The 260,053-nt window shown below is 46.0% G+C and overlaps 7 protein-coding genes across 16 annotated transcripts; 4 read left to right on the forward strand and 3 right to left on the reverse strand.

The window, feature by feature from the left end:
- Nucleotides 1-2,045: 2,045 nt before the first annotated feature.
- On the forward strand, nt 2,046-3,304 carry LOC136046477 (cytochrome c oxidase assembly protein COX19). The gene is made up of 3 exons (XM_065733064.1): nt 2,046-2,179; nt 2,275-2,386; nt 3,189-3,304. Exons 1-3 carry the CDS (start codon nt 2,098-2,100, stop codon nt 3,274-3,276), a joined length of 282 nt encoding a protein of 93 aa, XP_065589136.1. The 5' UTR covers nt 2,046-2,097; the 3' UTR covers nt 3,277-3,304.
- A 10,497-nt stretch (nt 3,305-13,801) lies between these two features.
- Nucleotides 13,802-46,081, forward strand: ADAP1 (ArfGAP with dual PH domains 1). Its single transcript, XM_065732881.1, has 11 exons — nt 13,802-13,956; nt 19,478-19,608; nt 20,621-20,712; nt 24,085-24,167; nt 41,001-41,113; nt 41,511-41,657; nt 44,016-44,099; nt 44,454-44,516; nt 44,717-44,788; nt 44,950-45,178; nt 45,495-46,081. Exons 1-11 carry the CDS (start codon nt 13,872-13,874, stop codon nt 45,521-45,523), a joined length of 1,128 nt encoding a protein of 375 aa, XP_065588953.1. The 5' UTR covers nt 13,802-13,871; the 3' UTR covers nt 45,524-46,081.
- A 2,151-nt stretch (nt 46,082-48,232) lies between these two features.
- GET4 (guided entry of tail-anchored proteins factor 4) lies at nt 48,233-55,789 on the reverse strand. Of its 3 annotated transcripts, none has more exons than XM_065732883.1 (9): nt 55,616-55,789; nt 52,703-52,781; nt 52,253-52,334; nt 51,298-51,447; nt 50,353-50,446; nt 49,229-49,369; nt 49,066-49,141; nt 48,617-48,689; nt 48,233-48,494 (listed from the first exon to the last, which is right to left on the reverse strand). In XM_065732883.1, the coding sequence occupies exons 1-9, from the start codon at nt 55,768-55,770 to the stop codon at nt 48,406-48,408; spliced, it is 939 nt and encodes a 312-aa protein (XP_065588955.1). In that variant the 5' UTR covers nt 55,771-55,789; the 3' UTR covers nt 48,233-48,405. The 3 variants fall into 3 exon arrangements, with proteins under 3 accessions (XP_065588955.1, XP_065588954.1, XP_065588957.1); XM_065732882.1 differs by having other exon boundaries at nt 50,353-50,491; XM_065732885.1 differs by lacking the exon at nt 55,616-55,789 and adding an exon at nt 53,786-53,874 and having other exon boundaries at nt 50,353-50,491.
- Nucleotides 55,790-57,267: 1,478 nt separating this feature from the next.
- Nucleotides 57,268-86,327, reverse strand: SUN1 (Sad1 and UNC84 domain containing 1). The gene is made up of 24 exons (XM_065732934.1): nt 86,253-86,327; nt 85,570-85,594; nt 80,883-80,979; nt 75,466-75,654; nt 74,950-75,140; nt 73,867-73,896; nt 73,580-73,774; nt 68,277-68,399; nt 67,223-67,306; nt 66,799-66,909; nt 65,331-65,429; nt 64,573-64,666; nt 64,413-64,471; nt 63,761-63,906; nt 63,396-63,620; nt 62,853-62,939; nt 62,435-62,478; nt 61,519-61,654; nt 60,417-60,671; nt 59,858-59,942; nt 59,408-59,523; nt 58,770-58,937; nt 58,193-58,282; nt 57,268-57,753 (listed from the first exon to the last, which is right to left on the reverse strand). Exons 3-24 carry the CDS (start codon nt 80,957-80,959, stop codon nt 57,640-57,642), a joined length of 2,718 nt encoding a protein of 905 aa, XP_065589006.1. The 5' UTR covers nt 80,960-80,979; nt 85,570-85,594; nt 86,253-86,327; the 3' UTR covers nt 57,268-57,639.
- A 5,009-nt stretch (nt 86,328-91,336) lies between these two features.
- Nucleotides 91,337-109,889, reverse strand: DNAAF5 (dynein axonemal assembly factor 5). Of its 2 annotated transcripts, none has more exons than XM_065732936.1 (13): nt 109,346-109,889; nt 108,153-108,337; nt 107,195-107,319; nt 106,701-106,816; nt 106,210-106,442; nt 104,235-104,447; nt 101,975-102,118; nt 98,067-98,235; nt 96,044-96,191; nt 94,460-94,610; nt 93,255-93,411; nt 91,876-92,067; nt 91,337-91,482 (listed from the first exon to the last, which is right to left on the reverse strand). In XM_065732936.1, the coding sequence occupies exons 1-13, from the start codon at nt 109,875-109,877 to the stop codon at nt 91,343-91,345; spliced, it is 2,505 nt and encodes an 834-aa protein (XP_065589008.1). In that variant the 5' UTR covers nt 109,878-109,889; the 3' UTR covers nt 91,337-91,342. The 2 variants fall into 2 exon arrangements, with proteins under 2 accessions (XP_065589008.1, XP_065589009.1); XM_065732937.1 differs by having other exon boundaries at nt 109,378-109,513.
- A 535-nt stretch (nt 109,890-110,424) lies between these two features.
- Nucleotides 110,425-191,645, forward strand: PRKAR1B (protein kinase cAMP-dependent type I regulatory subunit beta). Its single transcript, XM_065732965.1, has 11 exons — nt 110,425-110,542; nt 110,983-111,186; nt 119,466-119,636; nt 122,925-123,016; nt 158,674-158,735; nt 159,477-159,523; nt 166,638-166,796; nt 173,259-173,319; nt 177,009-177,130; nt 190,347-190,428; nt 190,842-191,645. The coding sequence occupies exons 2-11, from the start codon at nt 111,010-111,012 to the stop codon at nt 191,012-191,014; spliced, it is 1,146 nt and encodes a 381-aa protein (XP_065589037.1). The 5' UTR covers nt 110,425-110,542; nt 110,983-111,009; the 3' UTR covers nt 191,015-191,645.
- Nucleotides 191,646-210,436: 18,791 nt separating this feature from the next.
- Nucleotides 210,437-243,168, forward strand: PDGFA (platelet derived growth factor subunit A). 7 transcript variants are annotated; one of them, XR_010621977.1, is made up of 8 exons: nt 210,437-211,002; nt 211,931-212,027; nt 219,098-219,202; nt 221,418-221,605; nt 228,600-228,726; nt 236,384-236,557; nt 241,843-242,041; nt 242,706-243,168. XR_010621977.1 is itself a non-coding variant. In XM_065732969.1 (7 exons), the coding sequence occupies exons 1-6, from the start codon at nt 210,940-210,942 to the stop codon at nt 236,515-236,517; spliced, it is 714 nt and encodes a 237-aa protein (XP_065589041.1). In that variant the 5' UTR covers nt 210,437-210,939; the 3' UTR covers nt 236,518-236,557; nt 241,843-243,168. The 7 variants fall into 7 exon arrangements, 4 of the variants coding, with proteins under 4 accessions (XP_065589041.1, XP_065589042.1, XP_065589043.1 ...); XR_010621978.1 differs by lacking the exons at nt 236,384-236,557; nt 241,843-242,041; nt 242,706-243,168 and adding exons at nt 230,200-230,282; nt 231,254-231,367; nt 231,494-231,639; XR_010621979.1 differs by lacking the exons at nt 236,384-236,557; nt 241,843-242,041; nt 242,706-243,168 and adding exons at nt 231,254-231,367; nt 231,494-231,639.
- Nucleotides 243,169-260,053: the final 16,885 nt, after the last annotated feature.

Here is a 260,053-nt window from a genome sequence, read left to right on the forward strand (position 1 = left end):
AAAAATGGTTTACAACAGCCCGTGGCAGTGATGTAGCAAGAGGCTTTATGTAAGAGCTGGTGGAGAGCTGGCGGTGCGAGGGTGAGGCGAGCTGCTGGAAGGATGTTTCTCTGAGGTGTGTTCTGTGCTGGAGCTGGGAACAACAGTCTCAAGGGCACAAATTCCAGTGCCTGAATGTGCTTGGTCTTGTTCAACTGATTCATTTCTTACAGCTATACCAAGCCGAGCTGCAAAATCGCCTCCTGCTTTACTCAAAGGCTTTCGCAGCCTGACGATGAATTATTTTCCAATTAATGACATGCTAGCTTGGAGCTGGAGGCTCTCAAAAGATGCAGCAAGGTGAGGGAGAGAAAACAGCCACAGTCTTTGCGGTGCTCCCAACAAGGAGAAGGGGTTCTGGCTTCTGCTGTGACACGGTACGTCTCGGTGGTGCTTCCCAAGGCAGAGTGGAGTGAGTACCAAGCCTGTCTGCAGGTGCATTGTACAGCTGACAGATAGGCACAGACAGTGCTGAAGGTTCTCCCTGTGATCTGACAACGTTGTACAAGAGCAAACTTTTGCTTTAGTACATAATTAATGACTAACTGCTCTGATTCAAGCTTCTAAATCAAGTTAAACTTATAATTCCCTAGTTCAGGGAATCACCCACTCTGAGCCTTTTAACTTGTGGGAAGGCTGTGGGGTAGAGGTATCATAACGCACTGGATGCTCTGCAGATGACCCGATCTTCCTTGCAGAAGTGGCAGCTTTTTTTTTCCCCAGATCTCTCTGTGTCATGAAAGTCTCTCACTTCTTTGAAAGATTATACATGGAAAGCATTTAATTCTTTGTTGGTCACACCACTTTGTGGCACTTTTTTTTTTACCAAATTCCTTTGGTTAGCTTAATCTTCAAATTAGATATATATATTTTTTCTCTTTACAAGTATTATCTAATGGAGGTTTTATTTAATCTCCTTGGGAAAAACACACACTAAACCACTAAAGCACTCGTATGAAACTCTAAGACAAACCTTTCCTTTAAAGGAAACTCTAGAAAATAGGACTGGCGTTTGCAGGAGAGCATTATGTAAGCAAAACCACACACCTGCTGCTGTACCTGGCCTGAATTCAGGTAACTACAAAAACTAAGACTCCAAAGGAGATCACTGAGTTAATCGATAGGCAGTTAAAACACGTGAATATGATACAGCCCCGTGATGGAGCCTTTGCACAGGGTCATCTCCGCTTGCGAATAATCCACCCCCGTGGGATCTCTGCATATCTTTTCCTTTGATTTCTCCCTTTGCTGCACTGGGGATGGTGGTGAAGCCTGAGCTGCGAGAGTTTGCTGAGTGAGCTTACAGAAAAGGAGCGTCTCCTTTCTGCTGTTGACTGTTACAATGAAGTCAAGTGGAAAAAGCGCTGTTTACCCTATAATAATAATGAAAACAAACATCTACTGTTATAAACCCTGAAAATGCAATAAGGAATAAAATCTCATCTTCCAGGCTGCGTAAACCATCTGCTTTGTAACTGAACACGGGGTAATTTTCCACTTACAGTTTCAAATACTGTAATAAGAAAGTGATCACAGCGTACACAGAAAAGCCCTTCGAGCGGCGCTGCAGGGAGCGCTTCCATCACAGCCATCCCCAGCAATCCCAACTGTTTCCTTTTATTTCCTCCCACTTCACATCATTCCTACTTATCCCAGCCGTTTAATTAAAAGAAAATCGACTTAAAACCGATGAAATAACGACTTAACCCAATTGCAGCGGTGGGCAAAGAGGAGAAACCATTTTTTCTCTCCGCTGCTGTAGGCAGCTTCCTCATGAGCGGCACTCCCAGCCCACTCCGTCTGAAGCCGAATTAGGAAAATAGCAAGGCGATTTTAGAGAACGATGCGCTTTATTTTTCCGGGGGGGTCCGGCCAGACCCTGCCCACCGGGGTCCCCACGGCGGCGGGGCCTGCGGCGATGACGTCACGCCCACCTCGGCGGGCGCGTCCCCCGGTTACCATAGCGACGTGGCCCCCGCCCTCCTCTCGAGGCGGCGATCTCGTGCCCCGCTCTCGCGAGAGCTCCGTGCGTGAGCGGCGGGCCCGGCGCTGGCGGCCATGTCTACCGCTATGAATTTCAGCGCCAAGAGCTTCAAGCCGCGGCCGCCGGACAAGGGCTCCTTCCCGCTGGATCACTTCGGTGCGGTAACGCGGGCTGCCGCCGGGGAAGCGCTGCGAGGGCCCCCGGCCCCGCGCCCAGCCCGGCGGCAGCGCGGCCCCCGCTGTGTGTTGCAGGGGAGTGCGGCGCCTTCAAGGAGCGCTTCATGCAGTGCCTCCGCGACAGCGGCTTCGAGAGCGGCGCGTGCCGGGAGCGCGCCATGGCGTACCTGCAGTGCCGCATGGACAGGCAGGTGGCGGCGCGGGGGCGCGCAGTGCCGCGGGCACGCGCGGCGCGTGCCCTAACGCGGCAGGCCCTTCGCTGTGCGGCTGCGCGCTCGGCCCGCCGGGAGGGCGGGCACGATGAGGGGGGAGCGTGCGGTAAACGGCGCGGGTTTAGGGCAGCGCGGTAAGGGGGGGATAACGGGGGAGGGTCCGCTCGTGGAAAACGCTTCTTTGGTGGAGGGGGAATGCGGAGTCACGGCCTGAAGCTGTGATGGAGCAGCGCGGGGCAGCTCAGCTGCGTGCAGTGCGATGTAGCTGTGTGACCAGAAGGGTGGAGCCGGGATCCAACCCTTCCCAGCCCTCGCTTAACGGTTGGCAGTGGAGGTGAGAGCATCTCTTGCTGGAGATTCCCACCTTCCCGAAGGCGGGCTGCTCCTGTCCCTCGTTTCTGCAACCACAGCTGTTGCGTTTGGGCTCGTTCTCATTTGCTGTAGCCTAAATCTTTTGCCACCCCGCTATTATTGTGCTACTTTCACACAAACACAGAACTGGAGGGGTTGGAAGGGACCTCTAGAGATCATCTACTCAAACCCTTTCCATCCCGTTGTAGCATTAAGTTCAGTATCTGGTATCAGGAAGCAGTGTACTGAGCTGGAAATCTGCTGGTAAGGAAAGTCTCAGTGTTGCTGTCCCCACAGTGATGTTTCTGAGGCTTTTCCATATGGCAGCCACTCTGTCTTGGATTTCTGAAGCGAAACAGCAAATGGTGTTCTTTTGGTTACAGAGTGTGTTCTGCAAAATTGTTGTTTCTGTTGTTTTTAATGTAGGCAACTTATGGCTAATGAACCACTGGAGAAGCTGGGATTTAAAGATCTGATAAATGAGGCATCAGAAGCAAAACCTGGGAAGCTGTGATGAAGAAGGACAACTTTACTCCTCGTGTGTGGAAAGTGTAACTCCTGCATTGTGCATATCGTACGTCTGTGGGTATTGCAAGAGGAGTTTTGTGGAGGAACCTTCCAAAATATTCTTTCCTAAAATATTTATAAAGTGAGCCAAAGTGCTGCCTTTCTTTACTTCCCTGAAGTATTTCTTGGCTTCTTTCTTTTAAATTCTCTAGCCTGCTCTTAAAGATCACTTCAGACCACTTCACATGGGAGAAAACAATTGTTGCCTGAAGTGTTCTCCGTGTCTGCAAGGACACTAAGCTCTTGCTTTAAAAACAAACAAAAGGCACAACAATCTTCCACTTCTATTGTATAGATCTTGAATTATAGGTTATTGTTATGTGGGCAATGCTAATACACTTACAGCAGGTGCAATTCAGGTGGAAATAAAGCTGTTTTGGTACTTCCAGATTTCTTTCTATTAAATGTTGGTGTTAATGCCCTGCTTTGGGGTGATCTCCCTCTTACCAGGCTGTGGTTCCAGCATCACCAGTAGTTATTCTGATTTATTTACTGTGCCAGCCATTGACCTTTATCTTATCGTTTAACCAGAAGTCTTTCATTCCAGTTGTCCTCATTTCTCCTCTTAGTGCTGCCGTGTTGTTTTTCACGTCCTTATGGTGAAATCAGAGGGAAGATGCCAATGGTATTTATTTATCTTGAAAGTAAATGTGAATTTATATATAAGCACCTCTGGACTTTTCTTTTAAAAACATGTTCTTAGGGGTGCACGTACTTAGCTGGTGCTGTCCTACACTTCCTTTATTTTAGTGCCCTCTGCTTGGTGCATCCAGACATTAAGAGTAAAATAATACTTTCTGCCCTTCATGTTGGTGAGTGGAGCTGAGATTTAAATTGTTGCTCGGGTGTGCTCTGATTGAGCAGAATGCAGATAGTTAGAGCAGTTTGAGTAGAGCTTGCTGCTGCGTGTTTTTAGTCTGCTTTGTTCCACTGCTTAAATTCTATCTTCTGGTGAGACGAGTACATTTATAGAAAAGAAAGTGGAGATGCTCTTGCTGAAACAGATATTAAAAGACTTGATATTAAACCACTGAACAAAAGCTTTCTTTTAGTGATGGTGACTAAAAATTATTAAAATAATCTCCAGCATCTTCAGATGAAAGAGATCAAATTTCATGCTTCCCTGCTCTGTTATTATTATAAAGTGCCAAACCTACAAGGGATTCAGAAAGCCACCAGCAGTGGGGAATGATCCAGCATGTTTCAGTGGTTGTTACTTCTTTTCTGTGTTACTCTGCACAGGAATTTGAGCAAACAGTTGCTTCGTGGTTTAGATATGTTTTTCTTTAGGCAGTTGATACTGTCCTGCGGGCAACTGTAGATAGGAGGGGTGATGGCTCAGAAGTCTCGAGTAATTGAATGTACCCCACTGAGCTGGAGTGCTTGGTGTTTGAGTGCAGTCTGAGCTCACAGGCTGAAGGAGGAGCTGTAGGAGCTCTTCTCAGCGTGGTGGAGGCCCCAGCTCCGGACCTGTTGCAGGAGGGATTGTGGAGCAAAAGGAATTTCTAAGAACTGTGCACCACTCCAAAGAAAACAGTGCTCTGTGATCTGCCTGCAGATCTCCGTAGCACCCCGGTGACGTGGCCAGCAGGACCCTGTGAGCTATGGGCAGAGCGTGCTTTGTCCTTCATGGTAACTGCAGCAGTGGTAATTGCCATCCCAGCAGGGACCATTGGGGTGGGAATGTCGTGCCTCTCACCAACCTGTAGGAGATAACATCCTTGGGATCCGTGAGTACATCCCATCCTGCCTTCCAGCGTGGTGAGTCAGCTTCACAGCCCTGTTCCTTTCGTGCCAGGACAAGACTGAGGACTGTGAGTGGATAGATGAAAAGTCAGGAAATTGACAGGAGCATCTGTTTGCTGGCTGCGAGGCGTCAGCTGGAGGAGATAATGCGTTCTGTGGAATTGTGAGGTGAGCTCAAAGCTGGTGAGGGCTATCAATTATTTGATTGAGATCTGATGTAACTGAGAAGTGGTGAAAAAATAGGGCATTAATCAGTGCCGAGCCTGGGGTCAAATGATTCTGACTTGCTCTGGGGACAAGTCAGTGCAACACCAGAGCCGTGTGGGGGAAGTTCCTGGAATTGTCATCAATTTATTCCTGCCAGCATGCAGACCATTAATTAAACCTTCCTCTAAAACTTTTTTTATTTTAGCTTTGCTTGTGGGATCCAGTTTTGCGCTCCTTTACAATAACAGCAGTGCATTAAGCCAAACAAAAGCCAAAAGTCTGTGTTTCATCTTCCCTGTTCTGTACTGAGGGGGAAGCTCTCCAGCAGCTGCCTCCAGGTTGGGTAAGTTTATTCTGGAAGTGCTGAGCTGAGGTTTGGTATGTGTGGTACAGGGGGAGGCAGGTTTGTCAGGGATGCTGATCTCTTTATGTAGCTGCACAGATTTAATGAGCTGCTCTGCTGTGTGGCACCAGGAGCAAGGTGAGTCCTGCACAAATGCATTAATCTTCAGGTGAGAAGCTGGTGAGTGTGCCTGCTTGCACTGGGGCTGCCTTCCAAAGGCTGCTATGAAGCACCACCTGCTGACAGTCCCTGGGACTTGGAGAAATGCAAACGGTTGCAAAATGATGTTCAGCTTGGATTGATGTGCAAAGTGCCTGTTGAGATGTAATGGTACAGGTGTGGAAGGCACAGCCTGAAGCAGGAGGAAGTGTTTGCTGTGTTAGAATGAAGATCTGCATAAGCTGTTTAACAGTAATAGGAAACAGTAAGTAAGGGGGCTGATAGTCTTTCCTAGATATTCTTTTCTCCTGTTATAAAATAACTCTAGGTGTTCTGCTGCTTGGGATCCTGTCCTGAGCAGTCCCCAGAGGGCTCCAGGTCAGCAGTGCTGTGTGTGCTGGCACATAGGAAAGCCTTGCACACACATACCCCATTTCTTTGTTCAGTTTAGAATCAATTCAAGCATAGAGTTTAACCTTGGTCACTGCAGTTGTTTACAGAAGGAGAACGTTGCTGCATGCCAACCCTCATGATGTCTTCCTGGAAGACTTTGAGCTCTAGGTGTATCTCCAAACAATAGCAATGAGCTGAAGAACAAGGAAGAAAGGGTTTAATAAGCAATTCCAAGGCTCTAAGAGTTCTTTGATTTAAAAAAACGATTAAAGAAAGCACAGGAGCCTATACAAAGAGAACCTCCTGTGGTTGTGCTGGACATGGGCCACTGTCCCAAGTCTTGGATGTGAGCTAAGTGAGCTTGTGCCTATGGTAAGGAAGGATTGTGCTCCCTTGGAAGTGGTGTAGCAGAGGGGTTGTGTGCTCAGTGCAGCTACGGACAGGCAGCAGGTGTAGCTATTGCCCTGGCACAGTTAAGGATGAGGAGGTTTTGTAGGTAGACCAGGAGAAAAGGAACCTGCTCCTCATACAAGAAGTGTCTGTGGCTCCTGTCACTTCGTGCACTCTGAGAAGTGCCCTGGATATTCTGGTTCCATTGAAGAGCAGTATGCTCTGTGATGCCTGGGCAGGATGAGATCCTTCTACCAGTATGCAGGAGGGCAAGCTTTCCTGGCAGTGCATCCAGTGACCCCAAAGGGTGCTGATTGCTCTTCTGCTTGAAGGACACTGTGTCTGAAGTAGATCTGCCTGCTGAATTTGGGAATGTGGGATGAGGTATCCGTTTTCCTATAAAAATCAAAGCTCTGACTCAGATTAAGAAAGCAAAAGACTTTGGGAAGGTACCTGCAAGGGTTATTTTCCCTTTTGTGAGTGTTTCAATGGAAATTGGATGTCTGATTAATCTCTTCCCAGTTCGTTTTTTCTTTTAATGACTGCCTCTCTGAATAGCTGGTAATGCTGCATTTCCGTCAGGATGCAGCAGTTTTTTAGCTAGCAGATTTCAAGACAAAATGCTTTCCGTCTGGTGCCATATGGCTTAAAATGCAAAAGTGATCACTGCTAGAAATAAGATCTTCATAGAAAGTCACCTAGAAGTTAGTGTGTGCACAGAGGACTTGATGAACCTTGGTGCATTGTTTTATTTCCTGGGACTGATGGTGACGTTGGTGTTTGTGTCCTCTCCCTAGCATTGCACAGACTGTTTCACCACTGGATTGTTTATTCCTCTTATTCCAAGAGATCTTGGGGCTTGCATCAGCAGGTGTATCAATTTCATATTTGCTGATTCCTGCTGGGCTTGTCTGGGGTGTCTTCCATGCAGCCAAGTGTGGCATTCACCACGTAGCCCAGCAAAAGCCAGTTACCTCTTCAACTGTAAAACAGCTCTGGTGGGCTGAATCCAGCCTGTGCTGTTCCAGCCCTGGTGGGATGTGTACCTGTTGGCATGAACAGTCTTTCCCAGCTTCCACACAGAGTAAGGCAGGTTCCCCTGATGTGGGAGGGGCACTGTGGTCCATGTGGCTGAGTCCTGGCTGATAAGGAGCAGTGCCTCACACCACCCTGTGCTGCAGGTGCTCTTCTATTCAGGTCGTATGAATTATGACAAACTGACGGCAGCAGTGATGTAAAGTAGCTTCAAAAAAAGAAAGCAGAGTAGTGAAGTAAAGGAGAGTATCCAGAATGACTCAAGCTTCTAACTTTTTTTTTTTTTCAAAAGTAGGCTGTGGTGCCTGCTTCTGCAGCCAGTCCCTTTGGGCAGCTGAGCTCTTCTATTTTAGTAACTTTCTAGGAGCTGACAGCTCTGATTTCTGCAGGATTTCTGGTGTCCTCAATTCTAGCAAGCCCTGTTTCAGCAGGAAATTGTTACTGCACCTGGTTTTAATCTCTCTTGCAAAGCTGCTAATGGAGGAGGGCATATGGGAAGGCAGTTGTATGGAGGAAGTGCTCTGGAAAGCAGTCAGGCCCAGTTTTGGGTTGTTCAATTTGCATTTCTCAGTTATCAAACTGTTCTGAGTTTCAGCAGGTTTAGGAGGCACTGCTGCTCTCCTTGGGACGAGGCAGGAGATCAGCAGCCCTGCAGAGTCTGGGATGCCAGCACTGCCCTGAGGATTTGATGTGGTGCTGTGGGCTGCAGCCTGCTTCAGACCTTGCAAGTGCTCAGCCAAACCTATTGTCAATCCTGACTTTCTTGAGAGGATCAGGATCGATGGCACCTCACTAGGATCAGTGCCCTTGCACGGATTATCTGCTCTCATACAGGCTGTACCCTCAAATTCTTTCTCAGGCAGAGGTGGTGGAGCTGCTGGTTTGTGGGGTGAGATCCTGGTCTCATAAATCTGTTGAAGAGCCATAATTTAATTCCCAGAAAGCAGTTCTGGGAGGAGGTGAATCTGGCTTCCTTGCATGGGGATATGGTCAGTGTGTCTGCAGGACAAAGATATAACCACAGTCAGATACTACAGAGCTGTAGTGATGCAGGGTGTTCTGGTCAAAGAGTCTAATGCTGAGCTCAAAGGCTGCTAAAAATGACCAGATGGGTGAGAAATGAGAGCAAGTCCAGAACATCTCCTTTCACCCTTCCAGTGCTCACACCAGGAGTCCTGCAGGTGTAGTGGTCCCACCTAGAAGGGCTCATTGGAGCAGAGAGATGTCTGGATTGGTGGCTTTATTTTGGCTTATTTTATCAAACATTTGATCAAACTCCCCCTTACTATTTATCACTGAAATTGGTGCTGCCTAGTACTTTAGATCACAGCTGTGATAGGTTGGACTGGCTGAGACTAAATCCCATTAGCAGCACTAATACCAGAGTGGCAGATGCAGTAAACCCTCTGTGGCAGCACTAAGCTGGTCCTCAGGTTCTTTGAATTGGGTTGGTGCCACTGCTCAGGGCTGGTTTGGTTATTAGAGCTCTTTTAGGAGTCACCTGGGCAGCTGCTTCAGCTCAGCCCTGAAATGGCTGTTCTGTGTCTCTCCCCTGCCATTCCCCAGCCTGGCTTGAGCTCATTTTATAGCCTGTCATAAAGTTGTTTATTTTTGCACCTGTTTATGAAGGCTCTTCAGCCACAGGGGTCTCATGATGTTGTTTTCATGGCTTCTGGAGCAGGGCTGCTCTGTTGTTGCTAGAAATAATTGCTGTTAATTAATTCTTTGCTGATTTTTCTTTGGCAAAGCATACTGAAATAAACAAAGTGAACAGCATGCTCTGTATCCTGATGCTGTGGGAGCTGCTACAAGGTGTGCAGTGGCATCCAGACAGTCCCATCAGCAGCCAGAGGAAGGGTGGGACATGGTTCTCGATGCCTGCTCCCCATTGAGGAACTGCCTGTGGACAAAGTTGACTGGGGGGAGGCTTAATGACCATCTCAAGCTGTTCAGCAGCTTCCTCCAGGCCATCATTTCTGATCTTTTTCTACAGAAAGAAAAAAACACAGCTTTGTTTCCCCCTAATGCTTTACTCAAAATCACAGCTGAGTGATCTTAAAGGAAATAATGTCATCTCAAACAGCTGAGGTGGACAGGCAGCTGAGAGCAGCAGCCCATCCCAGGTGCTGTATCTGTACCCAGTTTATTCTCCTGTGTGCCTATTTGAAATGGCTGGTCTTTTTTCTGAGGATCCTGGCTCTGCTGCGAAGTTTTCCAGACCAGAGGTGGTGTGCTGGACTTGCAGCTGCCCTGTCTGCTTCATCCTGTGCCCTGCAATGGGACATCACGCAGTGCAGTCTCTCACTCGAGTATCTCCGAGCTGTTCCTGGAAGGATGAGGCATTTGAGCCAGGAAGAGATTAAGTTATTGGAACTGAGCAAAAGCAGTTTCCATGATGAGCGTCTGCCCTGTGGTTTGCGTGTTGAACCCGTCCCCGATTCAGGTTGGATCGATGATGGCAAGCTCTGAGTAATTGTGCTGGCTGTTCTTGGGGGAGCTGGTACCCCAAGATGTGTGATGTCTTCAAGGAGTTTAGTAGTGTTTTTTTTTCTTGTTTTGAGATTTTCCTTGGTGCAGCAGACAGATGCAAATACCCAACATCCTCCTGCTGCTCTCCAGGACGTGTCTGGGCCCCCCACCACTCAGCAGTGTGACAGAGCAGCCCCTGCCACGCAGTGAGGAACTTGCCCCCCTGGTATATCGATTCCCAGACAAGGCCATTTCTGCAGCAGGCCTGGGAGGAAGGAAGAGCACTCATGCTGAGAGAAGAAACAGCACGGACCTGAGCATGTGATGGATGGGCTGAGAGCAGTGGTAGAGGTTACTTTCCTTTCTGTGGCAGTGTGGTTGCAGGGGAGCAGCTCTGGGTTGTAGGCATGGAACAAAACTTGCAGGGGTGGCAGGTGCAGAAGGCTGAGAAATAGCATCTAGGTAAATCAGCAGAGAAATACTGCTCTGCAGCTCCTTCCTGTTCTCACTCTCCCTGTTTTTAGACCCATGAGGAGGATCTCACTGGGCTGGTGTGCACGATGTTACCCACGCAGCTAGTAAGAGATGGGAGGAACAAGCTGCTTTTTCACACTGCTTGCACTGAGCTTTGCAGCAGAGTTGGCCACTGTGCAAATGTGGTGAAACTTGGCGTTGCATGACTGCAGCAAGGCTCCTTCTCCTCGATGGGGACTGCTGCAGGTGCAGAGCTGTTCTGCAGGTGTAGGTATTAGCTCTGCTATTTGGCCATCTTCCTTTATGTTGTCATCTTCAGCTCTGGCAGCAGATCCCAACAAAGCATGGTCAGTGTGCTTTTTTTCCACCCATCCTACAGAAGGAGAAAACCCTGCAGCAATTTGCTCGAAGTCAGAGACAGATTTTCAGTTCAGAGGTTTGTAATTGCCCTGCCCCGAGCTCTCTGCTTCGTGGCATTCCTCTCTCTCCCAGACATTGCCAGTCTTGATTTAACTCAATCATCCCCAAAATAAAAAAAATATATATACACATTTTAATACAGACAACTGTAGAGTTTTGGGGGGGGATGTCTTCTTTTCCTTTTTCTTTTGAACAGGAAACCATACTGCGACTGAAATGAGCCACTGTAGCATGGGAGTGGTCAGTGCTATGGTTTGTGCACACAAACCCTGAGCTGCAAGAGCTGCCTCTGCTGTAGTGCTGAGGAAGCAGGAGGGACCCAGGCTGCTGTATCCGCTGCTCCAGAGAGTTTTGCTTGAATGCAGTTGCAGTGGAATGAATTATTGATGCTTCTGGTAGGGTTTGCTGTTCGCACAGGAATTGTTGATGTTTTCCCGTGCTGTGCTCCTGGGTCACAGGAGGGGCTGAGTTTAACACCTGTGTGTGTGGTTGTGACAGTGGTTCGGCCGTTTCGGGGCTGGGGGCTGCAAAATTAATTGAATACCTGTGGAAATATAGCAAAAATAAAAGCAGGCCCAGGGTGAAAGCTATGGCAGGGTATGGGGAACACGTGTTGGGAACAGCTAGGACATTTTCAGGGTGTCACCATGCAGAAGATGAAGAGGTGCTCAGAGATTTCTGAGCATCCTTTCCCTTGCCCTCACTCTCTGGCATTTTGGGGCTGCCACTGTGTGTAGCACCTTGGGAGATCGTGTTGATATCGTCCGTTTCTAAGACAACAACCTTGTGATGTAGAAAAGACTGAGCTGAAAGCGTGGGTGTTTGTAAACAAGGGCATTGTACACGTAAATATGTGTCCATGCACGTGTGTACAAAATCATATCGGGCTTAAAAAGTCACTCAGCAGCAGAGGCAGACACCAGCTGAATGAAGACAGCACACGGACAGCGACAGCTGATCCCTGGAGAGCACAGCCAGAGGCTTCCTAGGAAATAGGAGCAAAGTGATGGGACCCTTTCCCAGGGAAAGGGTGGGGGGAGAAGCTCAGGTGAGGGATTGGATGCGGGCAAAGCTGAGCTGAGCTGCCTTCAGCCCCCAGCAGCCCCTCACACCAGGAGCCTACGGAGCTGCCCCTGTGCTCGGGCTGCAGCTGAGCCTTCCATTTCCCACTGAGCAGAGGATGACCACCGGGTCGGGGTGGTTTGGTCCTGTTCCAGCTTCCCCGTTCTCCCCCTGTCCATCCACTTGTGCTGTTTGTTTCGCAGTTGGAAGTGCAGAGTGGGCTTTGCAGCGTTGTGGGGTGGCTGGGATGGGAACTGAGTGGTGTGGGTTGATCCTGGCTGGCCCCGTGTGGCACCTCCGCTGCGCTGAGGATGGGCTCTGTTATATTTGATTTTATTGCAAGATATAAATTTCTGTCTGCAGCCCTGCTTTCCAGCACACAGAGAGGGATTGCCTAGCAACCACGAGGACAAAAAATTAAGAGAATCAATAAGACTTAATGGAAAGCTAAACAGAGACTTTACCCCCCAGCCCCGCTGTTCTGTTCCCAGTGACTTGCAGCATCCTGGCTGTTGGGTGAGGCACTCAGCAAGTGCCTGGGCTGGGAAAGCTGGAGGGAGGGGACTGCGTTGGGGCTGAGGCACAGCTAGCTGATCAACTCGCCTCGCGATTTGGGTTTAGAGCTCTGCTCCTGTAAGCCTTCACACCGAGGAGCAGTCCCACAAGCTGGAACGAGGCAGGGTTTGAGAGGGCTGGGGCTGTGATGCTGTGCTGGGGCCAGCTTGGCTCCCTGGCACGGGTTTAAGTCCCCGGTGGGCGTCGGTGCTCTGCTCCAGGTTGGTGTTAGGCACTGAGCGAGCGAGGCCGCCCGCGGGCACGCCAGCTGGAGGCTGCAAACCTCAACAAAAGGGCTCTGTTTTGGGATTACGCCTTCGGTTAGCATGGGAACGAGTCTGCAGATGTCATCAGCCTACACGTGTACGAGCAGCAGCCCTCGGCAGCGCTGCACCGAGTCAGCAAGGAGCAGCCTGACGTCAGTGGGGAGCAGTCAGAAATGGGCTCGGTTACAGCTGCCCGCCTGGTGGCACGAACGCAAAGGTCATTCGGGAAGAGCATCCCAGACAAGGGGAGCGTTGTAAAGCTCCCCGGCCGTGGCTTTGCCCCTACTTAAGGGTGTGCGTGGGTTTTCTTTGCACAAAGCGTTCCCTGGAGCCTGTGGCTCTGCTCGCATCCGTGTAGGCTGCTGGGATCGAGGCACTGTGCTGCTGGACTCCTTCCCGGAGCCTCCAGGTGTGGGTGTCAGTGCCCTACTCAAAGGAGTGGATGGGGGACCATCTCAAATGGGGAACAGCGCAGGAAACAAATAGCGTTTCTGTAGGCACAGCTGTACGGACCCCATGCACTCAGAGCAGCACCGTGAGAGGAGGGATCCTGCAGGGCTGAGGACAGCAGCCTCAGAGACGCAGATCCGAACCCCTCCTGGTCCCAGCGTTTCCCACAAGAGCTGCTCACGCGGCCTTTGCCCACATGAGGTGCGGGTAAAGAGGCGCCCTATCCGGCGAGAGCATCCCAAGGGCGATGCGGGGCGTCCCGGGGGGGGGGGGCACCGGCGGAGCGGCCGCTGGAGGTCGCGGGCGAGCGGCACAGGGATCTGCCGGCCCCAGGGGCTCGGCGGAAGGCGGAACCGGCGCCGTGCCCGACCGGGAGGGAGGGAGAGAGAGAGACAGAAGGAGAGAGGCTGCGGGGCGAGGAGGCGGCCGCGGCAGAAACCGCCCCGGCGCTCCCCCTCCCGCCGTTCACCTTGCGGGGCGCGGGGCCGCATGGAGCAGCCGCATGGAGCAGCCCCGGCGCCGCCCAACGCGCCGCGCCCCGCGATGAAGCGCCGCTAAACGCCCGCAGCCCCCATGGCGAAGGAGAGGAGCAGGAAGGCGCTGGCGGAGCTGCTCCAGCGGCCGGGGAACGCGGCGTGCGCGGACTGCGCCGCTCCGGGTAAGCGCGGCCGTGGGCGGCGGCACCCGCTCCTCCCCGGACCCCCCCCCCGTCCCTACCCCGAGCCCCCGCCCGGCACCGGGTGGGATGGGGGCTGGGGGTCCTCCGCCGCCGGACCGCGGTGCCGTCGCAGCCCCGTGGTGTCACCGCATCCGTCCGGGCGGGGAGGACAGGTGGCTGCGCTCCGACCTCCGCCGTGCGGGGCTGCCCCGCTGCGAGCCGCGCTGCGGGCGGGGACGGCTCCTCTCGTCCTCCCGGAGCCGCAGCCCGGCCCCGGCTCTCGCTGGGCACCGCCTGCCTGGTGCGGCAGGACTGTCCTGGGGGAGTCCGAGAACGTCGCTGACCCCCTCCCCCATCCCTCCTTTTTCTTTTTCTTTCCCACCCTAATTACCGCATGGGAACACCGAAATGTCCCTGAGCTTCGGCTTACGTGGCTCTAAAGGAGATGAGGAGAAGGGATGTCCTTTTCAACCTCGGTCACTCTGTGGGTTAAAAACCAAACAACAACAACAACAACAAAAAAAAAGGAACAATATCTGCAGCAGCTGCATCTTTGCTTTTTAACCACCTGGGTACTGATTTATTAGGGATTTCGAGACCTGTCGGTGCCACCCAGCAGCACATACCATTACCGGTGGCTTTGTGTCCCCAGTCGACATCTCGTGAAGCTGCAGCTCACGCAGTGGTGCGTCCCCAGTACCAACTGGAAAGGACAAAGAACTTTCTGCGATGGGGAACTGCTGTGCAGCGCTGCTCCCACCCATCTGTGGGGCTGCAGCAGCCCGGCCCTGGCTGCCTTGTGGGTATGGCAGTAGCTGCATCCCTATGTCCTCCCTTCCCGGAGGGGGCTCAGTGAGCCCACGCTGTTGGGTTCTGTGGGGTGACACTTCCTTGTGCAAAATGGGGACTGCCTCAGCATCAGCAGGATAAGAGGTGGAGCTGTAGGGCACTGAAACAGCTCTTCGTGGGGGAAGATGGTTCTCGTTAAGGTCTCTAAGTGGGTTTGTAAATCAACAAAGCTGCTTTGCTTTTGCGTGCAGAGATGTCTTGGTGAAACTCGGAGAGAACTGGGGCCAGTGTCTTTTGTAAGACAAGATGTGCTGTGTTAACACCATCCTGCTGTCACAGCACTGCTTCCGTGGGACTGCATCTCTGTTCTTAACCCCAATTTCTGTAGTGATCACTTTGCTTTGGTGCCTTTGGCAACTTTGGCTCATCTGCTCAGGGTGGCAGTGGGCACGGGTCGCTCCGTAGGGGTTAAGATGCATAACTGGTGTCTGTGAGTGACAGCAGAAGTATTCAGGCCGAATCCTGTTCCTCATCGTGGGCAGTGGCAGCAGGCCACGTCTTTTCTGAGCCTGGAAATGTGGGCCAGGCGTCTGGAGAGCCTCCAGACTGCGGTGTGCGTACGTTCTCCGGTGAGAAATGGGATATGCGGAGAGATAAGGGTGAGAGCTGGTGCCAGGCAGGCAGGTAGGGACAGAAAAGTGATGAAGCAGAGAAGGTGAAGTGAGAATGGACAGAAGATGGGAAATCACACAGTGCTGTGTTCCCACATGGTCACGCTGCTGATGCGGTGCAGCGGACGTGTGTGGCAGTCAGGAGCCCTGATCCCTTGGGGTTGTTAGTGCTGGAGCCATGCTGAGTGTCATTCAGTGGAGGGATGCAGATGACGGGCTGGGATGGGTCTGGTAGGAGCCGTGGTAGGAAGGGTAGCAGGTGAAAATCCTGTGGCAGTCAGCTTGTTCACGTGTTTGGAAACTAGCTGGGTTTTTTCTTTTATTCTTGGGAACATTTCTTTCAGAAATCAACCCATCAGTGGAAGCTTTTGTTCTCCCTGCTGTCAAAAACCAGATTTTCTTTTGTTGCTGAGGCTCACCTGGATGCCAGAACAGCAGCCACATTCTGGGGCTGACAACTTGCCCCAGGTGTGATGGGGGCTCACTTAGCTACAGCTGTGTTCCTGGTGCAGAAGAGCTTGCACTGCTGTGTCTGAGCTGTGACCGTGCAAAAAATCAACCCCAGAACAGACAGGGAGTGCCAGGCAGGCGGTGCCTTTTCTCTTGGGCTGTGTAAGGAGCTTTGCCCCCAGTGGGTCATCTCTTGGCTGGGTCCTTGGTGAGAGCTCCACCAAACCTACTGATAGCTTGGGTCTGGGCCAGAATTTGCCACTTAGATATTCCCAGCTGAGCATTGCTGAGGTACCCAGATCCTAGAAGTGAGGCTGTTTGCTGTCAGATGTCAAATGGTGCAGAATGTGATGCTCAGGAAGGTCGGGTCTGCGCTCTGTGCCTTCCCCAGGGCTGGCAGGAAAACCTCCAGCGTGAAAGCAGAGCTTCCGTTGAGTTCTCCCAGATGAGGTTTTGAGGACACGTCTCAGGCCGAGGCAGCAGGGTTCTGGTGCTCTGGCCTTGATAGCTGGGAACGTGGAAAGGATACCAATGTCAAAACTGAAAATGAGAGTGAAGAAAAAAAACACCAATGTCTGCTTCTCACACGCACAGCTCCTGTTTGTCGCAGGGCTCCTCGCTCGGTTTTCATTATCCATGTCTTAGTTTGCCATGGAAGGCTGTTTTTGGTGAGAAGAATGTTGAAGCTGCAGAAACATCTTCCATCCACAATGGATAGGATCGTGTTGGCTGTGTTCTGAGGCTGGGTGGTGGTGGGAGTCCCCACGGTGTCAGTGCTGTGCTGTCACTGTGTGTGTGGAGGTTGGGCTCCTGGGGCTGGCGTGCAGTGTGCTTGTTGGGGTGCATTGCAGCTGAGCCTGCTGGTGTGGAATGGCTCTCGGTGTTCTTCAATGGTCTTTTTCTTTTTTTTTCAAGACTAATGTGGCAGTTTTTGGGGGTTTTTTTACCCCCTAAAAGATTCTTTGTCTCAGGCAGTCTTTCCCTGCATCATGGAACAGTTATCTCAGGGCACAAGACCTTGAGTATTTCTCCCTTTGTTCCATTCCTCCATGACTTAGGGTCGTGTTCCTGATGAGTGGGGTTCGTTTTGCATTGTAGGACAGTGCGTCTCTGAAGATGCAAGCAGAAATCCCACTGAAGCAGTCCTGCAGTTCAAACCCTCCAGTGGTTTATGTGGCTTTTTGTTTTTTTAAACATCATTTCCATCTTTCTCATTTGGGATAAATTGCTGGAACCTGGATCCGGGAATGGGAAATACCAGCCTTTTGTTACATGCAGCTTGCGTAGGATGAGTGGAGAAGGAGCAGAGGTTGAGTGACGGAGGGGAATCTCATGTCAGAGTGGGTTGGTGCTGCAAATTGCAGTGGGTTTGGTGTTTTGGTGCAGCCTGAGGTGGGTTGCAAACACTGTCCTGCAGCCCTGATCTGTGTGCAGCACACAGATCACTGTGTGATCCCAGAGCAGGTGAAGTTTTTCCCTTCCCTTGATTTCCTGAAGTGAAGGTGGTGATTTGAGGAGAACAGCTGAGTGCCAGGGATCGCTTGATTTGCTCTGGATTGAAGAGGGCATTGGGAGGATTGAATCTCAGGTCTCTTCATCCCCTATCCACTCAGTGCTCTAAAAAGGGCGGTTTGAAGGCAGGTGACTGAGCCATGGGGTCCCATCATCCACACTGACACCTCATCCCTGCGGAGTGCCAGGCTGTGCCCTGCAGCTCGTGCTGTCTCTTTGCCCCCACCACCTCCCACTGGAAAGCTGTTCTGTCTCTTCGTTCTCGAGCTAAAAGTGGAAACTTGTTCCCTCACCTCCATTGTCCTCCAGCTGAAATAGTTTTCTCTTCCCAGGAATTTTCCGGCTCTTCTACCCCGGCATAAGCAGAGTGGAGGGAAGGGTGTGTGGGGACACCCGTGGCAGCTTGCTCGGCTCGATGCCACGTTTTGCAGGGAAAAGGACCTTTTCAAACAAGGGATGTTGAGTTGGGGCAGCTCTGTCCTCCCACTCCAGGTGGGCAGCCCACGTGTGTGGAGGGCTGGGGGCTGTTGGGCCCTGACAGCTGAATGCAAGGCCTTGGCAAGCTCAGTGCCTTCACTGAAACGTTTCCCCGCTTAGAGAGGAGCGTTGGTGGGAGGCAGCTTGGCTGCAGTTTTAGTGTCTCTTATTGTTATTTTTAAACACGCGTGACCAGGGCCTGCTTACTAACCTCTGAACCCTTTCCCCAAAGTAAATAGCAGCAGAGCTCACACGACGTTGTCCTGACTGTGGTATTTCACAAACCGGCTGATTTATTTATCTTAAATGAAGCTGTATTGGATTTTTATTGATGAAGATGCTCTGTTCTGTTTGCATGTGATTCCTGTGCTGTGCACTGGAAGCCTTCTGGAGCAGGCAGCAGCCGTCCTGCAGCAGTGATGCTGAAAGGTGAAAGGCCTCCTGTACTTAAAGGAGTGCACTGGGTGTATCTGCCCTCGCTCTTGGTTGGTCGTTACTCCTCTTGGCTCACCATAATGGAATACGGTCTGAATCTGAATAAAGATATCATCTGGAAGAGTGGAGAGTGTGTAGCAATGACTGTCATTGCTGGGTCAGAACAGACTTAAAGTCACTGAAATCCCGTAGTGCCCGGGGAGGAGAACGTGCTCCAGCCATTGAGACATCTGGCCATGAAGCAGTGAAAGTTCGTTCCTTTAATCTAAAATGCTGCCCGCAGATCTGCACCAAAATTCCCTTTTCCAGCTGTGTAAAGACATATGGATTTAATCACGTGTGGTACAGTGTTATCTCAGTCTGTGCTAGCGCCGTCGTTTGAAGAGTTGACACCTGTGATTAGACAGGGGTTGGAGATCTGTTGTTATCTGCCATAAGCTGGGTGTTTTAATGTCTTTTGCACTGCCCCTTTTGACAGCCCCTCTGTCCTGCTGCCAGGAGCTGCTGGGTGCACCCTGCCTGCCTCGGGTCCATCTGTGTGCTGGGCACTGCCCCGTGGCAGCCACAGCTCCTGAAGGAGGAATGTGGAGATGAGGGATGGCTGTTTAAAGTGCTTTGTGTGAGACGTCAGCTCAGGGCTGTGTGCTCATGGCTCTGCTCAGAGGAAGCACAGAGCTGCCACTGCAGCGAGTGATGGGACCCTTTCTGCAGCCCCTATGCTGCACTCCCACTGTGCAACCAAGAAATGAGAACAGCCCCCCAAAATAAGAACAGACAGGGCAGGGAAGCAGCAGCAGTGTCTCCCTGAGCTGCTTGTTTTAATGGGGCAGCTCCTGCTCCACGCAGTGCTCGCTGGGTGAGCTCTGCTGGTGGAGGTTGGGTGTTTTATTCTTCATAGGAATGAGGACTGACTTTTGGGGGGGGTCTTGTGTGCGCGTTCTGATTATTGAGTTTCTGTGAATAGGTGTTACTGCTGGGGTTGCAGGTCTGCTAACAGTTATACTAATTATACTGATAATTAGTGTAAACTAACTTGTATCTTGTGAATTTATCTGATGCCTTTACAATGATGGAACGTGGACCCAGTGACTCCAGAGCTCCTCTGCCCTTACTTTTCTTGCTCACCTCTCCTTCCTGTGCTGAATTCGCTTGACCAGCCAAGTACTATCTCTCCATTTTCCTTTCAGATCCAGACTGGGCATCTCACAGCCTCGGGATTTTCATCTGTTTGAACTGTTCGGGAATCCATCGCAATATTCCACAAGTCAGCAAGGTGAAATCGGTCCGTCTGGATGACTGGGATGATGCTCAAGTGGAGGTATGTGCATCTCAGGCTTGAAATGCCAATGAGCTTGTGTGGCTGTATTTCACATCACTGCTCCAAGTGCCACCACCTCACCAGCAAAGCAGTGGTTCTGAGTCCAGGCTAAAAGAAGGCACAGGAAACGTGATCCCAGGGAACATTTCTAAGTTGCTGAGTGCTGGGATGGAGTCTGCGGTGTCGTACTTAGAAAATCTGATTGGAAAATGGAATAACTGTTTCATGAAGTGGTTGCGAGTATTTCCCCCACCCCTGTAAATGATTGTAGCTTGTGCAGAAATTATTGAATCTAAATGGACCATCCTCTGTTTCTCCTGTTACTCCGCTGTCACCTGCTGCCCCTGCCCAGCCCGACTGTTCCTGGCTTTCTTCCACTGAGCACTGAAGGCTTTTAAAGTCAATGTCATAAAGAACTGAACCTTTGCAACGTAAATCCCTCTATTTATGCAACACAACCAAACAGATTCTGGTGTTATTGCTAAGGCAAACCCCCAACTGGGAAACCTATGTGCTTGGACTGTCTTTAAGGGCACCTAGAACACTCCCAGACACTGATTTTTATGTTTTGTGTTGTAGATTAGAGGTTTTTCAGAAAGCCATAGCTCACGGTCATGTGTTCTGTGAGAAAAATAGGCCTTTGTGTTGCTTGGGCTTTTCCTTCCCCGATTATTTTGCCTTTTGTTTTGAGCAGACTGAATATATGAACTTAAGAACCTCAAAAACATGAAAATAATGGGGGGGAAAATACTTAGAAATAAAAATAAAAGCTTACCTGCTTGTTCTGGTTGTACTCTGAACAAAATGTATTTAGCACGGGCTGCCCGGAAGAGGATGTTTTTCTTGGATTATAAAGTGACTTTAATTAAGTAAAATTTATGAATAGGGGAAGATGTGGCCCCATCCCAATTAGTTTAGTACTCTGAGGAAGCAAAGGAGAACAGGGGAAATAAACCCAAGCATTAACATCTCTTAATCCTTTCTCTTTTTTTTCCCCTCTCCTCTTTTACAGTTTATGGCCTCAAATGGGAACAACATAGCAAAAGCAAAATACGAATCGAAAATGCCACCATTTTATTACAAGCCAACATTTCTTGACTGTCAGTAAGTAAAGAGCTTTGCTGGTAAACAGCTTTTACTTGTTTGTGCAGCTGCAGCCTCTGTCATGTTTTAGTTTTAGCGTGATATGGTTTTTTTCAGCTGCAGAGGGGATTGTGTTTATAGAAAGCCCTGAAAATCTTTGTTCTTCTGAGCACATGTGGTAGGATTTATTCCACGCGTGGGGTCTTATTTAATAAGTCCTGTTGAGATGATGTAGGGAAGTCAATAGTTGGTCTGTTCCCCAGACTCTTAAGTTCCTAAGGCTACAGAAATGCCAATTTCTGCCCATTGATTTCTGCCTTTTCAAATGGCTCTTCTGCATCAGAACGTACCTTGCTTTTCTGATATAGGAGAGGCTGGTTGCTTTTAAGTGCCAGAATGGTGGATTCTTTTTATTTCCCCTTTCTTTTCTCTTGGAGTCGCACACCTCTTCTATGGGGACAAGGGAGAAGCTGCAGTACCCCGTAGTTGAGCCTCCCTGGAAAGCTGGAGCAGGCTTTGCAGAGCCAGGCAGCTGAGCAGGCAGGACATGCTGCCCTGAGCAGGGGGAGGATGGATGGATGTTGTTTGTTCCATGAGATAGTTTTCTGGGGCCCAATCCTGCAGCGTACCAATGTGTGTTTTTGTATCAGCAAGTGGGTGAGCAGTACTGAGAGCCCCTGATGATGCTGCTGGAGCTGTGTGTCACCAGTGGAAGGTTTTGTTCAGCGTTGTGCTGTGGCGATGCCTGGTCTGTGTGTCAGGCTCTGGGGTGCATTCAGGCATTGTAAGACATGCACAAAATGGAAACGCTGGAAGCATTGGTTGGTGTTAGCCTTGAGTGGGAAGGCTCTGCTGTGTTCCCCAAGTCCAAAATCACCCTGCAGGTGAGACAAAGCACCTTTCACATCCTCTTGGTGTTCTTAATGCTGCATTTGTGTTCCTACAGCATGCAGAAAGCCTTTTTTTTTGGAAGAGACAGGACACCTGTCGTCTCTGTGAAGTATCTCAGTGGTGCATCTGTGCCCCAGCCTGGGAAGGCCCAGGTGTGAGCAGCACTGCCTGGCCTGGCAGTAAAAAAATAAAAATAAAAGCATTCCTTTGTGCACTGTTGGCACATCTTAGTTTTGATCTAAAATGGCTCCTGGCAGCAGTTTCCACAGCATCTCCAACTGCAGGAACGATTTGAGCATCAGCCAAACCGGTGTGTGCTGTGGAGTGACGTGCTCTGAGCGCTGATCCTGCCAGGATTATTGTTCTCAAGGAAGAAATGCTTCAACCTCTTACCTCTCCTACTGCTCGAGCACCTGTGCTCTGTGGGAGAGAGCCCAAGGAGGAGCTGCCAGGACCTTTGCAGTCTCCCCTGTGTGTGGTGTTCATCCCAGGGAGGAGATGATGCACGTCCAGCCCTGCATGGCGGCTCTGTTGTTTGGTTATTTTTTTTTCCTTCACTTTGAAGGAAAACTAGCTTCAGTGAAAGTGGCTTTTCCCCCTTTTTTCCAAGGTCAGGGCTTTGGCTTTTGAAGAACTCATGACAGAAAAATGATACCTCAAAGGGAGGAGTAGCTGGAGGAGGTGGAGGGGACTGTCCAGGATGAATTCCTGTGCCTGTTTAGATTCATGTGAGCAGTGCCAGTGACGCTGGGGTTTATGTCCAGACTCAATAACAGCATTTTGTGGCAGGATTGCCTCTAGTCCTTTATAGTGAGTATGGTCAGTTACCTCCTCAAACTCTCTGTTGGCCACAAGGATGATGCTGGTCTTCTTGCTGTCCTCTTTGGGTTTCAGTTTCTTTTGCTGGTTCTGCTTTCTATAAATAACAACTGGAGCAGAAGCTGCAGCTACTGACCTTACACCGAACTGACCTGATGGTGGGCAGCTCTCTGTGTGCGCTGATTTTTTGAGGGGGAAGTTGTAGCTGAGAGATCCTGTGTTTGTGATGATGAGGAACAGAGGAAGAGCTGCTGGAAAGTCGTGTGGGTTGGGAGTGTGGTATGGTTGGGATCTTGCCTAACTGGGGACTTGCCATTGGGACCACCTGAGGTCTGGCTCGAGTGCTGGAGAGGTTATCAAGGGCTTTTTGCAGCTTCTGAGGACACCCATTCAGACCAGCTGCCTCGTGGCTGATCAGTCTGTGCTCTCTTGCACAACAGCTGTGGAGAGGCTGAACCACTGTCACTGACAGCATCTTGGGAAATAAGTCACTGCAGAACAGGGTTCCCTAAGGAGTGAGACCAGCAGACTGTCTCTGTTGTAGTATTTGCATGGTAGAGTGTTTTCCCATTGCTGCACGTGAACCTTATTTAACCATTCACATTGGAGGGCTGACTTTTAGAGGCTTGGAACAGCTCTATGCTGAATCCATTGAAGTCGGTCGGAGCTGAGGGTGGTGTGAATTCTCTTCCTTATCATTACATCCCTGATTGTCTTGTTGAAAAGGTCTGAGCTTGGCTGTGGTGATAACAAGCTGTCTGCAGCAGCGGGCTGGAGAATTGAAGGAGCAGTTAGGAATTTAAGTACTGGTGTTGATTTTGTGATTGGACTTCTGTAGGTTCCTCGATGAGTGGCAGAAGTATAGAAACAGACGATTGAATTCTGCTGTTGGGTTCATCAGACTTCTACGTTTCCAGGCTACTGTGGTGTAGATGTTGGATTCAGAGCACTCTGCTCAGCCCAGACATCTCCGTGCACACAAAACCCACCTGAGCCCCCTGTGAGGGTCTGAAGATGGGCTGTGCTCAGCAGGGCATTGTGCTCCCACTCGACTCGAGGCTTCGTGGCTTTTCCCACCTTGGTTCTTTCCAGGAGGATGGCTGTGGCCTGGGATGTGGCCATCCCATGTCCTTTTGTGCTTTCATTTTGAAGAGACCACGTGTGGCTTGAATTCCTGCATCCTGCTTTGGGAGCTCCGTGACACTTTGCACCAAGCTCTGTGTCTCTGGAGTCACAAGTGTCACCCACAGCCATCGTGTGCCACGTTTCTATTACCAACACCTCTAGGACAAAGATCTTTTTGTTTTCTTCTTTGTAGTTTTGCTCTTTTTCTTTTCCATTCCTCGATCCCATTTGCTAAAGAGGGCAGTCTGAGCAGCTTGGTTCAAGTTGTTTGTGAGGTGAGGGAGTTTTGTGCAGAGGTGGCCTGGGTGGGTGGAAATGGGCTGTTCTAAATCTGGGCATCTTCTGTGGTGCTGTTCCAGTGAAGTAAGATGCACAGGGAAACAATTGATTTGCTGTCTAACAGAGAATGGAAGGAGCTCCTGAATCCTGTGTGTGCTGTTTAAGTTCTGGAAGGCTTTTAAATCCCAGTTGTAATTGATTGCAGTTAATGATCATGGATTCTTCCTTAGTTTATCTTGGACCATGTCTACTTCTCTGTGTATTATTTTTTTTTTCCAGGCTGCTGCGGGAACAGTGGATCAGAGCCAAATATGAAAGGAAAGAATTCATTCACAGTGAGAAGCAGGAGCCTTATTCTGCAGGTAGCAAAAGAAACTTCGGGCAAATTGGGTTTTTGATGCCTGTTACCATTTCTTTTTCTTGTGTGTGTTTGTATTTGCTTTACATTGATTACTGCTCGTATGTCACTGAGAAAATGTTCTTCTTTAGGAAAGATTAATCCTGGTGTTCACTGTGTTTGATTGGGGAATACTGGGAATGTCAATGGCTGATGGAAGGAAATCAGGTCTGGGAGTCTTTCTGTTCACTTCAGTTGGCTTCTCACCCCCAGTCAGGTTTGTTCCTGATAGCAGGAGGTGTGCATGTGAGTTCAAATGGAGATAAGAGCATTTATCTTATCAAGGTTACCTTTGCTTTGAAAAGATGAAGTGGGATTAATGGCACTGTCTGGGTTAGTGGTCAGTAAATGCTAAGTGAAGGGGATGAGATGCTTTCATTAAAGAAGGGCAGAATTTGAGGAGGTTCAGGGTTGGGCTGGGCTTGTTGTGCAGCTGCACCCGCATGAGAACCAGCATAAAAGTACCTGAAATCAACTGGAGACTTTTTTGATGTATGCAAATAGATTTTAATTTATTCTGCATATTAAGTAGTTGACACCAGCTATGTGCATGGATGACTCTGGGATAATTTATTAGCAGGGACCGTGTTACAGGTGGAAGGTTAAAGTACTATTCTGACACTGCTTCTCAAGGCTGATAATGAGAGGTAACTCCAGCAGTTGGCTGCTATTAGAACTACAGATAAAATCTGATCTCATACAGACTCATTTTGTGCTCAGAGTCTTTCTGCTCTGCTGTTTTGGGTATATGAGACCTGCACGTTTTGTGTGTGTGGTCTGTATTCATGTATAGTACAGGGCACGTTTTTATTCTAGGATTTGAGAGCAATCTAATGGAGTTGGACATGTGGCATTAGCAGTGAGTAGTTGATTTCTTAGACAGATCTGGAATCCATCTACTGACATATGTGTATGGTGTTCACCAGGAGTGACAGTGCTATTTTAGACCGTGTAACTTTTAGCTGTAGAAGCCTGGATTCAGCTATAGTTTCTTCAAGCACACAAAGTGAAGTGTGTCTCCCAGGGCTGTCTGGGCAGAAGGGCAGTGGGTTCTGAGCTTCCTGAAAAATGTGCCAGAAGAGCTCAGCCAGAAGCAGTGGGGTTTTCTCCCCTCTTTGAAGTTCAACTGCCATTAAATGTTGGATGTAGAAGAGAACATGGTGAATGATTTTAAATGAACAGTGCTCAGAGGAGAGGGATAAAGGGGAGGCAGGCTGGTGGGCATTTGTGGACTGAGTACCGATGTTTTTAGGTGATGTGTTTTCTCTTGAGAATTGTCATCATTAAATCCAGCACAGGAGCTGTTATAAGAGACCTGTGTGACACTGACCAGGACGTTATTTGTTCATTCTCTTGGATGGGAAATTCCAAGGGGAGCGTTTGGCTCGTCCCTGGGATGACCACGTTTGTGGAGCAACGTGGCAGCAGGAGGTGGGGACAAACTTCCAGTGTTGTATGTGATGTTGGGCCACAAGTTTGCCCCTCTGGCGTGAAGCAGTGCCACCAAAGAGCTGGTCTGAACTGTGCCATCCGTAAGCACGCTGAGATGGATTGCAGTTTGGCACTTGAAGAAGCAGCTCAGTGACATCACACGTGGTGGCTCTGCCCATACTGCTGCTTGCAGGGGTCATTTCAGTTTGGCAGCCACAGCAGCAGCTTGGAGCATGGGCTCTGTCTGGGGTGATCCTCATGTGCCTGCTGTGAGCTGCACAGCATCCGGGCCATTGCTTTCCATTTGTGACCTCCTGAATGCACAGGGATGCACTGCAGTGGGACCACTCCTGCCCACCCTATGCCCTGAGTTTGAGACTCATTTAAATGGATTTCTTTTTATTTCCATGCTGCCTTAGACCATTTTTTCTCACCATTCTGAATTCCCTGAAGGAGCGTTAGATTACCAATTTCTAAGCATGAAACATTTTGTTGTTAATAGAGACATCAGTATCCATTTTCCGGTGTTTGTTGGAAGATTTAATTCCGTTTTCCCATCCCAAGGGCAATTTTGCTTTCTGACACTTGCTCAACAATTGCGTAAAAATAAGAAAATGCTGTCTTTGAGCAGTTCTGATTAACATCCTTTTCCAGGCAGCCTGATGAAGCCCAGGTCAGAACTTCAGTGTCTTGCTTTCAGAAGATCCCCTGGGGAGGGCCTGCCCGGAGCCTGCAGATGCCAAGCAGAAGCAATTGCACTGACAGACCTGGGAGAAATGAGTCCCAGGATGGGAGTGTCAGGTGTGCAGGTCAGCGCTGAGAGATCAAGCAGGGCAACCTGCCAGGAGGATGCAGCAAACTCATCTGCTAGCTGCTGGTGAGGGATCTAAGTGAGAGACAAAGGAGTGTGGGATGCAGAGGCAATGCTTGGCTCTTACCCAGCTGCCTCCAGGGGCTTGCATAGCCCCTGAACCAATGGGAAACTGCCCTGCGTGATGGGAGGCGATGCCAGGCAGCAGAACTGGAGCTGGGAAGCAGAAAGACACCTTGGCTGTACAACAGTCCTTGAGGTGGGCAGCACTGTGTTCAAGCAAGCTCTCTGGCCTCACTGCAGGGAAGAGCTATGGCTGCAAATCCACGGTCCCTGTTTCAGATGGCTGCTCTCAGGGAGGTGCTGCTGTTCTGCTCTCACAGCTGCTCTCCCTCAGTCTGAGATTTCAGTGCTGATTCCTGTAAGGGAATTCTTACAGTTCCATGCTCCCATGGGAAGCCTTTGGGCACAAGCACGTGCAGCACTCACAGCTGCAGCCTCCAGCTCCTGTGCCGTGCCGTAGATTTCAATCTCTGGTGATTTCGTTCCTCCCAATGAGGTGTCATTAATGAGCACACTAGCACCATTGATTTTAGTGCGAGGAGTTGGTGTGAGTTCAGGTAGTGCAGGAAGATTAGTAAAACAGTGATTAAACGCTCTGGTGGTCCACTATCGATTCTCATGTACACTCTTTGGTGTGTTTGAGTTCTCTGGTATTAGAGCTAAATCATTTGATTGTCCTAGCCAGACTCTATGAGGCAAAACGTTATGTACATGCCAGTAATCATGATTAACACGGAGTTTTTGTTCCTCGTGCTGCTGGTGCATTGGTTGCACAATGGCACAGAGTAATACCGATCTGAAGACCCTCCCATTAGTGTGTTTGAGGTTGATTTCATCCCTCCTGATAAATGAACTGTCTTAATTACCATCAGTCTCCAGCTAATTGTCCCCTCTCCAGGAGTTTAACGGGGCGCAGGCACTGACTTCTCTTAGAAACAAAGGGTTCTGTTCGTTTGGGTTTGGCACTGGAGGCAATCAAAAGCTTTGTGTGACTGTTTTTGAAAGGCTTGGATGTCTTCCCCTGCTGTTGATTGGCAGCAGTTATAGCAATGCCTTCCAAATGTCTTGCTGAAAGTTGCTTCATTTGAGTGTTTTCGATTGCTCTTTACCAAATGGGTTTATTTTAACCGAGGAAGGTATGGAGGAAGCAAAACAGAACAGTGGCTTTAGGTTTGGAGCGTTACGATATTATAAATTGGTAAAGGTACAGCTGATGTAATGTATCTCAGGCCATAGACCAGAGAATGATCTTTACAGTTAGGGTCAGGAAAGCACTTGTCCCCAGGCTGAGCACGGCTAGTGCAGCAAGCCAGAGCTTATGGCTGTCTCCAGCAGTGGCCAGTCTGTGCAAGAAGAGTTGGCACCTTTTCCCTCTAAAAAAGCACTGGTTATTTCTTTCTGTAATCTGGTGTTACTTTGGGGTGAGTCCTGGATGTTCACACAAACCATGCAGATAAAGAGGTCTCTCCGTTTCTTGACTCTTACGTTCGTATAAGATGAATCTAGAAAGTATTCTGTGAATTGGTGTGAAGCCAGCTGCGTTCCCTTCTGCCATTGCCTTACTGTTTCATGTCAGGGGAGTGAACTTTTTCCTTCTCTCTGCCTCCAGCACCATCTTCCCAACTGTGATTTCATGCAGGACCTGGTGCTGAGAGGTGCTGCTGGAGGGGATGTGAGAGCTGGCCATCGTTGGCTGTGGGATGTTTTAAGATTTGAAGTGACCCTTGACCACATGGTGAGGTGAATCCCGTGTCGTGCAGTGGGTCAGTCCAGTGCCACAAGCTGTTCTTTGAGCTCTGGCTGGTTGGCTTCTGGTGGGTGCAGCTTGCATCGTTGTTGCTGGGTGGGGGATATTGCAGATTCCCCAGGATTCTGGTGTGTGGAAGACATGGAGCTGTAGAGAGAGAGTGAGCTGGTGTAAAGTGTCTGTCTGGTAGGGAGGGTACAGCACAGTAAACTGGAAGGCAATGGGAATTCTGCTTCCTAAAACCAGATTGATCGTAGAAAATTCAAATGAGGCAATATTGAACCTACCCATGGTGTTCCCCTGGCCTTGCCAAAGCCGTGTACATTGGAGCAGACTGTTCTCTGTATGTCTGCTCCCTGCACTGATGCCTCATTTCCAGCAGTGATGCTTTTAGTGCTGTCCTCTTTCCAAGTTTGTCATGAATCTCTGCTCTGTGGGGATGGAGATGCTCTGAGGGAATGCCATGGATACAGGGAGCAGCAGCGGATTGGACTGTGGCTTAATGGCAGTAGTGGCCAAGGCCATATGGAAGATCACTAGACCCAATACCCGAAAACATTCACACTTAAGCAAAGCAAAGGCAGGATCATCTCATTTGGGGAGAACGATCCTGACTCACTGGTCTTCTTAAACTCCAGTGAGCTGCAAACGTGCAAGACATGTACTGCTTAGAGCTGACTTATGCCATGTATTGTTATTTAATAAGGTCATTGAGGTAGTTCAGTGGTGATTTACAGGCTCAGATGGGAGTGTAGCTGCTTTCCAGCACAGTGTGAACAGATGGTGAGCATGGGGTGAACTTCGTGCAAGCAACAGCTTCACTGAGTGCAGCTTTCTGCAACTTTGCTGCAAAGACTGCTTCCATGTATTTTCTATAAATAGGCCAGCGAGGCTTCTTGCTGTTAATTTTGCAGATAGTGGAAGAGGGGTCAATAACAGGAGAGGATGCACAGATAAAATGTGCTGCTGCCAATTGTGAGTACATCGTGCTAGGACTGACGAGTGGCAGTTCTCCCTTGGATGCTGCAGCATACCTTTCACATTGAGACATTTGTTTCCTCTTCAGGATGGCAATGCATCATTTACAAGGAGGAAGGGTATAAGTGATGCTAGCCAGCATCACTGTTTTTGTTCTTTAGTCGTGGGAGGCTGCAGCAAATTGTCATAGGTCCCATAAAAACAGTGCAGGAACTCAGATGGACACCAGCTGAAGACTCAAGTCAGAAAAGACCTTGGTTGGTTGGTGGGTGTATATCTGAGGGTGGTGACCTCCTGCCCTGCAGGGTGTGAGACAGTATAGTGTCACTGCAGCCTCAGATAGCTTTGGCCTCTGCTGCTTTGTATTCCATGTTTTTATGGCACGGAGTAGATCTCAGTGTCGTTATTCAGGGCTGAGAAGGGTGAGCTCTGGTATTACCCAGGTAGCTACAGAGAGTGCTGTTTGTCTGAGGGTGTCTGTTCACCTGCACTGCATTCCCTGGACACCATGGGGACTGCTTTGCTTACGTGTCATTTTGTATTGCCTGCAAATATGATAGCAAAGTAAATTATGAGACAGAAAAGAACACCCTAAAATAGAGAAATCCATTACTGTGCGCTTTCTGTTCCATGTGGCTCTTGCATAACTTGGGAAGCAATCTGAATTAATTTTCCCCTGCACTGGCACAGTTGGAAGGTGCTCTGACTGCAAAGAGAAAATGCACAGAACGTGAATGTGTTCCTTCTCTCTGTGAGAAAGACACCCTTATTAGCTCAGCCTGACCTGTGGTGATGTAATGCAGTTTATTTTGGGCCCGATCAGACAAAGCGCCGAGCAGTGTTGCAGTTTAAAGCCAATTATTTTAACTGACAAACCTCATCCTCTGCTGTCACTTCCTCATCTCAGCTACAAGCCAGCAGTGCCACGGTGACGCTGTGCTCCTGCACCGCGTTCCTGTCGGCCTCGGGAGCAGTCAGAGCAAGGAAATAAAGCATCCTTGAGGATGCTCTTTGTTAAGACACCGATGCACACAGCCCTGAAGGAGAAGCTGGGCAGGGCTGAAGTTCCGTGTGGACCTCAGCTTGGTGCCTGCTGTGGGACCTGGCAGTGCAGGTGGAGGTGGGATGGGCTGAGCAGGGATGTGTCCTCTGAGCTGTGGTTCTTCATGAGATAAAGAGCAGGGAGAAGGGAGGCAGCTTTTCAGACTGTGACAACAAAGGAAAAGGTGGGGGGGGTTCCCTCGTGGAACGCCTTTCGTCTTTGTTTTGTCATTTAAGAGAAGCCTGATGATAATGGGCTCTTCTGCCATCTTTTGCAGTTGTATCCCTGAAGATACAGCTAGCCCCATCTGTAGTCTCCATCCAAAGACCTGAGTGTGTCAGGAGTTCCCGTGAAGGCACATCTTTGTTTAACCTCAATGCACGCAGGACACCTTGGCCAGCAGAGCTGTCAGAAAGCTGTAGTGAGCCTCAACCCGAGCTCACGGAGAGGAATTTTCAGTACAAAGAGAGCAGTTAATTTATTTCTACTGACTAGCCTCCAAGTGGAGCTGCTGCTTTGCTCTGGCTGGTTTTTAATGTCACCGTTATCTGATGTTACTTGCAAAATGGATGAAACTCTCTTCTGATGCTTGAAAGGCTCAAGAATGAGAGCTCAGCTTTGAGCTCAGCTCTGGAATGTTCCACCAGTGTCCCTCTTTGATGGGAAGTGCCTGTGCTCCTGGTGCAGGCTGAGGCACAGCAGGAAGGTGAGCCACGCTCGGTGATCCGCAGAGCATCCATCACAGCACAGTGCTTTTGGTGCAGCTCTCTAGCTTCCCTCTGCCATCCCTGTGAGCAGGTCCTTCGTGGACATGGAGACAGAGATAAAAAGAGGTCTGCTGCTGAAAATGAGGGCAGCACAGTGTTTTGTGGAGCTTGATGCAGACTCCTGCGTGGCTGAGATGTGGACATGGGAGAAGAGATGCTTTGTGCTAGGAAGATGTGGCAGTGCAGTGCGTGCTGGCACTTGGAGCACGCACTGCATTGCATCACTGCTGCTTTCTGTTAAATCATGGTTTCCAGTAAATCTGCGGCTGCTTCCGCTATTGGGCTCTTACTGGATTTCAGCAAAATCCTGTTACAAATCTGTGCTCCATTTTGCCTGATAGAGGGCAAAATAGATCTAACTCTGATAGGAAAGAGTAGAAAATGCACCCAGAGCAGTAGGGAGACACTGGAGGGCAAGAGGATGCAAGTGTTTTGCAAATGATGTCACTCTTTGCATTTCAAGGGCAAACATTACGCGTGGATCTCTACCTGGTGCAGAGGTGCAAAAAGCAGTCTTGCTCAAGCAAGATTTTAATCGAAGGATGTTCAGCAGGGGTGGGTGTGTGGGTGTCTGTACTGAAACTGCAAAACCTGAATGTCTGCCAGCACAATGCAGCTACTTTAGAGCTTTAATTTTTTTCAAGCTGAACATCAAGGTTACCAGAGTCTGGTGTGCCCTTGTCAGGAGTGGGTTAAAGCAGAAGCATCCCTCCAGCCTTTCTGTGAAGCCTCCTTCTCATGCAGCCAGAGGCACAGAGAGCTTCTGTTCTCCGGCACTGACATCAGCTGCGGGTGGCTGGGAGGTGCCATGCTGGGAGCCAGGCTCTGCAGGCACCCTCCTGAGCCCTGGAGATTGCTGCTGGACGTGGCACCGAGCACAGTGCCTGTTCAAAGCCTGTGTGCTCTTCCTTGAGCATGCCCAGATTGATCATGCACAAAATGTTGATGGAAAGAGGAGTGCTGGTGAGCAGGTTTGGTCAGCATCCTTCCTGCCTCCAGAGCTGCTGGGTGGCACTCTGAGATTTCTGCGTTTTGTTTTTCTTGCAGTGTTTTGTGGTTTGGGGGAACAGCACCCTCTTTTTGAGCATCTTTCCCCAGCGGGACTGAAAGTGTTGGCATCTCTGCTGCTTGCTGCTCTGGGGATGGAGGCCACCCAGTGATGGTTTCCAGCCAGATGTCAGCAGTGGGGGCACGAGGAGAGCTGGGGCTGTTGGAGTGCTGCCTGCACAGCCCTGGCTCTGGGAGCAGCTCCTTTGCAACACAAATGGCTTAAACATCAAACACGGACCGTGCTGCAGTGCAGACAGGGTGCATCAAAGAGCTGTTTAACGAGCCAAACTGGGGAGAAGGATGCGATCACAGCACGGCTGTCTTCTTGTTGTTCCTGGTGACAGGGATGTGCCGGGTGGGATGTGCTGGCACGGCGGTGTGGTGTCATGTGCCCAGGGACTGCTGCAGCCTCGTGCTGCTTTCCATCCGTGCTGCTAAGTGCTGATTCTCACACAGGGCAGCCCCTCCGAAAATGTGATGCCACTTCATGAAGGCTGCACTAAAATCAAAGGATGGTGCTGTGCCTTTTCCTTCCACTGCTGAAATGAAAGCATGCGATGCCAACACCACAAAGCAGTGGAAAAAAGCTGCAAATGCAAAAGCTTTTCTTTTAGAAATGCCTTTTTCTGCTGTTCTGTCTGGGCTGTGGTTGAATGCTGCCGTGTACTCCAGGAACTCTGAGTGCTGCAGTGACCCAGTGCTGGAGGGGGGGAAATCAGTGTTCCTCTTACAGACAGCTGATGTGCAAGGAAGAACAAGGAGCTCAGAGCAACGTACTGTCGGCTCCAGCTCCCCTAAAGCACGTAGGCAGCCAGAGCAGCAGGTGAGAACACGAAGGTCTAAGTGGGAGAGCTGGAGTTGGCCAAGCAGGGCATTGGCACTGCTGGCTGCGAGGCGTGCAGCTCTGCCAGCTGAGGCTGGATGCTCACAGCTACCTGGGGCTCCAGCTGTAATGTTAACAGCTGGTTCTGTGAGCTGCCTTCAGCACAGCTCCCATCCAAGCTTCTATAATTAGCCCAGCAGCAGCAGCAGCTTTCTTGCAAGAACTGAAGCAGCAGCATTGGGAAGCAGAATGGTACGAGTGGCAAACCTCAGTCCAAGTACAGAAGGCTGGCTGATAGAATTCTGAATAGCTGTGGTTTGGTCTTTTTTGTTGTTGTTTTTCTTCTTTATTTTTTTTCCCCTCTCTGTGTGCTTTGTTCAAAATTGCTTGGTTAGGGTTTGTCCTTTTCCCCCTCAAAAAAGAATGAGTAAGAAGTGCTCTTTCATTTTGCATCATCCCCGACAGAACCATTTGCATCCTTCAGCTCAACTCAAAGGCGTTTTGTTTGTGGTCAGCTTGTGGCATCAGGTGTATGTGCTGAGCAAGTTGGGTTGCTCATGGGATTGCAGCTCGAGGTTCCTGCCCCTGCTTGCTGGGGGCTGAAGGCATCGCTGTGCTTTGGGTGGGGAGTTCCTGGAGGTCCTTGAGCTGCTGTGCTGCCCGATGAGTGTGGGCTGTGGGACCAGCAGTGTATGGAACATCCCATTACAACTGACATCAGTAGCTTTCCCTGGTGGGGCAGTACTGAAGTAGTGTGTTTTGGCATTGCTCAGGCTGCTGCTCCTGTGACCTTGGGTTTCTACGGTCGGTACATTGATCTGTTTTAACTGGAGTAGAGCTAAAGAGAAAAAATGAGACCGGTTCTCTGTGCTTCTGATAGTAAACTTTGATGGGGGAGGCAGCCCTTCTGTTTCTGAAGGTTTGTGAAGGTAGTGCTCAGTGTCCTCATCTCTGCAGCACTTCTATAGCGTAGTGCCCTGGGGCCAGAAGGTTGCTGCAGCCTCCTGGGTAATGGAGGGGTGGAATGAGGAGGAAGCAGGCTGTAACCTGGCACATGGAAAGTGCTGGATTCATGGCAGCTCATCCGAGCTTAATTGAATTGCTATTAGAGATCCGCTCTATGTTGGAGACCTGTGCAGAGCCAGGCAGTTTCTGTCTCTCACCAGATAAAGAAGATTTTTCCGGAGTGATGTCATGTCTTTTTCTGGAGTTTGCCCAGGACGTTGTTGCTGAGCCTTAAATCAAACTCAGCTGAGAAATGTGAGAGTTTCTTAATACCTTTCTGCTCAGCACCCATCCCATCTCTGTTGTGGGTTTCATAATTCTGTGCTCTGAAAATAAAACACTGTGAATTCTGAAGTGCAGTGGAGGGATGGGGAAGGTTTGGCATCTGATGTGGGGAAGCACTGCATGGGGAAGCAGGTCAGCGTGCTGGAGCTGATCCTGAGCCTAGCAGACCTTCAGCAGAGAGCTGCTAGCAGTGGCTGTGCTGCAGTAGTAATAACATAAAGATGGAGCTGCTGAGAGCTGACAGATGTGGGTTGTGTTTTCTCCCTGTTGGAGACCTTGTCTCAGTTTTCCCCTTGGATGCAACAGAGAATTGCCCCTGCCCTGCCCTCTCTTGGAGGAGTGCGGAGGGATGGGGCTGGAAGGTGCCTCCCTGGCTCTCTCCATGGGGCTGTTTCTAAAGATGCTGTGGTCAGGGTGGGCATGGATGATCCCAGTTTGTTTCCATAGCCAGCTCTGTGAGGGCAGCCCTTGGTGTGGCACACTGCTAGCAGCCAGCAGCATATCCCCAAAATATCTGAAAGGCAGGAAAGGTGCACAGCAGGGTGTTAATTTCAGCCTTACGCCCTTTGCAGAGACTGGAGGGAGGAATTTTAGCATAGTGAGGTCACTGGGAGTCTTGCTCAATGACGTATTCAGGCCCAGATTTATGTAATTACAAGAGTTCATAAAGTGGGACCACCCTGCTACGGGGCTGAGGGGCAGTAGGTTCAGAAAAGCCCTGGAGAGAGGATCCTAAACCTGTTTGAAGTCAGTGATGAATTTCTCTGCCAGCTTCAGCAAAGCTCTGGTCAGCAGTTCAGTTCCTCTAATCCTTGCTTGGTTTGATCGATGGCAGCAGCCGCCCACGGTGAGGTTTTATTTTCAGGTATGGGAGATAGAAAATCCAGCTAGAACTGTTCAGGGCTTGGAATGTATTTTGGCTTTTCCTGTGTCCTGAGGGAAGCCCAGGCCTTCAGGTGCTGCCTGGGGCCCTGCAGTGGTTGGGAGCCAAAGCCTCAGCAGCACAAAGCTCAGGGAGGGAGGGAGGGAGGGCTGCCCATCTCCATCAGTGCTCTGTGGGGCTTTGGGAATTGGAAGTTCAGTGCTCCCTGCAGGGTGTGGTGGGCAGTCCTCGTGCCTCAGTTTCCTTCTCATGGTGCATCCTCCCGTGCAGCTTTTGTGCACTTTGTTGCTCAGTGACTGCAGGGAGGGCTCGCTGGGCTGCTTGTGTCCTGCCTGATTTCTGGTTTGGGAGAGATTTTGCCCTCGAACTTCAGCTTGCAGCAATGTGATGCTGCTGTTGTAGGGATGCTGCCATGACGATGCTGCGTGCCTGTCCTTAAATGTCTCCTCTCCTGGCTTCCCTCTGGATCAGACCTCAGATGCGTTCAGTGCTGGTAGAAGGGATGAGCACTGCACTGCCAACCCCTCAGCTTTCATCTGCCTTTCTGTAACAAAAGACAGGATTCACAGGATGAAACCATGAAGGTGATTTACCTGTAAGCAGCATTCCTCTGAGCAGCCAGCAGCTCCCGGGTGGCTATGCAGGGATGCCACTCAAGGAGGAAGCATTTGATTTCCAAGTAAAATTAGATTCCACCTCCACTTGTCAGTAACACAAGCACAAGACTTCCAGTAAAGATGTGTTCTGTAGCTGAGAGTTTTAACCTCTCGCAGGAGATATGGTCTGACTGTGCTGCAGCAGCTAACCATGGCCTTATCTTCAATATGTAAATGCTTGCTCAGTAATTAAGTTACCAGGGAAGCTGTGCTGTATCAATGAAGTGAACTGATGAAAGGGAAGATGTATTTTCTACAGTGCAAACCAACCCTGCTACACCTGCACTGGTCAGGTAACCACTTGGGGATCACGTGCCTCAATCTATTCTTCCCAGTGTTCATTCCTCCGTAGTGTTTTCAGGGAGGGACGTGCTTGCTGGGAGAGCAGCTTCTCCAGGAGTCGCTCAGTCCAGTGCAAGTTTTTCTTTGGAGAATATCCTTTGCACCTTCTTAATGACCTGCGGCCATCCTGAGGTCGGCACCCTGCTGCCTTCTCCCAGGCAAGGTGCCATGCGATCCCATCCGAGATACCTTCAGGGAGCGTGAAGGACTGTATTCATGTCTTTGTCACCTGAGAGCTACTCCGTAGGGAACGATAGCCTGTGATTAAAGAAACCGGTTAAAAACAGCTTAGGAAACTGGATTAGGTTTATAATCTCTTATTATGGTTCCCTTTAGCTGACAGCTCAGTGAAAGAAGGGGGTCTGGATTACACTGGGAAACATCGGAATTGACAGGAGTGTTTTCTGACTGTTAGGCTTAGTGGTGTCATGAATGATTTTAATCAGATTTAAATGGTGGCAAACATCACAAGCTTAATGGATTTTAGCTTTATTATTAGGGCTTTGCTTAGAAGCAATTTGGATTTTCAGCTGTGTGCCAGCAATGCAAGTGTGTTCGCCGTGACTTTAAAAGGGACTGCAAACCCAGGGACTGACCTTGCATTTGAATACCACATGCCCATGTATGGGGACAGACTTGGTCTTTTTTCATCAAACTGAGGACCTGGACGCGCTGCTAAGCTCAGCTCCACGGGGTTTTTTCCTGCAGAGGCGATGTATATGGCTCTGTTTCATGCATTGATCCCCAGCAGATGGGTAACTGAACAAGCAGCTTCTTCCATTCCAAAGGCCTTGCTGCTCAAATCCAAGCAGGACTGCAGTGTATTTTTGCAGTGATCTGCAGTTTGTTTTCCGTGCTCAGCTTCGATCTCAGAATGGTCCCAGGCGTGATGTACAACGTTCTCACTGCTTCATGTTAGAGGGAGTGGGTTTCTCTCCGCGTTGTTCCCATTGATGCTGGCGTTTTTCAGGTTCCCCTGAGCAGTAGCACGTGGCATCGCTCCCTTTGTCAGCGTCCTTGCTCTTTGTGTGCTACCCAAAACCACCCGCCTATGGCTTCAGGTACTCCCGACTCCGAGTTGGACGTCAGTAATGATGTTTTCCCCCAGAAGGCCAGCGAGAGGTCTGGAAGTGTTATCTCAATCATCTCCTAAATCCCGGCTTTGTGTGTGATGTAGCCATTCAAGCGCTAATTGCCTTTGATTAAGTCAATCACTTGCAGAGTGAGTGGGTTAATTGGGTATTGTGGAAGCAATCAATCTAATCAGCTGCTTGCATCCATAGCCGAGGCGCTACAATGCAGCGGGACAATAATTGTTTTATGAGCTCCTGGATGGCAGCAGAGGCAGACTGGGTGGCCACAAGAAACCTTTCTCTGCAAAATGGCCTTTAGGAAAGGTAATTTGCATGCTAAGTGCTCATTAGGAGAGGCCTGATTGACGAAGAGCTGGGAAATTCTCTCCTCTAAAATGTGTGTGAGTGAGAAACCGTCGGGGTCAGCACAAGGTGGATCCTGGCGGTTCTCCTGGCTGGGTGCGATGAGGTGGAGATGTCTTATCTTGCTTGGGGTGGGTCTTGAGGGTGGCATTGCTGCAAAATGGAGAAGTCCCACTTGGCAGGACGTGAGATGTGCCTGGCACCCACCCCGACGTAGAGCTTACCTCCCCGGTGCCCTCCCTGGGGCAAGGATGCTGTCTGTGTTGCAGGCTCACTCAATTGTGCCTGTCCAGCCCTTACTGAGGCCTTTGCTTTCAGAGCACAAAGAAATGCTGTCCCTTAAAGCAGTCAAACCAAGCAAGAGGTTTACAGTTCTTTCTGCAGCGTTATTTGAAATCTGTTCCGTTGGGAAAGGGTGAAACATGCCACCTCCTCTGCCCAGCTCCCCGATTATGGGCAAAATGGTTCATTTCTGAAGGAATATCCTTCAGACTGTGCTAAAAGGAGGTTGTGACATCAGCACTGGGGATTCTCCACTCAGCTGCTCCAAATAATTACGCTGTTCCTTAACCTCGCAGAGCAGGCTGGCAATCATCTCCAGTGAGTTCCTATCTCCCATTCTGGTTTAATTAATGTCTTAGGATGTTGATGTAGCAGATGAGTCTGCTTCTGACATGCAGAAGTGGTGATGTGTACCCTGTAATTTTAGCAGCAAAGTGATGTGGTGTAGTTCTGTTTAAATTTCCTTCACCTACGAAGCCCTGAATTGGGGTCAGAGCACTTTGTCTGACTGCCAGGAGGAAAGAAAACCTATTTCTGCTGGTGGAGGTGCTCTGCTCGATCTCAAGGAGAATGCAGTTGCTCTTGGATTGCACATATGAGTAAATGTTTTCCTCTCTTTCATCTTTCCATGCTCTGTCTTGCAGTGAGACCAGAAGAGAAAGATGGCACAGTGATGCATTTGTTCCTTGGTGTGGTGCTGGGTTTTGGGTATGTGAATGTTTCTCCTAAAAGCTTTGCACCAGACCTGGTTATACTGCTGACTGAGGAACATCAGGGAAGCTGGTGGTTCTGGTGCCTCCATTCCCAGCTGAAACAGCAAATTTAGCACCAAAGAAACCAGAAAGCAGATAGGGTTTAATTCCAAGTTCAGAATGCTTTATGTGGGATGAGGGAAAGCAAAGTCCAAGCAGTGCTTTTTTCTCCAGCACCTGATTGCCCCCTCTCAGAGTCGTTTCTTGTTCTCTGAGAACAAAGGCTGAAACAGAAAGAGTAATTTTGGGTACTTCCTATAATCCCCATGTCTGGAGGGACCAAAAACCCCATCAGTAACAGTGCCCCATGAAGGCGTTCTGACGTAAGGAAGTGGTGATATTCCTCTTCTTAAAAATAGGGAACTTGAACAAATTGCTGGAGGAAGTCGGGTGGGAAGATGCTGTGTGTGAGATTGTCTTGGTGGCAAATCCTCTCGCTTGCTTCCTGTGTGGCTCAGTGGCTGCTGCTAAGGCAGGGCAGCCCACGGAGGTGAGGAAGGGCTCTGATGTGCAGTGGGAGAAGTGCATCTCCAGCAGCCTGCAGTGCTGCTTCTCAACGCCTCAACTTGCTGTCTGTGCAGTCTTTGACATCGGGATGTTGAGGACGTGTCTTGCTGACATACTGATTGCCTGGGGATGCTGGATGAGTTCACGTTCAGTTCACGTCCAGTTTGTTGGGATTTGCATTTATCAGCACTGACAGGGGTGCAGGCAGCAAGTTTGGGCAGAGTGCAGGAGCAGCTCCTGAGGACGCAGCCCTGGAGGAAGAAAGAAAGAGAAAAGAAGCAAGCAAAGGATTTAAGAAAATCTGTGCCAGAGTACAGCAAAATTAGCAGCTGGCTTTGTCAGAGCAGCCAGGAGCTCTTTTGCAGAGGCAGTGGTTCTGGAAAGAGCCAGCATTCTTTTCTATTTTTTTATTTCTCTGAAGGAGAACAGAGTGGAATTCAATGCTGTGTTTTGGCTCAAAGGGCTGGAAAAAAAAAAAGAGATCATAATGATGAAAGTGTCTGTACATAAGAGGGCAGAGGAGCCTAGGTTTCCAGCCTGGCTTTGATGCTGGCTCGCAGTATTGCCCTGGGCAGCTCTCCAACCTTCTCTGTGCTTTCACCTTCCCGTGTAAAACCACTGGGTGCCAGGCTGTGTTTTCAGTAGACTTCATGCGTTTGCAGCTCTTGGAGATGGTCCCTGGGGAAACGCAGTGGGTTTTATTCCTTACCCCTTGAGTGTTAAATCACGATAAACGTATTGCAGAGAAGAGAAACTCAATCAGGGGATGCCTGCAGCATCTTTTCACCCTGTGCCATTCAGATACTTGCAGCAAAGCACTCCAGGTGAGCAAATGAAGGCGACCTGCAGCCAGGACTTGCGCAGGGAGCTGCTGTCAGGTTGTGCAGCTGAGAGCTGAGCTCGGCTGAGCTAACTCAGGTGGATGTTTTTTCAGCCAGCAGGTTCCTACCTTCATCTCTGCCTCGTGTTAAGCAAATCTTGCATGTTATAGCCCTATGAGCTGGGCAGGACCTGCTGCCTGTCTGCCTGCTGTCAGCCCCACGTCGTGGAGCCCTCATCCCCGCTCAGCTCTGTCATCTGCAGCCGCTGTCGGGTGGTCCTGCTGATACAACCTGTCAGGACGTGGTGCTCCCCGCACTGGGGGAATTAATGTGTGCCATAGTGGTGATAAGAGCACTCACAGCCAGTGCTGCTGCCCTGGGCTGGTTTTGCTGCTTCTCCTTGCTCAGACTGAGGACGATCCTGCTCGCTGTGTGCCTTTCTTTCTTACGCTGTGATTGCCTTCCCAGGGGTTGGTCGTATTTTGTTGTCTGCTGCTGTTTGGGTTGGGCAGAATGGATCGGCTGAGCTCACCAGTGCTACTTGTGGCTCTGAGGAGCTCTCTCCCAAGCCTGGAGGATAACCGGGTGGATGGGGATAAGAGCTCTGTCCTTGTAGTGCCCCCAGTGTCTCTGGTTTTGGTGCTCCTGGGCTGCTGTCAGTGCCCCGAGCATCCGGAGCGTGTTCAGCACTGCAGAGCTCAGAGAGGAGGGGACGGGGCGAGCAGCAGCATGGCTTCATGCGTCCAAGGAGAGCCCTGCTGCAACACATGACCCCCATTAAATAAAGCACCGAGGGGAGGGCTGCTGGCAGCTTTAAACGTTTCCACTGCTCGCATGCGCAGCGGGCGATGAGCGGCCGCGTGCCGGCAGCCTGCTGTGCCTCCCCGCCTTCACAGCCGTGGCACTTCTCGGTGCCAGATGCTGACAGCTTTGCCTCGTGTTCAGCCAAGGTCTCTGAGGACCTGGAGAAAGCATTTGGCGTAGGATTTCCTAAGTCCAGGTGGAAGAAAGTGCTATTTTGACTGCCAGCAGAGGCATGGTAACCGGGCAGGCGGTTTCTCTCGGGTTGGCACTGTTTGCTGTCTGTGTCCCTCTCAGAGGTCGCTCTGTGCTGTAGGGTACCGAGAAGGATTCCTGTGGAAGCGGGGACGTGACAACGGGCAGTTCCTGAGCCGAAAGTTTGTGCTGTCGGAGAGGGAAGGAGCACTGAAGTACTTCAACAAAAACGACGTGAGTTCCCGGGGCTGCCGTGGGGATGGGAAGCTGTGCTGTGAGGGCACCGGTGAGCTCCTGACGTGGGTGTGGTACCCATGGGCTGCTTCTCAGGGAGGGAATGCCATCTGTGGCACCACCTCACGATCCTCAGGGTTTCCTCTTTTTGGTGCCATGCAGTGGAGCATTCATCTTTTTCCCCAGAGCAGATTTCATGTACTGGAAGGGCAACGCAGAGCTGTTACCACGAAAATTGCACCTGTGATTAATGGTTAGACATGTGCTTGGATAGATGGATAGAGCGTTGTGTTTTAGGCAATGCCCCCAATCAGGAGTTTTTTTTCTGACACAGTAAGCTGCTTTCTCGTTTAAAAGCCAATTCTCAGGTGCCTGCTCACTCAGCTGTGTTTTCCAGGCAAAAGAACCCAAAGCAATTATGAAGATCGAACATTTAAATGCAACTTTCCAGCCTGCAAAAATCGGGAACCCACACGGACTACAGATCACTTACTTGAAGGACAATAGCACAAGGAACATCTTTGTCTATCACGAAGATGGCAAGGTGAGAGCACGGGGCTGTGTGTGCTCCTGGGGATGGTGCTGCACGCAGCCAGCCTGCCTCAACCCCACTGTGACTCGTGGGGATGTGGGACTTTGTAACGTGGAAGTGGGTGAGGAGTGCTCCAGAGCCTGGGGTGGCTGTTTGCCCAGGGAGGGTGTGGGACACATTGGCTGTTGCACTGAGAGTCCCAGTGCTCCTGGAGGTGCCCGAGGGGTCGGTCCAAGTGAAGCCTTTGTGCCTGCAGGGCTGTGCTGCAGGGATGTGTTGTGGCTCTGTGGCCACGAGTGTAACAGAAATCAGAGGAAGGAGCTCTTTCCTGAAGAAGCTGCATCGCACCGCTGTGCCTCTGTGGTTTGCTGACAGTCTGCTCGGCAAAGGCAGAATTTTACTGTCATTTTGGGGTTGAAAAAGCTGATTTTTCTACCGGATGCCCACGTGGAAGGAGTGGTCTGTGACTTGCAGGTGGTTGCTGTGAGCAGGGTGGGCTGGTCTCACGTGGTGGCTCCTGCTGCTTAGCGAGTGCTTGGGCAGGCAGCTCTGATGCCATCTGATAACACCTCAGCTGAATTTCTCTTGACTTCCTCGAAATTGCTCTGCCCCTTTGGCTGAATGAGGATGCAAGCTCATCACAGGTGATAACCTTCACTGGATTAAGGCAGCGAAGGAAGTCAAAGCCTAAAGGACAACCTGGATCGCCGTGCTCCTGCCCGAGAGCGCTGTGGGATGGGGCAGCTCCATGCAGCTGAAGGTTTCTTAGCACATTCCCATCAGCAGATGGACTGAGACCATCAGGGTGAGCTGTCCTGGGCTGAGGAGACACCCCGTCCCTGATGTCCCTGTGCAGTGAAGGTGCCAGTCTCCATCACAGCCATGGGAGGCAGTGATGCACAACGAGGGTTGTAGTTTGAAAATACATATGGAAGGAGCCCAAGATGCAGATTTCAGGTAACCAGCTCATACTACCAGAAGCAAATTACCCCATTGTGACCTAAGGGGCTTCTGGCTCATGGGCTGTGCTGAGCTCCTTTGAAATGAAGAGCAACATACCTGGCATGAGTGGGAGGAGCTGAGGAGCTTGCTCTCTGCGTCGGAGGCTGAGAGCCCTCACACAGCTGGCTGGAGCAGTGCAGCTGCGTGCATCACTCTGTGTCCATTTAACAAAGAACAGTCCTGGGTTTCTACCTGGTGGTGTTCTCCAGTGCCAGCGTAGCCTGGTCGAGCTCTGCTGGGAGCAAGGTTCGGTTGTCAAAGGGCACTCAGCCTGAGCTGCAGGTGGGGAGCAGAGGAGAGCGAGGCTGGAGCTCCAGGGCTGCACGCACACGGGGAGTGCTGAAGCTCCTGCCCAGGGCTGAAGCTCCCTCTGCAGGACTTCTCCTGAAGCCATCCCAGGAGCAGCTCAGCAGCACTCTCACCCAGGGATGTTTGCCTGGTACTGCCACAGCCGTGTGAGTGGCTCAGGTCTGGCAGAGGCTGCACATCCTGGCTTTGCAGGCACAGCTGTATGCCTATATAGAGAGATGGGACGTAGCAGCAGGATGGTCTGAAGTCAGTGAGAGATTCGTCCTCTGCTTTCTGTGTGGGGGGAAGCTGCCTCACGTCCCGGTCAGGCAGCACATGGTGATGTCAGGGTTGCCTTCCAGTTGGTGATTTTGGGAAGCATCACCACGTGAGCAAGTGCAGCTCCTTTTTCATTGCCTCACCTGTAACGGTCATCGTTAACTTCAGGAGCCATTTCCTCTCGCTGATCCTCTTTGTGCTGCTATCTGGGGTCTGCTTAGCTGCTTAAGATGGAAAAGCAAGTGATAAGTAAAAGCTCAGACAAGTAGGTCGGAGGTTTCCAGAGCTGTCTGTGTGTGTCCTCTATGCAGCAGCATCTGGGCACTGAGCTGGGCCTTGGGTGTCAGACTTGTGGATGTGATGGACAGGCTGCAGTGCTGGGGTGAAGGGATGTCTGGCCAATCTTGCAGCAGAACGTGGAGGAAAGTCGCTGTGGGCTCAGGACGTGGGCCATGTCCCTCGTGTTCCCTGCGTTCAGAGGGGCGAGGCTGGGGATGTGGAGCAGCCTGCAGAGCTGCTTTGGGCTCTGCTAATCTGAAGCACCTGAAGTCTCGTTTCAAAGCCACCAGCTGATTTTCCTCTGCTGACCTTCTCCCTCCCACACCGACTTAAACACGAGCAGATGGAGAGCAGGGGTGAGAGGCACAGCCAGATCTTCACGGTTCGGTTTTGTTTGTTGAGGGTTGGCACTAAACTGCACTCTCGTCATGGGGACGAAGTGATGGTTGAGATGCAGTGCAGCGGGATTGTGTGGCTTGGTTGGTGCAGCCCTCGTGACACACTGCTTTCTGTTCCTGTTAGGAAATAGTGGATTGGTTCAATGCCATTCGTGCAGCACGTTTCCATTACTTACAAGTGGCATTCCCTGGAGCCAGCGATGCTGATGTAAGTTTTCCAGCATGGTTTTTTTTTTTTTTTTCCCTTCTTTTTAGCATCTTGTAATGGAGCAGGAAAGCTCTGGGAAGTGTTCTGTCCTTCGGTGTGTGATGTGCAATTACTGCAGTGCGGGGTGCTTCAGACCACTTCCAGATTAAGGAATAGTTAAATGGGCCAGATACTAAAAACCAAAGGGAGAACCTCATCAGCCCGCAGTGGGACGTGTGGTTGGCTCACCCACGTGGAGTTGCTGAACACTTGGTTGGGATCTCATGGCTGAGGGGTGGGTGGGCTCGGGCAGGTGCCCTCAGCCGCCTCCACGTGATGCTGTGCTCTCATTTCTGTCCTGCTTGGTTGCTCCAGCTGGTGCCAAAGCTCTCTAGAAACTACCTGAAGGAGGGGTACATGGAGAAAACGGGGCCCAAGGTAAGCTATAAATGTTTCTGCAACACCTCCAAAAACAAGGCTTGCTCTGTACGGGATGGTGGAGCTGCCTTTCCCAGACATCCCTTGCCCAGAAGGGTCCTCCACACTGCCCAAAACTGCCCCTGTGCCCCAGTACTGCTGGGTCGGGCTTGGTGAGCAATGCACTTCGGTGTGTAATCCAGCTCTTTCTGACTCTGCAGCAAACAGAAGGATTCAAGAAGCGATGGTTCACCATGGACGACCGAAGGCTCATGTATTTCAAGGACCCCCTGGTAAGGCAGAGGTGCCTGGGCTGCATACAGGGCATGGCCTGCAGTAAAGCCCAGGCTGATGCTCACCAGAACGCACTGGGATTCTGTATTGCGGGTGCGGGGGGGGGGCGCTCTGCAGGGTCGTGGTGCTGCACTCTGTGCTCCTGGCTGCTGTCTTGTAGGATGCCTTTGCGAGAGGGGAAGTGTTCATTGGGAGCAAGGAAAACAGCTACAAGGTCCTGGAAGGGCTCCCACCATCCACGCAGGGAAATCACTGGCAGCACGGCATCACCATCGTCACCCCGGACAGGAAATTCCTCTTTGCCTGCGAGACAGAGGACGACCAGCTGGAGTGGATTACCACCTTCCAGAAAGTTATCAGCAGGCCCATGCTGCCTCAGGAATACGCAGGTGTGTGCTCATGAGGTCTGGAGAAGAACCTCGGCCCCTCGATTGGTCGGAGTAGGGGATGGATGGACAGGGATGGGGTGACTGCAGTCGCTCCCTTGTGCTGGTGTGAGTGGGGCAGCCCTCCTCTGCAAGGCTCACACTCTGGGGGGGTGTCATAGGACCATGGGATGGGAGGGACCTCAGAGCCTGTTCAGTCACCCAGCTCTGAGGACCATCAGACCCATGGAGCGCCCGCAGGGCGGTGTGCAGGGCTGGGCTGTCCCTGCCAGGGTTGTGCCCGTGGCTTTAACGTCACTTTTCTGTTGTTTTGTTTCAGTGGAAGCCCATTTCAAGCATAAACCTTAGATGGGACTGGCTGGGCAGACCTGAGGAAGGAGCTTCTGTTTACAACACGACGTGGTTTTATTTGAAATGTTAAAAAATAATAATTATTAATAATAACAGTAATAATAATAATAATACTTCCCTTTCCCCTCATCGTTCACTTGATCATGTTGGAGGCCAAGAAAGGCAGCAGCGAAACATGGGAGAAGATGCTGATCCAACACAGAACTCATTTCTGCAGCTCCCCCTGCACCTCGTGCCCTCGTGTCTCCTGCAGGTAGGGCCCTGTGCTGCTGGAAGGGCCCCCAGTGCGGGGCGAAGAGTCTCGGGGACACATCTCTTAGGGATGGGACACTCTCTGGACAGTGTGGTCTGTGATGCAAAACCCAAACAGGTTCCTCGTGGACAGTGATGGCTGTTGTGGGGGATGGGAGGCCGTCCCAGCGCTCTGCTCTCAGCACTGCAGCAGTGGGGCTGGTGCTAAGCTGCTTTTCCTCCTCCTCAGCTCATTGCTGCCTGAGCTCACAGGGGATGTGGACCAGGACTGAGGCCTCCTGCACTCTGGTGATGGAGCTCCCCCTGCCCATCCCCACCGGGCTCAGCCCACGGCCCTGCAGCTCTGGGGCTGCTGCCCTGCTCTGTGCCAGCTCTTTCCATGGGGGAGCGAGCCCCTGAGATGCTGACACCTGGAAACAAGAGGAGAGAAATCATTGTTTTTAAATGCAGGAAGTGCAGCTGAACTGCTGGGGGTGTTTGGAGATGACCGAAACGTGCGTCCTCATCCACGTCCTCCTCACCCTTAAAACTCAAAAAGGAGAAGCTTAAAACTACTGCTGGTAGGAAGCTCGTCCCCTCCCCGTGTCACTCCCCGTGTTCCCAGCCCTGCATCCTGCAGGCACCATGCCTGCCTCTGCCTTCCCCACGGGCCCCTGTCCTCGAAGCCACCGCTCTCATGGTGTAGTGCAGAGGGAGGAGCAGTGGGGGCTGTGCTGGGATGCTGGGGGGCAGTGCGAGCAGGACGTGGCTGGTGGTCTCCCCGTGTTGCTACAGGACTGATCCTCCCGGTGTCATAAACCACAAGTCAGTGTGGGTAAGCATCGTGGTGCTGATGCTGGCTCTAGGCCGATTCCCAACAGGGTGTAGAAATTCAGATGTCTGTGTTGTTGGCCTCGTTAGCTGCTTAAGCAGAGTGCACGGCCCGGGAGTGCCCGCTGATGGGCAGTGGGGGGCTGCTGTGGGGCCAGGGCTGAGCAGCAGGCTGGGCTGTGCCCACCTGCATCCCTGCTGCCCATGTGTGCCTCTGCAGACGGGTTGGTGCACTTTGTTTTCCAATAATTCTCTTATTTTTTTTTAATATTTTAACGATGATGATTTTTTTTTCCCCTGCCAAGAATACAAAAAGCTGCTTGAAGTGACATTTCGGCGCTGTGTTGAGCACTGTAGCTGCTGGGGGGGGGTAGGGGGGGGGAGGGTTGGGGCACAGTCCCTCCTGGTGGTGTTTGTAAGCAGACCCCTCTCGTGGGCTGTGTCTGTCTGTAATGTCACTGGTAATGGTACTACGTCATTCGCACCAATAAACGCTGATGTCGGACGGGTGCTGCTGTGTGCTGGCTCTGCAGGCACAGGTGATGGTGGAAGCACACCTTCCTCGTGTGCTGTGCCTGTGCTGTGTGTCAGATGGCAGCAGCACTGTGCCTGTGTGTGTGTGTGTGTGTGCAAAATTAGGACCTGTACAGTAACAGTTAGGAATTACGAAGTATTGGGTGGAAAAAAGACTTTGTATGGTGGGTATAGGTTCTGCCCCTGGTAATGAATCCTCCCCGCAGACTCTCAGAGAGCTCCCAGTATAAAGTGTTTATTGGAGACTTCACAATTAATTCACACAAAATCTGCCTTTCGTCGCCTTCTTCTCCTGTCTGCAGTCAGTCCCCTCCCTCCCCCATGCATGATTGCTGTTGATCGATCAAAGCCTTCGTGTTTTCATCGTGAAAAAATAAAGCGTTTCCCCGCTCTGTTCAGTGCAGAGCTGTGGCAGTGCTGTGCCACTGCTGGCCCCGAACTTACACCATTATTTCTTGATTTATTCTTTTTTACACCAAATGTTAAATGAATCCCTCACCCGAGAAAAATAAATACGTCATAAAGAAGCGGACGCTCCGCAGTATCCCTGTTCTTTGTGGGGAGCTGCCTGTGGCAATTCACTGCCAGGGATGTGGGCTCACAGAGGAGCAGAGCCAGGAGCCACACGAGGTGTTTCAGAAGCCAAATTTTTAAACCTGGGCAAGAGAGATCCACGTGGAGCCCACTGCCTACGTCCCACTGCCCGGCTTTTACTCGAGAGCAGTTCAATCTTGTGCTTTTCAGAGAGTATCAGCTCAACACGGGCGTGGGCTCAGCTGGAGCAGCTCACAATAGGCACTGAGTGCTGCTCCTGTGCACTGCCAGGCTCCTCGTGGGACTTCTGGCAGCAGCCTCAGCCCTCTGTGACTCACCCTGCCTTCAGGATGCTCCTTGCAGAGGGCAGGGAGGCTTTCTTGGAACAAAGATGGTAGGGGGTAGGTCGTGGAGCAGACCCAGATTTATTCTTTATTGAGTTATTGTGCAAAAGGGAATACTGCATCAGAAACCGTAGCAGAATATAGTTTAATCAGAGTCAGCAGCCAAGGCAGCAGGAAGCTGCTAACACTCACTCCCGTGGGTTCTTTTGGCTACTTTTTGTTGGTTTCTTCCTTTTGTTTACATAAATAATATAGACCGGACATTATAAACATTTCAGCAACCATTTCTAAAAGACTGGAGGAGCCCTTTTAGGCGCCAAGAAACAACTGCAGGATTCAAATTCCAAAACTGTCTTTGGAGTCATCGAATCAGCAGCTGAACGTGGCGCCCCACGGCACAAAGGTTCAGTCGAGTTCAATAGGACTGCTGTCTTCCTGCCCATCTTCTGTGTCATCATCATCTCCAGTTCCCATCAGACTGTTTAAAAGATTTCCTAGAACCAAGTACACGACAGCCACGCTTCACTTACCACCTCCGTGTTCTCCTCTCAAGAGCTCTCCCCCCCATCCTGGTGGGGTTGATTTCAGTCAGCAGAACTGCTGGCACAAACCTTACCTAGTAATCCTCCATAGGATGATGTCTGCTTGGGTGGGACGCCAAAGAAAAGCTGTCCTATTCTATCTAGGTACTGCAATGACACAGCAAGGAGAACAACGTCAGCCCCACGTTACAGGTGGAAAAACCACGGGCAGCAGTCACAGCACGAAGTGAGACCGCTGACTCCTACCCACAAGCTGTGCTCCACATCCCACTTCCCAACACGGCACCAAGAGAAACTGAAATGCCATGCCTGATAAGATTTATTGCTTTCCATTCCCACTAATAACACACATTCTTCCAAATAAAAGCTACCCACTGTCTGGAGGGTCCTTAAAGCAGCACCCAGGGGCTGGTTCAGCCATACTGCATGCAGTGTGACCCACGTGGTTTGCACACACTGAACCATCAGCCATTATTTAACTCGTCCCATGGGTTACAGCCTGCTGCAGTTCCCAGAAACTCACCTCATTATACATGGGATCTCTTTTCAGGGAAGGTTGATACTGTTCACACAATACTGTAAATACTGTTAGTTTTCCCCTAGAAAGGAAACAACCAAAAATGTAATCTCAGAAGCAACTGAAAAGGAAACTAAGTAAGTCCAGAGTGAGAAAAATCACACCGTACCCATCAACAGCCAATAACAGAAACCAGATGAAGTTTAGCAGTGGTTGCACAAAGGGTGGACCCTTTTCTATTGAAGGATGTTTCTGTGTATACGTTGTAAAAACAACGGAGGCGCTGGTCTTATTTTTTAAGCAGAGAAATCTGCAAAAGGAAACAGAACAGGTGAAGTTAAAAAACAGAGAAGAGTATAAACTGCTACAGGAGAGGATTTGGTATGGTGCCCGAGATCACTTTGTAAGACAATAAAGGATGTACGAAGTGCCTCTGTCTAAATGCTGAAAAAAGAATCCCTTTCTTGTAACTGATGCTCACAGACACAAATACTCACAGCATTGTTCAGAGTCCTACATACAGTGGACCTATATAGGGGATTTTCTACTGCTCGCCGTCACTTCAATCTCCAGCAACCAACCAGGGAAAGCAGGACACATCCAACATGACAGCTGGAGGCTGCCAAGAGATGGCCTCGCCCTCGCCTGCTGCCCAGGCTGTCTGCACCTCCTGCTCAGCCTCCCCCTGAGCTGCTTTCCCTGTCTGAAGGAGCCATCCTCTGATTAAACTCAGGAAAATTGGCTTTGTCAGCCTCAATTGTACGTGAGCTCTGCAAATTCACACACAAGCTTGCACTCCCACGTCCTCTGAAATAAATGCTTCAAGGAAATGAGAGCCAACAGCAGTTCTGAGAAACCATTGGCCTGTGCTGCTCGTAAACCAGGGTGACCCAACGTTAATAATCTCTTAGGACAATGAGATGGAGAGCAAGTCTGTGCTACACGTAAACACAGAGCCCATTAAGTCCCAGGCTTGGTAAGCACATCTCAGTAATTCCCAACTAACCAGGCACAAAGTAGTGCTAGCAAAAACTAAGACTCGTGCTCTGAGGGTCAAACAGATTACAATAACTCTTCAAGCAATTAATACAGTTTCAGGTTTTGACCTTCACACATTTTTTTCCCCACTCCACACCAGTTTTGAGGTGGGTTTCTATTGCTACCACACACACTGGGTTTTGGAACCTCTGGTCAATTCCACAGATAGCTTTGAAAGGACATTCAGTTATCAGGATTAGATTAAAATCGGCCTCACACACAGCAGAACAGTTTAAAGAACAATTTAACACCTACTGTAGGACTGCCTGTGCTACAAACATGTCCACCTCACTGCGATAGCCTCTGGATGAGGAGTATTCCACAAGCATGTTTGCACAGCCTTCACCATCTGTGGAGTGCAAGAAGTGATACCGAGATTCACTATAGTTTTGCTCTATAAAAGGAAAAAGAAAATGGCATTTAAGAAATCAGTTCATCACAGCTGAACATAAAAACACATTTGCTAGGCTTGTATGGACAGAAAGAGCTGCACATGGTATATAAGCAGGACAAGTAGCAAAAAGGAGGTGGACTTTTTCCCCCTGTAAATTACAGATGGTTGATGAAGCCCAACAGCACCCAGCACCTTCTATGTGCACAGAAAGGCATTCCCTATTTTTAGCATAGCCTACTCTTGCTATCAAAGTCAAAACTGCCTTCATGTGCTGAACAGAACAGCAATTATGCAGAAAAAAATGGTGCAAGAAATTAAAATGTTTTGTTAGAGCTCGAAGCCAAGCACCACGCAAAAGCACCACGGTGACCACGGTAACTGGAAACCTGCTGATTTTTGGAATTTAAAAGCTTGGTTCAAAAATCATTTCTGATGACTCTCAACAGCTACTGGCTGCTAAACAAAACATACACACTCTGGTCTTCAAAAGAACAGAACAGCCAACAGAACAGCCCTGCTCCCCAGCAAGTTTCCTGCTAATGACTCTTAGCCAAACCACCCCAGTGCCTAAAGGATCATCCCTCCCTTCTCCCAAAGAGCTTTAGAGCAGCTGTGTTTTGGGGTTTGCATGGATACAGAGTTAAGGGCCTTTTGCTGTTGTTATTAGTGCCAAAAACCTGAAATTATTGCAAGCATCAGACAACAGAAGAAATCATTTCCATCTCAGCTCTTCTAGGCTATTTCCAAAATAGATCTCTTCTATATTTTCAAAATAAGACACAGGAAAGCCAGTTGATTTTTCTTACCTTTCCACAGGGTAATGGCTAGTAACTGGTGCAATTTTGGATGGCCAAGTTTTCCTGATCCCCCGCTAGACCACTTCAGTGCTCTGGATACGAAAGCCACTCTTTCAGGAGAATTTGGATCCATTAAACTAAACAATTTAGCCAAGTTTTCTACAAGGAATAACATTCACAAATACATAATGTTAAAAGAAACAGGAAGCTGCTTCTAGTGCTCCTTTAAGGTACAACCCTTAATAAGACAAGCTCTGTTCTCAGTCTTTTTAAGGTATCTTGAAAACAGTGACTTTGAACTGCAGCAAATACACCAGACACATCACACCAATCCTGTCATGGTTTGGGACAGGGAATCCCAGAGCTTCAAGCAGCCCTGTGGAGGGGACGTGGAGCAGGGGGAAGGCTTTTGGCCACAGGAGTGCTCACCTGTGCACAAGCCTGTAGGTCTGAAGAGGACCACCAGAAGTCACCGGTGGGATACAGAACGTTAGAGCCCACCTGAGGCAACAAGGAAGGGCTCTGCCAGCCCCCTGTGCCTCCTGCCCCCACCCACACTGCAGCCTGGCAAGGCAGCTCTCAGGGTCTCCCTGAACTGCCTGCTCACGAAATCTGAACAGGAGAAGTAAGCGAGCAGCTGATTGACAAGCACTGTGTGCACCACACTGCTGCTTCAACAGACAGTGCCACCCAGCAAAGCCTCAGAGCTGCAAGTCACTGTGCAGACAGTGCATCCCTCCTGCAGTGAAGAAGGGAGGATGCCACAAGATGGCACGTTAATTCAAAGCACATCCCTTTGCTCGCAGCACTGTCAGTTATCAGGAACCCATTCTCCTCCAGCTCATTTCCACCCCCCAGCCACGTGGGATGACAAACAGCAATGATTTCAGGTTCCAGGACTTAACGCTCACTGAGAAGTGAGAACACCCCAACACCATCAACCCACGGGCAAAGGTCACCATACCTAAAAGGTCATCTGTTACTTTCGCATCCGACTTCTCCAAAGACTCCAAAACCAACATGGACAGGTCAGCAGCACTGTTTTGCTACAAAACAGACACATACCATAGTGAAGAACAGCAGTGACTCAAAGGAAACATCGTGAAAGATTTCACTTCTTATGCAGAACTCTGTCAGAGGCACGTCAGTGCTCTTAGCAGCAGTTACAGGTAAGGAACAACAGGAAATTTCAATCCCATCTTACACACATTTACAGACGTGATGACAAGGAGAGGCATCCAGGAAAGCAAAACAGATGTGGTTAAGGTCACATTTGGACATTCACAATTCCAGTTTGAAACCATCTTGTGGAGAGGAACTCCACAAAGAGATAAAGCAATAGATCATGAAGCAACTGCCCCGAAACTTGCCACTGGGAATTCACTACACCCCCAACACCACACATATAACATACCTGGTTATGACTGAAGAACAGCAGAGCCCCTGAGAACATTAACTCCCTCGCTTCCACATATTTTCCTTGTGACATATACCTGGAAGCAACAGCAAAATCTTAATAAATGTTACTGCAAAGCAAGTTGCACATGCATCAATTAATTGAAAGGATTAAATTATTTGATTCCACTGCCAGTGAGGGGGCATCAGCCATCCACACTGAAGCCAAGCAGGTCTCCAGGACTTAGAGCAGCCTGCAGGGTCTGCCACACCCCACCATACAGCTGCTGCAGCTCCTCCCTTCCTCATTTAGGGGTAAACCAAGAAACAGAGGACAGAACAGGTTCCCAACAGTGACCACAAGGACAGCTATCTCCTACACAGCGCAGTGGGCAATGACAGCTCTTGGGCTGTCACACCTTCAGATTAGAAACGCAGCACTAACTACGAGAGCAGTTAAGGATAGTAGGGCTTTCTTGGAGTTAAGTGCTTTCAGCAGCTCAGAGCCACAGTAAACACCTCGTGCATGAGCTGAGCAGCTCAGCACCTGCAGCCTTTTGCAGCTGGCCTCATGCCCACCTGTGCCTCCAGGCTCCTGGCTCCAAAGCTCTCGTGGACCCACAGAACCATTTCCAGAACACTCCTACTCTGGGAATGGCTACAGGTGGCACTAATGACAAATGCTTTACAACATAAAACACGTTTTAAGAACTGGTTTTTGAAAGATCTTATATTAAAAAAAATAATGGAAGTATTCACTCTGTGAATCTAAATGGCACTTAGAACCAACAGAAACACTTTCAGAGCTGAAATCTGGGACAGATGATCCATAGCAGACTACAAGCGTCAGGAAAACAGAAGTCAGACACACATTGAGGCAGTAACACTGAACCTTTGATTCAACTGCTAGAGCACACACAGCACCGGGCTCTGCCCAGCCCACCTGCAGCCAGCACTGCCCAGGTACTGCAGCTCAGCCCGGACAGAGGAGCACCTTCGTCCTGCCACGTGGAGCACAGCGAGGGACAAGCACTGCACTGCACTGCACGACACAGCTCTGTGATAATCCTTCCTCCCCACCCTCCTCCAACCCCCAGCATACTTTGGCTTCTGACTGCTGAAGCTCTGAGTCAGGATTTCAGGTCTGACTAGCACTCATGATGGAATGGACTAGCACTTACAGGCTGGTTTTGATCAAAGCGAATCAACGCTGTGCATCCCCATTACAATTCTGCAGCTGAGAACACCCCACTCCGTGCTGATGTCTCTCTGGAAATCTGTTTACATTTACATACATTTTACAGCACACAGTCTTGTCTGACTGTCTGGGACTCCTTCCTGGTCTCAGTGATTTTCCAAACAAACCTTCTCTGTTTCATTCTTTTTTGCCTGGAAGGAAATCCCCTTCTTAGCCACGCTAATATCACCATTCCCTTTAATTGGGCACCTTCTTTCTCTTGCATTTAAAAGGGAAAAGGCAGGAACTTTCACTCCAAATTAATACAGTAAGGCTTAAGCAAAGCATGTGAGCTAACGCATTTAAAAGACAAGATGAGAAACAACTGCTGAACAAAGTCATCTTCCACCACTGCAGCCACCACCTCACGTAATCCTTCCGATAAAATGGGCGACACACATCTCAGATTTACATTTATCCTCAGATATAGTTTAAGTCCTAAAACTTTGACGTAACCCTCACTGATCCCAACAGAGGTCTACAGAGGAACACCACTGCTGTGTGATGGTGCTCAGTATGGAGCAGGAAGGGCAGCAATGGGAAGAGTGCACCGAGCACGTTGTGCCCGTGGCTCCGCAGCGCTGAGCATGCAGCACCCCACACCCCTGGCTGCTGTGTGCTGAGGGTACCCATGTGCTGATCCCATTCAGCTCTGGGGACAGATGGCACAATGGAGCCTCGAGGCCGCTGAGGGCAACATCCCAATCCTGACACAACCACGAGCGAACAAAGCCAGGGCCAATCAACGAAGCCTCTGCAAGGGGTACCCAGAGAAAGAGGGTGACAACAGCAAGTTGCCATGGCTGTGAACAGTGAAAAAAAATGCAAGAGGTCGCAGTAGTATATCTGACTGAGCATTCAAGTCTCCTCTACTTAATCACCGCCACATGCACAAGAAAGGAAGAGCATCTTCACCTATCAGCTCAGTCAGCTGGGGAAGGGGAATGGGGGCTGCCCAGGGACAGCGCTCAGGGGGAGGGCACGTGAGGAGCAGCAGCCAGCTTCCAGAGGGGCCCAGCCTCAGTGCCAAGGCAGAAATGCACAGAGCATGGGAAACACGCACGAGGAAGCAGAACTTTTAGTCCAGCCTCGGGGCCAGGATATCCCGGACTCCGGTGAGCAGTAGTGGGATGTCTCAGGAGCCCGGAGTGCTGAGCTGGACGGCTGCAGGCTCTGCAGGACGGAGGTGGGGAGGGCCTCTATGTCAGGGAAGGCCTGGCCTGCACAGAGCTGGGCAATGGCAATGCGAGGCTCGGGTATCTCTGACGAAGAGTCAGGGGAGGCCCACAAGGGCGACGTGCGAGGAACACCGCCGGGGGTCCTACCGCCGGAGCAGGGGAGCGGGCGCAATCCGCCTCCTCAGCCCAGCAAGCAGCGGCCCCGGGCACGCCGGAAAGCCGCGGAGCCACGAAAGCGGCGGCGGGGAACGAGGGAAGCGACAGCCGAGCCCCGCGGGAGCGCCGCGGCACACAGGCCGGGCCCGGGCTCCGTGCCGCCCGCAGCCTGCCATGCGCGCGCCCGCCCCGCCCCGCCCCCGCGCGACCCAATGAGAGAACGAGAAGCGCAGACGGACAAGAGCGACGGCCAATAGGCAGCAGGCGTGGGCGCGGCGGGCGGCGGCGGGGCGCAGTGCGTGGGAAGGCTCTGGAAGGCCGCGCGGGGGAGGGGCGGGCGGCTGGCCGGGCCGGGCCGTACCTGAAGAACAGCGTCCGGTACATCTGGTGCGCCTCGTAGTAGTCGCCCTTCTCGACGCTGGCGCGCAGTTTGCCCTCCACGCGCTGCACGCCGCCGCGGTTCCTGCCGCCGCCCTTGGCCGCTTCCTGCTCCGCCGCCATAATCGCCGCCGCCATCGACGCGGAGGAGCGCGGGGGGGGGGAAGGGGGAAGGGAGGGCGGGCGGGAGGAGGCGGGCACAGACGCGCGCAGCCCCGGAGCGCCGTCGCGCCTCAGTGCCCGGCTTCCGCCCGGCGCTACGGCGGCCCGCGAGGGTCAGGAGAGCTGCTGCGCGGAGTCACGTGGTACCGGGGGCGGGGCTTAGGGGCGGAGCTGCGGCCGGGAACGCCTGGAGCAGCGCCTTGAACCCTACGGCATCGCCCTGCTGGCACACGGAGGAGGGGGCTTTAAATCGTTAAAAATGAACCCAAACAGCGAAGATAATAAAAAGAACAAAAAAATAAATAAAATTAAAAAAAAAGAAAAAACCCTTTATTGTTGTTCCAAATATTACATGCACTTCCAAAAAAATTAAAACTCTTTTTATTTAAACATCTCAATAGCATCTTGTCAGTTTGGAGGCAGCAAAGAACAGACAATTTGAAAAGCATTTACAAAAATACATTGCACAAAGTCCTATCTTGCTTCTTTAAAAATAAGTTAGTGTTATTCAAAATACACCCCCCCCAACTAACCCCATTTCAATTTATACAGGATAGTTCTAATTTTAAATATGTAACATATGACAACACCTGTACACGGATAATCCTCTGCATAGGCCATGGGCTCCGTCTCAAGGGCAGAGTTCTTCATGCAGAGACTTTTAAACATTCGAGGACTGTTGTGCAACACATGTAACTCCATTCAGAAACCCCTCAGCAGCTCCACGTGTTAACAGTTCCCAGGTAACTCTAAAACACAATGTAACAGCAAGATAAAAAGCCCGTGCACCACTGCACGGCCACAGTCTTGTCCAAAAAGGATCGTGACAAGTAGTGATGCCAAAGGGGGCCCTGGAGCAGCCTCAGCACTGTCCCGCAGCTGACAGCTTTCAGGGGCTGATCCACTGCATGCCCACACAGCACAGATCTCATTACCTACACTGCATTACTGCAGCACAACATTTACTGACTAATACCACAAACCATCGTAAGGAATTGTTGTCCCAAAGGGATATTTTTTGAGAAGCTGAGATAGTTCTTCTCTAGGGGTCAATTTCCAAATCAGCCTTGATGTGACGGGAGCTGAAAAGACTGTTAAACTGCTCAGTAAACATTCATATACAGCAATTAAACAAGCTGATCAAGTTGCTGCAGTAAAAAACCCTTAAAATAACTTGAAGTTATCCCTGAATTTTAAAGCAACTCACGGCCACAAGTTACAGTAAAGCATTCTCAGTCGCTGGTGTTTAAGTTAGTTTTGGTAGTTAAAACTTTCCCTGACGTCAGTATTTATTGTAGTCAACATTTATTGAAGAAGCCCTTGAGGATCCCCCAGCAGGTCAAACCAAAGTCACCTGAAGGACATCTGTAGCCACAGTCTGCTGAAACTCCATTCCAATATTTGGCTTGCAGTGCTAAGCTAACAGAAATATGCAGTTGAGTCCTGAATTAAAAAAAAAAAAATATATATATCCTAGGTGCAGAAAGTGTGGTTTATTAAAAAAACAAAAAACCAAAAAACCACATACATTCATTTGTAATAAAATAGGTATCACCTGAATGCTAACTGGGCTTTATGAACCAGAGTAGTTGGCATGCATTATTTCTCTCAGCATGAACACAGAAATATAAAGCAAACTGGCAATTACAAGCTGAGCATTAGAGCAAGTGAATGTCATTTATTTACAGATCTGCTGACAGTCTTCTGCCTTTCTCAGAGGATTGGTAGCTCTGTAGCACATCTTGTATCCTCATCCTTTATGGATTCCAGTGTTCTAGGCTTTCAGGTATATACAAATTGGAAACAAAATGTACAACAAAGCGACCCAAGCTGCAGTGTCTGTGCTTATTCTGCAGGTTTCCCATGCACTCTGAACCGATACAGACACGTGTACTCTGCATGTCCCCAGTTAGAAAGAATTCTCAGTTCCACTATCTGGAATGCGTGCTCACTTTTCTCCTGGAGAAAGAAAAAGCAAACACACAAACTACAGTTAGCTTTCCAGAATAAACCAGCACAACCAAGTTGCACTGTGAACCAAACTAGCTTTCTGCAACTAACTCTCAGCAGTAATTAAATTACAGCTAATTATGGAACTTTTTAGCACTTGGAGCTGAACTTTCCTAGTTTGTTTGCTCCTTGCTTGTTATGAGAGCAGAATAAGAGTGAAGCTGATTCTTCCTAAGTTTCTTATCTTCACATCTGCTGTGTCCAGATGGCAGAGTCATTTCCCTCTTACCTACTCAGATGATGGGTTTTGGTGCAGATAAACAAATACTTCCTACAAATGTTTTTACATTGCCTGGCAGAGAATGCAGCCCTTTACTTCATGAGTCATTGGATGCTGCCATAAAGAATGAGTCTTTCCCAGCACTTAAATCCCATCATCCAGACTTACCACTGTAAACATCTGCAGTGGCTCTCCTTCTTGGTCATACACATACTGTCCTAGAAATGTGCCTTCTTCTTGATATTCATCATCTAGGCCCTGTTAACAACAAGATAAAGACTTCAGTTTCCTTTAAATCTAGAAACTGTAGAAGCTTATCTACATAACTGAGGAACAACAAGTAGCATCCAGAAATCTACCACACAGGGATCAGAATGTTTCCTGTGCAACTCCCTGCTTGCTCAGGTGTGGCTGTACATTATAGTATTGTGAAGTACTGTGCTACGTTTGTATGCTTTCAGTCAAATTGACTGCTGTCACTCTGTAAAATATGAAGCACTCATGACAAACATTAGAACTGTTACCTCCCTTCAAATCCCCCAACTAGTTCTAGCACTTATTTCTAGATCTTGAAGAATATATCAAGAATATCTTGATATATCTTACACCAAGAATATAAGCAGTTTCCTTCACTGCTGTCAGAACACCAGTTTCTCTTCTTAGCTGTTCTTCCTCACTAATTTTCGAGATATACAACAAACATTCCTTATCCTTACAAACACAAACAAATTTAAGAGAGACTTACATATACTGAAAACTTCCTAGGAGCACTGGTGATATTTCCTGATGGTGAAAGTGTTTTTGGTATGTGTTCCAATGAGAAGGCAGTTGGATAGATCTTCATGGAAAGTCTAACTACAAGATATCCCTCCGATCCCTTGAAAGCCCAGCAGTTCCCTGGATACACGTCCGGCTGACCACATTTCAGGGCAAGTAGACAGAAGGGTGTGGAAAGAACAGGACAAAATATATATAAAACCACAAACATTTTTTGCTTTTTTTTTTAAATGAATTCTGAATTATTAGAGCTATTCTCAAAGCACTAACAAGCAGTAGAACAAGTTAGTCAGTAACCAGGAAAATACACAGTAACTCTGCTCCTACTCAAGTCTAGTTCTGTCTCCTAAGGTCAAAGATGAAATGATTCTTTGCGTTAACTGGACTATACAACAGAAGATACGGGCCACACAGCTTTAATTGCCAAGGAACTTCAAGAATAATCACACTCCCAGAACAAAGTTCACAGTACCCTGCTCTCTACACCCCAGAGGTGTCTATCACAGAAAAAAAAAAACAGAAAAACCCACTCAACATCCAGAAAGCAACCCAGGACACTCAACACAAAATAACACTGCTGAATTTGTTTACTTAACCTTCAATTACCTGAATAACCACTCGGGGAGACTGCGAGAAGTACCACAAAGGAATTCCAAAGAGGCTAATTAAAGCTGTTTTTGTCTCATAGGTCTCAGAACAGCGAGTACTCAAAACGCTGCCACCTTAAAAAGATAAAAATCAGGTTAGCAAAAGTAATTATTCCTTCCCGAAGGCTTTTTAGATTTCCCCCCCTTAAAAAAAAACAACAAAATATTAAAGGTATTGTTCATCTCTAATAATTTTCTAGTTCTCCAACACTGTGCTTCTATCAAACACAATGTTATTTTGGGTAAATGTTAAACATTTTTTTTATTTCAGAAGACAAAAGAGTGTACATTTCCCATAGTAAGTGCAGGGATGTGTACACTTCATACATACAGGTCTGTCATTCTCAGCTACCCAGTTACATATTTAGAAGATCTTTATTAGAAGTGCAATACTATTTCCTCTACTTACCTCCAGATTCTAAGGCGAAATCCACCATACCAGTCTTGTCTTGAGAGTACAGCTTCAGGGCATTGTTTACAATGATCCGTGCTTGCTGCAGATGGACACAAGAGGAGAATGGAAAGAGGGAGATAACATGAAGTGATAAATCTGATATAGTCACTTATCAAGTGGCAAACATCCTTTTGAGATGCTGTATTCTATCATGAGTCTTTGAAAGCCTCAGTCAATGTAAAGTTTGTTTTTTAATACGTGGCTGAAGGGCTGAGAACAAATTCATCCTACATCTTGTCTGATGCTTCCTTCATAAATGGAATATTCTACCCTCCCCCCATCTACTCACATCATTTGGAAATTCTGTTCTCAAGATAGCATACTTTTTGGGGGAAAAGTACAATCAAAGTAGACAACATAACTGCTGCAACATTATGCTCAATTTTCTGCAGTTGGGCCCATTCCAATTAATCTTTTAGGCACCTCTTAAAATCATTAACATTTATACAGTCGTGTTCCACTAAACATACGTAAAGAACAATTTTATCTGAACTTATCACTTCAGCTGACTCACTGCTTCTGTGATTCCAGAAATCCCTGCGTTATTCACAGCATTTGTTACTACTTCAGATGTTATACTTCCGTTTGTCACAGCCATCTGTAGAGTAATATTCTTGAGAATTTGCAACTCCAGATCCTGCAGCAAAGCTTGCAGATCACTTCTGGTCACAAAATTGGATGTAAGCCATTGGAGAAGCGATTCAGGAAAGTCTGTGTGTTGATCACCAAAAATCATCATCTTGACAGATTCTTTAACCTGGGCATCTACCTATTCACCAACAATTATAATAGAAATGATTAGTCTTAATGGTTTATACAGACCATCTAACAGGCACATACAAAAAGGTCAATATATCCTTCCACTACTACAGAGAAACCTAGCTTTCACACGTTTTAATTACAGTGACTTACACTAGAATAACAGACCAAGCAAGGACACACAAGACGTAGATGAACAGGATTCTTCATTGATTTGATGAGCAGCTAACAAAATCCTGCTCAGGGATTTATAGGAGAGAGTCTGACTGATGTTTCAGAATAAAAGAGCTGACTGCAGCAGTTCAAAGAAGGGACTGAAGCAAGCATATCACTTAAGTGACAACTCACCTATGGCATACTTTGATTTCATACACATAGCTAGAGTATCTTGTGATGACATTCAAATATCAACCTGGACTAAAATACCAACTTAGACTGTTGCATTTTATTGACTACATTCAAATTGAACATCACAGATTAGCAAAACTAAAGCATGATTTTTTAAAATGAGGTTCAGATGACAAACCTAGCTACTGCTTCTACATGAGATCCATTTCTGTATTTGCATGAGTAGGTAAGATATGCCAGCTATAACAGCAAAGTACAGTACACACCACTGATACAGCATTATCTCAAATGCAAATGTACCTGCCGTTGTGAAAAACATACAGTGTCATCTAGTAAGGTGCTACCCACTAAGGGGAAAAAAAAAAGATCATAGTACCACTCCATAGAGCACTACTGCTTTTTAAAATGATTAGTGCTCCTATATCACTTCTGCAGTGCCTTTCAAAAACAAGTTTGCAAACAAAATCTAGTATTTCTGAAGCTTTACTGGGACGGTTACGAGAACTTACTTTTTCATGAATGACATCTATTTTCTCACAACTCGTCTTCACACTGTCTCCTGTTAATTGTTCTGACTTCACCTGAGACAACTCCAGTTCCAGCTTTTTAACTCTGGATAAGAGTTGATTATGTTCGTCGCTATTTCTGATGAAAATGAAGAGTCAACAATGAGGAAACAATTAGTTTCAATCACTCCATCGAATTCTAAAGGCATCAGAATATATTTGTCCAGTACAAAGTGCTCTTCTAGTTCAGTTATGCATTGAGACAGACATCACAAGCTTGCAGTTCCTTGTAAGACATACTTAGGATGAAGATATTATAACCAAAATATTTCAAGTCCTGAACATATACAGAAGCAATATCTTTCAGAACACCATTGCACTGGCACCTGAGTAACTCAAATAGACATTTCTGATCTGACAGACCAGCCAAGCTTGATTTGCTTGAGCTGACCACTGATTAGAGCAAGTTTCAAGTTACCTTACTTAACACCTGCCTGTGAAGTTATCGTTTGAGTCTGTAAGCAGCAGGTTACACAGTTACCACACATCAGCATTTACTGTGTACTACAGGAAGAAGTATTAGCCAGCATTCCAAAGCTATTTCAACTAAACATAAAAGCAATTCACAAAATCAGCATTTGTTCTTCCGTGGAATTCTGTAGGGTTTTTTTCCTGATACTACACTGTTTGTAGACAGTAGTATAGATTTCATCTGTGGTTTTGGTTTGTCAGCTACAGTTGATAATCAAAATAAGGTGCATCAAAAGCAACTATTGTACACTAAGCAGTCTAAGGAAGAAATCTTGTGTCTGCAAAAGCACAAGATTCCTGTCAACAACTAATAACTGGTAGCTATACTCCTAGAAACGATTGTCCACTGCCATTCTTTTTCTTCAGCTCTGAAGCTAAATGCTCATACCTCACTGTTTTTGCTTTCACTACTTCAAGTTCCTTCTGAATGTCCTAAAAACAAAAACAGAAGTTTAGTTTAGCAACATAATGCAAGTGACAGAAAGCAAATAAACGTCACGTGAAAAAGTGAGACATTCTAGCATCACCTGTAGAAGGCTGCATTCCCACTTTATTTATATTTGTCCCTCTGTACAGTAAGATTTTATCCCAAATAGCACCCACCTTCCTGGACAAGTGAATAATGTGTAACCTAACTGAAAACACTGCCAAGAATGGAGAAGAGAAAGAACACTAGCAGTGAAACCGAAACAAACGTTAAAAGCTAAAGTAAACTAGGTTTTGGAATAGAAGAAAATAAATAGTTTGCTGCCTATTTCATCAGAACATCGTTATTATATCCAGTTAGTAAAGCTAACTTTCAATACCTTATATTCAGCTGAGAGCTTTCTAAGAAGATCTTCCAATGCAATGATGCGTGTGTTGTGTTCTTGATGTAAAGCCAGGAAGTCAGTCTTAAAAACAGGAAAAAAAAGCAGAGTACTTTGAGTACAAACAGCGTAACTGAGATTTGCTAAAGCAGGATTTCATTTATTCTCTGATCACAACCTCGAGTGCTTAAATGACTTGTGCAGGCAGTGTGAGAAATTATGAAGCATGTACTAAAAGCAGAAAGCTTTGATTCAGCAGCAGTTATACACAGGGAAGGTTACCATAAAGCTCCCTTTATCACTAACATTCCCAACAGTCGTATTTTCAGCAGTGTAAGACCCTACCACAGATCACCTATCCAGAAATAACTCCTTGTAGCAATCACCAAGGAATAAGAGCACCACTGAGTACTTTCTGTCCTATACTGCATAATTAATTCCACACCAGAAAGAATCCTAAGCCATATCACTAATAAACAGCATTAGCACAACAGTACTTAGATCAGTCTCAGAAATGGTCAGTAACTGACTTATCTTTACCTTTTCCTCCAGCCTCTTATCTTTAAGATGCTGATCCACCGTGTTTTTTATTAGCTTCAATATTTCATTTCTTTCACCCATCTGGGCAACCTGATCTTGAAGATTATGCAGTAGAAGTATCACTTTGCTATATTCTGCATCGTGGTGATGGTACATGTCAGACACGAAGGCCATCTGCTTCTCCAGCTCACTTATACGATCAGAATCGAACATATTTATGGTATCCTAAGGTAGAGTACATAAATACTTTTAGTACATAAATATTTTCATTACTCTTGGATGTCAAGTGGTTATTGCAAAATACTGAAGGACAGGGGACTTGAGAGGTCCTAAGAGAAGTTAATGCCTAGACTGTTCTCCCTTACCTTTGGAGGCTGTACAGAATGAAAAGAATCAGGTTGTGGATCAGGAACATACACACAGTCATTTGTGCTCTGTACTTTATCAACTCTTGTCTGGTTCGACAGAGGCAGCAGTGCAATGAAGTGGTCAGAGCTCCAGAACCATAAACCTTCAGTGAGCAGAAACAGAAGCAAAAAGGGAGTTCAATCCACGAACTGTCTACTTAAGGACAATGATGACCCATGTTTTGCCAAACAGTAGACACAATTCCAGCCTGAGTAAGAGTTATCTCCATGAGCCAGTTTCAAAACTGTTTCACAGAGATTGACAGCAACCAAAAGCAATCAGCTTTTATGCAGACTGACAATCAAAAGCCTACTCATGAGCTCAATCCTGCTCCTATGAAGGGGAATAAAGACTTCACTGTTTTTATAATTACTTGCTATGCCTAAAAAGCTCTATGAAATTAAATCAAAGTTGTTCCTTTCGTGAAACAAGAGCCCTCTGACTCACCAATACTTTGTAAAAGCATTCACAAACTGTTCACAAACCAAAACTTGGCCTTTTTAGGTTCTGCATCTTCTCTGTGAACCCACAGTCCAACTAGAAGTACTATTTAGGTAAAGCAGCAGTAAGCATGCACTGACTGGTATGATACCTGCACAATACACGTACCTAGTAGAAACAACAGTGGGATGAGAAACAGCAATAGCTTGGAAACCTTTGGAAGGCATCTAGAGAAAGAGAAGAAAGTTTGCAAGAAACAACATTATCATATTTCATACGATAAATAGGAACAGAATTTACTACAAGAGCATTAGTAGTTGATACATACTTTCTAAGAATAAACACCTTGAGCAAAGACATCAGGGTAAGAAGCTGATTCCAGCCAGTTATAAGCAACCTGAAGATGCCAGAAGCCACTCTCCCTAGAAGAGAAAAGAGATGACATTACTCAGCACATCACATGGTCAAGGAAACCAAGCAGAGGCATGTGCAACTGTGACCTAGAGTACTTTGCAGAGCAGAGAAATGCACGAACACAGGCAGCACACACAGATTATTAACATCTAAAAGTATATCACAATATGACAGCATTATAACCTCAGCTACTCAACAAAAATAACAGCCATGCAAAGAGATAAAAGTGTTCAGTGGTTCCAACAGTGCTATCTTGCTGAAAATTCACTGAGAAACACTGAGTCCAAGTTATCACACACAGAAGACCTCAGCAAGTTTCAAGAAATGCAAAGATTAGCAGAATGGGTTTGGAGACAGGAACGTCATGACAGGAAGAGAATATCAAACCAAACACACCCTGTTCTTCTTGACACTCTTTATCTGGGCTATTAACATACTCAGTCAACTCAAGAAGCAGACTAGTTACTCTCCAACTATGTCTGTGAACAGAAGTATGCTCCCTCACGCAGTGTATTTCAGTCAATAAAGCAGAGCAGCTGACGTACTCAAGTTATGAAAGCTACAGCATAAGCACAGCAGAATTAGCGTAAGCCACCTACCTCAAACCTCCTACTCTGTCAAGAAGAAACAGGCAGTACACACAGACATAAACACAGAAATTAGGATAGTAACCTGGGGAAAGAAGGGCCAGCCAAAGTAGAGACAACACCTTCTGAGACACAAGCCATCCAGTCGCTCCCACTGCTCGCAACATGTGAAGCATAAAGTAACCTAGATCACAACAAATAACTATGTGGCAACAGATAAATAAACTTAAGGCTCTTCCCAATGCATGCAGCACCAGAGACCCCATCCCCCGACCACTGTGTTCTGCACAGTATTAAACCATACCTTTCAATAATCTACAGACTTGGCTTTTCTTTCAGCATTTTAAAGCAAAGCAAACCACCAATAAATATGAATCTAAGCAAAGCCAAGAAAACTTAGACACAAAATTCTCTTGTATAGTAATAGATACAACAGACAATGACCTCTGTGTAGTTAGAGAAGCACTTCTTTCTTCACCACAGCCAAAGTTCACATTTTGTAGCATGGCATTTAGATAAACATGCCAAGTGCAAAAAAGTTAATTCCACTAAAATCCACTTTAAGCACATCACTTTATAAGCATCTTGTTGTAAATTTTGCATCAAGTTTATTATCTAGAGTCACATTAAGAAAGAGGGAATAATTAAAGTTTGTAATTCTAGAGAAAAAAATAATGATAGCTAAGATGCACTGATAAATAGAAAGCATTCACTACTGAATGCAAGATGCAATATATTTTTGTTAAATGGAATACTCTTGATCATCTTCAGCACGTCAATTTTGAGTCTTTGAAAGCACAAGTCAAATGCAGCATGCTATGACAAAATGCAGTAACTAAAGCCCCGCTGAAGCCAACAGTTACTGAATCTAAGACTAGCACTGGTTGTTCTACAGAACTAACTAGGTAATACGAACTCAGAAAGTAATCCTACACTTTTAGATTAGCAGCTAGGTCTGGGTTAATCTGAGGGACTATAGATATACCAACCCAATGTTTTGCAAAGCATTTAGGTGCATGAAGTGTCTCAAATCATTTTCCTCTGCTGAACAAAGAGCATTCAACAGACTCCTGATGCCTCTGCCATGCAAGCTAGGGAACGCTCATCTCACAGGGAAGGTTCTATTACTATATAAGATTCCTGTAAAAATTGACTAGCACTAGAACAAAAATAAAAAGTTAAAAACCCTTCGTTTAAATAATCTGCATATCAATACCTTGTACTTTGCTTTTATTTACAGGCAACTTTCCACCCTATTGAGAGTACAGACTTCCCCAATGCACATTAAGCTACCAATCTGACTTATCTTTCTAAAACACAAGGTGCATGCCTTCATCACACTTTGCTTTAACTAGGGAAGCAGACTACTGACCCTGTACAAATGCCAGTATCAGCACAATAAGTCAAAGTGAAAAAAGATGTTAGGTAAATTAATTTCCTAAACACTCTACATTTTAGTCTACTTGATGGATAAAGATAAAAGTGACAAAACAATATGAATGATTAACAGAGAGATGCAAAATAAAAGCAAAATAAAAAAGGTCCAAGTCAACCTGCATAAGAAAAGATGTGCGAAATGGTCCTTGCTACCCTTTTAGCCCTGGAGGATTGCATGTGCTCTGTGGTGTGTATTTCAAGTTGTTTCTTCCCCTTACAGTCATCACCTGTTGATTGTGGTAACAGATGATTAATGGGACAAAGCCAGGATCATATCAAGAACGTTACAAGACAATTTGAACAAGTCTACTTCACATTAACAGTTACAAAGCCAAAACACATCAAGCAAGTTCCAACTGACTAAAACTTGTCTGGGGCAACAGTACAGAATGCCAGGTAACCACTTTTCTACTTTCTATTTAAACTAGGAAATCAGCATTTACTGTGAAGCTTCCATAGGGGCACCAAGCACAAACTGCTATTACAGCAACAATGTAATGTACAGCCCGAGGCTAGAAGCACATAAATGGTTATACTTACACATTGATTCCTCATTTACACCAAGATGGCTATCCTCTCTGTAAAACTCCTTTATATTCATGCTTCCACAGTAATCTGAGTGAGCTGCAACATATCCAGAAAGGATAAACAGAAAGTAATTCTCAACCTCAAAGGCTTTCCTACCACTGGGTTTCAAATAAACTCACTTGGATCACTATTAGAAGCCAGGTTACCTGGAGGAAACCTGAAAAATGATCTTGGAAGAAGCCTACCTTGTGTAAACCTACTTTTTCTCTTATTTAAAGAAGAAGGGGCATTTTGTTTTAACAAAAAATGTTAGGTTTTTTTTTTTAGACAGCAAAGTTAGGATTTTTTTAAACTATGTCACAACTCATTATATCCTGAATCCCTATCCCCATCAGCCTGTCAGATGAGCCACATTTTTTTGTCATTTCCAACAGAAACGTTGAGCAACTGAGAAGAGAGCACTTACAAGTTAGAAAGCACTAAGGCAGAAAGGACCAGACTGAACATCAAAAAAAAGTTTCATACAATCACAAAAATCAATTACTTTCTGCTTACAGCATTAGATTTCACTCAGAGCATAAGAGATAGAAGAAAAAACAAAGAGAAATTGAACTTTTTCAAGGAAAAGAAGGTGTGTGGAGCAATGACTGTGCTTTTAGCTTTGCAAGACAGATATAATGAAGATCTGAGCACGCAGTGAAACAAAGGGTAAGAAGGCACCCTAATGCTGACAGAAAGAAGTTCAGACTTCACACTATGACACAGAACAGTTTTGAAAAATCAACTTCTACCATTTTCCAGTAAAAATAAAGAAATTGGTACATGAGCCTTAACTACAGCATAGATGCTTCTCACATACCTGGATCCAGATATTTCAAAAACAGAGGAAAAATATGAGAAGTGTAGCACAAGTGAGAGAGTTAATAAAAAAGTAAAAAGATAGAAAAAACAGGAGCCAGCCAGGACTACAGATAAACACCACAGTGCCATAGAAGTCTGCAAGAAAAAAAAAGAAAAAAACACACTGGTTTTGCGTGGAAATCGAGAAACACAACTGAAAAGGTACCTTTAGATTCATAACTCTGCTTCAGCAAAACCATTTGAAATAGTTGCACTAATAGTGATGCAAGAGATGCTGCAGTATGTCTGACCAATCGCAGAATCTTACTCATGTAGAAATAGGTGCCTCCTATTGAAAAAGAAGTGTGAACACAGATTATTCACCTACGTAAAGGTGCACCTCTACTTGCTAGTGACCATTAGCTTGCAGGAAAGTGAGAACAAAGCATCAAAAGCTTCAGTTTAGTCAGGAGTATGAAAGATCAGTAAGCGTGATTTGGGAAGTCTAGATGCATTTGATATTACAAGCAAATGATTCTGCATTAACTACACAACCTGTAGAAAATGCAATGGTATCTGTCTTGAAGGCAAGAATGCTTCTTAGTGAGAATAAAGAGCTCCAACGGATAGCAATGAAATCCTTGCTTACATAACTAAGGTTTTCTGATACTGATACTAATGTTGTGAGGTCACAACTCCAAACTATTCTGATTTGAAAAGGAGAGAACACTTCATCTTCTCCTCCCCTTTACAGTGGAAGAAGAAAGTTACTGCAATGGCCTGTCTCAAGTGCTGAAGAGACACTTCCTCCTTCAAAGCAGCAGTTTCTTAGGAACAGCAACACTCCAGAAGCCTGACATGATCTCAGGCTCCTCCATCCCATCTCATTTAACCCTGACACCTGGATTAAAGTCCAGAAGAACACATGAAGATGAGTTCATTTTTAAGATTCTCCTTGGTGAATACAAACTCTAGAACACTGAAAAGCTTTCTTACAGTGTCACTAAGTAGCTCATTATGTCAAGACAACAGAATTCCTACCTGTGCTATACAACTGACAAAAAGAAAAACTTGCCTCAAGTATTTGAAATTGCACCATGAGGTCCAAAACAGATTTATAGCTGACTGAAAATATACATCATTCAAGAACAACACATCTACAGTGTCCTAAAAGTGGTTCTACTTTTTTAATTTCAGGCCACTAAGGAAACACCTGAGTAGCGATCATTGAGGACTACCAACCATCAAGAAATTCACGGTGCTACGCAAGAGGCAGGCAGACACAGCCAAGACACAAGGCCAACTCCACAGAGGACGGAGGTTGATCCCGGCAGCTCTCTCCTGCGGTGGCTTAGGCGTTGCCAGGGCAACGGCGGGGGCTTTAACGGTCAGAACCCGGAAGTATCACTCAGTCCTCGTGATCAACTGCTTTGAAACCGGCACAGCCGGAGCTGCAGTGGCTGATTGAGGGACAGGGCGGGTTTTCGGGAGGTTCCTGTCTCTCGGGAACCGAGTGAGAGCGGCCAGTCCCTACGGCTAGAGGTTAACGAGGCGTTAACGAGGCGTAGGCGTTGCCAGGGTTTCAGCGCCCTCACCCCTCAGCTGAATAGGGCTCAGGGAGGGCAGCGAAGTGTCACTACCCACTGTTTGTTTTTGTGTTTTTTAATATATATAAAAATAAATAATAATAATAATTTTAAAATATATAAGTTATTACAATTCATATCTATCTATATATTACAATTCATATCTATCTATATATTACTATAAACTATTTTTTATTTATTTGTTTTTATTCTTTTTTGTGCCATGGTCTCTACTAGACAGAGGGCTTGCCTTAAAAAGGCTGTGGCAGCCCAGACAGAAGGTCTGCCTAGAAGCGTGGCTACACAGGTCTCTGGTTGCAAGGAGTGCCAGAGCCTGCTGCTGCTGGATGAGGGTGCTAAGCAGTTCTCCTGTGCGAGGTGTGAGCAGGTGGAAGATCTGCTTAGCATGGTGGCTGAACTGAAAGAGGAGGTTGAGAGACTGAGGGCCATCAGGGACTGTGAGCAGGAGATGACTGGTGGAGCAGCTCCCTAGAGCGCCAGAGAGAAAGGCACCGGGGAGATCCCCCGCAGTTGGTGGTGGACTCCCTGACCTGTCCCCGTAGGGCAGAAGGGGAATATCTGAGGGATAGGGAGGGCTGGCAGAGAGTCCCTGCTCGGTACCGTGGGCAATCTCCCCCTCTGCCTCACCAGTGTCCCCAGATACCCCTAAGCAATAGATTTGCAGCATTGGAAGTTGAAGAGGTGATAAGGGGTGAAGTGCAGGAAGATTCCCGCAGGAGGTCACCAATGGCAAGGCAGTCAACTCCGTGCATTGAGACTGCTACTACTAAGAAAGAAAGGAAGGTGATCGTAGTGGGTGGCTCCCTTCTAAAGGGAACTGAGGGCCCCATTTGCAGACCAGACCCAAACCGCAGGGAAGTGTGCTGTCTCCCTAGGGCTCGGATCAGGGACATTGCTAGAAGACTCCCGGATTTGATATACCCCACTGACTACTACCTGTTACTCGTAGTTCAGGCAGACTGCAATGAAATATCTCAGAGAAGTCTGCAAACTATGAAAAGAGATTTCAGAGAATTAGGTGATTAGTTCAAGGGGTGGGAGCACAAGTGGTGTTTGCTTCCATACCTTCTGGGGCAGTGAAGGACACAGAATGGGCGAGGAAAACACAGGTGATGAATAATTGGCTGAGAGGTTGGTGTAGAGACAGACACTGGGTTTTTTGACCACAGGGCAGTTTACTCAACGGTCTTGTTGCAAGGGTCCCATTGCAAGGGTCCCTTGGGACTTGCTCCTGAGGGGTAAAGGGGTCCAAGAAGCCTGGATGCTCCTCAAGATGGAAATCTTAAAGGCACAGGAGCAGGCTGTCCCAGAGTCCTGTAAGTCGAGCCGGAGGAGAAAAAGACCAGTGTGGATGAACGAGGAACTTTTGTTGAGACTCCGAGAGAAAAAGAGAGTCTATCTCCTCTGGAAGATGGGACAGGCTACTTGGGGTGACTACAGAGAACTGGCCAAGATTTGCAGGCAGAAAGTTAGAAATGCTAAAGCCCAGCTTGAACTTAGACTGGCTACTGCTGTAAAGGAGAACAGGAAACCCTTTTACAAATATATTAACAGCAAGAGAAAAACTAAGGAAAATTTCTCCCCTTTACTCAATGAGGCAGGGAATGTAACCACAGATGATAAGGAAAAGGCTGAGGTTCTCAATGCCTTCTTCACATCTGTCTTTAATAGACAGAACAGTTGTCCACAGGGTACTTGCCCTGACCTGGAAGTCCGGGATGGGGCGCATAATGCACCCCCTGTGATCCAACCAGAGACGGTCAGAGATCTTCTCCTCCATACTGCCACAAGTCCATGGGGCCAGATGGGATCCACCCAAGGGTGCTGAGGGAGCTGGCAGAGGTGATTGCCAAGCCACTTTCTGCCATCTATCAGCATTCCTGGTTATCTGGAGAGGTCCCACAAGATTGGAGGCTTGCCGATGTGACTCCCATCTTCAAGAAAGGCCGTAAGGAAGACCCGGGGAACTACAGGCCTGTCAGCCTGACCTCGGTATCAGGGAAAGTTATGGAGCAGATGATCTTGAGGGAAATCACACGACACGTGCATGGCAACCAGGGGATCAGACCCAGCCAGCACGGGTTCAGCAAGGGCAGGTCATGCTTGTCCAACCTCATCTCCTTCTATGACTGGGTGACCAGACAGGTAGATGAGGGAAAGGCTGTTGATGTAGTCTACCTGGACTTCAGCAAGGCCTTCGACACGGTCTCCCACAGTATTCTCCTGAGGAAACTGGCAGCCCGTGGTGTGGACAGGTTCACTCTTCTCTGGGTGGAGAACTGGCTGGAGGGCTGTGCCCAGAGGGTAGTAGTTAATGGAGTTAAGTCCAGCTGGCGTCCTGTTACAAGTGGTGTCCCCCAAGGGTCAGTTTTGGGGCCCATCTTGTTTAATATCTGTATTGATGACCTAGATGAGGGAATTGAGTGTACCCTCAGTAAGTTTGCAGATGACACCAAGTTGGGAGGATGTGTCAAACTGCCTGAGGGTAGGGAGGCCCTTCAGAGGGATTTGGATAGGCTGAACAGCTGGGCTGAGCAAAATGGGATGAGGTTCAATAAGACCAAGTGCCGGGTCCTGCACTTTGGCCACAATAACCCCATGCAATGCTATAAGCTTGGGGCAGAATGGCTTGAAGAATGTAGAGAGGAAAAGGACCTGGGGGTGTTGGTTGATACTCGGCTTAACATGAGCTGGCATTGTGCCCAGGTGGCCAAGAAGGCCAACAGCATCCTGGCCTGTATTAGAAATAGTGTAGCCAGCAGGAGCAGGGAGGTGATCATCCCCCTGTACTCAGCTCTGGTACGGCCGCACCTCGAGTACTGTGTTCAGTTTTGGGCCCCTCACTACAAGAAGGACATTGAGGCCCTGGAGCGTGTTCAGAGAAGGGCAACAAAACTGGTGAGGGGCCTGGAGCACAAGTCTTATGAGGAGCGGCTGAGGGAGCTGGGATTGTTTAGTCTGGAGAAGAGGAGGCTCAGGAGACTTTATTGCACTCTACCACTTCCTGAAGGGGGGTTGTGGTGAGGAGAGGGTGGGCCTCTTCTCCCTGATAAATGATGACAGGACGAGAGGGAATGGCCACAAGTTGCGCCAGGGAAGATTTAGATTAGACCTCAGGAAGCATTTCTTTTCTGAAAGAGTGGTCAGGCACTGGGATGGCCTGCCTAGGGAGGTGGTTGAGGCACCGTCCCTAGCGCTGTTCAAGAAGCGTTTAGATGAGGTGCTAAAGGATTTGATTTAGTAGTTGGGTAGGGATAGTGATAGGAGGATGGTTGGACTAGATGATCTTGTAGGTCCTTTCCAACCTTATGAACCTATGAACCTATGAGGTTGCCTTGGAAAGGCAGAACCTTATTTAGAGAAGATATAGCTTCACGTTTCAAGGATGTAGTCACTACAAGTCTACTTGAAAACAGTTTTACCCTTTGGAGTTCAATTGTTGAAGTGGCTGAGGTTCAACTCTTAAAAAAAAAACACTACTACACTGGGAAGTCATGTGAGAAGAAAGAATTCTTCCTCAGCAGTGCTTTCATTGACCAGGAAATTTCTGAAATAGTAGCTCTGCTCCATCTTGAAAATTCAAATCACATAAGAAATTGGACTGCATTGAAAAAGTTCCTATTTGAAAATCCAGACAGACAAATGTAGGTCCAATAAGAGATCAAGAGACATCTAAACAACTGTGTTGAATGAACAACCCATTGCATGCTGTATCAGTTTAAACATATAACTTATTAGGATACTAGGAGGTTCAACCAATATGTAAAAGGTACTTTATAAAAAGAATAATGAGAATTTCATTACTGATAAATGTAACAGGGTAGAAAACAAACGCACTTAACTAGCACTACGTAGAAAATGTACCAACTAAGCCATATCCTATTTTGCTACATGGGGAAAGCAGAGGAGAATAGTTACTTACTAGCTGCATGTTTCTGGCTCCTGTCCCTTGAGTAAATTCTGGAAGATGGCACAGAAGAAGTAGAGTATGCTGTGAGAACCTCCTTCCGTTCAGAAAGCATGCTGCAGTCACTGCAGGTGTACCCATTTATCACAGGAGTCTGTGTTTCTGCTGTTGCTACGTCTCCATTTCCCTGCAAGAACGTGGTGCCACTACCTAGCGAACAAAGAGTAGAACATTCAGTGCAAGAATTACTAACATCACTAGTTACCAGAATGCACAGAGAAGAAAAAGAACAGGATAGTTACCTTCCGGGTCACCATCGTCGTCATCAAGGCCTTCAAAGAAGAAAGAAAAACAAGTGTGTTCACAAATGAAGGAAAAGCCCCATGAGCAACCACGATATCTGATGCAAACTCAAAGCAGGGGTCCACTAAGCAAAGAAAAGTCACTTGAAGAGCTAAGATTTTTCAGTCCATCATGCGATATATAGCCATATAGTATCAGGGGTTGGAAGGGACCTCAAGGGATCGAGTCCAACCTCCCCTGCCAAAGCAGGTTCCCTACACCACGTATAGTACTGTAGTAGGCTAACAGCTTATGAAAAGTGTCCTGTCACAGAAGCAGCCCAGCTGAGTATGAATGACAATTACACATTTTCTCAGCTCTCATTTAACTTCAAAGCAGTTAATTACAAGCTTGCACCTTTTTTCTTGCTAAATAATTACTTTTGAAACAGGATCTTAAAAACGTAGCACTACCACAGACAAGTAGTCTAAATCTTATCACACTTCCTACTATGAAACAATTCTTCACATTCTAACTCCGGGACAGTTGCAGACACCCAACAAGAAACAAGCAGTATGAGCTGGGTGCTACAGTACACTGCTGATCTCTTACAGGACACTTTATGGAGACTCATTTTCTCGTCAGAAGAAGAGGATGACTCCAGAAAAGGATGTTTGCACATACTTGGGAACAATAACTAATCAATCACACACAAAAATCCCTCAGGAAATCCTGAGGTATCACTAATTTCAAACTTTCAGATTAAGGTACACACTTCTGCCTGTAACAAACAAACATGCTTTTCCTTTGCTTTCTCAAGAGAAACTTCATTATGTCATGTGTCTATTCTATGACCATTTTGAAGACAGATAAACAGCTTCAATTTGCACCATGAACTATGTTGGCTATGCTAGCACAATCAAGTTCATGCAATGGAGTGCAAACTTCCAGCAGGCACCTTAACAAAGCACACACCTACAGTAACAGTACGTGAAGGGGGCAGATGGAAAAGAGGGTGAGCAGGAAATGGGAGATGTGAACATGTTCACACAAATGATAAGCAGTTTTACAGTCTGATGTGACCAATGGCATTCATGACCTACCCCAGAAATGATCAATTTCTGTCTGCTCTCGAATCGAAGACTCATCCAACACAGTGGATACCATTGATGTATCCCTGGCACGTCTAAGGAAACTGCTTTGGTTAAAAATGGGAGAGCTGGAGCGATTCTTCCTTAGCATCTCTCTCACACTTCCAGACTGTTTATTTATGCTTTTGCGCTGCTTCAGCATCCTAGAAAGCAAAGAAAACAAAAAAAGACATAGCACTAAAACATAGAAGTTTGTTTCTCTCAATTCCAAATAAAGTTTAATAAAAAGACAAGCTTTTTCCACACTGATGTGGCCAGACAGACACAATCAGGTTTGAGAGGAAATTCTTACTTCTAAGCATCTACAGCTTTGAAGACTTCATTTGTAAACTATACACTGTAAGTTATGATATTAAACACTGAGAACAAGAAATAAAACAGTGAGTAATCCATTACTGTATGATCATGTTCAAACAGAAATTCTCAGGACCCCAGCCAACAAACTAATTTGTGATAGAAAATGCTTACTTAGAAGATTGATCCCTGAAAGTCATGCTCCCCTTGTAAGAGCTGTCATGAAGGATTTGAGCATTATCTGATTTAACAGATCCTGCAGCAGCTAACCGTAAACTACGCCGAGACATTCTTGGTGAATCAAACACTGGATCTATTTTGTGTTCGATCTCAAAATCCAAAGCATCTGAAGAATAACTTGAACTAAAAAAAAAAAAAAGAACACGAAAGTTAGAGTTCAAGAGAAAATCCCCTAGAAATAAGCATGCCCCTCAAGCTAGACTGGGTTTCAATTAAAAACAGTTTTTCCAGAGTTATGGAGCAAGTTCCACAAGATATGCAGTATTACTCAGATCACTAAGGAGCACAAAGAGCAATTCGTATGGCAAGTTTAACAACAGAAGGCAAATCACACTACCATGGAAACCACGTGTGCAGCTGAGCCAGAGCAAGCATTGTGCAGCCTCAGACACAGTACTTTGAGGACCAATTTAAGAGATAAAACCGTTTATGACAACACTTCTTTCCTATTCCTAGTTGCAAATAAAAAAAATCATGATGCATCCTAAGTCACAAGGGAAAACAATGTTCTTTTTTCTTTTTTTATTTAATTTTTTGCTTGTTGTTTCATCCCACAAAGGCAAATATATACATAAGCTTCACTCCATTATCCCAGAGATCTAATCCATGCTCTTACACTTGATTCTCTCAGAAGCTTCATGAGATCTCACAACGAAGACAGAGCAGCAATAGCAAAGCAAGGCAAAAACAAACAGATTAAGCAGAAGAATCAATAAGACATGCATTTACTAAAACAGAAGTTTAGCCTAAAGCAGAATACTTGTACTAGCAATGAAAGTAACATTCAGTTATGTAACTGAGCAAAGCTTGTCACTACAGGATGCTGTGCAGCAGAAGCTCGGCTCCCAGAACTGCTCAGCTCAGTGAACCAAAGTACCAAAATATAATTGCTCTAGGCCAGCCCTCCAATGGAGCCTGCTTCCTTCTGGGCACAGGGATACACAGCTGGAACAGCAGTACTGGGGTTGGCTTCCCTTCTATTTCCCCACCCCTTTCTTTTGTTTATGAGGGAGATTAAAAAAGAAAAAAAAAGAAGACAGAGAGGGTATGAAGTGTTACTAGAGGCTCCTTCCTACAAAAGCCTCTGGCACAAGCAAATAAAGTAGAGCTCAACAGATTTTACTGTGTTATCAATATGAAATGGATGCTTTCCAGAATATGAACAGCTGCTGCAAAAAGAATTTCTGCAAAAAACAATCTTTTGAATGCAAATACTTTTCTCACAGTGCATGAAAGTCGCAGAACGTTACAAAGCAAACATCTGATATGGAAAGTATTATTCTGGCATGCAAATAAATTAACATTGGAAGTCCTAGCAGTGGCACGTAAAGCAGTGACTTAGTTCTGATGAGGTGGGTGCTTCTGAAGTGAGTTTTCTGACTCACATGTAAGATACAACAGTTAGAGCACACTCATGAAACTTCTGCCACCTCAACATCCTAATCCAGACAGTGCCCTGCAGGAAGACAGCTGGGTGCTCAGCAGCAAGCAGGCATGCAGCCCACAGGACAGGACTGGTTTGTCTGAAATAACTTCTATTGCCCAAAGGTACCAGGCTTTGCAGCAGGCCTGTGGCACCACCTGCTCCATCTCACTGATCTGCCCTGCCAGAACTGCCCATACAGAGCACAACCTTGGGAAGGCAGGAGTCTCAAGCTCCACTTCAGATAAACCCAGCATGCTTTCCTGCACAAGCTGTACTCATTAATCCTTCTCTATATTTGGGGTAAGAGAAAGACGAAATAGACAGGAGCTTCCTTGTGTGAAAGTAGATTTAACTGACATGTGGAAAGGCACAGAATAACAATTTATTCAGTGTTCTCCAAAATAATAGAGACATGATGCATTCTGACAGATGTCAAGTGAGAAGGCAGGTTATATGTGGCTCTTCCTGTTGTTCATTCTGAAATTGTCAGAGCCTCAATAGTTTACAGTCAGGTCCCTCCCTAAACACTTGTTTCAGAACTCACTTTGCTATTTACATTTGCCACTGCACATTTGTTTATCCTCATCTACCCCCAGCACTTCTTACAGATCCCCAATTCACAAGAACACAAAGGGCAAGCCGACAGCTGGAACCAGCTCAATTTGTTTCTGTTTGTGAACACTTGTTGTTATTAGGTATCTCTGAGCACTGACACCAGTTTGGGTTGAATCCACAGCTTGGAGTTGGGCCCTTCCACCTTCAGCAAAATCCTGAAAATAGAAAGTCACTGTATCTTCTCCTCTAAGCTAAAAGAGAGCTTTGTGCAGGAAAATCTCTCTCCTTATATTGAAAGAAAGCCTCCAAAAGCAGGACAGTATGGAAATATCTCCTAACTTGCCACCTCAGTTTTCAAACTTTTCCTTCCACAGAAAAGACACAGCATTGAATAAACTGAAAAGAAAAACAACACCAGGCTTTTCTTTCAGAAATGAATCTGCACATTGATACCACTCCTACCAAATGCATATGGCTAACCAAAAAACTTCTTAAAGGCAGGATGTGATTAGCCTATGCTCCCAGGTAACCTCTAGCAGGGCAGCAGGGCTCCTTCCTCCTGGCAGTCAGCTCCCCTGGCTGCTGGCACACACGTTGACTTCACCAGCCCTGCATCCGTTCCCAGCTCCATAGCTGTTGCTGTGGTGCCTCCTTCACATGAAGCCCCGCACTCCAGTGGGGTAATTCCAAACTGTAACTCAGTAAGTGCAACAAAAACAAGGCCTGCGGGTTTAGCACACATACCCCTGTCTGAAGGCCTGGAAATGCAGTTTGTAAGTGCCCTCTGGGAAGAAGTGGGTAGTAATGCTGTCACAATCCTAAGTCGTTAAGAGAAGAATGCAGTGCACCTAGGAGACCAAGAGCCAAACAGACATCACGTGCATATAAACAGTATGTGACTGTTCATATGCTTTCTGAGGAGAGTACCACATTAATTGACAAAGGACACTACCTTGAGTTTTAGTTATTGCCTCGATCAGTCCGAGTGCGTGCAAGAAAAAGAAATACATACAGTCTCCTACCAATCCACTTTTACAAAAAGGTGCGCGTGATGTAACTCAGGGAGACAAAAGTTAAACCAACATCTTACTACGTTTGGAAAGAGAAACAAGTGCTGAAGTACCTGAGAAGTACAGAAAGGGCATCCCAGAGATGAGTGACTACAAGGAGAGAGCGGCCTGAGCAGTGGGAAGGAAACGACACGCTGACAACTGAGGGAGACCCACAGGTCTGACTTGTGGCTTGAGGAGGACAAAGGTTATTTAGTTATTTCAGTTCAGTGCTTTTCTGATTTGAGCTGGAAGATTAAAAGCACAAAGCAGAACCTCTACTGTTATGAATACAAAGTAATCACCGTGAGTATTAATAGAAATCCTTTTAATAGGTTGTAGCACAGAGCTATTAATAGAGCTGCCCATCTAACTTCAATGAACTTTCCTGCAGTGCTATGCACACAAGCAATTTTCTACAGAGGAACTCAGATCTCGTGAAGATCCAATTGCTAAAAGCAGAACAAGCGTTATCAGATCTCACGCAGAGCCAACGCAGGCAGGGCAGAAGGAGCGAGCTTCAGCACAGCAACACTTCAGATTATCAGCTCTGCTGAACTCACCCTTTCTTTGGATTATTCAAATGTTCTTTGACCACTGGCTCTGTTCATGAGACAAGCAGCACACCGTGCATGTGCACGCAGAGACGCAGCAAGACTGCGGTGTGCTCCCTGCAGCCCCGCACCAAGCAGCCTCCCACACTACCTTAACGTTTTAAAGGTCACAGTTACAATGTCAGAAAGCTTCAACAGATGCAACTTTCCCCTTCCACAACACCTTCACAATTCCTCAGTTCTGCAACACACCCGTCTTTGTTTATGCAGGAACTCAAACGCCCCAGTTACTTTCTACACAAAATCTACCATCAAAATGAACCGTACTCCAGATTTCTAACAGGACTCTGTCCCTGCAGCCTTGCTCATACAGCACTGTCTGCTTGGGAGAGAAACAAACCCATATCTAACAATGGGCACCGACAGAAGCTGAGCTGGACTTGGTTCCAACCCCACAGCAGTGGGATCGTGCCAGCGAGCTTCTCTTCTTTAATATTCTTTGGAAGACACACACATAAAGGCCCAGAAATTACATTAATACCAAGTTCTATTTTTTTCCCCACTCCAATAAAAAGCAGTTACTGAGGGAAAGATTGCACATGAAACAATAGTATTGTTTCAGACAAAAACACAACTCAGGAAAAGAAATCCCATGAGATGAAAATTTTGCAGCTCTTTTAAACAAAGATATCCTCAGGGACATCAAATCAAACGAAACAAACTGCCTAAAGCACCTATAAGGAACCAGAGGCATCCCATGTGCAGTCCTGCATGCTCTTTCTTGATGCTGGAAAGCACACCCGTATTAAAAGCATTGCAACAACGCTTCTTTAAAACTCAAGGAACAGTTGCAATTGGTTTTAATGGGTAAAACACAGATGCATCCAATTCTGCAAAAAAATTACTGACGTCAGTATATAGTTACGAAAATGCTGCCCCCCCCCATCCTGAAAATGAGGAAGCTACACAGCCTTAGAAGATACAAAGGGAAGAATTAGTATTAACTGGTGATCTCATAATTATAGGGTTTATGGGCAAGAAGCCAAGCGTTCCCAAAACAAAATACCAAATTAACACACGCACAACAATGGTATATGGGCACAGAAGAAACGAATCTCACTCCACCTTAATGAACAATTTTCTTTTAAAGCTGAAATCAGGCAAAGCAGTGAGACCCATACATGCATACCAGCTTCAAAATGCATTAATTAACAGGAAAACGAGGTGGATGTAATCAGCAAGCAATCTGCTCTGTTAGCATTCAAAAAGTCCAACGGGCATCGCAGCAACCCGTCTGGACTGCGCAGTGGAGGCACCAGTGAGCACTGCACAGCTCTTTGTAGGAAAGCTGAAATGATTTAAGTACAACCTAACAGTCAGATTATTGAAAACCACAAGAAAAGTTCATTAGAATAGATTTTTAGATTTACACAACAGGCAGTTTTGATTCTACACAGACCCCACACCAGCAGCAATACGGACATATTAGCAACATTTTCTCTAACAAATATGTAAGAATTTGGTGACATTCTGACAAAATAGAAAGTGTAACTAGGTGGAGACTCATTTACCCATAGCAACTAATAAACACTGAGTCATTACCTTAGGCACTGTCCCATCAGCTCAGCACATACACTGAGGATGCAAGCCATTTCCAGAACAGACTCCTTAAAGCAAGTTTCTTTCTACTTACCATGAGAGCTATTCCAGAAGTAACAACATTCAGAGAACATACAGTTTCTCTATAAGAGGAAAAAAAGATCTCACCTGAGTGCATAAGTATAGCCAGTGTTCTCTGGCGTACACTGGGGAGGAGTGTACATATGTAGACGTGAAAAGTCCATGGTGGCAGTTTCAAATCATACTGTAAAAGGTGAAAATAAAGCGATGCAATGACTTACAACTACATAAAGCCAATGTAGGAGCCCTTGCATTGTTCAGCCTGTGTTTCCAAGTATTGAAATCACTCAAGTTACCGATACCAAAAACATGGAGCTCTCGGTGTTTCAGCATTCAGCTGCCAGAGCTACACAGCCCTTACTGGGACCACATGAAGCTCAGTGTACTTCTGAAGTGACTGCAGGCTTGGTGGGATGCTGGTGAGTTTTTTCTTTTTATGACAGTCTATTTCAGGTCATTCCCAAGTTCTCTGGAACCATGCTATAACATGAGCAGAGGCTTTACCACAACTACACTGCACCGCTTCCACATGAGCTAATGATACTGCCAGGCCCAAAAGCTAAGCAGCCACATGTTGGCCATGCTTTCAGGTCTCCTCAAAGAGCTTTGCTTCCAAAGGCCGCTGAGCACAGCGCGGCGGAGCTCAATACACAAAGCTTTCTCAAGTTTTCACATATACTGAAATTGCTTGACCCTTGGCAAGCAGTGAGGAGGCTTCACGTGTTTCACACTGACTTGTTATATTTGTTAACAGTTAACTTACTGTGGTAATAGAAACACTGGATACACACCCCTACTGAAGGGCCAACTGCAAAATGACTCGTGCTGCCAGAACTGTCCTCAGTGCCAACGTGCAAAGAAAAAAAAAACCACAGTGCCCCCAAACAAAACATAAAACCCTCTATGGAGCCTTCCAAAGGCATCAGAGCTTCAAGAAGGAAAAGCCTGGTCGTGCACTATCAAGAAACTCGTGTGACTATTTGTAGTGTGGTATAAACTGACCTTTAATTTCAAAATATTTGCAAAAAGAAAAAACAAAACAAACAAAACCTCAAGACCTTCTCTCCTCAATTAGCCATAAGAAAAACGCTGCTTTCCTAGAGGAGTCCTCTGATAGTGGCTAAGAGAAGGGGATCGTGCTGCTGTGGATCGGCAGTGGGGAATCCTGGCTATTTCCAGCTCATCTACAGCTCCTGTTTCAACAGCAGAAAAGGATACTGCACACAGCTGTACTGACGTGCCTAACTCAAATAGAAATGTCCCTGGCCACGTTTCAATTCTCGCAAACAAAATATCAACGAGTATCTCACTTTAGGGATGCTGTGTGTTGTTCTGAAATTTTCTTGGTAGACTATACGTAAAACACAGAGATGACAGGCACAGAGTGCCAGATCAGAAGGGAACTTCTGCACTAACACTGAAGGACTCTGTGCCACTCCCTCTGCAGTCTCCAAATCCTGATGTCAATGAAGTAGGAGGGGACTTCCTTCGCTGCTGACAACCAAGCTTCCTGCTTGTTATTAAATCAAAATTTACAGAGCTGAGCGTTGTAGCTTCCTGAACACAGGCAGCTCTGTGGGGTCACTGAGGAATAAGGTCTCTTCTGCTCTTTACACATTTGGTTTTGGAGATCACAAAGATGACATTTCCCCCAAATGGTCTTTCCCTAAACTTGCTTCACTTGTCCCAGAGCCATCACGCTTTCAGTGGTTCGTGTAACAAGTTTGTTTACTTATTCAGAGGAAGCTTCAGCCAGCAGTGAGCAAGTATGGGCAGGGCAGTCTGGTTCTCTGCTCGAGTAAGCACAGAACGCTGCTGGAACGCACAGCTGCCACTGCAACAGCAGCGCCTGCTTTAACCACAGAAACGGAGACTGAAGAGCAGTGATTCCCCCAGTAATGAAAGTGGGAACACAGAACTTGAAGATGAGGGACACTGGGAACTGACAGCGCTTGTTTTGCACAACAAAACTGATCTCTCATAGACGCGCGTCTACTGAAGCCATGGTAACTGCTGATCTGCCTGAACTGGGACACCACCCTGCTCAGCTTCTACTGACGTCCTTAGCACATGCACCATTTCACCAATAGAGCTAGCTTCTAACTGGCAGTTCAACACCTGCTGTCATGCTTTTAACATCCAGGGTTTTCTCACATAGCCTCAATATTTCCACAGCTACCCAGCTCCTCCCTGCGTCCCCGCCGCTCACACGGATGGGGCAGAGGCAGACTTGGAAAAACAACACAGAGGTACAGGCTTCTCCTGGTCTTTCTGCCTTTCCAAAAGCTCTCCCTTTAGTTGAAATTAAGCGGTAGAACCTGAATTACTTATTAAACCTTGAAATATAACATTTATTTCCATAAAATGTACACAACGGCACCACTAGCTAAAAAGCTCTGGCTGCATCCACGCTCAGGTCTAACGACAGCTGGCTTTCACAGCACAAAGATCTCCAGCAAAGGTAAGAGGTGCACCACCCCACAGCCAGAAATCACTCTGCAGAGATTTGGATTCTCCAGAGCAAACCAGGTGTGGGTGGAAAGCAGTAACTCCCTCTAATGTGTTCACTTCTGCCTGGCAGCACTCCTCTGTTCACCCAGCCCATTAGTTCCTCTTGTTTACAAATCTTTCCTATACAACTGCAGCAAAAAAAAAAAAAACCCAAACAAACAGAATTTAATAATTTGGAATTTTAAAGCCACACAACTTGGCAGGGGACCTGAGAGGCAGACACAGAGCTTTGCTCTAGTTTCAACATTTGGGGGCTCATGAGATTTATGAAACATCCCCACGATCCACAGGGACTCAGATTCACAAAGGCCTGAGCCCCAGCTTTGTTGTGTCCCACTAGGCTCAAACTGAGTATACCTCTTTTCCCTTTTAGAAAGCCCATAAAACATCTAATTGCCTAAAAATGCACCAGTAAAAATCTTTAAGACAATTTAAAGGCAACTGAAAAGCACAAACTTCATCTAGAAAGCAGAGATTAGACGGCTCTGCCATACCACTGCCATCTCTCTTGCACTTTTAAACTGGCCTCCAAACTCCTACTGAGGAGACAGCTGGACTGTTTGCTTCTTGGGGAAGCAGATGACAACAATCATCTCAAGCATCAGCTCTCTATTGCAGCTCATCCAAATTCTAGACCAGGCAGAACACAAGGAAGCCCAGGGACCCCTATAATCAGGGCTGTAGAATTTACCTTCAAAAAGTCCCTTGGCTGTCCCAGGAGAAAGTGGAACACCAAATGCCTGAGTGACACGAGGCCACACCACTGCTTCATAAGGCTGTTTACCTGAACAGGGCTATGGATTTGATCATCACTTTCAGGACCAGACAGCCTCAACAAAGCCCCAGAAGCACTGCAGCAAGCTTCCTTGGTTTTACTGCAGACAGCATGATGCCTTGATAGTGGCTTTTGGGTCAGAAGAGCAGAGGCAGTGCCAAACACTCACTGTATATACACCACAAGGACAAGGGTAAGCCCCATCCTCGTACGCTTCTCTGAGCACACAGACAGATCTATACCAGCACCTCCTGAATCAGGGAGCACCTCTGTGGCAAAGCAAGCAGTAAAAACATCATCTCATAAAGCCCAGCAGAGCCCCAAGGAAGGTATGGAGCAGGAAGCTTGGTTTTGATTTTCTAAGTCCCAGAAAACTTTTGTAATTGTCGGACCACCCTGTAAGTGGTAACTGCTGGGCCACAGCAGAGGGCACAAAGGAAGCAAGGCAGTACCTGAGCAATACCTGGGCAGTATCCTTTTTGGGGGTGGGACAAATACTGACAGGAAAACAAATCAACTGCCTGTAGCTTTAGAAAGATGTTGGTAGTACTACTTCGTGTAAAGCCCACTCTACTTTTATTTATTATAAGTAAATAAGCTCATTTAAGTGCTTATGAGTTCATACACTATGGCCACACGAAGTTAAATCAACTTCAGGACAAATTGTTATTAACAGCAATGGAAGCAGAGCACGTAACCGTTCCGGTTCCTGAGAACAACCCATTTTTTTTATCCGTAATTTCAAATTTTATACTCTTTGGAATAACCAGCAAGGCTCCTGTTTTTCATCATTAAATATACACACCACGGAGCGTTCCCACGCCTCCGAATCACTACGAGTCTCAACAGGCTGAAGGGCAAAGAGCTCCACGCTGCACTGGGCCGCGTTCAGACACCGATCGGCGAAACCGCACCGCGAAACACAACAACAGCAGCAGCGATAAAACTGACATCTCCAAGCGGGAGCTACGGGGGGGGGCGACACGAAGCGGGGACCTCCACACCGCTGCACAAAGGCGGCTGGAAGCGGCCGCAGCTTGAAGGAGCGCGCACGGCCTGGCCGGGCACGGCGTCCCACTGAGGAGCAGAGCTGCGCCCGGGGAGGCCGCGCTGTGAGGCGCAAAATGGCCGCCGGTCCGCGGGGCCGCCTGCTGAAGGGAACTCGCGCCTTTCCACGCTCGTGGACGCGAGCCTCGTGCTTATCGAGCTCCGCGGGGATAACAAAAGGCACTCAGCGGCGAGCTCCCGCATCCTTCACTTCGCTCGTAAGCAGTAACTAACAGAAAAAAAGAAACCCAACGCTCTGTGTGAGGCTTCCGCTGCTGACAGCGGGGTACGTGCCACAGCTGCGGACACGTGGAGGTGGGAAGAGGGACAGATGGCAACGAGGGTCCCCAGCACGTCACCCTGAGAGGTCCCCAGCACGTCACCCTGCATCAACAAACAGCACGGCCCCGGAGGAAACGAGATGCGAATCTGTACACTCACCGGAGCACTGACCTCAAGCAGAGGGCTGCAAAGCAAGAAGACAGACAAGTTTTAAAAAAACGACCAAAGGAAGGACGCCAGATTTCTTTTTCTTTTCTTTTTTTTTTTTGTCAGATGTTAACGTGACAAGCAGACGGTGAGACGAGGCAGACGGTGAGACGAGGGGACTGCAGTTTGCCCATCAAGTTCGCTCCTGTGCGGCACGCCGTGCTTTGTTTTTTGGAGGCAGAGGAGGCACGCAGCGAGGCCAAGCGAGCGCCCGTCCCCTCCGTCAGACACAGACCCGCTGTGCCCGCCCCGGAGCCGCCGCCACCTCCGCTGCAGGGCTGAGCGAACCGCAGCACGGCGAAGCCCGTTACCGGAGCGACGCTGCTCGGTTGTGAGAGCGGGCAGAGGCGTTTCACAGCGCGCCCCACGCGAGGCAGAAGCCGAGGGGCCCTCCACGAGCCGGAGCAGAGCCGGGCGGGGCGGGACGCCCGGCAGCGCAGCTCCACCGCAGCGCGCTTCGAACGGCTCCGAGGAACGGGAAACCCGCGAGAGAAAGGGGAGCCGCCCACCCGCAACCGCGGAAGGCCGCGTCCCGCAGGCAAGGCAAGGTCAGGTAAAGCAGGGCAGGGCAAGGTAGGGCAGCTCCGCCTCGCGGCGGAAGGGCCGCGGGCGCGGCCGCCCGGGGTGGTCGTTACCTGGCGCCGGCGGAGCGGAGGAAAGGCCGAGCCCGCGGCAGCACGGATCGCGCTCGCTTCGCCCCGCCCGCATTACTGAGGCCGCCGGGAGCCCCCGCCCCGCGCTGCCCGCAGACCCCGCCCCGTTTTCCCGTCCTCCCGAAGGAGCTTTGGGCGGCCCCGAGGGAGCGCTGTCCCCGCCCGTGGCCCCGCCGCGCTCCGCCCCTCGCACGCGGCCGCTCTCGGTGCCCGTCCCGCCGCCCCGCGTGGGTCGTGGGGCCGATGGGGCGCGGTTTGTAGCGGCCCCGGAGTTCCGTGTACACGGGTGTGTGACGCTTGCTGTGCCCGTTTGCGTACGGATCGGGTGAGAATATCGCCCTTAGGAAGCAGAAAAGGGCGTGAGGGCGGTCCAGTCAGACTGCAGCTGACGTCGGGCAGTTATTGTTTATTTGGGAGGAGCGTTTTCAGGGTGCCGGAGCGAAGCTGAGCTGACCCAGCACACCTGGGGACGGCACGCAGTGTGTCAGTCCCACAGCGGACGGGTAAATACCGCAGAAAGGTGAATTATCCCTCCCTGTGCCTCTGCAGTAGAAAACGTTTAAATGCATAAGACAGGCAGGACAATGTATATATATATATATTTCTTTTTCTTAGCTCAAATCTCTCTGAAACGGTTTGGTGGTACCGGGCCAGGCCCTCTCAAGATCTTTCTCCTCCCGTCCCACTGGAGCACAGCCAAGGCTGCTCTGTGCAGGGCAGGACGAGGCACACAGCACTGCCTGGGCACTGCTCCAGCTCCTGGGCTGCTCCCACTCATCCCTGGCAGCTGTTTTTTCCCTGGGGACCAGGCCGAGAGAGCCTGGAGAAGGGCGGCCTAGACTCAGCTTTCACTGCTCCGTGGCTTTGAGGAGAGCCCTTGGCTCCGATAGAGCCAATAGAGAGCATCTGGCTTCTCGAATTTGAGTGAAACTTGATCCAATATTCCAATTTAGTTAAAAGAAGCTGGTGCGCATCGAGAGCTAATTGTTTCCACATTTCAGAGGAAGACTGCTCTGCAGCAAATAAAAATGATTTCAAAGCTTTTCAACTTCCAGCACTGAGCTCTGGACGTAAAACGAGATCGATTTTATTGGCTGAAGTCTGGAGAAAAATGAATAAAAATAGATCGTATTGAAAATGTTTCAGTTTTAATGCTCCATAAAGGGCACTTTGGAATTTAGGGGAGTAAAAAAAAACGCTTTGTTACTTGGCACTGGGTACAGGGAAACTGCAACACGTGGTCAGACAACCCGAGGTCTGCATCTCTCTAGTTGCCCTCACGTTATGGGCTAGTTGTGGCAGACACTGGTGCAGCAAGGAGTTTCTGAGCAGTAATACCGGGCACAGCATCCTGCTGTGCAGGTTGGAAGTGCCAAGGGCACAGCAGCACTGTGGTCAGCCCTGGCTGCAGGGCACTGTGCCGGGCTGGGGGATATTGTGGAAGCACTCTTCAGTGTGAGTGAGTGTGGTGTTTTCTCTGTGCGAGGTAAAGAGGTGATCGTGTACTGCACCAGTACGAGAAGTGGCTGAAGTGTCTGGAAGTCTGATTTCTTGGGTAATAAAAGTTTCTCACCAGCTTCATTGCACTTTATGGTCACTTTGTGGACCCTGATGAGGGTCTCTTCTTCACATCATCACTGGTGTCAGCCAAAGGAAAGGGAGCTCCACGTGGAGCACTTAGGTGATCAGTTAAGAGGGGGCTGCAAAGCACTTCAATTCAGTTTTGCCATTAGATCCTGCCATCGTCCTGACTTACAGGGGATTTCAGGCTGTAACAAGAAAAGCCGATTACATACAAGACAGGCTGACAGAGCAGCCGTTCTCCTCTCATCTGCTGCTTCAACCCAGTGACTGAGTTCTTGAGCTTCCCTGGGGGATTGATCTCAGTAAGTGGACACAAGCCTGTTAACTGTAATTTTTGTTGAGCTTCAGCTGCCTAATAACAAGGACTTTTTGCTTTATGTTTTTCCCTCTCTTTAAAACATGGATAGTGTTTTGTGTGAAGGACTGAGGCAAGGATCAGCTTGTTATGCACCCAGCCAGACCAGCTCTGACCCCATCTTCTATGGAAAAGCCATCAGGTACTCACTTTTCCACTCAGTGATCCTTACACATTCCGCCGATGGAACAGAAACTGCTTTTCTCAAGTCAGCAGTTGATTTCCACAGGCCAAGATGTTACTTCATGTCTCAAACACTGTTTATTCTGCCTGCACAAAAGTAAGGAAAGCTCATGCAATCAGAACTCTAACCAATATGTTCCAGTATATAAGGCACAGTTCACTCTAATAGTATAGTACTGGTGGTGAGAGCCACAGCTAGGAGAAGCAGACTTTGCTATTTGTTTTGCCATCGTTTCCTCAAAGCTTCCGTCCTAACTAAACTAAATCTGCCTCTTTGATTGGCAGACGTGGAAGACCCAGCTGTAGGTGGGGAGCAGACTGGTGCATTAGTGCGTGGTGTGATTAGCCAGCACGCTGCACCTGCAGGCACACAGCCTGCAATCTGCCTAAAGCACTTCCAAGGAAACGTGCAGCTTACCGAGGGGCCCTTAAGGACGAGAGGTGGATGGATCTGGAACACCCTTAACACCCAGCCTCCCCCCAAACTGCTCTCTTAAGATGCAGACTTTCTCCCAGCGTTGAGGTGTGCTACTGTACAGTGCTGCCTTAATGTCTTATCAATGGATTTCAACCAACATTTTGAAGCCTATGCTCAGTTAGACATATGCACTTACGGGATCCTCCACGACAGGTCTTGTAGCTTGCAAGGATGACAGACAGGAGTCCATATGTTCATCACAGGAAGGGCAGGGCTAAGTCTGCTTATCTATAGAGTCTGGAAGCTTGAGATAACTGTTTTGCTCGAGAAAAATTGTCCTTGCTTAAAACTTATGTAATGAATATGGATCGCAATAGCACTAGAAAATGAACCCAAATAAAATGTAGCACACGGTCATAGATGAGCCAGCAAGACTGAAAACAATTCTGCATTTCAGTTGTGTATCTACTGACACGACAAGGGGCTGAATCAGAAAGACCGGAACCAAAGTAACTTTAAAACCCAGGTTTTGACATCATCCATCAGAGAATTCATTGTTATACTTCATGAAGGGATCTGAGAAAGGGAGGGTATCTAAGATGAGGAGTGGAAGACTATAACCAAGGTTGCACATCGCTGAAGTCCTGTGCCCACAATGCTATCTAATAAAAGAGCATAGTGGAGGATGTTCAGCTTAGCATAGACGAGTAAACTAAGATCAGCTTCTGTTGAGCATGTCTTCAGGAAGGCTGTCAGAATATTTTGTTCACACAGCTTTCCTGGCTCTAAGAATAAAAGCTGTTCTGTTGGATGATGCGGAGATTTTCGTTCAGGGGGCATCCCACAATGGACTGTTCTGAAAGGTAACACACGCAGACAAAAAACACATCCCAGCCAACTGAAATGTAGTGCTCCACGAATCCTTTGGCTCTTAACACCAGTAGTTAGCTTCAGTTTGTATTTCACCTCCCTTAAGAAGATACTCCTTTCTCTCTTCCCTAATCCCACGCTTGAGAGCAGGTTTATAAAGAAGATCACAAGAGTGATATGCTGCAGAATCACAGAGCTGTTGGGGCTGGGAGGGACCTTGGAGGGCACATCCCTGCTCACGTTGGGGCAGGTAGAACAGGTTGCCCAGCACTCCACAACCTCTTTATCCAGTGTAATGTTTTTTAGTGGTTATTTATTGCACCTTTTGGGAAGTTCAGCCAACCCTGTAGTTATACTGAGCCACATAATTCTAATTGTCGTTAGTCAACTAAAACAACACACAGAAAACAGCTTGTTTTCTGTATCTCTTCTCTGAAATATTTTTTGAGAATGCAGGTGGGTACGAAAGTAGACCACAGTTTGGTTACCAAGTAGATCCTCAGTGGGAAAAAGTAACCGTTTGCTCAGAAAGATAAGCAAACATGAGGACTTCCTATAGCATAAGGAACATTGCCAAGCCTTGCAAAGCCTATTTTTAGACTTGATACAAAGCCAAGGCATTCGGGAGATGAAGACAGAAAGCACTTTTGCCTAAAAAACAAGTAATTTAAAAAATAAAAACAAAAAGAAGAATCTGATTCTCCACGACTTTGTGTGTGTGCAATAAACAGCACAGTATCCACTGCGACTCTGGTGGGAATCTAGAAGCTCACTTCATTACATAGCTGAGAAAGTGAAAAAAACAAAGCTCTGAACACCCAAAGCCCACATTTTCTACAGTAAAACTGTCTTAAAAACACAAAAAACCCAGCACCTAATATTGGAAAATTTCACTTCCAAGTAGGATGTAAATATGTCTTGCCCCTCAAGGCACTATAGTGTCAATATAAAAGGTGCAGGTACCACGTATTTAATTAATGCAACAGAAATGCTGGTGCTCTAAATGACAAAATGCACATTTTCTGCCACATCCAACCCTTCATTTAAAAAATGTCAGCTTTATTCTCAGTCATAAAGCATAATACAATGACAACACAAAACACCCCTTTAGTGACACCTACTCAGAATATGTCCCTGTTATTCCAGCATAATCAACACTCAAAACATCACGAAATTTCTGCTGCATTATGCAACAGAAGTTTGGCTGTCTCTATTTCTGGTAAAACTGATCCTCACTGATGTGACTGCAAAGCCTGAATATCAGCCAGAGTCTGAAACGCTCCGTGGAAGTCTGAATGCTCACTGAGCAACATCAATATATTTGACATCAGAATATTACTTTCTAAAATAAATGAGCTTTTGCAAATAGAAATAGTGTCAAATTCTTGAAAAATATTCTTCTTTTAAACCTTTTATTTAGAAAGCTTCCAATGCAAAGTGAATTAAAATGTTGTTTTATTGCTGGTAAATACAAAGAACTGCTCCCATGGCAAAGAACATAGGGTTGTGCCAACCTGAGTTATAAATGAGCTAATACTGAACTTCTACGGGAAAAAAATCTCTCTTTATTGCTCAGCTGACATTGAGCAAATGAAACATGAAGGCAATCCAGGATCATCCAGATTCCAAATGCAGCTCACTCAAAAGATGTGCAGAACTGATTCATGAAGCTGCTTCTCTGGCAGACTGAATGTGACGGAGCAGTTGGTGACAACGGAGCGGCGTCCGATGCTTACCTATAGCCACTTCTGTTTCCCTCACAAGCAGTCCTGGATATAAAACACTTCCTTCTTTTAATACCTCTGTAAAACAGAGATACGGAGTAAAAGTCATTAGTGGCTTTGTATTCAGGTTCCCTCATTTGCTGAGGTCTGTATATTGACACTGAAATGCTTGAACACACAGTGATACACCAGTCAGTGTCTGCATCCTGCAGCAGCTTCTGCCTATGGTCCATTTCCTCTTTGCTGTCTCTACACAGTTCTGCTGCATCAGACGTGCTGATATTCCCACCCCATGTGAATGCCACTTAGATTACATTCTGCATACAGGTGGAAGGTCTGAGTTCATGGTCACCCAAAGGAAAGCTCCCAGTGACACCAGTGTGCTCAGATCAGTCTCTCCTTGTAAATACTGTTTTCATGTTAACACATTTTGTTTGACGTGTTAAATATACAAGTGACTGCATGTCTCACCTAGGACTGCGTTTTGGGTATTTGGATCTTGGTCATCCAGATGTATCAGCAGCTCTTGGTACAGAAACTCGATGTGACTTTTCATGGCAGGTTTCAGGTCGCTGTCCCTCAGGCATGTAAACCAGCTGGTTAAGGTGTGAGCCGCGCTCAGCCGGACCTCGGGCGATGCATCATCCAAACGCCTTAACACTTCTGAAGGGGAACACGTGTGTAACCAGAGAGCACTACGAACAGAGGTATCTATTTCAAAGCACAAATGTATTTCCTCATCACTGGAATTACTAACCCTGCATCTCCATCTCTATTAATCAATCACAGGCACGGTTCCAGCACTTCTGTACGCTGCAAAGCACAGTATTTCTGTATGGCATTGCTTTTTCAGTGAACGGATGCACACACAAGATGCAAAGATGTACTGTGCTGCTGCATTTCTCCAAAATAAGGATGTTTGTTGTTAGATTTCTGCTGTCCCACGTAACAAAACAATAGCAGTCATTACGATGCTCAGTTTGAGAAGGGCAGATTCATTTGGGTACATTTCTGAGAACATAAACCCTGTCACGCCGCACAGACTGTACTTCTCCTGACTAATTGTTTAGCAGTAAAACCTCTCCCTAGTAGGCACTGCAGAGAACAGCTCTACTCCTCAGAAGAGCGCTGTCAATTTGGAGTTACTTCTTTTTTTTCCCCCCTTTTAAAACCCAATCAAACCCACCAGTCCCAAACAACAACCCGCTACGTGATCGGGTCTATTTCTGGCACAGTGACACAGTTTGCTCTTGGCACTCTGAAACACAGCACAGGGAACAATGTGACTGCCATTTATATAATGCATTGCTGCTCTGCTCTCACCATAGTTAGAAGATTATTTCACATGGTCTAAACTAAGAAGCAATGCGGATGAAGTAGCAGCAAGCCTTGCAGACAGTAACACTGAAGTTCCATCTAGTGGTGTAACACGTAACATCAGCAACACTTCACAGTTCTGCTCATGAATACATATCTGAATAGTTAACATGTACCAAGTAAGAGGTCGGAGAAGTAGCGCCAGAATATATTTATGGGAATAAAATAAGAAGTCAGCATAAAATCTACCCCTGTTTGGAGTCCACACTGTGTGAAGGCTTTTTTGCTCTTTACATAGGATTAAAGCCACTTGGCATAGTGACACCACGCAGACTGCCATTCCCCAGCCCGTGTTAGTGCCTGCACTGCTCACAGCCACACAGGTGAAGTGCAGTGTGCACAGTGAATGTGTCTGCACGCCAGCACAGACCCTCAGTGTGGCAAACAGAGCCACTGGAATGTGTCAGGGAAAAGCAAGTGTCACTACACAGTACAGAGACACACCTCCCCAAGCCCCTGACCCCTACACGTACCCGGGTAAGCTTTGCCAAGCTGCATTTCATCCAATTGCCTCCCACAGACTTTTAAAATACTGCCAACAATGCGGCAGCCCAGCAGCCGACTGATGTGAGAGTCTTCGTCCATGGCAGCAATAATCTGGGGCATTAACACATCTTTGACTTGTAAGATCTGGGATGAATAGCAAAAACATCAAAGGACAGCTTTTCAGTCACTCTAAGACACTTCTGCTTACATAAGTTGCGTAATTAAGCCCCATTTTTGCTTGGAAGCAAGCTTGGGAAATAAAAGCCAGCAATATATCACACAGTTCATGAGCACTCGGTATATATGTGTATGAGTTTCCTAAAGCTGATCAAAGCCTTAGACTCACTTGCCCTTTTATTTAAAAATGATATACAAATCCTGGCCAGACTTTGAATGATCTGGAGACGAGGCAGCATATGCACCAGTAGATGGTGCTCTTATTCCAAAAGGAAGTTTTTAAATAAAGACCACTTTACCATAACACTTTCCAAGTTTACTGCTTGCCCTCAGTACACACACTTTGTGTTGATGCAAAAGGGCATCAACATCACTCACTGACAGAAAACCGTTTAACAACAGAAAACTCACACGTGTTAACTGAACACAGGGCTTAAACATCCCTTACCAAGGGTGTGACCATTGGGTAACACTGAGCATGTTCCCAGTGCTCTGTTCCCAAAGGCTGTTTGTGAGCAGACAGGCTTCAGCCCCCGCTCCTCCATCGCTGCAGCACCTAGCATTTCTTGGAGGATGCTCCCTGCCAGCGCTCCGCTTCAGTTTCCATAGATACCCCTCAGGTTCCATCTCAGCCCTTTCCAGAGCTCCTTTAGATGATTTTCCCAAGCTGCCCCGTGGGCTCCAAGGCAACCAGACAAGCTGTCATTACCACGTGCCAGCAGCTCCAGTCCTGGCTGTGTCAGCACTGCTCTGGGCAGCATTGCTGCTGGGCCAGGACAAAGCCCTGCGGTGTTTCATGGTGCTGAGCCCAGCACGGAGCAGGCCCTGCCTCTGCTAGCAGGTCCCATCATCACCTCGCTGCCCACCATTTCATCTGTTACCACTCAGTTGCAATTAATTCAATTATGAAAACTATGCATCCATTTGCAAGCATTACAAACAATAATGAGTTGGTTTTGTTTTCTTTTTTACAGATGAGCAAGGCTTCACATTTGATGAAAAACTGAGGATTTACCTCTTCTGGTGCAAGCACCTGGCAGTGAATAAGGGCCCAAAGGCACGACACAGCTGTGGTGCGGATGGCAGCTGCTGTTCTCCCAGCATGCCACTGCAGATTAGGAGCCAGGATGTCTTTTATCACCGTCTCCAGGTAGCTAGGGAACAGCCTGCAGCCAAAAATAAGAAAGCAAAGTAAGGGCTCATGAGGAAGTGGTGAAGAGAATGACAGGACGCAGAAAAGGATTTTCTGTCATAGAAACACAGGCAGAAAAGGGCAAATAAAAAGATTCTGTAAAAAAAAAATCTTACGTGTCAACATGAGTATAATGTATGTGATAAGCCCTTCATAACTTCATTTTTTGAGGCAATATGTAAGCAAATACCTAACATGCATGGAAAGGAGATGCCGGACCTCCTCCCACTTCAGACAGTGCCCACGACTCACTGTTATCTGGGGGCACTGCTTACCTCCCCTGCCTCATTTTGTCTGTCTGTGAGTGCTGATGGGACTCATTAATACCTGTAAGGCCCTTTGAGACTTCCCAATGAAGAGTTCACCATGTGAGAAGTACGAATGTGACTGCTGAGACCAGAACTGCGACCCTGCAGGGAGCACCCAAGCACTGAGCTTTCCCCAGCCCCAGAAGCTGCTTCCCTCGAGGACCTGAGGTCTGTAGGACTTCCCAGTGGTGCCAGTCCCAGTCCCAGTTTGCTTTCATCACAGACGTACACATCTGTGCCATTTTTGCTGTCAGTTTTCCCTGCTTCTCCAGTGAACAGAATCGCGACCTCTGCCACCAACCACACACAGCCACACGATGGAGGCCCACAGCCCTGGCTGCTGCTTGCTCAGCACAGAAAGGAGAAGTGCCTGAGGCTTACTAGGCATCAGCTCGTGCCTCACGTCCAGCAGGTGGCATGTCAGGCTCAGGCATAAGGAGAAATCCATAGTCCCATCGGACACATGGGAATTTGTCAAAAACCTTTAGATTTACTATTTTAAACACATTTCTGAGAGTTCCTAATTTCCCATTCAACAATTTGCTCGCAAAAAATGTCATTAATGGTCACCACTGTTGCAAATTTCCTTTTAGTTCCAAAGCAGCTCTGCGTTATCTGATCAGTAGCTGCTTCTGTCCCTTAATAAAGCACTCTGTTAAAGTGCAAAGGAAAACGAGCTGTCAAACTGCAGAGGTAAGATGCATCAGCATCACATTAACCCCAACTCTGTGCTGTCTGGGAGAATATCTGCTCCATCACTTTGAAACAGAATCGGGAAGGCCATGGCTGGCAGCTATCTGACACAACGACCAAACCACTGCGGTCAGCATAGTAACAGAAACCCCTCCTATCTAAACTGTAGTGCAGCTGAACGGATTACTGCCAGCAATCTAGGTGTTTGTGTAAGCAGAACTTACTGTTACTTCACCACACTCTCTCATCAGCGCTTTTTGCTGCTCCTAATGCAAGCAAATCCTCCCTCTCCCTACTTTCACATCTTACTGTTGCAAGCACTTGTAATCTGATGTTATGTGTATGTAAGGATACACAGTCACAGAAAACAAAGCGGACCACACGGACCAAATTGAGCTCTGCTCACCCCCGGGAGTTGACGGTCTCGTTGGCTTTCTGGAGCAACTCTGATAAAACAGTGAAAAGCTTTAAGCGCATCTGAGGATCTTTGTTTGGCTGAAGACACGTCTTTAGGATGAGAATAAAGTCATGGAGAGCTTCACCTATGACAGGACCTAGAAAATGAACACACAAGGCACAATACAATTCATTTCTGTTTGGATGTTTCATACACAGGTACTTTAAAGTTGGAATTAATGCTGCTATGAGTGTGGCAGCACTCCGAGCACGACTTATTTGCTTTCTTCTCCTGATGAGTTTTCCCGAGTGCAGCATGCAAGGAGAAGTGTCGGAGCACAGGAAAGGATGCGTTCAAAAGGGTCAGCCTCAAAACTTGGGTAATAAAATTACTGCCATTGTATTATTTTTCCATGTTAAATAATGCTCGTTTATATTTTATGAGAGAACCTAAAATGCAGTCCTTGGGAGCTATTATTTGAGGCAAGAAAATTCCCAAATTCATGCACTAAACTATGAACGTTTCCACCTCCTCTGATGAATTCTGTTTTATCACTAACCAAGAAGTAAGAAATCAGCTGTCAGCCCAACACAGGAAGTGACTTTGTCAGAGGAAGTGCTGACCTTCTCCTTGACAACAACTCAAATCTGCATGGTTTTTAAGAGGAAGATGCACGGACCACAGACTTGCTTTATTCTGTAAGCTGCTCGCAGTGAATGCTCCTGCTGCTGTGTGCTGTGAACTGCCTTCCCCTAGAAACTTCTCCAGCTTCCCTTTCCTGTGATGCACACTCACTCAACTCCTGCCATGCAGAACCTGCCCAGGAGGAGACAATGCCTGGGCCTCCCCGGTGACCAGAACATTCTGCACGTGTGCACTGCAGTCCTTTCCAAAACAAGTTCAAGAGCATTTAGTTATCTCTGGAAATGTAATGATTAATTAAAAATAAAATAAATCTCCAGTGTCTAGACTTGTGCAATTCAGGGTGAATGTTAAGCTGCAGTTTGCTAAATTTCCATGTCAACAAGTAGGTCTTTATTTTCTTAACATTTATTTGAGATATATTGCTTCATGTGCTTCATTCTTAGGACATTTATTATATCATACTGATAACACCAAATCCAACAGATGGGAAACAAGCAAAATAATCTGGGCTGCTTGCTTCAGAGTGAGCACACATTCCTGAAAAGCAGTTAAAACTGAGACATTGGAAATGAGTAAACCTGATTACATTGATTAAAAAGCAGCATTCCGTGTGGGAATGATAAGAGAGAAAAACAAACAAACAAGCAGCTTAGCCCTCAGAGCTGCTGTGTTAGACAGAAAACCCAGACAGCAGCACATAACCGGCGTGGGGGACAAGTCACAACGGCTGCCCTGACACTCCATGATTTATTTGCCACTAAGGAGAAGCCAGACAACTGTCTAGGAGTTCCTCAGTCATGGGGAGAGGAATGCAAGTGTGAAGGAAAGTTGGCTTCTCAGAGCTTGCAATGAAAAACTTTTTGTTCTTTCCACAGATAAGAGAAGTACTTCATCCCGTTGCCGTGTAAAGCAGCAGCAAGTTGGTTCCTCACTGAGTTGGTTGCTCACAGAGGATCACTGAGTTGCTGGTTGTTTGTTTGTTTGTGGGTTGGCTTTTCTTGTTTCACTTTCTGTTTTCCTCAATGACCCTGCTTCACGACAAGTGCTGGAGTCAGAACAGACATCTCTTATCTCTGCATCCACCAGGTGCAAGCACTTCTTCCTTGGATTTCATGCTTCTTGTTTTGGAAGGAAGGCTGTTTTCTAACTCTGCATTGGAGTTGGAGGGCTTTCTCCCCAGATTTCACAGGCTCCTTGCAGTGAGGAGTCCTTTGCAACTGGAGCTGCCTGAACATGTTCATTTTTGCTTTTCATCATACTTGCAGAGCTTCTGAATACTCCATTATTCATTATAAAATACCACATGTCTGCAGGCTACCGAGATCATTACTTTATCGTTTCATTTTTAGGAACTGGATGGGCTATCACAGTACTAAATAAGTCATACCTGAATGAGTTGCAATGACATCTAACTGTAATATTTCTGGAGAATAGCAGGTCCAACTATCGTGTGACACTGAGACCCATTCCAGAAGCTGAAGGATATGCTGCTTGTAGAGACAAAGAAACCCATCCAATTGCTGCACTTCAGCTAATGAACGCATTGTTTCTTCTGCCTGTTAGGAAAAGAGAGGTGACATACTTTATCTTCACTGGATATTTGAGAAACAGGTGAACCTTTGAAAACTCTCTGTATACCATAAGAAAGGGAAAGCATTCCTACACTTGCAATTTGGACGATCAAGACCAACACATACAATATAATAACTGTATTATTATATTGTACTGCCTATAATAATTCTTTAAGTCTGACTTCAACAGATAGTTGTCCTGATCTCAGAACAAATTGTAAGGAACACAGCAATGCAGGACCAAAATTAAAGCATCTCTGATCCATTTGGAAACCTACAAAAAACATAACCAATACCACGAGACCATTCCTGTTAGTTTTGGTGACTGATTTTCTCCCAGTTCAACAATGCTTTGAAACATCCACATAAAGGCAATCTCCCACACGGTCATCCCGCAGCCTACGGCAGCTACCAAACTACTGCTGCCACTGCTCAGACAGGGCTCAGAACTCCCTCCTCTCCTCCTGCCCTTGTGTTTTGCTCTTTCCCTTTTCAAACTTTAATGAGGCAAAATGCTGTACAGAAATTCTTGCAGGCACACATCAGGGGCACTACCTACAGCACTGCTGATATCAGCAGACAGTGAGCCAAGAACGAGGAGCTGGGGCTGGGAACCACGGTGAGGAACAGCACATCCTCACTTCTAGCAGGGAAAGCTGGAGCACAGTGCTGTGAGTGACACCATTTGACTTCAGGAGGGGCAGCAGGACTGTATATCGCAGCCACATCTCTACTATTTTTGAACTGAACTCCACCACACACGTCAGCTAAAACATGTCTAGGATCATGGCAGTGTTGCTGGCTAAATAGCTTGCCAGACAAAGGCGTTATTATGGAAGTACCAGATGTGGAGAAAATAAATGAGATTTCTAAAATCAATCAATCAATCCGGATTTGCTAGGGACAAAGGTTATTCTTAAAGCAGCTTTGCCTGCCTTAAGCACAATGCATTTTTCTTTCTGGAAGCATTCTGGCTGCCAGTAAAAACAATACAGAATAACTTGAATGTAAAATACTCATTTATCTGTATATAAATTGGAAGATGCTATATGGCAGAATGTGTCAGGAGAGAAGCCATCCTCCATTACCCCCCAATCCTCAACACCTTTTGTTTTTTATTAAACAAAGGAGGCTCAAAACAATGCTCCATTGAGAGATGATTTAAAATAAGCTATTAACTAGTTTCACATGTGCAATTAAAAAAAAAGGGCAGAAATAAAATATGCCAACAGATTGCTGCACATCTTCTCATTCAGAAGTGTCTCAGTTGACAAAAAGAATAGCTAGGGTTATCTTTTTCTTATATTTGAAAGCTTTCAAGTTTAACAATGCATTATTTTCACGTTAGTAATCAACATGAGCCCAGAGAAGAACTTAGATAGCACAGGACACTGATAACGAAATGAAGCCTCACCTTTAGGTCACCAGTTACAGCACTGACAAGCTCAAAACATGCCTGCCTGACTGTAACATCTGATATAGCTTCAGACTGTTGGGGGCTGTAAACTGTACTCCTCATCACAGAACCTCAGTGCTCAGTTGGTGGTCCTGATCTCTTCCTTTAGCCCCAAGCAACCAGAAACACGGATGCCAAAGGATCAGCAAGCAGGATGCACACCCCCATCAGTCACATCAGCTGTGGCCTCTGCTACCACCATGCTCTGCTGTCTCCTTATCTTCAAGTCTGAATTGAAATTCTATGATGCAAATCTTGGAATTGTTGCTTCTTGCTCTCAAAATCTTTTGACCCTGAATGTGAGCTTCTTTCCTGAACAACAGGTTTGCATTCGTAAAGCTAGATGCAATCCATTTGTTCTATGTGGTCTTCAGCTGTTTTCATGTGGACTTCCTGCCTTCTGCAAGTCAGGCAGAACTCCCAGCAACTGGGGAGAAAGGCAAAATGCAGCAGGCTGGATTTGCCTCGGTGACAAACTTACACACTGCAATTATGTCATCTTGACACCAGATACTCTATTTGTCTAGCTGAAATAAAGCCTAATGAGAAAAAAGATCCTCATCCAAAGTACTGTCAGCTTTAAAAGTTGTCTGTAACTGCAGGAACATCCTAAACCTTTAATAATCCTGAGAGATTAACTTTTCTGTAGATGAAAATCATGATTTACCCCCATGAAATGGCTTCCTTTGCAGGAGGATGAATTCATAAGTTCTAAGCAAACGCTGCTAACTTTACAGACCACTTAAGGGCTAAACAGACAAGATACTGGAAGTATCTGAGGTTTAAAAGCCACAGAGCCAAAAAATGAAATAAAATAAATCCTGCTCTCAAACCCACTCTCCATGAATGAGATCTTCATGCTGTACCTCTTTGTCCTGCAAAGCATTCTTAATACCTGCTCCGTTTCACTTCTTTCAGAACAGTTTTCTAAGCGTCTGCCTGGTTGGAGGCAGCCTGTCAGCTGGGGCCATAAACACTGATGGTGCACAGGCCTCTGGAATAGCATGCCTGGGAGCAAGAGCCAAGGAAGTAGAACAGCCACCACATTTAGGAAGCACAAATTTAAGAAATTGGGTGGTGATTATACTACACGAGGATGGCTTGCTGATTTATTTAGCTCAGGAAATTACGAGGAACAGAGGAATAAGGGGTGAGAGAATGCTGAGGCCAAAAGCTCATCTATTATTAGGGTATCTACAGATGTCCTTGTTTTTAAGGCATTCCTGCAACAACATTTAAACTTTCCATTCTGGCTGGGGGTTAAAAGGTCAGCCACTGTAAAATCAGTCAGATGTGTGTTTAAACAGAAGAAAAAAGAAAATAATTAAAGGATTAATTTTATTACTATTAAGGCTAGTCCTCCTTTTGATTGGTGGGTCTGGAAAAGCCACGCTGTTTTCTGGTGACCCGCTTTCCCAGTGCCAACTTCTTGCACAATTTAGTCCCTCTCACCAACGTTAGCTCCGTCCCAAAGTCAGGTGCTCTCCAAGCACTGTGCTGCCCTTTACATGCACCCTGTTCATAAACTCACACATTGGGATGTTGTGGATCAAGACAGAATAGTTAATAAGACTGCACTTTTAGAAGAAGGATTCCTGCCCCTTTCACTCCTGCATAACCTCAGACACTCAAAGAGAATTTACCCCATGTAAAGATTCTCTTGATTGGCATTAAGAGTCAGCGAGAGATGCACGACTTTGGGCTGGCCACAAGGCATCACTCCCCAGTGATGGGGACGTGTGATGCCACAGAGAAGGGTGTTTGAAGAACAGTTTTATTGCTAAACACATAATCCAAGTATTTGCTTGAGCTCACTTCACCCTAACAGAGTACATCTGATGAATTTGAAGCCATGCATGTCTAAATGTTCAGCTATTACAGTTCTGCGCAATTTTTGAAATATCAACTCCTGTACACACATACGTATGGAAAATGAGCAGTCCCCAAACTAATAGCATGGAATAACTTCTTAGCTCTCTCAGGTTTTGATATGATTTTGAATATGTTGTCTATATCTGTTTTAAACAGACTAAAACCAAAGTAACTTCAGCCATGGAAAGAGGTGAGCAGACAGAGTCGGAGTTAAAGTCAGGTAACAGCAAATAATTTCAAACTATTCCAATCTTTGTGAAAGAGCTCTTAGAGAAGAATTTCTGTGGTTTAAAGCCTAGCAGACAGACAAAAAAATATGGCTTTGTTTGAACAAAGCAGTTTATCAACATTAAAACAAAGAAATACAGCAGAATACTGGAAGAGTTCATAGCTTACCTTCTCTTTAAGGTGCTGAGAACTCGGTACTGCCATCACTGTCACCAAAACTTTCATGAGCTGCAAGCAAATTTCTTGGCAGTTGTCCTGGCACACTTCAATCAATGCTTGTACACAACAAAGCAATTGTTCCATATAAAGGACCTTTTTTAAAAAAATAAAAGCATGTATTTATTATGTTATTAGAAAATATAACGTTCTCTTTAAGAGAGAGATAAGGGAAGTGATAATAATAAAGTCTGAGTGCTGTACAGTCTTCTAAATCAGTCACATTGATCATTCGATGCTGGATCTCATGACCTACATTCTACTTCCTACAGAACACAACATAATCTTCCTGCCTTGTCCTGGCAATAAAATAAACCACACAATGCTCTGTGTGCTCTTAAGCACACAAAGGCTCTGTTCTGAATAAAAGCATCAAAGCATTTTGCTGTGCTTACAGATGGCACTTTCTCATTCTGAAGTGCAATTTGATAATTAATAATATTTATTACGTCTCTTTCAAATATTATTCCACATGTGACTATTTCAAATGAACAGTAATGGTTAAATACATTAAAAAAGAAAACCTGAGTATCTGCTTTTATCTTTGCCAATTTCTCTCATTTGCTGCAGTATAATGCCTGTTATCTTGATCCAACTGATATCAATGGAAATCAATATTCTTGTCAGTTAGCTTGCAATAACTTCTATGATAAAGTGCATCTGATATTCCAAGAAGCTGTCAGACTACATCCAACTAACAGAAGGGGCCGTAGTTATAAATTTATTACCAAAAAATGATAAATCAAGTCTGGGAATAGGCTCGCTATACCTGTTATTAATCACATGGACATTGAAAACCTTTAGCTAAACAATGTCTATGCAGTGTTTGCTCTCTATTATAGAGATGGATTGTTTCCCAAAACTGTAGGTTAGAACAATTTCACAGCTCCACCAAACACTCCGACTGCAGATGAATGTGTCCTCTGTACACTGCTACATGGAAGTGATGAGCATAAGACCTCACAGCAATTTTGCAGATATACTTCAGGGAACTGTTATCTGAACAATCAGGTTATAGTGCTTCCAGTTCCTAATCATCCCAGGCTTCACAGAGATTAAGGTTAATTCTCTGCATCACTGGTGTATATTCCATTAGGGAGGAAATCTAGTGAGAGAATAACTCCAAATGTATACCTTGCATTGGCTCAGGAAGATAATTATGCCAGATTCAGTCTACACACATGAATAACTTTTGTCAAGGGACGTTTGAATCTCATGAAGTCAGAATTTTCTGAAGGCAACACCACAGCCTTTTTTGGTCATCTGAAGAACAAAGACCTAGGAAACTTGTGCTGCAATGAAAGCTGGGACTGCATTCGTGAGAGAGATCGTGAGGATTCCTCACAGATCTATTTCCACATCTGGGCAACTGGCGAGGAGAAAAAGATAAAGAAAATAATAATGATGCTGGAATTCATTCTCCATTGCACACCGAAAAGCTCTCCTCTCCTTATACAGCAATTTGTGAATATTCTTCAGATGGCAATGGCTCAGCCATTACTAAGTTCCATTTGGGAAGAGATTTCTAATTTATAAAGGCCTCCTTGATAGATCCTAACTTAATGAGAAAGCAACCAAGCCAAACAGAATACAGAACGTGCCCTTAAATGTACAGGTAATCATACTGATATCTTCTTTATTTTTTTTACATGGAAAACAATATAAAAATAATGCAAAACAAAAATAAGAAATGACATGAAAAGGAAATCTGTCCTGAGAAGCCAACACGCCAATCCCTGTGGACTGTGGAAAGCTGCCCATCACTGATGATGACTAAAACACATGATCCTGTTTGGACTATCAACACAAGGTATTTCAAAGCATGGGTTAAATTCTGGCTCTGGATTGCCCAGTGCTGTTTGTACAGCACATTCTGAACAGCTTCACCTTTCCTTCTTGGACTTCTCATTTTCCTTCCACAACAGGGAGCATCCTACACCAGCTCTGAAACTTGAATCTATGTCTGCTAAGAGGATGGATTGCCAGCAGTTTTTTGGAAATAATTAGATTGGGAGACCACAATTAGGAGAATATAATGTCTCAGGGAAGACACGTACGCTCCTGTCTTTGTCTCAGACACGTCTACAGCTACATCCTGAGACACAGTGGGCTGGGTGTGTGAGGGAAAAGTAAGGAGAACAAATGAAGAAGCATGTTCAAGAACCACAGGTCCAAAAATTGGAACTGTCACGTGTTTCCATAAGATCCTTACCTCCTCAGATCGCTGACAAACTCCAGCTTGTGACAGTGTGCTGCCAAGATTGGTCAAATGAGGCTGCAAGATTTCTTTTGGGCTACCTCGAATCACTGCAGCTAGAACCATTAAACACGACGGCTTAGGTGTTACCTCAAAGGCTGATGTGATTAACCTCAAAGATACTTTGGGACTGACAAACGTTCCAATCAACTCTGCTGCCTTCACACACTGAAAAAAAGAACAACGATAGCTATAGAGGATTCTTCTGGAAACACAAAGGCCATTCAACATATCACTGGGATTTTTCTTTTTACGATTCCAGCTGCTACTTTAAATGCAGCAGTTGCCTTGTAGGCCTTCTCCACTCACTCAGGAATGGTTATATGCATGAAGAAATTTTCTTGACATGTGTTCTATAAGCACATAATAAGGCATGCAAGCACCGTGCTCGGCCTCAGACAAACCTCCATGAGAAAGTAACGTACAGAAATGAAGTGTACAGCTTGCAGATTAATAAAGCCTCTAGCTTAAAATGAGCAGATGTTGCAGATTTACTGGTTTCAAGTCTTCCTCCAAATGCTGTTCTCAGGCACACGCTCTCAGTGCACCCACCACCCACTCATTCAAAGCAACAACAATAAATAAATAAATGGGATTTTATTATACCACATTTTGGCAGTGACATGATTGATTTGGCTTATTATAGAAGCACTGACATGGAGGGGCTGCTCACTGCTTGCAATCTCTCCTTTAATAGAGAGGGCTGAAGTCTCTATCCATTCCCCATGACACTTACACCCTTTGATCCCATCCCTGCCAGCAAAGCATGCTGTACTCACATGAATTACCAGTACATCAGGCCTTACTGACTGATGCCTAACCCCAACCAGGTGCATTACACAGACACACTTTACACTGCACCATCACCTGTGCAACAGGAACATTTCCTCCTATCTCCTTTATTCAGCAGCTGGCTCATTTCCCCAAACACAAAAGCTTACTTCCCTTTATATATGGCAGTTTCACTCTAGTGATTTAGGCATGTATGCTCAATTGAACCTAATTAATATTTGAATCAATTTAGGAAAAAAAATATCAAGGAAGGGAAACAACAACTGGTACTGAGTATAAAGCCAACAAAAAGAAACTGCAAGGAAAAAAAATAAGGAAGAGGGAGAACCATTTCAGACATGGATTTCTCAGTTTGCATATGGCTAAAATAATAGTGGGAATGAAAAGAAAAGCTTGATTTAGGAGATCCATTCTATTTAACATCAGTTGGACTACTCGTGTCCAATTCCCCAAAGCAATGCTATTTGCAGCTTTAAATTAAGCTTCACGATGCTTTGGATATATGCATACTGTTGTCTTTGTGTAGAAAAATGAACAGATTTTCTCTAAAAACTGTAAAGAAAGACTGTACTGCCTGTCTATCCTGTGAGAAATTCATCTAGTCTTTCCAGTGACTTATATTTTATTGCCTTATTATTGAACCAAGTGTTGAGACAACAACTGTTTGATACACTATTAGATAAAAATGATACTAATTATCCCTTGCAAAAAATGTCATGAGTGTTAAAAATGCACACACTGACTACAGGTACAGCATGGATCCAGGTGGGTTATGCAACCACTTCAAGTTGAACCTGAACAGGCACGACCTGCACACATTTCTAATGGTGTCTGTTACCCCAAGGCTTTTATACTTTAATCTCCTGCTAATGACTTTTATGGAGATGGTTATTGAAGCTTCATGGAGTTGGCATATAAACTAAACAGTATTTAAATAATTTTATTATCTGTCTTCGTACCAACGATACAAAAATGCATTTATTTTAACACTGTCACTAAATACAACTTAAACATATTTTTAATGTCCATTAAAAGCTGAACCCAACGTCACAGGGAAGTTGCAGTGGCCCACGTTAAGGCCATCCCACACACCCAGGCATACAACAGTGTCCTCGTGAAGTATGTAGCAGATACTTACATTCCTAACCACCTCACTTTCTTCATCCGAGCATGCCTGATACAAAGCTCTGAGAAGCAGCTCCATGTGCTGTGTTATGTGATCCTCTGCGTGCAGCAGTAACACACACAGGAGCTGGGATGCTTTCACTCTCGTGCTTTCAACCCAGTCTGTTAGATCACGACAGAGACCTGGAAGGACTTTGGAGAGGTTTCTCGACACGAGTTCCCGACACCCCAGTCGTGGTCGAGTCACTGGAGAGAAGAAACAAGCCCACAAACGATTCACAACACAATGACACACGTGGAAGGAAAAGCCTCAGAAGAGATGAGAGTTTCCAAGACAAGAGCTCTGGGAATCTGCTTCAGCAGGGAAGAAGATATTCCAAATGCTGCTGAGGATTTTATACATGCAAACTGTATTTCTTTAATAGAAAATTTTAACTCCACACCATTCTGCATCATCCCCCTCCATCCCCCCAAAAAGCACCCCACTTTCTGTGTAAGACTCACCTCCTTTGGGATAATGAGATGGTGGAACACTAAAATCCATCTTATCCTTCAGATCCTCTTCATTCTCTTTCTCCCACTGCAAGCCTATCTTTTCCCAGTAAGTCCAAGCCAGTGTCCTAGGCATAAAAGAAAATAAAAATCATGACCCCCAGAAGAAAACATTCTAAAATGAGTCTTCTGGAAAATATGACTTCTTGAATTCATTTGGAAGAATGGGAAGCATTCCTATCATTTAAATGGGACTATTAAGAGCTGATGTTTAAGTACTCAGCAGAGGTAACTTCTTTCACAGGGGAATTCCACCTCTGCCTTTCTTACCATCTTCATCTCTCACACTTACTTCAATGTAGGACCCAAACAAAAGTCATCAGACATAATGCTGTCAGGAGTAGGCTCACAAACTTTTCCTCCACATAATTTATCTGTAAACATACTTCCATGCAGAGGAAGGGGAGTGGAGGGGAAAAAAGAAAAGTTAGAAGTATTCTGCTTACATATTTTCAGGAATGTCATCAGCAATGCCACTGAGTAACAGAGGGATCAACTTGTGGAAATAGGAGTATCTGTCCCGGAGGTGCAACAGCCATTCTCCAATGACAGCTGTTACAGCTTGTCGAACCTGCGAGGATTAAAAACAAGGGAACAAAAAGATGATTTATTAAAAATAAAAATTAAAAAAGGTAAATACTTCAAAAGATAAAACGAATAACACATTGCTGTAGGAATCTAAGATTTGGTATCAAGTGCATGAGCAGCCTGTGACAGGGACAAGAGCCAAAGATCTCATCTTCCAGCACGCATCTCAACACGACCCCGTGCTCCCTCTTGTGTTCTCTCTCTGACTTGGTCTCAGACTATGTACTGCACAAACACATCTCCAAGGAGACAAGATCCAGATCCAAATCAGCACACTCTAACTTCTCGTGGTTAGTATCTCTCTGAGAACACAAGAAATGTAAATTTTATGTGGAATTTGAACCTTTCCAGAATTTCTCCAGAAAAGTGTTTTATCCATTTACTGTAACAGAGCTGAAGTTAAGTAGTTTGAATGCACCTATTCAGAAAATAAAGCATTTTAGTTATAGTTATGTAGTACATTTCAAAAGCACTACTGCAATTACATCTCATGAAGGGACCCAAACTGTGTTTGTTAAGCTTCTAAAAATATATAGAACAGAATCTCAGAGAGATCTGTCAAAAATTTAGACAGAACTGAAGGCCCCCTTAACATAAAGGTGCCTACACACTATAACAGCGTGCAGAACCAGGCAGCAGTGGAACAGGCCACCCACCCTGCTTTTGGATAGCTCACAGCTGACTGAGCCTGGATGTGACAAGTACCTCAAATGAACGAATGAAAGCTGAAAACTGAGGGGCAAAAGCAAAGTGAAAGCAAGATTTAAAACAACAGACCCTGCCTCCCCCCTCAAAAACAAAGAAGAAAAATAACACCTTGGGAATCTCATCAAATAATCGCTGGGCCAGATGAGACAGAACATCATCCACAGACTTCCCATTTCCAAACTGTATCACTGCTCCAGTAGCCTGAATTACATCCACACGAACTCTGTAGTGCTGGTGTGAAATTGTTTGCATTAAGGGCTTTATCAGAGATTCCGACTGCATATGGAAGTGCTCTGCTAGGAGAGACAGAAACGTCAAGTACTGCATTCTCTACGTGGGTGAAACATTTTGAATAGTGTGATTTCTGCAGCACTGTGAGCAGCAAACTGATTAATACTTACACTGTAATGGAGCTGAACGCCAGCAAACAAACACTTCTCTTTTCATTAAAAAATCATCACCCACAAGCTGTAACTGCTCACAGAATTACAGAATTTTTTGAGTTGGAAGCCACTCTTCAAGGTTATCTAGTCCAACTTCCCTACCCTGAGCTCCATCAGAGCTTAGATCCCACCCCTGAGCTTGGCTATCTGCAGGGACCACTCTGGGCACCTTGTACCACCACCTCACTGCCTTTAGTGTAAGAAACTATTTCCTTATAACCAATCTAAATACATCCTGTTTTTGTTTAAAACCATTTTCCCTTGTTCTACCACGCTGACTCTGATAGTTTGTCCCCTTTTTTCTTACATCCCCTTCAGATACTGAGGACCAATCTTAGGTTTCCCCAGAGCCTTCCCTTCTCCAGGCTGCACAGCCCCAGCTCTCTCAGCCTGTCCTCGTAGGAGAGGTGTTCCATCCCTCAGGTCACTTTTATGGCCCTCCTCTGGACACACTCCAACAGGTCCACATCTCTCCTGCACCGAGGACTCCCCATATGGACACAGTCCTCCAGGTGAGGCCTCCCAGCACAGAGAAGAGGGACGAGATCACTCTCTCACCCTGCTGGCCACACCTTTGAGGCAGCCCAGTGCACAGTTGGCTCTCTGGGCTGGGACAGCACATTGCTGCCTCACACCCAACCTGCCATCCAAAAGAACCCCCGTGGATACCCCAGGGGCATTTCTTCTTCACTGGATCCCCCTTGGGGTCGACAAAGCGCTCCTGTGAGGCTGCACACAACGTATTTATCTTCCCTGCTGTTGTCTGCATCCCCGCAGGCCCGACTCCAGCCTGGTGCCCCCGGGACACCGCAGCTCACAGCACCCCGCGATCCCCTCCGTGCCGCCCCCGAGCCCCACCTGGCACGGCCTGGGCGCAGGCCACGGCGCACCTGCAGCTCTCCCGCCTGACCTCGGCGTAGTGGTCGAGGAGAGCGGCCTGCAGGATGCCGACCACATCAGATAGGTACGGGGCCACGGCGGCCCCGCCGCGCCGCAGCAGCACCCCCAGCAGCTGGAGCAGGCCGAGGCGCAGCTCCTCGCACGGCTCCGCTCCCTGCGGCAGGCCGAGGCGCTGCGCCAGGACCGGCAGGAGGACGGGCAGGGCCTCTCCGGGCCGCTCGCAGCGGCTCAGCCCGTGCAGGAGGAGCTGCAGGGCGAGCTCCCGGCACCGCTCCGCCGCGTCCCCCGCCAGGCAGCGCGCCAGCGGCCGCACCAGCTGCGCCTCGAAAACCTCCTGCACCGCCTCCGGCGAGAGCGGCCGCTCCTGTACCTCGGCCCGGATAGCCTCCAGAGCCCGCAGCCGTGCCGCCCGGCCGCACTCGGAGCCCTGCAGGCAGCTCAGGGACCGGCTCAGGGCCTGCGCCAGCTCGGCCACCCCGCCCGCCGCCATGCTGCACGGCGCCGTTGCTAAGGACGCGGCCGCTTTACGACGGGCGGGGGAGCGCTTTACGGCCGCGCCGGGCGCGCTTGGCGGCTGTGTCACGTGATCCCTCGCTTCGCCTCTCCTCCCCCCTCCCCCCCTTCATTGCATTTAATTATTCATAACGGGATCGGGATCAGCATCAAATATTTCCGCAACGGGATCGTCCCTAACGCCCGCTCCGTTTACACGCGCTCCTGCCGTACCTATGAGCGCCTCGCCCCGCAGCCAGCGCACCGCGCCGCACACGGGCAGCCGAGCACGCAGAGACCGCCGGGACCGCTGTGCGCAGTGACCGCGCTGAGCTCGGGGCGCACAGCGGAGGCCCGGCACCGCCATTACACGGGGCGACGAGCGCCGGGACGCGAGCTGCCCGGCTCTACGGCGTGTGCACGGTGCCCGCCGCTCCGCTCCGCGCCGGGGAGGCCGTGCCTGCGGCTGAGTGACAGCGGCGGCACTTCCTGAGGCGGCGGGGCCGGAGCCTTTGTGTGTCTGCTCGTGCCCGTGCGAGGGAGAGCAGCGGTCCCGGCGTGGGCTACGAGGGGAGGAGGAGGCGGTCGCGCTGCGGAAGCCAGTAGAGGAGCGCCTTCATCCGTGAGGGCGGCAGAAGGAGCCGCCGCCGATCGGCAGCCCAGGTACGGCCCGGCTCTCCCCTCGGTTTTCCGCCTGCCCGCCGTGCCCTGCGGCCGCTGCCACCTCGGCCCTGCTGCGGGCTGGTGCTGGGGTCTGCCCGAGCCAGAAATCCTCCTCTTGGGAAAGGGGGGGGGTGGGGGTGTTGGGGGAGAAGGCGGCGATGGAACAGAAACGTGGGGCTTTAAAGCGGTGTTTAATGAGTGCCTCTGAAATTCATGGCATTGTGTAAGTAATTGTGTTGTTGTTTCCAGGTGTCGAGGAGTTAAAATGCTCCTTTCTTAGTTCCCGTAGAGTTAATCCTATAGAGATGCTGTGGTTCAGTGTCTCCAGAGCATTAAAATGTTCTGAACTGACAGATCTTAGGCAGTGCTTGACTATCTCTGCTGCTCCAAGTTCATGTGATAACAAATTGTCTCTTTCTTACACCATTTTCTTAACCCAGGTCTGTTTACTGTTTACAAGCCTGAAGATGGCTGCTGCTTCTTCCTGCAGTGTGGAGGAAGATGAGAGCCTGAAGGGATGTGAGCTGTATGTTCAGAAGCACAACATCCAACAGATCTTAAAGGAGTGCATTGTCAATCTCTGCATAGCAAAACCAGACCGACCCATGAAGTTCCTGAGAGAACACTTTGAAAAATTAGAAAAGGTCAGTGATTTTCACCATGCTGCTGTTACTGTCTGTAACACAGATAACGTGTTATAATGTCTTATCATGCTGAACTTGTTACAAGTGACCCAAGAGCTTGGAAGCATACTCTGTGTTAACTGTGCATGGCATTGCCAGCTCTCTTCGGTGGGCAGAGCAAAAGATGCTGTTTTGGGTTCATAGTGGTGTCAGGTGAAGTGCTTTTCCCTTCCCCTTGAAACTGAACAAAGTCAGGAAACCAGCAGGTACTTAAAACCCTTGAAGTTCGCAGAATTAATTAATTGCTCTTTCCTGTACTGCGTATCCTAGGATCTCCAACAAGAGATGCATTCAGAGATTTCATATATTGTGGCTGTTTTCAGACAGTATAGAGGGGAAACGCTTTACAACACTCTCAGCCAAATCTTTACTGCAGCATGTTGGTGTCTTTTGCAGGAAAAGCAGGGAGTGCCAGTGCTGCCTTTCTCAGGGGATAGGATTTCTCAAGAAATAGATGCACGTGGGCACGCAGGGCTGCAAGTTGTTAGCTGTGCAAGTCCTTGGTCTAGAAGAAACTTTATTCACCTACTTAAATGTAGTAACAGTCTTCTTAAATTGAGTTTTTTTTTTTTTTAATTAATTGTGTATAACATCTGTCAGCTTAAGGTAGAAGTTTTATGCATAGTTTTTTCCTCCTGGGAACAGAGCAATTAACTGGTGAATAATGCATAGAGCTGATACATTACTGGTGATAGAAGTGTTGTACACGTCGCTCCTCATTTGTCTGCTTTTCAGATAGTTTTCTGTGGCTGTGGATATATGCCAGATTTGTGTAGCCTGAAAATAAATACAAACATTGTGTCCAGGTGGAAATGCACTAAGAATGCCTGGAACATTGGGGCAGGCAGGAAGTATGAATTTTTTTTATTGTCTAGCTCATTATTTTAAGGAAAAAAAACCCACAAGCATCTTTTGATTCTGCCTCTTCTAATCTTCTTAGAGCCAGGGCTCGTTTGAAGAGTATTAATTGTGTTGAATTTCCTTTGTTACTAATTGTTATCTGGCTACATAAATGCAGTCCCAGGCTTCCTGCCCAGAAGGATAAGCAGCGCTTTCATCAAATGCATTAAAATATGCCACAGTGTTTTAGAATATTCTCCATGCTAGTGGGATTACTTGAGGTGCTCTGGGGGAGTTTGGCATCTTGCACTACAGAAAAATTGACAGTTGTTGTCAGTTCTTATCCTTGGGTATTTTGCCTTATTTATGTAATCTCCCATCATTTCCCCAAAGAACATCAGAATTTGGTAACAGAATATTGATCTGGATGCAAAACCAGAACTGATGCGTATCACGAGAGATGGTGCAGAAACAGCCAGTCCTGAGACAGCAGATAGTGTGAATATTGTGCATAGTATGGATGGAAGCAGCAGTGCCACCAACTCCTGTAGGGCAGCCTGGGAGCTTCTGCCTGAGCTGAAGGCTGTTCGGGTGCTTCTGGAGTTTTCCTGCAGTGTAATTGTTGTTCCTATGGCAGTTGGACTTCCTTGCTCAACCATTTTTTGAGGACTTTCTTGAGATTAATTGTGCTGTGGGGGATTTTCTGCTGAAGGATAATATTTTGACTTGGTCACTTGCGTAGTGCTGTTGAAGGAAATCTGTGTCCCGGAGGAATAGCTGTTCCTTCTCATTGAGTTATAGAACCAAAAGGTCTTCTGCAATACTGTTCCTCTTCTTCCTGCACAGAATTGGTCTCAGGGGAGCCATGGTTTCTGACTGCACAATGTCAGGTAGGAACAAGGTCAGTTATTTTTTTCCAGCTGTGCAGCACTGACAAGCAAAATATTTAGTGGAAGAACTATGAAAACAGTGAGTTTGCATGGACTAGTTGCAGAATCACTGCTTAACTGTGCAAATCTGAGGATGCACATTTTGATTGACCTTTAAAGACAGAGAAGTAATTTGAAGAAGTTTTATCCTGTTTTTGGTCAGTGCTTGCCATATTTAGTTACTCTGAGGAGTCTTAATTGGATTGTGAATTTAAACTGTTGTCTGTTAGAGATGTTTGTATGGGAATGAGCAGTGCCCTGATAGGCCAAGTTTGCTGTTGGCTCAGTGTGTCCTTTACCTTTGCTCCCCTGTGGGGAGAGGGGTAAAAATCTTTGGGTTTAAGCACAGTTTTCTAATCAAAGTCATGCTTTTTTCCACCCAAGTGTGGTATTTTCAGTTTATTTTTCCAATCTCATTAACACAAACAATATGTTAAAGATGTGTTAAAGAGAGCAGCAGAATAACTGCATCTGTCAACATTTCATGTGAGCATTTTAGAGATGAAGCGTGGGCTATTGTTCCAGAAATGACTGTTCCCAGCATCCTACTGCTAAATGGAGCAGTGCTGGGGAGTAACCCCTGACTCCAAGACACTGACTAGCCCCAAATATAATTCTTCAGTCCAACACATCTAAGAGCAGGTTTGTTTTGGCAGAAGTCAGCCAGAGCAGCTCAGAACAGAGCCAGAGAATGAGCTGACAGTTATGAGACGGGGACTGCCTTGAGCCGGTGCACGGGAGAAGAATGTGAATAGATATCTTTCCATTCACTTATTACTGGCAGAACCTTGAAGATGAAGGTGGTTCCTGGGAATCAGCCTACATTTCTGTATTCTTGAATTATAGTTTTCAAGACAGTTTTTATGTGCTGTGGCCTCCAAGCTTCAAAATGACTTACATTCCTTTGTACGAAATTTTAATGTTCAGTTGAAACACAAAAGAGCTGAAAATGGTTCAGATACCTGAGATTTTAAACATTAGGTAATGTTTTCTTTGTTATAAACTTGCCTGTGACCATAAAGAAGTTATTTTTGGTGGTTGAAGACAGTCTTTCCCTCAGTGATATTAATTGGATTTTTTTTGTAGTGGGGCATAAATGTTAGCTAAGAAACTTCAGTGATTTTTTAATGGCTGTCATTATGTTCTGTCCTCTTGGGGCCTAAACAAAGCATAGCAGAAATAAAGAGGGAATCTATCTTTTATCTGTACTACATTTATATTTATATATATGTATATATATATATATAAAATAGTTAATTACTAAAAAAATTGCAGGCCAAGCCTTGTATTTTCACCTGTACTGAGACTGAAGCTTTCATTAGTGTCAGACTGATCAGGGCCATGATATGATCAAAGGTGGAGTTGTCTTGTCAGGCCAAGCTAGGCTTCTGCTCCACAGATAAAGGTTATGAGCAGAACTAGCAAAGAAAATGGCACAAAAGAAACCAGCACCTTCGGTTTGTGTTTATAAATGTCTGAGTATTTTGGTGAAGCCATTTTGTGTGCCCTATATTTCAGTGCAGTGTCTCTGCAAGCTGATCCAGGCACACTGCTTCTACCTTCTGGATCTGAGTGCTCCCCTGGTTCCTTATGTTGCCCCCTGCTCACACAAGAGGAATGCTGTCATGCATGGGCTGAGCTTAATGCCATGGCTTGCTGTGGATCGACAGTGGTTTTATGGACCAGACTGATGCTATGTGACTTAAGACACCATCCAAAAAAAGAGAGATTTGGAGAATGCTGGGCTGTACCATCTGAAATTAGAGCAAAATGAAGTTGTCTGGGTAGCTCCACCTTGTGATTTTAAGACAGTATTGCACACCGACCTGATCGGAAAATTAAGGACACGTGTGATAAGTTTGCTTTAAAATAGGATGGAAAGAGTGGTAAGAAAGTACAAATTCATTCACTGTTAGTAAATTCGAGTTTGTGTATAATAAAGAGTTTCAGTATTTGAACACTGAACTTTTTATTTTGTAGTAGTTGTCTCTGCCAGTATTTACATTATGTCAGGATGCAGAATTCTTCATTGTATTGTAAATTACATCTCTCTAGAGCTTTCCTGCAGGCATGTTTCTTCTTACACCTGGTCTACATGCACACATTGGTATTTAGCTGGATTTTACACACTTAAGTGTTGATTACATAAGCTTTGAAGTATCAAAAGTACGGTCTGTTGTTTTGTAAGAGAACCTTTCTTACAGATGCCTCATGGTAGAGTAAGCAGAGAAGAGGTGGTGATGGGCTGAGCTACTTCAGGACACTGGAAGGGAAGACAAAAGGTGTTAATGTGTAGCAGGAGGTAAAGGGACTCAGGAAGGCAAGCAGTGCAGGCAGAGCTGAAGAAATGTAGGAAGATTTCTGGCAGGAGAATTTCGCCTAGAGTGGGCATTGGGAATGAGCTACAGTGAAGAGAGGACACAGTAGTGACAGTCAAAGCAGAAAATAGGTGTGAACTGGATAAATACACTAATGAGGGGTGGATGTTAAAGGTATTTTTTAGTGGTGCTGTGGAAGAAAAGACAGCATTTAACATTGAGAAGGCAGAGGAATGATAGCTAGGATTGTGTGAAAGGTCTCAGGTTACAGGCCTGAATGATCTTATGAGATTACAGAGCTGTGTACTGTGATAAAGAAAAGACTCAGTGAGACATTTAAGGTATCCCAAATTTCTCTTGCTTTCAGTGATGGAATTCCTGTGCTTCCAGGGATTGGTTTGCTGTTAATCATTGTGTCATTCTCCAGAAATGATGGGATGCTGTTACAGGTCTTCCTGTATTGACAGTGTTTCCTCTGGGTCACTTCCAGTGCAAAGAGGGATTAGTTTACTTGAGCATGAACTAGGCTGTACATTTGCTGTGAATAAAATGAAAGCAGATCCAGGCCTGTCAGGCAGAAGGCACTGTGCTTGAGAGGGGGGGAGAGGGGGAAGAAAAAGAAAATATTTAATTTAGAGTGCTCTTTGTGTTGTTCCTTTTGAACGCAGAAGTTGTAGGAAGCAGATTGGAGGTGGTGAGCAGTGATACCTAACAGCTGACTAGCTTTTAAAGTCTTCCTGGAATGCTGTTGTAAGCTTTGCAGTGATTTGGAGCCTTGTCAGATGCTGTCCTTCCCTGAATTTAAACACTGCGTTTCCAGATGGTGACAAAGCCTGAAAGGAAAGATGAGGAGAGGAACTACTGAAAGTGAATTTCTGTTTGGAAATGCTCCAGCTAAGAGACAGGAAAGCTGCCCATGTGTGCTCCTGAGCAGTAGTCTGAAAGGAAGGGTAAATCTGAAAACATGCTCGTCGTTGTGACAGCTTCAGCTGCGGTGTTTAAAATGCATTAAGATCTCCTAAAAGCATTAATCAGGAGAGGCAGTGCCCCCATTCACTGAGGACAGCTTGCTAAATTCCTGTCTTATACAACAGTCTCTTGCATTCATACATTCAGAAAACATAAGTGGGTCACTATTATAGATGTATGTATTAGCTCTTTTTTTCTTTGAGTTTGATACAAAGATGGTATGGTTTTTTTGTCCAATTTATGGCTTGGTTAGCATACCTATTGAAGTCAGCTGTGGTATTCATGTTTCACAGTCTGACTCCACCAGAAATCACAGGGAAGTCTTTTGTGTTCAGGTTCAGATATGCTGTGACCGATTAAAAACCTGACTTTCATGGAAGTGGGATTAGATTAGATTAGGTGTATGCGAAGCATTGTAACACAGCAGTGCTGGTTTGTAGCTTTGGAGTGTGATATTCTGTCACTGTACTGCACCATAGCAGTGACTGGAGGCATGGGTCAGCTGTGCACACGTAGCCCCATGCTGCTCTTTCAGCTCCCCGGGTTGTACAGACACCCCCTGGGGCTGGTAGGGGCAGCATGGGGCTCTCACTGCTGAACCAGCAGCTGAAAACCAGGCAAAGCTTTCCCATAATGGCATGGGCTGTGTATATGGAGGTCTGCATCAGAGCCTGTGTTCTGGAGTGCTGCATCCTGTCCTGCTGCACGAGTCAGGAGCAACTCTGCTGGCACCGGTGCAGCTGGTGAAGGGAAGAGTGAGGTGCTCGCTGTGGCTTGCTCAAAGGTAGGCAACGCTGGATCTGCTGTTGTCTTCCATCTGTTTTCTGGACTCCCTCGTTTTAAAGTGGACATAATTGGGAAATAGGATTTCTCTGCCATCATGAATTATCTGTGCGATTGCAATAGAGTGAGATCGCTTGTTGTCATGACAACAAAAGATGGTGAGGTGTTTACTTGGGGGTGAGGTCTGCACAAGCATCCTCACCACGCTGTGTCTGATTGGTGTTTGAAGGGCTGTTCCTCAGAGGTCCGTTCCTCCTTTAACGTACTTCTGTGTTTGTGCAGTTCCACCCCAGGATATATGGAAGACAGCTTTGTGGAAGCTTAACCTGGGATATAGCGTGTGCTTTTATTTTCAAAAGGCACTCTTTAGCTCAGTAATGGAAATCTTACCTAGACTACAGATAGCAGCATATGGAAAAGGCAGCCAGTCAACTATCTGCTGTTTATATAAAAGGAGTTTGTAGCGAAGAGCCTTCCTTTTAAAATGAATCATATGGTAACTCACTTTTATAATCCTTTAATATCTTTTTTTTTTTACTTTAGAAGGTATTTAGGTTTCAGAGCATGCTTTGTGATATTAATTTTTATCTCATCGAGCTTTCTTTGGTGTATAAATCTGTGCTGGGGCAGAGGAGATATTGTTTGTTAATTCCTTGGCAGTGCCTTCATACAGTGTGTGCTGAAGAAATATCTGTTTGATATTCAAATGTGGCAAGCTCTTGCTTTTCACTCTGAGGGTATAAAAAGAGCTGTGTAAGTGCTGCATTCCTCTAACTAGTTACCTGAAGCCACCTTGTTAGAATTACCATTTCCTGTACTTTCAGGTGCTCAGAGAAGTCTTTACCTTTCAGTTAAGCTTGTGAAGAAGACACATTTGGTTTTGTTTGTTTGGCATAAAAACACAATGTTAACTGTAAAGAGATACAGAGGCTGAAATAGCAGTAACAGTATTTCAGATTCTTGGGTCATAGGTTTGGTTCTGATGGCTGGGTTTTAAATGCAATGAAAACAGAGAGCATATATAGCATATATACATAGAGAGCATTTATCTATAATGTTTGTGTTTCTGCAAATGCATATTTGTACCTAAGGAAGCTAAGGGTAGTCAGAGAGGGGTTGTGTGTGGGGAAAAGAAGTTGATGAGAATGCTTAAATAAGACTTGCTGAGTCATTTTTTTTTACATATTCTATGCTATTATTTGAAATTTGTACTGGAAATGGAAAAGTTCCAGTAAAGATTTAATACATCTGAAGTCAGTTTGTTTGTTGGTTGGTTTTGTGTGTGTACATCATCTAAATCAATGGTGCTGTGGTCCAGGAGTTGTAGTTCAGCAATCCCAATTAAAAAAGAAAAAAAAACAACGAAGAACTTGCCACTTTCTGAGGCAGGTCAGGACCTGGGCTCTTCAGCCAGCCCCCTGAATTTGATCTCTGTGCCTGTTTCTTAAATGTTTTAATAGTCTCTTAATCAAAATGACTATGCAGGACCTGTTCCATGAGTTGTGCAGCATGGGAAATACACCAGTTGAAACACAGAGCAAAATAGTAATACATTGAAGGTTGGTTTGAAGGGCTCCCAAAGTTAATAACGGGAGCAGTGTTAGTGGCAGTGCAGAAAGAAACTGAAATGAGACCAGAAAAGACAAGTGGCACGACTGGATTTGTCAGACATTTGTAAACATCGGAGGCAAAACATACATTAATCATTTGTTTTTCTCACTTTAAGCTTAAAAGTTGTGAATCTATGCCAGTTTTTTGTACCACTCTCGTCTGGTGACATACCTTATGAGTTAGCTGTAACTCATTTCCTGTGACAATAAGACCAACTGGCAATATTGGTGCTTTGCCATGTGCGTGGCACTGATGCTCCGAGATCCTTCCTCTTCCACTGGCTCCATTTAGTAGCTCGAATTGCTCAGTCTCTTCAGAAATAAGTCGTGTGAGACAGAGCCTGGGTTCTGGTATCTCTGTCAGTGGGGAATGGATGAAGAAACAAATCTAATATGTTGACATGTGACTTCTCTTATGTTCTCTGTACAAGAGACAAAGATATGTATAAGCCAACTGAGAAAATAAAAGCTATGGTGTTGGAGAGTTAGGAAGAGAAGCTTGTTCTTTCTCAGAAGTAGCTGCAATGAAATGTCTGGGGTTTATAACACGTTGGTTTCTATTGTGTGTAAAAGAAATGGACAGGTCAAGTACTGGAGTGATGGTGCCTGCATGCACGTTATAGTTGTGTCAGTCTTTCAAGGTGCACATTTTTAATTTTCTTTGACCAGTACATGTGTGCATTTTCAGACATCTAAATGAAGAAATGAGGTAGTTGCTGAGCGTTGTAGAGGAAGCATATTGAGTCTTACATGGGTAAGAGATGTTTCATTTGTCTCTTTTTGCCTTGCAGGAAGAATGCAAACAAATACTGGCTCGCCAGAAGTCCAGTTCCCAGTCTGATTCCCATGATGATGAGATCCCTCCTCCTCCTCCCAACCCAGTAGTAAAAGCCCGACGCAGGAGAGGAGGGGTCAGTGCAGAGGTGTACACAGAAGAAGATGCTGTTTCTTACGTTAGAAAGGTAATGCACTGTCATCTGTCCCTGTAGGGCAATCGAGTGATGTGTTCTGCTTGTCATTTATAGTACTTGGAAGCAGGGTCAGCCTGTAGAGTGTTGTCCTCGTGCCAGCAAAGCCATGGCTTGACCGTCTTGTCAAGTACATTTGCTGCCTCTTGGATAAAATATTTTCCCAGTGCAGCTTCAGCATTCTGTGTTCTTTCCCCATCTGAGCTATGCTGCTAATCTATTTCCTCCTGTAATGGAGTAGTCAGCCCTCAGCCATTTTCTGAGTTCTGGCAGAACCTGAGTTTTGGAAAGTGGCTTTTTTTATTGCTATATTTCCTTCTTTTTTTCCCCAGAAGTCACATTTAGCCCAACTTTTTCCTAATCAAAGTCACTTATGTTCCCTGGATCGTTTCAGGCACGATTCCCATCTTGGTTGGGTACTGCCTAATCTGTTGTTACTCTTGATTATACTTGTGCCATTTTGTGTGGCTATCTTTGAAGAAATGCCAATTGCAGATTAAATGAATGCAGCAGGAGTTAGAATACTGCAGTAAAAGTAATGTTACTTAAATAAGATCTTTGAATATAAAAATGCCATGAGGGAGCTGCTAAGAGGAGAAAGTGCTTAGAAATTGTAATTGTTAATGGAGTAGTTCACTTGGGGAATTGTCTGTGGATGTCATTGGCAAAAATAGATACCGTAACAGAGGCAAGGGTCTGACAGTACCAAAGCTTTTCCCTTGCAGTAGTTTTTGACATGAAAATTGGGTCCTCTTAGAAATAAAGTGTGAAATACCTGTTTGTAAAGCCATTTGGAACATGCAAAACTAGCAGTGTTTTAACAAGTCTTTTCAAATTGGTATTTTGTTGGCATTTATTGTATTTGAATGTTACTAAGTTTAGATTTTTAGGAAATCAACGCCCAGCATTTCCCATGGGACAATTTTGAGCAAGTTTTGGAGTAGCTGGGCATTCACTATGTCTGTGTCACAGTGCTGGCCTTGCTCTTGGAGGCTGAACAGCTCAGTGTGCAGTGTAGAATAGAGCTGAGCTCATGCTTTGCTCTTCGGTTAGAGCACCAGTTTTCTTTTAAAAGTAAACCATCTGGATTGACTAAATGAACTGCACTTAAGATCATTGCCATGGGGAGATGCATAATACAATGTCTAACCCTGGGCTTGGTTGCACAAAGAGCTCCCAGGACACAGTTCTCTCCAAAACAAAATCCCATAAGCAGCAGAACCTGTGAATCCTGACCTGATTTTCCATAGCACATTCCTGTATGGATTCTCTCCTGTGAAATAAATGCTGATGATACTCCGTGTCCTTTCCTTCCTCTGGGCTTCCCTTTAACTGCCTTTTTCATGAAAATATCTAACTACTTTGAATCACTGGTATCTCTTAAGAACTCTGAAAAGTTGTTTGAAGCTGGCCAAGGCTTTCAAAGTTTATTAGAAGATCGATATTACAATAGCATGCCTTGTATTTGTTTAAGGAGCTAGGCTAAAAATGCATTTTGTGAGGCTGACAGATGCTACTGACTTGTAGGCAGTAATTGCTCCGTGTCCGGAAGCAGCAGTTCAGATCACATTCTGTGTGTTCTGTGGCAAGGACTAGGACAATTTTAGTTTTCTAGAAACTGACTTTAAATAATAAATGATTCAGGGGATGGTTTCCTGTAAGGCTGTAGATACTGCAAGGAACATAGAACTAGCCCTGGGATGTTTTGTTTCTGTGCTTTGTCTTCTGCCATAAGGAAATGATTCCCGTGGTGAATCCTGGAGCTGTGTGTTTGTGACAGAGGTTCCTGGGATACAGAAATAAAAGGAGATGCTGGAAGGATGAATTACGAAAGAAATGAAAAAGTGTAAAAAGCAAGGCAAGGGTTGCATGAAGCTATTGCAAAGAGGATTTTTAGATAATAGCCAGGAAGAACCATTGGCTTCAGTTCAGGTGCTGGATAGAAACACATGTGGGTCATAAGCAGTTTAAAGGATCCACTGAAGGGGTGAGCTGTAGGATGAATAGTGCTAAAGGGAAAGTGGTGAGTTATGTCACTTGAGAGAAAATCAAAGGGGATTTAACTCAGTCACTTGAGCAAACATGTGGCGTGGCTCCATTCAGAAGAGCACAAAGATCACTGCTGTGGTGTTTCATTGCTTCATCCCTGAAACCTCAGAAAGCAGTATTTGTCAACACATCTGACGCAGCCTGTAGTTACTGACTAACAGAGTAACTATCAGGATAGGAATTCTGTTGTAAGAAGTTTATCTGCTTGAAGAGAACACTCAGTGGTTACTTAGAAAAGTGATATAAGGTGTGATCAAGTGATTCGCTTAGACTTTTCATTCTGTTGATGCCTGGTTGCTGTGGCACCCAAGGAGTCTTTCCTGTGTCCCTGTCCCACGAGACCCACCTGAATCTCTGCCCTGTAGCTTTCATTGCTGCAGACTGAGACTGAGAAAGGCTGGTCAGCAGTGTTTTATCATCAGCTAGAGCTGAGTGTCAGTGATTGTGATTATCCGCTCTTGGCTCAGCAGCAGTAAGCTGAACAGCTAGGTGGTTTTCGTAGAACCAGAGTGCAAAACTGCAGGTCACTCCAGGGTTTCTCTGAGAGAGGAAAAAACAAGAAAAAGGTACCAGCCTAATATCCATTTTATTTAACACAGCAGAGTTAAAACTTTCAATACTGTGATCGTATTCCCATAGTAGAGAACATGTGCCTTCTCCCCGACCAGCAAATGAAACAATTCCTCTTTATTCTCAAACATAAATCCTTCTCACTTGCCAAGAAGCAAAATTAGAATTTTGACCCAGGTGAGCCTTGCAGGAGCTCAGTTCCATATACCACAACCAGTACTTAAAAGCACTGTGTAATCAGTTCGTTTTTCTTTCCCTTGGATAAATTTTACTCATTTATTATTTTTAAAAATATGTTGCTTCTGAAAGGAAGGAGGGAGAAGAATGAGAAATGTATTTTCTTCACTCCAATAGATTTGGTAGGATGCTGCAAAGCTGCCAGTACCTGCTAATTATTGCATTTTATGGCTATCTTTCTCCCTAGTCATTTCAGAGCTTACATTTCTTTTCTGTTTGTCATGTTGAAAACATCAATTCTTATCATGTTATCAAAACTGTAATTTATCACTTTCTTAGTGGCTTTATATTATAGCCAAAATCTGTCCTAATGTTTGAAATCAAATTGCAGTTGTTACCTTGAATAATGGAATTTTCTATAGATTTCAAGATCTATGAAGAAATACAACCAGATGTGTCATTGCTCTTCCTTCTTTTCACCAATAGGTTATTCCAAAGGACTATAAAACTATGACTGCTCTGGCAAAGGCCATCTCCAAGAACGTGCTCTTTGCTCACCTTGATGACAATGAACGAAGGTATGAGGTGCTTTTATGATTTAATGGATTCTTGACCTGAGGATTGTGTCAAATTTTGTCTTAGAAAGGTCACTGATGATCAGAGCTACACACAGATGGTTTGAAGTTACACTAGATGGCAGCCCTCCACACACATGGTATTATGATAGAGGGTAAAATGGCACACTGGAAAAGAGAAATGAGAGACTAGAATTTATGTAAACATTTAATAATTGCAAGTCAGCTGTACCTGGTGAGCTTCCTTCTGAGATCCTAGGCTTGGCTGAAGTGATCTCAGATCCATTCACTGTAACTTCAGAGAGCTCAGGTGACTGAAGAGTGGGACAGTAAAAATAGAATGTGTATTAAGAGCTAAAAGAGAATTACAGGTAAATTATTTTGTTGGCTTTTTTTTGAAAAACAGTTACAAACAAATGATGTGTAACACAAGAATGGTTTATGATTGTCTATGAATATCTGTGAAGAGGAAAGGAATAAACTGTTGTGTGTGCCAAGGGCAGATAAGTACAGAATAACATGTAAAGTGCAGGAGGAAAGAATCGAGTAAGATGCTTGTAAAGAGTCCTCTGGCAGCTTGAGTAGGGTGGCAAGTTGGTGCTGCTATGAACAGAGTAGATTACTGTCAGCTAAGAGTGGCATGAGTCCTGCCTTGCAGCAGAGGGATAGACTAAGTGATGTTATGAGGCCCTTGCCAGCCCTTCTTTTCTGAGCCTCCCTGGTTTGAGAAGACTGAGATTCCATCTATGCTGATGTTTTTTTTATGAGCAGAACATCAAACAATGCAGTCCTTCAATGGCACTGTATTCATATGCTTTCCATCAAAGCATGTTCTCAAGTGTGCACATTTCACTCCCTCTTGCAGCCATTTACACGGTTTAATTACTTTGCAATCCTAATTATTATGATACTGCATTAGCATGCAGATTTCTGCTGTAATTAGAAGAGGAGTAACTGAACATTTCTTCTAGCTTTTTTACCCACAACAGAGAATTCTTGTACAGAACTGCCAAAATTCCTAATTATACTGTCTGCATGCTGACATGACTAGCACTGGTAGGGCACATTTTCTGATTGGAAAAGGCACATTTTGGCAATGTTGTCTTAAGTATGGATGAGAGGGAAGGATGGAAGGAAAAGCACTTTTTCCTGCACTGCACTGTTTGCACATTATGGTTATGGTCTCCTAACCATTCATTTCATTGCCAGCCAGATTATCCCATTACAGGAATATGGTGGGGGGGAAGAGGTGTGCACAGGGTCCCTCCCATATGTGTGGTGCAGAAGTGTCATAGGCTCTTTTGCATTTTTCCAGTCCTTGTACTATGGCTTCACCAGGTATGTACTGCCTCTGCTGTCAAAAACATGGAAGCTTTTTGGTTTCTGGCTTCTGCTCTGGAGGACACTCTGCTGTGTATCTTCTCCCTCCCTGAAGTGCCACGTCCAGGCCTTAAGACAAACATAGCAAGCTATGCTCATTTTGGAAGAAAAAGGACTTGGGGAGGACGCATGCATTCTGCTTTTGCTGACAGGATTATGATGAATGAATACGTGGAACTCCCTTTCTATTTTACTGAGCTCCCTCCTGACATCAGGCTATTACCCTTGCCTATTTCTTGTCAGATGTGAAGTCATTGAGTTGGAGTACACCATTGCTCTCACTTCCAGGTTGCATCTGGTTGATGCAAACAGCTAGTTCAGTAAAGCACGTGGTGTATGACTTCATTTGGGGTTCTGTCCTTTTGGAATGATGGAAAACTAGATAAGAATATTTCATTTTCTGTGCTGCAGTGGTGACTGTGTTTATTTACTTCAGTGCTTCCTACAGTTAAGGTGGTGTTATTTCATTTACTGTTGTGGTTGACCATTTTCTGAGCTAAAGAAGGTCTTCAGGTGGGACTAGGATGAGCTAGCAAGGCCCAAAAAACCTTTGGTTTGCAATGGGCAACTTGCACTTATTCTTCTTCTCTGGAAGGATTCATACGTTGATCTTTCCCGTGGGACTTGTGTTCTGCCTGCTTGCTGCTTGAGCTGTGAAGATCCTTATATCTGACACAAGCCCTTATTTATAAACACACAGTGTAATGTTATTTGTGTCAAATATTCCACACGAACTGCATGGGAAGTCCTGCTGAAGTTAAGTTAAACAAGTACCTCTTTGCACTGCTGTTCCAAATAGTTTTGTTCAAATAGTTTACATTCTGTTTGCACTCATAATCTTATTTTAGGTAGCATCTTTTTATGTGCCATGGTGAAAAAAGATTTGCCATCTGTCCGACAATCGCACATGCACACACACAGCCTCTGGTGCAAAATTATACTGATAAGTTCAATAAATAACTGTAAATGCATTGGTACTAAAAGTGACAGAGCTAATTTATCAGCAACTCTTGTCGAAACATACATCTCAAGAGGAACTAATAGTATGACAACAGCTCTGAAAAGCTGCAGTGGGAGCCAGCTGTTTCACTGTGGCATGTTCTAACTCTCTCCTCTCTTCCACCCCATATGATGGCATATTGGCTGGCTTCTGGGGGTTGTTGCCCTTTGTTGTGTGTTTCTTCCATACTCCACTTCCTTTTGAACTGCTCAGAAACTCTCGAAAGAGAATTTTAGTAGCAAACAATGAGGTGTGTTGGTTAAGCTGAGATGTAAGGGCAGCAAGATTTTTTGTAAAAGCATAGTTTGTTGTGCAAACATCATGGAGAAGCCATGGAGACGGCCACCAAGAGCACAGTTTTCCAAGGTAGAAAGCACTCTAAAAGCTTGCTAGGTATGATCACTGCCAGATCATCAACTCTGTGCCTGTCTGGTTCTGAGCTGTTGCTCACTGAAGCCTCACGTATGTATGCACAGTCCTTCACAACAGATTCTTGTGTCGTGGCTCTGGAGGGAGCTCTTTGCAGCATAGAACAACTTCTGATGCAGAAGACAGCGCTATGCAGGCTGTGTGCCCAGAGCAACCAGGAATTGCCCTCCAGCCTGTCTGCGTGTGAGCAGCGTTGAGAGCTGTGAGGTGGAACATCAGTGGATTTGGACCTTTAGCCAGGTGAGATGCATTCACTCTCGTTTCATTTTACTAGGGAAAAGTGCTGTGCTAACACTAACTGTAAGGTATTTTTGGCAAATTCACTTCTCATAGCTGGTGCTCTGTGCCACAGTATGCCTTTAACTTCAGTTGGTGGCAGAAGCCATCTTGTTTCTCTCCTTTCTGTTGTGTCTCTGTTGCATCCTTGAGGCAGTCCAGTAAAAATTATTAAATAAAACACCAGTCCTGGATTATGACATTTGTACTGAAGAAAAGGACTTAAAGATTGAACTGCAGATTCAGATGCACTTTCTGAAGTACATCTGCAATCTTTGTAATCTCCCTCCAGTGTGCTGGTGAGAAGTTAAGTTGTAACTTGCCAAGGTTATCTTAAGGGGCCTGCAATATTGATTCTGGTGGCTGAATAAGTTGAAAAACTTCCTTGCTGATCTTAGCCCTCCTAGTTTGAACGTGATCTCATGGTTCAGGTCCAGCTATGCTCCTATAACAGGCCTAATTCTGAAGGCTCTTAGAGTTTGCGTAAACTTTCCCTTTTCTTCTAGTATGTGACACATGAGAATTTTGCATATGGGACAGATCAGCAAGGCAGGGTGTATTGTATTGATGCCCTCTCGGTTTATTTGGTTTTGTTCAGTCAGCAGGCAATGAATGATTTCTATCTATGCAAAGATAGAATTACACCCATAACTTGGCAACGTTTTATTTCCTTTCCCACTCTTGGATTTCCAGTAGATTAACATCCTCTAAGGTTTCCTCGTTGTGAAATGGTGTATAAAGTCAAAACTAGTGACAGGGGGCTAGTTTGGTTGTCCTAATCTCCTCTAACCTAGCTATGTAGCTAGCAAGAATTTTTATTAGTTCAGCATGTAATGCTGGAGTAGAAGTACACGCCCTTGGCTTTGCCATGTTGTTGGATAGGCAAGAGGAGAAAAAAGGAAGAGAGAGTTCATTTTCCCTCTGAGGATAAAAATAAAAGATTTAATCTGAACATTTAATTGACAGGATGTTCAGTCTGTGATGGACAGGGACAGCCACTGAGAACTCCGACCTGAAGAGGAACAGTGAGAAGGTTTGGAGGTGACCTGCAGTGGGATCAGAGGTTTCTGTTCCCCGAAACAGAAGTTTCTACAGCTGACAGTAGTCAAGGAGGAGAAGGAACTGCAGCATAAACAGTGAGTGAGAGGTCAGCAGGCATGTCAGTCTTGGTTCCAGGATGTCACCAGCACCTGCCTGCTCTGCTGTGAGTCATGAGCTGACTTCCACTCCCTGTTCAGAAGCTTGATGGACTCCTAACCACACACAGATGAACATTTTCCCAGTCCACTGCTATATCTTTATGTAAATTGTATGTAAAATTTCTACAGAAGAGCTTTGTAAAACTTGTTCATCAGGGAGCAGAGAGTAGGTTGCTGTTTTACACGTGTTTTCAGACCAAGTGTCATTCTTCCAAATGTTTGGCTCTTCACTGCTGCTCTACAAACAGCTGTGATGCCTGCGACAGCTTTCAGAATATTTTAATGTACTTTATTATTTGGATTAATAATAAATCGGCTTGTTTGAACAGTATACTGGTGTGAAAATGCATTGGAAGCAAAAATTAGGCTATTTAATGCTTTTGCTAAAATATTGAGCTTTTAAGAGGGTGCAGAAAAGCAACAGTGAACTAAATGGTAGGAAAAGCTGCTGTGTCTACTGCAGCAGCATGCAGTTTTACATTACTCTCGTGTGTTGCTTGCATGGCAGAGATGTCAGAGTAAAGGGCATTTTTTATTTTCTGTGCTTGTTAGAGCTGATGCATAAAAATGAAACTTGGCACTCGGTCTGGGCACGCAAGCCAACCAAGAGTTCTCTTCCAAGTAAGAATCCTAACTGTTTTCCCAGCATCCTCCCAGACACACTGTGGTGATTCTGTAGGTAGAACTGGACACAAGTGTTGTAGATACCATCATCTCACTGTCAGTGTTTCAGAAAGATGTTCCACTGCCATCTTACAGATGTTTTGTGTAACCCATGCTCTGTGATGTGGTCTGCGATTGAGGCAATTTTGTAAGCCATCACTGGTGCCAAAGAGGGCTCCTTTCGGGACACACTGGGCTTAAATATACTCTATTTGAAAGACATTAGGGTCCAAATTAAGATTTCCTCAGCACTGAGACACAATATCGTTCTTAAAATGTATTAAGGGCTGCCACAAAGGGGAAATGAGTAATCATATGTCTCTGTACCCTGAAGACAAAACATCAAAATTAGGATTAAATTGTACAAGATGGAAGTAAACTAGACATGTGGTAATAATTTCTAGCGGTGAGGATACTTTCATAGATTGGAGAGTCTGTGATTGCCATGACAGGTTAGGCAATCTCTTCAAACAAAGTCTACTTTGTTCTCTTCGTGGATGGGAGAAATCTCAGTTGTGCTTTTGTCATGCCTGATCCTCAGTAGTGTAAGGCAGTGATGTCTTCTTCCTGTTTATATCCTTTGATTTCTTTATTCCTGCTTTTTATATATTTGAAGGGTGGTTGCTTCTTCTCACATCTTCTATTTTCTCAGATGAATCTCCCTCTGCCCACCTTCCTTTGCAGACCAGGTTGCTCAGACCAGTGACCGTTTTTGCTGTTCTCTTCAACTTTCTTCTGTTGGTCCACATCTTTCTTGTTTCTTTATATTTTTCACAGCAACAGCATATTGCTGGCTCCTGTTTAGCCTGTGATCAGTAGAATCATTGGACTTTCTTCCACCTTGGCAGTGTACGTGCACCATGTGTTTGTGCTGGTTATTTTAACCCAAACAATACTTAGCAATTGTATCTTTATTGCAAGGGACTGTATTTTCACAGTCCATTTCTTCAATTTGAAATGATTTTATATCCTTATCGTGTTTTCTGAAGTGCTTGCAGCTTCTTTACAGCTAGTTGTGGTGTTTAGATTCAGAAAACATTCTGAATGCTGTCATCCAGGTCATTAATGACTTGGGTACGTTTTTCAGTACAGCCACAATCTAAACGTGTGAAAAGTGGTTTTCCGTAGCTAACAGATGGATTTTAGTCGTTGTCCTGTTGATCTCGTGTTAAAATATTTTTAAAACTTGGGTGATTAGTGAATTTCAAGGACATTATGGTTACTGTGAGCTGTATTCACTTCTGCATAATACCATGTTTTATTAAAGCACTGGCTGCAGGCCAGCTGGAAAGCCTCCTACGTGTGGAAGAAACCTAAGACGGCACCATTCAGGAGCAAGGCATTTTAGAAACAGGATGCCACAGCTATGACATATTCATTACACATCCTGGATTTTCCTTGCATTTGTAACTTAACTCTTTGGTTAAAAAACAAACACTTCCTAGCTCCTGCCTGTGCTTCGTATATGGCTGCGGTGTGCACAGCAGCGCCAGGAACTTCTGATCAGGCTGCATTATTATTTTTGTAGCTCCAGGAGACCACACTGTGCTGAAACCACATGGATGTTTACGTAGAATATTTACTCTGCCTGTTGTTGGCATCTAAGTTGGCTGCTGCTCAGGTATACCTAAACCAGGAGCCTCAGGGTATGGTTTCACAATTAATTTAACCCAAACTAACTCTGAGCTGCTACCAAAGGAAGTACGCAGTATTGCCAGAGCTTGGCTGTGTGCTGCTATTGCTGCTCTCATGTGCTTGTGTAGCCACAGCAGTGCAAAGATGCACTCTGAGAGGTTTTTTTCTGATATTCAGTCATATTAGATCAGCCTGTCTTTTGTAAGCAACCCAGAAAAGGAAGCTCATCTCTCAAATGAAACAAAGCATACTACTAAATGAGAGCTTTCCTTCTCTGGCTAACACCACAGTGTTTTGCAGGTAAACAGTCTGGCAACTCAGCTTTTTGTTGTGCCTTTTATGCCTTGTTTATAGCTTTGATTGAGCGTGGTTTTTAAAAGAGCGTGTTTAACTGTGAGTTGTTCCACTGACTTGCTGTGGATGTCAAAGGAATTATTCATGTGTATAAATTCAAGCACATTCTGTCTTGCTGAATTGGAGCTTGCCAATGAGGAATACTACTTAAACTGGGAGAAGTTATGGATTTTGGAGACAACAGCCGTCTGGCAGTAGTGATGGAAATGAAAGCAGGTAGAATTGCCCAACCACTTGGAAAAGAAATGATCCAATTCTCCATTCAAGGATTAGCTGTGAATTTAACACTGACTCTATTTTCCAGTGCATCCATCTCATTTACCCAAGAATTATTGTCTTTAATTACTATTGTAGTGCCTGCAGGCAGCAGTCTCTAAATTAGTTATGTAAAGTTCTGCTCTCAGCAGTCATCAGGAGATTGCATCTGCTTTACTATCAATCCCTTTACAGCATCCTGACAGCACGCAGATTCTGTACTAGAGAATCCTTTTCTTGATGTCACTTTTTGGCCTGGTAGATAGGTTATTCTCTTAAACATAACTAAAAGCACACACATGTGGTATTTATGGATATTTTTATCTTTAGAAACAAATGCTGTCAGTTCAGAGCTTTTTAGAGGTTGTGATTCACCCTCAGTGTTTTGTTAGACAGTTTAGATTCTTCATCACAAATACTGCTGGCGCCATTCCTAATGAGAGTTATTTTTAATTCTGCATTAAATAGTGGTTTACATATGGGCAATATGTCACCAATTCTGAAAAACAGATTTAAAGCAGAGTAGCAATTTACCTAAATCCTTTTTAGACCTAGAAAAAATAACCTGTGACAAATTGTCTTCATGCATGCCTACGAAAAAGCATCGAGTCTGAACTGATCTTTGTGTGTGTAAAATAGAAGAATTAAGGCTGCTGAATTTAATGGGCTTTCTGAAATCTCTCTGCCACTGCCGTGTATGTGGCTGTGCCTTTGTGAGTTTCTTTACACAACAGTTATCTGGCAGTGGTTCTGGATGTGTGTTGCTCAACGCTAAGGCTTTCCAGAATTAAACACAAAGGTTGAACTAAAAGAACGTCCACTCTTCTCAGCAAGTCTTTGTCCTTCACGTTGGAGCAGCTGGAAGCAGGTTGGGAACAGCAATTTGTCTTTGCACGTGGAAGAACAATGGTTTATTTCAGCTAAAGCTCTTTAAAGCAATGCTTCCTTCTTTTTTTTCAGAGGGGTTGTAGGTAACCTGTCAGCAGATACTCTAATAAGTCTTCATTAGGTCACTGATTTTGCAGCCTTCCATGGCTTTGAACGCCTACGTGTCTACAGGTGGGAGTGTTACCAGGACGGGTACTGGAGGATCGACTGCATGATTAAGTTGCTTAGTTATGCATTTAGGAGAGGATGTTCAAAGAGCTTGAAGGAACTAGATATTATTTGCATTGATGGATATATAGTGGGAAGTGAACATTTAACTCCACTGAAGTTCTCCTGAAAATCCCCATCTTATATTGTGAATGTTTCTATCTGTGTGTTTGCATTACACGATGACATCTGCTTAGTAGCACGATGTTTGGAAAGAGAAAAGAACAGACCTTAGAATGAAAAATAATCTATGATACCGAGGGATTTAGTGCTTGGGCTATTTTTTGTTTCTTTTTTTTTTTTTTTCTTTTCCTTGCAGAGATAGAAGATTCAGCTTAACAACCAGACGAAATTTCTCTGTCATTCCAGTGCACTTAATGGAAGTACCGAGTGTGAGTTATTTGACTGTTAGGCTCCTAACTCCATTCTAATGAAAAAAAAATCTGACAAACCCAAACAATGATTTAGTTCTTGTTTTACAAGTTCCTTGCTAAAGATTTTGACCTGAAGTACATTGCATCTTGTGAGGTAACAGCTGGTCTGTCTTGTCTTTGGAAAAAAGTTAACAGTTGCTAAGATTTCAAGAAACAAAGACAGTCTTTGAATCCTCTGGAACAGCTGTATGAGACTGACACACCATGCACTGTCAGCTGCTAAATTCAGATATTCAGACTGACCCACACGGAATACTTTAACCCTTTGGCACCATCATAGTCCTTTTCTCTCTGTTTCTCCTCCAAAAGAATGCCATAAAATAAATTCAGTTGTCAAACGCCGTTTGCTTTCAGAAATTAAAGAAAGAAAGCACAGAACTGGCAGTTTCTTTGTAAGGATTTTGTTTTTTATGTTCACTGACTTTATATATGATATGAAGACAAGCTTGCTGATGAATGAAATCTGCATTAGAAGCATATAGCACAGTTCTTTGTGTAGTATCTACACATCAGAAAACAGCATCAGATGCCATTTTAAGGCACTCAGCATCTCTGCAGATCTGTAAATGCAGAGCGTATTTAGTCTGGCAAAGCAGAATGGAAGGCAACTCAGTCGTGGCCTGCAAGGGGAAGGTGGGTGATTGCAAAGGTGCCTTCCATGCACAGAGGTATGTGACATGCAAAAGCTGGTGGGTGAAGCTGGGCACGTTCAGACTGGAAAAGTTTAGTTTTTGCTTTTTTGAGTAACCAGGGAACTGATCCATCATTTAAACTAGCTCGGCATGTGGCAGATTTTCCATTGTATGAAGTCTTCAGATCACGCTTGGCTCTCCACTGCTGCTAGTTCATAAAGAACATTCTGATGTGCTCCATTATAATGTGGGTTTTTTCAAAGATGGCAAAATGTGATGACATGAAAATTTATTTCACTTCATAAAGAATCAGCACTCATCTCTTGCGAACAAAACATTTGAAAATACAACTTTGGTATGCCTGAAAGCCAAGCTGCTGTAACTTGGGGCCTGACTGATTCTTGGATGCCTGAAATAGGCACATGTTGGGTATCTTTCTGAACTATTGTTCTCATTCGGTTACAAATGATTGGATATTATTCAGGAGCTTCTGGAGTCTGTGTCATAGCATCAGGAAGGCTGTGGCTGCCTTAGCATGCGTTAGCTGGTCGACTCTTGGTGCTGATGGCATGATGGCACTGCTCATGGGGAATGTGAAGCACCCAGCAGTGGGACTGAGCGTTGTTTTCTTGCTCAGAGGGCTGTACCCACTCAAGCTTACTCCCAAGTGATTTGCTCCTGAGCTGTGCATAGTAATGGTGTACAAAAATGATTCCACTGATGACATGTAGCCCACTCTGTTGGGTGCTGTGCTTCTATGTCCTGATTGTAATCCATCTAAATAACTCAAAGATTGGCAGTTAACTAAAATATTGGCAATTATCATCACTGTTTGCAGAATCGAGGCTAGTTCACTCTTCTTTTTGTGGATACAGCAGTGTGAAGAAAAAAAAAGTAGAGTTGTGTCACGATCCCATAGGATTTGAAAGTTCTTTGTTAACGTGAATGAATATCCTAGAAAAAGGCCAACATACACAGAGTGGTTTTCCAGATTGGACAATTGAGGTAAGAGGAATACACTGCATACTCATTAATGGGAAAACACAACTGTTTGGATAGCAGTGTATTTTATATTTACAGTTACTACAAGGCCCACATAAAGACTAGAGCTCCCAATGTCTTTATGCTTGCAAGGAAAGACCAATTCTGCTGTCATTAAGCCAAATTCCAGCACAGGTTTCCACATTTCTTTGCATATTTCTGATACTCAGTGAGATTTATTTGTCATGAGAGGTCAGCTGTCTAAAGATGAAGAACACAGGGAGAAACAATAGAATCAAAGCAACGCATTTATATATTCTCTGAGTTCGTTTTGTTTAAGAGATTTGCAAGACCTTGCTGCTACACTGGAAGTGCTTGCTCACTTTCCCCCTGTTCTGCGTCCAACAGATAAACTTTGGTCCAAGCCCTTTCCTAACAGATGCACATCAAGACCTCTTGAGTTGAATAGGAATTTCTTTTCAATATCCAGAAACAGATTGTGGCCTTTTGACATCCTAATGACTCCCAGAACAGCCAACTGAACCTTCACCATGATAGAATGCATTTGCTGTATTAAAATATCATAGCCGTGCCATGGTTCCAAGTCCTGACAGTTTCATCAGCACAGCTGACCTGTGTTCCCTTTGCAGCTGCTTTCATCAGTACTGTTACAACATCAGTGCAGACTTTGCTTTTAGTAACGTGGTTTAAAATAACGATTTGGCATAAGTTGTGGTTCATCCAAGTTTAGTTGCAGTTCCTTAACGGTATGCCATGTGTCATGTTTTCTCTCTTATTTATTAAACCCTGTGCTTTGGCTAGAACTTATTTCCAACAATATGAAATGATTCTACTATTAGAATGCAGGGTTTGATTCCATGACAGGTTAACAAGAACTCTGCAGCATTATCAAAACCTCAGCAACATCAGGCGGCCCTTTGAATACTAAAATATAACCAAAATAATGCTGCTCATTATTAACTGCCTCCTTGGGCACTTTGCTGGGACATCTGGGTTTAAAGTTCTCCTCTGCAAGCTCAGTTTCCCCACTGCTAGCAGGTCACCTTCAGAGCAGGGCTAGCAGGACATGCCTGGTCAGTGTGATCCCTTCCATGCACATCCTGATGGAGCACTTCATAGGTTTTGACATCTGTGAAGTTTCCATGGCCATCCTACACACTGTATTGATTCAGACTTGTGTGTGTCAGGCCGTGTGGCTCCTGACATTTTTTGGAAACAAGGAAATTGCACGTGGGCTAGCAAGGCCGTAAGCACACTGATTCAGCACACCTTGGGATCTTCTGTGTTGCCCTTTTTTTTCAGTGGCTTCTGAGTGTTCTCATTTACCTCGTTCTTTGTGTTTGGAACTTCCTCTGTCTCACAGCTTAGGGCTTCAGCCAGATCCAGCACTTGAAATCTGATCTTCACTTCATTGTAGATTGTGTTTAATTACCTGGGCTGTACGTCATGACGCCAGAAAATTCAGATTTCTTTTGCAGTAACTTCCTATTAAAACAATTGCCTGACGAATACGGTTACTGTGAGCGTGAGCGATCTGTGTTCAGGGCAGTTTCATTTTCAAAGGATGCCTTCATGGAAAACAAGGTTAAATTGTGTGGGAACAATGGAGATTCTGCAAATAGCTCTAATAGGTACTTTCTTTCTTCCTTCCTTCCTTCCAAGACTTGGTGTTATAAATCAGATTAGAGCACAAGAGATACAGTGAGAAAAAGAAAACACTGCGTTTTATTGTTTTTAGACCCCAGAACCGTGTTCTTAATGCCCACGGGTGACATGAAGCACCATTCATGCAGAGTTGACATAGATCTTGTTTCTGGTAAACTTCACATGTATTTATCAGTTTTATTTGGTTGCTTGCTTTGTTCTAGTGCCGTAGTGACACCCGCTGGCAATGGCAGGATAGTTCCATCTCCGTTAGGGGACTCCAGCAAATGGGGAGCAATCCAGCTGGGAAGGCACTGGCATATCCTGTGCTTCCTCCTCTCCCAGAGCTCTTTTGGCTCCAGACTGAAAATCACGCATGTGAAGTTAATTAATGTCCATGAATTTGGTGGCTAATTGATACAAATTAAATTACCGTGTAATAAATATTGTTGGGCAGCTCAGTTTGATGAGCAGCTTGAAAGTCTCCCATTGCACTTAAGTTAATTTGTTTACATGAACTCTCAAGCACGCTTTTCCCTCCTGGAGCAGAGCCTCAGAGCAGAGCCCTCCGGATGCTCTGGCTGCTGTTCCAGCCTGAGCCTTGCCCCAGAGCAGAGGAGATGACTCCTTCATCCATTCTACCTGTGAAATAAAGCAGGTCTGTCAAGATGGAAGAGCTACTTTAAGTTGCCTGTCTACTGTTCATTTACTAGTTAGCCACAGTAATGCTTTTATTTGTGCCATGTTACATTATGTTGTTACAGAGCACAGGCTTCATGCAGCTGAATTTTTGTCCAGACAGTATGGTGAGAAGGAGCAGTGAACTGCTGAGGCAGTTGGATCAGTGAGGTGGGATAGCTGAGGCTTGTAGAAAGGCACTAAGAAACCAAAGTCCTATTAAAATAAAAATAAAAAGGACTTGGAGACTACTTAGTGATTTTTGTTGGCACTAGATCTGTTTCTCATTTTTATAGGCAACTTCATCCATGCCTACAGGGCAAGTTAGGAGTTCAAAACTACCTAAATGATCAAGTTTGGGCAGAGCAAGCTGCCTGGCTGCGGCAGCGTGGGGATTTGTGCAGGGTAATTCACCTGGCTTCTCTGCAGCGTGAATTAGCCCACGTGGAGGTTGGTGCTGCTGGACTCCTTCCAGTGCTCTAACAAAGCTCAGGACCACAGTGTTAGAGAAACCTCCCTGCATAGATGGGCAAAGGCGGTTGTGAAACCGAAACCAAAGCAGGACCTGGTGCTCTTTCCCATAAGGACTTCTGCTGACCTGGTTGGAATGAAGCCTCCCCAGTCCCATAGGGAGGACCAGCTCCTGGCTTAGGGTGCAGGAGCTCCTCAGCCCCTGGGATGTGAAGGTTTGGCTCAGTCTGGCAGCAGCTGTCCTATCTGCCACCTGGGGTCACTGTGTTCAAGGTTATCAAAAAAAGAGAGGTATTAAGTAACAAAGAAAATATAAGCAGTAAAAACACACTTCCAAACCCTAACCCTCGAGGCTAAAATTTAGATTGCCATAAGTATACAAATTGCTTGAAAATTTTATTGTGTGTGAAGAAATGTATTTCAGTGCGTAAGCACAAGTCTGCCTTGACAAGCCAGAGTTTTGTGTGCAGAGATAAACTAACAGCAGAAGGGCATTATCTCTCATGGACGTTTCTTGTTGCTGTTTGTCTCAGCTCTCCTACCTGTTGGTGAGCGCTGTGCACTGCAGCTGCCTTTGAAGGTCTTTGTGGCACAACAGTTTGCAACTGAGAAATACTGGGAGGCCTCGAGGCTGACCTCAGCCTCGTTTTATGCTGCAATTACCTCATGCTGCTCAGCAGCTTTTCATATTATGTACATGCATGTAAGTGAGATTATAGGTGAGTAATATATATTTTGAATCTGCACCCATCTTATGGCATTTTTTAAGTGTGCTATTATTTAAACCTTTATCTCAGTTAACCCCGCGTGATGTATTGCATACCTGCAGTACATCCTACAAGCACTCTAGCTGAATTTTCAGGCTGGCTAGGCTTAAGGTTGTCAAAATATCTATTGATTTTAAAACTTTGCAGAATGCTCTGTGGATGTAAATCTTTCTCTGAGGGTGCTGCATCGTGAGAGAGAAAGGGCTGGGAAAAGAGCAGCTCCAGACGTTGCAAGTGCTACTTCAAATCTCATTTTCACAGCGTTGGCCGTGTGTGTGTTGCTGTGAAGCAGAACAGGCCTCTGACAGCAGCTGCACCACTGCTGCCTCACAGCTGGGGAGTGAAAGCCAAAGCAGTAAGGCACAGCAACCCTTGCAGTCTTTGGTTCACAGATGATATGCAGACCTGTAGGTACCCAGAGAGCGAGTTCCTCCTGCTGTACCTGACCACTGGGTGGCCTCTGCTAGAGCTGAAGAGCATACGGACATCCAGACAGTGCATCTTGTATTTCTTAGGGAAATGCTGCTGAAACTAATACACAATGGGGATAGAGAAGATATTTCATGACGTTCAGGCTGTTATTTAGACTGGAAAATCTGCAAATAGATATTGTGACCCTTTCTTGTCATTGCTAATTAGGAATGATGTGTGCAATTTACTTAACGTTTCTGTTGTGCTTTCAGCTAGATAGGAAGTACTTCAGTTAGGGATGGAGCTGAAGGAGCATACCTTTGTGGAAACAGTATTGCACATAGTACTGTTTCTTCTACCACTCTTTCCAAATGGAAACCGTGCATACTTGTCAATACAGGAGGGCAGTGCAGGAAGCTCATTCAGGCAGCAGTGCACTGCAGAATTACCTGCCGAAAACTCATTCTGGTGCCTTTTGAAATGCACTTTGCATCACTGGCACCGTCTCTAAATAAAATTATTTAGCATCCTTTTTAGTTGTGTAATCTCTCGAGCACGTGAAAAGACAACATCTTAGTCTTCTTACAATCTGTATTCTTTGGAGTAACATTATTTGTGCCATCATGGGGTCAGAATCAGAACATTATGTTTCTGTCTCTTGTAATGAGGTGCTCTTCATACAGGGTGTCGTGCGCTATATGAAGAATGCAAATGAACGTGTTGGTTTTGATGGGAATGGTGATGAGGTTGGAGAGATGTCATTAGTATGCTCAATAGTGCAAAATAATACTCTGCTTTTCCTTTCCAATTCAACTAGTTAAGCTAAAAATACAGCACAGCTGCTTTCTCTTTACGTGTGTGAAAATGTGTGGAATGTGAAGTAAGAACTGCAGCCCTTTGGGCAAGAAAGCACAATGTTGGGTGCTGAGGCTCCAGGTTCGCTGCCCTGTGATGTGAGCTGCACGCAGGGCAGGGCAGGAGCTGTGGGGTGAGCGCCAGTGAGGATTGTGTCCCTGCTTTGTTGGGTCCCAGCTGTCATGCCCACTCTGCTTGGAGCTGCTTACTGCACTTTTTCTTTGCTGTGGCCTGGGTTCTTTTAAATGCTGTTCAGCAGTCCCTCATATGAAAACGTATCCTCTCATCCTTAACTGCTGCTAATGGATCAGCTGGAAGATGAAGGCACGAGTGGAAGATCCTCATGGATATAAACCAGTGCTTATTAATGATATATAACTGCATGAAGTCTCAGGAGAAAGGAGAATCTTGGCCATGGGGTCTGATGGAATGGATGAAATGGATGGCAGCTGATAGCTGGAAAGCAACTGCTGGAAAAACCTGTGTGAAGTGTCAACAATAGCTGACTCCTAAAAGATTCCCTTTGCTGTCGTGCTCGGGGCTTTCTGTTAAGTGCGGTGAGGAACCGCCAACTCTATTTAAGCCTTTCGGATATCCCTTGTTCCTGTGATTGAGTAATGAAACTACCAAGTAACCGACCCTGAAAGCAGCTCCATGCAGACGAGCTCGTGCAGTCTTGCAGAGCTCCGTGGACATCAGTGGGAGCTGCTACAAGCAGGATTAATCAATATTAAATTGACTGCAAAAGAGCGTGAGATAAAGAAGCTCTGCACTGCAAGCAAAACAGCAGAAAATATTGGTAGAAGTGAATTAAACCGTGCTCTTAGATAGCTCTTTTGTAAAACTGACTCCATCAGAAAGTCAATTAGTTCTTACAGATTCTGTGAGCGGTTTAAATTTGGCTGCCTTTCATAGTTACTGGGAGTCTCACATGAAGTAGACGTGATTGACTTAATTGAATTAATGTCTTATTATTGGAGTCTAGTTTTTCTTTTCATTATTTCTGTTGGTGTAATATGCAGGAGTATAACACCAGGAGAGCACACTGCACAGATTTCCAAGTGTGGAGCTTTAAGAACAATGCATTTTCCTAACTATCACTTTTTGGGAGGTTTCTAGTGTTTTTCTTTTCTGTTTGTGTCTTTAGTTTTTTGTTCCATGGTTCGGCCCCTTGGTGGTAGGGTCACCCTGCCTTGCAGCCACAGAAACATGAAAAAGCAGAGCGTAATTATAAGCCATACATTAAAGCAAATTAATGACTGTTCTTCTAAAATGCAAATGAGTTTTGAGAGAAGACTCACCCAGGGTTACTGTGCACGTTGACTGACAAAACCCATCTGTTGCACTTGGAGATTTGGTGGCTGGTAGAATATTGCCATTCTTGTTTTTGAAGATTCAGAGTTTAACTCCAAAGGTTAAAATCTTTAGTTCCTGATCTCTATTACTGACCATAATTCTGGTCAGCCTGGAGTCTCTGTCTCCATTCACTTCATATTCAAAGTAATGCTGCTCTGCCTTTCTCCATTAAATCCACCTGGATTTCATTCTGGTCATTTTCTACTTTGCTTCTCCTTCCAGCCCTTGACACGCTGCCTTACATCTCTCTTCCACTTTATAATTTCTGATTTATTTCTGGCAGCTGTTCAATTTCAGAAAAAAGAATTCTAGCCCCTGAATCCAGGGAGGCAATATAAATTCCATTTTTATCAACATTTGTCAATTAAAATCTGATATTACCGAGATTGTTTATAAATAACTTGACTATTCCAAATTTATGTGGATAATGCCTTGTACCGTTCCTTGCACATATATAACACTTTCATGTGGCAGATGAGGAGAAATATTCCTGTGAGGCTATGTGCACTTCCAATCAGAGAAATAAAATCCATTGACTGCAGCCCGGCGTCACACTTGGTGTGTGTATGCTCACACTTTTACACATGTGCATATATGTAGCTTTTAAAGATGAGCTTGTGCAGGAATAACTGGTAAGATAGAAAACTGAAGCATGAGATCTGGGCTGATCTCTTGAGTTTTGGGTCAAGGCCAGGTTCTGGAATATGATTTGAGTTTTGATTCAGCCAAAATCCTTTGAATGTGTTTTTCTGGCAATATTTTTGAGAACAGCTGATCTTTGCACATTTTTTCCACTTGGGTTGGAAATCTGAAGAGAGGAACCGAGATGCCACTGAAATCCTGCTGTTGGCTGTTCATTGAAGAAGATGCAGTCTCTCATCTGTGGTGCCATAACTTTGGCATTTTCCTCTGGTGTATCTCGAAACTCTAGATGATAGATTGATAAATAGTGATATTAAGGAAAGCAAGCTGAAGTTAATTGCAGAGCGTTGCTTATTAGGTTTGAAAGAGATATAATCATAGGGCATTCTAATTTTTGAAGACTGATTAATATAACAGCTACAGAGAAAACTGGCAGTGAGTGTGTTTCTAGGGAGTTTGCAGGATTGCTGGTTTATGCATTTTCTTTAACAGCCTACACAGTTGGAGATAATTCAGAATCTCACTGTTTAAGACTAAGCCAAGTATCTAAAATCTTGTGACCATATTTAGGGATGGATGAAATGTTTTGGTTAAAATAGCTCACGCTCCCCTATACATGCCCATATTTCTGTCCTGTCTTCAGGCCAGTGAAAAGAAGAGATGGAGAGAGCTCCGAGATTTCCTTTGCCTATCTTCTAATCCATCAGCTGGGTGTTAACCATCTCACTCTGCTCATTCCAGTACCCACATTCTGCCTTCCCTCCTGACCTGGTTGGATCCCCCAGTGCCTTTACAAGTCCCTCTATTAAACCACAATCGTATTTTGGTTTTATCATCCCATGAGTTGAAGCTGGAGGAATGTGTGGTGGTATGAGGTGTGGTGCATTCTGTGTGATGCTGGGCTGTGCCAGGTATTGTCTGCTGGCAAGGTGGAAGAATTGGAGGAAAATTCAGAAGACACAGGAATGATAGCAGTGATTGAGGCTTACACCTTCTTGCCGTCCCACTGGTACTGACTTACTCAGTTACTGTCATTCCCCACCCATACATTATGTCAGTCTGGACAAAGACTGTCTGAATCTCTACGGAGAATGCATGAGATATGAAGAAGGGTAATGCAGTTTAAAAATAACATTTATTAGCAGATAGACTAAAGTCTAAAGAAGAGTGTTGGGTGGAACAGTGAGAAAGCAGTCCCGAGCTACTTCTGTAATAATGAAATTTGTGCAGTTGTCCTAGACAGTGTGTTCCCTGTCTGTACCAAGACATACAGCATTGCCCGTGGCCGTGCCAAGAGACCCAACTTCACCCATCTCCAATGCTCAGTAGTTGCACACGATGCACGCAGCCAGATGGATTTGCCAGCATTCATTTGCAGATGCAATCTAGAGGATGCTAGGAGAATTTTTACAGCAGGCACAATGAAACAGGGATCAGACAGACAGGAGGTGGATTCTGAAAGCTACCAGTGGCAAAATGGAAGATTGTTTTTGAAGAACAACATGTCTCATTCCTGACCCTGTAACCTTCCGTGTGAGCCAGGGGAGAGCACTGATGCCAATCCAATAGGCATGCTCAGCAGATGTCCAAGTCTCTGTTTTATATCCAGTGATACTAAAGGTTGTTTATAAAGGCAAGACGTTATTGTTTGAGTGTTTGGCACTGCCTCTCATCTTTTAAAAGTTGAGAGGAACAAATCTGATGAGCTTTCCAGCCTTTTTGTCTCAGTTACAAGAGTAGGCTGTCAGAAATCAGTGTGTCCTCTCTGACAGCGATCCTGCACTTGTTTCACTCTTCTGTGCCCTGATAAGAAACATCTTTCTTCTTGCCCTTGGGAGGACAATCTGAGCGGATTCTCTTGGATCGTTGAATACAGTCATCTGATAGCGTAGGAAACCAAGTCATATTATCCCCTGGATAGCATAGATGAAGATATTTCTATTTTCCCCAGTTTATTGGGCTGCAGTGGTTGGAAAGCTGCTCCATAACACTACTGTTCCCATGGCAAGACAGCGTCTCGTTTCCAGACTAAATGTTTATATGTGTTGATTCTTCATGCCCTTGTTGTCCATTAGTTAAAATAACTTTTTCAGCTCTGATGTTCACCCTTGCCCGTACCTCTCATCTCTGTGTATTTATAAACTGCAGTGACATCTTTTCTTCTACTTCATTTCACTGCTGTAAATACTTCAAACTCTTTTTATCATCCTTTATAAAGAATAGACTCTCTGTCATCATCCCTGAATACCTTTTCCAACATTTCTTTGAATCAAATGAACCTTCTTTCTTTGTTTCTTTTGCGCACAGTAGACCAGAATTGTGCACAGGACTGAAGGGAGATCTTCTATGGAAGTGCTTTTTTACAGGGGCATTAACATCTCCCTTGCTCACTTGGAAGCAACCTACTTTGTGCTGACTTTGTTTCTGCTTTTTTTCCCAGCCAAGGGTAAAAAGAGTGATTTGCACTTGGCTAGCAATTTAGTACATCCAGATTAAAGCAGAAATTATTCCTGTAACTTTAACATGCACAGTGTTTCCTGTTAGATTACTGCATTTCATTCCAGCTTTATTACTTCAGTCAACCAAAGCATCCATCTTTTTTCTGTGATACTCTGTGCTGCATGTTCAATTCTAAAGACCAGGCCTCGAAATATTCTTGCAAAGATTACCTCTGATCTTGTTCTTCCAATTTCAGCTGTTGCTGCTCCATCTTAAATTATTGCCCTTAGCACATTGGAGTTTTTCTTCCTAATCAACTTTGCCATTTTAACCAGCACTTTGCCTTATAACGCTGAACATGCTTCCTTGAAGAGCTGATTGATTTATTTTGTCTAGAATATCAGTTATCAAATAAAGGGACTGAGCAGATATTGCTCCGTATCTCATTTTCCAATTACCTCTGTAACTTTCATTATTCTTTACTTCAAATGTTGTTTTTAAGCCTTGCATTATTGAGGTTAGACTAATGGACAATCTATAGCTGCACTGCTTACCTTGGGATCACATCCATCTGTAACCATCAAAGATGATGAGCGAAGTGTGTTTTAGTTCAGTCTTTTCTGAGCTGGTTAATAAAAGGTCAGATGATCACAATGCATTCCTTGCTTCAAGTTGGGAAAGGTGCACCTTCCTGAGCCTTTTGGAGGTAGAATTTCAGCCTGCAGGGATGTCTGACGGACTCAAAATGCTAGTGAAGTAGGCATTATTTTCAGAAATACCTTTTTCTAATTAGGATAATAGAATAGATTAAGAAAAACCTAGGGAAGTTTGTGCTTCTTCATTTGTTGTCCTCCAAGCAGGTTACTGGGTCCGTACCTCTCTTAAAATTTCACCCTGAACCTTCCTTGCTATTTCTTCATCATTTGGAGTGCTTTGACATAATTACCTGTGGAGTTCATTGTATGAAATATATATTGTGCATTTCAAAGTTGCGCTTATTAATTAACTTTATTTTGGCATTGTATTTTCCTGAAAAGGGCTGTCCCAGAATTAGCAGTCCTTCCGATAACACTAAGGCAGATTTTTTGCTTCTGATTTTGAAAGTATTGGCTGTAAGTTTTATACAGTGATTCTGTCTGTCAAGAGAACACTTAGCACGAGGCCTCACCTCCATCTAGGACACAAATGAGGGCGACATTTTGTCTCTTCGCTTGTCGGTTTGTTATCTTCCTTCCGTGTTCCACTTTTTTTGTAGAGTTGAAAATTGCTCTTGTTTTCTTTGCTGGCTAAGAAATCCTCTTAGAGATTGCAAGCTTTCTGGCATTCCCTGAGTTACCAAGAACATTAATAAAATTAAATGAAATATGAAGTGTTCGTATTAATGAGACTTCAGGGGCTTCTAAAATGTTTGGAGCAGTAATATTTCATGGATTGAGGTACTCTCTCTCCAGGTCAGTTGCAGTGCCATCACTGAAACCTGTGGCTGTACTGTAGCCTTAGGAAACCTGCGTAAAAATAAACCACATCACTCGGTAGAACAAAACAGTAAACAGGATGTAAGGGCAGAACTGTACACCGCAGAAAACCAGTGACATAAGAGAGACCATTAAAACAAATAATATAAATGAGCCTCAGACGGCTGTAAGACCTGGAAGGTGATTAATGTCTGCGGTGACAAGTTGGAGGCATAGAAGGAGATTAAAGATTAAGTTAAAGGTAGCAGTGCTAACAGGCCTTTTCCTGCCCAGCAGTTCTAATTGTTCTTCCTTCCTGCAAATTCAGCGGGCAGCGATGTGTATGCAGCACTGCATTTTTCTCTTAGACTTGTCAGGCCAGTAGATGAATGAAATTTTTGTAAAGCACTTTGTTCTGCCTTTTCTTCCTTTTTTTTTTTTTTTTAATCTTTTTCCCTCTGTTCTGTTATCCACCGGGTGCCTTGGAAAAGAGAAAAGCAGAAGTCATGTGGATGCTGTCCCTTTTCACCTTAGAGAGTGTCCTACATTGGGACGGTCAGCATGTGTTGTTCCAGCACAGCCACAAAGTGCCCAAGGGAGGGGAGGCCACTGGGAGGCATAGGTAAGGGCTGCAAATTTCTCTTGCTTTGCTTTCCAAAACAATTGTTCAAAGTACAAGAAAAACATGTGGTATCAAAAAAGCCGGTCTCCCGAACCATTAAGGCTTTGTTGCTGCGTATCTGCTGCCTTATTTGCAGAAGGTTTTAACACTTGACCTGAAAAGTCAACAAAAGAATCACCATCTCCCTTCTTAATAAATTAAGTTCTATCTTCTCTAATCACTTCCTACAAACACACAAAGTCATCTGTTTCCTTTTGGCTTAGATCTTGTATACTGTTTGGAGGAAGAAGGTCTACTTTTGTCAGCACTCCTGTTAAATTTATTTGCTTTTCTAGTTCAAGGAAAAAAGCCTATAGCTCTGAAAGTCATCCAGTGCTTTTATTTATTTATTTTGTTCAGTTTGATTGATAAGTCTTTGTTCTGAGTGCATACAGAATTGACCACGACTACTGTAGAAGTGCCTCTTGTTAAAACACTTGCAGAATATCCATGTGTTACCTTCCTGTGCTTGTCTCTCTTGGGAAGAACCTTGACCTTAGATGAAGCTACACTGAATTCAGAAGCACTCCCTCATAATCAGTGCCTAAAATCTTTCTTACTGCGAAGCCTAGAGCTCAACAGTTGTTCAGGTGAGTTTGCAGTAACTATTTTTTAAATGAGAAGCATCAGTTCTCAAGGAAAGATGGAAACAGGGCAGCAAGTTTGCACTTACAGACTTAAAGGTCCTGACTTCCCTTAGTGTGCTGGAAACATTTCACCAAGCTCCTTGGGCAAAGAGAGTCGCTTGGAGAAGCAGTGATGCTGCCCTTAGATATCATCAGTGTTGACATATGCAAATAGCAGTATCTGCCACTAGTTCATAATTGGCCTTTGTTCCTCCTGGCTTAAATGAGAAAATACTCTTTAAGAAATGGTACCGAGGATCATTGTTTCAGATCACAAAATTGTAGGGGTTGGAAGGGACCTCTAGAGATCATCCAGTCCAACCCCCATAACAATACAATAACAATAAATAAATAAATAAATAAATAAAGATAATTTGTGTAAGTATCTCAAGATATACTTGTGTCTCTGAATGATGCATACATACATACATATTTATTTATTTTATGTTTCGTAGACCGTCAAGATTTATTGTCCTTGGTAGTAAATATTGACCTTGGATTTATCTCAGTCAATGTTTACCTCTTGGGCCAATAAATCTTGAGGTTCACCTTAACAGAAGTCAATATCTGCTTAGTGTTTGGCTCCATCATTAATATAAATATTTTAGTGACCTTTGCATGTATTAGTCTATTTTTTTAAAGTCAACTTAATGTTTCAAATCCTATGGCACATCAGTAGGTTATTTTTCAGATCTGTTTATTCATTTAAGATTTTTCTTATAACCTCTGATATAACAGTCAAGTGTGCTGTGGCAGAAAGTGTATATTTTGGAAGAGAATCTCTGGAATGTCAGTGTATGCTGGTGTTTAAAGTGGAGGGTGAAGTGGCCCATGGCAGCAGGATGTGTTTGTGCATGGCATCGTGCATTTCCCGACCAGCAGGGCACAGGCGTTACGCTGGTTGCAGAAGATAGGCATGGCTCTTTTTTTCCCCAGATTTTCTTTGTATGAGCAACTCTTCCTGAGACCGAGTGTTTGCTTTTCTGTATCTTTCTCTGAGCTGAGGGTGAGCAGGGACTTTTAGACCACCTGGTCTGACCTTTTTATCTCCTGCCATCTTTACCTCCTCCATTTAAGAAACGCTTTTCACTGCCTTCCTCCTCCCCACACTTTTGACCCCCACCAACATGAAATTTGTCTACAGTGATCTTACTGTAGTTGTCTTTCTAAATTGCACTTGATTTGGGGTGATAACATCTCCCTCTGGATCCAAGCTGAAGTGTCCCAAAGGCTGAAGTATTGCTTTGTGCATCTCTGCAGCTGGTCAGCCATAAACACACACAAACATTGCCCTTTTCTGCCTCCTGTGGTGTATACATAGACATGAGTATTGCATCTGAATAGGATCCAAAGCCATTTGGCCGAGGGGGAGGTCCCCGCAGAGCTCCTGACTTCTTCCTCCTAAGAATGAGATGCAAAGTGGGCTGGAAAGGAGCCTGCTTGACTGCCTCTGCCCTGGGAGTGTGCAAGGGAAGCTCACAACTTTGTCCCCAAGTTGAGAAGCCCTCTGTTGGCCACGAAGCTGCCCGAAGGCAAGATTTCTGCAGGATCCAGGACGGTTACTTAATTCGAGCACCGAGCTCAAAATTCTCCTTGTTATTATTATTGCATTACAAAGCACACATATAATACTTGCGATTACAAGCCTCTTCAGAAGTGCAGAGAAGGGAGATGTCCTTTGTCCCAGAATGTTCTCGCTCTAAACCCCTGAATCTACAAACCATTTTTCGTCAAATTATTCCTATTATTTCAGGTCCGAGCGGTGACTGTTCACGTGGGTGAGAGCTGGCAGGGTGAGACCCTTTGCAAGTCTATAGAGAATTTGCTGTGAATGTGGAGAGCTTTCTATTATTCATCACAAAGGTGCACAATCAGGCTGTAGGGGTAAATGCTTTGGAAATGTTGTGTGATGGAGAAGTCTGATCCCTGTCACATGAAACAGAATAAATGTCAGGCCGTGGATTTATATGAATATTCCCTGAAGAGAATTAAATAGAAGGAATTAGTTGTTCTCTTGTCCTATTTATTCCCTTTAATTGGATTTATTTTAAGTGGGCCTTAGGATAGACGTTTCTGAAATGTCTTTGTTGCATTGGAATTTTGTATCAACACAAGTAGACCCAGCTTGCCCTACATTAAAAAATATATTTAAACAACAAAATCTTTTGACTATTTATTTTGGGCTACTTTTGAAGCCTAACCTAAATCAGTTCTCAGTTTACAGCAGGAGTATTTTAGGGTGCTCGTGCCGGGGCCGTTTGTAGCAGCATGTCCAGTTGGGACTCAGGGTTCTGTCTGCAGGAATTACACATGGGGATTTTGTTCCATCTTTGCTTTGTGTTGAGAAATAAACGTCAAAGATGTGTTTGTGTTGGGATAATGTGGCTCAGCCGTATATCAAGTCTCCAAGTGAGGAACCGTGAAGCATTCTTTCTCCCTCAAGTTAACGCTCGGAGGGATTTGTGTGCCACAGGCCCCATCAGCACTGCGTTATGTGCGAGGCCTGATGGAGCAAGCACGGCACTTGGCTGCTATTCTGCAGTGCATGCCTCTATGTCAGACTGAGGAGCAGCTTACCGTTGTCAGCATTTGATTCATAGAGTTGTGTAAATGGGCAAAAAATTCCTCTCTGTCATGCCGGAGGCCAAATTAAACAGAAATCTGTGAGTGAAGAGCGCTATTCAGTTGTGAGGAAACAGCAGGAGTTGGGTGACGATGTACCCTCGCAAGGTTTTACAGTTTGTTTCGGGCTGAGTTTGTCTTGCTCCATTTAATGCCACGAAATACAGCTCTTCATGCTGAGCAGAGATGGCAGTGGTGTGAAGGCAGAGCCGCAGCCAGCAGAACACAGCAGGAAGGTGTGAGCACCGTGTGCTGCTGGGAGCTGGGCTGGCAGCGACCGAGCCGAGCCAGCAGCCAGCCCCGAGAGGTCTTCGTGCTCCCTTTCAAGCAGGCATCTCAAAAATGCACCGCAGATATGAAGGAAGGCATACACGGCACTGCTTTCTCTCCTCTCTCATCCTGGCAATAGTAATGAAAACAAGGTGTTTGTGAGTCAGGATGTTAAAGCAGCAAACTGTGCGTGAGCGCGGCTGGAAGCAGCAGGTGTTCCTGCCAGCAGTGGTGCTGGGTGTCTTTGGGATTACTTTGATGTGCCTTTTAGTGGTTAGGAAGGAAAATGACTGAGAAAGATGGAACAAAGTCATGCAACTGTGTCTGAACCTATCTATGTATGAATGAAGAAAGCATGCCCTTAGGTCTGTATCTGTACAGTCAGTAGATTTAAACAGCTCCTCGTGCTTGAAGAGCTCCCTTTGGTTCAGGTGCCGGCACACACAGATCACTTTAAAACAACACGTGTATCTCCTGATCTAATCGACCTCTGCTTTCTTGTTCACTGAATTAGTGACGCTGTGAAAAACGAAGCCACTTTAGTTGATGTAGCTCAGCAAAATGCTCGTTCAGAAGAATTATTTATTGTCTAGGGAAATTTTATCTCTGGCTCATTTTATTGTGAAGATTCTATCTCAGAAATGCTGTGAATCAGAGATGAAGGGGAGTAACGATAAACTCAGGGAAAACATAAGGAAAACCTGTGGGTGTCGGAGTTTGCACATGTCTGTAAGCTATTATAGATATGCAAATACAGAATCAAGTGCTTGTGGACATGTGGTTTTGTGTCAGCTATGAATTTTATTCATCAGCTATTTAACACTCGATCTGTACAATTTTAGCGAATAATTCCGGCTCGTGCTAGATAACCTTTATCAACTTTTTTATAGTGATTTCATTCACTGATCCAATTATATACTAAATTGAATCCCATCCGCTAGCTCAAGTTAAATGTTTTTATTATATGCAGCTGTTTGATATCCCCAGGTGTGGGAGAACACGGCACGGATGGGAATTAATTAAGCGAGATGTGGGAGATGGCTGTGGCCGTATGTTATGTGCTTGTCAGCCAGGGGAGACGCGGGTCAGGCTCTGTGTGATCAGATGCAGCACACGCTTCCCTGGATGCAGGAGCCGTGCTGCAGAGTGGCAGGGGATGGAGCTCTGCAGGCCTTGCCTTTGGTTGCAGATCTATTCCCTGCTTTCCCAGTGGCACTGAGCATTGATAGGCATCTTGCACGACGTGCCCGAGGAACTTCCTGATAGGCAAAAACTGTTTTACGTCAAGCTGATAAAAAAACCCTGCTCTGTCTACATTTCTGTTGAGCACCTGATCTCTAATTCCTGCGGTATCCTAAATGGCAAGGGCTGCAAGGCACAGAAGGGAAACATTTTTCAAGTTTTTTTGAAGATAAAAGAAATAATTTAGTCCCTTGTGTATTTCCATGCTGATATAGTTGCCAGGCACAGGTACTGCCTGGTGACACTCAAGCTTTTCTTACACGTGCAGAAGCTGTGCATATAAAAATAGTGCACAGGAGCAGCAAGTGTGTGATTTGGGAACAATAGTGCAATAATACAATTTAATTTTCCAATATTTATAGAGAGCTCTTAGGAGGGAATCTTGCACAGAATGCAGAAAAAGTAAAATAAAATAATTCGGAGAGATGTCTGTTGGGTTCGTGGCCACGTTCCTACAAGCACAAATAGCTGTGTGTATGGTGAAACTGGTAAATTAATGGGTGGAGTATGTCTTTGTAAACAGTTTGCTAGTCACAGAGCTGCAAGGAAACATAAATATATAGCATTTATTTCTCATGAAAGCATGTTCTCCCCATCTCAATTTCAAAGGTAAAACGAAGAGCGCCATTAGTGTTACGGGGGAGGTATTTCTCTTAATTGCAAACTGTGAGCGAGAGGTAATAAACAGAGTATACTTGCAGTGTAATTTACCACAGTTCACTGTTCAAGATAATGTCTCATAACCCTTTTTTTGGATGTATGTGTCCCTAAGTTGAGCATCTGCTCTCAAAGATAGTAGTGCATTTTGTTCTTATCACTGCAAACCTCTGGGAGTTATTGAAATCTCAGTATTTGCTAATATATTTCCAAAGAACTTCAGCTGCAGAGCTGCAGTCACCATTCAGATTAGTGATCCATATCGATGCCATTTGCAAGGGCTTCTTTAGCTACATTATCAGCATTCAGGTGAGGATGAGAGGTAGTGCACAGTCACTCTTGGGTTTCATTGGGATAGTCCAGAAGAGGGAGCTTGAAATTAAAGAGTGAAGACATTTAAAAATACCAGAAGGAATAAATGGTTCAAATACGGGAACTTTGTTATGGTCAGCCTTTATCACTGGCGGAATTCACTTCATATTGGTAACAGATTTCTTTTGGGGGTGATAATTGTTCTTGTGGTGCTGTCTTTCTGTCCCACCAGAAGCAATTAAGTTAAATTATGTGTTTTTGCAGCGTGGTATCTGCTGTTTCTTTTCTAGAATGTTTGAGAAAGGGACAAATAATTAATTGCATGGTAGCTACACATAGGTTGTGTGTACTCATCTGTGACTTATAGAGCCATCCTCCTCACTTAGCTCAAATGCACTGACCTTGTTTCAATTACTCTGGAGATGAATTTGGCCCACTTTTCTCGTGTACACGATTTTTCACTGTGATAAGCATTTCCCCAGATCACTTCTGGAATGCCAATGTGTGCAGAAAACAGCTCTGACTTTGTTACAGTGCCCTTCTCTACTTCTCATCGTAATGTAGTCAGGGCTTTCTCAAAGTAAAAGCTTCAATATGTTATACCTGCAGCAATGCAGTGTTCTTGTAGCGTATGAACTTCATAAATGCCTCTGCCTTCATGTTGGAGTCCTGTACCTGCTGGCTGAGGAAGGAGCTTCCAGCCACTTATCCTTCCCCTCGCAGAACAGAAGGAAGCCTGTGCAGTCCGATGTGTGTGTTTGTATATGCATATCTATATTTGTACATCATAACTGAGTAGAAGCTGTATGTGACCCAAGTTCCTCAGATTTTTTTTTTTTCCTTGTGTTTCTCTCTTGGCATTTCATTTCTTTCCCCTGATTGTAACCTTAGTTCCAAGATGGAAATCTTGAGAATACAGAAAACAAACCAGATAAGGACTAAGGTCAATTGAGATATCACTTTACGGTGTCTTATTTTGATTTCAGCCTTTTGCTGAGAAACTTCATTTTTCAGTAATAGCATCGCGAGAAGCAGATTCTCAGAAGCTGTCACAGTAGGACATTAGGCTACACTTCAAAAGCCATTTTAAATGGGAAGTGACATCAACCGTTTTCCACAGGAATATTCACTTTCAGCAAACGGATTCTTTTCTGCAAGAAAACGTGTTGGTCCTTAATTTGTAATCAGGATCCCGTGATGGGCGCACGGATCGCTGCTGCGCCGTGCTACCCGTGAGGAGCAGTGGGGATACGGTCTCGTTGCGATTATTTATGCAGAAGTGTGCAGATCCTCCTCTGTCTGTACACACAGCGCATACTTTCCGTGCATTACGCTCGGGATCTCCTCCAGCTGGCCTCCTGACTCAGCTCCCCTCCTCCGCCGTGTCTGCGCCCGGCCCCGTCCCACCTCATCTCTCCCAGCGAGGGAAGCTCGCTGCCAGGCCCCGGGGGGACTTATAGAGGTCCCCCGTCCCACCTGCTGCTCCAGCCAGGCCTCTGCCCTAGGGCCTTGCCCAGGCTGGTTTTGAGCTTCTGCCCTTCTTTGGACCCCTTTTCTAGCGCTTGACCACAATATTTTTTCTTTATCTCAGATGGGAATTCGCCCTGTTCCCATTTGTGCCTGTTGCCTTACATCCTTCTGCTCTGCAGCTCTAATGAGAGTCTGGCTCTGCCTCTACACCGTCCCATTAAGCAGCTGTAAGCAGCACAAAGATCATCTTCAGAGAATAAGTGCAGTGCTCCCACTCTGCCTCCATCTGCATGCTTCAGCTCTGGGTCCTTTCAGTGGCCGCTGTGCACTCACTCCACTTTGCCAGTGTCTTGTATGAGGGAGCCCAGGACTGAACAGAATACACTACGCTGTCTTATGGGGCTGAATAGAGGGGCAGAATCAGTTCCTTCAGCTTGCTGGGTACCCTCTTGTTAAAACAGCTTGGTCTGCAGCTGCCCTTAAACTAGGAGCCAGATGAAGATCCCCGCAGAAGCCCTTTCTCTTTGAGAGCTGTTTTTAACGTGTTGAAGATGATGCGAACCATTGCCTTGTAGACGTATAAAGAGCCCATAAAATAAATTGATGCTATACTTAAAAAGTTTCATTCTGGTCATTCACAGCAATAATTAATGAACCTATAAAAGGACTTCATAGATCATTAAAAATGGAAATACTTTGCAGAAATAGAAGGCGACAGTGTTTTATTTCTTTCTGTTTCACGAGCCTGTGAGTTATGAGGATTTGTGACTTGATAAATGTGTTGGAATTAGACATGGACTTTTGTTTTAACCTGCCCTTTGGAATGTGTTCTCATGTCCATTTCAAAGACTTATATGGTCATTATGGTAAAATTAATGTATAGCTGAATTGTAATAATAATTAAGTATTGGCCATTATAATGAGGTAATTAAATGTTCTCAATTGTCAACGGCCTTGTTTATTTCTATAATTAACTTATTGCTCTCCTAACAGGAAAATAAGTTAATGGAGGTAGCTATGTAATGCTTCGGTACTGACTCTCTGTCTTAGGTCTGTGGCACCATGCACTTGTGGGCTCTGGGCCATTAATTTTAAATACTGAAAGGAATCTTTTCTTTTACCTGTGCTTAGCGCTGCTTTTATTCTCAGTAGTCATTCAGTGATAGTAATTGTTTCTCTGTGCAGTACTGCACATCAGCAGCGACATGCAGCATTCGTAGGAGCAAGCTGTGGATCAGAGGTTTGTACTTTATGTGCACAATAGCACAGAGCCTCCCATTTCATTCGACGGTGAAGTACTGCAATTATTCCTTCATTACACAGATGTTAATTGAACCACGCTGTCTGTTTTAAATTCTGGGCTCCTCATCCTTTCAGGAGGAGCTGTTGTTAGAACAATTGCTAGAAAGTTTTTATCTTTTCAGGAAATGAAAGAGAAGAAAATCCTAGACAGGCAAGAGAAGAGAAAAACCTCCAAAACTTGAGGAATCTTAAAACAGTACTCAGATCCGAGTTACAGCTAATGAAAGGTGGAGTTATTATCAGCCATGTTTACTAAACTTACGAGGTTTCCAAGTTGGAAAGATTTAAAACACTGCAGTCTTCATGCTGAAGCAGTCTCAACTCCAAGAAAAAGTTGCGTGTCTTTGCTGAATTCTGCCAGAGCAGCTACGTATCTTTTAAACCTATCCTCAACAAGACAGGGCTTTCTTTGTTAGAGATAGCAAAGGAAGAGGGAACTCCGTGTTGCACACGTACTGAAGGCTTTCTGAGTTTGCCTGCACAATGAAATTGCTCTGATTGAACTCTGACGAATTGTAACCTGCAGGGATAACGAGGATTTTCCATTTTTGCCTAGCACATATACATTTGGTCTATTCCATTTTTCCTTTCCTGTAACGCATTCAGCACAGCAAGGGCTGGAAAGAAATCTGATTGTGAAACTGATAAATTGTCTTACATAGTTTCCCTATTTTGGCCATTGCCATGGTCTGGTTCTGAAAGTGCTTGGAATCCTTGTTCTCTCTCTTTGTTTTAACAAGCTTGTTCTTGGTTGCCCATTGCCTGCACTTTATTACCTGCACTGCACTTTTTTTTGTTTGCCTATCACTTATTCTGCACTGACTCCAAGCAGCCTCAGTGCAAAAGCAGATGAGATGATTTATTTTTATCATTCACTTTTTCTCACGAGAAAGAGAAGCTCTTGGGCCTGCCCTCTCTGCTAGCTTCCTCTTAGCACAGTCATCTACGCCTTGGCAAGCGGGGTATATAAAATGCTACTGAATTAAATCAGCAAAGTGTTTCATCACATTTATTTTGCAATCAGTGTGATAGATTCTTTACTGGTATAAACAGCCACAGTCTCGTTGATTCAAGTGGAGTTTTCCTTCTCAGCATGAAGCAGGAGTTGGCTCAGCCTGTGCAGGTGTCATGAAGTCACAGACAGCACAGGTCAGACCCTCAGGTTCCAGCTCTGACCGCAGTTATCCATACTCTCATGGGAGACACTCCATGTGTTGGAACTTGCTGCAAGTCTTTGATATCTTTGACCTTTCTTTTGAAAAAGTTTTTCACATTTTTATATTCCCTAAGAAGACAGATGGCATTTTTTGATTGCATAGATAGAGATTTCATGTCTAAACACATTTCTTGGTTTCACTTTGTTGGAGTAGTTAACTGTTCTGTATGTTCTGTGCTGTTCAGATGCTTTTCTTGTAATTTCTTTTTTGAATGATATTATCAAAAAGTTACAAAGAATTAAACGTGAATTAAATTAAGTCTCCCTGAAACACATCGGTCATGTCATGCTAACGTCTCCCTCTGGATCCAGATGTGAATATTCATGTACATGCAGTCCCACCTACAACAAAAGTTCCAAGCCAGAAATTGTCCTTGATGCTCCTGGTTGGTGCCACAGTTAACCAGGGGCAGATCCTCTGGAAGCAGATAGGGAGGTTGTGAAAAAATTACAGAGCCTATGGAAAGTGCTGGCTCTTGAGAGGGTGAGAAGGAGCCCTCTGAATGCTGATGCTGAGCCCAAGAGGCACTGATGCATCTCTTGTGTTTGCAGTCTCATGAAACAGCTGCTGAAATCCCAGGGCTGGAGAAAAAATCCCTGTTTTCTTCTTCCATTACCTGCACAAGTCATCTGGAAACATGGCAAACGATAACATTTCCATTTGAACAAAATAAGGAAATCCCTGTGAGCAGTTCTCGTTTGCAGCACAATAATAAAAACCCTGGCGAAAAATCAAACTCTTTCCATCAGTTCAGCTCACAGCATTGCTAGCACAGTTGGTGTCAACAGTTTAGTGCTGGTGTGGAGGCAGGAGACAGAGGCTGCTGTGTTCTTGGTGGTGCAGCTCAGACAGAGAAGATGAAATCATGGGAGCTGAACATTGGATGAAAACTTAACTAGTGATTTTCTGGCTTTCCCTTCATGCTGTAATTTAGGAATGAACATGTGTGTGTCTGAGCCTAATTATTTAACAATACCTTCAAGCCAAGAGAGGAAACTGTCTACTTGTGCAGAACTGCAGGAGAAAGTAGCTATGATCTTTGCTCTCTGGTGAGGTGGCTGCAGCACTGTGTTTGTAAGGGCCTTTCTTTAACTGTAATCATCAGTGAGTGATTTGGAATGGCTTAAAAACACAACCATACATGAGATGCAGGAAAACAGCAACCACCCGTATTTTGTTCTTGACTAGATTGCTTGAGCCTCTAGTGCGTGCCACTTCTTAGCTCCTTCAGCATTTAAAGCTTCACTTGTTTTCTCTGCTTAGTTCTGACCCAGGACACAGGGCTGGAACTGAATATGGAGCATTGGCTGATTACAGGAGGGAAAATATGTCTACTTACTGCAGTTGCACATTTTGGCTTGAGTCAGGAACAAACTTTTTGAATTTTCAAAGCATTTTGGCATGTTGATCCTTGTGACATGTTTATTTCAGCAACTGCGAATAAAGGCAATAAGAAAATTCTCAAAATGGATTTTACACTTAGTTTGAATTAAATGGGAAGCCAGACTTCATGCAGGGACCGTAAGTGTTTGCTGCATTTGATGACAATAATTTCCAGAAGGCTGATTTCCTTTGGTGCTATTCTAAATGTCCCAGTTTTCGGCTGCCAGACTTGTAGGTTGGGAAACTTTGAGGCTGCCTCCTGATCCGTATCATCTGAGATCTGAGTCTGTTTAATGAATGTCAAACTGGGCATCCGAAAGCAGAAACACCCGAGTCATTAATCACCGTGGGAGATCTTGGCCTAGCCATATAAGTTAAGAACTATAGTTCCCAAGCAGTGAGAAACGTGGCTGTGTTACCAGTGACAGTCATGCTATTTCTGGTCCCCTATATTGCTTTACCAAAGGCAGACCCTTCATTTTGCTTTAGCAATATGAATCAGCATCACCATGACTTTGGGTAACGTGCATTTGTGCAGTGGTGTGTGTTTTAGGCTAGTGTCTGATGACGTGTCCTTCGAAGGCCCCTTCCAAAGTCTACGACTTCATCTTGTGGAGACTTTGCTGAATGACTTTGTATTTGTGATGGCAGGAGGCAGCAGAATACTCATGTAAAACTGCTGGGTTTTGGTGCAGTGCTATACATAATTTATTGGCACTGTTTGTACAGTCAATTGTTAAGTTATAAATAAAATGCAGCCCTAAAGCAATGATGAAAGGCTGAAATTGTGGGTAGTTGCTTCCTCTGTGTTTCTGTTCCGAAAAAGAGTTTCCACGTTTGCTCAGTCACATTTTGGTTTGGTTATTGATATTCACAGTGACGTGTCTATTTTTGGACGCATCACGTCGAACACTTCATTCTCTGCCCTGCAGAGTGCCTTTCCCTCCTGTAAATGTTGCAGAACTCTTCTCAAAGCTCAGTGAGGTGACCGTGCACTGCGAGGAGGGGACCGTATGGAGGCAGATACTCCGTGGTACCAAATTTCCAGGTCCCAGAGCTACTGAAGAACAGTTCGACTTGCCTCGTCGACACGGGGTCCCCCAGTGACTGTTTCACTTCAGCATCGCAGTGCTTTCCCCCGTTGTATCTGAACCTCAGCTGTTCAGCTGAGTGTGGGCACAGGAGCCAGCTCCACAGCCTGCTGCACTGATCTGCTAACAGGGAAGTCCTGAACCAGAGAAGTGCTGAGTCCCCTTAAGCTCGTTAAGAATGAGTTGGGTGGATTTTAGAATACAGTCCATTTACTTATCAGAGTGATTTAGTGTAGGTCTTTGCATCGGTGCTCATAATGAGGTGAGAAGCTGTTGTCCATAGGACCTCTTTGAGGCGGTTTGTTACCTGTGATGGACATATTTCCTGAATGTGAGCAGGAATAGCACATGAAATAGCCCGATGAAACAACAGAGGCAAAATATTTCGTCTTAGCACAGGTTACAGCATCCTTTGCAGGTACTCCGGAGCAGTGGGAGGTGCTGATGCAGAGCTGTGGTGCTCTGTCTCAGCCCTGGGAGCAAAACCGCTCTGGCTGCTTAGGAGGAAAGACATGACCAATGTGAACTTAGGAGTGAAGCATTTCCTAGAGCCGAGCCTGAATAAATTCTGGAACAGCTGAATAGGAAATAAGCTAATAATGGGATTTTACAATATGCATTTCCCATATAAGGCATTGAAATGCAGCGTGGGTTTGTTGTTGATCTCCTGGCTATTTTGATGAGGAGGTTACGTTTCCTCAGTGCTTGCTCTCCTGCATGTTGGTGAGGAATGTGCTCCATTCCAGTCCGAAGCATGTCATCTGCTGGTGGTCCACGAGTGCACTGGTTGCACAGCAGACCAGCAGAGAGCGGTTCACAGTTCCTCCTGGCTGCCTTTTGTTTGTGATGGGGAGCTGTTTCCCTTAGCTCTTGCTACTGATGCATAGGAAGGGGAAGAGAGGTGGGGAGCAACCTTCTCAGCACTGTTCATGCATCTGAAAATAAATTCCCCAAAATGCCGGTGTGGGGAAAGGAAGCCCTGGCTCCAGGGAGCCTGCTGTATCCCTCAGTAAACAAAGGACTGGATTTGGGCAAGTTGCCCGAAGTGTTGGTGCAGGGTGCATTCTCGCCCTCACTGCTGTGCCTGCCCTTTTAAGGATATGTGACAGTATGCTTAAGAACACAGTAAGGTGTGTAATTCAGCAATGATTAATGAGCTCTTCTGTAGCTTCGGTGTTTCTATAGCATCGGTCAGACTCCCTTCTCACTGTTAACAAAGTGTAACTAAGATTTTCAGAGTTTGGACTCCCATCTCCTGCTCTGTAAGTGTAATCTCTGACCAGTTGTTGTGCTACATAAGTGTAGAGCCATCGACCTTTCCAAATGTACTCTGCATCGTGGAACAGGTTTTGCTTGTACGTGTGAGGCCAGATGTTTGGAAGAGCTGAGCTCCTGTTCAGGCATCTAGCAATTACTGCAGGGACACATACTGATTGCAGCAGAAAATCTGAAATCTGTCTGCTTAGACAATAAAATATTCTAGCTGACTCTTGTGTGCAGTGCTATTAGAAGTGGACTATGTGCATTTTGTTCAGGAGTTCTTTCAAATTAGCAGACACTGAATCCCAGGCTCAGTTTTGAACCACAGCTTGTGCCAAACTCATTAGTTTGATTTCTTGCCAAGCAGGGGCTCACTTTCCACTCACATCTAATATTTTCCTTTTCTTTTTCTGCAGTATCTGATAATGAAGACTTAATGTAGGTCCACATTAACAGACGGTTCTTTCCTTTTCCAGTGACATATTTGATGCCATGTTTCCTGTTACACACATCGCAGGAGAAACTGTCATACAGCAAGGTAATCCTTCCCCTCTTTTTCATCTTTGCGTGTTTGCTAAGACTGCATCTGAGAGTTCACCCTGCTTGCTTAATGGGAAGAATGACCAGATTCCAGAAGTTTGCAGAGGCTTTGGCTATGTAATAAATCCACTGACGTAGGCACAGTCTTCTGCTAAATATATGTAGAGCTCTCCAAGTCTTAACCTCAGTGATAGATCTGTATGGTTTCAAAGTGCTGCAGGTAAACATAGATAAGCAGTATGTAAGATGAAGATGCTCATTCCTTCACTTCAGATAGTCAGGAAGTGAAGCACAGCTCAGAATGTGTAAGGGTGGCACGGTCTAGCTGGGAGTAATTAGAGATGGAAAATATTTTCATGGTTGTTGGGAATATTCAACACCTCATTGTGCTGCGTCGTAGTTATCACACTTGGCAACTTACCTGCATGCCTGCAGCGTGTTGTGGAGGACTTCAGTGCCCTCGGGATGTAAAGCCTCTTGCATGTTTACATTCAGTGAAGTGTTGAATCAATCAAAAGAGATAAATGAATGCAACTGAAAGATACTAGGAAGAAATGGCAGTGACATTTTGATTTATGAAGGAAAACAGGCACGGATCTTCCAGAAAATGAATCTCCCTGTAAGTAATCTGCTGTACAAACCTGTGCAAATATGTGCAGAATTAAACATAGAGACAGGAAATGGTTGAGTAATTAAGCAGACCTTCAGGAAACAGTCACCTTTTTTATTTTGCTTCCAGGCGATGAAGGAGACAACTTCTATGTGATTGACCAAGGCGAGGTGGATGTAAGTACACGCTTACAGTCTGATACTTATTCTGAGTTTACCTAATAGAATTGTATGCTCTGGCACTCAGTTTGTTCCAGCAGTGTTCTGTGGTTCAGTCTCCTTTGTTCTTGAAATAGATTTCACAGGATTGGACTCATTACTTCGCTTTTGTTGTGTTAAGTCATTTGTGCATAATTTCATAATTGGCATGTTTAACATCCTAGCTTATTTGTCCATTCCGAGCAGGAAAATATGGTATCAAAAACAAGCAAATGACATTATCTTCAGAACCCTAACCACACCTGGAGGTGTGCAGTCTTTGGCAGAACAGGCCACCATGCTGGAATGCACCCGAGGCTTCAGATCAGCCAAAAGGAAAATATTTTCTTTAATCAGTTAGCTGATGTGGTTTTCTTTTTTTCCTTCCAAATTGAGATGCAGCCTCAGGCACTTAGTTTCATCTTAGAAGCCTTAATTTGTGTTTAAAATTAGGTCCAAATACGTGAACAATACGGCGTATTAATAAAGCAAAGATGATTATAAGTGTAAAGTGATCTGTTAGACCACAAAATGTTTACAGAATATGTGGTGGATTAATCAGCAAGACTTGGAAATGATGCTTTCTTCTGAAACCGCCTTCCCAGTTGTGATCTGTTCACCTCTTATCATTTCTGTGCTGCATGAGGCTGACTCTTTCAGTTCTGCTGCAAGATTCTCATCTGACTGAATGCTCTGCACACCTTGCAAACCAGAGTTGTTGGATAGGACTGCTCATTAGCAGTGGCACTCCTCAGATGCCCGGATTCATTTTGTTTGGAGGCTGTAAGGAAGAAAGTGATTTGTTTTAAAGCCACGCAGGAGCATACAGTTATTTTAGTGAAAGTTTTATATTTTTTTTAGAAGTGTGTTTGTGGCAGGAGACCATCTAATTGGTATGGCTGGGAACTGAGAAACCTCACATGCTGCCTCTGCCTCTGGAGGCTGCTGCTCAGGAAATCCGTCTGACTCACGGTTCCTATCAGGCATAGCTCTCAGTGGCAAACACTGCCACATCCACAGTGACAGAAAATAAAAGAGCAATATTTATAGAACCGTGCTAAAATTTAGTTTTAAAATGATTGTGTCAGGCCCAGTACCTCGCTTAATTACTGCCCTGGCTTTGAATCAGGTGCACAAACGTAATAAATGCACGTATTGAAGATATGGATTAATTCTTTTTAAAACAATTACTTGTGAACTGAAAACCCTTAAGAGAAGATTCTTCAGCATTTGGCCTGAAGGGGAGGGGTGAATGGCATCAGAAAATGATCTCAAAACCTCTGCAAGGCAGCAAACGTTGAGAAGGGCTTGCTTAGAGCACCAGGGGCTATATTCTCTGTCAGGTAAGCTGGAAAACTGAGTTTCCTTCCCAGGAATAACCTGACATAATTCATAAACTTCTTTTTGAAAGTAAAAAAAACAAGTGGAACCAAACGGATAGACAGCTAAGACAATTTATTACTTGTTTATCAGAGGTTCTGCCTGGTTGTTTTGTGGATAAAGTTGCAATTCTTTACTAACTAGTCTTGACCACAAGTGGCCCAAGAAGAGACATGTATCCACATCATTTTCTTTGATGATTTCTGGAGTTCATTAGTGTCTCAGGCAGAACAATACTGTATATCCCAGAGCATTTCAAGATCCTTTGAGGCTTCTCAGATACTGTTTGGGGAACAATTCCAAAAAACAGCTAGAGTGACAGAGTGCTCTCAGTGCTGCTGCACTGCAAGTACGTGTAGGCTCTTAAGCTGTAGAGATGTTTTTGAAAGTGTTATCCAAGCCATGGTTTGCTCATGTCCAATAATGTGCTCCTGTGTAAGGTGGCAGATCCCAGGCCCGAGGATGCACGCTGTCACACTGTAGTGCTCCCCAGAAAAACTTCTTCCACTTTCTGGGCAGCAGTACTAAAATCCTTTTTGTCCAAAGAAAATCCAGATCACTAGTAACCGAGCTGCAGTTCATTTAAGCCTTGCCAGATACTCTTCTGGCATGCTTCCACCCTGCTCCAAGAAAAAAAAAGCTACTTGGAGAGTAGATAATTGACCCCGAGACTTAAAGCCTCGAGCTATTATCTGCCTAGTTCAGCCACTGTTGGCATGAGCATCGAGGCTTCTCACCCCTGGCCAGGTTGTGCTTGCACCATTTCCACGGTCTGTGTGGAAGCGTCCGCTCTAATGGGACTTGTGGATTCAAGGAGTGGATTGCTCTGAGTGCAGTGTGACTGAGAAGCAACGAGTGCACATGCAAAGATATACGTAAAGGAAATGGCAGTTACCATCATAACATTTCTGTCTTCCGGATAGAAAGTCAGGGCAAAGCTAAAAATCTGTCAGCCAAGAATAAAACCAAACAAAGTACCAACACGATTGGAATAACAAAAGCAGTGAGTGCTGGTTTGAGTGGGGAGAAAACCCCGAACATTCTGAAGTAATTCACTGTTAGTTTGGGAATAGGCATCTGGAAGAGTAAGGAGATTCTCATATTTACTTAGAGATACTCTGAGTCAAATTAAGACTACAATTTATTAACGTATTTTTAAGTACAGTAACACATTATCCCCAACTCTTGGCCTTTAATTTTGGAGTATAAGCCAGCCCTGTTATCGTGCCCATAGGATGAAGTGTCTGTACATTTCCTTCTCGTTGTTACTTTGGACAGCTATAGAAGTTGCAGTCCCCCTTGGTTTGCAAGCACTGTGCTCTGTTCAAAATGAGCTGTGGACCAAGGAAGAAAAGTGCAAAGTGTAAAAAACTCAGAAATGCAATCTCACTTCCTAATGGCAGTGAAGAAAATACAGAATTATGTAGCAAAGGTTTTCAAGTTAATAAGGTAGACATCCACAGATGTGACGGTAGCACCTTTACCTGACTTGAAAGAAATCAAAGTGTTCTTCAAAGAATGTCAAAGCCATAGGAGCTAAAGAAGAAAGGTTCTTGTTCTGGCTGTTATTCTCAGGTCATTTCTTTACAGCAGCTTGCCATCTGCCTTGTGTACTGGCTCAGAAAAATGGTGCATAAGCCATCACCTTACTGCTCTGCAGCACATCCCAGAGCACCAGAGTCGGTGTGGGAAAACCCACTTTCTTGCTCTCATGCAGTGGGTGTATGAACCAGGATGGGGGAGGTAGTGGACCAAGGCAGGGGTGTGCATGAAACATGATTGAGTTGTCAGTCACAACCTTCTTCACCCTTCAGGGATGAGGAGAACTATAGACTCACGACCTGGAGCTGCATCCGCATACAGTTTGTACCAGGTAGTTACAGGCATGAGGTTTGAAGCCTCAAAGGTCAACTGCCTACCAGAAGGTTTCTGCTCAAGGAAATGTGAATGTATGCCAAAATCTGGCAGAGCTTAAATTATAGTTTCCATTAAAGATCTTGAAAGCACCTGCTAAAGTATGTCTTGCAAAAATCTCTAATCCATATTTCTAAATATAAAATGACTTCCTGTTTATTATTTTAATCTTACAATCTTTTTTTTTTGTACTTTAAAAAGCACCATCAACTGCTCTTCTAGAACAGATGTTGGTTTTTTTTTAGAGCCAACAGCTTCCCATTCTATTTAATGTCACAGCAACTTTCTACAGACGTTCTCAGGTTCTCTTCTTGTAAAACAACAGCCATCAAAATACAGCACGGTGAAAATTGAAACAAAAACTTGTCAGTGCTTTTCTTAAATAGCTTATTTACTGTATCGAACTATATTTGGAGCTATAAAATAAGATTATCTGTTCATTGTAGGTCAAATCTTCTTGAAACCCTTATTTGTATATACAAATTGTCTGGTTCGTATATACAGAGATGAAAATTACACAGTGGTTTATGTGAGAATAGTGCTGGATGTTAAAACTAGTTATATCTTATAATCTGTAGACCTTTTTGTTTTGAGTTCTTCCATCTTTTTGGTTCTTCCTGTTCAGTGCCTTTCTAATTTCAGAAGGGTATTTTTTGAAACTTTAAACAGAACTTTTTCAAGTTTGGAGTTTCCCCCTTGAATTTTGAGGATTCTGAAGACAGTCTCCAAAGTTTGTGTGTTTATATTTAAGAAGAGCACATTCATAGTACAAATAAAGCACTGGCTTTATTTGGGAAAACTACCCACATATAAATATCCTTCATAGCTAAGACTTGGTTATTTTTCCAAGAAGAAATAAGCCTCATCTTCATTTTTGGATAACAAATATTAAGGCTTGACAAGACACAAAGCACAAATTATTACAAACAGATTCAAGGGAGGAGATTTAAGATCTGAAAGTTGCAATGCCTGGAACAAATTAGATTGTCCACATAGATCACAAAGTGGCAGTAAAATAAAAAAGCCAAAAAGTTTGCTTGCAATCAGCAATACATGAGCAAAGACTCAGTAAACTCACTCCTTATGAGGCTCAGAGAGCCATGTTCCTCTCCCGCTTTCGGAGCAACACAGCTCTGTTAGTGCTAATGGTAAGGTCACACTGCTTGTGGTGATGAGATGAAGATGAATGAGGCCAGGATGCATTCTGATGACACTGAGCATCGTGTGACTCATGGCATATTCTCTCACAGCACATATGTATATCGTGGCCTATGAGGAACAGAACTGCTGATGCTCACAGACGGTTTTTCCCACTTGCCTCCTAAAAAATCCCTGAAGTGAACGAAGTTGCATGATTTTCCAGCCCACAAGGATTGTACTGCTGGTATTAAATGGTGGAAAACAATAGAAATCTTAAATAATCTTCATCTGTGGGAAGTAGGTGGTCCTGGTGGCTTTATTCCCCTTCATATTTGGGCATCTGCAGTCACACATTCCTGTTCGGCTGCATGAAAGAAGAAGGTTCCAATTGTTATGGAGCAGGCTGAGTAACAATTAGGACTAATTCCCTGGTATACTTGCTTCTTTGGTTAGAAATCACAACTGCCTACAAACGTTCGAGCCAAAACCACAGTATTTTTTAGGATAAAGAAGATCATCTGAGCTGCTGCCATGTAATGTTGGCTTTCATAAGGTGTTCTGAGCCTAAAATAGCTTTACTTCCTACACCTTACAAACAGAGCTCCTTTCCTTTTTACTTCTTATCTTCTTTTAAATGGATTTAAAAGGGAATCATGGAGCCTCTGTTAAAGGGCAGAATGGCATTGTAATTTCCATCAGTGCACTTCAGCATCATCGTGAAGACAAAAGTTGATGGATGGCTTAGGCCTTTCCAGAGGATGAAGAGCAGTGCTTCTCCTCTTAGAAAACAATAGTTATTCTCAAGCTGTTTTGTGCTTTTGGAGACTGATATTGGAAATGACATTTTTATTGGGGTAGTGAATGCTGAGCCCAAAGACTGTCAGATCAGTGATGTGGTTTCTCTTCGGAGTACTTTAAACCTGACACCCTTGGGGTGGAGGGATGACTATTTGCATAAACAGTTTACAGGCTGGATGTCAAACATGTTTTGGGGAGTCTTGTCAAGTAAGACAGTAAAATTAAAGAAGTCTTAGAGCAGATTTGTAGTAGCCTCTGTTTACAACAACTGTGCAACAGTAAATGTCGTCCATGGCTTCCTCTGTCTCGAGCTTTACCATCTTAATTCCCCTCTGGGCAGCAGTCACACAATGCTTACTGCTTTAAAAAGAAATGTCAACCACTGCTTAGAAAAATATGTGTTGGTATAAGTTTATTTTCTGCTTATAATCCAAACCCTGGTTTATATTCCTCAAAGAAGTTGCCATTGCATTTAGCTAATCATTTTAACCAAACTACCTCTTACAGAAGAACAAAATCTGTGCTCTCCAACAAAAGATCACATAGAAACACACGTATCTTTTGTGTGCTAATCACTAGTCAAGAGTAATGACCATCACAATGGAGTCCACACTTTATTTGAGTCTATTAGACTTTCCTTATTGACCCTGACATTTTTAATGAGGACATGAATTCACTGTAGCAAACCCAGGTCCATCTGGTGAACTAACTCACATATCCCTGCATTCAGATATGCAGTCAAGTTTGCCACGGGTTAATTGGGTGTAATGCTTTTCATACACGATGATACCAGTTTTTTATGATCCCAGCTTTTTTTTTTCATCCTTTTCTCCAGTTTTTCTCACAAAAAAGAAAAAAAAAAGAAAAGAAGAAGCTCCCAGCTCCACCATGTTGTCATGTTGCCTGCTACCAGGCAGTGCTTCACCTGCCAGGAAAGCACTGGGCTTTGCCAAGGGTTTAAAAACTTATTTCTCAGGTGCCATTTTTGAGAGGAGTCAGAAGTTCTGTGAGATTTTCTTCCTGCAGTGAGTGTGAAGGTTTGAAATGAAATGCTGCTGATATTCTCCTGCGTGCCACTTCTGTGGTGGCAAGGAAAAGGAGTGCAGACACCTCCTGTAGTTTGGCTTCGTTCTTGGCAGCCTGCTACCACCTGCCTGTTGTGGATTATTTTTACCCTTCATACCAACCCCTTGATCCTCAGATGCTCCAGGAGCACAAAGAGCCACAGCAATGCCTGGAGTTCAGCAGAGATGCTAATGGTGCTCCTTTTCAGCTGGTTGCCAAGAGGCCTCTCGATGAGCTGAACTGCTCCATGGCCTCATTAGCTCCTACTCAACCAGGTTTTCACTGACCTCGGGAGGAGCTGGATCAGATCTTAACTGAGTATTGGGAAGATAAATTGAGATTGATTCCAGCCATAGTCTGTAATATGTCTTTTCATCATCAAATGAATGTAGAAGTAAAATTAATACTGACAATTCATTGAATTTTGACCGCAGTTCATTTATTTTGGTCACCATCTTTTCTCATGCCTAGCTTGAATACAGCTCAAATTCATATATTTTTAAAAACTGCTCATCTGTTACTCAGAAATTGATAATGTGCTGTGGTCTTTTGCTTTCCCATAATTTCCTGCTGAAGACAAAAATACCTGCATATTTTCTTCACAGTATTTTTCTTCACAAAGTCACCACAGAAGTTGAGCTCATTCTGGTTGATTTCTGTTGTTCCTGATCTGCAGCAGATTGGGACATACTCCACACTGGATAAGCACGCACAGCCTTTCCTGCCCTCTGAACTCACTGCCATCAGCTGGACCCCAGACTCATTTTGCTCCTCACTTTGTGTCGTGCTGTGGTAGGTTTATGTCAACGGAGAGTGGGTCACCAGCATCGGAGAGGGAGGCAGCTTTGGGGAGCTGGCACTGATCTATGGAACACCCAGGGCTGCCACGGTCAAGGCCAAGACAGATCTCAAGCTCTGGGGCATCGACAGGGACAGCTACAGGCGCATCTTAATGGTAAGTTTGTGGAGAATAACTTGTTCATGGAACTGATATTTTTTACTTCCTTTCCTGCAGCCAGTGCCTGTTCAGATTACACTGATAATAGAAAGCTCCACGGTCTCTGTTCCTAAATAAGAAAGAAAGGACATCACAGTAACATTAAGTAACTGAATTAAATGAAGTAAAACGACAACATTGAGCAAGAAGATGCTGGTGTGCTAGCGTGTGGATCTGCTGCCAGTTCTTGAGTTGTGAGTTTAAAATGGAAATGTTGATGGATGATTGGCAGCATCATAACTCTTTTTGGGGTGTTTGTTTCTGGTCTCAAAGTGCAAATAGTTTCCTTCTGCACAAAATCCTCCTTTTTTCTTTTGATAATCAACAGACAGCTCTACTTAAAACTTACTTCCTTCTCTATAGGGTTTGTCACACTGACAACCAGGAGAGTACAGCTGATGGAGATATCCTCTCCATCTTGGAGATGTCCCCAAAAGTTAGCTTGGGAGCTGCAGGACAAGATACAGGCATAATGGTGGGAAACATACAGTCTTCTCTCATGTTTTTAAGCAGGATGAGATTTTTGATGGCTTTCCGGTGTCGAGAAGCAGGCAGTAGTAGCTGAGACCTTCCTGCAAGACATTTCTGTATTTCCCTCACAGGTGGAGCCATTAAAAATTCAATTACATTCAATACTCAAACATCATAATTGTAATTTTCCCAGTACTTAGATATGAAATACTTCAGGTAGTGTGGTGAATTAATTGCTGCAGGTGCCCTATTTTTAGTGCTGTCCACTTCAAATGCAATTCCCTTATCCGTGCCACTTGGATTCTGTCATCTTCTCGTTTCTTTGTAGGTGGATAATTCCTTGGCTGTAGGTGAAATGAGACACCTGTCTGGGTGCATTCATGTGAGGGCAGGTTACGGTGGCTCTCTGCACATTTCCTCAAGCCCAAGAATTAATTACATCATGTTTCAGTGGTTGTATTTCATACTTGAAGCTAACTCCACCATTACACGGCTGGTTTTGCTGTAGTCGGTTTTAAGAGGCAGTAGTTGGTGCCTTTCAAGTCCCAGAAACACCATTTCCTGCCATTTAGCCTCTAACCTCATGTTTCTAGAAAGCTGCTGGGTATTTTAGATGTAGAAATGCTTCTGCCTTTAAATGAGGAGCAGCAGCTTAGGATAACTTTTGAAATATATCATTTGTGATGATTTTAAAACTGAGAGGGAACAGGATTTTTTTTTTTAAATTTATTTCCTGTTTGCAAATACTTTTGTCCAAAGATGGTGGTTTATTTTTTTCATTTCTGTAGTCAGATCAGGTCGCTCCCTATAACCCGTGATGGCTTTTTTTCTGTCTGCATTCCTTCCTGGCTGTGACCAGCCCCATTTTTCTCAAGCTGGCGTTGAAATTTTATTCAAGTTGTAAATATTTATTTGTGAATCATGCCTTCAGGCCCACCCTTGCCAAAAAGATCTTATCCTGTCATGAGACATTGCCTCTGTACCTCGTTTCTCCTTGCAGGCTCTGTTTTGGTTCTGTGCTTCCCATGCAGTCAGTTCTGGTTTGTGTTTCTGCTTAGTGCCATTTTCCCCACTTACATGTCTCATCCATACTGACTGCTTTATGGGATGAAGAAAATGTGGTGCAGGAGGTTTGGGAGTTTTGGTTTTCCTTTTTTTTTTTGGTGGACAAAGCCTGATGCAAAAAGCTCCTGCTGGCTTTTAGTTACAGTTGTCATCCATTTATTACTCGAGCCTGTCCCAGAAGTTCTTTCAAATAGATAAATTTCTTTATATTTCATTGTCTCAGCTTTGGTACCCTGATAGCTTGAGGGTCACATTCAAGTTTGTTTTAGCAGCTGTGATGATTGTAAATGCTGGGGTCATTCTTTTAGTTAGGACTTGCAGAGGCACTGCTTGACTTTCACTGCAGTCCTTAACAGAGTATTACAGCATGAAATTCATTGTACGAGATGGATTACAAAGAACACTTCACCATCTTCCCCCCTCAGTATGCTCACAAATTTCTACACATCTGTGTGTCCCATTAGTTACATAAAAGTGTCTGCTGCCGTTTTTTAATGCACACATTCCCGCTGTGTGCATCCACAAACACAACTGTATGTGTGTATTCTATATTTATTTATTTACATTCTTCTGGGAGAGATGCAGAGGAATTTTTGCCTTAGGATTCTCATCTAATTCACTTGCTAAAATGCTGCTGCTTTCTTCTTTGCTATTGGGATTCACGAGCATCACAGAGCGAGGAACATCCCAGGGTAGTACAATATTTGTATTCTAAATATGGCAAATACCACAAATACCAGAGAAGCAAATGTCTGTATCCCTACATCAGATTGATCCCCCAGACAATTCAGTTCCCAGACTGAGGAAATTTGAAGTATTAATTTCTTGTAATTTCTTTTGCAAGAGGGCCTGGTTTGGGATGATTTAACTCTCCTGTGGTTCCCATGGTCCAAGCTACCTGGCTCTGAGAGGGAAGTTGCACTGCATACAATACTTCTTGCTTGTTTGGCAGACTTTGCTCGTGGAAAGTGAGGTATAACACTGGGATATAAGTAGTGACAAAGCAATGTTAGCCAGTTCCTAATGTTCTGTCTCATTTTTTTAATGGCATTTTGACTTTGTTTTGCCATCTCTTCAAAGTTTTGGATCTGAATCCATTTTCTTTAGCAAGTGCCTTTTTCCACTGAGATAAAATCAAGTTAGAAGGACTTAGCATTTCCATAAAATGTAGGTGGCGTGCCTGCCAAAACATAAAGCAAACCTGAAGCCTGTGTTCACTCTAACAGCCACGCAGCCGGGGTCGTGCAGGGTATTCTGTTTTCAGGGCCAGTATTGCATTGTTTTGTTGACGTTTTTTCAGGCTCCTGTAAGAATGTGCACCCCAAGCATCATTCAATATCAGGTTTACCCGGGGATTAACCAGGGCTGGAGCAGCCCAGAAGGCCATTCCAGAGCTTCCTGCCAGCTGCATACCTGCCAGCATAGCTTTTTTATTTGAAACTTGAGCCATGCTTTGCTTTTTGGTAGCCATTTGTTGGGCTTCTTAATGAAGGTGGGGATTTCTACGAAGGATCCAGTCAACTCCTGCCAGCCTGTCTGCAGGGCTGAGGAAAGGGAGCAAGAAAGAGGACACTGAGAGTGCTGGACCAAGCAGAGAGGCAAGCAGAGAGGAAGGAGGGCAGGGACCTGACTAGAGAAATGGGGAGGAAAATGGAAAAAAAGCCATCAGCAGATGAGAGCTGGAAAATAGATGCATCAGTCCTATTCAGCACAATGTAATCTCTGCAGCATTCATTTTTCATAGCCTATGTATTTTTAAGTGGTCCTAAAAATGGCTTTGAACACTTCTCCTGGTTGGAATTGGCAAACACAAGTGACTTGTTTCTCCTTGTGACTGCTTCAGGGAGGAGTGCTGCAGCTTAGGATGTGAACAGCCCGTCACTCAGTGAGAGCCTCTGCCTTTAAGGAAAGCAAGTGAGTGTCAGCTCAAAACTGGGGAGAAGCTGAACAGAGGAAAGTGGGGAGGGGAGAAGCAGTGACTATTGAAACAAGAAGATATTCATAGGCTAGAGAAAGCAGAAGTATTAAAGGCTTTCTAGAACATGCCATCAAAGCCCCTGCCAGTACAGAATTATTCATGCACATGTACTATTGTTACCTGGCTCAGTCAGTAAGATTTTTGCTTCTCTTGGGGAGTTTTTCTGCAAGAGAAGAAATCTTCAGTTGTGAAAACTTCTTTAATATTCATCTTAAAGTAGATTTTCCTGATTTTCTCCCATTACTTTGAGTTACTTCAAATTATGCTGAGTAATTGTCTTCTGTTTCTGTCATATATGTGTAGGTGATTACCACTGTCTGCTTAAAACCTTTACAAGCATGCATGCTAGCTGTGAGCATAACGAACCTGGGATCCTGGTGCTGAGATGACCTGTACAGGCTGAAGTTGTTTTGCTTGTTCCTTGTCAGCTCTCCCCAAGGGTTTTAGCAGTTTTGCAGGCTTGGTTCAGCTTTGGAGTGCTTCTCTGCAGAAGAGGTGCTCAGTGTGGAGCACACCAGCAAAGTCACATCGGAGCCATGGAGATGGGACTTCATTCCTGAATAATGTCTTTGAGTGCTCAAACCAAGCTAGCCTTGGCTGCCTTCTAGTTGCAGGATGATGTTGCAAACCACACCTCACCTTCTGTCTCCTAGTTTGCAGATACACCATGAAAATACTGCATAAGATCAGATTTAGTCCATAGCTCAGTAAGAGTGCTGGCTGACACTTCTGCAGAAACTACTTGAAGGGCAGGAGAAGAGGTTATGATGGAGTTCGTACTCATGAGCAGTAAAAAATAGAGCAAGTATAAAGGTGAAACTGTGAGGGAAAGGTGATATTGCATATATGGCCAGGGATGAGAGGGGATTATGATCAGTGAAGGCAGGGAGGTAGGCAGCTGACATGTTCTCTGTTTCTTGGGGAGGAAAGATGGATTAATACCAATGGAAATAAGCACGTGCTTTGTTGCTTGTGAGATTTCTCCTGCTGGCTTTTTTTAGCTTATATCAGAGTAGTGTTCTGCCCAGATCTCTTCCCCTCATTGTGCTTATGAGAGCTTGAGCAGGAAAATGCACTTCAGTGAAAACAAAGCGGTGTCCTGGCCCTGGTGAGTGCATGAGGGTGAGCCAGACTCCTGCCTTCTGGAGGAGGAATGGGAATCCAGCCGTGCTGTCTGGGAACCAGCTACACATTAGGAGTGGACCTGGTTGTAGCTGAGGTTCTAGATACCATCACAATACAAACAGTAGCACATTCAATTCATTATTTCCCTTTCCTTCTGCACTTGATTTCAGAATGAGTTCTGCATCTCAGCACTGGCTTAGTTCAGCCAAGAGCTAACACCTCGTGGTCCTGCAGCGATGGGCTCTCGCTGTCTGCCAGCTGGGATGCCAGCAGCTCCCACTTTCCTGGGTCTTGTCTGCATCCCTAAATACTCCAAGCTGTGGTCAGGCGGGACTGATGGCCACTGATTACTGCTTCTTAAAATTCATCTGTGTCCACAGCCATTTTAAAAGCATTTTCCCCATCTGTCCCTGGGTGCCCTGGCCCATCACACTAAACCACCAATCTGGTTTTCCACAGCTGTCAATTTTACCAGTCTAGTTTCCACTCGATTGCAGGGAGGAAAGCAACAACTGCTCAGTGTCCAGCTTTCCGCTCTTTGTCTCGCAGCGAGCTGTCAGGATCTGGCGTGGTTTGCAGAGCCTCCTCTGTTTGAAGTTCATTTTTTTCTTTTTGGCACTTCAAATGCTCCAGGGGCCTCTGAGGTTGAGAACCAGGTTTGTCAGACAGAGAGGTCAGACCGGGGTTACTGATGCTATCTCCGGGAGGGGAACTGTCATCACTGGGCTCAGAAATTATGGAGGGGGTGCAGAGGGGGGACCCTGGGAGCTGGTGCTGCTGGTTCAGAGACCCCAGAGGGGCAGAGGTGGCCTGGGAGAGGAGGGTAATGTTGGAGGACATCTGACAGTTCTGGTGCTCCCGTTGGGAGCTGGAGCTGCAGCCTGGTGCTTCGGTGGAAGGACTGCCTGTGCTTTGCAGTTGTTGGATCAGGCCCCACCTGAGCGGTGCTTGTAGGAAGAGAGAAGGCAGATTCCCAGTCACTTCTGTCACTGCAGGAGCTTTAGATTAATTAGTAATTTTTGTACTGGTAATGTTGCATTGGATATATTCATAACAATCTGTAACAGGAACACTTTCTGGAATGGTTCCTTAGCAGTGTCTTTCTGTGGTGATCAAACTTCCTGTAAGCATAAGTTTTCTTGGTAATTTATCACACAAAAAAATCTGAATTGGGAACAACTTTTGCTGCTGACTGCATGTACACTGATGGATGCTCTGCTCCAAAACATTTACATTGTGTTAAAGTGGTAATATGAATAGGTTGCTCAGCAGCAGCAATACATACAGTGCTGCACAGGATGTAAACACAGGCTGGCACACCAACACTCCTGGCAGTAGAGAGGTTCAAATCTGAGAGGATGGGATCTATGGGGAGCGGGGGGGGGGGGGCACTTTTAGCATCTTTGTAATTGTAAATTCCCTTCTCGTAGGGCCTCACTGGTAACAAGATATATATTGAATTAGCTAAGCAGTTAATTGATGAAGCTAAATGTGTGCCTGTAGTAATGGGCACAGTTCATCCTTGGTGTCCAGTAACACCAGGGAAGTCAGTGAAGTCAGTGAAATTACACCGGGGTTGAATTTGATTCCTTCTGCCTTTGCTTATCAGGAACACAACTTGCCCAGACATTTTATGGGGAAACATTTGCCTTTGGCTGTTTATACTGGCTATGCTTAAGATTTGGAAGGGGAAGGGGAAAAAAAAAAGCAGCCGTAGGAAGAAATCACAAAAATACTTTGTGTGATGCCCTACCTTCTTTGTCTCTCTCCTTTAATAACAGGGCAGCACGCTGAGGAAGCGGAAGATGTATGAAGAATTCCTGAGCAAGGTCTCCATTTTGGGTCAGTTGCCCTTTGGACTTGCATGTTAGTTCCTCTGTTGTACATGTTGGCTGAGTGAATTTTGGTCTTTGATGGCACGATGAAAGCAGTGGTGGTCAAACAGGAGATCTCACAGCTGCACCGTTTCCTAAGGAATGAAAGTGTAAAGAGCCCTTTTTAGGACTTGTTTTTCTCACTCTTTAGTAAGCGCTGAACATTTCTTTGAAGGGCAGATCTTTCCTTAAATATGTGAGCAGACGTGCACTGGTAAGCTTTCAGTAGCTGCTGCTGCAGTAACTGCATGTGGGTAGAAGAGAAAGCAGTGCAGAGTGATGAATTTGTCGTGAAGTCAGTTACATCCTGGCAGGTGGCAGGTGAGAAGCTTTTTCCTGCAAGAATACTGTATTTATGTGCACTAAGCAAACCAACCTCACAAATCAAAAGAGGCTGATTTTTTTTCCTCTGTGTCTTTTACAGCCTCTGTCTCACATTCTTAAAACATCTGTTTAGCTTCTTGTCCTTGGATTTTGTTTCCCTTTGATTAATGTGATAGCCACGAAATTCAGACATGTTCTTGATGGCCTTCAGTAGGAAAAACAACAAACCCATAATGCTGGACCAATCAATCACCATTAGCAGAACAGAAACTTCTAATAAGGAGGATGGAGTTAGTCAGTGCAATGAAATGTTGGTTCTATATGAGAAACATCATACTTCTACTAGGGCTATTTTGGAAAAAAAATGTTGAGGATTTATTTCCTATGTAATTAAAGTATTTATCTTCCTATTTAAACCCTTCTGGTTTCATGCTTATGATATTCCTCTGTGATTTGAGCTTATGCACCTGGAATATGAGAGAGTCCTCATGAAAATGGACTTGAACTTTAGAGAGGTGCATGAAATATTCAACTATATTTGTGTGCTTAAAGCGAGGCCAACTATATAGCTTACTTATTAATGAAGTTTACATCATTTAAATGCCTTCTTTTATGCTTAATTTATCACTTTCTAAATTAAAAGCATAACTTATACTTAATTACAGTGAGTATTTAAAGAAAAAAAAGCATCTCTGCACCTGTGCTAATAGGAAGCAATTACAACAATGAGACATCTCAAACCAGTTTCAGAGTAGAACAGTTATTCAAAGATGCGCTCCCTTAAGCACATGGTTTGCAAGGTGCTTAAGTCCTACTTTGTAGTATGCTTTTTCAAACTCAGTAAAAAATGAGTGAGGACTTCAAGATTTGATCCTTTTTTAAGTAAAAAATAAAAAATAAAGCACTGGGCAGAATAACAGGAACAGAGAGAATTTCGATGAGATGTTTAAGGATTTATTTCATGCATCTAAAAAGTAGATGGCAGCTGAAAACAGGAGTATTTTAGGTGATTCGAAGTGGTAGTAGGAAGTCAACCTCACCCCATACCTTAATTGGTCTGAACTTGGTGATTTCTTGATGGAAAAACTTCTGCCTGTTTCATCTAGATATTTTTCAAGGCCCTGTAGGTCTGAAGACTGAGGAGCACATTGCCAGCCTTGGCTGGACTGTCCTACCACACCCACCGTGTAGTTCAGATTGGGCACCTTTTGACTTTCGGGCCAATGAACGATGGACTGTGTGGGCAATGTTTTCCACAGCTAATGGTGATGACTACGTTGAGAAGCAGTGTTTGATAGCTGAGAATTTGCTCTGATGTGCTCTTTGTAGCTGTAGCAGTTTCCATAAAAATAAACAGGAGGCATTACTTTCGAAGCGACCCACTTAAGGATTTTTCAGATTATCAGTAGCTGCCTGTCTAAGAAGATATGCTGAAACTAATCAATTTAAACATTTTCCCTGGCCTTAAATTAAATGCACAGTAATGAATTTAAATGTACAGTTTGGAAATTGAAAACATCGGTCTTCTTTCTTTGCTGTTCGAATTTAACGCTGCAACTCAAATGTTAATTTTTTATCATGCCTGAAGTCCTGTATCTCTGCTTGCAAGAGCCATTAACCAATGTATTTGTAGTGGTATAATTCCTTTAGACAAAAGAGAGATGCTTCGTGACTGGAGCTGGAATTAGCTTTCAATTTTTCATAGCTGTACTGAAGAAGTTTAAAGAGATTCTTTCTTTTCATACTTAATTACTGAGCTCTTTCTTTAAAAAAAATGAAAAAGCCTACTCTGGTCTGTGTGAAAGAGTTTTATGCTCATTTTTAGTCAAACAGAGCACTGTTTGAATGTTGCATTGACAGTATGAGCTTGGACTTTGATACTGATGGTCGTACACGAAAGGCCACGAATATACTGAGAAAGTCCATTAGTGATTGTAGGAGGGAACAGTATTAGGGGTAACTGTTTCTTAAGCTGCAGCGGAAAATGCTTGGAAGTGTTAAGAAGTATCTGTGTCAAGCAACTCAGGACTCAACCTCTCGTGCACTGATCACCCACCTAGTCTTGCTAGACCCTGTGAGCTCCTCGGGCTCAGCCAAAGGGCCTTTTGGATTTTGGAGAACAGCTCTTTCACATTCCCACAATGCTTCTGAGCCGTGTATTGAGCAAAGTGGGAAAAGAGGAGTCTGAGCAGGCAACCCAAGTCTGGTCTTGTTGTCAGAAGCCATAGAAGCCACTTAAAGTTGTTCAGTAATTCCTAACGAGTTGAGCAAGAATCAGTAGAGCTCTAGTACATGAATTTTAGCTCAACTTTTGAAAGCTCTGAGGGTTATGTCATTGTGTTATCTTTTCCTTTTAATAACTTTTGATCCTGTTGCTTTTCTCACTCAAATCTGATAAAAAAGGCAGAAGTTCAAATACAATTAATTCTCCTGAATTCTCATGCAAAGAGGCAAAAGAAAGAGATGCAGATTGCCATCCCTTATCTTCCCAAAGGCAGGACAGATAGAATGTGTCCCTTAGAGAGGCACTGGGAGGAAGCCAGCAGGTCTGTGAGCAGTGCAGAGCTGGCTGCTCTGCAGACTGTCTTTTACCACGCAGGTATCAGAGGGAATGGCAGCAGCTGCAGGTAGGTGATAAGGACACAAAGCCACGGGAGCCAGGCTTTGTGAGTTCCTTTACTCATAAAACAGACTGTTAATAATTTCTTATTGCAGTTTACTTTGAAGTTTTATAGGGTTTTTTTTCTCTGAGTGGCAGAAGGGGAAGAAAAACAGTTCTTACACTTCTGTGTGCAGTCCCAATGGCCAAAATTGCAAATGAAACAGAGGTGCAGCTTTTCTGAGCCAGACTGAGCCCCAGTGCCACGCATGCTAACAGGGACGTGTGTTGGCTCCAGCAGCTCCTGATATCATCTTTTGGATCAGCACCTTTGCAGTGCTTATTTAGGAAGCCAGTGTTAACCATCTGAGAGCAACGCTGCTGAAGAGACACCAGCACTTGTTGTGGCAGGACAGGGTGTCAGTGGTGTCTCAGAACAGCCCCTGTGCTGCTGCAGTGCTCCGCAGCGTCGGGGCAGCGCAGAGCTGATCAACTGCAGCCAGCTATTCCTGTCCAACTTTTAAGATTCTTATCTGAGTGATTACTAAACTCGAAGGCACAATGAATAAATGTATTCATGTTTCCCGACTTGAGGTTCGTGCAAAGTGCCTGGATGAAAGAAATGTTTCTTTTACAACAGAACCAGGCATATCGGAGCTGTCAGTTTCGATATGAATCTTCAGCCAAAGTTAGAATCTTTTTATAATAAAGTTTTATGATCTTCAATATTTTAGAGTCCCTGGATAAGTGGGAGCGGCTGACAGTGGCTGATGCGCTGGAACCTGTCCAGTTTGAAGATGGAGAAAAAATTGTTGTGCAGGGAGAGCCTGGTGATGACTTCTTCATTATTACGGAGGTAAGTTTGGCGCCCTGCTCAGCTGTGTCTTTTCCTGGTAGAGATCAAGACTTTGTATTAAAGGCATTTGGTTTCTAGTTTAATCTCTTACTTCAGCACAAACATGAACTAACTCCACTTCAGCCAGGAGAATTACTCAAAATTCAGATGAATTCAGACGCCAGTTCTGTGGAAATAGTGCACGTGAGCAGGACAGTCCCCAGTTTCCAGGAAAATGTAAGGCACGGAGGAATTTTGAGGTGTGTCTACTGTCTTTACCGTTTGAAGGTCTCTTTTCTTCTTAATTTTTTTGATTGTTCCAAACTGTCCATACTTTTCCAAGGCTGGGCAGCCACACGGTGCATTGATCTCTGTTCCCAAAGGGACTTACAAGGGAAATTGCAACGAACTTCTGTAGACTGGAACAGGAGACCTGATCCGAAAATGGATCATTTGTTCTTGTTTTGCCTTAATGTCAGTCCAAATGGTGGAGCCATTTTCTTGTTTACTCTCACACAGGCAGACAGATCTGTCAGGCAGCTGAAAATGCTGACATCTTTTTGGGAGATTATCTGACACTTCAGTTGCACCATCTCACTTCTGCAAACAGATGTTGATGGGATTTCTCCTCCCTCTCTGACATAAATATTTGGGTCCTCTGTATCTCACACAAATACTTAAACACTGCGATTTAACAAATTAGAAAAAGGCAACAGAGAGAGTAAGGATAACAAGACAGCATTAGGAAGTGATTGTATATGAGTTGAAATAGGAGTTTGGGACATATTTTTCAGTGCTGCCTGTGAGTGCTCATACACAAATCCATAGTCTGGCATAGGGCTGCGTGGTGACAGTTCGAGTGCACGTCTCAGGCCATGTGTTACACAACCAGCAGTAAGGCAGTGATGGCACAAGGGGTGGCAGTTACCTGAATTCTTCTGGTGAGAGAAAGCATCTTGAGTTTGTCAGATGCTGTGCTATAACATGATTGTATGGAGGAAAGAGACTCTGCCTCCTTCGGATGATAAGGAGCTTACATAGCATCCATTCCAAATGATTTAGTGGCCAAAAAGTTTTCCTTTGCTGCTTATCTGTGAATTTTTGGACAGGTGCCTCTACCCAAGGCAGCCAAAATTCGGTTCATAATCAATATATGACACTTAAAATTCCATTATTTTTTCCCCTCTCGAGTGTTGGATGCTGGTGATGAAATGCATATTTGATTTATGAGCACCGTTTCTCTCCTGATGCTCTCAAAATTGTCAGTGGAAATAACCACACCTGCAGAGCACACAGTTACACACTTTAAATGTGTGATGAGCCTTCAAATCAATAGCGAGGGAATAAAACCAGATTAAATATTACTAAGGTGTTGTTTTTTTCATTAAAAATTTCTTTAATATGTAAGAAGAATTGGGGAGATATCATGCCTCTTTGGAAATATGAAAATTTTATTTCTATGAGTGTTATTGAGCATCTTGTTATTCCTTGCAGCAGCATGAGACTAGAAAAACCTGATTTTCTTAGCCATCAAATCCCATATGGAAAATTGGTAGCTTGATAAAGAATTACCAAGGGCTTTTATTTTTCCCCTATGAAGCTGTCAAGACTTGAATGGGTAAAAAAGTATTAGGGCTGCATACTGTGTAACCATGAAGTATCTGCTCACCTCACCCATCCACTGTCAAGCTTGCATAGTTTCTCCCTCCTTGGGAGCCCAGTGTGTGCAGCAGTACAAAGCTAAGGTTTGCCACAGAATTTTGGGGCAAGATGCTGATTTGTCCCCAAACGTGGTGAGATAGTGATTTATTAAATAACATGGTTGTTTGCAGAATGCCTTAGACATATCAGTTACCAATTTATATGTCTTGGGTATGCCTGCAGAGATCACCAGCATCACAGATATTGCTTCCAAGGGGGACCTCGAGTCTCCTGTCATAACAGCTTCTCGCAGGGGCAGCACGTGGATTTTCAGTTGTGTGCACTGTTCTCTGTGAACACCATAAATTGCTCATCTGTGGTTGGCCTGCCGTGGTGCCATCCTGTGAGATGCTGTCTTTTACATCTCCTGGTCCTGCAGAAGGATGCTGCCTCCAGGGGAGCTGGCACCATTGTGATTTGCAGCCTCAAGTGCAGCTGGTGGACACCTCTCCAAAGGGGCACTGTCAGATTGATCAGAAAATTCCTGACTGAAACCAGGAGTATCCACTGCTCACAGAGCTGCCTGTGGTCATTCTCTGGTAAAAATCTAATGAGAAGAATACTGCCCTGAGCTTTAAGGACCGCTGTGGTTTTTGTGCCGTTCTGCCTTCGCAGGCAGCAGTGTGTTGTTTCCTTGCAGCAGGTTGGGTGTTTTGTTCATTTCTATCTGACACAGCCTTCAACAAGAGTTAGTTTAAATATTTAAAGGCTGCAGTTCTTTTCCAGCAATAGATATTTTTTTAACGTTTGAGCCATATCCCTTAACTTGAAGATAGGCTGAGGAATGAACGCGTGCTTACAGAAGCAAAGTACCCGCTTTTGTGAGATTGATTTACTGCACTTGAAACTGGTAATTAAGCAAAGAAAAAAGAAGCAGCCCTGCACTTTTTGTATTTTCAGATATTTCCAGGTCTCGCTTTCCCACTATGCTTTTCACACAACAAACTCAGGCTTTCCCAGACCAGACAGATGTGGAATGTATCTGTTGGATTCCAAGGTCATGGAATTATCCCATATGAGATTCCTGGCACAGAGGTGAAAAACTTTGAGCACCGTGAAACAATTGTTGCCATAAAGAATAATATTTTGGCAAGCATAAATCATAACAGATGTACAGTTCCTAACAAATAAATTTGCAGTTGTATTGTACACTGCCACGCTGTGTACCCAACAGTGGGGAGGATTTATTCATCTGACTTCAGATAAAGCAAATATTTTTAGCTAGTGTTTTAAAGTGGCAGCTTGCAAAAGCGTGTGAGCTTTGTGGAGTTAAACATCCCAGGAAACACTAAGGCCCTTGAAGTGAAATGTTGTTTGAACGGGGGCTGATTTTTGTTCCCAATTTTGCCACTGACTTCAGTATGAATGTTCAGGCCAGTTTAGTGGTGCCACGGGACTGGGAAGAGCTTTTTGCTGTTGTCTGGGTTACTGAACAAGGTAGTGACAACAGTATTAAAAACAGAGATTAGGATCGTGTACCAGTCTTTAACTTCAGGCTTGGTTTGGAGGCACTGCACGCTGAAGAAGAGCCCAGAAGGCAGCACACAGAGCTGCTGGGATCGCAGCCCCGCGGTGCCCCGCTGGGATTCCCACCTCACGTCACCTGGATCTGCTTCTCACTGCTGGGCACCACACACAGCACACATTGCTGCCACGGGGCTCACTGGGTGTGCTCAGGGAGCCTTCCCATATCATACTGAGAGCTCTCTGTGCTGTTCACTTGCTGAGCTGCTGCCGCATGGCCCTAATTCTCCATCAAGTATAGGAAAAATGCACACGCAGATGCAAACATACACAGGTGTGGGAGGGGAGAACTGCAGTGAGAGTGCCCAGCTTGTGTCCTTAGCATGCTGTCCGTGCTGTCGCCTCCTCCGAGGACACTTTGGTGCCAGTGGTGCCTAAAGCAGAGAAACAGTTCCAATGAATCGTTGGTCGGGCTGCCCAGCGATAGCACGCAGCAGGCTAAAAATAAAAGATCTAAAAATACAAGATAATTGGCAGGAGGAAGTTCAAGGAGAAGTGAACCCATTGTATCGAACAGTTTCGCATTACAGATTTTATTTGGAAAAAAAAAAAAAAAACAACTTTCAAACCTACTTTTTTTTTTTCCCACTGGAGCTGAGTGTTAAGTTAGAGTGGGTAGCTCCAGCCTCCTCTCCAGCTCTTGTGTGAAGAGCATGGAAGAGAAGCTTGGCATTGGTGCTCCTCTCTGTTGTGCTGGTGGCTGTCAGTGCAGCATGCAGGCAGTGTTACCCGCCCCACACCTCTGTTCCCACATCAGTGGGAATATTCCTGACGACAGTCCATAAAGCTGAGCAACAGCTTAATGGGGAATCCTATTAAGTATCCATTAGTACTGAAACTGGAGAGTGGGAACAGCAAAAATTGGAAAATAAGGGCAAATTTTCACTGACACCACAGAAATCCTTCCAAAATTAGGGCAGAGAGGTGCCCAATTGATAGAAATCAGTTGATTGAGTTGATAGTAATTATTGATCCAGCCAGGAATAGTGCAGATCACATTCAAAGCAGTGTGGTGCCTGCTGGGGGGGCTGCTCGTTGTCATACTGCTGCTGACATTTCCAGTCAGGGCCACAAACTGACCCCAGCCTAGGCAGGATCCACTGTGAGTTATAGAATAAGCATGAGATACCATCCTGCAGGAGAAGTCAGCATTTCCAGCCCTGCTGGCACTCTTGGCATGCTGTGGAGCATCTCTGCACAAAATCCTTGTTAAATGGAACAGCATTTGTGCCGTGGTAGTGTGAAGGAGCAGAGGGAGATCCCTGGGCTCGCTTCTTGCAGAACTGGCCCTTGAGTAGGAAAAGGAGACTTGAGTCTTAATTGCACAAGAAGCATCTGAAGATTTATGATTTAAAAGCTCTTTGAGAAAAAAAAAAAAAAGAAAGAAAAAGAAAAATAATAGCCCAATTGTTTCCTGCTTTAAATTGTTGCTCTTTGACATTCTAACCCAAGAGAGACCCCTTTGGCACCTACCCCTACGACAGGGAGCAGAACTACAAAGTAAACTTCTTCCATACGGTTAATGAAGTCACTGCCTTAGGCACACTCTGCTATCACACCTGATAATCTCTTTAAAAACACAGTGTGATTAATTATTAATTAGGAAGATGAATGTTGTCTAGAAAAGGAGTTTCAAAGGCTGCAATCCAAACTGCCTAGCATTACCAGGATTTTGTTGATATTGAGTATGTTTGTTAAGGGCAGTCTACAGCAACTCCTCATATACCTAATAAACAAAATACACCTAATAAGCAGAGACAGCACTTACTAAGAGCTCTGTGCTTTGCTTGTTTTTAACTGGAGAGACATTGGTTTCTGCAGAGCTCTCATAGGAGAGGTAGTCTGAGTTTTGTCACCATCACCTGGCTGCGCTCGAGCAGTAGTGTTTCCATTTGCTCTGCTTCAAAGTTTGTCTGCATTCAGGAGGGGATTTTTAATGGCCAGTTGACATCAAAGATAAAAAGTGAGGCATGTGTTTGGGTGCCATCCTGCATGGGGATGGAGGTGAAGTGTTTTGCTGGACCCAAGTGACTGAAATGCAGGCTGAATCCGGCTCCTGTTGCATTCACTTTGGGTTCTGTGGGTGATGGATCAGGCTGTGTATATGTACAGTCCTGAGCATGCCCTTCTCTGTCCTCTGCTGGAAAGGGCCAGTATTTCGTAGTGAGTGGCTGCTCCCCTTCTTGCTCCACATCCACAGAGGAGCTGTGAGTGATGCAGCTTTTGGTCCTTCCTTCCAGCTTCCTCCAGCCCACTGATATCCATGGCAGTGCAGGCTCCTGCACTACGTTCTGCAGAATCCAAAACCTCAGGAGTGATGTGTGCTGGACCACTTCCTTAACAATTCTGTGAAACTTCAGATTAGCCAATATTTCTGGTCTGTTTTAGAGCTTTGTAGATTTTGTTCCTCATCCGCAGAAACCAGGACAACTGTATGTCAGTTCTGTGAGCTGCTTTGAACGCAGAGATCGGAGAATAATGTGTAGTAGTTTAAAGATGCATGGTTAAGAAAGTTCTGTCGAACCAGTTGTGACTCAATCCCCTGTCCACAGTCAGGATGAAGCCCTCTTGCATCATCCTTCTCCAGCATCATTCTGTTTAGTTAGTTCTTAGATTACAGAAAAGAATCTTCTTTAGCAGGAGTCTGATGGGGAGAGAAGCAATTTAAGAACAGTGTACACAGCCAACATTCAGTTATTGAACACAGATTCTCACCTGGTTTGGCGTGTGACCTTCTGTACACGTAGGTCCCAACCATTTTGAGAGTGATAATTACTGTGGTGTAAAATATATGCCGCCTCTTCGTCTGCTTGTTTTATCTTGGATAATTACCCACTTGTCTTACTTGAACATCTCATGGACTTCAAGGAGCTGATGCTCAGCACATCTGCGTGATGCTGCACGGAGCAACCTCCACCTTACACGGTACAGGCTGAAGCAGAGACACAAAAGTTAAGAGAGTTGGTCATTCCTACTGAAAGACAACCGATGAGAACAGGGCACCTTGCAGGTCTGGGTCTTTGTGCTTTCTCCCACAGAAGGCCTGAGGGGAGAAGTGTGAGTTTTGTGGTCAGGATCCCCAGCTACCCCTCCAGCTGACCACCTTTGTTCCTCCACGTTCGATTTTACTGCCTCTGAATGATGGGTGCTATTTTCTCCTGCAGCTTCCATGGAAGTCATTTGCACTTTGTATTACCAACTAAAATTTGTTTACTTCTTCCCTTGTTTTTGTATGACGATCTTTCATAAGTCAAAGGTTGGGAACTAATAAAGATCCAAGATTGTTTTCTGGCTAAAGGAATTTTTGCAGCCTCCTTGGCTATGTAGTTCAAAGGATTTGTCTTCTCTTGGAAAGTAGCCCCAGAACTGCTGATCCTTAGCTGTAAAATCAAAGCTGCCCCAGGAATGATGCTATCAGCAGTTCCACAGGGCTACAAGGGCAGCTGAGGAGTGACATGCAAGTGGTCTTCCAGGATATTGTGACTGAGAACGTTGTGTGTGCCAGAATGTCGAGGTACAGGAATGGAGTGGAGCTCCTGGTGGAGCTCAGCCCTGTCTCCGGATCATGTCATAACTTCCTGGGACAGCTTCCATCCCTCCTCTGCAAAGATAATACTGAGATGGCTGTAATAATACGCCCCCGAGGGCTTGGCCATTACCTTTATAATGCGGATTTAGAGGAACGTGCAAGGCTCTCTGCACTGTCCTTCAGGAAGAGGCTCCTTTGAGAGATGGTTTTTTTTTTCCTTCTGAATTTCAGAATCAGAAAATGAGGTCCACAAATCCTTGGGATTCACCAACTGACGGGGCTTTAGGAAAGGATTTTCCTAATGGCTGTGATAAGCTCCCCTTTCCCCTTCCCCTGCTGTACTCCAAGTTTTGCTTCTTGCCCCGGAGCTCTTGCCCTGCAGCTGCCAGCCCAGCCCCGCTCACAGCATTAGCTCTGAGGCCTTAATGCTGCTGTCTGTCTCAGTCTTTTGCTTGGTCTGGTTACTTCAGTATCTACAGAATGTTTTCACAAAGAACCAGATGGTGGTAGGAGTAATTGGGCCGTAAAACAACATCAACAGCTAAAACCGATTTTCACCAGAAAGGATTTGGTGGGCAGGGTGAGGGGGTGCACAGGCTGCGTGTGCTCTGTCCCCCGTGCCCGACCCTGCCCGGTCTGTAGGTGCTAGCAGGCTGCACTGCCTGCTCCCAGGGCACGGTAACTGTGAGGGCAGCCACAAATACGAACAGTTGATGAATAACCCATTATAGAGTCGCTTTTATGTTGACTCTGTGGACGTTTCCTGGCTTCGGAGAGAGTAAAAGATAATGGCCAGCTTTGTAGAAAGAAAGAATCTCTAAAATGCAACATTTTTTTTCCTTTGTGACTTTTATTGCTCTGTACGCTGACATGTCGGGGGGAGGAAAGCAGTGCCTTGTTGCCAATAATCCGCAGCGCTTGGCACAGACGGCCTTTAAAATCTGGCACCGGGAGGAATATTAATTCAGTTGTTTTCCCACAGAAGCTACCAATTAGTCAAGGCCAAGTATCCCTGCGATGATTCATTAAAACCCAGCCCACCTTCACTGAGCAGATCTGCTTCGTGTCAGCACCGCAACAGGTGGACGGACTGTGAAAGAGGGGCAGCGAAAATCCTGAGAGCAGAGAGGAGAACGCGGCTGCAGCCCAACGCCCGGGCCGCGGGGCAGCCAGCCGCAGCTGGGCCACGCCAGGGCGAGGGGCTGTGCTGCACCCAGGGGCTGCTCTCATCACCGCTGTGCCTCCATCTCCTCGCTGCCCTGAGCCTCCCACGGGCAACTGGGGAGGTGGGCAGGAGGTGTGGGGCTGCCGTGCCCTGAGCCTGCAGCGGTGGTTCGGCTGTGGGGAAGGCTCGCGCTGCCCGGTGCGTGGACGTGTCGGACGCCTGCAGGCCGAGCTCTGCTGCAGAGCCTCAAGGGCAGCACTGTGAACCCGAGGGAGTGCAGAGCTTTGAGTTTTGATTTTGAAAAGCATTTCAACGGCAACAAAAGCGCGCTCTGACTTTTATTCTCTGTGCAAAACCGCTTTGTTTCACCTGAGTGCTGCAGGGCCGGCCGGCCGCGGGGCGCAGAGCAGACGGAGCAGTCTCAGTTCTGCTGGCTCTGCACACGTCTGTTGGTCCCTCTGCACGAATCCTGCCTTGCCCCATCCCTTCGTGTTCCTTTTACTTCAGACACGGGACGTGTTTAACGCACATTGCCTTAAAGAAATACTGAAGGGGAAGATTGCCTGAGATGAACAAAATGATCTAAAAGGTCTTCCCATGTCAAATGTCTACGATTTTAAATAGCAGATGATCAAGGCAAAGGCATTTCCTGGTGATTAATGGCTGGCTGGGTGTAGTCATGTCTGGGCCTTAACCCCGGCCTCTCGTCTATCCCTAGGAAATGCCCCGTGGCTCGGTTGATTCTGCTGTTTTAAGCTACACTTGGTTTATGATTGATTGTCATTTCTAAAAGCACCTTTATGTTGGTGGCTGTTCTGGTGGCTGCAAAACACTGCTTTGTTCCTTTCTCTCTCTGGGGTGGATGTTATTTCTAAAGTGATGCAAATGTGCCTGGCTGGCAGAATGGATGAAGTGCACGTGTCCATGCTGTAGTCTCATGCAGGTGTGATGGAGCTGCATTTCATGGAGCAGCAGAGCTCAGGCGTAAGATTCACGCTGGCTGGGGAGGACCTCTTGCTTTCTGCCTTTGTGGGATGGCAGCGTGCGTTATGTTGTTGGGAAGAACAGCCAATAAAAAAATAGCACACTAATAACACCATGATGATGATGCATTGTCACCGGAGCGGTTGCAGTGGAAAGGCAATTTCTGCAGCACTCCCAAGAGCACAGCAGTGTCACAGTGCCCCTGATTCCCTTTGGAGCTTATTTGACATTGCACCGCTGAATCCTAAAGGCACTGCCGAGGTGGTGGTGGCTTTCTGAAAGTCTGCTCAAGTCCCATTTTCAGAATCTGACTTCTGGGTTTTCCAGAGTCACAGCGGATTGAAAGGCCTGGATGTGCAGAGAGTCCTGTCCCTGTGTTCCAGAGCTGGCACTGTCATCTCCCACTGTAAGCTGCACTGAGCCCTAATGGACAGAGGAAAGGAGTCGCTGGAGATAAGCAAACCGAACAACCGCTTTGAACCAGAGTTTAAGGTTTCACATAAAGGCAGCTGAATTGATTTAAATGGTCATTTTTTCAGTGAAATAAAATACTCCCAGAATCATTCTGTGTGAACAGAATCATTCTATGTGAAAGATGTTCTGATTCATTTGCTATCTGCTGTTGCTTCCATTCAAAGCAGCAGGAGTCCTTACATGGGGTCCTGTGTCATTCACCACGTGTACAGGGGTGTTTTATGCCACTCCACAGCTTCATCCTTCGACTTTTGTGGCAGCTCTGCAAAGATTTAATAGCAGCATATAATGAGGGTTTGTGTTACTGTGGAGTGAGGGGAAACATATCTTTTGAATGGGAGTGTGTGGATTAACAAAGTGAGAAAGAGCAAAGGTATCTCCATAATAGCAATCGATAGAGTTAATAGCAATAGCGGAAGGAAAGGCTTGACCTTTTTCATCACTAATTCTATGGAAAAACTACTGCATTGCTCTTTTCTAGTGAATGGTGCAGAGGAAAATGAAGTAGACAAAAAAAGCCTTCAGAGCTCAAAACCAGGACAGAAGTGCGACAGGGAAAGGCCTGTCTGCCTTTGCATTTCTTTTTCTCAAAGGCAGAATTTTATTCTGTATATTGTGTATGGAAAGGGCGGAGACATTGACACTGCTCATCATAGAATGAATATTCTTCAGTTTTAATAGTGATGAATATGTCTCTGTGGAGCCTGACTGTATGTTTTAGTGACTGCTGTATGTTTGAAGTGGGAGGTTTGACCAGTGGGACCAGAACATCAGCAAGACTGACTTTGAAATGCCAAAGTCAAAAAGGAGGGCGCAGTCTTCCCTCCCACCTCTGTCCCTGGTACCCAGCACTTGGTGGTGATGCTGGGAGTGATCCCATCTGATCTTCCGAGCTTCCTCTACTGGATTGGAGGAAAAACTACAGGATTTCCCCTCTGACCATCTTGTTGAACACTTGCCTTTTATAGCCAGGCTACTCTGGAGCTGGCTACAGGATCTGCACTTATATATAAAAATAGAGCTCCTGAAGCAGTCTGTGCTTCTGAGTACACGCAGGACCAGGCATGGGAATCTTCACGTTGATCCAGATGTCTCCCTCCTCACCCATGCGGTCTGAGAGCTTAAAAGCTTGAAACATCTATCAAAATCTCATTACTTCGGAGAGGGTGGGAGCTCATGGATTATAAACCTTATTTTTTATATCTTAAATTATGCTGCCATATCTAAGCCATAAATTTTTACAAAGCAAAGTGCTGATGCACTTGAAAGACATGAATAAGTGCTCTCAGCACCACGGCAGAACTGTTCCAGAGGGAGCGAGCAGGTGCGTGGGGTGAGGCTGCCAGAGAGTGCTGATGGCACTTTGCTTTCGGAGCTGCTACTCCTGTTGTTTTTGCAACAGGATGCTTGTATTTACTCGGAGGAGAGGAGGGGAGGTTAGTGATATCGGTTCCTGGGAATACAGGCACTCCCCAGTGACTGAAAGGGAATATTCCTGGATCCAACGAAGATCATTTCACTCCCGAGTGTCTGCTAGGAGGAAGACATGCCTGTCTGCTTTCAGTTTCGTATCATCACAAAGTGCTGATTTATTTTAATGGTGTCAAACTTCTTCACAGTGTTTGAGCACGTGCTCTGAAAGCTCTGCGCTGCAGCGTGGGAGGCTGAAGTGACTCGCAGTGCACAAGACAGTGTTTTAAATTGAGCAGCACTTAAATAGCCTGATCCTGCAAATCTGGGATCGTGCAGTTTGTTTCACAGGTCCTGCCACTTTCTGTGTGCTGTTTAAGGGGGAATCTTTTCCTCTGAGACCAAATGATGTTGGGGCTGAGAGTGAAAAGCCCCTTGAATCCTTGCTGGTTCATGCCTGCTCTTCCCAGGGCAGTGCCTGGTGGATTTGCTGAGTGATACCATTCATGTGTGGCAGGGTTTGCTCTAGCACAGGAAGGACAGAAAGCTCAAAAACTGCACTGATTTGAAAACTGATTTGAGAAATAAACTCGAGCGAGGTGCAGCCATGAAACCTGTGATGAGAGCAAAGATAGGCATCAGCACTTAAATAATGTGGTACTACAACTTCATTAGCGTAGATAACAGTTCTGTATTATTCTAGTTTTGCCCTGCCTATACTGTTGACATCCAACTGGTCTTTTCCTCTAACACAGTTAGAATAGTGTTGTTCCCAGAGATAAGGTACGTAAAGTGAAGGTGATACGGATAGATGTGGCTAAATACATCTTTGTTTCACAGTGAGGATGGCCTTCCCGTGCTGCGGGGTGTGCTGTGGGGCTGTGCCTTGTGCAGGGGCTGTGTGGGTAGTGGGACCTTCCAGCCAGGTGCTCTTTGTCCAGGGGTCAGGAAACTTCTTTTGCTTTGTGATAGACCCAGACCTCAGTGGGCCGATGTGACTGTTAAAACAAGAGTGGAAAAATATGTATCTGGAATACGCATTGCTCTGTCCTGCCAAGCCAAGTGTTTATTGTGGAGGCCAGACACATCTGTCCTCCTCCAACAGATAGCATGGTGTTTCTTGGACTAAAAAGGCCAACTGTAGTGGAACAGTGGAAGAAATTGCTTCAGAAGATCGACTTATTGAAACCCTATATCATACAGGACCTGTCATAAAGATATTAACCACAATAGAAGCTGACACAAGGGGAGATGAAAGCAATATCACTTGATGTTGTGATTACCTTCATGGCAGCGTGCTCGAGGTGAGCAGTGGGGAACTGACACCTTTTCTCATTTGACCTGAGCAGTCAGTGTGATTACCTAAGGGACTTCTTTGTTGTTGTATCTAATAAAACATCTGTAATAAAAGTTGTTAAAAAACAGTTTTGGGAAAGAAACGAAGACGCGGATTGCAGACAGCTATTTAGGTCAAGGGCTTCAGCTTTCGCCAGGCTCCAGATGCTGGTGTTTGTTCAGAGTGCAATGGTAAACCGTCACGGCCCGTATAATGCAGTGACAGCCTGATATCTAGTGATTTATACTCAGCACTGATTACCACTAATGGGCAAAATGAGAAATCATAACTTCTAATGTGTCAGATTAATTTGGTGTACATCCAAGTACCTATAAAAGCCATCAGATGCTTAGCACCTATCAGGCAGTGCTTGCCCATTATTTTTGGCTCTGGCTCCTGCCATCATCAGAAATGATGTGCCTCTTCATTTGTGTAGCACAGGAAGGTTGCATTACAAATTAACCTAGAGAGTGGCCCAGCAATTCACAAATTATATGGGCTTAAAAATAACCCTGTTATGAACTAGGACACGATGGAATACAGCAGCATCGCAGCATCGTGGTAGTGCTTGTTCTGAAGGAAGCAAATCGCCATGATTTGCCAGATAAAAGTGAACATTCTGGGCCCCGGGTCCTAGAAAAGCAAAAGGAGACACCTTCTCTATTCCCTTCCAAAATCGTGATGCCACAAATAATTTAAGATTTCCTCCAGGTTAGAATATTTCTGCCTGTCAAACCCCTTTGAAGGTTTCAGTAGGGTGTTGCTGAGCTGTGACATGTCCTGGCACGTGTTGAGCACTGCAGTTCGTAGCGGGAGTGGAGACAAGGCGCATTGCATCTCCCAGGCAGCTGACTCACAGGTGTCCAGGTCACCAAGGGCCACTAAAGGAGCACCTTCTGTTGCACTGAGCATTACAAACCACCTTTGCCAGCAATCTCAGCGGGAGAGCCACTGAATGGGCCGGTGAGGAGCAAAGTCTAGGTGCTGTCTTACAAACTCACGTTCTGAGATCGTATGGGGAAAAGTGCCTTCTCAGTCCTAGTGGTGAAAGCCTTTCCTGCCATTGCCACCGCTCCGGGCACCTCATGAAGCTCTTCTGCTCTTCTTTTCTCAGGGCACAGCCTCTGTTCTGCAGCGTAGGTCCGATAACGAGGAGTACGTCGAGGTTGGAAGGCTTGGTCCATCCGATTATTTTGGTAAGAGAATTCAGCGTAAATACGGCTCAGAAAAATAAGGACCGGAATTGCACGGAGCGGTTGTTGTCTTAATTAGTGCCCTACGAGGGGTTGTGCCTTGGTCAGCTTCTGCTTTCAGCAGTACCGGGAGATATCACTGAGGCTGCAAGTGTTCCTTGGTTTACACCAGTGTGGCTGACAGGAGACAGATCCAGAATCAGCAAAGCAGTCTGAATGCATTTGTTTTCAAAAGCATTTTACACGCATGCATTATGCATGTGTAATGCATTTGTACTGTCAACAGCATTATGTAAAGTGTCTGTCAAGATAACATAAAGGGCTGTGTTGTACAACCGAAGCAGCCGCGTGGTGGCCTCAATATGCACCCTCCAAAGGAGAGGAGCTCATGGCAGTGTGTTTGTCCCTGTCCCCAGGTGAGATAGCACTGCTGCTCAACCGGCCCCGGGCTGCGACGGTGGTGGCACGCGGACCCCTGAAGTGCGTGAAGCTCGACCGGCCCCGCTTCGAACGAGTGCTGGGGCCCTGCTCCGAGATCCTCAAGAGAAACATTCAGAGATACAACAGCTTCATTTCTCTCACTGTCTAAATGATTCCTTTTGGGAAGCTGCCTTTGTGTGACCTCGTGCACTCACGTTAGCTCTGTGCAGCTCCATGGCTTTATCAAGACAACGTAAAAGGTGTGCATTTCATGTGTGTTTTTTCTGTTATGTCACGCACTGGATGTCAGTTCAAATCTTACATATCACTTAAGAAAGAAGACAACTGTTTGGATAAGACTAGCTTTGGGAAAGTGCTCGGGGTGAGCAGGCTTTTGGCTTGAGATCTTTACCTGTTGTTGGATCGTACGGATGAAACTGTGTTTTTAACTATTTAAACCACAGTTAAACATCTCTTTCCCTCCTTATCTTACACTTGTTCTTAAAGTCAGTCTTACCTTTTGTCAGGCTTCTTTGATAAAGTTTTGTCCTTCTGCCTGTCACTTCTAACAGACTTCTCACTGGATAGGGACTGGAGGTTTCCAAAATCCACGTGGTCAGTGGCAGTTTTGCAATTAAAGAGGGAGGGTTAGAGAAAGGTTTTGATCATTCCAGTAAGCTGAGGGAAAGTAGAACTTTTGAGTCACTTTGTGGTTTAGAAACAGGGGCCACACTGCTCTGTGCTACCAACTCTTCCAGGTCTGCTTTGTAGCTCTGAGATGCTAAGGCAGACAGACTGCTCCGGCCCTCTGGGTGAGGAGCCCCCGGGGCAGACACCGGTGGAGCCTTCAGGAGAGACATTATCTGACCTCACCCTTTTTTACAGGAGGGTTCGCATCAGATTCCTTAAAAGTCACTGGGAACTTCTTCACTGAACTAAGTGTGCTTTGAAACCTATTTATCTGCACCAGGGCGTCCTCAGCTGCTTCTCTGAACCGTATATGGAACTGCAGAGACGGTGGCAGCATTCTGATAGGGCTCTCTTACACCACGTCCAATTCGTTCAATTCAGATGCCTTTTTCTTTAGTGTGCAACTGGCCAAATACGTGCTCCAAAACGCTGCCTCCTGCAGCAGATGTGCATGGCAGTGCTAAGGGCACCGGGAGCTGCAGTGTGCCCGCAGCCTCGCTGGCAGCTCTCACAGCTCTGTGCAGGTGTGGGTCTGGGGCAGAGACCTTGTCCCACAGTGCAGCCCTCCAGGTTGGGATCATCCAAATTGTTCTCTGGGGAAGCTTTTCCTTCGAAGGAGAAGCTTTCTGTGCTAACTGCCTCGAATCTCTGCATCTCAGCTACCCTGAATAGCACTGCCCACCTTTTTAGCTGCAGCAAAACTGTTTTTCTTCTTTACGACAGCATTGCTCCGAGTAAATAGGAGCTTTCCGTACCTTTTACACACCCAAGGTTGTACAGTGAAACGAGGCAGCAATCTTCCTTCCAAATCTATAGTGTTAGTTAAGGACCTGTCTAAAATAGCCCACGTTGATGTGTCATTTGCTCTTTGTTTGGAGCTGACAAAGCAAACCTGGAGCTCTCCTGCTGCCCCCCAGCAGAAGGCATTCAGGGCAGTGTCCCACGGCGCTGGGAGAGAGCTCCGGGCTGCAGCCACAGTCCCCTCATCACTTCAAGGTGCTTAACTTATTTCAGTGGTCCTCTCGGTGTATCTCAGTTGCTTCTGTTTATTCTGGTTACGTTATGCTTGGTGCACGTGTTATTAGATCCGCCCACTGACGTTTCTCAGCCCCGTGGTTTTCTGACTCGCATTTACGATGCCCGCCATATATATATCAATAAATGTGTATCCGTTTGCAGAACTTCTGATTTCTTTCACTGTTTTTGTATTCCCTCGTGCTGCTTTTAAGACATGTTTTTAAAGGTTACCGCTCACTCGTGGATGTTATTTAACCCACTGCGTTTCTGTTGTAAAGAAATTGTGAGTGTTTGGCATAATATGCAAGATGCATTCGTCGTTGCTCGCCGCATCATTGGCCTCACTGCTTCCAAGCTACTCGGGCACACTCCCAGAACAGATTCTTTGCTTTAAACCTTCACAGTTCATGAAAAATACATTTGAGTGACGATGTGAGCGAACGCAGGAGGGGTGCGAGCGTGCAGCGCCGGGCTTCCTGTGCTCTAAGTGGAACAAAACGGTCTTCTATGACATTTTAAAGATAATTGTAATATTTGCAGTGGACGATGGGATGGAGTCACGGTATGAATAAAGTTCTTCTACGTTATGTGTGGCCACTGTGGGTTCATGAATGCTGGAAGTCTGCATGAATAGAAGTTATGTTCCAGTTACAATCTGCCTATCGCAAAGGGTTTGAACTCTGCTGAAAATAATAATCAGATGCAAAGGGACAAGAAATAGACCGAGAATCCCAGTGCTCTGTATATAGCAATGGAGAGCAAACTGGTGCTCTGGGGGATTAGCGTGAGGATAATTCTTGTGTTTCAGTATCTGTATTTATCTATGGGAAGAAGCAGGGATCGGGGTGTCTCACAGCTCAGCACCATGCTGCATCAGGACTGAAGGGCTGGAGGTGATGGCAGCCTGGTGGAGGTGCCGTGGAGGTGCTGAGCTCAGGGCAGTGCTCGTGGGCGGCTCCTGTTTCTGGAGTGTGTTATTTTCCCCCTTCGCTGTGATTCAGGCGGGAAGGACTCATCTTTCCAGAGATTACTCACGTTATGTAGTAATCAAAAGTGACCACTCTCTCTGAGGTCCTTCCAGATGGACATTACCAGCCCACGCTCCCCAAAAAGGGCATCTCGCCACTCCTCGTCGTCTTTCTTTTTTCGGTTGTTTTTTATCGTCCCGCGGCCATTTCAGGACTCCATGACAAAAGACAAGACTTTCTTTTTAATAGAAACTAATTGCACCTCCAGGATTTTTACGAGGCCCATCTGGCTGGCCGCATTTCGCTGTGTGCAGCAGATGTCTGTGTGCAGTCTCGAGCATTCCTGCCTCCTCGTGGCATGGCCTGACCCCGTGGTGCCCATTCGGGTGCTGGTGGAAAACAGAGAGCAGAGAACAATGCGATCCTGATGCAGGCTGGCTGCTTTGTTGTCCTTGCAGTGAGGGATCTTTGGAAATGGAGCCATGCACAGAGGTGAAGGCTCACAGCACCATTTGGTTCTGAAGCTCCAAGTGCTTCAGAAATCCTGTGACTGACCTATCTGCAGGAGAGATCGTACTCGTTCCTTGTGCATATTTTGGTGTAGCAGCAGAGAGAGGTGATACCGAGCAGAGGTAGAGCCATGAGGATGTCCTTGAGAAGAGCTCCAGGTCCCACTGCCTGCGGTGCATCACTGTGCCACGTGTGTGCAGCCACAGTGCTGTCCCCAGGGCGGCTGCAGGAGCGAGCAGGGCAGGAGAGCGCTGCCTTGGTGTGACACAGCTGACCCAGTGAGCCCTAAAACCACGCTGGCTACAGCAAAGCTCACCCGTTACAGACAGAACTATCTTAACATGCCCAGGCATGTTTTTAAGATTTCTTTCCGGTGATCTGGCAGCTCTGCCTGTCCTTCATTTCCCCCTTTGCGTGCACTCAGAAGCTCAGCAGGGTGTTTTCACAGCCAGAGTGGCTCCTGCAGGTCCCACGGACGCCTGGAGGAGGAGAGCCCGGTAGGCAGGAGCATGGCACAGCCTCACAAAGCAGACGTTACACAAAGCACCGCTTCGATGCTCCTCTCACAGGGTTTCTGTGCAGGCACTGCTGCCAGCAGGGCCGTGTCGGGGATGCGGCTTGCACAACGAGCTGGCCTTTCCTCTGACAAAGCTGCCTGGCCAGAGGAGCTGGCATCTGCAGCCATCTGGTATTTTTGCGAAGGCTGAGGATGTTTTTTTTATTTTTTATGCTTGTTCCGACTCCAGAACCGGAGTGATTCTTTTGAGCTCTGAAAATCTGGATGCAGCTTTTAGAGGGGAGCACGGAGGAGAGTGGGAACGTCTCGCCGGGTTCACTCGGTCCTCCTCGGGGTGCACAGGTTGTGGCTCTGAGGGCTCCTGCCCCTCCCGGCCCTGTTCTAATCCCTGTCTTCATGCTGTGCTCTGCAGCAGCAGCACAGAGGATCTGCCGTGCGCAGCCAAGCTGCAACAGCCCCGTTATCCATCCCCACGCACGGTTCTCTTTAAGAAGTCGTGAATTCTCACGGAGGGGAAAAAAAAAAACAAACACAATCATTTCACCAAAAAAGACCGCTCCTATTCCAGTATAAACTGTCTCCAAACATGGAGCAGCGGCGTGCCACGCTGCTCCGCGGGCCAGCAGTGCTGAGTGAATTGGCAGATGCTGCACTCCTGCGCGATCTCTGGTGGCTGCGCTGCTCAGGCAGTGCTCCCTCCCTTCACATCCCAGGGTGGCATCCCAAAGGCTCCGTTTGCCCAAGAGATGCCAAGCCTCGCACGGTGGGAGCGCCGGCTGAGTGCCGCCAGCCTCGCCTGGCTCGGGGAGAGCTGCCTGTTGGACATGCAGGCTGATGATGAGGGACTTTCTCAGCGCTGCCTGCAGTTCCTGGCTCTCTGGATGTTCATACTGCTGGCTCTGGGGAAATCAAGCCTTTCTGGGAAGCGGCTACTCCCTATCCTCTTTATACAGACAATGCATTGTTATTGTTTGAAAGCACTTTTGTGTCGCCCTTAGACTACAAGCATGGCGATTGTTCAGTGAGAAGACATCATGGTGCATAGCAGTGAAATACGACGTACAGTACCATGCAGTATGTATTTTCCAGATAAACTGGAAAAACAGTGAAATGGATCTGCGAAGTGGGGGCACAATAGCTGCTTTACATTCCTCCACATGTGTGGAATTTATACGCTACAGAGTGACTCTGTTTCGTTACCATGTGTTTAAGATAATCCGATGATGGGCCGTGTTTCTGGCAGCTCTCACTTTCGCAGTTGTGTTTTCGGCACACAAAGTAGCAGAGGCCTCAGCTCGAGCGCAGCCATGAGTTAGTGCAGGCTGAGCCCTCCCACCATTTATTTCCACTGCGGCTGAGAGAGAGAACAGACATAACAGCTGAGAAACACTGGAGGCCAGCTCTCCTTCCCATCCAGGGGCAGCTCAAGCCGTTTGCCGGAGCAGTGTGGCTATGGCTGCACAGTGTGGGCTCTCAGGTCTGGACTCTCCGAGCTGGAGGTGCTCTCTGAGCCCGACACGCAGCGATGGCAGCGGGAACCACTGCTGGAGGGGAACGTGTGCGCGTCGGTGCTGAAGGCCGTGCTGCAGCCCCGCAGCTCCTGCAGCCAGCACCGCCAGCCCCATCCGCCGACATCCCTGGGCCGCGCTGCCGTGTGCAGCATCACACCCTGTCCTGTTGCTTTGTGTTGTGGCACACGGAGAAATCCACACCGAAGCGAGCGGGACCTTTCACAGCCGCCTTCAGGGACAGGAGAAGGCCCCGGGGCCGCCCGCGAGGCGAGCACCCACAAAGGCAGCCTTGTGCGGGCGGGAGATGCGGCACAACCTGTGTCCGGATGAAAGCCGCCCTATCAAAACAGCCATAAACAAACCCGCCTCCTCCGCTACAGAAAAGCTGTTGTGCCAGGAGCATATTAAATTGTATATGCTTTTTCTCAAGGCAAAAGAATTGCAGCAGTGACGGCAGCTGTGCGCGCTGGAGCTGAGCCACCGCATTCAGCTCGGGAAGGCCTCGCTGAGGGCGGGGGGAAGGACTGCGGATGAATGTTTTATTCAGAGGGACCCACACTGAGATGATCCGCCGGCACTGGGGAGGTGCAGTTGGGATAAAATAGGGGTTCAGGATCTGGGGCCTGCATGCAGATGGCAAGCAGCATGCTCCAGGGCTGGCAAAGGCCCTGCCCGTGGGGGATGTGGGGCCCTGGGCAGCCAGAGAGCGCTCCACTGCCAGAACCACAAGTTCAGGAAGGCCCATTTCTGTGCAGAACCCTCCCAGGTGCAGCCCCAGAGAGCAGCGGGTCCTCAGGCCGTGCCCTCACACACCGCAGTGAGGACACGGGAACCCAACACGTTCCAGTTGCATTCAGGCCCCGCAGCACGGCTGTGGAGGAAGGAGACACAGCTGTGCTGCAGTGCAAGCAGTGCCTGAAGGGAAATGTCCTCCATGTCTGAGTCCATTCCGTGACTTCGGACTTCTGAAGTCGCTGTGTGCACAGAGCTAACACGATTCAGTGAAAGAAAGCCCTTTCGGTGCTTTTTAAGCAGATTACAGCAGATTAGCTGACTAATCTACACGGAATCCTCTCTCCAACAATGTCAAACCGTAAACACATCCAGCCACTTTTGTAGTGCGTGTAAATATTTACCGCGGATGTTATTAAGATTAACTTCAAATGATATTTGCAACAGCGGTTTTGCTGCGGGACTCGGTGCCTTCGGTAACGCAGCGCCTTTGGAGAGAAGCTCCTCCTGCAACGCGTGGGCACGAGGCCGCGTGGCTGCACGCAGCACAGAGCACGGACACGGACAGGGAGCCGAGCATCATCCGCCGGTGGCAATGACAGCTGCTGGGGATTATCATCACACGAAGGCAAATCTGGCCTGGGAGACGCGTTAGGGGCTGACGCTTCGCTGCTATTTGCAGCTGAGATAGAAAAAAACTCAAAAACCTGCGCAGGCCTATTTCTGGCAGCACCCCACAGCCACAGAGCACAGCAGTGTGGTGGGGACACCCCACACCCAGGGCTCTGGCCCCTTAGGATGCTGTGCCCGCTGTGCCCGGGTCAGGGCTCTGGCAGCCCGCAGCTGGCCCGCACCGCGCCGGGACGGGGACTGTTGTGTCTACGGGGCAGCGGAGGAATGCTCAGTTTACAAGACAATGGTTTTTAGGAAGCTGGGAAAACTTAAACAGCGTTCCCTGATGGAAGATGGTCCCTTTCCTCCTTTTGTGTAATGAGGGCAGCTTCTCCTATAAAGAGACGATCTGTTTAATATGAGAGATTTCCAAAGTCTTAGCAAATCAGTATCCGAGAACGGGAGTCTGATGTGGTTTATGTTCTTTGTGATAGATTTAGGTTATGGCAATGCTGGTTCCAGAGGCAGCGTGATTCATGCTGAAACCATCCGGTGCCATCTGATCCACACGTCCACCCGAAGGTAGAGGCACTGCTGTGTGCTGTGAGCTGTGAGCAGCTCCGCTGCGGGTTCTCATTGCAGAACAACTGCAACGGCAGAGAAAAAGAAACGGCCACATTCTGCCAAAGAGAGGGAATTCAGAGCAGGCCAGCACTCACACAGCCGAGGGGTTTCACAGCAATGCCTCAAGGCCTCGAGTCGCAGTGCTGTGTGGCAGGAGCTGTACCTGCACTGTGGGAAGAGCAGGTTCTGCCCCAGGCTGCAGCAAGGGAGGAATGGGGCGATTCCCCAACACGACTCACAGATTCCCTTTGGACTCCCATAGCTCCTCGGGGCTCCTGTGAGAGCAGGGCTCGGCCACCTGCCAGCAGCTCTGCAGCATCGCATACCTCAGTTGCCATGTAATAAGCAGAAGACTCATGGATCCTAATTTTGTTTGCAGGCTTGTTTCTTTTCTTCTTCTTCTTCTTCTTCCGTTCAGGTTTTCCACTCTATGGCTCAAGTTTCCATGACACGCAAAACCAGAAGGCAAATCTGTGTCTTCTTTTATGTCATCAGCTATGTCGCTGAGTTCTGGGGTTCCCTCACTCTGTAGAGCACTTCAGAGTCACTGTGGATTCCCAGGCACCAACAAGCACTGCGTGTGCAGGAGGAGCACTGCAGCCCCGCACCCACGGCAGTGTCCCCATGCGCAGAGCCAGTGAGCCCCACTTCACCTGCAGCCACCTCCCTGCACCTGCACAGAGCACAGAACCGCTCCAGGAAGGGCAGATGGCAGCAGGAGGGACACGGATCTCCCTGCTTCAACAAGCACATCCCTTTCTGCACTGCACGGGGTCACGGCCTTGGGCAAAGCGCTGCGGATAAAGTCAGCCCAGCGAGCAGGGCAGTGGCCTGAGCTGGGCCAGCAGTTGACTCCCACCTGAGATAGCGCTGCACGCTGTCAGGATTTATTGCCTTTATCCCCACTTGCAGCCAGCCTGAATGTTTCAATTATCTCTCCGTGTTTTGGCATTCCCCTAACAAGCAGCGTTATTTTGTTGCTTCTGTTTCAGCGGAGACAGACAGGGCCTTGTTTTCCAAACATGACATGCATACACTGCAAAGCAGCGGTCGGTGGCAAAGCATATTTGGTCTGCTTTGGTGGCTTAAAGGTCACTCACCTTGCCCTGTACGTCCCGCAAAGGCTCCGTTCTCAGCCCCTCAGCAATGAATCCTCTTTCCTCTGCGATGATTTCGTTGCTGACCCCCCCAATTAATTGCCATAATTCGTTCAGTCTGAGTTTCTTACAAGTTAATCCGCTCCCCAGCTTGACTTTCCAAAGGCAAACTCAGCCTTGGGGGAACAAGGAGTTACATCAGAGCTGACTTGAGCCCACGGGTTCTGCTTTTTGGCTCTATTTGTATCTCAAATTGCTTATTGGCATCGGGCGGTTGTTTTCAAGATCTCGCAAAGCTCCAAGTCTTCCTCTGCGATGCTCCACACGATGATAATGAGCTGCTCTCACTAATCTCCCATCAGGATTCATAATGTCATACGAAAATCCTCGTCGGAAAAAAAAAAAGAGCCCACGTTCATGGCAGTTTGTTTGTGGTACAAAAGGTCATTCAGCCTCAATCGTTCGTCAGAAGATTTCCATTTAGTGTGAAAGTTTTCACTGAAAATTGTGAGTTTCTGCTGTCTGCAGAGCACACAGCGGTGTATGGAAGGAGACGGCTGTACCGTGGGAATATAACCAGAGAACTCTCCTTATGCTACTGCCAAAGACAATCCTTCAGCATCAGCAGGTTAACCTCACAAATTCTGCTCTCTTGTTCTCATCTCATCTCACCCAACACTACTGGGTGGGTATCTGAAGCAATAGGACCACTGTGTGTCACAGGATTGTAGAACTGCTTGAGGTGGAAGGGACTTTTAGAGGCCATCCATCTCACTCCCTGCGCTGCACGGGGACACCCCCAGCTCCACCAGGTGCTCAGGTCGCATCCCCTGACCTTGGGCACCTCCACCACTCCGGGCACTGCCTGCCAGAGCCCCGATGTCTATAGCACAAAAACCAGCATCGCCTCTCACCGGGAAGAGAGGATGGTGACCGTGATGGGAAGGGATCCGTGGCTCCTGAAAGCAACCTCTGGAATCAAAATGCTTCGTTTCAACAGCAGAACAACAATAGCACGTGAAACCTCAGCTCCCAGGAGGGCAGGATGAAAGGAACAGGTTTCAGTCAAATGGGGAAACTGGATGGAGTCCTCATGCTGACCCCACGGGCACCACGCAGGTACGGGAGGGCTCAGTGGAGCAGGGCTCACCCGCACCGCCCCTGCGCTCATCTGTAAGGCAGCGCTGTTGGTTGTTTCCTACCCACTCTGATACGCCACCAAAATAGATCCAGTTCTCCCCTGTTTTAGCCTCTGCTAAAACCCTCAGACCGCATCTTCTCCTATAACGAAAAGTATGTGGAATTGGCTAAAAAGGAAACATTCCTGTTCTCACAACGGTTTGAAAAAAAAGAATTAAAATAATCCGCTCCTTTCGTGAAGAAAAAAATAGCACTTTATGGGACTTTATAAAACTGCTTCTGTCCAGAATGCTCCTGCGTCAGCCCAGCTTGGTCCCCTTAACCATTGCCGTGCCAAGCCTCGCTGTAAATTATTAATCATCCCGAAGTAGCAGCTGAAAATAGAAGCTAAGGGGAAGAGTGAGAACAGCACTGCGTATGGCATCGTTTATTTTGATCGTCCTGAAAGTCGTGCCTGGAGCCTGCAGCCAAAATCTGATCATTAAGGACGGAGGGCAAGGGGAGATGAAGCTGGGGCTGGGGACGAACACGGGGTGTGTTCATTAGGGCCTGGGAGTAGCTGGGGAGAAAGGGAGAGGAGAGAGGAATCAGGCAGCAAGCTGAACTTGTGAATGCTTTTGGCATGAAATCATGAGGGCAAATGCAAAGCTATCCACCCACACACACTCATACGGAGCTGCCACTCTGCAGGAACAACCCTGTCTGACTGTCTATCCATCCATCCATCCATCCATCCATCTATATACCTATAAAATCAGACCGGGTGGGGGTTCTTTGCCTCTTTACAGCGAAGAGTGGGACCTCTGGGCCACTCACAAGCTCAGCACAGGGCGCAGCACTGGGTAAATGCAGCTGCTGTCAGAGCAAGGTGGATAAACCCCTAGGAGTGATATGGAATACAAGGAGGGTGAGTGCCACAGGATGCAAACACATTTTTTGCAGGAGTGTGGTGGCTCTGGGCAGCCCTCAGAGCTGGGAGGAGCACAGTGGACGGGGACATCGTGCAGTGCTCCGCGCCCTGCAGTGGAGTGGCTGCTGATGCTGCAAAGCCAGGAGAGCAGAGGTGCACGGACCCTGCATCCACGTGGGGGGAGCACTGAGGACGCTGCAGCCAGGCAGAGCTGCTGTCAGAGGGAAGGACATTTTGTTGTGAAGGGTTTTTTGTTGTTGTTTTCTTTTTTTTCTTCTTGGATACGTTTTTTTTTTTTTCTTCCAAGTTGCATTTCTTTGCGAGGCTTTGTGGACAGTGTGGGCAGAGCCAAGTGGGAGGAATTTAAAGGGAGAAGCCAGTTCAAGGTCACAGCCTGATAGGCGAACATAAACCAAACAACTGCTCACAGGATGAAGCAGAGCCTCAGGGCCATGGTGTGGGGTGGGCTGGGTGCAGGGGCAATGCTGGCAGCACACGGCCATCAGCCTGGGGCACCCAGGGATGTGGGGAGAGTCCACAGCCAAAACAAGGGGGAAAGCATGAGGGGGACCTGCAGGGAGCCCGGGCACAACCCAAGAAACGAGCCTGACTCTGCTGTTTGGGTCCTGGCCCTAAATCTGGGGAGGGAACGTCTGGGCAGCTTTCCAGATGGGGCAAGTGAAGCTTGGGAGAGAGCAGCTTAAGTGAGTGTGGCTGAGGAGGGACAACGCAGAGCCCAGCACAAGCCAAGAGGCCTTGCAAGGAAAACCAGCCAAGCTGTTTGCTCTCTTGCCTTCACACAGAGCACAGGCTTCACCAGCAAGCAGATGGATCCCCTATCAGTCACGGCTTTGGTAAAGGAAACGTGCAAGGCTGGATTGCTTTGCTCCTGCTCCATTAGTGCCAACTCACCTGCTTTTTTCTAATCCATACATGACTAGATTAGAAAACAATCACAATAATGGACTATCACTGCTTAGCCTGGCGTGGTTCTCGCTCCTGTGGCCCAGAGTTCCTCAGCTCTAGGAAGCCTTCTGCTGGTGCATGAGTTACAATTCCCACAGGACCAGGCTGATAGGTTGTTCCCAGAATGGCTCTAAAGGCGATTTAGGAGGGAAGAAGACACGTTTCCTGCCATCTGGATGTCCCTGGGCACCACGGCCGTTGTCACCATGCAGGCCTTGTGCAGCCCACCTGACTGAGCCGAGGTGCCCACGTGCACTGCAGGTCTCGAGCCACAGCGGGGCTGGTCGGTGGGGGGAAGCTTTTCAGGCATGACCAGACATATGCTGGAAATTGGATCGCAACCACGAAGTGGATCAGAGCTGCATTTTGAAGCAGTGACGTAGAAGTGAAAGACTCCATAGCTGATTCCCAGTCTCTTGAGCCATCTGGCTCCCTATCACTATTTTATCTCGCTCAAACGTTGAGGCCCTGTTCTGGAGTAATGGCATTTCCAATTAAGCTGACAGCCAGTTTGGGTTACACAACCACCAAGAGAAGAGACGCGAGGCAACGCGGGGTGTCTCGTCCAGTGAAAGGCTCCTGATGACAGCTACGGGTGGCTCAGGGGCTGCAGGGGAATTCCAGATGGACGGGAAAGCATCAGTGCCACAGCCAGCGCCAGCGGAGGGTGGAACCGGGGACACGGGGAAGATGTGGTTATGAGATCAGAGGGGCCTGGGGAAAGTCAGAGATGTGTGGAAACCCAGTGGGCAGCGAGCAGCGCGATGCTGGGGTGAGCGTGTGATGGGAAGGGTGTGGTAGCGCAAGCTCCAGAAGATGAAATGCTTGCTTAACGCCAGGAAAAGAAGCAGGTCCATCCTGGTGACGTCAACAGAGCCCTCCAGGCTCGGCGTTAGTCATCCTCCTCAGTGCTGGGCTGAACCTGGGCTGTGCTTGACCCTGCCCCAGCATCCCTCAGACAGCCAGGGCTGAGTAAGACCACACAGCACACCGCACACCTCCAGGGGGAAGTGATTAAGCCATGAATAAGAGATCCACCAGCTGTTGTGCTTTGGTGTGCACGGCCGCTGTTGAAGCATGGCAGAAAACTAAACTGTAGGCCAAGAGACCAAGGGTGAGACCTCCACGAAGGGCCATGGCAACGGCTGTGAGACTAAAAGCATGAGCAATGGAAACAGATACAGCGCTAGCACGGGTGTCTGAGTGCTGACATCTTAATTTCAAACAAAGGAGGACAGAAGACTATTTTTGAAATCCTTCTCACGAAGTAATGCTCCCAACTCTCGCTTCAACAGGAGCTGAACTTTTGGACACCCTTGGGAAAATCTACCACTTCTTTGCTTCCGCAGTTGTCAGGAATTGCAGCTGGTGTGGGAGCAGTGGCATCCCCCCCCAGGTAGGGCACCAGGGGACCATCCCGCTGCTGTGGGGCTGCCCACAGGTCCCATCTGCTCCGGCATCGCTGCTGCTGAAGGGAGATGGGAAGGCTGTGGCAAACGAGGGAGGAAACAAAGAGGCTGGGGAGATGTGGAAACCACGAACAGGGAAAGAATGGGCAGAAACAGGGAAAAAGATGCAGTGAGAGGAGGGAAGAAAGAAGTTGCAGTGAAGGAACAAGAGTGGTAAACCACGTGATACTAACAGAAACAGTGCAAGACATCTGACTGTACGCACCACGGCTGGGATGTCGCCCGTGGCATTTAACTTCACGAACTCACCCCTCCATTAGCACCAAACGATCATGAGCGCGGCCGACGCGGCAGCCATGTGTAGGAGCGTGTTAATATAGGACCTGATGTACAAAACACCTGCTGGCTTGGCAGAGCGGCCCGGGAAAGACACCCGCGGCTCATGTGACTCCGCAGTACTCACTAAGGTATCTGCAGCGTTCTCATCACACCACGTGTGATTCCCATTTGCCTGACTGGGAGCTTTGCACAGGGGTGCTGTAGCAGACACACCGGCCTGCAGTTAAATGGAGCCGGTCCCATTTATAAGAGCAGAGAAGCCGACGTCTTAAATGTTCTTCTCCTTTCATTCTTTAACCCCATCTGAAAATATCTAGGACACGGAGAGGAATTCTCCCTCTCTCCAATACCTACCCTCTGAGACCTTCTACAATGGCTGAAGCTTTCATAAGGAATTGGGCTGATGCCACACGGCTGAGAGACACTAATTGGAGATGTTCACCACGTGGCCAGCCTGGTCCCAGTCCTGAACCCACACCACTGTCACGAACGTGTGCAGCCTTAGAGACACTGGTGTGCTCCCCCAGCACAGCGCAGGCCGGGCTGGTACCTGGCCGTGGCACTGCCATGGGGCTGCTGCCAGCACTGCAGGGCCGTGGGGCTCTGACTCACGCACAGCCACAAGCAGCTGCTGTGACTTCAGATGTCACCACCCCACAGCTGTCTGCGTGGGCTCTGCAGGAGGATGGAGGGAGGCCTGGGCTCTGCACTGCCAGCTCAGGGCACGGTGTGACACAGGACAGGGCAGGAGCAGAACTGCCCATCGCAGAGGGGGCAAAGCTGGACGGAGTGAACATCGGCTCTCCCAGCCCATTACGGCTCATTTTCCAGGGCACTCAGTAAATGGGTTTCTGCACTCCTTCTCTGTTGCTCCGTGGGATTTTCTCCCTGCCTTCTGCCCGCCCCTGACCCCTCCTTGCCCCACTGCCCTTGCTGGAGCTCCAGCATCTCCTGCTCCCTGCAGAGGTGGGCAGCAGGGCTGCCGCCGGCCCTAGTGATTATCCCAGACACAAAGCAGGGATGCAGAAAAAGCTGCTCTTTTATCCCTCGTCTCTTCGCTTGCTTCTTGGAATTTAAAACCTCTCCTGCTCACCTTTCTTTTCTCAGATTTTCTTTTAGCTCAAAATAACTGCAGCGACACAACCCACCGCCTTGGATTTCATTCTCAGCCTCACAGTCGCCACTTTATTTTGCCTTTTCCCAGTTTCATGAAAGAACGCAGTCGCATGAATAACAGGATTATTTATCATCCTCTCCCTCCCCTTCCAGGATGACTTGCTGTTTATGGAAAGCACTCGAGTGCAGGAGAGATCGCGCTACAGTTAAACAGACAATGCTTAAAGGGCCATTGCCCACGCTCGCTTTACCAGAGCCTTTCTCACTGATTTCCAAGGAGGGAGGTGCTCTGCATCTCTGCTGCTGGGCGCCGCATCACAGATCGATGCTGGAAGGCGAAGTAGTGCTACCTTCAGTAGGACGGAGAAGATGACTCTGCACTTCAGTTTTTGTGAGAACTGAGAAATTCACTTCTGGTGTAAATGCGGGTACACGTCCCCTTGGTGGCCCAGCACGTGCAAGAAGATGCTCCTTGTGAACATGGAGCAGTGGCTAGCAGGTCACTGGCTGAGCTAAGGCACTCTCAAGCGGCACAGCCAAGTGATGTGACCACTGTGTGCTTGGGAGAGCTCTACTCCTAGAGAGCAGCGGGGTGGTACCAACACTGGCCCTCAGGTGGGGTTAGGAGACAGCTCATCCACAGCCTGCCCCGGTCACCAGGAGGGCTGCTGGCCTTCCCCTCATCCCCTCTGCATGCCCATCCCCTCTGTGTCCCTGCTGAGGGTGAGCTCTGCAGAGCACTGAGCTCCCTGGGCAGTGCCTCCACATGGCCCACGCGCCCTGCTCTGCTCACCACGACCTCTGTGAGTGCAGAGTGCCTCCAGACGATGGAGGTGCTCAGAGAGGACGGGCTTCAGGTGACACTGCAGCGAGCTGGAGATGTCATGCACGGCCCTTCCAACTGTGTGCAGCCTCTGAGACTGTGAGGACAAGGGTGCTGTATTTTTAGAAGATGAAAGAAGTAAATGAAAAGAAAAAAAAATGTACAGAACTCTGCAGCACAGTTTCTTTTTTGTCTGTTTTCTTTTTCTTTTTTTTTTTTAAGTCACACTTTCTATTTGCTCCCCTCCTTCTCCTCTGTTAACTGGGTTTCTCTGACAAAAGGGTCAGAAATTCAATTAGGAAACTTCACAGCCATTGCAAACATCCGCAGTTCAAAATAAATGAGCGGTTCCACTCAGGCAGCCTTCACAGCTCCCGTGTCCTGTGGGCACAGCCGGGTCCCGCAGCCTCTGGTGTGCGTGGGGCTGAGAGTGTGTGCATCACTCTCGTGAGTTTTTATTGTCAGGGAGGGAATCTCACAGGACAAATGTGTAATGCTGTAGAAGCAACAAGGTTGCATGGAAACGAGAACACAAACGGAGTGGCCTGCACTTGGAGAATTCGAATTCTTGGGAGGAACAGCTATCTCACTGTGTTTGGATGGTGTTTGGATGGAGCTTAATAAAATGGACTGCTCCAAGCTAGGCCTCCACAGGCTTCCAAGCTACAAACAATGAAGAATAATATCACAATTTTATGGTACTTAGCACGGCTGAGTTACACGCCGGATGGTCTGCACAGAATCCCTGCCACTGGCTTTGATTTGGGGCAGAAGAGAAGGGCTTTACACCCACACTGCTGAGGATAAATGCACACCATACACAGGGCCCTGGGGATGGAGCCCATCCTCGTTGCATTTACAACGTGTTTCAGCGTGGGATACCCTAAGCTGAGCTGGTACTTTTGCAGCTATTCAGCCTGATGAACCGAGCATTACTGACAAAGCGCAGCCCATTCTTAAGGGCTGTAACCACCAGGCAGAAGGTATCTGTGACTTACAGCAACTCCACCTCCCCGCTGGGGTGGGGGGTGGGAAACAACTTCATCTAACCCACCAAAACTGCGTGCTGTGCCGGTATGCAGGAGCCCAGGCTCAATGCCTAAACATGGTATCTTGCTACCCAGGGCTGCTGGTCCCGCTCAGCCCTGAAGGTGAAGCTCGTGTCACTCAGCACTGAACAGCTCAGTAGGAAGGGCAGGGAGAGAGTGCATCGGGGTGCTACTGACCGCCTCTGCTACGAAACCAGGGCACTTCTCCAGGGAGAGATGGGTTTAACCCCGCTGAAGTCAATGTGGGAGGAGTGCAACAACCCTGCCCCACGCACGGGGCAGCAAACCCTCTCCAAAATACTGCAGCTTCAAGTGCCAAGGTGCACAGCTGGCACGGGCCATGAGCACCGCAATCCCCACCTGCAGGGACACTGTAAAATCCTTCTGAGCCCCTTCTGATCACCCTGCTTAGCTGAAGCTCACAGCAGATTTGCATCTCACATCTATTTAAGAAAACTATCAACCGTGAAAGCATCTGGAAGGCTGTACCAAGAAAAGTTTCAAAGAAAACAAAGCCTGGCCAGAAAGAGGGGGCTGGCACAAGCATCCAAAAGGAAGAGCTGGAAAAGGAGGAAACAGTCTTCGTGGTGCTGGAACAGCAGCTCTCCTGCTTGCTCTCCTTGCAGCTTTCTTGTTGCTGTCTCTGGGCCCCGTGTCAGGACAGAGGCGGTGTGTCTGCTGTCAGTGCTCCACTTTGTAACTGTGACACAGCTGTGACAGCTCTGTCCCTGCTCCTGAAGGCAGGTGGCAATCAAACGGAGGGACGAACCCCCCCCCATGGCACGTGCCCCTCTGAACACAGGCCAACACAATGGGCAAAAGCAGAGAGAAACCATCCAAAGCGGGCGAGCTTCCCAGGGATATGGTCTGATTGCATCTCGTTGTTTCCAGATAAATAAAGAAGTGCAAAACCTGATTTTCTGACGCTCTGTTCTTTGTATGGATTTTCTCTTCAGCCTATAAATACCGCCCTGTCACTTTCTACACATGTGTGGTTATAGGTATTAGGTAAAAGGGGAACTCTCGCGTTCGGGGCACACGTGGAGTTGCAGGAAGGTGCCACGCAGAAGTGGGGATCGGTTCGTGTGGTGTTTTTGCACACCTGCCAGGACTCGTGGACTCGCACGGCGCCAAGTTTGCCTGTCTCTGAAACAAAAGGGAAGGAGATGGTGTGTTTCGTGACCAGACAGACAGCCCTAACATAAACCCTCCTGCAGATCCCGTGTGAATTTCATTCCTGCTCCCTGCTCCTCGGTCTCCTTTGGGATCCTTCGTGTTTTGCATTACTATCAAATATTTGCAACGATCCACATGAACTGCCTGATGGTAAAAGCTACTCCGAGTGTAACCGGACCCGGAGGAGAGATGCTTATCTGAGCTCCGCAATGACAGATTCAGCAGAGACGCCGATGCAGCATGGGTCTCACCAGGCGAGGGAAGAGCAGGAAAAACCCAAACTGCACCGATCTAACAGCAGACACAGTAGGAGTTATGTCTGAGACACCAGCACTGCTGACCCCAGGCACACCACATCGCCCGGCGGGAGAAGGAAGGAGAGGAGCACGTAACCGCTCGGTGCCAGACTCTGTTTCACTGTTTGGCGATTGTTGCTTTTATGACATCCTAAGAGTTGTCGCTTTAACCCAAGGAAATGGGAAGTGCAGAGGAGACGATCCTCTATTTTTTATTTTATTTTATTTTTTAGCCCAAACCGTCGCTTTTTGCCCTTTGGTGCCGACCCCGTGTCAGGAGGTGGGGGGCGGCCGGAGCACCCCGCAGCGCCCGGACCGGGGCACCCCGAGCTCTCGGTTTTATCTATCAGAGGGCATTTGAGCATGGCTCCACACTGGCTCCGCGTTTAAAAAAGAAAAAAACAACAACAACAAACCAACCCAACATTCTCCTTTCTCAAGCGCTTCCAAATCTTTTACATCTCTTTCCCTTTCCAACCCCCACCTTTTTCTTTCCCCCGTTGTGGTCCTGCAGACCACCCTGAAAGCCTACATGACATCACGAGGGAGAATTAAACGTACTTGAAAGGCCACTTCTGTTTTGGTGGGAACTTCTATGCAACTGCAAAGTGCCCATTAAAGCACAGGTTGTTTCCTAGAAGCATGTCCAAGCAGCAGCGCGCGGAGCCCTCCGGGGCTTCTAGAAAGCATTCGCTTTTGAAATGCTGAAGGAAATTCAGAGATGAAAGGATAAGTCTCCCTGGCTGTGCATTTACAGTCTATTGTCTTCCATGAAGGATAGTATCACTCCTCAGTTGTGTTATTGCAGTTAATCCACTTAAATGCTATTGGATTTTCAGACGAGCTGAATTCTTTGCATCTGCTATTAAGATGCTTTGTTTAGATGAGAAAGGGCCGTTATTTAAATCACAATGAGTTCAGGGAGATGTCAGGGCGCAGCAGCACCTTGTGCCAATGTGCGGCGAGAGAAGGGGCATCCGCGCTCCGCCGGGAGGGCGGAGGATGCGATAGAGGAGCGGAGCGGCCCCGCCCGCCGCTCGGGGCTTCGGGGGGGGCGGTCCGGCCTTGGGGGGGGGGGGGGGGGGGGGAAGCGGGGAGCAGCGGCTCCGCGGCCGCGGTGGGGAGCCCCGCACCCGCACATGCCGCAGCCGCTGCCGCAGGGCGCCCGCTGCCTTTCGCTCTTATTTTTATTTTTATTTTGGGGGGGGGAGGGTTGCTTTCTCCTTTGCAACGAAGGCTACGCTGCGAGAAAAATTATATATGTAGAGAGAGAACCCAAATCCGATGCGCTGCCAGCCTGCCCCTCCCCTTCTGCAAAGGGCGAGCCTCCCCCCCCCCCATAGAGAAAAATAAAAATAACCCCCAAGCCCTCCGCGATCATGGCGATCTCTTCCGCCTTATATAAAAGGCAGCGGGGGCACAAGGTGGATCCCATCAGGTTACGGCGGCTGTTGCGCAGCACCTCCCCCGCCCCAGTGCGGCACACGGCCCCGCTCCGGCTCCTCATTTTATTTTTCTTTCCCTCCTTTCCCCCCCCCCCGCTCTCTTTTTTGCATGTGGGCAGACCCCTCTCGCGGGGCTGCAGCTGGCGGCCCCCACGCCACGACTTGTTGTCGGTGGGGTTGGTGCCGGAGTAGCGGGAGGAGGGGCGGGGGAGGTGCCGGGCAGCGCTATATGCCGCCCCGGCGGCCGCACGCTGCAGACAGGCCGCTGCTGCCAGCACGGAGTTGCAGTTCGTCTCCGCTCCTCGTGGGATTTAAATCTTCTTGCGTAGAGACAGATATAGATTTTTTTTTTTCCTTCCTTCCTTTTTTTTTTTTTTTTATTCTTTTTTTTCTTTTTAATTCCCGTGCAAAGTGAGGAAGAAGGAACTGCACCGAGGCAGCCCTCCGGATCTCGCAGTATCGCTCCGGTTTTATCGCTGCTATTATTCGTTAATGAATTCCCATTTTTAAACTCGGCCCCGAGCGGACCGTTCTCGGAGAGAGAGAAACGTTTCGATCCGGACCGATTACTGTATTTTTTTCGCCCTTTTTGCAAAAGAGAAAAAAAAACAGAAAAAAAAAACCCAGAAAAAAAAAAAAAGCGGGGAGAGGGTGCAGGGCAGCCCGGCGGGGCGGGGGGAGACGCCGGCAAATCCAGAGCTCCGGCGGTCCCGGCTCGGAGCGGCCGCGGGGGGAGGAGGGCCCCAGCGCCCGCCCGCCAGGGGGGCGAGCCGCCCCACACAGGTGATGGGCGTTTCGGCTGCGCTCCGGATCGACTCCTTGGGTTTCACTTTGGTCTGATCTAAGCAAATATGCAGAAGTACCGGCTGGTCTAGTCCTAAGAGCCAAGAGGAGCGAGCGAGAGCGGCAGAAAGGAGAGCGGCCGCGCTCCCGTTGGAGGGGAACGTACAAACAGCGGCAGCGCCGTAATTCCAGCACCGCCGCCCCGAGGCAGCCCCGAGCCACTCTGGATGCGGAGGACCCCCGAAGCCACCCCGCTGCCTTTCCCCTGAGGGATGGTACTGAATTTCTGCGCGGCAGGAGCCGGCCTGCAGCTCCTCTCCATCAGCGTTGCCTTCCCTCCGTATCTAAAGTGCACTAGACCGCGATGAGGACCTGGGCTTGCGTTTTGCTGATAGGTTTTGGCTACCTGTCCTTTACCTCCTGCGAGGTAGGTGCGAGCGCTTCGCCGCGGGCTCGGGGCGGGGAGGGGCTGCGGCTGCGCCCACCTGGGGCCCGTGGGCATCCCCGCTCCTCGGCCGGGCTGGAGGCACCCGCCCTGCCCCAGCCCCAGCCCCGCGAGGCAGAAAGCAAGTTGCCATTTCACGCGTGCCAGCGGCACGGGGAATGACCGTGCATTCCGCTCCGGGGCTGCTTGCTGAAAAAAAAAAGAATAATAGATAGATATATACACGTAGCCACATGTTTAGAGGAGATAGAATAGAGAGATTCACAACCCTTCCCCCCCCCCACGCCCCCGGGTACAAACGGGCTGCGGTTATTTGCAAACAGAGCGGAGCCGCCCGACAGCGCTGCGGGCACAGCACGAGTGGGGTGCGGGCCCCGAGCTCAGCGCAGCCCCGGGGTGGGGTGGAAGGGGGGGGTGGGAGGCTCGGGGGGGTTGCTGCTCGACGTGGCCGCGGCCCGGGCTTCGCTACAGGTGCCTTTGGGGGGGGGGGGGGGGTGGTACGCGCCGCTCGGCGCTGCGGGGCGGCTCCAACTTTCCCCGGGTCCGGGCTTGCGGTGGTCCGGGATAAGCGGAGCCTCCGCGAACTTTCCGCCCTGCTCGGCCAAACTTCGGCGGGCGGGTGGGCTCCCAGCTTGGTGGGGGGGGGGGGGGGAAGGGGTGGGGGGGGTCTCCGGCGGGTACCCAGCCCGGCAGCCCGAGGGCAGAACCGCAGCGAGGTGCCCGGCTGAGCCGTGCTGCAGCCCCGCGGGTGCGCTCCGGCAGTCGGCAGAGCCGGGAGCGAATCTTTTCCCCCCCGCGCCCTCCTATAAACCCCACGCCCATCCCCCCCCTCCGCGGAGCGCCGCGCGGGGCTGCGCGCTGACCCGCGCTGTGTGCGTGCGTGTGTGTGTGTGCGTGTGTGTCTTTGAAGGAGGCCGAGATCCCGCAGGAGCTGATCGAGCGGCTGGCACACAGCGAGATCCACAGCATCCGCGACTTGCAGCGCCTCCTGGAGATTGACTCCGTAGGTAAATTAGTCCCGTCCTCCTTCCTTCCGCGGCCGCCCCGGGGGGAGGCACCGCACCGCACCGCTCCACGCGGGTCGCTCGGGAGTTATTAACTTCGGGGGGGGTCGGGGTGGAGAGGGACCCGGTGACCCTCAGTGTTTTCGGAGCTCTCCGTCTCTCAGCGGAGAAGAATTTCCCGTCAGGTTCGCTGTTGTTCTCGCGTCGCTCTGTTATCTTTAAACTACCGTCCTAGAGGTACTGAAAATATTTGAGACAATATTTATGAATGAAGTAATGTCTCTTCAAGCGCTGGGCTTTACGGAAACCAAAATAAACCGTCCGCGCTGGTTTTGAGTGGGAGCCCGCGCGTGCAGCTTACCCTGACAAACACGCTTCTTCCGAAAGCAAATAGCGCAGGCTTATTTTCTGCATCATTAGGCATGCAAATGGGTGAGGTGAGAACGTGCAGTTCAAACAGATCGTTGCGGCAGTAAATCAGGGCGAGCAGCGCAGGATTGCCGGCTGCTTATCGTTGGGCTCACTGGACGCACTTTGTTCCCGGTGATTTCGTGCCTTAGTTGTGAGAGAATGAGCCCCGACGCCTTTGATGTGCCCCAGGGAAGCCTGCATCGCTCTGAGGAGCAGACGTGGAGAGAAATGAATGAGTTCTTGCTTGCGTTGGTACGGGGCCATCTCTTTCTGAACCATATGCTGTGTATTTTTGTGAGGGCTGTGCCAGGTTCAGTCACCTTCATTCAGTGTGGCAGGATCCTTCTCGAGTGCAACTCGCCGCCTTCGGTGCGGCGCTGCATTGAGGAGCAGGAGGGTAGCACGCTCCGAAGATGTCTTACAGACAGAGCTTTCAGTTTTCATGTGATTAGGGAGCAGAGCTTCCCCTTATACTGAAAATGGGAGTATTTCTTTCTCGCGCAGCACTTTACCATAGAGACCAATCACTAATGACCCGATCTGTTGGCACCAGTTTCGTGTTTTTGGAGAGCGGTGCTTCATCATCAGTGCAATTAAAGGGTATTTCACAGTGGAGGAGGGGGATGCAGTACGAACGTCCCCGCTGAGCGCTGCTTTGGACCAGGCAGCAGCGCTGGGCGCAGGGCTGTGCTGCAGAAGGCGTTCTGGAGCGCTGCGTGGCTTTCAGGGTTTGTGTCGGTGTGCTGTAGCTGGCAGAATACGTCTGTATTTCCAGACAGTTCATTTTGAAACGCCGCTTTGCAAGGAGAGCAAAAGTTCACAGGGCTCCGGTGAGGCGAGCAGACAAGTGGAGCGGTGCTGGGAGCTGAATCCGTCAGCGCCTGTAGCGGGGGGCAGAAATGCATTGCAGAAAAACCATTTACCTCGTGGCCAATATTAACCAGAGGATGTCTGACCCAAAGCTGAAGAGTTCAGCCACGAGTTTACCGCTTCGTTCCGCTGTTCCCATGCAACGTGTCAATCTGGGAACCATTGGAGGAACAAGGCATACATATTTCACTATTTCAGTGTCAAACGGTAATGCCTTAAGACGTGAACTCAAAGCGATATTAAAAAATAAGAGGCTCGGCCTTGCAGCCTGCTCTTGCTCTGTTTGCACCCGTGCTGAGCTGCACTGGCAGGGTTGGATCCTTGTAGGCAGTCCCTGGTGCTTCCTACCTGCCTCTGTGCTTTCTGGGCACGGCCTCTGCTGCTGTGAGTAATGCCTGCTGAGGGGTTATCACAGTGACTAATGGAACACTGGAATTGCTGTGTTTTCTTCGGCTAGCAGGATTGGGCCTGTTTACTGTTGGTAGCACAGCCTTGGGGTAGCAGATCAGCTGTGTCTTGCTTGCCGTTGGTGAGGTGATGTTTCTGAAGCACGTCTCCTTAGGGCTGTAGTTGCGTTCAGGGAAGGGCTGGTTTGGTGAGAGCCTGCACGGTTGGCTGTGTTTCTCTTTTATGGCAGGTACTGATTCGATTCATGGGCCAGAATTAAACCCCCGAGCAAAATATCTTCTCCTCCTTTTGTAGTGCGTGGTGACAGTGGCAGTCCTTCTGCATGCGAGTAGCCCTGTTTAAACTCAGCGGGTGGACTTGAGAATTAAGCATGATCTCGTACAGGAAGAGTTTGCAGGATCAGGCATGCACACAGAAAATGTCTGATGTTATTGAGTAACAAGGCAGAATCTTGTGGAAAACGAAGGAAGAACAGTCCTCTTCTTTCCTGCCGTGCAAAACATGCATTTTTAATTGGGAAAGTAAGTTCTGTAAGTCAGAGTGGGCAGGTTTTTCTTGTATTCTGACAGATTTGGTCGCTATATTGTAGCACAGAGATGACTGATAACCCCCTTCATAAAATTAGAAACGACACCCCCAGACCATCTGGCGTATTACTTAAAGAAAAACACTCCCCAACATGGAGCTCCTCATTGTTTTCACAAGAGGAAAATCCAGGCCAGTTTGTCAGAGCCCGCTGCTGCATGTCCAGCCCAAGGAGAAACCCCTGCAACGGCAACGTGAAAACGCTCTGCTCGCATCAGAAGACAGCCTTGTATGTTAACGTGCTGCGATTGGGATCTGAGTCAGTGCTGGGCGTTCGCTGGCACGACAGAGAGCAGGAGCTGACCCTATTTAAAACAGAAAGCACGCACGATCCCAGGAAGTAGGCAGCTGCAGCGTGCAGAGTTCAGATTTACTACTAGCAGACTAACTCGCCGAAACGGGGGCATTTCCTACATTCCGCCTCTGAGAGCTCTCCTTGGCTTAGCAGCGCGGTTTCTCTCCTCGCGCTTCACCTCTCCCATCTGTCCTGTGGGAGGTGGAGTTCATTTCATCACCTGTTATGTTTGCCTCCTGCTGGGAACAGACTTCCCCCAGTCGTCTGCCTGCGTGGGGAAGCTCCGGGCTGAGCGCGTTTTGCTGCGTGGTTTAAGGGCATCAGCCTCAGGGTCACCTTAGGCCACGTGAGTGGAGCAGCCTGTGAGTAAGAGCTGGCGGAGCAGCGCGGTGCTGGTGGAGGAACTTCTACATGAGCAGCGTGGCTTCTCAGAGCAGTGTTAGATGGCTGCGTCCCAGAGCTCGGTCTATTGGAAGACCTACTGTTGACTTTGTGGCTTTTGGGGTGGTGCGCCAATTAGAGATGTTACAATGGGACGTGTTAGCTTGCCTTGCACCTCTTGAATGCGATGGGCACCTGCCTCGTGTGTCTCATCCTTCCCTGAGGCAGCTGGAGGGTGCTCCTGCTCCCTTACAGTTGGTGGATGCCATCTAAGAAAGGGGAAAAAAAAACCACACGTAAACAAAACAGGACTTTGCAGGCTGCTTATATTTCCTTTCTCAGATCAAAGTTGAGAACTTAATGACATCTATTTCTGCATTTGAATGTCAGAAGGGCATATTTTGCATCAACCAGAAAGGAGATCACACAAACAGATTGACGTTGCCTTGGGCTTTCTGGCTCTAGGACTGATTTGTAAGGCAGACCATTTCACTTTATTGTACCTTGCACCGAATTCCTGGAAGCAGGGAGGCTGAGAGTTTCCCTAGCTCCTGCAGTTGGTACTAGAAATCTTGGACCTACACTTGGATGTACATCCAGGTGACATCTAGGAGGGTTCGTCTTAGGGCTGCTCACGTTGGCGACTGTACCTCGCACATAAAGTTGCTCAGGAAGGAGATGGCAATGTGAAAATACAAAATGACAAATAGAAAGTAAGAGTAGTCTCAGGATGCTTCCCACTTGCTTTTTTTTGTTGTTTTTGAGAGAAGAGTAATCATGTATTGGCAGAGTGTCACAGGAGCTCTGTGATTTATACTCCACGACCTAGTGGAAGAATGCCAGCCTGACAAAAAAGAACAATTTCAGCTATGCTAATGGATTGACCAAGGCTAATTGCAAGAGTTTTTCTACCCAGCATTGATATGTTGTCAGTACATGAAAGATTACAGAGAAATTTCTTGATCAGCTGCCATGAAAACATTTTTTTTATTTAATTATTAAAATGTTAAAAAAGAACTTCATTAATCTGGCTCTGTGCAGCATCCTCCATCTTTGCTCGGTGACAAGCCATGCTCAGTTTCTAGATGAAGAACTGCCTGTTCTGAGCTTTCTGCTCTAGGCTCCTTTTGGGAGGTGCTCAGCACCCATAAACCCCATTTTCTTTGCTAAGAGCTGGAGCACCGTACCCTGCGACTGCATGTTCCTGGGTCAGTACATTGGTGGGGAAAGCTGATAGAAATTAAGGCGTGATTTGTTGAGGAGTCTTTCTGTCAGGTTGTAGATCAGGCACTGGGCTCCTTTAAAGTCAGACTGCTAAGAGTTATTTGTAATTACTGTAGCATCGTTGCTTTAATGAAGGAAAGTCAAGTGTTCTGGCCACCTGTTTAGGGTGAAACATGAATTCCAAAGCTGTCTTTCTGATTTTTCAGCGCAGTGATTTCCCATTTCCATTGGGAAATGGAATTACTTCCAAATGGCAGTGAGGGTCAAGAGGAGACCGAGTGCCTTTGGCGTTACAGCACTGTCTGACACCAAACATGTGCTCCATGATGCTGCTTATTAAAGAAGAAAAAGCAACATCATTGCTTTGGCGAGAGAAATAATACAATTTGTGTTGCATAATGCATTGGGGTTTGACTGGAACTTGTTTGGCAGTCTGCTGTCTGAGCTGCATAGATCTTTTTTTTTTTGTTTTTTTTTTTTAACCACCACCACGAGACATGAACTTACAAAATGATATACATGCCTAAGATATGTAGTGAGACAGTGAGATGCAGCCTGAGCCAGAGGCCTTCTTCACCTTAGAAGTCGTCTTATAAGCAACACATGCTCCTCGACATGTCATTTTGCTTTATAAACATGATGATGGAATATGGCTAATTGCAGCTGAGTTGAGCAGTTAGATATAAGCACATGGCTAAACATATTGGTTAACTGATCATACTACTCCTTTAGGCTTACTTGTTCCTTTGAACAAGACAGCAAGGAATCAGTCATGCTTAAAGGGAGCTGTGGCAGCGTGTTGAATAAGGGATTAGGACCCGTGGCTCGGGGTGGCATCGCTGGCAGCTTCTCTTTTCAGCAGGGTGGCTGTGCCCACCAAGCAGCTAGAGTTAGCAGCATTAGTGTTGTGTTTAATCTTTTCTGAACGCTGTTTGCACGCGCATGGAGATGCTTCTTGCTCTGAGCTGTGCTGAGAAGTATTCCTGCTGCTTTCCTTTGAGTATTGCTTCATGGCCTCAAAGTGAGGGGAAAGGCTGAGGCAACCTGAACTTGCCAAGAAGGACGTCAGCATTAAGGTGTTGGGTGGCTGGGTGTTAGGAAACAGAAAGGGGCTGGAGGAAGATCAGAACGGATCCTCATTTTGCATAACACTGTTTGGGGTCAGGTGGATGGCTCGCTGCCATTGGAATGGGATGCAGGAGACCTGGCTCCGCTCCCCAGCTCAGTTGCAAACTTCCTGTGGGATCTCAGGCAAGCCATTCTGTTTACCCCACAGATGAGTTTTGTGGAGTATGGGATGCAATAAAAGCAGAAATAAAATGCATTAGTCATTGCAGCGTTACATTACAAGGCTGGGATTGCAAGGAAGGTCCACGGTCATCTAATCCATTTGCTTCCAAAATTTCCCACTGCAGTCAATGAGAAGCAAGTGCTCTACACTGGTGGAAGGAGCCTACATATCTGGTAGATTGAAACTCTGAATTTCACACTGACTTATTTCAAAGATCTTTTCTGCTGGTGATGGAAAGAGGACTGATGGGGCTTCTTGGCCCTACTTCTTTGACCTCCCATTTAATCTTGTTTCAGCTACGTACAATACTATTTTCATAGTGACTGCTATTTAATAGTGATGGCATACACTGAGGCATAGAACTCTTTTTAGGGTGCTGGAGATATCTGTCTTCATTTCTTAGCCAGCTCTGCAGGTGGCTCCATGAATTGCATGCTCTTTAGGGCAGGATTTCTTGGGGGGAAGAGGGAAGGAGCAGGTTTACGTGTAGGGCATGCCCTTGTGAAGAGTGCTACTAATAAGGCAGAGAGTAAAGCCACTTCCAGAGTCACAAGCAAAGTGAGCTAGAAGCAGGAAGCGTGACAGAGTGGAAGACAGAGGGGTGTAGGCATTGCTCGCATGGAGAGAGCGTAACTGAGCACTGTGTAAGAACCATTTACATTTTTTTGGTGTATCTTGGTGTTTTCTTTGGAACTGGCAGAAAAACCTTGAAACTCTCCAGTGACATGATGGAGGGCACTCCGAGAAGCTGAGTGCTAAATATCTTAGTTGGCTGTACTGAAATCCGCACGCAGTGCTGACGTCTGCCTGACCTCCTGTTTGCAGACTGTTCTTGCTGTTTGCAGGACCCCACTGCATGGGACACGACCTGGACTGTTTCACTGAACAAAATCAAATAGTTGTAGCAGTTATTTTGTTGTGGGTTGTTTTTTTTTTAATGATAAATTAAATGCCAAGTTTTCAGTCCTTGCTTTTTCTCATGGCCCTTTAACCCATGTGGTAGGCTTATTTAGGGAACAAGACAAGCCTGGATGCGGTCCCAGAGTTTGCAGTAGCTTCAGATGCCCCTCCAAAGGTTAGGATACTTCACAGGGGATTTGTTCTGCAACGGAGAGGCTAAAAGGAAAGCCATGCTAGTTACTTTGTGCTTTTGATTCTGTCCTGGTACAGTTGTGAAAACCAAGCTGCAGAAAATGCACAGAGGCAGCATTGTTGCTGCTGGGTGTGTAGCACCCTATTTTCTACTGTAGCCTCGTGCCAGAGCTTCAAAAAACTTCTCCTAAGAAAAATCCCCAATGAAATACTGTTGTTCTTATTTCTGAAGTGAACGTTTTGCTTCATACAGGGTTTTGTATCACAGAGGTCGTGCTTTTTTGGGAGGGCTTTTAGTAAAATGGGTATCAGAATGATGCTATGCATGCTTTTACATGGCATTTCATGTTTATGCCTTCCCCGCCTTAAACCCTCGCAATTGCATTGATAGGAATTACATTTGATTAATTGCAGTGGGATTTGGACTTGTGTAGCTTTATGCGTATGGAACAGCTTTGTTAGCAGCATTCCTGCTGGGAACATTGCTGAGGTTTAATACTTTCTTTCCTCTTACAGGATACGATGATGTTTCAGAGACAAACTTGAGGTCTTACAGTGTTCATTCTGCTAAGCATGTGCAAGAGAATCGCCCTGTGCCCATTCGCAGGAAAAGAAGCATTGGTAAGAAACAAGCTATTTGTACTTGGGGAGGAAGAACAGAGGGGTGCTTCTGGTCAGCCAAGCAGGGCATTTCACTGGAAAAATGGGATGTGCACAAAAAGGAGAAAAGCCATTTCTAGCTTCTCCTTTTCTTATTGCACCGAGCGAGCTGTTGCCTGAGAAGCTGTTTTGTGGAGGTTGTCCATAGGAGACAGACAAGCACAAATTCTTTACATTCACTTTCTTGTTGCAGCATGTTACAAAGCTAGACCTTGCTTGGAAAATGCTGTGATATTCAATGTATAATTCATCGTGTGGGGAACAACTACAGCCGTTTGCTTTAAAAAACATCAACAGTTGGTGGAGTTTTCAGTACAGAAGCTCCACAAAAGGAAACAGCTTGACTCTTTATTCCAAAGGAAAAAACAGTTTATCCAAAAAATTAAAAGCCATTGATGGAAACAGTGGGACATTCATTTCATCGTGGTGTGGAGCACCAGCCGTGTTGACAGGGGATTTTTTCGTTCTTATTAAACACTAGTGATGGCGATCCAGTAAAGCCCAGATCCCAAATTAAAGAGATGCTAAGGAATGTTAGGGCAGTTTCTGTAAGCAGTGCATGTTCATCTGATCAGATCTGACGGACCGTTTTATTGATGGTGGGAAGCATCCGTGTTCTTATCTATTTAAGGTAACGCAGAGTCGATATATCGTAGCTCGGAGCCCTGGTTGCCCGCAGTAGATAGCACAGCATGCTGTCGGCACGGGTTTGCAGTGTGGATTGGCATGTGTGCTCGTCACACTGAATGCCTCTAGAGAGCAGCGGTTCTGAAGCAGTCTGCTGCACTTGGCACCTTGCTCTGCTGGGTGCTGGGTCCCTCACCAGAGCAGTCACTGGGAGCTGTGTGAGCTCAATAACGTGTAGGAGTTGCCAGCTATCTTGCAGCGATGGCTCCTTTCATTTTGTCAAGTTTGTGGCACTGGGGATTGAGCAAGAAGAATTTTCACTCTGTTTAGACAACCGAAACATACCTCTTTAAAAGCCAGGCCTAGATTTTCATGTTACGTTGCAGGCCAAGCCTGAACTTCTCGTGCTTCAGGAGTAACTGAAGAAGCGCAGGCAGAGTTACAGTTCCCTGCCCCGTGTGACCCGAAGCGATCGCTGCTTCCACTCAAAGGCAAAACATCCAAGCTGCCTTCAGAGAGCTCACCACCAAACGAGCTGTCCCTGCGATTGCTATTATTTTCTGGACCGTTTTAAGTTACCAGTTTGACTTCCTAGGCAGTCCCTAGGTTGAGAACGATGCGTGGTTTGGGTTTCTCATGACAGCAATCACACGGAGCTGTGGGACAGAGCCGAGGGTGTCCCTGCTCGTTGCAGGGGAGTTGGACTAGGTGACCTTTAGAGATTCCTTCCAACTCTCAGTGATTCTACGATTCCAGTTGTTCTGGTGCTCATGTGGCCTAAGCTGCCAGCAACAAGCTCACCTTACCTGAACCCAGCAGTGAATTCGTTCACCTGAAAATCACACTGCAGGTTCCTCGGTCATGCTACTCTTGTGGTTTTGCCTCATTCAAAAATAACAAAGGAGATAAAACCCAGAGCTTTCAATTAGAACAAAATGACTTTTGCCCACTGGGATGGCGTGTGGACCAGACTCCCTGATATGACGATGTTAAGGCTGTGGAAACGGAAACCCAAGACTCAGAAGCTTCAAGCTGGCGCAGCTTGTTACCCAGCTCAGCCAATCTGAGTGTGATAAAAATATCCTCAGTGCAGCTTCTGTGGCGACATTTGCCAGGTATTGCATGTTGGTGTGATAATATATGTGTGCGGTGATTGCCCCAATACTGTAAAATAACAGCTGCTGTTCAGCAGTCGCTATGAGGCTGCACGGGAGGACTGTCAAAGATGGCAGAGAAGCCTCTGGCTTGCTCACATCAGAAGAGCCGGGATTGTCTTACCTAGCGGAATATGCTCTGAGCTGTGTTGGGAGCCAGGCCTTTGTCATCATGCGTTTTAGGGTTGGGCTTTTGGGAGTGAGTCCAGCTTTCCCCTAGGGCAGCACCCACAGTGCAGTGGTAGGCAAACAGTGCTCAGCACCGGCGTGTCAGGAAGTGCTGGGCGCTGGGAGCTGTCGCCTGGGGCTGAGGATGCCGCTCGTAAATCTGTACGTGGGTGCTCTGAGGTGAGAGCAGCTGTTCACCTGGAAGTGTGCGTCTCTTCTGTTCGCAGAGGAGGCCATCCCGGCTGTCTGCAAAACACGGACGGTGATATACGAGATACCTCGGAGTCAGATTGATCCCACCTCGGCCAACTTCCTCATATGGCCGCCGTGCGTGGAGGTGAAGCGCTGCACTGGCTGCTGCAACACCAGCAGCGTGAAATGCCAGCCCTCGCGGATACACCACAGAAGCGTCAAGGTGAGCGGAGCTAAGAACCTCCTGAGTGTAGGAACGTCAGGTATTGTGGCTGTTCTGCGTGACCTGGGTCCTCAGTGTCCACCCTCTGAGCAAGAGGGCTGGCTGCCGTGCTCCTGTCTGTGCTGGGTGAGCCAAGGGCCTTTTTCAAATGACACGGTCGCTGGAAAACCTTGGGTTTGGATTTGGTTTCCACAGGATTCCCCTTAGGTCTTCCTTCTTTTAGTAATGAAAACAAAGTCGATCGTGTCTTTCCCATCATCTCGCACTGTACAAATCTTAAAAGTTCAGAAGATAAAATGACTCAAGGGGCATTGGACTTAAAAACATTAAAAAAATCATACTGTGGAATGCTGTTTTCTTAATTAAATATTATGAAGCCTAAATTGGGCTTTTATATTTGACAACATAACACTTTTGATCTGAAAAAAATGTGTTTCAAATTATCTTACCCCAGGGATAGAAGACTCAACGGCTTCATGCTGTATTTACTCATTAGACGAAATCCCTGTTGCAATTTTCCAGTAAATACTACGTGAAATATTTCTTGCATTCATTAGGCTTCACTCTGTTCTAATTTTTATCAGTGTTTGAACAAGTAATGTTGATTTACATCTGCGTGTAGGAGATTAGACTTAGCACTTACACTGCTAAAGCTCTGAGTTCATGTGGCTTTGAGTATTTTAAGAGCAGAATTTGTTTAAAATAAAAATAAGAAAGAAACCAACCCACATTCTTGAGCATAAAATTGCCCAGCGCAACACCCTGAACTCTCTACTTGGAATGGATTTCTTCTTGAGAAAGGTGCTCCTAACCCACGTAGTGAACACAAAGTGTGGCATCTGGGTCAACTCAGTGTTTTCCATACACGCAGGCAGGCATCTGAGCAGGCCTTCTTTTCCTTTTCTGAGCATCTGAAAAATGTTTTCGCATCCAAATAAGCCGGAGCAACATCTGAAGAGGTTTCCTCACTTTTTGCAAAAGCAGTTATATTTTGCACTTGCTTGCTGCTTGGCCTGTGTGGGGCTTTGCAGCAGCAATGAAAAATGAGGAAAAACTTGGGTTCATAGCTGAGAACAAACCAAAGAAGCTGAAGCGTTGCAGTTGTAACCGAAGCTGAGCAGCTAAATGCTTCAGCGTTATATCTAGTGCTGTTACTCTGGGGTTTGGTATCCTATTAATTTTGTGTGTCAACTGATGGATACAAAGCAATTGGAGGTGGCCAGCGAAGAGCTGTCCTGTGTGTTGTGAAGCGTGTTAGCATTTGTTGGTAGGACTGAGTAGCCCTGTGCTTGTAGCCTGTCCCTGCAGTGATGGCAGGGAAAGACTGTGGCAGTCTGCTGTTGCTCAGAGACCCCAGGGCTCCCTGGAAGCCTCAGGGATGCAGACTGTAACTGGCAGCACCTTTGTGGGATGTTGCTGCTGGGGCTGCTTCCCAGCACAGAATCTCTCACTCATTCCTCTGATAACGCTTTGAGTGCTTTTAGATTTGCATTCATTTTAATAGGGCGCAAGCTAAAAGCAGTCTCAGCTGAGCAGCTGCCCTTTGTGACTGTGTAAATATATTGCCACCAGCGATATCAATATACGTCAGTCTGCTTTGGAGGGTGTTTTTTCTTTTTTTTCCCAAACTCCAAGACTGCTCCAAATAGTCATTAAGTTTGGGCGGGGGGTGGGGAAGAGAAAAAAGGACAAGAGGTCAAACAGGAACAGGATGTTCATTGTAAAGGTTGTAGGCTGACCCCACTGTCACACCAGAAATCTCTGAACAGAATCCATATTTATGCCCTCCAGAGTCATATCCTCTTGTAGCTTTGATATAATTGATGGTTTTCTGAGCTTTTTGTCAATCTGACGTTCAGAGCTTAATGTCTGCTCATGCCATTAAGTAGCTGGCCCAGAGTAAGGGTTGCTGGAAAGGTAGGGGGAGAGTTTTTGGAGAGCCTCAGCTGTTCTGCAATGTGGTTGGAAAGCCGTCTTGTATTTTCCCCTGATGTCAGACTGCATAAAAGCCCTCTTTTGATTAAACATTGAAAAGGCTTTCCCCACTTCCTCTTCATTGACAAGGTAGTGAGATCATAGCTGGCCCATTCACACTAGAGAAATGTTCACCCAGAAAGGTCAGCAAGTGGGTTTGCATCATCTAACGGGCTAAAGCAGAGGGTGTTTTCTTTGTCTTACTGAGGGCTTCTGTATTCAAGGTTAAGAGACAGCTGAAGCAGTGTGAGAGGAGCAGCGGAGGGGCTTGTACTGGCACATTCCTTTCTCGAGGACATGACTTAAAGGCTATAGGGTTTCGGGATGTCCTCGCTTTGCCTTCATGGAGCCATGTTCAGGTGCCCAGTGTACTGTTACTGGGCTTGTGGAGCTGGAGCTGCAGGGAGGCTGCGAGCCAGTGCTGTTGGTGACATGACTTTCCCAAAACAAGTGTTCTGAGATTTCCCCTTTGTTGGGTGGGGCAGGGAGCCCTGGAGAGCACAGCTTCTGGTCCTAAAGAAATCCTTACTCAGCAAACTGTACCTGAGCAGCACTGCAGGAACCTGAGGTGAAGCACCCGGCTGGGAGTTCCTCTTTGATAGGAAGGAGGGAGTTGCAGTTCTATCCTTCTGATGGAGAAATGGTAGCAAGGGTTGGTGAGGAGGGGTATCGGTGTGCGTTACAGATATTTTCCTTCTTCTGTCTGCAAAAGCATTTCAGTAACATCTGCAGATACCGTTGCACAGTGAGATCACATATTTACCAAATACTAGATGTAAATTATTTGGGGGGGGGTTCTGAACTGAGTCTTGCCAGTATGTTTCTTGTAATATTCAGTGCAATTACTACTCACTTTTTTGACTGGGGCAGCAAGTCCTGCTTACGATGTCGAGTAGCCAGGCTGAGTATTACTATTGTTTGCAGCATTGCTCATTTCTAAGCAAAGAAATAGCATAAATCACCTCAGCTCTGCCTTCTGCTTTGCCTTGGGCTGTAGCCGTGCCCGCTTCAGCCATTTCTGAGTATTCAGCACTGAGCTGATGGGGGAGGTTTAACGTAGTGTGTCGGGGCAGGAAATTAATACAGGGGGGAGGGAGCTGGAGGGAAGGCAGTGCTGCTCCTCGGCTTGGGTGTTGCTGGGAGGTTGTAAAGAGAAGTGCAGAAAGGTGTTCAGCAGAGCTGCCCAGCACCCAGGAAGGTTCGCAAGGGCCCATAGGGGCAGTGGTGTGTGCAGGTGCAATGGCTGTGTGCCGTGTCCATGTCCTGAAGGACGTTTGTCCTCAGTGACTGCTTCAGTCAGGAGGGTAAGCAGCACTTCGGTCTTAGCTGTGACTAACAGAAGATTACTGCCAGTGGCCGGCAGGGCCAGCTGACAGGGAGGCAGAAGGCCGGTTTAGGAATGGAGGGAAGCCCCAGTCCAAATGAAGCGTTCGGTCGCCTTCCCAATGTGCCCCGCAGCAGCCTCAGCCTCTCGTGCCTTTGGGGGCTGCGTTCCCAGCGTCCTGCTGCTGTGACACACTGACAGGGCCGCCCTGCCTGTGCCTCCCTGTCCCTGCAGCAGTGGCAGCACCCAGGGCCTTGCTCCGGGCTGCACTCCCCGAGTGTCCACGCGCAGGGCTTCCCCTGGGGGTTGGGCTGGAGGAGTGCCCTGTGAATGTCTTTCATGGAGTTTTGAACGTGGGTGGCAGCCAGGCTGCGGGGCGGCCTGCCTCCCTGCACAGGGCGGCGTGCGCAGCTGGCAGCGTGTCTCCTGGTGGGCACTGTGCCCGTCCCGACAGCCCCAGAGCACGCAGGACTTGGCAGGTCCCTGCTGAGCCCCTCCGGTGCCTTTACTCCCTGTAGGCCTGAGTCTGCCTCGCAGGCCTGAGTGCTGTAAAGAACGGGGTTGTAAGGCACTTGAATGCGGGAGGAATGGCTAATCCCAAGGAGCACCCTCAGTGTGTCTTTCTTCGGTTGTTTTTCCCATCCTGTATTTAGCTGTCGGCCTTGTGAGCTTTGCTGCTCTGTGTTAGACAAGGAATTTTCTGGGCTGAGATTTCCATGCAAATTCCAGCCCGCGGAAGCTGTCAGCTGTGTGGTAGGGCAGTTCTGCCCGCTGCTGCTATCAGTGCTGTTTTCGTCCTGCTGTACCTCCCCGGTCTCTCTCTTGCAGGAGCTCTAGAATAAGTGTTTCCATGACTTTCCACGAGGCCATGTTCTTTTTCAGATTTTATTTTCACTTTCACCTAGCTACCAATCCGTACTGTAGCGTGATACGCAGGCTCTGCTATGAATCAGATAGTACCATTGGTTTCACACCACTTAGCCAAGCTGGTTGGTTGTCTTCTTTCTCTCCCTTAGCCCTTATGTAGTAATCTTTTTCAGTTCTGGAGGGATTTGAGGTTGCGGTTTTTAGTTCTGTTGCATTAGAGAGAAGTAGAAGAAGCTGATGTTGGTATGGGTGGTTTGTTGAGGACTGGCCATCAAAGCAGTTGGTAATACATGTGACAGTAACTGCACAAGATAAACACCAGGGGCAAAAATACAAAGAAGAAAACAGACACTTAACAAAAGGCCAAACCCCACACTATTAGCACAGCCATCCCTGTTTATAGCCACTGAAAATCTGACCTGCAACCTTTATCGTTTCAGATTAGCGTTAATTACAGATCCTGTTTGGCAGCAGGTGCTAGGAGATGACACAAGCATGGCAATTTAACTCTTTTGTGTGCTGCTTCAGATGGAAAGTTTACAGCATGCTGAAAAACGTCATTCCTTCAACTACATGCTGGACTGTATTGTAACTACAGTGTTGTAAAAATCCAGAGATTTAAACTGTTTCTTGAATTCTTTATGATCCTATTATTCAAAGCACCACCTTTTTTTGTGTGTTCTGTTTTGATCCGTTGTGTGATACCAAGTAGCCACAGGAACTGCATATAACTTTCATTGTGGCAAACAAAGCAAAACAGGCACAGACTTTGAAATGTTGGATGACATTTTGTTTTTGTTGCACGTAATTTTCAGTCAGGCTGGTTTATTCCAACAGCTGAAATAAGCACGGCAGATCTGAGAGCTGTTCCATGATTGCTGGGTCTCTTTTCTTTGTCTGTGGTGCTGGAGGTGTCTTAATTACTGTTTGTTTTTGTAAATTTTAAGGGTTAGTCATTCTTTCATGCTGGATGACTGTGTCTACCATACATTTTCACAAGAACTTGTTGGAGTTGGCTCCTGATAGGAGATTTTGAAGCCTACTGCTTTGACCCATCGTTAATCTTCAGGCTGAAGTATTCTCATATGTCATGGCCACCTCTTAATCTGTTTATATGGAGATAGGAGAGTTTTTGAAGATACCTTTAATGTGGACATCTTAGTTGATATATCTGTCTCTCTGCAACTTTGGTTTGCCGGGTAAACGAAAATAGTCTCCAGATCCTTTTGACAGAAGAGGTGGTGACTAAAACCTGGATTTGAAATCCTGGCTCTGTGCAAGCAATGGCAGACCTCCCACTGACTTTAACAAGGCCAGGATTTTGCTCTCGCTTCTGTTACTGTCATTCAGAAGTCCCTGGTAGTTTATGTACATCCACAGAGCCAAAAGAGTGTTTCTGGGAACTGGGGATGTGATGTTTTTTCCAGTCACCACTCTCATTCTGTGAGACTGTTGTTCCGTTTTGGGGAGGGCCAGGGCGTGGTTTTCATGGTTTGAAGGTTGATTTGGATCATGGAAACCCTGCCAAGCGCAGCAGTAGATCGTTACAAGGAGAGTGTGATGGCTTTATTTTGGGGGTTTTGCTTGGGTTGGACCTTTTGGCTCTGTCATTTAACTTCTCTGCAGGCAATCTGCCTCTCTCATCCTTCTGCTTCTTTACCTGTCTCATTTACAATGCATACCTGTGTGAAGCTGTCTTCCTGTTTGCTGAGGCATAGATGATGCAGTAGACAAATCACTAGTAGAACTGAGGAACCATCATTTCAGTGCTTACCATTTTGAGCAAACGGTTGCCACCTACTCAACACAATTGTAAACTAAATTTAGATGCTGTGTAGCACACTTTTCCCACTCTGTACCATATTCTGTTGCACGGCTGTGACCACCATGCCTGTTACTCTCAGCACAACTCTGTGCCCAGCACCCCACAGCCCGTCTATGGCGGTACCCCAGCCCAGCAGTGCTCCTGCTGCCTGCCTCGTGCTCCTGCCCTGCCTGCTGGCACTGGGCTGCTCAGGTTTCCTCATGTTCAGTGTCCCTCCAGCCTCAGTGTCCTTGCCTTTTGTGTTGGTTTTCTTTGCACTGAGACCCTAGGTGCTCCTTCCTCCAACCTCACTTTGCCCCCCGGACTTTTCAAAGGGGCTCAGAGTGCAGTTGGGTGGATCAGAGAGGAGCAGTGTACCTCTGGCCATCCACAAAGAAAAGCAAAGGCTGGATATAGTTTGCAAGTAGTAGTTCTCCTGGACCTAACAACAATGCATGGGAGCTCTTGTAAGCAAGTCTCAAGTGGCTGCAAGAAGCAAGTAGGACTGAGATTACTGCTTTCTAGGCTGATACTCAGATGCAGGGTATCTGAAGGGCTGAGTACTTGACATCCAGAGGACTCTGAAGACAACAATTTGTGAACTAGAGAATGTGTTACGAACTAACCGAATGCCTTCACTGTTAGCTTTCAGCTTAAGCACAGTGGTCAACACATACAGAACAGCATGTTGAAAGGGGCAGTCTGCAAGAACAAACACTGATTAGAGTTCCTATATAAGTTCATTGTGATATATGTGAAAACCGAGTTGCTTAAAACTTCAGAATGACATGAATGGGAAATTATTTTATCTTGGGGGAAAAAGAGAACTGTTTCAGAGTGGTGAACTTGAGTAAACAGTCTGTGCAATAAATGGTTGCATGATGCACAATTAAGATAAAAGAGGATCATTATGCTAACATTTTATATGGGTTTGGCTTCATTCAAAAGTAGGGGTATATAGTTATCTGTCTTCAGTCCTGAACTATGTTAATGTATCTCAGTACCTACCTCATCGTATTTTATAGGTGGCAAAAGTGGAATATGTTAGAAAAAAGCCAAAATTAAAAGAAGTTCTGGTGAGATTAGAAGAGCATATGGAATGCACCTGTACATCAACAAATACTAATTCAGATTATAGAGAAGAAGAAACTGGTACGTTTTCCTTTTATTTTTGCATTAATGCTTATTTCATATAGAACTTGTTTTTATTTTAGTAAAGAATGTAAAGCAAACCTTGCTTCCAGTGAACTCAGTAGAGAAGCCCCCAGCTACTTCTCTGGGTGTCAGAGATGCAAAATGAGGAACAGTTTGTGCTGGAGGAAAAGTTTGGACTTGAAGTTTAAATTCTGTCCATTCTCATTAGGTTAGACTTGAAATCTGTGTGCTTCTGTGAAATAAAAGTAAATGCCCAATATTGCACAGGTCTTGCTTAATGAAGTTAAAGGTTGTCCTCTCGCAACTTATTGGTGAACTGTTGCCCCATTTCTTTAGGCTTTGTGGAGATGTAGTTAAGGCTGAGATTTACTTGACCTTGGGGAAAATATTCATGAAACGAACATAAAGCACTTAGGAATAAATTTTAGATTCAGAAGTAGTGAGTTTTGAAACAACAGTGCCTGTTCCTGTTGATTTCTTGCTTACACATAGTCAAGAATTCATTGGTCGATGCTGGGTTAAATGTGTGCTTGCCCTCTCAAGACAAAACTTAAATAATGATGGGGAAGGACATGTGGGAAAAATATTTTCAATGCGACTTTCATAAAGTGCCTAAAATTACTAGCTCAGATCCTCTTCCTAGGTGCAATGCAGGACTTGTAACATTCAGAACAACTGCAGAAGTTCACTTTCACCTCTTCCAGGAGCTTAGAGGGTACAGGAGATTCAGCCCCAAAATTAGAGTCAGTGAAGAGCAGGTCAGTGTAGGAGGAAAGTGATGGTGGGATTCATAGGACTGCCTCTATCTAGCATGCAGACATTAAACCTGGCCTAAGTGAATGTCTGCTGCAGTTGCTTTGTACAGAACAGAATTAGAATTTGTAGGAAAGCAAAGGTAGGCCTCTGTTGTGATTTCTGTTGGACATCGATTTATAATCCAGGCAGAATGTTCTAGCTCAAACAAGGCTGAGTTATGAGTAGTCAAAAGCCCATTTTAAATGGTTATTTTTGTGTATGTATGGTTTAATATTTTTTTCTGTCTTGCATATGGAAAAAAAAATGTTCTGTTAGATCAATTATGTGTGAAAAATGGGGTAGACATTTAACGGAAGAGTACGGTTTTCTAGGATTTAATAACTGATAGGAATAAAATTTGTACCAGCAAGTGGATGGTGAGCTGAAAATAGCTTAACTGAGCTGAAAGCGTGTGTTGAATACAGCATGGTAACAGTAATTATAGATGGATCTTGGAAATGACGTATGCAATGTCAACTTCGTTTATTATTTCTTTACTTTTGTGTAATTACTCTATAAACGGAATGTGAAATCAGACGTTTTGAAGTTACTACTTTTATGCAAAGGATAATGAGATTTCTTTGAAATGTAAACGGTTTGAGTATTTATTGCTTCAGTGTTCAACGAAATGCGTTACCTTGGGGCTTTTGACCAGCCCTGCCCTTATGTTAACAGGAAGGCCTAGGGAATCAGGTAAAAAACGGAAACGAAAAAAGTTAAAACCAACATAAAACCTACTGGAACTATTTGATATTCAGGTAGGACCTATATGCTGAACACCCTAATAGCACAAGTACTGGAAAACTTAATCAAATACCATCACTTCAACTTAATCACTGTTCAAAATCTTGACACTTGCTACCTCAAGGCTGCAAAGAGATTAGATTTGATTGGCTTTGATAATTCTACCTGCTGGTATTTTTCCTTTAAGCTCCACATCACCATCAGCATCTTACATTCTTGAGCTACTTCCTTTTCTTGCCTTTTTTTTTCCCCATTTTTATTTTTTTTAGAGGGTGCTAATACTTCAGCTTCTGAAATCTCAAGTTCCATTGCCTCTGCTTTCGTTTTGTTATTATTGATTTCTGAGGTCGAACATCACGTAATAATGCATGAATGAATTGCCAGGTATACAAATCGTTGTGTTCCCATCGTTGTCTGTAAAACATCCAGTGTGTGTACGTAGTAAATATTATTCTTTGCATGGCCATCAAACCCTTGTTTTGGCATGAACTGGGATTGATTGTACATGCCCCCGAGGACGAGGACGCTTAGAAATGCCACTTTTGTGTTGCGAGGCCCTGTGTTACTTACACCACAAAATTAAGATTTTTTTTGTTTGCTCTGTTCAGTCTCAGTAGGATGATAACAGCCAGCCATCAAAATTCATGAGTTTTTCAGCATAGTGAAAAACAAACACCTTCTCAATGCAAAAATGCCTGAAATCTGTTGGCCAGCATATTAGCAGCATATGATGATGCGATATTCCAAATTAAATACGGCGTTTTCATTTCTTAATGACTTGAAATTATGTAAATTGCAGCCCTTGCATTTGGTTGGAGTGTTTGGAGTGGGAAGGATTTGGATTTTGCAGTGTATGTGCCCAACGCCCGTATGACGGTGAATTGAATTTCGAGCACCTCTTCTTGCACATGAACTCCCAACAGCAGTTTTCATTTATACCGGTGTGTCTTTTCTAAAAAATGCTAAACTTGATATCCTGTTTCAGATTAACAGGTATTTGTTGGGAGTAGTATGATAGAAGCAAAGATTTTCTAAAATTCAACTTTAAAAGTGCGCATGTAAACTCAATCAGAGCAGCATTTAGAGCCTCTTGCCCCAGGTTAGTGACTCTTCATGCAGAACAGCTTATTTTTTTTTTATTCTTTTTATTTTTAAATCATCTGCTTAGAGGATAGGACCTTTGATTCTAATCATAGAGTTATTGTATCTTTTTTCTCTCCTGCAGATGTAAGGTGAAAATAAGCTAGAAAAAAAAACTTCTCTCTGGGACATGGATGTACATGGTTTGTTACATTCCTGAACCTACTATGTATGGTGCTTATTGACTGTATACTTTATTTGTTCTCCTGTGTGGAAAAAAAAAAAACAAACTGGCTCAAAAGAACACTTAATGAGAACAAAGAGACAATGTACATTTGTTTAATGTGACATCAAAGCAAGTATTGTAGCACTCTGTGAAACAATAGGAAGCTTCCCTATCCAAAAAAGAAAAAAAACAACAAAAAAAAAGAAAAAAAGAAAAGAAAAAAAGACAGTTGAATGAATGAATGGAGGATACCAAAAGTACCCAAAAACATGGCAAAAATCAGAGTGAATAGTGGATTTCTGTCAGAGCAGTCAACGGTGCTTTACGTCAAGAAATGTGCCTGCGTTCTTGATGAAGATGGATGGACACTGATGGACTTCAGGCACAAAAAAAGCAGGAATGTATGAAACGATCAAATGCCACGCAAACACTATAGAACAATACATCCTTGCTTGGTGGTGTTTTCAAAGTCTATACAAAAAAAAAAAAAGAAAACCTTCTGGGGAGCCTTAAGTGGATTTTTTTTTTTTTTACACCATAAAGTGATTATTAAGTTTTCTTTTTACTCTTTGCCTAGCTTTTTATTATCTCTTGGACTACATTTGCCAATAACACATATGAAAGACTGGTATAACAGAACACAAAACATTGCGGTGTTTCTCCTAGTGAGATGCAAACTAATGAGATGTATTAAAATAAAAATGGTATACCTATGCATAATTTTCTAGACGTTTCTTGGTTTATGTTCCCCAACCTCCCCCGTAATTTAAAGCATTACGTAAAAAGAAACAAAGAGGAAAAAAAAGAGAGACGTGCGTAAACAAATCATAGGATATCCATGCAAAAATCCTTTTTTTTTCCTTTAAGACTTATGCCAGTTGCCTACTAGTGATATTGTGTTAGCAATTGTCATTCTTATCAATATACAGATACTTTTATTTCACATGTTGGAGCTGTGTGAAATGTACAAGTTCTTGTATCTGCATTGTACAATGTCATGGTGGCATGGGAACTACCTTGCTGCAAATATTTGAACAGAACCTAAAATTCTTTATTTTTGGTAAAATGTTATGCTTTATGTGTATTCAACAGAAATATGTGTTTTTGTAAAGGTGAAGTTTGTATTTTTATCTAAAAATTAACAGTTTTATATACCTGAGAAAGCCTGCTATGTTTTCTTGAACCAAAAAAAAAAAAAAAAAAGAAAGAAAAAGAAAAAAAGAAAAAAAAAAAAGCATTTTGTGGTCATATTTTTGTAGTAGACTAGCCCAAATAACATCAAAATCTATTTTAACTATAGCGGGGCAGATAGTCTGGCACAAACTCCTGTATTTTCAGAGTGCCAAAGGATTACGTGCAGAGCTCCCCATGGATTGCAGTGGGAGCCACATGGCTCAGTGCTGCTTTACTGCTTTGGAAATGTAGGGCTGTGCCAGATGTGACACGGCTGCTCGCCAGGCCAGAATCGCTGCCCCACCCCAGTAGTTTGGGTTATGTACCCTTCGTTTTATTTGGGTTATCTCATTGGATATGTAAAATGAACTACTGGATTCTTTTCTTTGTGAAACATGGGCAAAGAGATGAAAGGGTTTCCTCCTCTTTAGTTTGGAATGACGAAAGAGTTTGTCTTAGGACAGTGTTCCCACTCAAATAAAAAAATACCTTCAAGTGTGAGTGAACTGCAGAACCTTAACGAAAGAGAGACTTTTAGCCTTTCCATTTCTTTACAAGTAGTACAGACATCCCCCCCTCCCCCCGTTCCCGAAGCTACGTCCAGTTTCAACCAAACAAAGCAATGTTAGCTATCAGGCATTATTGTTTTCAGATGCTAATGCAGAGATAGAGTTAGTCACCGTTCTATTTTGTGGTCATTTTCCCAGTGTGTTTGTTGAGCACCAAAACTGGAAATACATTTTAACTAAGATTGTCTGTGCTTGTTTTCCACTAAGTGTACTGTTCACAATGTTATGCACATGAATGTATGTGTCTGCGTTTAAAGAAGTGTATAAAATGTAATTTATATATTTATGTTTCAGTGGGATGCCAATAATGTTGCTCCGTTCCTTTTTTCTTTCTTTCTTTCTTTTTGTCTAAAAGATATCTAATGAAAAAGAAATCGTATATCCATTAAAATCGTGTAGATGAAAAGCATTACGTGACCCACTCAGACACTGTGCAGGTATGAAAGGATGTCGAAGTCACTTAAGTGGAATAATTTGAGAGTCCTATGGTCGCACTGGCGTAAGAGGTTGCACTGAAACCAGTGGGCCAGATTCCCTGGAGTAACTGTTGTGTATAATGGAGCTCTGCTGATTTACACCACCAGCGAGTCTGGCCTGTGTTAAGTTCTTGGGAAGAAAGTAAGCTAAGAGGCATGCATTTTGCTGGTGCCAGCAAATAAACACGTTATGCCAAATTCAGCAAACCAGGAGAGAATGAAGACTGAATGGAGTCTTTTCCAGTAGTCGTTTGTTTGAGACTTGTAGTGTCGAGTTCATTTTGTTACCAGGAACGAAACGCACATGAGCCTTTGCTCTCAAGCACAATGTTTATATGGCATGCAGCAGATAACACAAAAATCTCAGGGCTATGTTCTCAGCTAGTATAAATTGGCAAATGTTTTTGACTTCAGCCGCCCCTAAGCTAATTTACATCAGATGAGGATCCAGTCCATGGCTTTAAAGCGAGGAGCAGTGTCGTGCCATTCGTGCCATTCGCTGTCGTCCAGCTGAGACCTGGAGCCTTGTGAGCATCACAGGCTGTGCTGCTGGGCCTTCTGTGAGCTGGCAGATACAGCCAGAAGGAGCAGTAACCTTAAAGGTTGTGACACAGGAGACATTAATTCAAAGTTAAGTTGGACATTTCAAGGGCCATATCCTCAGCTGGTGTAAATCACCGTTGCTCTGTTGCCTGCAATGGAGCGGTACCAGCTTACACCACTTGAGGGGCTGGTCCCTCATTCTTGCTCATCCCTTTCACTCGTCGGTCCTGCAGGGATCTCAGATTGTCGTGTACTGTTAATGTAATCCTGTGTTCTCTAATACTTAAGCACAATAAGTGAATATGAGAATGAGTGTCAGACTTAACTTTGAATGTCCGAGCTCTGAAATGGTTTGTTTCACCATTGTGGCTGTAAATTAAACAGTTCTCTGTGCATCTGTGAATGCCGTGTCATACCTTCTTCCACTGTCTGTTGGAGTTGGACTCCGCCTGGGCTTCGGAAGTGCAGCGTTTGGAGTGACAGCGGGAAGGGTGTGAGCAGTTGGAGCTGCCACATATGTGATTGATAAGTGCTGTTTGTGGGGTGGGGTGCCAGTAGGGTGCTTCAGGAAGGACCCGGAGGTGGTAGTTGTTGGAAGTGGCGTTCCCGTGCAGCGCTTCCGTACCTTGTTGTTTTTGTCCTTGCAAAACTAGCTGGAGGACAAAATGTTCTTCAGTTACATTCTGCAGTCGCTTCACCTGTCCAGAGATTCAGAAGTTGTTGGTGTGATGTTACCCTTTTTGCAGTCTTTTCTGATCAGAAAGCTTGCGTGGAGGGAAGTGTCTGAACACACCTCCGTGGCACCGTATGGTGCGTGGTTGCTGATTCTCTAGGCAATTCGTTGCATTTAATCCTGTGCTTCAACTTTTGGAGCTGCCCTTCAGTTGTTGGTACTGAGTGAAATCAAGGATTATGTGCCAGGTTTCTGCCGTCTTTCGTCCTACTTGGCATCTGCTTTGTTAGCACGTAGTGACTGCAGGCAGTTGCTCCTCTCCAGTCCTGGAGGTTCTTAGGCAGCTCCAGATCTTCTGTGTCTTTGAGCTTAGTGCTTTTATTCTACTTGGAACAGCATCTCACATCTCGTCCCTCCAGTGGGCTGCAGCATTCCAGCTATGGGATTCTCTTGGCTGTCCTCCTCAGGTCCATATTCCCCTTCTGTGAGCTGTTTTCCAGCTATTCTCTGCCTGACTTTCCCATCTCTCTGTTTCTCACACTCAGAAACAGTTTTCTCTTCCTAGTTTCTTCCTCATCATGTATCTCTCTGCTCTCCTCCTGCCTAGGAGAACAGTCTTTGATCTGTTTATCTTGAAATCAATTGCTTTATCCAGACATATGCCCTGAGATCCTGTCTCCCAGGCTTACAAGCTCATGATGTACCACACACGTGAAAAACATCAGCTCTTACATAGACACGTTTGTGGAGAGAAGAAGATTCATCTTTGTGTTTGGAAAAATAGTGGTGAAGGGGCTCCCTCAGAAGCTCTGTCCCATTGCAGTAACAGTGTAACTCCAGAACAGTGGTGGTGAAGCTATTCACAACGTCTGACGGCTTAATTAAACTCAGTGTCCCCAATTATAATTCAATTTGAAAGTGCACCCAAAAGCAAAGACGAAATTGCAAAGCTACCTCAGATTTGCATACTCATATTTTAGTGTGAAGTGGAGGAAATGATGTTTATAAGCCCCTTCCATGGCTCTGAAAGCCTTACTCTGTTTTGATCTGGCCCTCTCTTGGGCTTGTTTTCTTGGTGTTTCTAACTCCACTGCTTCTCAAAAAGCAGATCTCCAAAGTTGAAACCCATGAGGTTCTCACTTATGTGTGCTTTAATTTCAGGTAGAAGAGAAAAGCTTGCCTTATATAGGCTCAATTAATATATATTCAAATTCAAATAATTACTGTGTGTTTTCCCACATTTTAATAGAAGGTATTACTCATGTCACAGCTTTCCTATGCTGCTCTTTGCTGTAGTGTCTCTCTGTGGCACAGCCTTGAACGGCTTTGTACTCATATCCCACTGAAATAAAGAACTATTGTTATCCCATTTTAGGAGAAACCGAGGCATGGAGACGTGACTGTGCAAGGTCACACAGCAAGGCTATGGCCGAACCAGGGATAGGAGTCAGATCTGAGTGCTCATCCAGTGCCCTAAATCACACGACCATCTTTCCTTTCCAAGAATGAATCCTTGCACCCTTAGAGATAAATACTGAAAAGATTGAGGGTAAGTCATTTTGCCTAATTATTGTGCATTGGATACATGATCAAAAAGCTGCCATATCGAAGAATGTAGTGACTGATGAAAATCCAGCTCTCTGCCCATGCAGTTCTGCAGCCTTTCATGTTATCATGAGCTAGTCATTTCCTGCATTGCTGTGGAGCCAACCTTGTGTGACTTTGCAATGAGAATTATGCACACAGAGCAAATTAAGGGTCCGAATTTATGGGAATTTGTGAAAATTCAGCGGACAATTTTTCATTGTCTTTCCCCTCACTTCATTGTCATTCCTTCCTTTTATGGTGTGGGTAACGTTTCCCAAGGGAGCTGTTTTTATCATAGGCCCAATCCTGAATTCTTTTCCCAGGCCCTAACGTGGAAAAGCACTTTAAGAGGTGCTTGTGTTTACCCTTCTTCAAACCAGTGCCTGAGCCTGTGACTTGGGAGAAATATCCCACTGTCTTCAGGCAAATGGAGCAGAGTTGGTGTCCATTACCCTTTTTTCTGACACGGGATTCCAGTTGTAAGACAGGGGTCTTCTTGTCCTTAGAGTGTCGGCGTACACTGTTGATACCCCCCAATGTGAAGTAACAAGACTAGAACATGCTGCTAGATTCCCCCTCTTCTGCTCCTGTGCAGGTTGCCATTTTGCCTTGAAAAATTGCTTTTCTGGCAGGAGCGGGTTTGGGTCTGCAGTTACTAATGCCAGTGATTCCCATTTCAGATGGTGTACCTCAGAGAGCATAATTTGAAAACTCACCGTTATATCCATAACAGACACATTTGAGATGGGAAAAAAAGAACGAGTTAAAATTCCATGTGAAATATGGCACTTTTTATTTAGAAAAAGAATTAGAAAAGGAAGTGAACAAGATCAGAAGACTGATCACTCCTTTTTTAGTCCTGGAATGTCACCTATCAGTCATTCTAATTATTTGCTGCATCAGGCCAAATTATGTGCTGAAGTAGCTCGAAATCACCGCAACACATAAAAGTTATGGTTGGTTCTCGTTGAACTGCTACCTATTATTACGGCATATGACTGTAAGGTGGGGCCTGCAATCACAGCAGTAAATTGAAGAACGAGTCATAGGTTAAGTAGTGTTTTCCTTGGATATTGTCTCTAAGTTTGTTGTCTGTATGCTAGTTTCTCGAGTGCTGTTTGATGAGCTGTTCAGTTAGGTGTGAAGTCAGGAGTACGTAGTTCCCAGCCTGAGAGCTGCACGCTCATCTTTCCAGGATCACAGCTATTTTCGGCCTCTGTAAACCACCTTTGACCATCCGTAATGAAGGCATCTGTTTTACTGCCCATCTTTCTAACCGAGAGTGGCTGCTAAGATCAGGTGTGCGAATAACAGAAGCAGAGATGCAGATGGATCCGTAGCACTTGAAATCCTCTGGAAATAATAATAATAAAAAAAAAGTCTTGAGAGCAATCAGAAATTATCAGGAAAAAAAAAAACCCAAACACATTTTAGACAGTTGAAAAGCCCGCCCCAGTTTATTTGGCAGGTGAAAAATGAATCCAGGAAATCTACTGTATGTGATGATCATTCAGCAGCGGAGTAGGTGTTGATGGAAAATGTTTATGCTTAAATCTTTCAGCAGTTAATGATCATCTTTACAGACCATAATACCCAAATACTTCACTTATCGATACATCAGGGCTTGGATGGACTTTGAGTCATATGAAAATGGGACACTCCTCAGGCCAATGGTAGCAGCGTGTTCTAGTAACTGATCAACCAATTACGTAACTACCTTGCAGAAATAGATGCAACTCCATTGACTTCACTGGGAAATGACAGTTACCTGAGAACTGACCCGAAACTCTCGACATGGAGCAGATAATGGTTTCATATTTTGCTGTTTAGTGTTGTTGTAAAAATAGACTCGTTTCCTGGAGCAGTTAAAACAAGAAAATATGGAAGAGCAATTTCCCACAGAGATTCATCCACCCTGGAATCTGCTGAGGTCCCCGGATGCGAACATGTGCTGATAGAAAACATAAAACAGCAATTTTGTTTAGGGAAGCCTCTGACCTGTCAAAAATGCAAAGCATTCATTACCAGACTTTTCCTTGGCAATTAGCGGGTAGAATTACAGAAATTGCTTTGTTTGCTCACGAGGGGAGAAGCAGGACATAAATTCAAGATATCCCCTGTTTGACCACAAGTAAGAAGACTCTTTTCAGAGGGTCTGTGGGTAAAGTGCTGAGTGACCTCAGCTCCCTTTGGGGATGGACTCAAACTTGTAGACCTCACTGGAGTGTCCAGAGCACTCCAAAGTTGCTGGATGCCCCTGACTGTGATTTTTTTTCAGCAGTCTCAGGGATTTGGGCATCTGATCTTATTTCTTTTCTTGAAGACTTGCAGTAAAGTGGTTCCAAAATCTGTCTTTTTTTTTTTTTTTTTTTTTTTGTAGAGGCTAATTTTGAGCCAGGGAAGCTGTGTTAAATGTTGCCTTCCTTCCCTAGCTAGTTATGCACCTCAGCTTTGCTTTCTGCTGTTCAGTGAAAGTATTTTCCAGCAGTGACTTTTCAAGCAGCTGTCCCATGCTCCGTTCGCTGCTGGAACCAGCCTGACATTTCACGTGGGACATCCTCCTTATTTCCAGCCATGCTTCACCTTTTCCTTTGCACCCTGCTGAAGACCAGGGGAGTTCTAAGAGAGCAGATACTCTACCCTGAGCTCTGCTCTACTAGAGCCTGGTGCCCAGCCATGCCTGCTGTGTGGGACCAGGAAGGTGGGAAGAGATGCTGCAACACTTCAAGGAAGCCAAGATATGCCTTCTCATCCTCCACTCATCCTATCTGAAGATGCGTTCTCCCCGGCTGCCACCTAGCCCTGCAGTTTCCCTCTTCTCTTGCCCAGAGAGCTGGTGTTTCCCTGATGCTAACAAATTGGTTGAGGAGAGGGGTTCAGTAGGATTCCCATAGAAACTGGGGGCTCATGACCTTGGAAAGGATGACTTGTCTTTGTCCAGAGTCACCCACAGTGAAATGAGCTGCTCAGAGGCTTCACTGGAGCCAGGCAGCAACTCAAATATGTCTTCAGGATCTGAATTCTCCCTTAACTGCAGTGGGTTTCCACAGCAAAAGTGACAAAAGATGGTAGAACAGGGGTGTGTGAGTCCCACAGCTCGTGTATTTTACTGGTGGCCACAAATGCAGCTTCTAAGTCACGATGTCACTGTGCAGGGATATCTCTTTCTCTTCTGTGCACTTCAGAATGGTTCACCTAGCAGCTTATATCCACTGGTTGTGAAGAGCCTCTTGGCCAACCCACACTGTTGTGCTACATCTGCCAATCTGATGGGGGCTGGGGACCTCTCAGCTTGGGTTAGCAAGTGCAAATGTTTCCCATTATCTCCCTGCATTCCCCTTAGTTGTGATTCAACAAGATGCTCAGTGGTAAAGCTGAACTTGAAGCACATGAGATGTCTCTTTGAAGTTACTCATGCTTCAAGTTAGGCATGATCTGAGCGGGCTTGCTTGCCGAGGCCCTGAGGAACCTCTTGCACATTGCCTGGAGTGATGCTAGTTTCAGCAGCAGGTTGCAACCTCTCAGAAAATTATTCCATAGCACTGAGAGAAATCAGAAATATTTAACTGTTCAGTGGCTTTCTAGCAGAAAACTGCTCGAGTAGAAAGCCCTTAGCAACAGCTGCCTTCTGTGGGCCTCTGAGGGCTCTTCCTTCCTTATTTTCTTCAGTGTGTTTCTTTTCTACGGCAGGAGAAAAAAAAAATCTTAAAACAGTTCCTTGAAAAGGTGGGAAATTAAGCTGATCATATCATCCTGATTCCTTTATCTTGCTTAATGAAGGAGAAGTTTGCCAGTAGTGATCTGGTATTTCCTAAAACAAGCATACATGAAGAACACTTTGAGCAACTTCAAAAGAGTTTGTAGGCTAGATCAGGAAAAGATAAAATCAGAAGTGGAAACTTCTAATACACTTTATAGCTCATTACTTACAGGAAATACGTTGTCGTATAGGATACTAATGAATTTTGCAGGGTGAAGTTTTGAAAAGAAAAAAACAAGGTACCTTCTGTATCTTAGATGAAGGGTCTCAGGTCTTTAAGTAGGGTAGCCATGCAGTGGATGTGTAACACTATTCACTGGAAAGATTCTGCCCCTAGGAAAAAGCTTTTGAAAGTTGTAAATGTGTACAGGGTTGAATTTCTGTAGGATCTTCCTGGACTAGCTGCTGAAATGTGATAAAGGGAATGGTAGAAGTCTGTGTTGCTTTCAGCTGTCTTGTTCTACACCACAGAAAGCAGAATGCTGCATTGCATGCTTCCAGCTGCAGGGAGGACAGCAGGATCACATCTGTATTTGTAGGGATGAACACGGTTACGTTGTGCTGATGTTCTCTATCAACGAAGATAGGGAAGTCAGGGAAGAAGCACGGATACTCAGATGTAATGTATCCGTGACACTTGCCTGAAAAAATAATATATGCCAGATTCTTAACTAACTCAACTGAAGAAGTAATACAGAAATCCTGCTTCTGGACAAGGGGCTGAATCCCGACCTAATGGTTTCACTGCTAGTGAGCTGATGGTCCTCTAGGCCTTAGAGGTATTGTGGAACAAAAATATTTTTATCTTTACAAAGCACCCAGAGTTCCTATGGATGATAAATTGTCCCCTAGTGTAAACAAGCCTCTCACTGGTGACCAGAGAGCTGAGGGGTTGTAGCCCTGGCTCACCTCACGGTTTCAGGTGCAGATATGCTGCCACAGCTTGAGCTTTTGTATCTTTTCTTAAATACAGCAAGATATTTAAATGTGAGCTTAGTTGCTCTTTCTGTCCTTAGACACTCAGATGCCTCTAGACTTGTGGCCGCTGGAAGGCTCCTATCAAAAATCAGGAGACATATGCCCTTGTGAAAATTTCTGCTCATCTTTGAAAGTGAGATTTGGGCCCTTAAGTCATGGAGATGCTTTTGCAAATATCCTGCCTGTCCTCCTGTTTCTCTGCAGACCAACCTGCTTGGCCTGAACTGGAAGTATAAATAATGAACAGCTGAAGGACAGTCCGATTGCTTCCTTTTGAGCCTTTCCCTTACGGAGTGCTTGAGGTCACATAGCTATGACCTTAAGGACCTGCCTTCTGGAGCCTTTTTTAAGATGCTGACAAACCCCTCATTTTAACGAGCCAGGCTGAAGGAGAATATTCTTGCTGGGATACAAGATGGCTCTGTCCATGTGCTGCCCAGGGACGAAGGGCTGGAAAACTGTGTGGTAGAAGAGACTATTAATGTGATTTTCCACAACTTTTTTTGCAGCTGCATTTTTGAGGAGAGAGAGAGATGGCTAGGCTTGCAGTAACATGTTGTGTCGTCCTAAGCGCTACAGCCACCATCTGTTTCCAGCCCACGACTTGAAAGAAAACTGAGCGGTAATCTCGGAATTCACATGAGCATTTTACACGTGTGAACCCTTCCCAACCTTTGTCTAATAACGAGGGGAGTGCATGGTGCTAAGGTTTGTATTTTTCCTGCCTGTATTAGTGTTTATTTGTATGTCTCTTTCTGTATATTTTATTTTTTTTTCCACAGTCCCATAAAAAAAATAATTATATATATATATATATATCTGGAAGGAAAATCAGACCAATTCCACAGTCAAAAGAAACATAACGAAGGTGAAATCCCAGCTCCTTTGACCTTGCCAGCAAAATTCTCCAGGAGGAGGTCCGTTTAACATGCATCACTGTGTCTTAGTTACTTGCTGATTAAAGGAAAGAAAGACATTAGAAAGTGAAGAGGCAGGTTGCCCAACTGCCCTTTCCCTGCAGAAACAGAACTGCTGGAATAGCTGGACACGTGCATTTTAAACCTGCACCATCAGATAGGATGGTAATGGTAGGTTGGATTTTAATGAAAACAAATTCTTCTGCTAATCTTGGCTCCGGGCTGGCCCTCCGTGGGATTAAGGATACCACCTGCTGTGCCAAAGAGGGCTCAGGTTTGAGGCTGCTGGTGGGTGGGACGAACACAGACCTCAGAGTGGCTGGTGAGAGATCACAGTCTGTCCTCTTGCAGTGCCCTCAGGAAAGGCAAAGATGATTTAGTTGATGGAAATTGTGCTCCTCTTCAGCCTGCAAAGCGAGGCTAACGTCATTAAGGATTTCTTTTTGACTGTTCAGCGAACCCAAGGGCTGCTGTTTCTCTGGACCTCCTCTCGCCTTGGACCCAATTTGCTCTCCTGCTCCTAACACAGCCAAACCAGCTGAGTGACTCCTGCACTCCTCCAGCCTTAGGAATGATGGCTTCCTTCATCTCAACAAGACTGCAGAGCAGCTTAAGGATGAAAGGGCTTCTCATTTCATATATCCCAGTGCTGCTAGAACTGTAAATCTTTGTCGAACTGGGTTTATAGCAAGCTGCTACTGCAAGCAAGTGAAATACGTTTTGTGTTGTCACATGTATGGTCAAACTGTTTAAAAAGTTGCCAAACACAGAACTGAGCTCCTGATGGAAAACCAATACAATCTCTTTTCATTTTATTGATAAATAATAAACAACTCTCAGTCAAAGGGACTTATTTTGACATGTGCTGCCTGTTGAGTGATCGATCCTCAGTATCAGGGTGGGTCAGGAAGCCAAAGATTGCTGCCAGCTGTTGCTGGGTCCAGCAGACATGGCACGATGTTTCATCAAGACAGGGTTTGTAGGCTCAGTAGAGCTGGGGGCAGGTTAATGAGACAGAACCAAACAGTCCCTTTTCTTAGCACTTCTTGTTGTTCTGGCTGTGTCTGTTAAGGTAGCAAGGGTTCATCCACTCAGCTCATCTATTCGGTCCCTTTCTCCCCATTAGAGGCCGCATCCAGCGGCCGTATCCATACTGACTTGTATCTTCCAACTTGCAGTTTGATCAGGTATGATTGGTGGTGAGTCTTCAGGATCTCGGAAGCTCACCCAGTCTGTTTTGATGCTTCATTGTGGTTGATGAGCTAAAAAGGAGACATTAGAAACTCTTCAAGCTGATGGGACAGTCTTGTGGATTTCTGTATCATTTTCTTACAGAATGAAGCGGCCTTATTTTTCTCTTTTATCCAGACTAATTGGTTATGGTCAAGGAGTGCTGAGAGCTGTCGGACTAATGGGCCTCTCCTCTCTTTCTCCTCCAGTCCTGCCAGCTTTGGTCCCTGCTGCCTCCCACCCCTTTGTCCATAGGCCCATCTGAGGAGTCTGCCCTCACGCGAGCTGCTCAGAGCCCTCTCCCTGCCATGTCCCTTGGTATCCTTGGAGGTACAAGCAGCTTTCCCAAGGCTGGTTTTCACACGAGAGGGGGCACAAGAAGGGCAGTTGCAGGGAAGGTCTCTGACATGAAATTCCCAGGAACAGGATTTGCACATTTTATGACTGGTCGGATGGAAATGCAATGGAGCTGAATTATTACTCCTTAATCCTGCTTTCTCACTTTCCTCCCAGCAGCCTCCTCCCCTCAATCTTAGGTAATACAGAAGCTTATAAACAAATCCCACTGCGTGAAAAATAGCAAAGAGGGGGGAAAAAAGGACCTGGGTTAGGGCTGTGATGGATAGACAGGTGGAAGGCAGGCACCAGAAAGGACGATGAATGGTAAAAGCCTTTGATGGAAACACTAAAGAGCTATTGAAAATCCAAGGGGTGGGGGGAGGGAGGAGAAAGAATAGCAGGAGGAGGGAAAGCAAGGGAGCCGTGCCCCCCTCCCCTCCGCCCTCTTTCTCAGGATGTTGAAAGTATTTGTCCTTCGTTACAAAATGATTGAACTGCCGCCAGGCCAGGCCACCCTTCCAGCCATTGCACTGGGAAGCTGGCACTTCTGAAAGCCTTGTTGCCTCTCAAATTTTACAGCTTTCCCCTTTGTGGGAGTTTTTGTTTTGTTTTGTGCTCCTGGCAGGATTGTTTTCAGTTTTGCTGCATATCAAAGGAACTATATTTTGTTGCCCTGACCAACACAGAACCCAGGTAATGAAAGGAAGAATTAAAAAAATAAAGGCCCATTTTTATCAGAATACCCAGCTGTCTGCCTTTTATTGGGTCGGAATGTTGTGCATTTGCTATTCATGATATTGCATTAATATTCTTTTGGTTCATCTCTAGGACTTTTTGAGGGAGGAATTTCATCCTGTGAATAAAGCTTCAAGCTTACTGAAGTCTCAGTGTGTACCAAAGCAGTGCCTGTTCTTCATAGCTGTGAGCAGTGAGAGTGATATTGCTGTATCATCATTAACGTGTTTGGTTGTTGGGTTTTTTTTTTTGCAATAGACATGCACAGCAATGAGAAAAGGTAATCTTTCCCCTTTTTGGAATGGCCTCTGAGCTTCTGGGATCTCCTACATTTGTCTGCAGATGGAAAGAGCTACATAAGAGATCGTTGCTGCTGCTAGAGGCTGTATTTATATCGTGTACTTATATGCATATGTATTTATATAATCTCGGGAAGCACTAAAGCCATGTGCATACTCCAAGAATGAGGTCTGGCTGTCTGGATGGCCATCCTCCACCCAGGGTCTTGTTAACCTGGAGATGACCCAGGGCCACGATGTGTGTGTGTGTGTGTTGCCACCCTCATGCCACTGCCATCGGGGTGGGCTGGGTGTCCTGGTCCTGGTGGGGTGAGCAGAGTACCAGCTTGCTGTGCTTAGCTGTGCGGGGTGGGCACATCAACTGCATCGCCCCAAGGGCACTGCTCTGTGTAAACAGCACTGGCAATCAGCTGTTCCTTGCCTCCAAGATTAGATCCTGGGATTAGGCCTCAGACGAGCTGACCACGCTGGATAATTAAAATAGGTTCAGGAAAGGCAATATGCAACACATCCACAGCTGATCTTTTCGCTGAGGCAAAATGAAAATCTCTGATAAAATAAGTTTGCAACAGCACTTTCCACCCACGTGTCTTCAGTAGGTCCACTGCAGTTTGCAGTGCCCCCGAGGGAGGTTACCCTGGTTACCCCACCTCCAAAGGAAGAGAAAGGGTAAGTGATTTGCTCAAGGTTAGATGGGGAGATGGTGCTTTGGTCTCCTGCCTTCAAAGGAATTCGCCCCAGTGACCGAAGCATACGGCCCCCGCTGTTACAGGGCTGGGCCAGGGCATGTCATTAGCACTTTGTATCTGAGATGCTGTGTCCAGGAAGGTAATCTCTGTCCTTGCAAACTCACTCTTAGTTCTTGAGCGTGGGTGAACACTTGTCATCATGCCAGGATGACACAAAGTGTAGAAATTATGATGGCAATTAAGGTCATGCCATAACGGGGGAAAAATGCTGCCTCAGAAGTGTCCCCGTTTAGTGTCACTGCTGATGATGATTTAAGATGCAGGACATGACAGATGCAAAAATCAGGTTGTAGCTGTTGTGACTCATGCCTTGAAATAACATTTTCCTTCTTACATTGTGAAAATTACGGAGCTATGGGAAGCGAGGGAAACTGGGATTTCCTTGGAGGTTACAGATTTTCCTTTAATCAGCTTTCATAATGTTAATTAAATGTTTGGAACAATGACTCGGTCCTGGGATCCGCCCGCTCTTGTGTAACCATCTCACAATACTGTTTTCACTTTCATGTTTATTTGCCAGCATGATTCAAAGCATGAGCTGAGCAAGGCTCCCTCTCAATGAGCTCCTGTGGCTTTTGGGAAACTCCACTCCCTCTGTTACATTTCCTACAGAGGCACAAAACCTTCCCTCATGATGAAGGGCAGCTGAGAGGGCTTGCAGCCCTTTCTGTATCCTCGTTATCCCATTCATAAATAGAGGTGACAGAAACTCTCCCTGGCTCTAGGATGGTGGTGGGATGCTGGTAAGGAATGCTTAGAGGAAGACTGTTCTGAAAGTAATGCCTCCTGTTTTATCTATGTTGGCCAGCGATGTCAGAGGTGGATGTTGGTGCTATGGCAGTAGGCAATGAACTTTCCCATCGATGCCTTCGCATTTTGTGTGACAGATGGCAGCATGAAATGTCTATGAAAGTGAGTATAAAGCAAAGTAGTGTCACTGAATTCCTCTATGTGGAAAAAAGATGGCACCCATTGGCATTCATCAATGCTTGATGAGTGTCTCTGGAGACCAAGCGTTGGATGTGAGCACAGTGAAGGGTGCAGGCTGTGTTTCAGCAGTGGTGACAGCAATATGAAGGACAAGGCACGTTCTGGATGGCCACGCACAGCTGTCACACCACAAAAAGAAGAGTGTCTTGATCAGCTCATCAAATTGGCAATTGGTAACTGTGCTGAAAAGCAGTGTTTTGTAGCCGAGAATTTGCTCTATCAAATAGTGCTACTGTGCTCCTTGTATCTGTTGTTGTTACCATGGGAATAAATAGGTGGTGTTACTTTGGGAGTGACCTATGTGTATACCCACCCACGTGGAGAAATAGGTGTGTTCATTGTAGAGATTAATACATGGATGGATGCATTCTGGATAATGCAGCATATCACAGTGCCACTTGTTCCCTGAAGCACACACTCTCTGCAGTGTGGTCTGTGCCTGTAGGAGCCATCCCTGTGTGTCCTGGTGCTCTGAGATGTGCCTGTGTGTGTCCTGAAGCTGCTGCAGCAGTGTGCTCACATCAGCTCAGGTGTGCACGCAGACAGCCTGGCTGCCTTTATTCCTCAGGCCAGGAAAGGCTTTTTTCAAAAATACCAGTTTGGAGCTTATGAATTTCAGGCAGTATCAGAAATGAAGGAGTAGAACCTATTCTATTTTAGTTCAAACCTAGTCCTATATGCTCAAAATGTCATTTCTGCAGAAGTAGCATTAATCAGCCACGGAAGAGCTGCCTTGTGAAGCTGCGAATATGGAAACGAGAATTGGTTGGGATGCAGCTCTGGGTGCAGGAGGGCACACGGGACTGGGGCTGGGCCAGCTCCTGCTCCCAGGGCAACGTGTTCCCCTTCCTGCACGAGCTGCTTCAATACAGCCACGCCAACTCTCGTGGCAGTCTCCCCTGTTGACACAGTGCTTTTGTCTGCTTGGAGAAGGTGCTCTGCAAACAGGAATGCTGGATGTTTTTTATGTTCCTTATTTCTGATTCATTGGTTCTAAATGAGTGGCTCGGAGGCACATACCTTTTGTACGAGTAGGGGAGGAGCTGCCTCTCTTCTCCCCACCTTTGGAAACTTTGACCTGCTAAGATCTCACGCCGTCGGAAGTCTCTGAGGCGAGGTCCCAGGTGCTGCCAGCAGCGAGGGGCTGAGCACCCGATGAGGTGTGGTTGGAGGGTGTTTTGAGGGAGCTGGGAACATCTGGCTCCATTTCCAGCAACCTAATGCACCACACACGAGATAGATTTCAAGTCTGATTTTGACTGCACGGCGGCTTCTTTCTTAATACGGGAATTGGCTGTGTATTTAGTGTATAAAATACATGTTTATTTTCTGCTTGGCAGCGCGGGACACGAGAGATCGAAACTTCCCCTCCACACCCCTTTGATTAGCAGAGGAGTGGCAGGAGGAATTTTTCCTCTCTTGGTCATTCTGGGCAACCTTTGAGCCCACTTTTCCCACCCTGTTCCCATGCGAGCCCTGTGCCGGCTGGGAGCCGTCAGCTGCCCAACCCCTCTGTGCTAAATCCGTGGCGAGGCGTGTAACGCGCGTGGCACCGTCCGTATCCCACACAGTTCCCATCCCAGCAGGGACAGCATTTTATTTTTTTACACTGAAATCCAAAAGGGGAACAGTTATTAGGTTCATTTTAGGCAGGGGTCACCGGGCTGGGTCTTTCCGTGCTGTTGGCCACTCTTTTTCAGGCTCAAAGCCCTCAAAGCCATTTCACTCCCCGCTGGGTTCTCCAGGGACGCCGTTAGTTGTACACACCAAAGAAATGCACAATCCTATCTGCACATTTTCAGCAGAAACAAATGGAAGTTTTGCCGTCGACCTGGCTTGGCATCACCTCCCCTTTCTCTTTTGTTTTCTGTCCCCGTGAATCATTCCTCCATTCCGCTTCTCCTTTGTTTGCTCCATAATTGCTGGCTGAACCTGGAGGCACACGCTTCCCTGTGGGAGCATCGCTGCCGTCAGTCAGCAGTGGAGAGGTGGTACAGCTGGTACAGTCCTTCCTCCCGCTCGGGAGTGAATGAATCATCCCCTGAATATGCAGTATCATTCAGGACAGGAGCCAGGATCCTCAACAGACCCACGAATTCCAGCATCTCTGGAAACATTACTTCCACATCTCGGGCAGACTGAGACGCAGTAAGTAAATAAGCAGGCCGTGGCATTTGCAATCTCCGTAGTTTTATTTAAAGTGACTGTCTGCTCTAAATGCCTGTGCGGGTATTAGAAGTACAAGGGGTAAAGCACGTATCCTTGATCTGATACTGCCCAAGGCAGCTTCACAGTATGGCCCATTTAATGCCATTGAGCAGTCCATTGAACAATTAAGAACCCACCAGAAACAGTAACTGCCTGCTTTCCTCCTGACGATTCACAGAAACCCATGCATCCCAATCTCTGCTGTGTTCACTCCCACTTCTGTTATTTTTCCACTATTTCAGCTCCTCCTTAAGACACCGAACTGCAGGTGTTCACACACGTGCTGAACATAAAGCACTTTGCCTGGAAGCGTGGAGCTGAGCAGGTGGCCTCGTGTTGCCCATGGGGCAGGTGGAGAGTGCGTGTCAGTTCGACTGCGTGTGAGTACAGAAGTGCTATAGTGAGGATAGATGCCTTCATGCCTCAGTTTCCCCATGGAAGGTTAGCTGGGGCCCTGCCATCCCAACCAACCAACCCTTCTTTGCCTGCAGTTCAAAGCTTGTCTTCTAAATGAAGAAAAGCCCATTCCATCCTCTCAAGGTGACTTCCTCTGACAAAGTTCTGCCTTTAAATACAACAAAACCATGCTTTCTTTGCCTTTCTTCTGCTCCGAACTGCACGTTCTTTCAGCAACCTTCATTTCTCCTGAATTTCTTCTCTTTCTGCTGTAGCAGTGCTTTCCTTTGCTCCCATATGGAGATATCTCCCAGCCTTTTGCCCTTGTAAATGTGCAGCAAAAGGCACATGGGCTCCTTCCCTCAGCTGGGCTCTTGTTCAAGAATGCTCCCCCACCAAGGAAAAGCCAATTGCCCGTGAGTGCTCCTGGGCTTTGCATGTAGCTGGGGAGTCAGGGAAGATTCACTGCATGATTAGATAGTCCATGATACAGCTTTTTATAATGTCACTCAGCTTTCCTGATGTCCTGTGCTGTGCTGATGAATTTAGTGAAGCTGCCCATGGTTAAGTGTGTGCATGCCTCTCACTTCAGTGTGCAGGGAGAGAAACACTGATCCAAGAGAGCAGAGGAAGACCAGTCAGGAGGGCTATGACATCACTTTCAGAACTCCTATCAATACCAGTAGGTAAGGTTTTTTCATGCTTTGTTTTCGTGCCAAGGTTGTAGCTACACGTTAACCTTCATCAGTCCTTCTGACCATAACAGTGAAAGTAAAATACCATTAAAATTATCTTCCTATATGTTTAAACCGCTGTGGCACTTCTCCAGGCAGTGTTTGTGCCCCTGTTTATGCTGCAGACCCTGGTGACCCTAGAATACTTTTATTTACGAAAGCATAAGCATCATTTCCATGGCAACATGCTTTTCAGGCTGCAGATAGAAGATTGCAATTTCCTAAGCAGCAGAAAAAGCAATGCTAAATTTTTTTTTTTCCTAATCAGCTAGTAACAACTTTCGTGTGCAAAAACCATCAGCCACAATAAATCATTTAACAGCTATATTACAATCAGCGCAATTTTGAAGCTCAGCATGGTTAGCCTAAAAATAAAGGCAGTTAGATCCAGTTTTTTAATGGAAATGAAGATCATGCAATGACATCCTCACTGCTGCTCCAGCAAATTGGCTTCAACTTGCTCTGAGATGCAGCCTAATGAGGAGCAGTTTGCTTTGCTAGAATGAAATGTTATTTACAGAAGAACTACTGCATGATTATTATCCTCCGTGGTTTTGGACAATGCTTTTCCTTATTGGAGATGATCAAGCTGGTTTGAAAGAAGTCTAAGCTATAGATAAGGAATGCTATTAACAGATATGTTGGTTAGTGGCTCGTGTGAAATTGCACTTGATGCCTTCTGCCTTCAGAGAGCACCGGCGTAGAGCTGAGCCCCAAGACTGGGAGGTTATGCCAGCAGAGCCCTTCCTGCAGTTGATGGCACTGAGGACAGGTGTACAGAACAGAAGCTTCCTCCTCAGAAATCATTTTTCAGGAGTGCAGTCACCCCACGAACAGGAAGGCTGAAGTGCTGAAAGAAGCAGCGATGTGTCTGAAGTTGCCCGGCTTGGCAGTTGCAGATGTCCTGGAGTCCCACCAGGAGCCATGGACCTCTGATCGGGGTAAGGTGTTTCAAGACTGGAGCCATCCCCTGCCCACGTCACTGGCACTGCTGTGTACTATTTGAGGTGGCTGGTAAGGTAATATAAGGCTAAATTCTGTAATAGCAGAGCACGTTCTTACTTGATAAAAAGTAGGATCATATTGGCCTACGGTATTTTTTTGAGGCAAAACTCCCCCTAGTTTTTAAAGCATTAGGATGCAGTGAGGACTGGTGGAGGGGGCCTCCATGTTTAGGAGACCTCCACACCTGGTGATGCATGGATGGTCATTAGCTCTCCTGGAAGAAGCTCAACAGACTGCTTTCAAGCATGAAGTTTTCCATACCGTGACAAGTGAATTCAGCATTCTGGGGAGGGTTGCATGTTGGAAATCAAACGATTTCAGGACACCAGGAACTAGAATGAAGTCTTAACTAAAGTCACTGCATGGTGATATGACAAAGGCCAACCTTAGCACCCAGTGTTCTCGCTGGGAGATAGAGGTAGAAATGGGTGCTAGACTTGATACGGAGTCAGGGAACCACTGAGTACTTTCTGCCCTAGGGAGAAGTGCTTACCCTCACGTTGGCTGGTGATGGAAAGGAGGAAAGCTTTTCAGCTTGCTCTTATAGTTTCAGGCTTGAACTTGGAACTGTTTGTTTTTGCTACGCCACCCCTTCCGCCCTAGTTAATAGTCAACTTTGAAACCCAGCTTTATGTCCCATGTGTTTGATTTACATCTCGCACACAGGTCCAGCGGGGCAGGCTGTCTAAATCGCTTGTCAGCACAAGGGAAGGAGGTGACACAGTGGGAGGAAAAAGTGAGACACGGCTATGGCCCAGTATAAACTCTCAAGCAGCTGGGCAATGCTGTTACTGGGAAGAATCCCCAGCTCTCCCCCAACGACTGCTCACCTTGCTCAGAGGTTGAGGTCTAACCCAGGCATCACACAGGGACTAGCTTGTCTCCTTTGATTTATGCTTGATTCCTCCAGCACTGCAACCCTGCATCCTGTTTTCCTTGTCTGCTGCAGCTGTACATTAAGGTGATGGCTTGGAAAGACCTAGCAAGAGAAGTTTCTTTTGAAACCAAAAATAGTCCATCGTGATCTTATTTTTTTTTTTGGTCAGCAACTTGCAATCTGAAATTTATCACCTTTCCGTAGCTGGGCTGACATACAGGAAACCTATCCAACAGTGAGTTGGAGGGCACAGGGCAGAGCAAGTTCACCGTCCACTTTTGAAAACCGTCTGGCTGGAAATATCATTTTCAAGTGCTCTTTGATGAGGTAACATCAAGGAGCAAAGCGACTGCACACACCATGCAGCCCAGTGCCAAATGGTTTGCACAGCCAATCAATGGAGCATTGAGGGAAGGGAAAACATTTGCAGAATCAGTCAAAAATGAATTAGATGTGTTTTAAAGCAATTACGTTCCAGACTGTTGACTTGGAATGACACAAATATGATCGGCCAGTACTTAGAGCCCTTCACAGCATGGCCCGATGGACGTGGTGATGCCTTGTTGATGTTACCCGGAGTCACACGTGTGCATGTTTTGACAACTCTGACCTGGTGTGCTCGGTGCAACGGGATGACCTGCTCCTTTCATCTTTTAAATCGAGCACTAGATCCTCAGGCTGCAGAGGGAGCAAGCATAGGGATGGCAGGGGTCAGAGCCAATGTAAAGCCTCAGGTCCAACATTGTCAGGGGCTGGCATCAGCCTCGTGCCTCTCCGGTAAGCCCACGCCCTCCAGAGCTTCTCTGGATTTTACTGGAAATAGCAATGTCTGCTTCTTGTGAACCTGGTAGAAACTACCTTGCCAGGTTCAGCCAATGTAAAACCCCATAAATTAATTCACCGGCCTTATTCCCGGAGATCTGCTCAGTGCTCAGCTTCTCCATAGCTGCAGTTTCTCTCAGTTTATTTTAACGATGGTGCCTTGCCCTCAGTTTCAACACACACGTCCTCTATTTTGCTAAAAATGTACTGATGAACATGAGCTGTATTACCAGAAATCACATTCCAGTTCCTGTTCTTTGGCTCATTTCTTCCTCATTTCCCATTACCTTCCTATTTTAAGACTGCATGCATGACATACCTGTCAGCTAGATCCACTCAAATATTTATCCAGTAATATAATCAGTGAATTTCATGGTAGATTGCTGACTACATTGATGATTTTCTCCTCGTTCACGTAGCAGCACATTAGGGAGCTGGAATACTGCGGGCTCATGCAGGAGATGTATGAACTCAATGAAGTTTATAAATTGTAAGGAATTTCTCCCTTGACACCTGTGAGGTGCCTCAGCCAGCTGCTGCACTAAAGCAGTGCTGGAAAGCATCTGAGATGGGTAGTGCTTGGGCATCGATGTGACCCTGTGCTGGTTTCAGATGTGGGACAGTCTCTGGCACACGGTACAGAGCCAGACTAGAGCAACTTCATATGCTATACCAGACCTCCAAACTGTGTTCCTGAACCCCCCCCCCGTAATCCCAGGCTGGAGCACACCTCAGCTGGGCTGAAACCAGCAGAAACCAGCCTCCCAGAGCCAGGCACAAAGGCTGAACCCCGCAGAGCATCCCATGGCATGCCCCAGGGGCCGGGTTTGGCCCATCAGCCCTTTCTTCACCTCAAAAACGGGCCCTGGAGCAAAGGGAGGAGAGAGGTGGCACCCTTTGATGGTGTGAGCAACAGCTCAGCACTATGTTGCCCCGAGGCAAGGCATGCTGCACTCTCAATGATTTCAAAAGAAGCTTTAAAAAAAAAATAAAAAGGAAGAAGGAATGAGGAACTAAGTCAACACGCCCTGTAGGTGGGTTCTGGCTTCTCTGGGGAGGATTAGAATATAAACGTCTAATTCTGTATCTGTTTAATGTGTTATAAACAGCTTGTCCTTTTTTCTCATTCCCCCTCCTCAAATCTGAAAGCTCTGCTTCTCCACCAGATAACGCTCTGCCCGGATGGGATGGGAGAGATGTGGGGTATGCAGATAGAGATATCCACTTCCATTAATAGGTATTAAGCCAAAGGATACAAATGATACTCTCACTTTGCTGCGTCCCGTGACCTCTCTCCAAGAATCTCGTTACTTAATGTTTGAAACATCCTTTGGAGGTAGAGGAATGCCATCACCCACTGCTGGCTCTGGGAGCAGCAGTGCACCCAGGCAGATGCTCACCACAAGCCCAGGCTTTGGCCACAGTCATTCTGCACTTTGTGTGAGTGCTTAAAGGCTTTGCTGGACTAGCTGAGCTAGTGTGCTTGATGTCTTGCAGGATAGGGTAGGAAGGCAGAGAGAGATAACGGATTTTATCATGTTCCCAGGAAAGTTCACTATTGGTTTCCTTGATTTCTGCAGTAAAGAAGCTGTCCCTAAAGATCTCACACAGCTGGGAAAGAAGCCCAGGGGTTCCCAGTGCCTTGTCCTCTCCTTGCAGCACTGTGCCAAACTTCTGAAAGGAAAAGGGAACATGGAGCAGTGGACACACTCTTACTCCAAAAAGAATATTCTTGTATAACTGATGTGAATCTATAGTTGTTATTAAATAATGATATACCTAATCCTGCAGCAGGCCCTGCAGAACAGCTGTGTTAGGTACAAGCACAAGGCTGGAGTCTGCACCTTTCAGAATACCTTGGCAGACTTAGCAAAACCCAGATAAATAGAGATCCTCAGAAGTGTGGATTTTTTCTTTCTGTAGTACCCTTACTTAGCTGAAATTCCAGGCATGATTGCATTTTACTCGGGAATATCTCCTGCAGAAGTGGTACAAGCTCTAGTAGGAAATAGCTTCAAACTTATTGAAATTCACTGCATTTTTAGTATATCAGTAACCTCAAACAGCTCTTGTTAACTGCTGAAGAAATGCTGCTTTCACTTCTGAGACGGCATTAGCAGATTTCAGCCAAGCCAGAAATATGACAACATTTCTCATCCAGAGCATCTCCTCTGCAGACATCCATAGATGCAGCAGACAAGGTTCTTCAGCATGCCCTGATTTTCTCAAAGCTCTCTCAAGAATTATAATAATTGGAGTATGTTAGTTAGTCCTCGGGGATAGCTCCATTTTCCATGCATGTAACCTTTGCTGCTCTGGGATGCAAGCTGTTTGTTTTGGCAGCATGAAGCAACCCATAACTTCACCACGATAACCATTTTTAGTTTGGCCTGCAGTTTTGACGATTTTTTTTTTCTTTTTCATTTTTTTTTCATCTTTTTCAGATCCATCTGTCCTAAGTAGTCAAATTCCTGATCGTATCTTGCACCCCCTCCACCCTCCTCTTTGCTTTCAAGGGAGATCTCAGAGCGACCCCTCTTCTCTCTCCTCGCTCTCTGGCTTTTTCTTGCCTCACTCACTAAGAGGTCCATGTTTCTCTTTCACCATTTCTCTGTTAAATATATCTGTCCTTGAAACTTCTGGATGCTGAGGTAGGGCGGTTCCATGTTTATCACCTTGCAGGAACATCTGAATTACATTTGCCAAACTGACAAGTTCTAAGAGCAAGAAAAACAAAGAGATCATTTTGCTGCCTGCCAGCTCTGAGCATTACACGTAGGATTTGGGTTGGTGGCTGTTGCATCATTCCTCTAAGAAAGGTTCTGTTCTTTGGACATAACAGAGCTGATGAAAATAGATGTGTGCATCTCCTGCTGACATTCTGCTCTACTGCTTTCATAAGAAAAACACATCAAAAACATCTCTGCAACAAAAAATCATGCAGTCTGTTGACATGGTTTTCCATCCAGCAGTTTCACACAGGCCGTTTCTATGGGTAAATCTTTTTTTCAGATGTCCAGTATCCAAATATAGCAGATGTGGGTGTTTTCTGTCTTCGAAAAGAGGAAAGAGTGTGTGTTCCACCACAGGTATGATGGCAGAGCAGCAATCAGCCCAGGAAGAGAGAGTGAAAATCCGACGTTTGGGCATGGGGATACAGCATCCAACACCCTTGGCAGCTGATTTCTGCTCTGGGGCTGCCTTTGTGTCCTCAGGTCTCTCTGCCTGCCCCTCTGCTCCTGCCCTGGCTGCTTCTTTTCTCCTAGGGAAAAGTGTATTTTGACCCTAATGTTTAGAAATGACCCCAGTTTTCTTGAATTCTGTCATTCCCCATCCCAGTGGCTACTCCTAACTCAACACTGAATAATTCACCTTCCTGGTGATGTCTAGGAAATGCCTCTGTTTAAGGCTGCTTTGCCAGCCCACTGCCATAACCTAAGCCCACAGATATGTTTCCCTGCTCACAGGTGTCATTCCTCTGGATCTTTTCAGTTATACTGCTAAACTGTCATCCATTTATTCTGTTATCTGGAAATCCTCCCTTCCCCTTCAGCCCAGTCTACCTTTCATCCCAACCATCTGGAAAACTGCTGCTAGGCAATGCTATCTTGGTCTAATTTGTAAGGAATAATTGATTTATTGCTGCTACATACCTTTCCTGATTTTCCTGGGAATGGCAGAAATAACAGGCTGTTCTAGCCTTAAAGAACTTAATATAAATTGCATCCACATACGACGTATCTCGTTGATAAGGGGACCTGAACTCAAAGGAAGCCACGTCATATCTGAACTCTCTGGAGTTTTGGGGGTTTATTTTAATAATAGCCTGACTTCAGCATACACAATCCATGGTATTTGAGAGGCTTAAACCAACAGCCACAGGAGGATCCTGCCGTTTGTTTTGCAACCCATTCTCGCATCAGCGGAGTGCTGATCCTGCATGGAATTCATTCCACATTTTATCCATTATCTGAATGAATTATCAAGGCAGCTCTGCCTGGCTTGAGGTACCAGTGTAGTGCAGACAGATTTTTTTCCCACAGAACTCTGAAGCAATGCTGTCAGCATCGCTGTATTTAAGGGGTTCTGCCCATGCAGTCAGTTGCTCAGTGCAGAAGAATTAGCCATGTCTGAAACTCTACTGTCCTCTCTGCTGTGGAATGGGGAAAAGTAGCATCTTACCATCATTCCTTTTGCATTTTCGGGTTCTGGGGGGGAGGAAAGGTTGATAAGACGATGAAGGCTTCGGAAACAATATTCTTAGAGGTAGAGCAAGGCAAAAAATACATACCAGAAGCCAACATCTGTAAGCAATCTTTAACCACCTCCGAAGACAGCCTTTAAATCCACGTCATGCCCTAGTTACCTTTGCTTTGGACTTAGTGCTAGTTTAGAAATAACCTGTGCTCTTCCATATATCACTGCCTTTACTGAATGGAGAGTTAGGACAAAAAAAAACATTACGCACTGATGGTTTTTTTTCTCCAGATTAAATGCCATCAACAGATAATAACTGACATTTTGGAAAGATAACGTGGGGCAGCTTTACGTACCCCCCAGTTTTTCTGTGACATGTCCCTGCAGCATGCCTGAAAGAGCTTTTTGACACATACACTACTGTGAAGGTCATCTGTCCTGAAGTGATTGTGATGAAATAAATGTCTTTTCCCCAATTTTTAAAAAAGGTCCAGCACGTGTATGTGGTGAAGGAATGCCATTACGCACTGACCAGGGGTCTGGGGTAAGTGATGGGGTAATAGTGTGACTTTCAGTTCACATCTGAAATAGAAGCTTCTTGGAAAGTGGAAGAGTGGCTGTGTGTGAGGCTTGGGGCTGATGTACAGACCTGCTCCATGCGGTGTGTGATGTAAACACTGTGGAGGAAAACTGTCCTTTCAAAGTGGTTGGCTTTCGGAACAGTCTTAGTTACCTGTCAGTACATCCCGTGCATTTTGTGTGTAAATGCCTTCTCTGAAAGTCATCAACCACATGAATTTTAATGGCACAGCTCAAGATCTGCCTTCCTACAAGGCGTATGAAGAAAGCTGGCTGCTCTTGTGACACAGTTTAATTCTTAATTTTTTGGCTACACTAGAAATAAATCCACATTCTCCTTGCCCACTATGTCCTCCTCCCCTCCCCAACTCAGTACAAAAAAATACCAAATGTACAGGTTATAAATAACACGAGTTATCTAACATTTTTCCTTAAAAGGAAAGAGCAGAACTAGAAATGCCATTTTCTTTTTTGCTTTTCATATTCAAATCAAACGGACACTGCGGCAAATTGAATATTCCCAGCAAAAATGTGTGTTTTTTTCTTGTCATGCAGACTGTGTAGGTCCACTGCTCTTGAGACTCGCATTGAATCTTGTTGGCACACGTGATGATACTTCAACAACCAAGAGCACAAAGTTTGACCTTGCATTGCATATTGGTCTGTGACCAGTTTGAAAGCAAGGAAAACAAAGCTGCTCTGCTTTCATGCTATGCCCACATAAGGGGCACATAGGAAGGGGTCCTCTGGTAAAGAGTACGGGACAGGTACACCTACCTGCTGAAGACTTCCCTGAGCTCAGTAACAGCATCTTCAACACCACTGCTGCTGTTAGCCAGAGAGCAGATATTTTGGGGTTTGCACATTCTTGTCATATAGCTTAAGCTTGAATAAATGGCCGATGCTAATCTAGGGCTAAAATTGGAGTTTGAAGTAATGGGTTGGTTTGTACTGTTTTTTTTTGTTGGTTTTTTTTTTTCCTTAGATAACACGTATCCTTCCAGACCCCTTTTCCCCCATGAACAGGAGCTGATTCAGCTTTGGCAAGCAGTCCCCATCCTGCTGCTTTTCTCCTCTGACGCCTGAAGTAGCCTCCAGTTAATTCATATGGAATTAAGGAATGGAATTAAGATATGAAGCTGTTCTGAGCCTCTCTGTCTTATGCATGGTGATAAATATCAGTTGCTGAAAAGCAGTTTTGTATCCCCTGGTAACATTAGGCTTAAGAACCATTCCGTGAATAAAAAGTCTGGCTACCTGGTTATTGACAGCCCAGCCCTCACTTCTGCTTATCTCCTACCCCGTTAACTCATAACCAGGTTTGGAAACAAGTGTGTAAATAACTGAAAAGAACAGAGATATTCACTGATCGTGGAAGTGAGGTGAGTGAAAGCAATGAACTGCAGTACTCGTTCCTTATGCACGTACAGCAGCATAAGGAAACTGTGGGAAGCTAATTTGCAAGCCTGTTTACTGAATACCTGGAACAACTCCCATTTCCTATTTAAATTAGCTCCGGGAAGCTGAATGTCTAATTTGCTCCTCCAGTACCTGCTTTTTCCACTCATTTATGCCCTCACCTCGTGCGTTTTAGTGGTCTGCCTCTCCTGGCATTTCAGACGTGTTTATTGCTGCATCTATAGTCTGTAGTAGCATCTCTAGGGAAAAATAAACACAAATTGCCAGCACACTGGCCTGGCTGTCTTTGTACCTGCTTTGCACTATGTGGGTGCAAAGAGCCATTCAGAGTTCAGGTTTGTAATATCCCCAGGCTGAAACCAGTATGCAGCCCTTGCAAAACAGAACCTTTGAGGGACAGATTTCTTGCTGCAGTTCATGCTAAACCAGTTCTGCACCTGGAGATGTCCGTACAACAGATGTTAAAGCAAACAATGCATGAGCAGTGTAATAACGTTCAGAGTAACCCTGTCCACACACAACAGCACCTCGAAGCTTCCTTCCAACCTCATGTGCTCGTGACCAATCCCAACTGCTGAGCAAGCCTCCAGTGTCACCAGCTTTGGCCTCTGAGAGGAGGGGATGTGGCTTTGGGTGTGAGAATTGCTCATGGAAAATGTCCTGGTTTCAGTCCCTGTGCTCTGGTCCCCAGAGCCTGTGAGCTCAAAAGCTCAGCTGCATGTCTCTGACCAATTATGGGCTGTGTTAACACCGCTGCTTGCTTTTGCAGAGGTAGATTTCTCAATGGAAAATTGAGGGAAGTGCTAATAATAAATAATGACTGTATTGAAAGAAATGGGCCAGGTTTTCTTCTTGCCCGTGGGCAGAGCCGTGCAATGGTTCTTCACCATTTGTAGCCTCTCTTAACCAAAAGTCAGCTTGGCATATGCTTGTAACCATCCAAGTGGAAGGCAAATGCCTCTCATTTAGCAGCTGATGGCTGCTCAGGATTAAGATGTACAACAGCACAAGCCATATTAAGCAGCATTCTGAATTTCTTCTCCGACCACTTGTGCTGAGATCCCTTCACCTGCTCCTCAGATTGGAGGCTTCTCTATAGAATAGTAAATGCCACCCTCACACATTTTCTGCATTTGTTTGTTTGCTACTGACAGGAGAAGAAAATTCCTTTATTCTTTTCTCTCTGCTCCCTCCAGAGAGGTCAGGATTTATCCCTGAATGATT

Source organism: Cyrtonyx montezumae, unplaced genomic scaffold, assembly GCF_038088225.1.
Source record: "Cyrtonyx montezumae isolate F1298 unplaced genomic scaffold, pur_monq_1.0 scaffold_16, whole genome shotgun sequence".
NCBI classification, from domain to species: Eukaryota; Metazoa; Chordata; class Aves; order Galliformes; family Odontophoridae; genus Cyrtonyx; species Cyrtonyx montezumae.

Coding starts and splice junctions, on each gene's coding strand:
- LOC136046477 (XM_065733064.1), top strand. CDS start 2,098: ATGTCTACCGCTATGAATTTCAGCGCCAAGAGCTTCAAGCCGCGGCCG. Junction 2,180..2,274: donor CTTCCCGCTGGATCACTTCG/GTGCGGTAACGC, acceptor TGTGTGTTGCAG/GGGAGTGCGGCGCCTTCAAG. Junction 2,387..3,188: donor CTGCAGTGCCGCATGGACAG/GCAGGTGGCGGC, acceptor TTTTTAATGTAG/GCAACTTATGGCTAATGAAC.
- ADAP1 (XM_065732881.1), top strand. CDS start 13,872: ATGGCGAAGGAGAGGAGCAGGAAGGCGCTGGCGGAGCTGCTCCAGCGG. Junction 13,957..19,477: donor CGCGGACTGCGCCGCTCCGG/GTAAGCGCGGCC, acceptor TTTTCCTTTCAG/ATCCAGACTGGGCATCTCAC. Junction 45,179..45,494: donor GCTGCCTCAGGAATACGCAG/GTGTGTGCTCAT, acceptor GTTTTGTTTCAG/TGGAAGCCCATTTCAAGCAT.
- GET4 (XM_065732882.1), bottom strand. CDS start 55,770: ATGGCGGCGGCGATTATGGCGGCGGAGCAGGAAGCGGCCAAGGGCGGC. Junction 52,335..52,702: donor TGTTCTTCAGTCATAACCAG/GTATGTTATATG, acceptor TCTGTTTTGTAG/CAAAACAGTGCTGCTGACCT. Junction 49,142..49,228: donor CTGTTATTGGCTGTTGATGG/GTACGGTGTGAT, acceptor TTTCCTTTCTAG/GGGAAAACTAACAGTATTTA.
- SUN1 (XM_065732934.1), bottom strand. CDS start 80,959: ATGGACTTTTCACGTCTACATATGTACACTCCTCCCCAGTGTACGCCA. Junction 64,472..64,572: donor AAGGTGTTTATTCTTAGAAA/GTATGTATCAAC, acceptor CTCTTTCTCTAG/ATGCCTTCCAAAGGTTTCCA. Junction 63,907..64,412: donor CCCACTGTTGTTTCTACTAG/GTACGTGTATTG, acceptor TGCTCACTGAAG/GTTTATGGTTCTGGAGCTCT.
- DNAAF5 (XM_065732936.1), bottom strand. CDS start 109,877: ATGGCGGCGGGCGGGGTGGCCGAGCTGGCGCAGGCCCTGAGCCGGTCC. Junction 106,817..107,194: donor GATGACATTCCTGAAAATAT/GTAAGCAGAATA, acceptor TTTTATGCCTAG/GACACTGGCTTGGACTTACT. Junction 106,443..106,700: donor ATCTCATTATCCCAAAGGAG/GTGAGTCTTACA, acceptor TCTTCTCTCCAG/TGACTCGACCACGACTGGGG.
- PRKAR1B (XM_065732965.1), top strand. CDS start 111,010: ATGGCTGCTGCTTCTTCCTGCAGTGTGGAGGAAGATGAGAGCCTGAAG. Junction 111,187..119,465: donor ACTTTGAAAAATTAGAAAAG/GTCAGTGATTTT, acceptor TTTGCCTTGCAG/GAAGAATGCAAACAAATACT. Junction 159,524..166,637: donor TTGACCAAGGCGAGGTGGAT/GTAAGTACACGC, acceptor GTGCTGTGGTAG/GTTTATGTCAACGGAGAGTG.
- PDGFA (XM_065732969.1), top strand. CDS start 210,940: ATGAGGACCTGGGCTTGCGTTTTGCTGATAGGTTTTGGCTACCTGTCC. Junction 211,003..211,930: donor TGTCCTTTACCTCCTGCGAG/GTAGGTGCGAGC, acceptor GTGTCTTTGAAG/GAGGCCGAGATCCCGCAGGA. Junction 219,203..221,417: donor TCGCAGGAAAAGAAGCATTG/GTAAGAAACAAG, acceptor TTCTGTTCGCAG/AGGAGGCCATCCCGGCTGTC.